The 285,311-nt window shown below is 35.2% G+C and overlaps 25 protein-coding genes across 37 annotated transcripts; 16 read left to right on the forward strand and 9 right to left on the reverse strand.

The window, feature by feature from the left end:
• The first annotated feature begins 733 nt into the window (after positions 1-733).
• On the forward strand, positions 734-28,052 carry LOC144422866 (uncharacterized). Its single transcript, XM_078112781.1, has 2 exons — positions 734-1,520; positions 27,815-28,052. Exon 1 carries the CDS (start codon positions 1,015-1,017, stop codon positions 1,426-1,428), a length of 414 nt encoding a protein of 137 aa, XP_077968907.1. The 5' UTR covers positions 734-1,014; the 3' UTR covers positions 1,429-1,520; positions 27,815-28,052.
• On the forward strand, positions 2,233-4,258 carry LOC120344754 (uncharacterized). The gene has a single exon (XM_078112780.1). It carries the CDS (start codon positions 3,031-3,033, stop codon positions 3,712-3,714), a length of 684 nt encoding a protein of 227 aa, XP_077968906.1. The 5' UTR covers positions 2,233-3,030; the 3' UTR covers positions 3,715-4,258.
• LOC144422872 (uncharacterized) lies at positions 5,541-6,381 on the forward strand. The gene has a single exon (XM_078112793.1). The coding sequence runs from the start codon at positions 5,634-5,636 to the stop codon at positions 6,312-6,314; it is 681 nt and encodes a 226-aa protein (XP_077968919.1). The 5' UTR covers positions 5,541-5,633; the 3' UTR covers positions 6,315-6,381.
• On the forward strand, positions 13,940-15,036 carry LOC144422871 (uncharacterized). Its single transcript, XM_078112791.1, has 2 exons — positions 13,940-14,751; positions 14,786-15,036. The coding sequence occupies exon 1, from the start codon at positions 14,031-14,033 to the stop codon at positions 14,718-14,720; it is 690 nt and encodes a 229-aa protein (XP_077968917.1). The 5' UTR covers positions 13,940-14,030; the 3' UTR covers positions 14,721-14,751; positions 14,786-15,036.
• LOC144423015 (uncharacterized) lies at positions 27,029-27,718 on the forward strand. The gene has a single exon (XM_078113172.1). The coding sequence runs from the start codon at positions 27,029-27,031 to the stop codon at positions 27,716-27,718; it is 690 nt and encodes a 229-aa protein (XP_077969298.1).
• Positions 28,053-29,245: 1,193 nt separating the features above from the next.
• LOC120344755 (polyubiquitin-C-like) lies at positions 29,246-44,826 on the forward strand. Its single transcript, XM_078112541.1, is given in 5 exon segments — positions 29,246-29,979; positions 31,926-32,360; positions 32,362-32,595; positions 35,640-36,345; positions 42,765-44,826. Coding segments are annotated over 5 exon segments (3,897 nt in total). The 5' UTR covers positions 29,246-29,287; the 3' UTR covers positions 44,595-44,826.
• Positions 44,827-56,327: 11,501 nt separating this feature from the next.
• Positions 56,328-64,094, forward strand: LOC120344007 (uncharacterized). Of its 2 annotated transcripts, none has more exons than XM_039413080.2 (7): positions 56,328-56,719; positions 57,814-58,007; positions 58,173-58,232; positions 58,442-58,591; positions 59,821-59,899; positions 61,056-61,134; positions 62,282-64,094. In XM_039413080.2, the coding sequence occupies exons 1-7, from the start codon at positions 56,387-56,389 to the stop codon at positions 62,413-62,415; spliced, it is 1,029 nt and encodes a 342-aa protein (XP_039269014.1). In that variant the 5' UTR covers positions 56,328-56,386; the 3' UTR covers positions 62,416-64,094. The 2 variants fall into 2 exon arrangements, with proteins under 2 accessions (XP_039269014.1, XP_039269015.1); XM_039413081.2 differs by having other exon boundaries at positions 59,824-59,899.
• Positions 64,095-65,034: 940 nt separating this feature from the next.
• On the reverse strand, positions 65,035-68,085 carry LOC120343990 (BAR/IMD domain-containing adapter protein 2-like). The gene has a single exon (XM_039413059.2). It carries the CDS (start codon positions 67,968-67,970, stop codon positions 66,126-66,128), a length of 1,845 nt encoding a protein of 614 aa, XP_039268993.1. The 5' UTR covers positions 67,971-68,085; the 3' UTR covers positions 65,035-66,125.
• Positions 68,086-86,851: 18,766 nt separating this feature from the next.
• On the reverse strand, positions 86,852-90,755 carry LOC120343999 (haloacid dehalogenase-like hydrolase domain-containing 5). The gene is made up of 8 exons (XM_039413071.1): positions 90,601-90,755; positions 89,829-90,035; positions 89,578-89,699; positions 89,170-89,472; positions 88,889-89,074; positions 88,639-88,761; positions 88,423-88,551; positions 86,852-87,655 (listed from the first exon to the last, which is right to left on the reverse strand). Exons 1-8 carry the CDS (start codon positions 90,637-90,639, stop codon positions 87,454-87,456), a joined length of 1,311 nt encoding a protein of 436 aa, XP_039269005.1. The 5' UTR covers positions 90,640-90,755; the 3' UTR covers positions 86,852-87,453.
• Positions 90,756-101,907: 11,152 nt separating this feature from the next.
• Positions 101,908-104,633, forward strand: LOC120344004 (dihydroorotate dehydrogenase (quinone), mitochondrial-like). Its single transcript, XM_039413076.2, has one exon. It carries the CDS (start codon positions 102,759-102,761, stop codon positions 103,911-103,913), a length of 1,155 nt encoding a protein of 384 aa, XP_039269010.1. The 5' UTR covers positions 101,908-102,758; the 3' UTR covers positions 103,914-104,633.
• LOC120343992 (mitoguardin 2-like) lies at positions 104,614-115,032 on the forward strand. 4 transcript variants are annotated; one of them, XM_078112708.1, is made up of 15 exons: positions 104,614-104,889; positions 105,344-105,468; positions 105,817-105,937; positions 106,561-106,628; positions 106,706-106,781; positions 107,845-107,973; positions 108,758-108,828; positions 109,389-109,502; positions 110,302-110,393; positions 110,917-111,026; positions 112,012-112,084; positions 112,685-112,870; positions 113,343-113,477; positions 113,900-114,070; positions 114,376-115,032. In XM_078112708.1, the coding sequence occupies exons 1-15, from the start codon at positions 104,738-104,740 to the stop codon at positions 114,520-114,522; spliced, it is 1,770 nt and encodes a 589-aa protein (XP_077968834.1). In that variant the 5' UTR covers positions 104,614-104,737; the 3' UTR covers positions 114,523-115,032. The 4 variants fall into 4 exon arrangements, with proteins under 4 accessions (XP_077968834.1, XP_039268996.1, XP_077968835.1 ...); XM_039413062.2 differs by having other exon boundaries at positions 107,845-107,967; positions 108,758-108,851; positions 109,391-109,502; XM_078112709.1 differs by having other exon boundaries at positions 107,845-107,967.
• Positions 115,033-115,957: 925 nt separating this feature from the next.
• LOC120344009 (astacin-like) lies at positions 115,958-121,310 on the reverse strand. Its single transcript, XM_039413083.2, has 8 exons — positions 121,114-121,310; positions 120,724-120,894; positions 120,171-120,334; positions 119,818-119,953; positions 119,584-119,738; positions 117,469-117,520; positions 116,810-116,980; positions 115,958-116,270 (listed from the first exon to the last, which is right to left on the reverse strand). Exons 1-8 carry the CDS (start codon positions 121,277-121,279, stop codon positions 116,260-116,262), a joined length of 1,026 nt encoding a protein of 341 aa, XP_039269017.2. The 5' UTR covers positions 121,280-121,310; the 3' UTR covers positions 115,958-116,259.
• A 4,520-nt stretch (positions 121,311-125,830) lies between these two features.
• On the forward strand, positions 125,831-130,567 carry LOC120344002 (meprin A subunit beta-like). 2 transcript variants are annotated; one of them, XM_039413075.2, is made up of 9 exons: positions 125,831-126,106; positions 126,341-126,508; positions 126,891-127,051; positions 127,297-127,432; positions 127,981-128,135; positions 128,658-128,712; positions 128,983-129,045; positions 129,354-129,503; positions 129,938-130,567. In XM_039413075.2, exons 1-9 carry the CDS (start codon positions 125,920-125,922, stop codon positions 130,042-130,044), a joined length of 1,182 nt encoding a protein of 393 aa, XP_039269009.2. In that variant the 5' UTR covers positions 125,831-125,919; the 3' UTR covers positions 130,045-130,567. The 2 variants fall into 2 exon arrangements, with proteins under 2 accessions (XP_039269009.2, XP_039269008.2); XM_039413074.2 differs by having other exon boundaries at positions 125,834-126,106; positions 129,351-129,503.
• A 155-nt stretch (positions 130,568-130,722) lies between these two features.
• On the reverse strand, positions 130,723-141,058 carry LOC120344001 (blastula protease 10-like). Its single transcript, XM_039413073.2, has 12 exons — positions 140,758-141,058; positions 140,136-140,297; positions 139,595-139,755; positions 138,726-138,861; positions 136,266-136,420; positions 136,127-136,184; positions 135,857-135,913; positions 135,625-135,681; positions 135,441-135,497; positions 134,565-134,612; positions 132,664-132,717; positions 130,723-131,986 (listed from the first exon to the last, which is right to left on the reverse strand). The coding sequence occupies exons 1-12, from the start codon at positions 140,930-140,932 to the stop codon at positions 131,838-131,840; spliced, it is 1,269 nt and encodes a 422-aa protein (XP_039269007.2). The 5' UTR covers positions 140,933-141,058; the 3' UTR covers positions 130,723-131,837.
• Positions 141,059-141,535: 477 nt separating this feature from the next.
• LOC120343987 (cyclic nucleotide-gated channel alpha-2-like) lies at positions 141,536-148,493 on the reverse strand. Of its 2 annotated transcripts, XM_039413052.2 has the most exons (13): positions 148,285-148,493; positions 147,697-147,795; positions 147,373-147,495; positions 146,807-147,036; positions 146,187-146,334; positions 145,480-145,644; positions 145,123-145,279; positions 144,751-144,882; positions 144,196-144,372; positions 143,617-143,737; positions 143,340-143,481; positions 142,944-143,082; positions 141,536-142,323 (listed from the first exon to the last, which is right to left on the reverse strand). In XM_039413052.2, the coding sequence occupies exons 1-13, from the start codon at positions 148,362-148,364 to the stop codon at positions 142,153-142,155; spliced, it is 1,884 nt and encodes a 627-aa protein (XP_039268986.2). In that variant the 5' UTR covers positions 148,365-148,493; the 3' UTR covers positions 141,536-142,152. The 2 variants fall into 2 exon arrangements, with proteins under 2 accessions (XP_039268986.2, XP_039268989.2); XM_039413055.2 differs by lacking the exon at positions 147,697-147,795 and having other exon boundaries at positions 141,537-142,323.
• Positions 148,494-149,141: 648 nt separating this feature from the next.
• On the reverse strand, positions 149,142-155,878 carry LOC120343984 (DBH-like monooxygenase protein 1 homolog). Its single transcript, XM_039413050.2, has 15 exons — positions 155,647-155,878; positions 155,433-155,543; positions 154,981-155,130; positions 154,551-154,641; positions 153,675-153,853; positions 153,003-153,080; positions 152,267-152,368; positions 151,910-152,012; positions 151,238-151,407; positions 150,995-151,089; positions 150,706-150,862; positions 150,181-150,320; positions 150,021-150,114; positions 149,710-149,805; positions 149,142-149,584 (listed from the first exon to the last, which is right to left on the reverse strand). Exons 1-15 carry the CDS (start codon positions 155,794-155,796, stop codon positions 149,354-149,356), a joined length of 1,947 nt encoding a protein of 648 aa, XP_039268984.2. The 5' UTR covers positions 155,797-155,878; the 3' UTR covers positions 149,142-149,353.
• Positions 155,879-170,133: 14,255 nt separating this feature from the next.
• On the forward strand, positions 170,134-182,898 carry LOC120343979 (sarcosine dehydrogenase, mitochondrial-like). Of its 3 annotated transcripts, none has more exons than XM_078113102.1 (18): positions 170,134-170,309; positions 170,817-170,954; positions 171,026-171,204; positions 173,361-173,540; positions 174,270-174,416; positions 174,717-174,774; positions 174,999-175,120; positions 175,884-176,013; positions 176,334-176,431; positions 176,525-176,604; positions 178,150-178,285; positions 178,473-178,679; positions 179,283-179,499; positions 179,692-179,941; positions 180,530-180,681; positions 180,866-181,034; positions 181,271-181,378; positions 182,334-182,898. In XM_078113102.1, exons 1-18 carry the CDS (start codon positions 170,138-170,140, stop codon positions 182,434-182,436), a joined length of 2,646 nt encoding a protein of 881 aa, XP_077969228.1. In that variant the 5' UTR covers positions 170,134-170,137; the 3' UTR covers positions 182,437-182,898. The 3 variants fall into 3 exon arrangements, 2 of the variants coding, with proteins under 2 accessions (XP_077969228.1, XP_039268974.2); XM_039413040.2 differs by having other exon boundaries at positions 180,539-180,681; positions 182,334-182,896; XR_013475508.1 differs by lacking the exons at positions 181,271-181,378; positions 182,334-182,898 and having other exon boundaries at positions 180,547-180,681; positions 180,866-181,003.
• Positions 182,899-185,441: 2,543 nt separating this feature from the next.
• On the forward strand, positions 185,442-197,160 carry LOC120343991 (DBH-like monooxygenase protein 1 homolog). The gene is made up of 15 exons (XM_039413060.2): positions 185,442-185,778; positions 186,378-186,488; positions 186,584-186,733; positions 187,047-187,137; positions 187,526-187,704; positions 187,846-187,923; positions 191,222-191,323; positions 191,413-191,515; positions 192,401-192,570; positions 193,453-193,547; positions 193,659-193,809; positions 194,535-194,674; positions 195,616-195,706; positions 196,366-196,461; positions 196,913-197,160. The coding sequence occupies exons 1-15, from the start codon at positions 185,623-185,625 to the stop codon at positions 197,015-197,017; spliced, it is 1,818 nt and encodes a 605-aa protein (XP_039268994.2). The 5' UTR covers positions 185,442-185,622; the 3' UTR covers positions 197,018-197,160.
• Positions 197,161-203,649: 6,489 nt separating this feature from the next.
• Positions 203,650-210,599, reverse strand: LOC120344006 (UDP-glucose 4-epimerase-like). Its single transcript, XM_039413078.2, has one exon. It carries the CDS (start codon positions 210,500-210,502, stop codon positions 209,444-209,446), a length of 1,059 nt encoding a protein of 352 aa, XP_039269012.2. The 5' UTR covers positions 210,503-210,599; the 3' UTR covers positions 203,650-209,443.
• On the forward strand, positions 209,524-224,127 carry LOC120344011 (transcription initiation factor IIB-like). Of its 2 annotated transcripts, XM_039413085.2 has the most exons (8): positions 217,380-217,659; positions 218,847-219,015; positions 219,419-219,518; positions 220,280-220,395; positions 220,742-220,873; positions 220,969-221,076; positions 222,880-223,051; positions 223,491-224,127. In XM_039413085.2, the coding sequence occupies exons 1-8, from the start codon at positions 217,646-217,648 to the stop codon at positions 223,622-223,624; spliced, it is 945 nt and encodes a 314-aa protein (XP_039269019.1). In that variant the 5' UTR covers positions 217,380-217,645; the 3' UTR covers positions 223,625-224,127. The 2 variants fall into 2 exon arrangements, with proteins under 2 accessions (XP_077969410.1, XP_039269019.1); XM_078113284.1 differs by lacking the exons at positions 217,380-217,659; positions 218,847-219,015 and adding an exon at positions 209,524-209,527 and having other exon boundaries at positions 219,417-219,518.
• A 9,034-nt stretch (positions 224,128-233,161) lies between these two features.
• Positions 233,162-242,387, forward strand: LOC120344752 (DBH-like monooxygenase protein 1 homolog). The gene is made up of 13 exons (XM_078113173.1): positions 233,162-234,233; positions 234,345-234,455; positions 234,964-235,113; positions 235,600-235,690; positions 236,442-236,620; positions 237,506-237,583; positions 238,207-238,308; positions 238,567-238,669; positions 239,196-239,365; positions 239,908-240,000; positions 240,152-240,310; positions 242,058-242,197; positions 242,264-242,387. Exons 1-13 carry the CDS (start codon positions 234,084-234,086, stop codon positions 242,385-242,387), a joined length of 1,650 nt encoding a protein of 549 aa, XP_077969299.1. The 5' UTR covers positions 233,162-234,083.
• A 2,529-nt stretch (positions 242,388-244,916) lies between these two features.
• LOC120344014 (leucine-rich repeat-containing protein 73-like) lies at positions 244,917-254,042 on the forward strand. The gene is made up of 6 exons (XM_039413089.2): positions 244,917-245,194; positions 249,920-250,074; positions 250,940-251,100; positions 251,547-251,770; positions 252,323-252,464; positions 252,769-254,042. The coding sequence occupies exons 1-6, from the start codon at positions 245,078-245,080 to the stop codon at positions 252,852-252,854; spliced, it is 885 nt and encodes a 294-aa protein (XP_039269023.2). The 5' UTR covers positions 244,917-245,077; the 3' UTR covers positions 252,855-254,042.
• Positions 254,043-254,181: 139 nt separating this feature from the next.
• On the reverse strand, positions 254,182-276,348 carry LOC120345075 (growth hormone secretagogue receptor type 1-like). Of its 2 annotated transcripts, none has more exons than XM_039414464.2 (9): positions 274,594-276,348; positions 260,101-260,229; positions 259,516-259,645; positions 259,246-259,374; positions 258,775-258,914; positions 256,659-256,807; positions 256,207-256,317; positions 255,914-256,052; positions 254,182-255,738 (listed from the first exon to the last, which is right to left on the reverse strand). In XM_039414464.2, the coding sequence occupies exons 2-9, from the start codon at positions 260,163-260,165 to the stop codon at positions 255,534-255,536; spliced, it is 1,068 nt and encodes a 355-aa protein (XP_039270398.2). In that variant the 5' UTR covers positions 260,166-260,229; positions 274,594-276,348; the 3' UTR covers positions 254,182-255,533. The 2 variants fall into 2 exon arrangements, with proteins under 2 accessions (XP_039270398.2, XP_039270397.2); XM_039414463.2 differs by lacking the exon at positions 274,594-276,348 and adding an exon at positions 261,053-261,177.
• LOC120338280 (uncharacterized) lies at positions 270,043-271,853 on the forward strand. Its single transcript, XM_078113174.1, has 2 exons — positions 270,043-270,210; positions 271,129-271,853. Exons 1-2 carry the CDS (start codon positions 270,099-270,101, stop codon positions 271,851-271,853), a joined length of 837 nt encoding a protein of 278 aa, XP_077969300.1. The 5' UTR covers positions 270,043-270,098.
• A 337-nt stretch (positions 276,349-276,685) lies between the features above and the next one.
• Positions 276,686-282,743, reverse strand: LOC120345076 (L-fucose dehydrogenase-like). Of its 3 annotated transcripts, none has more exons than XM_078112593.1 (7): positions 281,464-282,743; positions 281,240-281,330; positions 280,419-280,555; positions 280,037-280,213; positions 278,600-278,704; positions 277,806-277,970; positions 276,686-277,319 (listed from the first exon to the last, which is right to left on the reverse strand). In XM_078112593.1, the coding sequence occupies exons 1-7, from the start codon at positions 281,608-281,610 to the stop codon at positions 277,155-277,157; spliced, it is 987 nt and encodes a 328-aa protein (XP_077968719.1). In that variant the 5' UTR covers positions 281,611-282,743; the 3' UTR covers positions 276,686-277,154. The 3 variants fall into 3 exon arrangements, with proteins under 3 accessions (XP_077968719.1, XP_077968721.1, XP_077968720.1); XM_078112595.1 differs by having other exon boundaries at positions 282,143-282,741; XM_078112594.1 differs by having other exon boundaries at positions 280,037-280,195; positions 281,464-282,723.
• Positions 282,744-285,311: the final 2,568 nt, after the last annotated feature.

Below are 285,311 nucleotides of genomic sequence, written 5' to 3' on the forward strand. Positions count from 1 at the left end.
AACTCTTTGGTGTCATCGTTCCTATTAGTGTCGTTGAAATATATGGAAACCTCGCAAGTGGCATTGTGATGCGAATATTTGATACTAGGTCAGCAGCATTACAAAGAGTGCTATTTATGAATGCTGAAAGTACATGACATTACTAAACATTTTGCCAATATATGATGTTTTCTGCCCGATTTAAACTAACTCGCACGCAAACCAAGGCATGTCGACATTTAAAAATTACTTGTCTTTGGGTAAGCTCTGAAATAGTATAATATAAATGTAAATGAGAAATTAGGTCACGCTAGTTCACGAAAGGGGAGGATTTTCAAAGTGATCTTGTGTAATATTTCGGAGAAAAAAGTTTGAAAGGAAAGTAGGTCAACCTATCTCCTAAAACAGGGGAGTATCCTGCTAATATTTCGGAGGGTACCTAGGCTTTTAAAACAGCGGGTGGCGACTTTCAAAGTGGTTCAAAATCACAAATTAATAATTATCAGACTAGGTTTAGGGATAAATCGAACAGTTGAATTTCCAGCGCACATAACCCTAATTAGTTGATTGCTATTTATATTTGGGGAGGGGGGAATTATTTTGCACTGGATTTGTACAAACGATCCACCCTGTAACTAATATGATTTCCAGCCTGCCTCGTGTCTGTTAGATGGAGGAAGCAACAAATGTGAAAGTCTTTGCTGCTTACGCGAGTAAGCAACTGACACCGTGATACATTGCATGAAAGTTTTGTCCGCGGCAGGTGTTAGCAAATGTCATTTCGTTGCCGATGAATTCGCTTGTTTTAATTAAACATGAATTCGCTTAAAGGGAACTCGGTTAACGAAAAGGCTTCTCTTTAATTCATAATATTAACCGCAGGAGCGCTTTTTCGAGTATCTATGTCGTTTTAAATGGGTTATATGAAAGGCTAGGGCACCTAACTTGTTAAAATCGGCAAAAGCACTTTCGCACTTTTTTTTTCGACTGCGAAGCACTTTCGCACTCATAATTTGCTTAGAGTTAACACTGCTCATGGTTAAACCAAACGAAAGCATCGATACTATTAAAAACCTGATACACGATGAAAATGAAGAATACATTCCAGAACAGCAAATTCTGACATATGACAAGAAAACTCTATCGGGAAAGCTGGATCACTATGGTGTAAAAAACGGAGACGTTTTGGAGCTTAAAATGGCACCGATTACTGTTAATGTAAAGTCTTTCGATGGAACATCAATACCGATGGAAGTAACAGCTAGTAACACAGTGGATGAACTCAAAACAAGAGTATACAATGAGACAGAAGTATTACCCAGGCAACAGCACATGTTTCTTCAGACCGCCAGTAAAGGGAACAAGCGCTTGACAAGTGGGAGCCTTGGAAGCAACGGTGTTAAGTCCGGTTCTAAAATTCATGTTGCCGGCGCAAATCGCGGAGGATAAAATTGTACAATGTTATTAGGCATCTTTTTTTAAACGAATTGTTCATTTGGTTCAATAAAACTTATTTAATTGAAAGGCATCAGAAAATATAGGTCAGGGCACACGCACACACGACAATGGTCATATTGGCTGTATGTGATTCATACCTACGCTTTGAACTAGACGTCAGATTCGTAAATATTTATAAGCAGAACAAAGATCTTGAGTGTAGCTATTGAGATATATTCTTAAAGAATGTTTCCTAAATATTCTGTTTTACTGTATTTAATAAAATGTTTATGTTTTTGATAGAATGAAATAAACAACTAACTATAGAAAGATTTTTTATTTTACTTGATTTCAAAGGCAACGAAAGATGAAAGTACTAATTTTAATATATATCCTATAATATCATTATATATTCGACAGAAGCGAAAGGCTAACGATTTATAACTAAGGAAGATGGAAGCTTGATAAGTAAAAGGGAGTTCGCCTACGAAGCATAGCCGATGTTGTCCGGTCCACGTACATCCACACTTAATTTGACAAGTTAATATGCGTAATTTAAAAAAAAGGTTTATACATACATATCCTTTAGGTGGGCACCATTGTTCTGAATTAAAAATGCATTATATGTACAAAACATGCAGTCATAATGGCCTTTCAACGAGTACCAAGTTTAAGAATCATTAGATCGATATGACGAGGTGACGCTTTCATTGAAGTGGTGCAATCATCATGTTGGTTGGGTTCCGCTTTTTAATCTTACGCCATATCATGTGCCAAAGATCTTTGTTATAACAAAAGAGTGAAAAGTATATTATTCAGGTATGACTTCAGCAAGTGTAGCTTTTATGGGGTATGTTATTATTCTTAGTTATTTTAAGATAAAGCTAACAGACATACGCCTACGCTACGCGTAACCCGCATTCGATACCAGGGTATCAGGAAATCTGTTTGTGAATTCTGGCTATGCGCGCAGTCATCTTGAGCCTATTAAAAATTAAAATACTCCATTGTTCATTTATTTCATGATTGAGATGGAAGTAAAAATTGGACTATGAATATATATCGACTTTTCCCAGTCGTTTTGTAACAATGGAACGGAAACTACCATGTTCGATGAGCGAGGGATCAAATAAACAGGTGTATCATTCTCTCGAAAGGCAAGCGTCAAAAATATTGCTCGTTTATCTATACTAGTATTCTGCATACCTAACATATCTCGTGAATGAAGAAAAATTATTGATATCGTATTTTGATTTCGAGCATGCTAAAATCGATTTCAGTCCCTTTACACCGCAAAATACTTTTGCCTCACGCATCACGCGTTAATTGACTTAAACAAATGGTATAGGATCATACATGGCAGTATCTATCAAATCTACCTCCCAAAACCGCCGAGTAGAAGATTCGAGAAACATATGATGTAATAATCATGTTCAAATCAACAATGGGGATTCACCAGAATAAATACCTGGCTCATTTTCAAGAATATTTCCACATTACACGAGAGAGGTACGATATATTTACTCGCATTGTTGGTGTTATATCATTTGTTCACTTGCTCCTCACGGTGTTCATAACTAAGAAGAATTGGTTGAGTTATCTGATACGCTCAATATGAAAATTTTTGTTGTAATGTTGGACGGTTGGAGAAGAGAAATATCTGTTAACGAGAATACAGAGACAGTTGCCCATCTCAAACAAACTGTTGTGAATGAGTTAAGAAACGAACAGCTTACAGTTGATCAAATTCACCTATTTTTTAAAGAAAGTGAAATAACCAGTGATCGTTTATGGATCAGAGATTGTGGCATCAGGCCAGGCGACACAGTCAATGTTGTTGTCAGACAACGAAACTTCATTCGAATCACTGTGATGCACGAACGTCGACAAATTCCACTTGATGTTGAACATAGCGAACTTGTTCAAAACCTGAAGATAAAAATTCAAGAAAGGGAAGGATTTTCCGTTGATCAGCAAGTTCTTATGTTCCAAGGCAGAGAAATCAACGGGAGATTGAATCATAGTGGAGTTGGAGACGGATCAACTCTACAATTGTGTTTCAAAAAAGTTCAAATATTTGTCAGAGATTTTGAAGGCAGATCACATACGTTCGAAGTACATCTGACCGACAAAGTTCAAGATTTCAAAAAGCAAGTCGAAAGAAAAATTGGTGTCACAGCAAGCCAACAGCGTTTAGAATACGCTGGACGACAGCTAATGGATGGCCAAAGACTCCTAGATTATGGCATTCAACAAAATTCAACATTGGAGCTGAAAGGTCGACTTCGTGGCGGATAAATTATCAAGTTCTGTTATTCTACTCCCTATTTGCTCTTAAGCGGAGTCTAATTAATTATCTTATACGCTCTTATATCAATATTTTTTAAATGAGCAATTTCATAATGCAATGATTGTAGTGGTGTTATTTTTTCTAATTTAAGATCCTTTTTTTTGAAATATAATTTAAGATATCAGCCTTGGCGATAAAACGTCCAGAATGTCTATTCTATAAAATTTCAATTTCTTGCTTTAGTTAACTTAAATTTCCATTATTTTATTTCTTATTATGTATTAGTAAAACACTTTACTAGAAAATAATATCAAAGTAGCATTCATTTGTGACGCTTTTTCGATACTCAAGTATTTAATGCAGTTGCACGAGAAGGCGAGGTGATAATGTGTCCATACATTTCCTTTTTATCTTTTTGTTACTGCTAGTGCATTCCAAATACTTCAAGATATGATAATGTGCCGGTGACTTCGTCATGAAATTTCTTCAATTATCAATACCAACATATTTGTGCTAAATTTCATTTTGATGTGAATAAAATTATGTACAGAAAAATAATATTATTATTGTTGTTAAAGTTGTAGATTGCACAAAATCCTCAATAGGGCAGAATATTTTATATGAAAGCTGTTTCGCTTCAAAGTCATTTGTGCCGCATATGATTTACCGTGAATTTAGGTATTGCACAATAGTTATAGTAGTGTGGGTCACGTTCCAAAACTCATACAGTAATAACCAGTGCTTACGCAATATACAGTCACTTCGAATTAAATGTTTGTAGGCTACGCATTTGTGTAGGCGGAGTTCTGAAATTACCCTTCGAACAAATAAAAAGATAAAGTATTTTCTCGCGTGACACAAAGCATGTGTGCACATGTATATATATGTAACTTACAACTGTTCAAATAAGCCTCACCTAATTCAATATCAATAGACACAGACTACAATCTACACAAGATATTACATCACCGGGAATTTATATTCGATGTCGGTGCTTCCCCTACAGGTGCGTCTGATCTATTACGGTGCTTCGTCAGTACAACTGAGGTCCACAGCATAGCAGTCCTTAGAAAGGATATTTAAACCTCATTGGCATTGTTTTAATGTTTTTTTTATACAGAGCATTCCAAAACAGCAAGTCCGCGATATCATAATTTGGTCTTCTTCAGACCAGAGGAGAAAATGTAAACCGTATACCAAGACATCAATAATTCAAACGTTGATGGAATATATTTCGGTTTATGTGTGTGACGAGTTTGTTTGCTTGAAACTCCGCTGCCCTTGTAATACTTCACGACACGTCTTTTTGCGTATGTGTATTGTGTGTTTGACTATATAGAAATATTTCTGCGTATTTACTCTCGCATCAGGTGCGAGAAAAATTTCGCAAATTTACTAATTACTAGATCGGATTTAATATGGAAAAATTGAGGAATATGTCATTTACTAATGTTTTCAATGAATTTTAGGCACACACACACCACTGCAAATAAATATAACGCATGTATACAATTATTATTCAAGTTTTCACATATTGCAATGTTACGAATTGAGTACAACGTTTAGCTAGTCACTAAAAACAAGACATGATACAGTTTCAAATATCGTCGTGGCCTTTTGTGATTGGGAGATTTGGATACTAAAACTTAATATACGGATAATATGTTAGATTTAAAGAGTCAGTCATAAAATGGTTACATTTTTAATGTGCCTTTTGTTATAGAATTGACGTGTTTACACCTTCCCATATTTCAATATTGGTAGTTTCCCCGTGACGTTTTTGTGGGGATCCACCGTAGGAGAGACTTTTAGAAAGTATATAAATGGAGCAAGATAACGTCGCTGATTATTGTCTGGTTGTATTTATGTTTGATAGTTCGATTATCTGACCAGTCTTGAATTGAAAAAGAAGTTCAAAAAATCCAGCATGAAAATATTTTTGAAGAAATTAGATGGCTGGAGTAGTGAGGTTACTGTTAATGAACATACCGAAACAGTCGTGCAACTTAAAAAGACAGCTATCAAAGCATTGGGGAACACTCAACTTACAGTTGATCAAATTCAGCTGATATTTAAAGGGGATAAAATAGTCCAGGAAAATGTTCGAGAGTGTGGGATCAAGAATGGGGACGCCGTAATGGTTGTCGTCAAAGAAAGGAGTTACATTCGAATTGTAGTCGACATAGACGGTGAAAGAATCCAGCTACATGTTGAAGAAAGCGAATTAGTAGAAAATTTGAAGAGTATGATTCACGACAAGAAAGGCTTTGTGATACATGAGCAAGTTTTGATGTTCAACGGCATGGAAATCGGAAACGGCAGACTAAGCCATTTTCGTGTCTGCGATGGCTCAACAGTCCAACTGTTTTTCAAAACGTTCAACATCACAGTAAAAAATTTTGACGGGAAAAGTCACGCTCTACAAGTGCGCTTAAGTGAATCTGTCGACGATCTCAAAAGCAAGGTGAAACAAAAGACAGGTGTCATGCCAAACCAACAAACGTTGACGCATGAAGGCCGCACCCTGCAAAACCAACGATTTCTTCGAGAATACGGCATCCATGAAAATTCAGTTGTACACTTGGTTGGTCGTCTGCGAGGTGGGTAGACGAAAGACTAACATGACTATCGACCGATGGCAAAACTGTAATGCAAACTCAAATTACGTCATATCCCTCTATTAGCCAAAAAATAGTTGCATCTGTTTTTATTGCATATATGTATATGTCCACTTTACCAGGGTCGTAAATAAAGTTTTTTCGGTTCTGGACTAACAAGTAATAACCAGATTTTAAATATATAAGATCATCAAATGCCTTGTTTTACTATTGATTCCTTCTAAATATTCATATATAAATATTCGAAATAAAAGTGATAGAGTCCGAAATACATGCGAGATTGAAAACGTGGAGTGAATAGACTTAAAGTTACTTGTAAGATTCTAGAAAAAATTCCAAAAAATCAATGATAGTTGGTTGAATAGTACATTTGAAACTGTGAAGATTTGTTGTGATGGCCAATTAGGCTGAATTTGTTATATACCAAGATATATTTCAACATTGGAGCTGAAAGGTAGGATAATTTATCAAGTTCTGTTTTTTTCCTGTATATTTGCTCTTGCCTATTTAATTATCTTATACGCGCTTAAATCAATTATTTTTTTTAAATGGACAATTTTAGCAATTTTAATGGAAAAGCATTGATTGTGGTGTTCTAATATTATTTTTTCTACTTTGAGAGATTTTAAATAATTTAAGATATTAGCCTTGGTGATATAATGTTCACTATGTCTGAGGAATTTCACTTTGTTGCTACAGCTAACTTAGATTTCCATTATTGTGTTTCCTAGTAAAACACTGTACTGCAAAATAATATCAAAGATCGTTCAATTGTGACTCTTTTTCGATGCTTAAAGATCTGATACAGTTGCATGAGAAGAGGATATGATATTGTGTTCATACATTTCCCTTTTTTTTTGTCTTTTTGTTTCTGCTGGTACATTTAAATGCCCCAAGAAGTGTACCATTATAAAGTGCTGGTGGCCTCACCATGAAATTTCTTCAGTTTTCGATTCCAATATATATATCTGTGATAGATTTTATTTTGATATAAATAATTATTTTATTATCAATAAAATTCGGTAAAAAAAAATAATGTTATTTTTGTTGCTGAAGTTATAGATTGCAATAGATTGCCTGGTGGAATATTTAATATGAAAGCTGTTGCGTTCAAAAGTTCATTTGTGCCGCATATGATTCGTCGCGTATTTAGATATTGTACAATAGTTAGTAGCCAGTATATGAATGGCCTCTCTTGTATTGGGCTGCCATATGGTGAGCAGGTAAGACTTTTAGGGCAGATAGATACGCGCAACATTTATTCTGGCAATCAATGCTATGCTTATGTGAAGAGTTGTTCTTAATTGTGTTCAAATGTCTCCACCCTAAATAACATGGTGATAATTGTACCGAGATCGATAAACTAAAATACATTCAGGTATGAGTCGAATATAACCTATATCTCCTAATTGCCACCTTATATTCAGAAGTTGTCAAAAACAGATTTTGGCGTATTCGATGTACCGTAATTCATGATTTGGAAATTGATTTCCAAACGCAATCTTTTTATTATTACGAAGGTATTTTGAAGTGTTCTTAAAACATCAATGACAGTCATGTTTATCAAATCGTTACAATTAAATCGAATTTGAAGTATTGCTTAAAACTAGTTATGAGAGTTCACAACGAAATCCTTCTCTACAACTTGGTGGTAATTTTTAAAATTTCACAAACTTGGTCGTTTTTGTTCGAGTCAAAACTTAATTTGCCCTGCTGTTATTGTCCAGTATAATTGTAATGATTATAATGGTATAAGATCATTCATGGCAGTATCTATCAAATTTACTTCCTAAAACCGCCGAGTAGAAGATTCGAGAAACATATGATGTAATAATCATGTTCAAATCAACAATGGGGATTCACCAGAATAAATACCTGGCTCATTTTCAAGAATATTTCCACATTTCACGAGAGAGGTAGGATATAATTACTAGCATGGACCTTTCCCCGAGCATCGACTTCCTTGTTTACTTCGTGACATTGGCCAATCAACAAGATGCAAAAAGTGACGTAACAATGCCCCCCTTTCGCATCCGCTCAGACACTTTTCTCACTCAGACAGATTTTCAAGCGTAGTTGTAAACATTACCTCGTTTTCGCGTTTTTGAACGCTATTCGTTAGTTTTCAGTTTTGTTTCGGAAACTTAAATATAAATCAGATAATTCAATGATCACTCTGTCTTCCTAGGAATTTTAATTTAATTGCAGTAATAAAAATTAGTGTAGAAATAGCTGTGATAGACTGGCCTGAAATTCTCTAACGGTACTTTTAAAAAACAGATTGTTGCATGCGATGAATCATAATGATGGTTTGAAACACACACCCCATTTTACAGGCGCCAACTCGCAAAAGCACTCTTAAAATAGCCCCGAAAATTTTGCAATGGTAAAGTATAGGAAGAATTTTCCGGGGGTCAAAGGTCGGGGAAAGGTCCATTGTTGGTGTTGTATCATTTGTTCACTTGCTCCTCACGGTGTTCATAACTAAGAAGCATTGGTAGAGTTATCTGATACGCTCAATATGAAAATTTTTGTTGTAATGTTGGACGGTTGGAGAAGAGAAATATCTGATAACGAGAATACAGAGACAGTTGCCCATCTCAAACAAACTGTTGTGAAGGAGTTAAGAAACCAACAGCTTACAGTTGATAAAATTCACCTATTTTTTTTAAGGGAAGTGAAATAACCAATGATCGTTTATGAATCAGAGATTGTGGCATCAGGCTAGGCGACACAGTCAATGTTGTTGTTAGACAACGAAATTTCATTCGAATTACTGTGATGCACGAAAGTCGATAAATTCCTCTTGATGTTGAACATAGCGAACTTGTTCAAAACCTGAAGATAAAAATTCAAGAAAGGGAGAGATTTTCCGTTGATCAGCAAGTGCTTATGTTCGAAGGAAGATAAATCAACGGTAGATTGAATCATGATGGAGTTGGAGACGGATCAACTCTACAATTGTGTTTCAAAAATGTTTAAATATTTGTCAGAGATTTTGAAGGCAGATCACATACGTTCGAAGTACATCTAACCCAGTGGTTCTCAACCGCCGGTCCGCGGACCGGTGCCGGTATTATGAGCAAATTGCAAAATACAATGTATTGACGTCATGTTCGTTAGTTTTATGATTATTTTTTTTAACTCTTATTGATTCGTAGACCGGTATTCGTCTAACAACCAAACTTGGTGAGAGGTCCTCTGCCCATTTCAAACCCTGAACGGTTGGATGTTCGTTAAGTCTATGGCCTCATAACGGCGGCTAACTTCCTAACGGAGGAGTTTGATAGCACACAGCTAGGGTTTTGTTTTTTAGCAATTCTAAAAAAACACTCTGTTTTAAAACAAGGGCTTGTTTTTTTGTTTTTATTGAAATACACCTTGCATCGCCGTGAAACTACGCCAGAACGTTGCGTTCTGGCAGCCGCATAAGCTGCCGGAATTATATTTTCAAAAATGTAAGTGAAAATTCTTGCTTTGACTTTCACTTCTATTGCGTACACCTACCGCCAAGTTTGTATCTATACCAAAGTTATACGATTTTAACAGGAATATTTATCCGAGATTCCAGAGAGACGTTTTGAGTAAGAAAATCATGAAACTTATTTAATTAATGGCAGCCTTCGGCAAAACAAGTGCGGTACAATAAGGAAGAATATACTTACATCGGCGGCAACCTGATTTAAACGACGAGTCAGGCTATGCTTATTGTAAGACACGTTTGGTGCAATGATGTCAAAACTAATCTGTTATGACCCAATAATAAGAATTTTGAGTTTCTGTATTGATATTTTTCTCATAAAATGAAGGCATTATTACGGTTAAAACTGTTCGGTTGATTCATGCCTAGCATACTTTGTTCTTAAGGTTGAAGTGATAGAGATTTTCAAAGGTATACAAACTCATTTATTCGGTCGTATTTCAATTTTTGCAAGGTCGTTCTCGTCGCAGGGTCGTTCACGTAATATCGGTATCACGTAATATCGTCTTATCGCTTGCGTCTTCCTGCGCCAACCACGTTTGCGGACGCATTGAACTAAAGCTTGAGAAGGATTGTATGGGCCTTCGTCGATATTTGTGGCGTTTCGAAGGATTTATTGCAAATAAGAAGCGCTTGGCATGTTTTCACATTCATTTTTCTTTAACACATTTAATACAAAAAAAATCGGAACTCCCGGAGTATGTGAACCGAGATAGCGGACACCAGAACGTAGTATGTGTACCAGGTTGGGGTTAGGCCATAAATTTAGATACAAATACTACGGAAGTCACTTGGCTAGAAAAAATGGAATAAAATTATTCCCTAACCCTATTCTGGTACACATACTACGTTCCGGTGTCCGCCATCTTGGTCCACATACCACGAGGGCGCATGCAAATAGTACAGCCCATTTAAACAGAACAGGCAAAAAAATGGATTTAAATTAATTGTTTAAAAAAAAATTCTTTTTGAAAAAATTCCTACACACAATACGGTGCCTGATTTAGAACTTCGCAGTTCGCACGTTCCGTAATTTGACAGTAGGCATATATTTAGCGAGGTTTGATAGTAAAATGAAGACAAATAAACAACAAAGTATTAGCCAGTTCTTCCAAAAGAAACCCAGCGGTGAAAACCAAGTTAGTGGTGTTGACAGGAAAGATGGAGAGACTGCTACATCAACTTTACAACATGCCCCGAAACGACCTTTGAGGGAAATTGATATGGATCTGGTATGATAAGAAGTATTTGGAACTAAGTTTTACTATTGCTCCCAGCAGCGAAAAAGTACCGCTTCCCATGTGCAAGGCCGGCGCCAAAATACTTTCAAACGATGCAATAAAACCCACAAAGCCAACGAAAAAAATAATATCAAAAAGACAGCCGAAAATTTCTCATTAGATTGGATTGTATTTTTTTGCACCATCTACTTTTGTCGTAATTGCATTCTTTTGATTATGTTTTGTGTTCATGAGATTTTTGGTTAATTTTGAAGGTCCGCCGGTCCGCGAAATTTGTTTTGAAATTTCACCGGTCCGCGAACTGAAAAGGGCTGAGAACCACTGATCTAACCGACAAAGTTTAAGATTTCAAAAAGCAAGTCGAAAAGAAAGTTGGTGTCACAGCAAGCCAACAACGTTTAGAATACGCTGGACGACAGCTAATGGATGGCCAAAGACTCATAGATCATGGTGTTAAACAAAATTCAACACTGGAGCTGAAAGGTCGTCTTCGCGGCGGCTAATTTATCATGTTCTGTTATTCTCACTCATATTTGCTTTTGAGCTGAGTATAATTAACGATCTTATACTCTTTTTATATAGTATTTTTTTTTTTTTGAAAATGAGCAATTGCATAAAGCAGTGATTGTAGTGGTTTCACGTTATTTTTTCTAATTTAAGATGCCTTTCTTTAAATTTAATTTAAGTTATCAGCCTTGGGGATAAAATGTTCATAATGTTTATTCTATAGAATTTCACGTTGTTGCTACAGCTATCTCAAGTTTCCATTATTCTGTTTCCTATTATGATCAGTAGAAACACTTCACTAGAAAAAAATATCAAAGTAGCATTCATTTGTGACGCGTTTTCGATACTCAAGTATTTGATGCAATTGCATGAGAAGGCGAGGTGACAATGTGTCCATACATTTCCTTTTTTATATTTTCATTACTGCTAGTGCATTCCAAATACTTCAAGACATAATAATGTGCTGATAACTTTGTCATAAAATTTCTTCAGGTTTCAATTCCAATATATTTGTGCTTGATTTCATTTTGATGTAAATGAAATTCTGTACAGAAAAATATTGGTATTATTGTTGTTAAAATTGCAGATTGCAAAATAACTCAAGCGGGCAGAGTATTTATTTGATACAAATGTTTTTTATATTATATATTTAGCTTAAAAGTCATTTGTGCCGCATATGATTTACCGTGTATTTAGGTAGTTTACAATAGTTATAGTAGTGTGGTATAACTACCAAATCTCATACAGTAATAACCAGCGCTTGCGCAATATACAGTCACTTCAAAATAAATGTTTGTATGTTATGTAATTGTGTAGGCGGAGCCCTGAAATTACTCTTCGAACAAATAAAAGAATCGTTTCGCGTGACACAAAGAATGTGTACACATGCGTAAATATAACCTACGCTGTTAAATAGAATTAAATAGCTTCACCCACCTAATTCAATAATAATTGACACAGACTACAATCTACACAAGATATTCCATCACCGGGATTTTATATTCGATGTCGGTACTTCCCCTACAGGTGCGTCTGATCTATTACGGGGCTTCGTCAGTACAACCGAAGTCCACAGCATATCAGTCCTTGAAGAGGATATTTAAACCTCATTGACATTGTTTTAATGGTATTTTTTATACAGAGCATTCCAAAACAACAAGTCCGCGATATAATAATTTGGTCTTCTTCGGGCCAGAAGAGAAAATGTAAACCGAATACCAAGACACCGATATTGAAACAATCACAAATGTTGGAATATTCAATACAAGCGTCAATCGAAGATATTTTTGTGAATATATTTTACTTTTTATGATTGGAAGCTTTGGATACTAAAACTTAATATACGGATAATATTTTATATTCAAAGAGTAACTTATAAAATGCATATGATTCTATGAGGAAATGGGGTTCAAATATCCTCTCTAAAAACGGATACGCTGGCGTCTTTCGCTGTGCTGGGGAAGCTCCGTAATATTCCCGGTGGTGTAATATCTATGTAGATTCCAGTGTCTAGTTCGTGTCTATTATAATTCAATTAGGTGAGGCTATTTACACACGTGTGCGCGTGCTTTTTGTCACGAGAGAAAATCTTTATCATTTTGTTTGTCCACAGGGTAATTACATGCATATAATTTGTAGTGGGTGTAAATTGCACAAGCGTAGTTTATCAATGAGTGGCTTCTAAGGTCTATCTATACTATACAATAACAGTAGGGCAAATCAAGTTTTGACTTGGACAAAAACAACTAAGTCCACGGATTTTCAAAAATTGCTAAGCTTTAAAGAAGGATTCCGCAGTGAACTCTCGTGATTAGTTTCATGTGTGTTTGACTATATTGAAATATTTCTGCGTATTTACTCTCGCATTAGATGAGACGAGAAGTTTCTTAAATTTACAAAATAATACATGGGTTTTTAAATAATATATATCTCAAGTCCACGTGAAAGTCAGCGACCCAATGGCGGTATATTTCATTTAGCAATGTTTCCAGTGACTCTTGGGAACACATACACCACTACAAATATTTATAAGGTTGTGAATACTATACGTATACAATTTTTATTTACGTTTTCACATTGCAATGTTGCAAATACAACGTTCAGCTCATCACTAAGGACAAGATATGCTACTGTTTCAAATATTGTCGTGACCTTTTTGTGATTGGAAGCTTTGGATACTGAATATATATGCCTAATATGCGAATGATATTTCACTTATAAAGAAGCACTTATGAACTAGTTATGTTTATTTTTAATGCGACTCTTGGTCTAGAATTGAGGTAAATACACCTTCCCATATCTAAATATTGGTAGTTTCCCCGCGACGTTTTTGTGGGGATCCACCGTAGTTGAGATTTTTAGAAAGTATATAAATAGAGGAAGATAACGATCGCTGATTATTGTCTGGTTGTTCTTATGTTTGATAGTTCTATTATCTGACCAGTTTTGAATTGAAAAAGAAGTTCAAAAAATCCAGCATGAAAATACTTTTGAAGAAATTAGATGGCTGGAGTCGTGAGGTTATTGTTAATGAACATACCGAAACAATCCTGCAACTTAAAAACACAGCTATCAGAGCATTGGGGAACACTCAACTTACAGTTGATCAAATTCAGCTGATTTTTAAAGGGGATAAAATAGTCCAAGAATATGTTCGAGATTGTGGGATCGAAAATGGGGACACGGTAATGGTTGTCGTCAAAGAAAGAAGTTACATTCGAATTGTAGTCGACATAGACGGGGAAAGAATTCAGCTACATGTTGAACAAAGCGAATCGGTAGAAAATGTGAAGAATATGATTCACGACAAGAAAGGCTTTCTGGTACATGAGCAAGTTTTGATGTTCAACGGCATGGAAATCGGAAACGGCAGACTAAACCATTTTCGTGTCTGCGATGGCTCAACAGTCCAACTGTTTTTCAAAACGTTCAACATCACAGTTAAAGATTTGAACGGGAAAAGTCACGCTCTACAAGTGCGCTTAAGTGAAACTGTCGACGATCTCAACTGCAAGATAAAACAAAAGACAGGTGTCATGCCAAACCAACAAACGTTGACGCATAAAGGTCGCACCCTGCAAAGCCAACGCCTTCTTCGAGAATACGGCATTCATGAAAATTCAGTTGTACACTTGGTTGGTCGTCTACGAGGTGGATGGATGGACTGACATGACTACCCAATAGTGAACTGAAATACAAACTCAGATTCTTTGTGAGTGTTAACTTGTTACTCACTCAGTATTACGACTCAATGCTCTATAAACCAGAATATGATTGCATAAGTTTTTATTGTATTTATATCGGTGACCGTACATTTGAACCCATGTGCATTTGAACCCATGCGTCTATCCACGGGTTCAATCTATATGCGGGTGCTAAACCATGGGTTATGGTTAGTATGGGTTTAACTATCCGTGAAACAAAAAAATCCATAGGTGCAATAGCATACAGGTGCAATTGTCATGGGTTCAAATGTACGTGGGTTCAAATGTAATGGAACCATTTATATCCACTAGACCAGGGCCGTAAATACCAAAGATTTTTTGGTTCTAGCAAGTTCTTATTAAGCGTCTTTCATATCCACATAAACGTACTCTTGGTGGAGTCCTGACATAAAATATGTCAATCCAACACAGTGATTGTTAACAATATGTTATTTGCGAAGACCTTTAAATGTCTGGCGAAAGCTACGGGCCTTCCCAATTCCCATGTAAAACAAATTACTATACTCAGCTCGATAAATGATAAGGTATGCAGAAAGTTGAATTGAAAAAAAGATATCAATAAAAATCCCGACTCACAAAGTACAAAACGAAATTTCAAAAAAAAGATCATCCGCGGCCTTGGCAATACTGGCTTAATTAACGATTGGTTATCTCGAAATTTTCACGAATATTTAATCAAAATGAAACGCCCTGTAATTATTAATATTGTGTATACTTTGTGTCTGTCCTTTTAGAACATACTTCTGTAAAATTCATTTTCTGGAAAATATGATGATAAATGTAAAAAATAAAACTTTATATTGTATTTCTAAAAATTGAGCTCTAGTGTAAATATTTAACAAGATAATGAAGAAGCGTCCTAAGACAGTCTTCATTGCCATGGTTTAATAGTAAAGGATTAGTAAAAATTGACAATCAAAATGAATCATTGATCCATTATATATGTGTATAAACTAAACGAACTACAATGAACTAATGAAGAGGCATATTCTTTATGTACGTCAATCTATTGGCTCGGAATGTGACGTCTCTGCAAGAGAACACGAGTCTGACAAATTGGTGTCATGGTACAAGGAAGTATTACCTTGAACGTTGGATATTCTGCATTTTGATACACTTCGCACGTTTCTAAACGATCAATCGATAATACATCTAGCTTGTTGTGATCTGTGAACTAATTAGCTAGCGTTGACAGTCGTTAATATGATACGCCATTTCAGTATATTGGGAATTGCAGCAAAACTATGGAAGTTTTAAAAGAGCTATAACACAATAATCTTCCATTTTTCAAAAAATTGTATCTAACTTTCAGTAGTAGTACTCTTATAGTAGTTATTGCCATTACAAAGTCAAGTCAGTTGGTTTGAATATTTTAATCAGAGAGTTTGCAGTTGGGGATTTCAGCACAAAATTCATTTATGTGAATCATCTGATGAAAGTTTTTGTCATCATAAAATCACTTCTGATTATTCGCAAAATCAGTGTCGTTCATTTTGGTTGCCAATCTCAAACTTACGTAATAAATTTTTAGTTCCCCGTGACTCAATTTTTAGATCTAGATTTTATTACCTTACGAATAATTTTGTGAGCAATTTGGTCATATGCAATGATTACACAAATCTATATTTATGCCTCGATATGACATCTACGACGTCAATCCTATTGAATTAGAATACAACGCCAACATATATACGAGATAATGAGACTGACAAATCAATGACATGTTACAAGGAAGTAATAATTATCATGTGAATTATTTCGCATTTTGCTATACGTCATAATCAGTGGTGGGATTCAGCCGGTTCTATAGAACCGTCACACGGAATTTTATGAGATCAGCGAACCGGTTAGCATTACTGGTTACTGTCAATGTTCTGTTTGTAACAGAACCGGCTGAAAGATATGACTTTTTTGAAGGAACCGCCTAACGAAACAAAAAAAAGGAATCCCACCACTGGTCATAATACTAAAGAATATTACTGAACAGGGCTTGATTGTTGGGAACTGAAGATCATGAACATGCCCTGAGCTAGATTAGCTATATTTGGTTTGATACTTTGAACCAGAATTCCCGATATATATATTTCGATATGTGACAAAATCGTGAAAGTCCTAGGCAATTTCACTATTGCCGACAGGAAGTATTCATAAGCAAGAAAGTCAGTGGTGGGACTCGCACGAATCTGTTCTCGCAATGTCGTGATAGTCAGCGAACCCGTTCTCGACCCGTGATATACATTCATTTTCTAGAATGAGAGAACATGTTGTTGATGACTTCGATACAAAAAAGAACCCGTTCATAAAATTTCGAATCCCACAACTGAAGAAAGAAGTCATCGTCTAATATACAGATGTTGTGGAGTAATGTTTCTCAGCCCTTTTTCAAGTGACACAAATTCATAAAAAATCTGGCTATTCAAGGACGCGCAAATCATTTTTCCATCACATGTATTTTCAGGTATTGTTATTTGTTTTCCATCAGCGATTTTTTGAAATCGTGGCGTGGCAAAAAAACAACACTGTTGTAGAGGTAGAGTATACCCATGAAACGCAACCATACAAAAAAAAGTACCAACCTTTTTCGGTATGCGTGCCAGAATCGATTAAATTCAATGACAAAATTTTCCTACCTGCCACCGAAATTTGTGAGAAGATACTACTGACATTTTTGGAAATATATGCAATAAATCTTGAAGAATTGTTAAAAACTTCCTCCAAACAGTGATATCACAATAAATCAAAATTGAATTTAGTAACCTTAACTAAAAACAGAAAATTTGTTGAAGGCTGTGAGCTCAGCTAGTTGATACACAATAACATATTTCTTTGTGGCCATATGTAATAAAAAGACAAAAGAGTAAACAAAGAATCGTTAACAAACGAAAACGAGGAAACAAACACTTAGTTCTTACAGATGATGCCGACCCTTGGAGCTTTTATTTAACTGAATAGGAAAGATTTGGTTTCCGAGACTCGCGTGTCGAGTAGTTGTGCGAGAGGTTGCCCACTTCTGATGTATAGGCTCTGTAGTGTATAAGACACTTTTGGCAAGCATGTTGGTGTTCATAACGCTCTATGAGAACTAGTTTTGTACAAGCAACTACTTACACTTAAAAGTATGAAGATCCATATAACCTATTCAGTATTTGTTTTGAACTAAGCTTTGTCTAAGAAACTATACAAAAAACGATGTTTGGCGATGATCACCCAAACATTTGCTGTGTCATACATTTGCTGTGTTTACACACACACACACACCTTTCACACCAAAATATTGACTAAGAGTTACCTGATTCGTAACAAGTGAATATATTCTTGTCCCTTTTCTTAAATAAACCCGGATATCAATGATTGTTGTTAATTTTGTAATTAATGTCATGGATCACTGTATGGAAATTATTGAAAGGCAACGGTGTTAAAAACTTCATAAGAAATGTTGTGATAGCAGTGGCGGCGCGTGGTCATTTTGACAACCGGGGCAAGCTACTGCGGGACCAAGTCACCCCCATCTACGGGAACAGGATGAGCGCTGTAAGTTCTCCCATCATTTTATGAGTATAAAAACCATTCCATCGGTAACAACCAATCGGCAAAAGCGACAATTTTTAACGATAAGAAAGTGTCTTTAAAACCGGTCCAAGTCAAGGGATTAATAAATATAGACATAGTTTATTTTGAAACCTCTTTCAAAAGGAAAGGCAATATTTACCCAGATAAATACAATGACATATTAACAGAAACTTCGGGAAAGCAGACAAAACCTAAAATAAGGTTTAAAACGTTACTATGAAGAAAGGAAAGCTAATGCAAAGATAAGGACATGCGTCGCTCACTCATAGATATATATGCTGCTAGACTTCTACTGCTTGAACATATATGCAACACGCCGCGGTTTCTTGGAAGCAAAATGCTCAATAACGCGCTGATTAAAGTCATGCATCCCAGAAATAACGTCTCTGTGAATGGATAAAACAGCCAAGGAATTTAATCTATCTTGCTTCATTGTGTTTCTGAGATACGTTTTAATACGCTTCAGCGTGCTGAATGTTCGCTCTGCGTCGGCGGAAGAAATAGGCGTCGTCAAAATGATGTCCAGAAATTTTGCAGACGCCGCAAAGGTAGTTACTAGATTGTTATCTATGAGGAACCCATAGAGCGCGCAAGTTAATGTGATGTTCAAAAAAGTTTGATTGGTGTATATACATCGCAATTCATTTTCCAATTTACCCACGTTTATCATGGGGTAAAATTTGGAGACAGTAGCCAACAAATGGATGGGAAATTGACGTGCAAATTTTGAAAAATTTTAGGGGTTCATCAAAGAGGACGCGGCTAGGTGTTCAGTGCGCAGACGATCGCCTATTTGATTCACCAGAATGTCACAGCATTCCTTTGCAGACAAAATCAAACGCTGCGTTGTTTGCCCGCGGCGTAAAGAAGCACTCCATGTGTCGTCGTATTTTATTGTTTCCCGGATACGAGATACAGCATCGCAGAAGTCTGAAATACACGACTGCACAGACGCTCCATCCATTAGCCTTGACTGCAATGGGCCGTATAATACATCCACGTGGTAGAATATTGTGGAGAAAAAAGCGAGAAAAAATGAAAACCCACCATCTTCTAGCAGACGCTTTAGACCTGCCGCCTCCCTCACAGAGCGTTCGTCCCAAACCGGGAGCTCTGAATGCCATTGAAACACTCAATGAGCTCAGACCTAATTTCGGACACGCCCTGCACCACGCGTGATTGGAGGTTCCAACGCGTTGGTGCACAAGCTGGGAGACGGCGGTTACATATCTGGCGAAGTAGGTCAGAGCGCTTCGGCGAAACGGAAAAAAATGAAGAAAACCCCGAAACATTTGCAAAAAATATACAGACGAGAGGGGTATCAAGACACATATTTTCAATAACGAGGTTAAATTGGTGTGCATAACAATGTAAAAAATGCGCATGAGGAAAATCTTCTTTTATATAAACTTGAACACCATGTTTCGACCCACTCATGACTGCCGCGCCGTAATAAGTTTGAGCTATCAATTTTGACTTCGCGTTGTAAGGCTGTAACACTTCTTTCAGTACAGCCGATATCCCGCAAGCCGTGCGATCAACGATTGGTACAAAGCTGTGAAATCTCTCGGTAGGTTTACCATCTTTCACAAACCAAAAAATAACAGCCAGATGGGAAACGCACGTGATGTCAGTTGTCTCGTCAGACTGAATCGAAAGGAACTGGCAATTCTCAATTTCCAGAGCCAAATGTTGTAAATAAATTTTATACATTGAGTCGAGCAAATCATTCTTCACTTCGCGTCCTTCATCCAACTGTGCTGCAATATTAACATTTCCGGATGTTCGGTATTTTACTGCATTGTCCAGATGCTCCATAGAAGATTGATGATCCCTGGCACGCTTGGAAAGATGTTTGAGATCTCTAAAACCAAATTTACACTAACGTGAGTCACGGGCGGTAGCAAAAAGTAGGCAATAAAAACAAAAAAGTGCATTTTTGTCCTCGCTGTAACACAACCATTCGTGTTTTTTATACCAAGTTTCTGCGCAGAATGTACGCCGACGCTTTCCTCCGTCATGGGATTGTTCCAGTGAACAATTTTTTGGTTGATAAGGCCCAAGACGTTGTACCTCTAATTTTTGTTCCAGCGGCAGCTGCGAAAACGGTGTGCGAAGTAGTGCATCAACCTTATTCATTATGAGGTTTAAGGCTAAGAAATGCGAAGCCGGAAAGAAGTGAGGAGCTCAAAAGGAACGTGGAAAATCGAAAGCAAATGGACTAAAGGTCTCTAACTGATTCAAATAGCGAAACAAGCGACAAAAACGAAGGCGAGGAAACTATCAACTCTTCAAGCAACCAACGAACGAGAAGGAATGCGTGTATATGTCAACACGTTGTTGTAAGAAACGTCGGCATTGTGTCGTCATAATTTCGGGGCTAGCCCCGATCGGCCCCGATGATTTAGTAAAAGAAACAGAAAACAAACGAGACAAACGCGGCGAGTGGAAGATAATAGAGAGAATACGATATACAATGAGCAACCGGGGCAAAATCGGCGTCGCCCCGTCGACGTTCGGCGAAGGCTTTGCGAGCGAAAAATGAACCATGTCGGGAGAATATGGCTAGTGTAGACAGTCTGTGCAACCGATATTGAGGTATTTTTCAAATTTTTTTTATTATACCGTTATATATTTATTATTTGCCTGCATATGCATTCATTTTGGCGTCACCATAAATGAAGTCATATTATTACGACGTCGCAATTTTTTAATTAAGTAAATGTCTAGTCAATCAATTGTTCTAATTTAGATAAACAAATTTTTATGTAGAAAGGTGCTTCTGTTCTAGGTGAAGTTCGGTTATCATACAGATGAGTAAGTGATAAAGTTAGCGTCACGAACCATAATGTCCTTGTTCATGTCGTGTATGTGTTTTTAAGTTGATGTGCTTACCCCTTATTATCCAATACTGTTTTGTCAGGCCTGAGTATTGTGGTATCATCCAAATTTGTAATATAAGACTCCGACCATTCAATCAATCAATCAATTTTATTTGGTTATCCATTACACGTGCGAGAGAAAATACATCTTTTGCTCTCTTTTCGGGCCTCTGGGCTGGAGGTCTAAAAGTCTGCTGCTTTTAGTATTTATTTATGTAATTAAGTGTGGAGTTTCCGTATCAATAAATAACCAATTTGGAATCCTGGGTCTTCTGATCTAACTATCACAGTGGCAAAACCTTTAATGACGGAAGTGAAATAGTGTTTGACTTAATTCTCAAATAATGTTTCAGTGAAAATAAATAAGCTATGGCGGTCACAATGTAACCATGCCTTCGGACAACAAACAGTAGTCTACCTACTTTTGCTAAAAGACACAATAAACGATGCAACGGTGAAATTAGCCTCAAATGCACAACTCAACCGAAACTTTGGTACACAGATGGACTTAAATTATAAAACTTGAAGCTAAATTGAGTGCAACATTCCACTAGACTAGACCAACGTTTCCGACGCAGGGAGAGATTTCAGCATTATTGGGGAGAAATTTTCTGCGGTAATACTATTTAATTCTTTATTACTATAATACGTATATAAGCCTATTCATGCACTCATTGCAAACTACTCAAATTGTACAAAAGTTGGGTTGCGTCTTGCTCATAACACTGGCTACGAATGCTATAAAGATTGAACAACTAATAGAAACCGAGTTTTTTATGCATAGCGAGGTGATTATGGAAGCAAGTGATCCAAATAGACCACATGACGGAAAGAATTTACCCAATAGGTTGGAAACCATTGAGCAAGACATATCGAAATGAAATCACGCGCCAGTATACGGCATCACTGTACCGTCGCAAATACAAACATATTACTACTACAAACATATCACTACTGTGAAAAATCTTTTATTTAGGACGTATTGTTGTAGCATTTATAACTGCCAGCTCTGGTTGTTTTTCAATAATTATAATTATAAAAAAGTTAAAATTTCATATAATAATGCTGATCGCGTAATTCACTGTGTCTCTAGATCTGAGAGTGTCCGTCACAAAATGGTGTCTGGCAAGCACTTTCGAAGCACTCCATAGAAAAAATCTGTGGTTGTTCATAACGAGATGCAGAAACTCCAATAACATTCTATTACAGCGTTTCCCAACCTTTTTTGGTCGCGGACTATTTTCTCACCTGCGAAAACCTCTGCGGACTCAAGGTGCGTTTGTTGCAACCGTACTCTGTGTGAAGAAGCAATTATGTGCTCGTTAAAACAGCCGACTTTTTTTATTGTATTATGGCCGTTTCCGTCGCACAATATTCAATCCATGACAACGACGAGAATATAAAACATATTTTAGTTTAATTGTGTTCATGATAACCCACGGTTGCGTCGACTTACCGCAAGATGAAAGCATTACTTCTTCAAAATGTCACGGCAATATGCAAACATAATAATGTGAAAATGATATTGCCCGATTATATTTAGTTTTGATACATATTTTTTGTGATCTTGCGAATTTGTTATCTCTGTTAGAAAAATCCTACTATCTGCTATAAAGTTCCAGAAAGTACAACTTGGTTTAGCACTTATTATAAATATATTTAAAGTATATTAGTAAATCAAAAATACAAATTCATCGCCTTGCTTCACTATTAATTTAATTGTGGTGATTTCAATCTGCAGTTGTGTAATAAAAGCAACGCGTGGTAGTGCCGCCCGATTATATTTTGTTTTGATTCGTATTTTTGTGAATTCGACAAATCTGAGCTGTTCGTCCAACACTCATGGCGCTCCAGTACTGTACGTACCAATGTGGAGGCAGTAAAGCAAGGAATCCTAAGGAAATATGCCCTGGTACGTATACTACGGTAGCAACAGTAGTGGGATTCAGACGATTCCACTCCGTTCTATCGAACCGTCTCACGGAATTTTATGAGATCAGCGAACCGGTGAGCCTTACTAAAAAAAAACATGTAACAGGACCGGCCGAAAAACATGACTTTTGTGATGGAACCGGCTGACAAAAAATTTGAATCCTACCACTGGGTAGCACACGAAATCTTGCGATTTGCAATGTCTAAAAAAGCGTTTTTTCATTGGTTGCGGACCATAATAAAACAAAACTTATGGTGTTTCTGTTTTATTTTTAGTATTGCCGCTTTTCAATTTAAAAAATTTCAATTGCCACCATTGACACCTACCAAAAATAAATTATTCCTCGTTGTTCGAACTCGCGAGAAACACCACTAAGGTATCCATCGAAGCGTGCGCAGACTCGTGTTTTCGTCGGAAATCCGCAAGTGAGGTGGGAAATCCAATCGTTTGATCAGGCGACGCGTCACCTGTTACCGAATTTTCGAATAGTAAATTGCTATTCTGATAGTTGAGTATTCGAATATATGTCCAGTCCTACTCAATAACCAGTAATTTTGTCTCGAATATTTTTATGTGAATAAACTTGCCTTTTATTAACTCGTTTTTAATCTTGGTGCCGCAGACTTATGATGACCATCTTTGGTCCTTCGCGACTTTCAGGTAATTGCAATGAAATCCGTTACTGTAACGCATTATTGCTTTTTCCTATTTTGAATTTGTGTTGTGATTTCTTCCACGACGAAATAAATTTCGCAAAAACGTTTGCAATCCGCAGCGAATTTCTGGCTCGCTGCGGACTCATTCAAACGCACCGCGGACCGCGGACTCGGGTTGGGAAACACTGTTCTATTACAATCATTATTTGATTCCCAGATACTGTTTGTTACGGACTATCTTAGATTCTATACTTCACTTTTGGTCTCTTAAATTGCTATAGTATAACTCTTTTTTGAGACTTACTGTGAATCTGATTGTCATATCAGGTATTTTATGTATTTATTGTGTTATTTTTGTTTTGCTTATGTTTATTTGTTGTGTTGTTTTTATATGGACCACAGCGGTCTGGAGTAATGAACGAATTGAATTAGGCCTGATTACATGTTCGCTAGAACCGGCTTGAGTGTCAAGTATAGGTAGGTCTATGTCTATGCCATAATAATAACTGATACATACAAAGAGCTGAGGTAAGGGAGTATACTATCATTCATTCCCTTCTGTCGCCCGATAGTTTTAACCAGTGGCGTAGCAAGTCTCTCGTGGGCCCCCCCGCAAAAATATTTCGTAGAAATAGCCCTGAAAACTCTTGGACATAGGCTAAAACAACGCTTTTTTTTATTTCGTCAAAAAGCTTAACATGTCGCTAATAAAAGGCAATGGTAACCTAAGATTTGCTGTTTATCTTGGTTACTTTAATTCTTTTCATACGTGCTTCCTCTTCTGCCCCTTTCTGTGTTTCTGTGCGCCACTGAGAGGTTTTGCTTTCGACATCATTCTGACAGACTTCGTAATTTTGCCGGTGCGATCAAACCACAAAACGCCGAAAATCGACTAATCCCTGGCATTGTTACGTAACAAAACGATTTGAGCAGAACTAACATCAACGTTGTAAGATGTGCATTACTGGTTTTGCAATGCAGCTTTTGGTTTTGCGGATTAAATTTCTAAATTATAACCGCTTGGGCCCCTTTTCACTGTGGGCCCTCCCGCGACCGCGGGGGTTGCGGGGGTGGATGCTACGCCACTGGTTTTAACATATAGGAATATACAGTTGTGGGATTCAAATTTTTTGTCAGTCGGTTCCATCATACAAATGTCATATTTTTAGGCGGTTCTGTTACCAAAAGTCTTGTAATGCTAACCCGTTCGATGATCTCATAAAATTCCGTGAGACGGTTCTATAGAATCGGTGCAAACAGGATGAATCTCACTACTCGTGACTACTGGGTATATATATATACATACCCAAGAACGAATTTAAAATTGATCACAGAGGCAAAAAAAAACAAAAAATCAACTGTAAAATTCGTCACTGCAAAAATATTTTCGGCAACAGAGAGCGAGTGTCCCCGTCATTACTTTGGCCGAATTCCCATATAAAAATACGTAAAAGTATGACCGAAGTTGGTTTGGTTTACGTCATCAAGGACTAAGAGAAGTAATTGTTTTATAAAGATATCAAGTAGAAATAATTTTCTGTCTACTTTTCGACGGTAGTCACGCGTGAAATATTAAATTATTCAACCTAACGCAGGAAAGAGTACATGTTCAGGTGCTTTACCTAAAATATTTTCAACACCCCATTATGCTTTATCATGTGATGTGAATGATTATAAACTGTTGTCTAAGACAGGGGTTCTCAAACTTTTGGTGTTGCGGAGCCCTTGAAAAGGTTGACTATTATTCACGGAGCCCCAGAATAATGTTAAAATTGTTACTTTCCGGTTAATATTCCTGAGTAAGTTAAACGTACTTTACTCAATTTAAATACTAAACCCTTTTAATAGGGTTAATACAAGTCATAAATAAATCTAAATTTCAAAGATAAGTTGTATATACTGAAGCTGTAAATTTGGCACATGACAAACATATTAATAAATTAGGGGTTGAATCTTTTCCCCTCTTGACATTTTTGGAAGACTTAAAAGGCGCTAATAACGTGCGCGAATGCATTTTGTTACAATCGCCGATTGTTTTCGTCAGCATGGCGTGTTTTTAAACCTCAAACATCTTTACGCAGGTGTTTATTCTCCCTGAATCAAAATTTCCTTCGTCATATACATGTATTGTTCCACAATGACGACGATAATTGCTTTTTCGTTCTCGTGGGGAATTATGAGTTCAATGTGAAAAACATGTAACCATATTATAATCATCGCCGACCAAATGCTAAAAATAATAGTTGATAAAGAGGTAAATCGGCAATTCAAATTTCTTGATTAAAAAGCGGCATTTTAAAATATTAGAACCAAACTCAAAATGGAAGATAGCACTATAAGTTTTGTTTCAGCAGACTCACGTGAGAAAAAAACGCTCTTATAGACATTGTAAATCACAAAATTTGGTGTTATGTTAGGTTTTCTTCGGTTATGCATCGTAGTAACTGCGAAATTGAAACACAGTCAATTAATTATGCGCGCGATGTACCATTTTTCCATTCTGAAACTACCGACGGAGCCGCATGCGCTAAAATAAATTTCAATCGTTCGTATTTTTCCAAGACCTTGTGATTTTTCAAACGGCGATATCTTGCTTAAAAATAATATCGAGTGCGAAAGAAAAAAATCAAGTTTAAAAGATCGCAAAAATACGACTCCAATTTATTTGTAGTTGGCAGTTTATCACACAGTTTATGTTATTTTAGAATAGTATTTTTTCATTTTAGTAATCCTCACAGTAATCTCGAATCGAACGTGAGTAACGATGAGCACAATTAAATTATTACGATAAGATACTTCAAATGCTCACATCGGACATGAATTGAATATTTTACGCAACAGAAATCTCGTTATCCGTTTTTTTTGAATCGCCAAGAACGTTACGCGTAAATTTCCGATTCCAATTTTAACCTCCTCCCTCTTAAGAATCCTGGCTGCGCTCCTGCTTATAAATAATGTCATTTTTTAATTCCGCCACTTTGCCATATTTCTAGGCTATATTGTTGTCAAATTTTATCAAAGCTGTTACTGCTTCTAGGAATAGTTTTAAATTAGCCAAGTCGGTATTTTAAAAAGTAATGGAATGGCTCGCGGAGCCCCTGGGTTTCTCTCGCGGAGCCCTGGGGCTCCGTACGGAGCACTTTGAGAACCTATGGTCTAAGATATTTGTTCTCATTCCTGGAAACCTATTAGGTGGGAAAGTTCTTCAAAATGGATTTGAAAATTCAACCAATTGACGATAAATCATTTATTATCCGAATGTTGAAGGATGCCTCAGTCGATGATTTAATGGAAAAAATTGCATCTCAGCTTGGTCTACAGTTAAGTCAGCTAAAACTCACGTTTGACAATGAGGGATTAACGAAGGGCCTTCTTTCGAAGTACGAAATTACCGACAATGCTACAAATAATCTGGTTATCGGTAGAGTGGTCGAAATTAGGATTTCTGTAAAGCTGCCGAAACAGAACGACAGAATAATAAGTCTCATGGTTAAACCAAACGAAAGCATCGATACTAATAAAAACCTGATACACGATGAAAATGAAGAATACATTCCAGAACAGCAAATTCTGACATATGGCAAGAAAACTCTATCGGGAAAGCTGGATCACTATGGTGTAAAAAACGGAGACGTTTTGGAGCTTAAAATGGCACCGATTACTGTTAATCTAAAGTCTTTCGATGGAACATCAATACCGATGGAAGTAACAGCTAGTAACACAGTGGATGAACTCAAAACAAGAGTATACAATGAGACAGAAGTATTACCCAGGCAACAGCACATGTTTCTTCAGACCACCAGTAAAGGGAACAAGCGCTTGACAAGTGGGAGCCTTGGAAGCAACGGTGTTAAGTCCAGTTCCAAAATTCATGTTGCCGGCGCAAATCGCGGAGGATAAAATTGTACAATGTTATTAGGCAGAATCTTTTTTTTAAACGAATTGTTCATTTGCTTCAATAAAACTTATTTAATTGAAAGGCATCGGAAAATATAGGTCAGGGCACACGTAGGCTACCATGGTCATATTGACCTATATATTGGCTGTATGTGATTCACACCTACGCTTTGAACTAGACGTCAGATTCGTAAATATTTATAAGCAGAACAAAGATCTTGAGTGTAGCTATTGAGATATATTCTCAAAGAATGTTTCCTACATATTCTGTTTTACTGTATTTAATAAAATGTTTATGTTTTTGATAGAATGAAATAAACAACTAACTATAGAAAGATTTTTTATTTTACTTGATTTCAAAGGCAACGAAAGATGAAAGTACTAATTTTAATATATATCCTATAATATCATTATATATTCGACAGAAGCGAAAGACTAACGATTTATAACTAAGGAAGATTGAAGCTTGATAAGTAAAAGGGAGTTCGCCTACGAAGCATAGCCGATGTTGTCCGGTCCACGTACATCCACACTTAATTTGACAAGTTAATATGCGTAATTTTTAAAAATAAGTTTATACATACATATATTTTAGGTGGGCGCCATTGTTCTGAAGTAAAAACGCATTATATGTACAAAACATGGATCTTTCAACGAGTACCAAGTTTAAGAATCATTAGATCGATATGACGGGGTGACGCTTTCATTGAAGTGGTGCAATCATCATGTTGGTTGGGTTCCGCTTTTTAATCTAACGCCATATCATGTGCCCAAGATCTTTGTTATAACAAAAGAGTGAAAAGTATATTATTCAGGTATGACTTCAGCAAGTGTAGCTTTTATGGGGTATGTTATTATTCTTAGTTATTTTAAGATAAAGCTAACAGACATACGCCTACGCTACGCGTCACCCGCATTCGATACCAGGGTATCAGGAAATCTGTTTGTGAATTCTGGCTATGCGCGCAGTCATCTTGAGCCTATTAAAAATTAAAATACTCCATTGTTCATTTATTTCATGATTGAAATGGAAGTAAAAATTGGACTATGAATATATATCGACTTTTCCCAGTCGTTTTGTAACAATGGGACGGAAACTACCATGTTCGATTAGCGAGGGATCAAATAAATAGGTGTATCATTCTCTCGAAAGGCATTCGTCAAAAATATTGCTCGTTTATCTACACTAGTATTCTGCATACCTAAACTATCTCGTGAATGAAGGAAAATTATTGATATCGTATTTTGATTTCGAGCATGCTAAAATTTCAGTCCCTTTACACCGCAAAATACTTTTGCCTCACGCATCACTTGCCTTAAACAAATGGTATAGGATCATACATGGCAGTATCTATCAAATCTACCTCCCAAAACCGCCGAGTAGATCATGTTCAAATCAACAATGGGGATTCACCAGAATAAATACCTGGCTCATTTTCAAGAATATTTCCACATTTCACGAGAGAGGTACGATATATTTACTCGCATTGTTGGTGTTGTATTATTTGTTCACTTGCTCCTCACGGTGTTCATAACTAAGAAGAATTGGTTGAGTTATCTGATACGCTCAATATGAAAATTTTTGTTGTAATGTTGGACGGTTGGAGAAGAGAAATATCTGTTAACGAGAATACAGAGACAGTTGCCCATCTCAAACAAACTGTTGTGAATGAGTTAAGAAACGAACAGCTTACAGTTGATCAAATTCACCTATTTTTTAAAGAAAGTGAAATAACCAGTGATCGTTTATGGATCAGAGATTGTGGCATCAGGCCAGGCGACACAGTCAATGTTGTTGTCAGACAACGAAACTTCATTCGAATCACTGTGATGCACGAACGTCGACAAATTCCACTTGATGTTGAACATAGCGAACTTGTTCAAAACCTGAAGAAAAAAATTCAAGAACGGGAAGGATTTTCCGTTGATCAGCAAGTTCTTATGTTGCAAGGCAGAGAAATCAACGGGAGATTGAATCATAGTGGAGTTGAAGACGGATCAACTCTACAATTGTATTTCAAAAAAGTTCAAATATTTGTCAGAGATTTTGAAGGCAGATCACATACGTTCGAAGTACATCTGACCGACAAAGTTCAAGATTTCAAAAAGCAAGTCGAAAGAAAAATTGGTGTCACAGCAAGCCAACAGCGTTTAGAATACGCTGGACGACAGCTAATGGATGGCCAAAGACTCATAGATTATGGCATTCAACAAAATTCAACATTGGAGCTGAAAGGTCGACTTCGTGGCGGATAAATTATCAAGTTCTGTTATTCTACTCCCTATTTGCTCTTAAGCGGAGTCTAATTAATTATCTTATACGCTCTTATATCAATATTTTTTAAATGAGCAATTTCATAATGCAATGATTGTAGTGGTGTTATTTTTTCTAATTTAAGATCCTTTTTTTGAAATATAATTTAAGATATCAGCCTTGGCGATAAAACGTCCAGAATGTCTATTCTATAAAATTTCAATTTCTTGCTTTAGTTAACTTAAATTTTCATTATTTTATTTCCTATTATGTATTAGTATAACACTTTACTGGAAAATATTATCAAAGTAGCATTCATTTGTGACGTGTTTTCGATACTCAAGTAATTGATGCAGTTGCATGAGAAGGCGAGGTGACAATGTGTTCATACATTTCCTTTTTTATCTTTTCGTTACTGCTAGTGCATTCCAAATACTTCAAGACATAATAATGTACCGGTGAATTCGTCATGAAATTTCTTCAGTTATCAATACCAACATTTTTGTGCTAAATTTCATTTTGATGTAAATAAAATTCTGTACAGAAAAATATTGTTATTATTGCTGTTAAAGTTGTAGTTTGCACAAAATCCTCAATAGGGCAGAATATTTTATTTTATATAAAAGCTGTTTCGCTTAAAAGTCATTTGTGCCGCATATGATTTACCGTGAATTTAGGTATTGTACAATAGTTATAGTAGTGTGGTTCACGTTCCAAAACCCATACAGTAATAACCAGCGCTTACGCGATATAGAGTCACTTCAAATTAAATGTTTGTATGCTACGCACTTGTGTAGGCGGAGTTCTGAAATTACCCTTCGAACAAATAAAAAGAATAAGTATTTTTTCGCGTGACACAAAGCATGTGTGCACATGTATATATATGTAACCTACAACTGTTCAAATAAGCCTCACCTAATTCAATAATAATTGACACAGACTACAATCTACACAAGATATTATTACATCACCGGGAATTTATATTCGATGTCGGTGCTTCCCCTACAGGTGCGTCTGATCTATTACGGTGCTTCGTCAGTACACCCGAGCTCCACAGCATATCAGTCCTTAGAAAATATATTTAAACCTCATTGACATTGTTTTAAATGGTATTTTTTATACAGAGCATTCCAAAACAACAAGTCCGCGATATAATAATTTGGTCTTCTTCAGGCCAGAGGAGAAAATGTAAACCGAATACCAAGTCACCAATATTGAAACAATCACAAATGTTGGAATATTCAATACAAGCTTTGAATTGAATATATTTCGGTTTATGTGTGTGACGAGTTTGTTTGCTTGAAACTCTGCTGCCCTTATAATACATCATGACACGTCTTTTTGCGTATGTGTGTTTGACTATATAGAAATATTTCTGCGTATTTACTCTCGCATCAGGTGCGACAAAAAATTCGCAAATTTACTAATTAATAGATCGGGTTTAATATGGCAAAATTGGGGTATATATCATTTAATAATGTTTTCAATGAATTTTGGGCACACACACACCACTGCAAATAAATATAACGTATGTATACAATTATTATTCAAGTCTTCACACATTGCAATGTTACGAATTGAGTACAACGTTTAGCTCGTCACTAAAAAACAAGACATGATACTGTTTCAAATATCGTCGTGGCCTTTTGTGATTGGGAGATTTGGATACTAAAACTTAATATACGGATAATATGTTAGATTTAACGAGTCACTCATAAAATGGTTACATTTTTAATGTGACTTTTGTTATAGAATTGACGTGTTTACACCTTTCCATATTTCAATATTGGTAGTTTCCCCTTGACGTTTATGTGGTGATCCACCGTAGGAGAGACTTTTAGCAAGTATATAAATGGAGGCAGATAACGTCGCTGATTATTGTCTGGTTGTATTTAATGTTTGATAGTTCGATTATCTGACCAGTCTTTATTTGAAAAAGAAGTTCAAAAAATCCAGCATGAAAATATTTTTGAAGAAATTAGATGGCTGGAGTAGTGAGGTTATTGTTAATGAGCATACCGAGACAGTCGTGCAACTTAAAAAGACAGCTATCAGAGCATTGGGGAACACTCAACTTACAGATGATCAAATTCAGCTGATTTTCAAAGGGGATCAAATAGTCCAAGAGTATGTTCGAGATTGTGGGATCGAAAATGGGGACACCGTAATGGTTGTCGTCAAAGTAAGAAGTTACATTCGAATTGTAGTCGACATGGACGGTGAAAGAATCCAGCTACATGTTGAAGAAAGCGAATTAGTGGGAAACTTGAAGAGTATGATTCACGACAAGAAAGGCTTTTTGATACATGAGCAAGTTTTGATGTTCAACGGCATGGAAATCGGAAACGGCAGACTAAGCCATTTTCGTGTCTGCGATGGCTCAACAGTTTTTCAAAGCGTTCAACATCACAGTTAAAAATTTTGACGGGAAAAGTCACGCTCTACAAGTGCGCTTAAGTGAATCTGTCGACGATCTCAAAAGCAAGGTGAAACAAAAGACAGGTGTCATGCCAAACCAACAAACGTTGACGCATGAAGGCCGCACCCTGCAAAACCAACGATTTCTTCGAGAATACGGCATCCATGAAAATTCAGTTGTACACTTGGTTGGTCGTCTGCGAGGTGGGTAGATGAAAGACTAACATGACTATCGACCGATGGCAAAACTGTAATGCAAACTCAAATTACGTCACAGCCCTCTATTAGTTTTTTCGGTTCTGGACTAACAAGTAATAACCAGATTTTAAATATATAAGATCATCAAATGCCTTGTTTTACAATTGATTCCTTCTAAATATTCATATATAAATATTCGAAATAAAAGTGATAGAGTCCGAAATACATGCGAGATTGAAAACGTGGAGTGAATAGACTTAAAGTTACTTGTAAGATTCTAGAAAAAATTCCAAAAAATCAATGATAGTTGATTGAATAGTACATTTGAAACTGTGAAGACTTGTTGTGATGGCCAATTAGGCTGAATTTGTTATATACCAAAATATATTTTAACACAAGAGCATATATATATATTCATTGAATAGAGTGAAGTGTTTTTTTTTTCACAACATTTTAGTGACAGATTTTCCATTGTTCAGCACGAAATGCTATTTTGCGAAGTGCTTTTTATAAAAAAAAAAAAAAATAAATAAATAAAATAAAAAAAAACATTGGAGCTGAAAGGTCGGATAATTTATCAAGTTCTTTTTTTTTCCTGTATATTTGCTCTTGCCTAATTAATTATCTTATACGCGCTTAAATCCATTATTTTTTTTTAAATGAACAATTTTAGCAATTTTAATGGAAACGCATTGATTGTGGTGTTTTAATATTATTTTTTCCACTTTGAGAGATTTCAAATAATTTAAGATATTAGCCTTGGTGATATAATGTTCACTATGTCTAAGGAATTTCACTTTGTTGCTACAGCTAACTTAGATTTCCATTATTGTGTTTCCTAATAAAACACTGTACTGCAAAATAATATCAAAGATCGTTCAAGTGTGACTCTCTTTCGATGCTTAAAGTTCTGATACAGTTACATGAGAAGAGGATATGATATTGTGTTCATACATTTCCCTTTTTTGTCTTTTTGTTTCTGCTGGTACATTAAAATGCCCCAAGAAGTGTACCATTATAAAGTGCCGGTGGCCTCACCATAAAATTTCTTCAGTTTTCGGTTCCAATATATATATCTGTGATTGATTTTATTTTGATATAAATAATTATTTTATTATCAGTAAAATTCGGTGAAAAAAAATAATGTTATTTTTGTTGCTGAAGTTATAGATTGCCTGGTGGAATATTTTATTTTATATGAAAGCTGCTGCGTTCAAAAGTTCATTTGAGCCGCATGTGATTCTTCGTGTATTTAGATATTGTACAATAGTTAGTAGCCATATATGAATGTCCTCTCTTGTATTGGGCTGCCATATGGTGAGCAGGTAAGACTTTTAGGGCAGATACGCGCAACATTTATTCTGGTAATCAATGCTATGCTTATGTGAAGACTTGTTCTTAAATGTGTTCAAATGTCTCCACCCTGAATGACATGGTCATAATTGTACCGAGATTTATAAACTAAAATACATCCAGTTATGAGTCGAATATAACCTATAACTCATAATTGCCACCTCATATTCAGGAGTAGTCAAAAACAGATTTTGGCGTATTCGATGTACCGTAATTCATGATTTGAAAATTGATTTCCAAACACAATCTTTTTGTTATTACGAAGTTATTTTGAAGTGTTCTTAAAACATCAATGACAGTCATGTTTATCAAATCGTTGCAATTAAATCGAATTTGAAGTATAGTTTGAAACTAGTTATGACTTATGAGAGTTCACAGCGGAATCCTTCTCTACAACTTGGTGGTAATTTTTGAAATTTCATAAATTTGGTCGTTTTTGTTCGAGTCAAAACTTAATTTGCTCTGCTGTTATTGTCCAGTATAAATCTTAATGCATTGATAAACTAGCTTCTGCAATAACAGTATGCTATGTACTTGTGTAGGCAGCGTTTCGAAATTACCCTTCGAACAAGTGAAAGGATAAAGAATTTCTTGCGTGACACAAAGAATGTGTACACATGTGTATATATATAACCTACAGTGTTAAATAGAATCAAATAGCCTCACCTAATTCAATAATAATAAACACGGACTACAATCAACACCAGATATTGCATCACGGGAATTCTTTTTCGATGTCGGTGCTTCCCCTTTTCAGGTGCGTCTGACCTAATACGGTGCCTCCCTTATTACAGCAAACAGCCAAAGTCGCCAACATATCATTTTTCAGAATTGATATTTAAACCCTATTGTCTCATAGCAATTGTTTTGGTGATATTTATAATACAGATAATTTCAAAGCAGCAAGTCCACAACTAATAAGTTTGGTCTTCCTCAAGTCAGAGGAGAACATGCAGACTGGATACCAAGACACTAATACTGAAGCAATAACAAATGTTGAAATATTTAATAAAAAAGTGTTCATCAACTATCCTTTGGTACATGTGTGTGACGAGTTTGTTTGCCATGCTGCCTTTATAAAACATCACGACACGTCTTTTTGAATTGGAGTTTTGACTATTGAAATATTTCTGCGAATTCAATCTCGCATCGGGTTCGAGTAAAATATTCACAAATTTACTAAATAATAGGTGGGGCTCAATATAGAAAATTCCAATTTCGGGATTTATAGATGGTAATATACCCTTTAATAATGTCTACAGGGAATCTTAAGCACACATTACATTCTTACAAAAAAAAATTGTGTTTACTATATGTGTACAATTATAACTATAGGTATAACTAAAAGGACATGTTGCGGTTTCAAATATCTTCGTGACCTCGTAGTGATTGGTACTGAAACTTAGTACTGCATTGTATACGAATAATATTTTGAATTTGTATAATTGTATTTGTCACTTATAACCTAGATACGTTTTGATATGACTCTTGGCTTGGTATTGACGTGTTTGAATCTTCACACGAGTCGACTTTGGTAACGCCATCGTGACGTTTATGTGGTGATCCACCGTGGCAGAGACTTATAGAAAGTATATAAATAGAGGAGGATAACAATCATGCCTATCGTGTTGTTGTACTTATGCTTGATAGTTCGATTATCCGATCAGTTTTTGATTGAAAAAAGAACTTTAAAAAATTCACCATGAAAATACTTTTGAAGAAATTAGATGGCTGGAGTAATGAGGTTAACGTTAATGAACATACCGAAACAGTCGTGCAACTTAAAAAAACGGTTATCAACGCATTGGGAAACACTCAATTTACAGTTGATCAAATTCAGCTGATTTTTAAAGGGGATAAAATAGTCCAAGAATATGTTCGAGATTGTGGAATCAAACATGGGGACACGGTAATGGTTGTCGTCAAAGAAAGGAGTTTCATTCAAATTGTAGTCGAGGTGAACGGCGAAAGAATTGAGCTACATGTTGAAGAAAGCGAATCAGTAGAAAAAGTAAAGAATATGATTCGCGACAAAAAAGGATTTTCCGTACAAGAGCAAGTTTTGATGTTCAACGGCATAGAAATCGGAAACGGCAGACTAAACCATTTTCGTGTCTGTGACGGCTCAACAGTCGAACTGTTTTTCAAAACGTTCAACATCACAGTTAAAGATTTTAACGGACAAAGTCACGCTCTACAAGTGCGCTTAAGTGAATCTGTTGATGATCTCAAAAGCAAGATGGAACAAAGGACATGTGTCATTCCAAACCAGCAAAGGTTGACACACGAAGGTCGCATCCTGCAAAACCAACGCCTTCTCCGAGAATACGGCATCCATGAAAATTCAGTTGTACACTTGTTTGGTCGTCTACGAGGTGGATGGATGGACTGACATGACTACCCAATAGTGAACTGTAATAGAAACTTAGATTCTTTGTAAGTGTTAACTTGTTACTCACTCAGTATTACGACTCAATGCTCTATAAGCCAGAATATGATTGCATATATTTTTATTGTATTTATTTTTATTTATGTCCACTAGACCAGGGCCGTAATGACCGAATATTTCTTGGTTCTAGCAAGTTCTTGTTAATCGTCTTTTATATCCACATAAACGTACTCTTGGTGGAGTCCTGACATAAAATATGTCAATCTAACACAGTGATTGTTAACAATATGTTATTTGCGAAGACCTTTAAATGTCTGGCGAAAGCTACGGGCCTTCCCAATTCCCATGTAAAACAAATTACTATACTCGGCTCGATAAATGATAAGGTATGCAGAAAGTTGAATTGAAAAAAGATATCAATGAAAATCCCGACTCACAAAGTACAAAACGAAATTTCAAAAATAAGATCATCCGCGGCCTAAGCAATACTTGCTTAATTAACGATTGGTTTATCTCGAAATTTTCACGAATATTTAATCAAAATGAAACGACCTGTAATTATTAATATTGTGTTTACTTTGTGTCTGTCCTTTTAGAACATACTTCTGTGAAATTTATTTTCTGGAAAATATGATGCTAAATGTAAAAAATAAAACTTTATATTGTATTTCTAAAAAGTGAGCTCTGGTGTAAATATTTAACAAGATAATGAAGAAGCGTCCTAAAACAGTCTTCATTGCCATGGTTTAATAGTAAAGGATTAGTAAAAATTGACAATCAAAATGAATCATTGATCATTTATATATGTGTACAAACTAAACGAACTACAATGAACTAATGAAGAGGCATATGCTTTATGTACGTCAATCTATTGGCTCGGAATGTGACGTCACTGCAAGAGAACACGAGTCTGACAAATTGGTGTCATGGTACAAGGAAGTATTACCTTGAACGTTGGATATTCTGCATTTTGATACACTTCACACGTTTCTAAACGATCAATCGATAATACATCTAGCTTGTTGTGATCTGTGAACTAATTAGCTAGTGTTGACAGTCGTTAATATGATACGCCATTTCAGTATATTGGGAATTGCAGCAAAACTAAGGAAATTTTGAAAGAGCTATAACACATTAATCTTCCATTTTTCAAAAAATTGTATCTAACTTTCAGTAGTAGTACTCTTATAGTAGTTATTGCCATTACAAAGTCAAGTCAGTTGGTTTGAATATTTTAATCAGAGAGTTTGCAGTTGGGGATTTCAGCACAAAATTCATTTATGTGAATCATCTGATGAAAGTTTTTGTCATCATAAAATCTTTTCTGATTATTCGCAAAATCAGTGTCGTTCATTTTGGTTGTCAATCTCAAACTTACGTAATGAATTTTGTGAGCAATTTGGTCATATGCAATGATTACACAAATCTATATTTATGCCTCGATATGACATCTACCACGTCAATCCTATTGAATCAGAATACAACGCCAACATATATACGAGATAATGAGACTGACAAATCAATGACATGTTACAAGGAAGTAATAATTATCATTTGAATTATTTCGCATTTTGCTATACGTCATAATCAGTGGTGGGATTCAGCCGGTTCTATAGAACCGTCACACAGAATTTTATGAGATCAGCGAACCGGTTAGCATTACTGGTTACTGTCAATGTTCTGTTTGTAACAGAACCGGCTGAAAGATATGACTTTTTTGAAGGAACCGCCTAACAAAACAAAAAAAAGGAATCCCACCACTGGTCATAATACTAAAGAATATTACTGAACAGGGCTTGATTGTTGGGAACTGAAGATCATGAACAAGCCCTGAGCTAGATTAGCTATATTTGGTTTGATACTTTGACCCAGAATTCCCGATATATTTCGATATGTGACAAAATCGTGAAAGTCCTAGGCAATTTCACTATTGCCGACAGGGAGTATTCATAAGCAAGAAAGTCAGTGGTGGGACTCGCACGAATCTGTTCTCGCAATGTCGTGATAGTCAACGAACCCGTTCTCGACCCGTGATATACATTCATTTTCTAGAATGAGAGAACCTGTTGTTGATGACTTCGATACAAAAGAGAACCCGTTCATAAAATTTCGAATCCCACAACTGAAGAAAGAAGTCATCGTCTAATATACAGATGTTGTGGAATAATGTTTCTCAGCCCTTTTTCAAGTGACACAAATTCATAAAAAATCTGGCTATTCAAGGATACGCGCAAATCATTTTTCCATCACATGTATTTTCAGGTATTGTTATTTGTTTTCCATCAGCGATTTTTTGAAATCGTGGCGTGGCAAAAAAGTAGAGGTTGTAGAGGTATAGAGTATACCCATGAAACGCAACCATACAAAAAAAAGTACCAACCTTTTTCGGTATGCGTGCCAGAATCGATTAAATTCAATGACAAAATTTTCCTACCTGCCACCGAAATTTGTGAGAAGATACTACTGACATTTTTGGAAATATATGCAATAAATCTTGAAGAATTGTTAAAAACTTCCTCCAAACAGTGATATCACAATAAATCAAAATTGAATTTAGTAACCTTAATTAAAAACAGAAAATTTGTTGAAGGCTGTGAGCTCAGCTAGTTGATACACAATAACATATTTCTTTGTGGCCATATGTAATAAAAAGACAAAAGAGTAAACAAAGAATCGTTAACAAACGAAAACGAGGAAACAAACACTTAGTTCTTACAGATGATGCCGACCCTTGGAGCTTTTATTTAACTGAATAGGAAAGATTTGGTTTCCGAGACTCGCGTGTCGGGTAGTTGTGCGAGGGGTTGCCCACTTCTGATGTATAGGCTCTGTAGTGTATAAGACACTTTTGGCAAGCATGTTGGTGTTCATAACGCTCTATGAGAACTAGTTTTGTATAAGCAACTACTTACACTTAAAAGTATGAAGATCCATATAACCTATTCAGTATTTGTTTTGAACTAAGCTTTGTCTAAGAAACTATACAAAAAACGATGTTTGGCGATGATCACCCAAACATTTGCTGTGTCATACATTTGCTGTGTTTACACACACACACCTTTCAAAAATATTGACTAAGAGTTACCTGATTCGTAACAAGTGAATATATTCTTGTCCCTTTTCTTGAATAAACCTGGATATCAATGATTGTTGTTAATTTTGTAATTAATGTCATGGATCACTGTATGGAAATTATTGAAAGGCAACGTTGTTAAAAACTTCATAAGAAATGTTGTGATAGTGGTATACCAGATTCGTTATGCATACTACAATTGCTGATCATCTGAGGGGATTAAGTATATACAATATATAGGCTATAACACACTGCTGACTGTTTACAATATAATATTACTGCTATTAACGTCAAGCAAGTCAGCCTGGTATGAGCAATAGGAACAATCACTCTAAATTTATGTCTGCTTGATTCATTATTTTAATGCCGAGGCAGAATATATTTATCACTAATTATGTGCGAGGGATCATCTGGGCTTAGCCTAATTTCGCCATAATAGCTGGCGTTACTAACAGGATGAATATACAGTATATATTCTAAAATCGCAACGTCACTATACATTTTGGATGATCACATGCCTGTGTGAAACTCGTTTCTCGTGCAATTGACGACATACCGACAACATGATGGACTAGTTAAATATTAACATTCCATCGTAATAAACAACCCATATTTGTTCTGAATGTTCAATCTAGAACCAGATTCTAGAGTCCAAAGGTGGGCAAGGTTTTTGGACCAGGGGCCGAATTTGGCTCATCTAGACTGGCGGGCCATGTAAGTCTGACGTATAAAGTTACATTTTATGAACAATATTTACAGTGTTACAAAAGCGAAAGTGGAAAACAATGAGCCTCGTGCCAAAATCAAACTTATTCGAAATCTCAACAAATTCATTGAGAGCTATTTCAGCTTAAACCTAAAAATCTGGTTTTTGTTTGTTTGTGGCAGCATCAGGCGGGCCAGATTGAATTATCCAACGGGCCGGATTTAAAAAAAATTGAATCCCACCACTGGTTTTATCCCTTTGTGTATATTAAAAACCTTTCTATCAGTAAATACTTCTAATTGGGCCGGACAGCAAGTGTACAACAGATTGCCTGTAACATATTAGTGTTGAATTATCGGAGTTACAAAATCCCATTATAGCCTAAACATTGTACAAATATCTCTTTTTCGCTATGCTGCATTTTCTTAGTATCAATATATATAGATAACTTGGTAGCAGCCTGCTGAAATTTTAGGTGTTGCTTAAAATTAATTTTGAACCGCTTTTTCGTGAAAAAAGTCTCTTTGTCCCTGTGAATGCGCACGTAACAATTTGAGAAATAATTTATAACTACTCGCTTGGTTTGACTCATTCGTCAGCTGAGATACTGAGCAACATCTTTATATGTTCCCTTAGTTCAATGTTTATCAGAATTACTGCTTAACCTTTTCACTTCGTACTACAAACAATTCCGATGTCGGAAACATTTAATGAAATTACTGCCAAAATTTTTATTTATATATAACATAATCAAAAAGAAAAACGAGAATATCGGTCGGAGACCGAAGACTTATCGATCTTAGATCGGTAATTAGTCAATAACTCGCTAATTATACGCATAATTAACCCAAAATCAATAGGCTTCTGGTCCGAGGTAAGATGCATTCACATGCAAAATTTGGAGCAGATTCAACCACGCGTTCGTGAGATATCGCGTTCATCTAACAGACACACAGACAGACATACATACATACAGACAAATACCTATCAATATACTTACCGATCTTAAGATCGATAAGTAACAACTTAATTTACTATACCTCTAGCGTAGTGTAAAAAATACACAACACAAATGTACAGGACGGATTTTTAGGGAACTTGCCAGAACTTTACACGAGGTTAAATTCACGAGAAATGAATGTATTACATGCGCAATCTCAACTTGTGAGATAGAATATGAATCAGAAAACAAAGTGAGAAAAGTAGTTTAACATTCAATAACACATCTTTGAGCATAAAAATAGCCTCCATACGGTGCTTATTATTGACTGTCATGGCGATTCGTTTTGTCGAATTGACAATGGAGTATAATTGTCTGCGCTTCAAGGGCTGTTAGTCTAAAGTTCTCAACGTTGGTCATGTTTTCTAATTTTGTTAAAATGGGGCCTCAGACGTTCACGCTTTGTAGACTGAATGGATATCAGTTAAAATTATATTTTTGTCCACTGCTCCCGCTGACGTCTAAAGTTGTATATTCATATATTTACAGTGTAACACAACATGTTTTGATGGCTTTGTGTGACTTGGAGCAATTTCGACTTAAGTGCGTAAATCACACAAAGAGAAAGTCATCGTATACATACGGCGGGCGCACACACAGATCGACCGCGGCTTCCACGCGTCAGCTGACACGGAGTTACTTAACCAAACTTGATTTTTACTGCGCCGCGAGTATATAGTTTACTAAATGGCAGTTGTTAGATAGTATAAACATAAGGTGAGGAAAAAATGACTATATCGCTGAATCACCTAGGGACATCAAAGGAATCATTACGAAATTGCCAGCTGTTCTGCGAAATTTCGCTCGATATTTATTTTATTGCGCAAATCACATGACGCGCGGATGAATACGTGTAAGTCTAGAACCTTCCAAAAAGAGAAGAAGGCAAATGAACGAACAAACAAGGAAGTAGTCATGTGATAGTGACGTAACAGGAGATGTATAAAGCTTCTTTGTTCGCATTTTCGTCATTACCCGTTTGTTGATTACAGCGTTAGCTTGCGTCGCTTTTTACGAAGATTATCAAAGTTTTCTAGCCGTTGAAAAGTACATCTGCCACGGTAAGTTATTAATTTTATTGAAACGCTTTCAGCTAGGCTATGTCTTTATGCTAATGTACAGCGCTAAAGGCAAAAGGCTTACGAATGACATTGACTGTCTGCGTCAGTTTCATGAAAATTAAATACTGAAATAAGTCTGTAGTCTGCACAACTGTAAGGAATATCCTACACCGATATCCTCAGGGCTATAATGTCAGAATTTACTACTGTACTATCGTTTCACAAAGTGATCCAATTTTTAAATTTAGAGCTTTCTGGATATTAACATTTTTTTGTAGTTGTGTGTCTCAAGTAACCAAGCACCGTAGCATGAAATTTTTCTGAACTAATCATGTAGCCAAATTCCAATAGTGGAGACTGTCAAGTACGGAAACTTTGTGACAGCATATATTATAGTTAGCTGTATAGTGTAATAGGTTCCAGTTTGCGGTTTAGGACCTCGGAATTTTAGTAAAATTTAGAACTCTGTATAAAGTATCTTACTGTACTGTAGCAGTCAGGCTATAAATGATTTTTCCTTATACGGTCATAAACTTTGAAATCTGGCTTTGTACAGTCATGAATTTTTGTGTTTATTGATAATTTTCATTACAACAGATGCAAATTTTTGTGAAGACTCTCACTGGCAAAACTATCACCTTAGAAGTGGAAGCTTCAGACACCATCGAAAATGTCAAGTCAAAGATTCAAGATAAAGAGGGAATTCCTCCAGATCAGCAAAGATTGATCTTCGCTGGTAAACAGCTTGAAGATGGCCGCACATTGAGTGACTACAACATCCAGAAAGAATCTACACTTCATCTTGTGCTCAGATTGAGAGGAGGAATGCAAATTTTTGTGAAGACTCTCACTGGCAAAACTATTACCCTGGAAGTAGAATCGTCAGACACCATCGAGAATGTAAAATCCAAAATTCAAGACAAAGAAGGAATTCCTCCGGATCAACAGAGATTGATCTTTGCTGGAAAACAGCTTGAAGATGGTCGCACATTGAGCGATTACAACATCCAGAAGGAATCTACCCTTCATCTTGTGCTCAGATTGAGAGGAGGAATGCAGATCTTTGTCAAGACTCTCACTGGCAAGACCATCACCTTGGAAGTGGAAGCATCTGACACCATTGAAAATGTCAAGTCAAAGATTCAAGATAAAGAAGGAATACCTCCAGATCAGCAAAGATTGATCTTCGCTGGTAAACAGCTGGAAGATGGCCGCACATTGAGTGACTACAACATCCAGAAAGAATCTACACTTCATCTTGTGCTCAGATTGAGAGGAGGAATGCAAATTTTTGTCAAGACTCTCACTGGCAAAACTATCACCCTGGAAGTAGAAGCATCGGACACCATCGAGAATGTAAAATCCAAAATTCAAGACAAAGAAGGAATTCCTCCAGATCAACAGAGATTGATCTTTGCTGGAAAACAACTTGAAGATGGTCGCACATTGAGCGATTACAACATCCAGAAGGAATCCACACTTCATCTTGTGCTCAGATTGAGAGGAGGAATGCAGATCTTTGTCAAGACTCTCACTGGCAAGACCATCACCTTGGAAGTGGAAGCATCTGACACCATTGAAAATGTCAAGTCAAAGATTCAAGATAAAGAAGGAATACCTCCAGATCAGCAAAGATTGATCTTCGCTGGTAAACAGCTGGAAGATGGCCGCACATTGAGTGACTACAACATTCAGAAAGAATCTACACTTCATCTTGTGCTAAGATTGAGAGGGGGGATGCAAATTTTTGTCAAGACTCTCACTGGCAAAACTATCACCTTGGAAGTAGAAGCATCAGACACCATCGAGAATGTAAAATCCAAAATACAAGACAAAGAAGGAATTCCTCCAGATCAACAGAGATTGATCTTTGCTGGAAAACAGCTGGAAGATGGCCGCACGTTGAGTGACTACAACATCCAGAAAGAATCTACACTTCATCTTGTGCTCAGATTGAGAGGAGGAATGCAAATTTTTGTCAAGACTCTCACTGGCAAGACCATCACCTTGGAAGTGGAAGCATCAGACACCATTGACAATGTCAAGTCAAAGATTCAAGATAAAGAAGGAATTCCTCCAGATCAGCAAAGATTGATCTTTGCTGGTAAACAGCTTGAAGATGGTCGTACATTGAGCGATTACAACATCCAGAAGGAATCCACACTTCATCTTGTGCTCAGATTGAGAGGAGGAATGCAAATCTTTGTCAAGACTCTCACTGGCAAGACTATTACTTTAGAAGTGGAATCATCCGACACCATTGAGAATGTGAAATCGAAGATTCAGGATAAGGAAGGAATTCCTCCAGATCAGCAAAGATTGATCTTCGCTGGAAAACAGCTCGAAGATGGTCGTACACTTAGCGATTACAACATTCAAAAGGAATCTACTCTCCATCTTGTTTTGCGTCTTCGTGGTGGTTGTTAGTTCAACAGATTTTGATTTTTTGTTTGTCATTGCTTAACACTTAAATATTTTCCTGGTGTCCTATGGTGATAATAATTTTTCACCTCCGTTATCATAATGTATTGTAAATGGCATAGCTTTTGCTATTTTCTAAGACTGAAATTCAATGTTATTGGAGATACACATTCCTTTCGATTTTCAATTACCATTACACTAAATGCTGCATTGGATTAAAATAAATTGTGTAATGTAATCATTTTTTTGCTCTGACTTCACTTTGTAGGAATTGACCCAATTCATTAGATTGATGGTTCAGCGGTTTTCGGCACTCACAAATTATAAAACAATTAATAAGTGAACTAGCATATACCAGTGTTTTTCAATCAGTGATCCGCAGAACACTTGTATTCCATGAATGGCGTTCATGTATTGTTTCACAAATCATCTTGTTTGACGTATTTTAAGATCAAAATTCATCTAGCAGGCGAGGTAGTTAGTTGGTTGAAGATGAGTCTGTTATTGATAATATGTATGTAAAAGGCATATTCTGATTGAAGTAATCCCATATATGTATGTTATTTTCAGCTGCTTGCGGGCTGGGCTGTCTTGCATATTCTATTTGGTATTTCAGCGTTTTGTGGCCTGAACCTGAAAAACTTATTTGTATACTTGTTGCCATGGACAGAGTGTTCTTAAAAATGGGGTTAGAGGGATAGTTTTAAGGCAGGGTAGTCCAACCTTATGGCCGAGGGGTCACATGTAGTTTACGAATAATTGCGCGGCCACTTGACATGGTAGATGTTACAGTTTTCACTACTTCCTCTACAGGTTAATGAAAAACCAAATAAAACCTTCACACCAAAATTATAAAAACAATAAAAATACGAAGATACAGTTAAGTCTATCACACATAGATATTTCAATGTGAAGTTTGGCACTGCTCTTATCCAACACGTTTGGCAATATTCGGTGCGATGGACGATGTAGCGAAGCGAATTTTTCATATGACTGTCAGAAATGAGTGATTGCGCTGGGGATTTGACATGATTCATTCGTGACAAAACTTGCTCGTACAACCAAGTGCTGTCAAATATTGAGGTCATGAAAACTGCTCATTCAAGCTTCACAGAAAGAAAAAAAAAGATTTAAATACATGGCAGACGACCACTTCCCAGTGGTTAAAGTATGTTGCTGTCTCAAGAAGTTTATTGCTTTCATTTGTTTTTAAATTTCATTTTAAACCCATAGGATCTGATATTCCAACCAACATTTTGTTCAAGGGGACACCGTTTTTATTCTAGCGAGCTCGACCACATACGCCAAGACTGTCATCGGTTTTGATTTTACGAACTCGTGCTTCGAGAAAGTCGTGATTTTTTATTATTATGGTACAGCATGCAACACGGTGGTCTAGTAGCGCAGTGTACTTCCAGTGGACAAGGCGTAACAATTTTGCATAAACCGTTCCTGACCTCCACCTGACTCCGTTATTTAAAGATTACCTCACTGCGACAATCTTGTCAATACGAGGAGCTGTCACTGACACTAATATGTCAAACTGTATCAAGTGATTGTGACGTAATTTGTGGATGAATAAGCCAGTTGGGGGTACTGGTAAGATACTTCTAGCTTCGTTCACGCACCGTATGCTTGCCGGTCAATTATTGCTGAAATGTTTCGTTTTAGATTTCGTGTCCATATATTTGAGACATAAATGTTCTTTCTGTTTCAGCCAAAGTGACTATAAACCAAGTGGAGAAACCAGTGCAATGATGCATATCGGACGCCATTATGTGTCCGGCGAATCGCGGTAACGCGGCAGCCTCGGTTCGTTTTAGCTTCGTCAGTCTGCTTATCAGGTTTCGTTTGTCAATTTGTTTGGAGATTTGTTACTGTTTTGCATTTTATTCGGATAAGTTCAGTATTTTTATTTTGCAATTTGCCTAGTGGAATAAAACTGGTATCGTGTGGTTTCGTGAAAGTTGCGATAGTTATCTATCTTATTATCCCGTGTGAGTTATGCAACTTTGAAACCTCGTATATATCTCACTAACCTTATATTATATCAATGACATTAAACAACATGATAGGCAACTCTGACGTCACTCCGTAAGACTGCAAGCGAAAGATTGTATTTCATGATACGCTCCAATGCACATATTTCTCGTCGCCTTTCGCGACCATTTTCAGCTCGCTTTTGCTACTCGGCGTCTTCTTTACGTGTAGTACCTGCCCTTTTGCGACTGTAACGAAAGAAAATAATCTTCATATCTAAGAAGTTTTACTCACTTGGAAAGCTGGAATGGCAGACAAGCTGTAAAGAGCAATTCTGGACATCATGGACTTTTTTTTATCAGAGAAGATTACAAACGCGATAGCGGAAAGATTTGTGTGGAACATTTTGCAGATAATGACAAATTTCAAAGTTAGTAATTTTAATGTTTGCGCTTAAAACATTGAAATTTCATTTAAAGAGGGTGTCATACAGGACAGCAAAACTGTTTTTACTTCTCCTAACGGTTCTGTGATACAATTCCATAACACAAAGTTTGCACCAATCGAACTTGTTTTTGTAGGTGAATTAATTAGACATATCACATATTCAGTTAATCGTAGGTAACATTGTTGGTACATAATGCCTCGTAGATAGGTTTGTTTAAATTTAGGAATTCAGCTCATAGCCCACTAATTAATATTATCTTCTGTGCAGGAGGTTGCAGGGCTGAATTCAACTTGAAGCCTTACCGATCACCTGACCATGCTCATTTAGTTTGGCTCGAGCAAGTCTTCTTGAAAGACTTGTGTGAATGGAAACTACCTATATGTTTTACCTTTCTCCGATTTTAGAAGACAAATTTATTCTAAGGGATTCGCATATAATTCTCATTGATTATTGGCTGTTTATAATTCCTATTAATTGTGAATTCTGATTATAACAAAGAGTTAAAAAAAAAATTACGTAATTTACTGGCACCTCTTTCTTGTCAATACTCCAAGTCCAAGCTGAGGTAATAAACAAGACAATACATTTATGTCATCTGGAAGCAAAATATGCACACTAATTAATAGTTTGACACATTGAAATAATACATCATGACAGAAAATACAAGTTAAAGATATGTTCGACCATCACATGGTAATTAAAATTAAAAAAAAAAAAATTAGCGGCTATGGAGTATGAAAAGTTCAAGACAAAGAAAAGAACAAGAGTTCATAGCTCATGAACTCTCAATTGTGCCTCCATTGCTTAGTGAAGGCCAAAATATTTTGAGTGGCTGAATTGGTTTACCTTTATGATGGCAACGATTTTGTATTTAATATAGCAAGATTTTTTTCAATTTAATTAAAGTGATATTATTTCCCAGGCAATGCTTGAATCGTATAGAATAGATCGTGGTGTCAAACTCATGGGTCTTTGAGAGCCGCATTGCGTTTTGGAAATTGTAAAAAGGGCCGCAAACAGTTTTCGATAATGTATACTTGAAAGATATTTTTAAGATAGTTTTAGTTTGTGACATATGTTGTGATGCAACTAAACAGTTGGATTAAGTTTCATTATTTTTTTTAATTCCAAATGCAATTACATATTAATATTTGCATTCCACTATTATTGCACGTTACTGTATTTCTTACAAAAAATCATAAAATTCTATGTACAACCATCAAAATCATTTTTGAACAAACTTTGGATAAGGAAAGAATAATACACACTAAAAATGACTTAACTTAAATATATGGACCTAAAATTAACAAAAATACTACAGTATAAACTCAATGTTTTTTTAATTACATTTGTCCTGACGTTTGGTATCTTTTTTGTGTCACCAGCATACTAAGGCCAGGCTGAAATGATTTTATAGTACCAACTCTAACTAACGAGGTCACATGATCATGGGCTAATCTGGATCTTTGCGAATGTTTAATAAATTCCAATAATGCAAAAAAGTTATTTTTATAATTTCATGTATAGATCAGTAAAAAAACAAATGACAGATTTTTTCGACAAGACATTTCGCACCACATTGCGTGGCATAGGATTGCTTGAAATATTAACTAAGTCGTTGTATAATTATATTAATATACAAATACATGAAAATTTTCTGTTCAAAGTTGCTCTTCGAATTTGTCATATCGACTGCTGAGCTTATTGCGTTTTTTCATTGTATTGATGGAAATATAACAAATTAAACAACGTGCTTCAGAATTTTGTGAAATGCAGAAATATTGCAACTCTCCATTTTCTTTGAAAATACCACCTTCTTCATGTACTTTGCGTTTAATTTAATCACTCAAGTGTTTTATTCAAGTATTCTTTTGCTAGCTTGATGTGTATTCTTAATTGGGTAAAAATGTGAACAAAAAAAAATTAATATTTCAAAACTACTTTCAGTAAATTGTTTTCTGTGTGAATAATCAATTGCACTTTAAAAGGTTTGAAAAATCTATTACATTTAGATAGAAAAAAACTTCCAAAATGCTATAACAAGTATTGCTAAGCGTTCGAGGGCCGCACTGGAAGTTCTCTGGGGCCGCGAGTTTGACATCCCTGGTCTAGATTGAAGTTGTCCAAAATATATATAACAGTATTTTATCATGAATCATGATTATACCCTTTTCTGAATTTCTTATATAGTACTACCAAAAGTTGATGAACCAAATATAACACAGGTGTAGTGAGTTACCCGTAATCCTCATTTTCCAAAGCTGTTTTAAGTATGTCTTGCGTGTTTTGTACCTTTTTACAAATAGGACCGCTTATGCAATCTCACGCTTTAGAATTTTTAGTTGTTTTCTTTAAGCCATGCAGGATGTGGGGGCCATACACAACTCTACCGGAGGGTCAAATGTCTTTGCATGCCTCCATAGGTTGTTCTTCTATTGCAAACATTTATGGAGTACTCTAATTATATTTCTTGGAATCACACGGTCACTGGTATGTCGCCAGACTTCTGATATCTCCCCTTCTGCTATAATTGTCCTGTGAATAAATGATAGGAAATTGAGATTAGACGATTAGTTGAAACTTTTGCTTTATGTCGGCTTAATTTCTTGATTGATATACGTACTATTTTAGCTATTGCCTCTTGTGCTGCAGGAGTCTCACAATGCTTAGACGGGTTTGTCCACAACATTCACATCTGAAAAAAGAGAGGAGATTTATTAATTTTCGTCAATAATAAATGAAGCAGTCTATATGATTTAGAATGGAAAAGATAATAAATCCAATAAATCATGTTTAATGTAAAAAATGTTTTACTGAATTTGGTATATAAACCAACTAATAAAGGGGTTTAGTCAGAAAATTACAAGCATTCGTGGCTCCATATACTTGAGAGATCAGACTATACAATATAGACCGGTATGAGTGAAATGTTAGGTGAACTTGTTAACCCTTTGATTCAATCCTCACTGATTAAAAAAAAATCTAAATGGAGGTGCATGAACTATTTGAAACCATAGGGGGTAAGTAAATATGCAATTTCGGCAAATGGGCAACTACGTACCGTACTGAATTAATAACTTCGTAGTATATGACAAAAGCTGGCTTTCCCACATGTTCTTAACAGTGCGATGCCCGGGTGTGATATACAACAATAGTATTTACCTTACCTTTTTCCGATTTCTTTTTACCTCAACTTTCCAAAATATCATTAAAATCGACAACAACTGTCAAAGCAGGCACGAACACCATTCGTGCTATACCTTGAAAGCAGCACACATCCGCTCGTTTTCGTCTCGTCAAGTATGTGCATTGGAGCGTGCTATCGGATACGATCCTCGGCCAAAATGCAGTAGTTGCGCATCATGTTGTTTAATGTCATTGATTATATTTAGACAAGTTTTATATTGTTTGAGCAATGAGTATATATGCTCATTGGTTTGAGAGACAATCTAGGAAACTAATCATAATTATGAGATGGAGATAAAATGTCGCGATTATCGTACAAACATCGGCAAAATGAAAAAGCGTGAATTTTTTTTGAAAAGCCTACGAATTAAATAACAAAAACTTCAATTTGTCCTTGATTTAACCTGAACCTTTTTTCGAATGATATCATTAGATTGAATTTATCGTGCATGAGTAAAATTGTATAAGCGTTTTATTCAATGTTCTCCGATTCTTCACGTGTCCGCTGCGCGAACTTGAGTTAAACAACGACGTTTCCTAATTACTTCGTCACGCAGCGACGTTTCGCAATTATATTGCATCGTAGCAGTTCTGCGTTCCTTATGAAAAATACATATCGCTTTCCCTTGCAAGTGTGAAACGTCATTAACCTAAAGCGGAGATCTCCAACACGGCCGGCGTCATGGTTGAGATTTTTCCAGAAAAAAATAAAATAGTACGAAGTCAACTATAAGTTTTATCGTGTTTTTTAACATCAAGAGTCCGGTACGACAAACTGTAAAACGTAAAACAAAAATTTCCAACTGTTATTCCCCTTCAACACGTTCATAGTTTATTCTATTGTAATACAACACAATAATTAGATTGTAAATTCAATCATTGACGAAATAAACAAGTTTCGGTCAGATCATTGTGTCAGATCATCAAGTGTGAAGTTATTAATCATTAATTCTACATATGTGCAGTTAAAGCAAAACTAGACTATTTTAAACTTTTTATAAAGAAGTAAACCCACACTCATGTCCAAGAAGCGTAAATGCTCGGAAGAGCACAGAATATTTCAAGAGAAGTGGGAGGATCTGTATTTTGTCTTAAATTATAATAACAAGGTTCAGTGTCTTATATGTTTTGCAATTATTGCTGTTCGAAAGGAACACAACGTTCGATGACATAACGACCCATTACACAGGGGGAAAACACCATCTCTATACTGAAACAATTCGTCACGAGAAGGCATCGCAATTAAAATCTTCGCTGATGAAACAGAGAATTTTTTTCAGAATTAACAAACCTTGTGAAGCTTCAGTGAAAGCAAGCTTTTCCATAAGTGAGATGGTTGCGAAATATTCGCGTTCTTTCGTTGAAAGAAGCTTTATTAAGGGGTTTATGTTGAAGGCCTGGGAGGTAATTGCAGCATTATTTTGTTTCAACAATTAAAGTTAACAAATCAGCTCACGGCTAACAGACGAGCGTTTACATGCTGTCTCAGGACTAGCAAACCAACGTAACATCGAGTCTCTCATCGCCACAAAACGGTGCCAAATATCCAGAACAAGTAAATGAATATGTTTCTTGTCTCGTTTTGTGTAAGATTCAAGTATAATTTTAACAAATATATTCAGATTTCGTTTTATTTTTTGTGTATCAATTTTGTACTTAATTTGTTGGTTTGTGGCCCGCGTCGTCGATAAATTTAAAAAAGTGGCCCGTGACGTATTTTGAGTTGGAGACCCCTGATCCAAAACATACGTCTGAAGCAGATATTATTTGAACTAGTATCGTGATACCTGTTCACACCATGCCAAACGTTTAAAGCCTGCGTTTTGCATTAATCATTCCAGAAGCTGATGAAATGTCTGAATTTTTTCGGGGAAATTTTTCTTGATTTAACAAGCTGTTGCAACAGTTGCTCCAAAAATTATAGAATGGTCTCATGGCTTGCCCATTGTGCGGCCTAATAAATTTCATCGAAGCGTACAAGTTGTACATTATAACGTACAAAATTTGAAGACCAGTCGCCGCGACTGGTGTTACAGCACTTATCAACTTTTTGGCAGGATATTTCGATTCTTTTGCGTCGGAACATGTAAAATATTTACAAGGTGATCTAGCAACGCCTCATGTCTTCCACGTTCTTATTGATAAAACTTAATTGTAATTTTAATGATATCCAACAGTGAAAAATTAGCCTTTGTGTTTCTGGCAGAACCCTATAGAGACGTTCAAACGAGTTCAAATTTATTGTTTTGGCCATTTAGTTACGTCCCATAGTCAGATACCAAACGTATATATCATGGCCTTGTTTTTTAGGAAGTATTATCTATGTTTAATCAATCGTTACTTAACTCTTTTTCGGCAATCGTATTTTTGCGCTAAGTAGAAACTATATTTCGCGCCAATATTAATGCCTTTCATAATATATGCTCGCCTCGTTACTTTTGTGACAGACGAAGTTGACTGCTTGAAATATAATTTCCCATCTTGCCACAGTGTCGCTTTTAAAATTTGGAAACGTTTTCTTAATATAAAGTTGAATATTCACGCAAAAGAGATGGCAAATAAAATTATTGAAAAACAAAAGCTAATAAAACTGCAGCAAGAGCTTAAGTCACATAGATAATATATATTATTTTATACACTCCAGATTATTAGATGTTCTTGTAACCTTGACATATATACCGTTATCCTCCATTCCATGCATGTAGTATATTTTTTTAATATATTTTGGTGATGTATAGCGTGTTGAAATTTATCATGCACAAATAGTTACGAGTTTTTGTAGTGTAATTTGTATTGTAGTTCTGTCAGTTTGTTAAATAAAGTTCTGTGCAATTAGCGATACTTACATCAGGAACTCTTATAATAAAATGGGTATCTCTTTGTTTATTATTTTTGGTCTTATTGGGTGTTGATTTATCGAGTTAAGTTGGATGACTTTAACCTTAACTTCGTATATGCTGACCATACCGCCGAGCCGAGTTATCTGAGAAACATCTGCGGAAAATTAAGAAGAATTTTCAGAAGAATGTTCATTCGTTTTGCTGCTGCGAATGTTTGGTCCGAATTATTGAGCATCGTTTTTTTTTTTATTCAACTGTTTAACGATCGCAGATCGCAGGTTTAAATTACTCAGTTAGGTTCATACAGCGATAGAACCAGGGTTGCCAGACCCCAGCGATCAAAAAAAGCCAAATCAAGACACAGAAAAAGCCAACAATTTTACAATTTTATTTTAAGTACAAAAGCCCCATGATTTGTCAGATTTTAAGCCCTTGGCAACGTACTGATGATGATGATGTAGAGCCATCAGTTCATTCAGTGAGGCACACAAATAGAAAGTAAAGTTCCTGTAGATCTGTAGAAAGTAAAATAACTATCAAGCGGACAGCATTATTTTACCATTCAATATATACAATACAGGGTGTCGCTCCAGTCTGTCAGTATGTAATATACCTACATGTTTCTACTTAAACTTGTGATATACCTTAAAAAATTCTCCTTATATCTGTATATCGTACTTATAAAATTTATAAACCATCAATTTTATTAAAAAATTATCTAACCCCCTGCCGCTCACAGGTGGACCACTGATATCTAATTCAGTAATTTTAGCGTAGTTATTCACATCGTTACTGCAATTGCAGAATTAAACTCTAAAGCTCACATAAACCATATCAGGCATAATTAAATATATGTTATACAACTATTTTTTGGAAACAGAACGTAAAACTGACAAATAACACGCAAAACTATAACAACGAGGCAATGTTCACAACCCTGCTTGGACGTCTGTCTGAGCAGCTGCAGAAACTGCAATTATTTTTTTTATTGGGTATGGTTAAGAGTTAATGTAACAAACAAAGAAATCGATGCTCCAGGAAATCCTAATGTTAAGTAGCTAAGTACAGGTAATAGGCTATTGTTCAGTTGTTACACACTAAATATTGTATTTCATTTAATTTTAATAATAGACACTAGAATATACTTGAAAAAACGTTAAAAAGCTAAACGGAAATTCTGACGCCAAACGCGTTTGAAAAATGGCAAATTTGGCGTTAAAAATGCCAATATGGCAACGCTGGATAGAACTCTGGACCCAAAATGGCGGGTGTGACGTCACACAAGCGCTTATAACGTTACCAATGGTTGTCCTCACTTGTGTTATAGTCAACGGCCGGCAACCAACTTGCCTAATGTTAAACAAGTTCATGGTCGCCATATTTGGGAAACGCGAAACAATGGAGTCTTATGGGAAATTTTCGTCGTGCTGTTGTACCGAATTGAATAAGTCCGCTGTTATAAGGGCTAGAATGAAAACGATGGGTGGATTTTGAACTTTAAGATATATGCTATCTAAATATAAAACGCAATTAAGAATAAAAAACTATCTAATGCGTTAAATTTGACCCCAAACACAGCGTAGAACCATTTTTGGTCATTTTTTCAAAGATTTTATAGTGATACGCTAATTTGAGGCAGTAAAATGTCTCCGCAACAATCCTACAATGTCATTTGTTCTTCAAGCGCAGCTTGAAGCCGAGCAGTAAGGCATTATGGAGCTTGACAGACGAAAAATGTTAACCAGAAAATAGAAACGGCCATTGAAGCAAAGCTGGGTCGGCCGGTAATTTCGACGAATAAATACAACTTTTCATCTGTGACGTCATAAGGAACGTCATTGTCAAATGGTTAATTATGACGATTAGAATAGCCAATTTACTTCGGAAGCAACTCGGAACCGGTATACTTGTCTTCAACGACAATTTAATGTACTATAAATGTAATTTGGCCAACATGAAAGGATATAAGCATGTTCGGCTAAGATTCTACTTCAAAACGCGACCTTCAAAAATTTTCTACCCATAATATTAGTGAAAATAATAGGTATGTTTCAATAATTGTGTTGGAACTTCTCATAGGCGCCGTGCTAAATTGCCGAGAACAATAGGCACAAGATGGCGTCCATTGTCTGAGCGTTGCCGCCGTTGCCTCGTTTATATTATATATACGCTTTGGTTATAGTCACCTTGGTTTCAGCAGAGCATGCACCCTTCCCCGACCTTTGATCTCCAAAAATCTTCCTATACTTTACCCGGTATGTTTGTCGTTGACTTTACAATTGCAAAATTTTCGGGGCTATTTTAAGAGTGCTTTTGCGAGTTGGCGCCTGTAAAATGGGGTATGTGTTTTAAACCATCATTATGAATCATCGCATACAACAATCTGTTTTTTGAAAGTACCGATAAAGTATTTTAGCCAAGTCTAAGTAAACAAGGAAGTCGACGCTCGGGGAATGGTCCATCCCTAGCTTTCCTATTTGTCATCATTTTCTAACCACTAGAGCGTACTGTTGCGTTGTCAATAAATTGGAGCGAAATTTGAAATGGTTCATTAATAATTTCCTCTGCGGGTAGTACGGTGGTATGGATAACGACTCGACTCTCGACCGGCAAGTTGCAATGTCCCTGGTACCGTGTCTCTGCTGTTCCAGCCTTACGTACTGATATATGCTATTTAAGAAATTATCCAATATAGAAATACAGTTCCAGTCCTAACACAAGCCATATTTCTGTAACATCTCGTCGGACCTTGGTCAGTAAATTTTTGTGTAAAGTCTGAAACGACTGAAAGTGCAGAAGTGGGAGAAACTATAATATTCAATGCTGGGTAAAGGTTCAAACATTTCAGTATTCTCCAGAATACCCACTGTTTTTCTGAAAATTTATTTTCGGATTGCATTCACATATTTATCAAGAGGAAAAGGAAAGATGCCTCTTGTCTGTCCTGTGCGGTTACGTCCATGCTGCATACAAATACAGGAATAGGCTAGTTGACCAATTATTCATTCCAGATGGATGGTGGAGGAGGCCGTGAAGCACATACCTGACTGGCGATTATGTGAACTAGGTACCCTATGCTCTACGATAACGAGGAGTCACGCAATCTTCTTTTACATACTGACATAAATATCCACAGATTATCAAAGGTGTGGCGGCAAGCGTATCTCTAACACTTAGGACGATGTGCCATAGGCTACCACTGGGCCAAATTTATTTTATTGACTAAGGTAGTCTATTATTTATCAACCAGTTGAAAAAAATCCTATGAATAACACAATTTTATACTTCTGCAGGTAAAGCTCTGAAGCTTGTTATTCACTAGTCGATAAGCATTTAAGTTTACCATGAGTTCTGTTTGGAATGTTGTTCGGGCAGCAAATTATAATTCTGTATCAGAGAATGATGAAAATATTGCAGCACAATCCCCTTTACCAGACAAGTTTAAACAAAAGTTTACTGTTAATTCATTGAGGATGTCACTCAGAAAGAGAATGCCGCTGAAAAGAATTAATATTAACAATGCTTCATCCGAATATTATGAAAGTGAAGCAAAGAAAAACAAAGTACAAAATTTAAAGAGAAAAGACACAGATGTACTCAGTTATGGGAATGAAAACAAAATTAGAGGAGTTGCTATTGAAACCTCAGTAAAGAAAACATTTTATAGAGTGGCAGAGGTAATATAAAATAATTAATAATAAAATAAAGAGTAAACCAAACCAATGCACATTGTTTTTAGTATTTATTAGCATTTATGTCTTGTGTAACTTGAATTTGTTAATAAAGCTGATATTTAATAAGAAAACTTGTAATACTCTGAATCAGTGGTCGGCAACCACTGGACCGCGACCCATTGCCGGTCCGCGGAAAGATTACTACCGGTCCGCAGAAAGGTGACGAAAAAACGTAAAATTCCCTACAAGGAATGTAACTAGTATGTGAGGTCAGTTTTCAAAATTGACAACTACAAAAATGAAATATTGAAGTAGGGCGAACGTAAGAAGCAGGTTATACCTTTTTCTTTGAATGTATTGTCAACATAATTTTTCTAGCGCATATAAATTATTACATTAGATCAGTTTGTCTGTAATTTGTATGAAGGTGGTCCGCCAAAATTTTGGTCAGATTTTACGGGTCCGTCACTGAAAAAAGGTTGCCGACCACTTCTCTATATGGGAATTGATATATAAAAACAGATATGTTTCAATGTGGTATATGTATGTTTCAGATCAAAACAATATGAAGTTCTCACATTTTATTGCTATAGGAGAAAAATCTGATCAACTATAATTCTCTGATAATATGACCTTCCTGATCAATCAGCCATATTATATTGAACAATTCAAAATTAATTTTTTCACATTTGAATTTTTGATTTTAAGATTAATTTTGAATAGTTTGATTTAGCATTACCATTTTTAGTAATCAAAATCTCACAAAAATAGAAAACCAATCTTATCATTAATTATCTCAATTCTCAACTTTCCTGCATTCTCAAATTCAAAGTAGTTGATCATGACTCAGAGTAGATTTTATATTCAATATTTCTTTGGATTTATCGTATTTTTGTCGGGATCCCTGTGTAGTGTAGTCCCAACCTAAATTACATAATATGACTGAATGTTGAATAAGTGGGAATGAACATAGTTTTTTCAATATCAATATACGGTGAGTCGTTTGCCTATAACGTTATATATTGTATTTGTATATATATTGTGTATTTATTATACAGGCTTGTACATTTTTCATATTTAACTTTGTTCCTTTTAAGCAATTCACTGGGAATGCCAAGAAGTCACAACTTAAAGAGACTCCGCAGAAGTCGACTCCGAGAACAAGATATCGAGAAAGGTTAAGATCACCTCCTGACACTCCTGGAACTCCTTATAATCCGTTTGATAGTCCAAATGGGCCAGTATGTACCACTCCAATTGGCCAAGTTGAGAAATTGAAAAGATATATCAGGTATGAGAATGGTTTTCTTAATTTGTCTTCTGTGAAACTAATCTGATCTGTTAATAATTTCATCTAACAGATTCTGTACAGTTATTTTGGGAGACTTTTTGTATATAATTTAGTTGAAGTCTAGTGATCATCAGATAACAAATAATAAAGTTTTCTAATTTTCAGGAACACACCAAATAATAAAAGTATTAGAAGGTCGCCTCGGATATCTGCACAAAAAGCAAAGTAAGAAGTGATTTTATTTACAATAGGTACATAATTATGGCTTTTCATAAATAGCACCTGAGAAAGACTTGATTTTTGAATTCATTCACCATCTATTGAATTAATTATGGCTTGCTGATTTTAATCCTCCCTATTATGTGTATTGAATTCCAATCAAGCAGTATACAATTATTGACTTTCCATCATGTCTCAATTGTCGACCATTTTAGAAAGAGATCTGCCGATGATTTTTCACACCATCTGGAATTGGTTTCATGTGGAATTCAACATCTGAAAGCCAACAGTAGTAAAATGATGGAAGCAATTGATAGGATTGATGCAGAATATGAACGTTCCCCTCTTTGTTTGAAAATGAAAAGGTATTCATGTTTTACTCATTATGTCTGAGTTTGAATATGGTCAGGCCAGGGTCATGTCTAATCACACCTTCCGTTGAAATATTCTGATAATATTTTATATACACCTCTCACTTCGAACAAGGTCCTGTACAAGCAACCACACGATGTCTCGCTATATGTAAGGAGCTAATATTATTCAGAGCAGACCCTCCAAAACTTTTTGGGCCGCGGACCCCTGCTTGTGAATCTTATTTTTTGCGGACCTATCCTATGTCGTATCAATTTCTGTGCTTAACCAACGACGAAGGATAAAGTTTCATTTACAACACATTGCGACATTAATTTGATGGATGAGATTGCTTTCCACTGCGCAATTCTCGGAGCAAATTGTGACAAGCAAACTCGTAGGTCCGACTCTACAGCAAGTCTCAATCTGTATTTTGTTATCATATCAATAGAGCTGAAAATGCTACCTCTCACTTGTAGGTCATTGCAAAAAGCAATGGAATTTTAATTGCCTTTTCTGATAGCAATTGATATCCATACTGTTCATACACTACGTTAAACTAAAAAAATACAATTGGTTTATGATCGAAATCGATCATTAAAGATCGATTTGACTCTTTTCATATCGTTGCAGACACCCTATGCAGTCTTCACGGACCCCCAGCGGACCCCACTTTGGGAAACCTTGATTTAGAGGGATTCTTTGTTTTGGCATTGCCTACCCAGTTTATTACAGCTTGGATGAGATGAGGGCATGAAATTGCTCATTGAACCATTGTTCCTTTGATGTCTGTTATGTATAATGCTTTAATAAACGCTAGGTTCCATCACTATTCCTAAAACACCAACTGCAAATCTGCAATTTTGTTTGCTCTATTGCAGTCTATATTTTTCATTGTTTTTATTTCTGAATGTGAAACTTTTCTGTGAAATGTTTTCTGTGAAAACTATGTCGGGGTGCAAGAAAATCATAATACACTGAGCCAACACACAGGACTTAAATTCCGAAGAAAAGTGGTTGAGATGTCCCCTGTTGTCAACGAAATTACTAATCAAAAAGTAACACATAAGATTATTTTTTGTGTAGATATTTTTACAGTCAATACGCTATATTTCTTGACACCTCCACTGCAGAAATTATTCTATATGTTGCTCGCAGCATGTTGGTGGTTGCTTGATACTTTCTATTTACCCTTTCTCCTTTTCAGTTAAGGCCTGGTGATATATAATATCTTATATTTCAGTAGACTATGGAGAGAGGAGAGAAAGAAATATGCTCCAATTGGTGAAAAATGTGAAGCGAATCAGAATCAAACACAAACTGTAAGTTTCTAATTATCATTAAATAATTAGAAACATGGAATATGTTTTAATTGGCAAAAATCATCGTTAGCAGTTCTGCAACTGAAAATTTTCGCCTCTTAGCAAACTAATTATGGTTGGTTTGGGCTGTCATCTGTGTAAGCAAATATTATTTGTAGAGTAAAGAATGTTTATGAATTCGTAGAGTATGCAATTAAAGTATGAAATGCTTATTATCATTATGTGCAAAAAAATTAAAATCAGTACATCATGAGACGCTGCCAAAATCTGAGCTATAGCAGAATAATTCCAAACATTGAAATTGTGAAAAATGTATAGTTATATCTAATTTCAATGTAATTAAATCATGTACATTATCAACTAAGTATAGTACATCAATAGACCTGGCAAGTATTCGGTGAAATTTTCATTTGAGGGTAGAAAAGAACCGGCAACCTGGAGATTATTAATTGTCATTGCTATTTTAAAAACTTACAAAACTTTCGGTATGATGAAATAGATTTCAGATACCTCAGCTTGCTGGATAGTCATTTATGCCTTAATTAAAGCCTCCAAGCCTAAATGTCCAAGCTACACTACCTCTCATATCCTAAAAATAGAAATTATAATTTTGCCTTTTTGGTATATTTTTACTACATTGGGAATTTGCGGTGGTTGTCATTCAAGGCATGTAATCCCTAATGACCACTCTTGTTTACACTTTTCTAACATGCCAATATAGCTAAAGTAAACGTTTCAGAACCAAGTAGCTTAAACATTTAATCTCAGCTTGGAATATTTGCAACAAGCATGAATATGTTAATATATAACAACATACTCACTCAGCTATTATTGCACAGAAAAATATCACCACCTGTATTACTGTGATTTCAATGTGATAGAAGCTACTCTAGTATTAATGTTACACTTGAATTCCTGTATTATCAGGGGTGTCCACATGTGAATCCATTTGGAAAATCTTACCTAATTTTGGTTGGAATATTTTTAATGGCACTCATGTTTATTTCTACATTGGGCTATTTGTTTCAAGACTTTTAATTATATAAAATTCTTGAATTGTCTTTATCTTGCACATCCCCATATATTAACATTAAATGACATATATCCACCATCATATATGTATGATGTTGCACTAACATGCATTACTTGACTCAAGATTACTACTCACTCACACTCACAAACTTCCAACACGAAAAGAATGCTGCGCAGAACATTAACAAGAATGTCATTTAAATGTAAGTATATTATGTGTTGCATGCTTGTGTATTATTCACTATAGATTTTTTTGGAGTATAGCCAAAGAAATGAAATGCGTATCGTAACTGATCTGTTTATTTAATTTTGCATGAAGGAATAATTTGAAGCCTAGTGTGATTATTTTCGATCAATGATGGGTTGGGATGTGTGCCTAATTAAGACAGCCCAATGGTTGAATAATTTAGCACAGTTTTAGCTGTTTTGTTTTCTTGGTTGTTTGGTTTTGTATGGGATTCTAATAGACAAATGTCTTTTCTCTTCCCGAATTGACAAAAAAATCCATATTTTGTTTATATGTTATAGCCTCTCCCCCTTTCCCGTTCCCGCTTGAATAATTCAAACTGATTATAGACGGACTTTGTGACTTTGGATGGTTGAATGCTTTATTGTAATTGACATCAAATACTAATTAGGTTGGAAGAATTTCAATAGAGTCTACTGCAGTTGGTTGAGCGATTATTGACATTTTCAATTCATTACCCATTTGTGATCTATTTATAGTTTGTGTAATGGGTTAAACCGATGGGTCATCATTGGTTCTCAATCGACTTTTCTGTGACCTCATCCGTAGGGCTGCTGTTGGGTTGCTCAGTGGCGCAGCGAGGGTGAGAGGGAGAATGTCATTTATTGAATATTTTACATGACAGAAAAATCATGACCTAAAAAAGTTGGCATTTTTAATATTCGAAAAAAAAGACAAGGGCCTTCCAAGTAGTGCAAGTGTCAGACAAGCAGTAACAAGCGTGTTATCGCGGCGACTATTTCAGAAGCAGTGGCATGGGAAATTTTGAATTAGAATCCCCCCTTGGCTGCGCCCCTGGGTAGGGCATTGACTTTTTCACAAAGATTCAATTTTATAATATTTTTGAAATAATATTCATTAATAATAATGTCAGTCAGTCAGTTAGAAAATTCTGTCTTCAAAGTTCCAGCTAAATTCATACATTTTTTTGTATATTTTGGAGGCATGTACTAGCAACATTGCTACTACCTTTCTAAAAAAGATGGTATTTTTTTTAGCTTCTAACTGTGTACCCAATTTCATTATGTTGTCCTAAACTGAAATACACGGGGTTGACCTCCAGAACGTTATCAATAATCAACATAATATTCTTATTATTCCAGCAAAAGGTCGGCCGGCTCTAAGATCCACGAAATCTACATCTGATATCAATCCGCATTGTTACTTGGGACCTATGAATGCAAAGCAAATGAAATTGGCACCACTTGAAGAATACAAAATGGTGTCTCACAAATGATTTAATCGTAAATTTATGATATACCTAATAACTATTTTCAAATTAGGTGCTTTCTAACTTCTGCTGAGAGAAAACGCCTATAATAATAGTATTCAAATTGATAGAAATCAGTGATAGAGATGTAAAAATAAAGAATATTCTATCAGAAAGAGGTATGAAAAAGAAATAAAGAATACCTATTAATCTGATTTTCGGAAAAAGAAGCATTTGAATGATCAGGTAACATGTTTATGTGTAGGTCCCATGGGCTGACTGCGGATTTACTGCTATAAGTTATTGACCATTGTGCCCAGAAATTTGAGCTTTGATCTTGCAATGTCGTCGTTGCCTTGTGTTTAGTAATTACTTTATGGATTCTTTTTCGACTAACATTGGGGGTAAACATATTTGAAAAAATGTATTCTAGAATTTACCTTGAATATGATTTGAATATTTTTGCATGGGTGTATATTACAGAAAAATCTTGTTGAATACCAATTTTACTGACTAAATCATGCTTCATTAACAAAAATGATAAATTTTTCTAATACAAAACTTTTTTTTAATCCTGTTTGATTTTTAAAATATATCCTTTCCGAATATGAAAATATGGTTTAAACTGCCCAGCATGACCCATAGATAAGACTGCTTTTGGAGGTGCTTTCTGTCAGTGACTTACAAAGCTAAGAATCCATAGACTTTGTATGATTTTTTTTGTTTTAGATATAGACGCTTCTAGTTGCTTGCCAAGTGTATTCTAATTGCCCTTTGATATTTATGCGCAGATCATGGCATGATTCTTACAATACTAATTAGTGTCGATGATTGGCGAGACGACTGCTTTCTCATAACCTGTTATTATTCCCAATTAACCTATAATGACCCGACTTCTTGACTATTTTTGTCTTCACGTTTAGACTTTGTGTTGGAAAAACCCATTAGTAAATATCTACTTTGTATATCACGTCGGTATCAAGTTTCGTCCCGTGTTTAACATTCACATTGACAGTAATCAAGATTTCGTAATCCGCCTGTCTGCCACGCACCATTAGAATAATGTTAAATATTTCTTGGTATTTTCAACGGCTGTAATCAAATTAAAGTTTACAACGCCTGATTCACCTGATTGTGGATGATATTGAAAGTTTCTTGAATTCTAAGATCAATACTTCTGGATGAGCTTCCCTAATCGTTTGCCAAGTTTTAAAATAAAAAATGCCGTTTAGTGTTTCTGTGTTTATTGATCCAACTAATGACTTCTATTTCTGCCCGTACATGTATGCCTATATTGAATGCTTTAAAAAAACAGAAAAAGTAACTTGTGAAATACACTGCCAACTTGTCATTATTTCACAAAATTTGTACTTTACTACGGCCGTCATTGCTCATCATTTTTTGTTCTCACACGCGAGCTGTAAATTACTGACGAAATAAATGTTAAAGATTTTTACTTTCGTATTCTAAATTTCACTAATTTTGCATGTATTAATATTTCTCTAATAAAATTCAAATGAATGCCAACAAATGTCCCAATCAATATCGCGAGGAAACTTCGTTTGTCGTTTTCAATATGGTTGGACTTTGTACTGATTGATGTGGTGCTTTCTGAACGCCCGCTGATTTAAATTGTATGATTTATGTCCTTGTTTCTTCATTAACGCTTGTTTCAATAATTGTAAATACACATCACAGTAACAATAGTTGTTTTGATATACATTTTGGACGAATTACTGGGTATTGTCACTTGTCAGGCTGTTACGCATTTTACCACGAGCCTCTTCGGAAGATTCTCAATTACAAACAGGTGGTGTTTTTCCCTCCACGATAATGTGATATGAAATTATCTGGAAATTGGGGCTGAAGCCCTCAGTTGGATGTATACCGATTATACGCGCTTCGCACAAATGATGAAAACATTTTGATTCCCGATTTCGAATAGGACTTATCGTGCCACTATCTCGATTGTGTCTAAATACTACCTGAATTGTGTATACGTATGCCATTGCTTGCGATAGAAGCTTTGAGATTTTCGCAATGATTTGTCTAATCGAATTTCGAAATGATCAATTGGTACTATTATGTATTTAAATATTACGCAATTGTCAATTTCGTAGCTCGATACAATGTGGTTGCGTCATCTTGCAAGAAATGAACATAAATATTAATAACACTTTGACGTGTGTACGCGAATTTGCAAAATCATGTTTGAGTTATTGACAAATGCATACGACATTGGTGCACTACCATGCAGTACGTGATGTCAACGCGCACGAAATTCGTTTGTATTTAACATTATCCTGATTGATCCTGCAATAGATACCATCAACGCAAACATGTGTACGTTACACCGACGCAAATCAAATCACATGCATTGTTAAGGAAATCGCGTCACCATCTTGGCAGTTCAAGCCGAATAGGTGTGAATTGATAACGCATTCAACTCGGAAGGGTCAACGACTATCTGTATTCTAATGTATGTGCCAAATATTCTGTTTGAGTCGACGCAAAAATGCCTAGAAGCGCATTTGGAAAAAGCTGTGCCCGAATGTTTGAAAGAGCACATGAAAAAAGTCGTGGATATGCGATGATTGATATTGTCACCCTGTTCAAGATTCAACAGAACCAAAACACGATACAGCCAAGCGCGTTCGAAATTTTATTTGTTTCACACCTAATCGTCTCGAATAACATAATGCGGAATATAAATGAGTTAACTTTGATAGAGAAATGAAGTTCATTTCATACTTTTCGAAACTTGAAAATGTGTTTTCAGTATTACTAGAACGCTAGAACCAATAGCTGTTTTTATATGTCAATGGTTTCACTACCATTTGGACCGGAATATTCCAACATTCTGATGTGTCGTTTCTTGTACTGGGGGCAGCAAACATCCACATCGTTGCTTATACATCGCCTTGCATCAAAATCAAATTTATTCGCTTTTCTTTAAATTCAAGTGGTGATCTAATTTGCCAGAGCGTACATCGCGACCGACCAAACGGGATCACGAAAGCCCAAACAAAAGAAACTATAAAAGTTTGGCATAGCAGAATATTGTGCCTCTCTTTGCAGTCTGCTATAATAAATACTTTCGATATCAAGACGGTCTGAGTATAGTTTATAGATTGTTCGGGTTTAAAAAATATGTTTTCTAACGTGACGGATTGCCCATCCTCGTTTCTTGAGTTCTGATGAGGATTACGGGAAGCAGCTACACAAGATTGCCCATTTTTGACTGGATCTGATATATCATTGTAAATAGAACATCCCATACTTGTATCTGTACTGCATGCAAAATTCGGCTTTGTGCAAATACATGTTATTATTGCATTTTTCAGAAAGTACGTATTTAAAATGTAAACATAACAATAGATTGATAAAACTAAAGTTTTGAAAACAGACAGATGATAGCATACATTGTGCCAAGGATGATGTCAAATGTCAATCTTCATATTATCTGGTTTGTTCAACTCCGACTCCACCACAAAAAACAGTCAATGATTCGATATTACGTGATCATCAAAAATTTACCAAACATCCGCTTAATCTCTGTACATGGCGGACTACATGCACATGTAATCTATGATTTCAAGAATAAAAGATACTTCGTATTACATTTCAGCTAAATAAAGTGCAATTTATAAAAAGGTTGCAACGTTCATGATCACTGCAGTCGGAATGTTTTATTACAAGTTTGGTTGATTGAATACAATACGTAATGCGTGAATACATCAGTGCAAAGGTGATCCATTACCTTTGCGAAAATGAATATTCTCAAAAGTGTTGTTATTTGTAAACTGAAATACGTTTCGTCCATCTGTTGTTTTGCCGATTTCATTCCTTTGTTCATTTGGTGATCTAGATGTCTGCCCGAAAGAGTTTTTTGGAGACCGCAAGTTGTTGTTATAATTTACTTTTGTGAGTGGCTTGTTCAAAACCGGGATAGGAACGGCAATACCTCGTATTTTGTTTGGATCAAATTTCGCTGGGGTAGTTGGGATAGCATTTGGACTTTCCAGCGCAGCCGAAGTAGATATCGTCTCATGCGATTCCATCTTTTTTGCATACGTGACTGGAAACCACCCTTTTTGATTTGTTCTTTTGTTTATTCCGTACATCCAACCCCCATTTTCTTTTGAATTATGCACAGAAATTCTATCTCCCCGACGAAGAATCATTTTTGTGCTTCCAGTTTCTGGGGCATAGTCGTGCAATGCTTCAAAAATACTTGGCTGTTGTTCTTTTGGCGTATTTCGTTTATCCTCTAATGAGACTGTAGATGCGACGCTTATAGAACTTTCATCATCAGTGTCCGTTGCGGATTTGCTTTTTGCCCTTTTTATTGTATGACTTTCTTGTTGATCAGAATTCCAAATTTCTCCAATACTTATTCCTGAATCATTCCAAGATTTTCTGGTCTCATTTTTGTCTGTTACGGAGGGAACGCTATTAATGGATATTTCCGATTCGCCTGATCTTCGATACATAGATTTCGAGTACGAACTGCAAGCGGAGGATCTTCCGTCGATCGATTCGTCCGAAAACAGAGTGTGTTGTTCGTCTTCGTGATTTTCTTCGGATTCGTCTTCTGCAACAACCGTGCTCACCAATGCATTCTTGTATGGTATGTATACTTCAACTTCTTTTGGAGAACTAGTGACCCTGGTACTCGCGTTTCTTCTTACCCCTGGTCCTCGAATGTTTCTTGAACTTTGTCTATGGCTAGTTCCGTAGTTATCTTTATTATTGCTTAGATCGTTGCTTGATTGACTATGTGATATACCCATGTTCAAGTCCAGCTCATCCAACGATACGTTTGTGTGACGAGGAAGGCTACTTTCAATAAGAGCGACTGCTCCTGGTAAAAGATCCTGTTGTGAGGCTCCAATTTCTCTCCAGTGATCGAAACGTTCTTGTAACATATCAGCTGATTTTCGATGGTAATCCATTATAGCCTCAATAAGTTCACATTGTTTTTCTACAAAAAAGCAATAACGCTTTCGTTCTTCCGAAAATGCCCGATTAAGCATTTCATGAGCAACCATTTCAGAAGCAGTCTTTGCTGCTAGCAAATGTTCAGTTCCCTTTTTGATCTTCTCATCTGTTTTCTTAGATGGAGGTTTGGATAGAGTTTTTTTCTTGAGCTTTGCAAGACTTGCAAAGGCTTTTTCTGTCTCACTTGCTTTCGCTTTGAAGTCATCTTGTAATTTCTTACGTAATCCTATAATATATTTCGCATCTTGTTCACATCTGCGTTCGAATGGATATACAATATCGTTCCGAAACTTTTGTATACATGCTTCTTTCGCCATGTGAACTTCTTGAATTGTTTCAGTTATATCCATGATGCATTTACCTACATCTTTACATCCAGGACTTGATGTGGCAGAAATACCAATTTTTATAGTAGCCGCATGACAAGCTTTGAAAGATTTACTAGTTTCTAAGACATTTTTGTCGTGAATTTTTCCGTTCAATACAAACTCCTTCAGCGAGGGATTATATTCATCTGCAATTGATTTGAAAATTGAATCCGCTCGTTTGTATGTGTCTTCCGTCAACAGCGAACCATACATTTTCGTAAAATTATAATTACAAATCTGTAGCCTGTAACTGTAATAAAATCTTGTTAATTCTACGGAATAATGAACAAACTAGCCCGAAGGTAAATGCTAACATGGCTACGAATCAACTTGTCCCGACTGTTACCGGATATATATGCAAAAATGCGGGCCTTTCTGTCTACTGTAACAGCTACTCTAAACTGTTCAATCGTGGAAATCCAGTCGTGCCAGACTGGCATTCTAACATACAGCATGACATACAAGTTACCACAGATCAATTTCTTTTTGCAATACACAAATGCTATAAATAGTTTTTTAGAAAAATATCCGGAATGTGTTATATTGCACACGACTTTTAGCCAACTTGTATAGCGAATGCTACAACGCGCGTGCTATTTTTCTAAGAAAGCAGAGCATGCCTTGCAATCGTAATTTGAATTTATAATGAAGCAATTATTACTGGCAATTTCTAGCTATAAACCGTTCTGTATTGCAATATTGATGATTTCAAGAATATGATTCTTCAGGAAATTAATCAGCTTTTGATCTATTCATCGGAACGTAAATGTAGCTAATTTTTAATTGTCACCTGTATATATTCAAAATATACTTATCGTCACATTTTAATATTACCAAAAAAGCAAAGTAATATTTCTTTCTTGACTTTATGGATTTAATTTGGTATAAGAAGACATAAGTTGATAACCTAAATATGAAAATCGAAATCTCCTGTTTCCAAATCTTATCTTAAATTATTTGATGCTCCAGCAAAAGACAGGCGTAAACTTACCTCAAAATTCAAATAGAATTTTCTGCAACAAAATGCATACGTATTTACCGGCACAAAAGCATAGAAGTAGGATTAGTATTTAGTCCAGCAACAACCAACTTAATAGCGGAAATTTTTGTTATTCCTTTTCTACATTTTGGAAATTATCTTGTTCATTTCTGAATTAAATACTCCAGTGTACTGACACGCTTGCATTTTGTATCAAGTATATAAAATACCTAACTAGGCCTTTATACTATAAGTGTTACAATATCTAGTATATATATATTAGCAGAAGATGATATTGCGTTTCATACTTCATACTGTATTCTGTCGGTTTCAATCACAACACTGCGGAATAACTCGTGACAATGTGTTTAAATACGTAGTCGATTTTGGCACAAGATGAAAACAATTGATTTACCAATGCCTAACAATTATTTCAAAATTTTCTTTCGACATAGTCTTGCGCATATCTCGGAGACTTTACGTCTCTCATGTGCGTCAGGTTTGCGTTATTTTAATTGGTCTTCAGATTGATTAATAGTTTACCTTAATAGCCCAAACACGTTGCTTCGAGTTTTTGTGACCTCTAGGACATGGAAATTATGCTGTAATATGACAACTCACAATATACAAATAAAATTTTAAGTTGGAAGATCGAAATAAAAAAAACATTTCATGAGAGTATAGAAGTATCCAATTATATATATTTTAAAATAAAATAAGCCGATGCATTTCATGTTATTATTTCTATAATTCTGATGTCATCTTGACTCAAATCCTCATTTTTTTAAATTCCTCAGAATTTCGCGTTGCGATGTCATAGTAATTAGGGGATATATGACTGAGCAGAGGTTTTCTCTCTGTAATTTATACTTTACACTTACACCACATATTTATTGTAAAAAATGATTTATTGTAAAAAATAAATATGAAATAATAAATCAAAAGATGACTCAAAAAGTTTGAAATAATCAATTCAATGCAATTTCGTTTGAGATTCAAGACCGAAACTTAAGTTGCGCTTTGTAGCGTGTATGGTCTGTATGAGCAATTAATAAATTCTATATTCCATTGTGCTAAAATTGGAACCTGCGACCGAAAGCGTATTTTTGGAGCACGCTTTTATGTTGAATTATCTTCTATCTTTCATTTATCTCTTAGCTATACAGCTCAACAGGCTATGATCATGTGTGTTAGTTTTCTGCTTGAAAGCCCCTTTGTCTAGGATTTATGATCATCATCATTATGGGTTCACCTGGTAGCTCAATGTCGCATTCGTTCAGGAAGTTAACACAGCTTCCCATGCCCAAATATTCTCAAAGTTATTATAATAGTAGGAGACGAAGAAATCTTTACATTACGTAGACATCACATTTTTCCTGCTTCGTCAAAATCTCATTTGGGAATATCTCGTAGTTTATCCCAATAGCGTTAGAGGTTTGTTGACATCGCAGATTAGGCATTTCGGGTCCAAATCCCATGCCCACACTCCACCCAGAGTGTATTAAATTTGAGTCTTTTTACTATAAAACAAAAACGTGTAAAATTTGATATACGGCTATGTGACATAAATTCAACGTTTGGTTTCTCTTGATATAGGCCTTACCTTGAAACCATCATCACCAATATTGTTGGGTATTTATCACGCTGACTGATCCTAGAGGAAAAACGGGATATGTTAATCGAGAATTTTATTACTGTACTCTTCGAAGCATGGTATTTACCACGAGATTTCAATGTACATTCAATTAACACATATACAAGTAAACTCATGGTACTCCTGAAGTATGCGCACCAAAATGTCGCATAACCTGAACCCTAACCTGGTACACAACCTGAGTTCAGGTTGTGCGCCATCTTGGTGCGCATACTTCAGGAGGTCCAAACTCATAATAATATAAACTCGAATGAACAGATACTCAAATGCAAGTGTAATGTAAGCGAAGCAATGTATACCGTAATACGCAATGAATATGATGCATAAACAAGAGCAAATAAGACTCAAATACGTAATAACGTGACTGAATTACAACGTAAAAACATCTTGCGTAAGAACGAGAGAAATAACGTATACGGGAATAACGTAAGACACACGTGTTACGTAACACCTCCCTTCTTTGTATCAATTCCTTCCACGCCAAATATAGGTACACGCGAATTCAACGCATTTGTTAGAAAAATAAAAAATGACATCTGCATTTGTGGAAGCATCTGGACAAGACGTGGGTGTTTGTACTTGAGAAAATAGTATTATACATCAGACAATAAAATACGATAATAATAAGATTATCGCAATTAAAGAAAACAATAACATTGAAAAATACAATAAGTAATGTAATAATATAAAATAAATTGAATTATGGGAAAACAATTAAAAATAAATTCGCACGTATGAAAATATCGACGCACCGATGAAAATAAATTACTAAACAAAATTAATGCAATTCAAAATATGTAAGTAACATGGAAACACGAGATATTGATCGAAACATACGGTTCGGAAAGATGCATTTGTATGCTTGTGATATCGGATACACCAATGAATCACGTCTCATAAAAAAGGTTTGAGTGTAATAAAATTGATAGAACTAGGATAGGATTTCCTAATATTTGCACCAACACGGTCAAATAAGAACTCTGATTTTCTAGACCTCTTATAATTTTGTAAGGGCCATTCTAAGAATAAGCAATTTTGATAGTTTCACCACATCAATAAGTAAAAGGAGTATAAAGTGTTACCAAATCATTCACCTTAAAATAATTATAAAATAGATGCTTTATTATACTGCTTTTCCATTTAATTTGCGAAATTTCTCAAGACGCTTCCGCGCCATAAAACAAAGTAATCTTTTCTAGACATGACATATATTGCAATATCAATTTAACCAGAATATTGCCATAAGAATTGCCGCCTTGCGGGCCGGTGTCTCCAAGATATCGGGTCCCACTTGTACTACGTGTCCCACCTGTACCCCGTAATCCACTTGTACCCCGTGTCCCACTTGTACCGCATGTCCCACGTTGTCCACACTTGTACCACATGTCCCACTTGTACCATGTGCCCCACTTGTACCACGTATCCCACGTGTACCACAAGTTTGACCACAAGTGCTAACCTAGATCAGAATGCATAGTTTTTGTTAATACAATTTCACTCCGTTTCAATTCAGGTTTAGATTTGATATTATTACACATTGTAAATATTCACTCAAATTGTCAGTCATTGTATGTATATTCATCACGAGAATTGGATTTCAAAATCGCGTGAATATGAATGCCAATAATGGGGTTTCATGGCTCGTGAAAGAGTCGTCTTAACACCAAGATGTCCTGAAGCTTACTTATGAGCAAAAATCTGAAAACTTCATATTCTAACTAGTAGAATGAGAATTCTTTCTCGTGCATTTGGTCGCGTTAATGCTACAACAAGTATGACCAAGAATTTCATCAACAAGAATCCAGCCATTGGGTGAAGCATCAAAAACCTCACCTAAACCTATCACAGGAGTGAATTCAGCAGGTAATAATTTAGCGAATATTTAGGGAGAAAATCATGCCCTAGCAATATATTTAATGGCAATACCGCTAATGTATTATATCACGAAAGTATGTGATAGTCGTCGTCGACGATGTCAATGTTAATTTTAGTTCTATCAGGAATATCATTACGCACTCACTATAACATTCAAATCTCTGATTAATGTACTCGCAAACATGACGTTGACAATAATTTGCCAAAAAGAGGGCGGAATAAAATAAGGACATGCACCACTGTGTATAAAAACATTTAAGCGGAAATTGCCTCCGATCAATTAATTTGTCGGTATAGCGAGTGTACAAATTTTTTCATACTTGATAAAAACATTAAAAAAAAAGACTTAGAAAAGTATTTTGTACTTAGAAAAGTCTTTCTCATGATATTCTATAGATGCGTTAGTTGCCAAGGGTTTCAAGTATAGACTTTTATAATTTAATTTACAATTATAGACTGTTTACCCGATTCTACATTTACATTCGAATTTATTTTTCGGATTGGTGACTGGCATCTCTCGCCAACCCCGCCACGATTAAACAGAGTTACCGTAGGATTTAGACTGCTTATCATCTAAGATTTTAATATTACAATATCTACGTAAAATTGTCTGCAAAGCAAAACATCTGTCTTCCGTGTGGTTAGTTTTTCCACAAAAATCACAACTCTCAGAATAAAGGGATTCACGTGCACTTGAGGAAGCACTTCGACCCAGTCCTCGGTTTTTTGAACCAAGAGCACGGCGACTGTGCACTGAAATAATAAACACTCTGTAGCTGGGTATTGTCCATAGGCTAGATGGCGCTACAGAAGTGTGTGTACCAACATGGAGTTAACTAATTTCGTTCTCCTATTTTACATCGAGTTGTGCTGAAACTTGTTGGAAGGGGGTATATTCATTTGGCTAACACAGACAGTCTCTGAACTCGGAATAGAACTAAAATAGAGAAAATCGGAATAAAATTATGACTAAACTCTAATCTGGTACACACACTACGGGAGCACCGGCTAGATAAGCCAAACGTTGGAGGTCTCGGGCATAAGAATTATACCTCTCGCCTACTTGCTGTAAGCGATCATGCTGAATCTCTTTATGAAGTTGCTTTCACCAGCCTCATTACAAAACTGCATCAGTTGTTGCAGTATAACATTAGAATCACATCTATTTTGGACGGAAATCATACTTATCAGGTGCACTGTAATTTTCGAGATAAATACATACAAACTAAGTAGTATGGGTATTCAATCTGTCACAGCAGACAAAATCGCACAAAAAAAACGAATCCCTCAGAACCCACAGAGATTTTTAAAATAAATAAATGTTAAAGCCTTCTATCGAAATATTATATATAGTGAAGTTTATACATATATGTGAAGAATTTGCCACAAAAATTTACACATTTTTTCAATCCAAGTTTTCACCTCGAGAATCGATTCCAATGCATCGAATTCTAGTCGATTCCGCAAAGAATCGATTCTGTATTCGAATCCGGAATCGATTCCGCCATCCCTAGCTCCTAGGAATAATAACACCGCTCCGAAGGTGCGCGGCTGTATTGCAGTTGCGAAGTAACTCGGGACGTATAGTTAAGCGTAAGCACAAAAACAAGTAAACTCAGATTTGAATGTAATGTATGTGGAACAATATATACGTGGTGAATATAAAGAATAAACAAGCAATAGAAATAAGAGACAAATACAAAATTACACAAGAGAACTATGCTCAAATATGTGGACACGGAGGGCAAAACTAAATATTTTATCATCAATGTAAAAAATGTATTGTTTTTTTATTAAATTTTGGATGCTTTGCTGTAAGATGGCGTTTCAATATCGCTGCTTTCAAGCTTTTGTTGGTAAGAACATGAGAAACGTTGGAACAAACAACACATTGAGGACGTGAATCATAATTTATAGGAATACACGTGAAACCAATCTTTATACATTATTCGCTGTTATCTCCGTACGGAGCCTCAGGGCTCCGCGAGCTATTCGTTCACTTAAAAAACTGACTTGGTTAATTTTGTATATGTGAAGAAGCATTAACGTCACTAATGAAATTTGACGACGGTGGTGTCGAAATGTGGTAGTGATTCAAATATAACATTATCTATAACTAAGGGCGTAGCAGCCATGGTTTTCTAAAAGGGAGGGGGTTCAGAATAGAAAATTCCCGAGCAACACTCATCGCGATTAGACCACTTCTTAAAAAACGTCTTTTTCAGCGGAGAACGAGATTTCTGTTGCGTAAAATATTCAATCCATGGCCGACACGAGAATTTAAAATGTCTTGTCATATCAATCCAATTGTGTTCATCGTTGCTTGCCTTTGAGTTGACTAATACGGCAATACGGTTGCCACCACGGCAACCATGAAATACTTGTTAAACCGTCTACTAGCAATGAATGGATTGAAATCGTATTTTTGAGTTGCTCTTTCAGCACTTAGGATTATCGCAATGTTTCGTTGTTAAGGGAGAGTTTGCAGTTATCAAGCCAATTATATTTGATACCTTCATATCGAATTCGATCTATGCATGAATGTATCAGTGATTTCTAGATGCAGTGATGAGACAAATATCGGCCGACACAGTAAAATGATCAAACTTTCATTGAAGGGTTTAGATCAGGGGTCGGCAAACTACGGCCCGCGGGCCGGATCCAGCCCGCGGCGCTTCCCTGAATTATATTAACAAAACAGCTTTATCGACGATTATATTCTTTACGTGACAGAATTTGTTTTGAGAAACTAAATTATATTATAACCTAACAAGTATATAATTCACAATCACCCTTAATGAGCCTACAATTGATTATAATTAGAGAAATGGCAACAGAACGAAAAAAAGTTGATGCTGAGCGCAAATGGTTTAATGACGCTGAAAATATTCAAATGATCAGTCTTCGCGCACTGCTTGAAATTTAACTGAAATCTGGGTGAAAAAATGTGATTCATTGGCCCGCCAATGACTTACAACTTTTAATTTTGGCCCGCGAACGACAAAAGTTTGCTGACCTCTGGTTTAGACTTTAGAGCCAGTGAAGTTATACATAATATACAGTCATCCCAATTAAAATACTCGACCCACTGCCCTATCTCCCTCCACTTTCCTATTCTCGAACTGCTGCCCTGTCTCCCTCGCCTCGGCCAACTGCTCCACCCACCTCCCTATCTCCCTCAATCTTCCTATACCCGACCCACCGTCCTATCTCCCCCAACCTTCCTATCCTCGACTCATTGTACTATCTACCTCAAACTTCCAACCCTCGACCTCCCCCAACTTGCTTATCTTCGACCCGCGGCGCTATACCACTCAGTACCTAACCTAAGGGCGCTATAATCCCGACTCGATCGTCAAAATGAACTTTACCATCTTGCGACCAACTTCCATGTGTTATACTGGTCGAGTATGCCAATGAGAGGATCGAGTATGCCAATCGTACGTCGACAAAACATGATTGACGGCATTCGTAAATGTAGGCTGGAATCTCAATTGGTAATCAATAACCATAATTAGTGGCTTAAAAATGTGCCACTAATTGGGCTACTGATGGCATCGGATTTGGATTCACTGTTTTTAAAATTTTAACAGGCCATTCGATATCGACATATCTGAGTTCATTTCCAGAAACTCATTCAATGTCGCCTGTATTTCCGTGCAAGGCAAAACGATGAGGTAATAATCAAATATTTGCACTTTTTGTCTTTTTCAACGAATCTTCTGCCATATCCTGCATTTTTTAATCCTACTCAGATAGGTGTATATACAAATTTCTTTTACGTGACTGAGAAGGCTGAAAATTAAAAACAGTCAAAAATATAAGTCGCTCAGTGAGTGTAATCCCTTCCAAACTATTTTTAAGCCATGAAATGTTTTGCCGTAGCTAGCGTTGCCAACTGCCCTTTAATTCAGCGTACAGTCCCAAATATGAGCTTATCTTTTCTGCAACTTAATGAAGTTGCAAAGGACGCAGTTCGTACGTAATCTTTGGCATCGCTTTTATTAAAAAATGTTGAAGAAAACTACTTTATACGGACCAGAGCACTATCGCTTATTTCGGATCAGCATCATATTGTCACAAGACTCACGACATGGCCAATTATCAAGGGCATGAAACGGCTTGTTAAAACTTAGAAAACTGTCATTCCCAACAAGAAACCATCAGTAGCCCAATTAGTAACACATTTTTAAACTGCCAATTGTGGTTATTGTTTACCATTTGAGATTCTAGCCTACATATACGAATGCCGTCAATAATGTTTTGTCGACGTACGATTGAATCATCTCATTGGCATATAGGGGTTCTCAAACTTTTGGTGTTGCGGAGCCCCTGAAAAGGTTGACTATTATTCGCGGAGCCCCCAAAAAAATGTTAAAATTGTAGCTTTCCGATAAATATTCCTGAGTAAGTTAAAAGTACTTAACTTAATTTAAATGCTAAACCTTTTTTTAATGGGGTTAATGCAAGTCATAAATAAATCAAAATTTCAAAGATAAATTATATATACTATTACTAAAGCTGTAAAAATTTGACACTTGACAAACATATTAATAAACTAGGGGTCGAATCTTTTCCCTTTTGACATTTTCGGAAGACTTAAACGGCTGCTAATAACGTGCGCGATTGCATTTTGTTACAATCACCGATAGTTTTCGTCAGCATGGCATGTTTTTAAACATCTTTACGCCGGTGTTTATTCTCCCTAAATCAAAAATTTTCTTCGGCATATACATGTATTGTTCCACAATGACGACGATAATTGCTTTTTTGTTCTCGTGGGGAATTATGAGTTCAATGTGAAAAACATGTTACCATATAGTCATCGGCGACGAAATGCTAAAAATAATAATTAATAATAAAGAGGTAAATCCACAACTCAAATTTCTTGATTGAAAAACGGCATTCTAAAATATTAAAACTTAAAATAAAAGATCTCACTATAAGTTTGGTTTTAGCAGACTCACGTCAGATTAAAAACGCTTTTATAGGCATTGTAAATCACAAAATTTGGTGTAATGTTAGGTTTTCTTTGGTATAGTAACTGCGAAATCGAAACACAGTCAATTGTGTGCGCGATTTACCTTTTTTTTATTCTGAAACTACCGACGGAGCCGCATTGCATTAAAATAAATTTCAATCGTATTTTGCCCAGATTTTGTGATTTTTTAAACGGCGATATCTTGCTTTATAATAAGAACAAAAAAGAACAAATCAAGTTTGACAAATTCCAAGATCGCAAAAATACGACTCCAATTTATTTAAAGTTGGCAGTTTATCACGTGTTTTATGTTATTTTAGAATAGTATTCTTTCATTTTAGTAATCCTAATAGTAATCTCGAATGAAACTTGGGTAACTATGAGTACAATTGAATTATTACGACAAGACACTTTAAATGCTCGCATCGGCCATACATTGAATATTTTACGCAACAGAAATCTCCTTATCCGCTTTTTATAATCGCAAAGAATGTTGCGCGGAAATTTCCGATTCAAATCCCCACCTCTTGAGAATCCTGGCTGCGCTCCAGCTCATAAATAATGTCATTTTTCAATTCCGCCTCTTTGCCATATTTCGAGGCTATATTGTTGTCAAATTTTATCAAAGCTGTTATTGTTTCTTTGAACAGTTACAAAACTAGTCATTATTTTGAAAAGTAATCGGATAGCTCGCGGAGCCCCTGGGTTTCTCTCGCGGAGCCCTGGGGCTCCGTACGGAGCACTTTGAGAACCTATGGATACGACCAGTATAACCGATGGAAGTTAGTCGCAACATAGTAAAGTTCAGTGTGGCGATCGGGTCGTGAATAAAGCGCCCTTAGGTCAGGTACTGAATGGTATAGCACCTTAGGTCAAAGAGAAGTTGTGGCAGGTGGGGCAGTGGGTCGAGGATAGGTAGGTTGATGGAGATATGACAGTGGGTCGAGGAGAGTAAGATTGAGGGAGATAGAGCGGTGGTTCGATGATGGGAAAGTTGGGTAGATAGGGCAGTGCGTCGAGGATAGGGGGACAGCGTAGTGGGTCGAGGATAGGAAGGTTGAGGGAGATAGGGCAGTGGGTGGAGGGTAGTCAAGTTGAGGGAGGTCGGGCAGTGGGTCGAGGATAGGTAAGTAGAGGGAGATAGGGCAGTTGGTCGAGGGCAGTTTTGAAGTCGAAGGTACAGAGCACTTTGAGGACCTAAAGTCTACGTAGTAGGATATAGCAATGCGAACAACTAAGTAACGAATGTTTCCCCGACTTTTGTTCTCTTGAATTTGTCCTCTTTACACTCTACCATTGCAAAATTATTGGTACTTATTTTAAGAATGGTTTTGCGAGTTTAGGACTTATATTTACCAAAACACAACTAAAATCTAACAAATAACACGCGAAAACTGACAAAACGAGGTAATATTCACAACCACGAAAATCTGTCTGAATGACTAAATCAGTGGTCGGCAACCATCGCCGGTCCGCGGAAATGCTACTACCGGTACGCGGAAACGTGACTCAAAAGACGGACAATGTCCTAATAACATCTTTAGTTGATTGAAATTTCAAACAATAATATAATGAGTTGAAAACAGATTTTGCGATTTATAGGGTAGCTACTTTGGCAACCTTTTGGGCAATACTGCTTTCTGAATACACCGGCATTGCAAAAAAAAGCTTTCACAGGCATTTTTACATTTATATGAGATCGAGTTTTCAGAATTAACAACTACAAAATCGCAGTAGGCTAAAAGTAAGAAATAGTCTACGTTACTTGAATAGCATCACTTTTAAATTTAATATCAACCTAAATTTAAAACGTTTATTGTTACGTCAAATTCTGCACTTATGCTGATTGACCCAAACTTAGTTCGCGACCTCGTATTTGCGGACCCCTGGTGTGTCCAATGTTTTGCTAGCCTGATTTCCCTATAGTGAATGCCTATAGTTTATTGTTACGTCAAATTCTGCACTTATGCTGATTGACCCAAACTTGGGTCGCGACCCCGTATTTGCGGACCCCTGGTGTTTCCAATGTTTTGCTAGCCTGATTTTCCCTATAGTGAATGCAATGCGTAAAATTGATATGAGGCGCAATTTGTAATACTCTTGCTAAAAAGCCTTTGTTTTCCCACCATGGCCCCAGCCCAATCAGTACAAATGCTAATACACCGCTCCCATGATAATCCATCATTCTGTAGTCTCGTCGCCACTGCTGAGAATATGTCTTGACCAGTGCATGTTCCAGAAAGCGCCAAGCACATGAGTAACATATATATCTAACGAACACAATCAACTGCGCTAAACCAGACGTATCCGTGGATTCATCCAATTGCAAAGCGTATTTTCCTCCTTTGACTCTATCAATCAGTTGGCATCTAATATCTTGACCCATTTCGCTGATACGTCGGCGAATGGTATGTACAGACATTGGTATTTCTTTCATTTCCTTAGTTACCTTGTCTCCATTCATAATTTAACTCATTGCAATAGTTTTGATTAGTGTTTCTCCAATGGTGTGTGGTTTTTTATTTTTTTGCGATTAAATATGTCACTTCATACGATGCCTTTTGAGATTTTTCTAAGATTGTGAGATACTTTATCATTGTTTTCTTTTCGCCTAACAATTCTTTTTCTGAAACCAAGCTTTATTAAGTTTTCGCTGTACTTCCGCTTATAAGGATGGTTTGAGTGATGTATTTCTATTCGATGAGGGTGAGGAGATGAGTCTTTTGTCGGCCGTTGATCCCCACTGCTTGAAGACGCAAAGATGTCTGAAGGTGCATGCGGTGTTCTGTTCCCACTCAATTTCTCCGTTGTATCTTCCGCTCGCGGCTTTTTTGAAGTATTCTTCAGTAACCAGTTTGTCAACAATCACGAATGGCGTCTGAATGGCGAAAGTATTTATCGTTTTTGCACTTATGCTGATTGGCCAATGTTACGGCAGTAAATAGGGAAGTGTATACTCGGGGAAACATTCATAATTATAATCAGAGATTTATAAAGTTGTTATACATAAATACGCTACACAAACGCGATGCTCATATTTATGGAAAATTTAAATTGTTTCGCGACCCAGGGCGGAAGGCTTTGAGATCCCGTAGTTGCGGACCCCTGGTATAAGCATTAGCAGTAGTTTTCGCCCAAATTGCATTGCATGATTAAGAAAAAGTGATCTTAACAGTAAATCTTGTCTATTTCATCTCGAAAGCCTACAATTCACGTACAAAGCCTACCATTCCGCCCAATTGAGAGGGAATTCCTTCCTAGGAAGAAATTATGATTTGTCCTTGCTGTAGTATGACTAATATTCTTTAGTTCTTCATTGGGAACAAAATTTACATATGAATGGTTTTGGTATTGGATACGAATTAGAAGTATGAATCGTTTTGTTGTTACGTTGTTATTCTTGCTGGTATTTTCCTTCTTGCTGTTACCTACTAGATCAATTAATTTAAATTTTCAGTGGTTAAAGATTGTATTTTCCGCTAGGAGGCTTTATTTCCAAACGTTCTATAAGCTCTTGTGTGGTTCGTTTTTCACTTCAAAATTACGTGTGATAACTCCTGAAAATTGATACTAATCATTTGTAGCGGTTTTTCGACCTCTCTCGTGCTACTCTCTTGTTACGCGAAACGGAATTCAATATTCTTGTTGAAATTTTTCTTTTTATCGTAATAAAAAAATCGCTTTTCTCATAAACTACTCGACTAATTGTTTTGAAATTTTCAGCGGTTAAAGATTGTATTCCTCTAAAATGTTGTTACCTTTATTCATTTCAAAAATTCCTGTGGGCTCGGTGGGAATCGTTTCGTCTGCGATAACCGTCATCAAAAATTGCGCATCTTGTAGCGATTCCGCGATCGCGTCAGTCGTGAAAACTGCTTTAGGCCTACCGATAGTCTACTGTGGCAGATTGCATACTCGCAAGTAGGCTTTCGTGTCCATATATTTGAGCAACATTCTCTTGCGTTATTACTTATCGATTTTAATCGGTACGTATGTTGATAGGTATTTGTGTGTATGTCTGTCTGTCTGTCTGTTAGATGCACGCGATATCTCACGGAAACGAGATTGAATCTGCTCCAGTTTTTGCATGTGCATTCATCATATCTCGGACCAGAAGCCTATTGATTTTGGGCGAATTTTGTCGTATAATTAGCGAGTTATCAATTCAATTAGTGATGGGACACAAGGTGTTACTATGGAGTAAGAGCGCTGTTTTGGGATCCCCTAACTTTCGATCGATAAGTCTTCGATCGATATTCTCGTTATCTTGTTGTTAGTATTTTTTTCTTTCTGTTATGAAAAAAAATCGCCCTTCTCTTTAACTACTGGACAAATCAATTGCTTTGAACTTGTCGCTAGAAAGCTATTGATTTTTTCGATTTCAAAAATATCTGTTGCCGCTATGCGAATCGTTCTTTGTGTGCTATGACGTCATCAAAAATAAAAATTACGTTCCTTGTGGCGGTTCCGCTTTTGCGTTAACCGTGAAGGCTGCGGTACCCGTATTATTTCGTTTTGATCTTCTTGTCCATATATTTGAGTATCGCTCTCTTGTTTTTTATGATACTAATCTACGCACAGAATATAATATACTGTGACAGATTGCATACCCGTAAGTTTGAGCATCACTCTTTTGTGTTATTATGTTGTTGTTATTGTTGGTATCTTTCTTCCTTTTGTTATAAAAAAAAATCTTTTTTTCTTTTGAATTACTGGACGTATTGCTATGAAATTTTGAGTGGTTGAAGATTGTATTTTGTGCTATAAGGCTATTACTTTTATTTATTTCAAAAATTGTTGTGGGCTTTATAGAATTAGTTTTTTTGTGTGCAATAAGGTCATCAAAAATTGCGCACATTTTGGCTGTTCCGCATTCGCCTTATTAATCTGGAAGACTGCGGCGGTATCGGTAGTCTACTGTAAGTGATTGCACACCCGTACTACGCCGTTTTTGTCTTTCGTGTCCACATATTCTAGCATCGGTCTCTTGTTGTTATTTTTGTGTTGTGGTTGTTCATGTTGGTATTTTTCTTTTCGTTGTTTATGAAAAATTCGCTTTTCTCTTTGATTACTGGACCAATTGCTTTAAAATTATTTTCAGTGGTTGTTCGTTGTAGTCGCTAGGCCATTATTTTTGTTCATTTCAAAAATTCCTGTGGGCTCTATAAGATTTGTATTTTTTATTCACAATGTGTACTTTAGTATGGTAGAAAATTAGATACGTTTTTTGTGCGCGATGATGTGATCATAATTAAAAATTGCTCACCTTGTGGCGGCTCCGGGTTCGTTGCCATCTGTTGGTCCGGCGAAGTTGGGAAGATTACGGTACAGGTAGTCTACTGTAAAAGATTAGATAGCCGTACTACCTTGTTTTTTTTTATCTTCGCGTCGCTGTACTTTGCTCTCTTGTTCAGATTATCATCCATTTTGTCATCGCCGACGGCAAGTGATATTATCAAAAGGATACTCGTACGTGCCAAGCACTTTATCGTTTTCAACGAACAAGGCAACAGTCCTTCGGAAAATTGACACATCAACTGCAATATATAATGTAAAAGTTTTCCATTGGGATGTAAAGCTATGTAAAGCTTTTCCCCCTACACACAGTAATATTTTTTTTTATAAATGACAGATTCTAGGTAAAGTCTTGTTTAATTCAATGTGAATAGTCTCAGATGTTTTTGTGGGCAAGTTTGACGATGTCATATATACACTGGATCTCGTACGTGTAGAATTCCATCGTAATTTTGATTGCTGAAGAATAATTCCGACCTGAGTCAATCAATGTTTTAATTTAAATTTTATTTATTTCAGAATTTAGTACAAATGCATAAGACAGTCGAGGCATCGATGCAAAGAGACATAGCTTACTTGGTCCCCCGAATCATAAATGCACTTTTGCTCCATCATCAAGCATGACCGACAAAATCTATATTTTGGCAACAGTATCAAGCTACAGAGGCATTTCTGTTTCGGTACACCTGTAGTATGTGAAGCAAGGTGGCGGACACCGGAACGTAGTATGTGTACCAGGTTAGGGTTAGGCCATAATTTTATTCCAATTTACCTTATTTTAGTTCTATTACGAGTTCGGGGACTAGCCAAGTGACCGTAGCATTTGTAACTAAAATTATGGCATAACCCTAACCTGGTACACATACTACGTTCCGGTTTCCGACCTCCTGGTTCACATACTACTGGAGTATCGGAATTTCTGTACACGGCCTCCCCTATGAAAGCATCCTTCAGGTAACCAGCTTCAAACAAATTTATGGAATTGTGACAAGGCGACAAATAGCTCCTGACTATTTGATCTACCCAGTGGATGCATAACTCTCGTGGTAGGCTACTTAGTAAAGATACCTGAGCTGACGAGACAAAATCTTATGAAGGTCCAACAACATATTAGACCTCGGACATTAGATTAAACAATTTGAAATCTTGGCATCATCACACAACAGAAAGTTTCGAACTATCCAGCGGGTAGGTGCAGTAGAAGGAGTAAGGGTGAAGTATACAAAACTCTTTATACAAGACCATTCATAGAACAAGGCGAGCTAACACAAAGTACAATGGATATATACATATTAAACCACGTCGAATATTCATGTGTCACACATAATTTAAATAAATTTAAACACACACGCGAAATGCAATGAAATAATGTAGAATTTCGTCACATTCTCATAACTTCAAAATTGTCAACATTCTTAAAACTAGGACTAGTAAAGACGCCGACGTGAAATTTTGTTTGTATTCATTCTAGACGTATTACCTTCAGAATCGCTGATTATCATTTTTCGGTCTGTGGTATCTTTAACACACACTGTGATTAAAAAAATAAAGTTGTTTTGATGCTGTCGATGATGCGTGGCTAGTAGAATGCTATTACATAGATGTGTAAACACTACGGAATGCTGTTTTTCAAACTAACAAAATTTCATCTATATGTAAATTCAATGTACAAAGAAAATAAGACGTTCTGTAGCAGTCATTTTTAAACGATTTAGTAAAAAATATTGGCATTCCATATTTTAAGACTTGAACATAAATTATGTACAAAAATACAGCTTTTGTATTTGTGTATTATTTGTGCATTTGAAGATAACGCCAAATATATAATCAAAACAAATCAGAAACGGCGTATTCTGTCCAAGCACGTGAGTGGGACAAAACGTCAACACATGATGTTTTCATGTGCGGTCTCCGGAGATCTAGATTAATCTGCGATCAACATGCTGTCGACCACAACCGGCATAACGTCATATGTTTTCCATTTATGCGACAGCATCACACGTGCTCGTTTCCACGTAGTAGACTTCTTTCACTATGAAGAAGCATAAACAATTGTTTGGATCTTGCACTCGCACTTCCTGTTACTGACGACCTCTTGTTACGAAATGACTGGAAGATAATTTATTTAATTTATACATTCTTTTTAAACTTTCATTCAAGTATTGGAAGTGTTCAGTTAAGATGATGCATATCGCATTGTCATAACGTAGAGCATTCTAAACATTGCAAACGAGGTAACGACTATTGCACATACATATACCCTGTATATCACCACCAGGGGGTGACAATGTGTAATTAAAAAAAAATACTCGATCTGTGTTTAACAGTATCGGATAATGAGTCAACGTCTCTTGGCATGATAATGATGGATATTTCAATCACTCAGCTGAGGAAAGACATTTGGCTTTTACGTAATATTCATAAGAAAGTTATACACCTGATAGTACAATCAAATGAGGAAGGTATTTATTCGTATTGTTGTAAGTAAAATGACAAAACATTCAGTTTTTTTGTGCGACTGCTCATATTTGTCACATTAATCTAAATTTATTTAGTGGCGGTTTATGTGTTGAGTTTATTACAATCATTCATTTGCTTTAATTGCTGTTATTTTATCGTGAAATGTAAAATGTATTCACATATATTCTAGGAATATTATCAACAAATTCTTCAAAGATATTGCTTTCTATCCTTCACTTATAAATGCGCCTTCTTCACATTTTTGTCACCCAACCATTTCTTTTTAAAGCTTAACGTTATCGATCCTGAAGGGGTTGCCAGTTATTATTATTTTTTAACTCTTTTTTTTAACTTTGACCCTTTTTGTACTCGAGTGTGAGCAGTTCTACATTTCTAAAATTAACGCCAAGGACAGGCGGGCCTCGATCTATATGTGTTTGGTGATCACTCAAATATATACTTGTTTAAAGACATTCACAGCTAAAACGTATGAGAGACAGCGCCTATATGAGAGCCTTGTTCATAAGAGGCAAAGAGAACACAATTATCACATTTTTTGATGTATTGAAATCAGTGAATTTTCAAAGATAAAAACAATTGAAAAAATAGCACAAATTTCAATTTTAACTCCTTCAGCGTATACATCTTTATACCATTTCCCGCAAAATGACACTGGTATTTCACAAAGCAAAGGATATCACATATAATAGATATAATATAATACATATTCAAAGCATCAATACATCTTTCAAATTAATAAATACAGCTTATACCAACCGCGTCATAAAAGAATACATAACAGTTATTCTAAGCTAAACATCGCACATCGGCATACCGCAAAATAATTTCACAATGCCAACGAAGCAAAGTTATTTTAGTAGGGTGCAAGTTGATTATTTACAACTAATGTTATATTCGATTATGCTTAAATATTTACAAGTTGATGTCTGGGGTTTTGCAAACAGAATTCGCCTCGAGCAATGAGAGCAATTTGCTGCTGATACTTGGCAATGAGCAAATTCAAACAAAGCGAGTATGTTGCAACTAACTATGATTGCGTTATACACTCGAAGGTCCAATCAACTGAGAAGGTTAAGGAATCGTAATATTATAAGTAAAATGACAAAACAGCCAGTTTTTTGTGCGACTGTTCACACTTGTCACATTAATCTAAATTTAATTAGTGGCGGTTTATGTGTTGAGTTGGTGACCGTACATTTGAACCCACGTACATTTGAACCCATACATTTGCACCCGTATATCCGCGGGTTCAATCTTTATGAGGGTGATAAAAGACATGGGTTAGGGTTAGTATGGGTTCAAATATTCGTAAAAAAATAATTTCCATAGGTGCAATTGTCGTGGGTTCAAATTACGGGTTCAAATGTACGTGGGTTCAAATGTAATGGAACTGTTGACTTTATAACAATCATTCATTTGCATTAATTACTTATACTTCATCAGGAAAGTACTGTAAGAATTAGGTCGGTCGCATTAAAATGTATTCACATATATACTAGGAATATTGTCAACAAATTCTTAATAGATATTGCTTTCAAACCTTTAGTTATAAATGCGCCTTCTTCACATTTTTGTCACCCAACCATTTCCTTTGCCATCTTAAAGCTTAGCGCTATCGATCCTGGATGGATTGCCAGTAATTATTATTTCTCAACCTGTATGTGGAGTATGGGCAGTCTCATATTCCTAAATATAACGCCAAGGACAGACGGGTCTTCATCTATATGTGTTTGATGGTCACTCAAATATTTGCTAAAGACAGCTAAAACTCATAATGAAGGGCAGCGCCTCACGAGGGCCTTTCTCAAAAGAGACAAAGAGAAACACAATTATCACATTTTTTTATGTATTGAAATCAGTAAATTTTCAAAAATAAAAACAATTGAAAAAATAGCACAAATTTCAATTTTAACTCATTCACCATATACACCTTTATACCATTTCCCGCAAAATGACACTGGTATTTCACAAATTGCAGAAGCATAGGATATCACATATCATATGTATCTCAACAGCTCGAATGCAACCCAAATTCAAATTTATCGATCTAATGAACAGTCATGGTGTAGTACAAACACAGTGATAATTTACCACAAAATTATTATATAAATTTGACTGGTTCACATTCAGTATAAAAACGGCGAGGCGCGATTGACAAGATATACTAATATAACAATTTGATTGAAAATATCATTGATACTGCTTGCCGTTCTTAATAAAACAAATCCGTTTTGGTCCTTTTTTTAGTTGAGAATTTTTGGCGTTGCGTTATAAAGTAAAAGTACAGCAGTACAGCAAAACTTATAAAATTATATTAAAGTAGTCACAAACGAAAAGTGTTTTATACACTCCTGGAAGTTCACGGCATTGTTTTGTAATAATACTAAATCATTTTCTTTCACTTAGTGAAGTTTGATAATTGTCAAGGCATTTAACCATACAATGGTTTCCACTTTTCCACTCTGAAAATAGTGTCTATTGCATTCTTAACATCTTCAACGATGTAATCAGCTTTTGTCATTTCCGCGGTGTACGGTAGGTCCCGGTGTCCGTGATCTACATCTGCCTCGGCTTCTTCTGTTCCTGGCTCAGGTGCCTTGTATACGCCAGTACATACAAGAATCGAAGTGCATCTAAACATAAGACGCAGTGCATGAATACATTTTTAATTTAATTGAGACAACTTATACCAACCATGCGCCGCAATAGAATACATTTGGGGTTATTCTAAGACTAAGTTAAACATCGCCGGCGGCACACCTCAAAATATTTTCCCAATGCCAACAAAGCAAAGTTGTTTCAGTAGGGTGCAGTTGATTATTTACAACTAATGTTATACTCGATTAGGCTCAAATATTTACAAGTTGATTGTCTGGGGTTTGGCAAACAGAATTTGCCTCGAGCAATGAGAGCAATTTGCTGCTGATACTTGGCAATGAGCAAATTCAAACATAGCCAGTATGTTGCAACCAGCTATGTTTGCATTACCCTGAGCAAAGCTATTAATACATAGTTTGTTTAGATAACTCTGCAATGACAACCCCAAATGACACGCAATTCAAACGACGATTTGCTGAATTGCGAAACGTAGCATTTCGAAATAAATGGGTTTGCCCAATCAGAACATTTTTCGTAATCAGACTACAACGCTTGTATGTCATCTGAGTGCGTCGTGGGGCTTATTGCCAACAAAAGCAATATGTAATTGGATAAGTTGAACATTCCACTTTGATGTATTGTAATATTTAGGTGACGTAGTTTTATTGTATACGCTGGATACAATTGCCGCGGACGTATTTCGAAAGTTCGCATATCATTTGACGATTGCCATACGAGAAATACCGGCCTAAATAGTATCAAATCGCTGAGTCAATCACAAGACAATTGTAAGAGCACGTACCTGTTCACCCCACGAACATTTGTGATGTCGCCGTGGAGAGCGATATGATTGTCAGCTGCAAGACGAATTGCCTTTTTTGCGCTTCTGTCAGAAATCCCGTTTCGTTTTGCACGGGGCATAACTGGCGACCTACGTATGAACACGCAAAGATTAAGTGCATGCAATGATTCGCTTTATTGTATATATATATAAATATATATAGTAAAGCATATATACCTAGTCAACTGTTTTTCCATTTGTTTCTTGATTTCTTCTTTTTTGAAAGCAATGTCTTTCCTCTTTCGTTGTAAGAATTTGTTGAACATGTTTGCACCATAAATATCAGTAAGCGGGTTGTCCCTGGAAAACATTTGAAAAATTTACAATCTAATAGTTATGACAATCTAGATTACTAATTGAAAAAAATGAAACAGCTATTCCAGACGTTAAATAACCTATGTTGAACAATTAACTTCGAAGCACTTACCCAATGGCGTAAACTGTCGTCAATTCGGTGATGTTCATTGATGTTGCAATTTCTTCAATCAGCTTTTGCGAATACTCGTATGTGACCTCACTTGGTTTTCCGATCAGTGCGGTATATTCAAGATCACTTCCAGTAATCTTTTTGTAGAGATTTTCAAGACACACCAAAAACGCTCCGTGGCCGAATCTATAGAGGAAATTATTTGTAGGATTGAGACGCTGTAGTTGGGTACAAAATAAGTATTTGTATCGTGCATTTATAATGTAGACCAAATTATATACCTTGGCGTTTGTGCTTTTGCCATCCACAGGAGATCCATATTCACAGCAAGTACTGGCAAGTGCGTTCGTTGATTCATTTCGCCCGGGCGATTTGGCTTGCCGTTTGTAAGCAAAACGTCGAGAATGAGCTGAAGGTTGGTCTCCCACCTCACAGGTTCTCCCAGAAGTACAACAGCCTCAATTGTGGGAAAACTGTCGTCGTCGTCTACCGTTTCTTTCGGCCACCTTGCTCTGTCAACCCAGTCAAGATATGGGTACGCTTTTCGTACGTCTTCTATGGTCAAGATTTTTTGAAATCCAAGACTGAAAAAAGGTTTATAATATTGTTTGAATAAATAAGAATAAAATAAGAAAAAGTATAAATAGATTAATTCATAATAAAGGGTCGTTGAAACAATCTTTACCAACCTTTCTGCAACTTTTACGCTTCCTCCATCATGTTCTGGTCCAGATACCAGACACCATTTGTCATGGTATTCGTGAAACATTTCGAGAGGATTTTGAGACATAACGATTTGGTCCGGATTTACCTAAATAAAAAATATTTATTATAATAAATATCTACCATCTATATAATATCTAAATAATAATAATATATAATATCTAAATATCTATATATCGAATCTAGTCTGCCACTTAAATTGAGATTTCAATCTTACTTCCACGCCGAGTTTTTCCGATAGAGTAGCAGCTTTAACTTCCCTCAGTCCAAAACCATTTGTACAAAATACCGCTGGCACGGCAAATCGTGTCCCAGTTTCATCCAGGAGCGATTTAAGAGATTCGCTGGCCTGGGGGATGGGAGTCTTTCCTCTCAACAGGACCCCATCGATATCAAACATGATCCCAAACTGCGGGGATTTATTCTGGATAAAATAAAACGGAAAGATGTTAGAATTTTCGAAAAAATGATTCTTTTATTGTGGGCTATGTTCGTTTTTGCAGTACAGCAGTGAAAAGTTTCATTTAATAATGTTTAGCAAGCAAAATTATGAATTGTTTTATTTCCATATCTCCGCCAAGGATTGTTTCAGTTTCATTTCCTTAATATCCTCTCAATCACAAGTAAAAATATTGCTGAGAAAATGACCGGACGGGCAAATCATTAAGCGATAGGCGTTCGTGATCACGTGTAACATAAATATCCGGTTGATCGCTTGTAAACAGGTGGCCAGAACAACGTTCCACCACACTAAAAGTCGCGAAGATTTAATCAATTCTGTAAGACCAAGCTGTCGTAGCCGCAGCCATCCATAAAATCAATAGTTTTGTGTGCCATATGCGCACTGTGACCCGTCACTAATTCATACTTAGACAAATATAAATGAACACATATAATGGGAACCATAGTGGAATAATTAAAGATTATAATATTGAATATTTGGATTATATAGCGACGTGGAGAATTTTTAATGAAGAAACTTTTCTCACCGATGCATTGTTGTTAAGATCTTTATATTGCGAGCCCATCGTGCAATGTTCTTCAACGTTAGTGGTCCTCGCGATAAATCAAATTTAAAGTGTTTTATCAAGTGTTTATTTTCTGAAAATATAAACAAACAATTTCAAATTAAAAGTTCACTCTTGATCGAATTCTCTTCAATTCAGTATAGTCTATCCTCATCTAACCCTTCTCGATGAGTATGAAGCTCAACTGATGCGGGATGGCACGCGCGATCTTATTTGTGCTTTTCATCTGGAGAGAAGTAATCAACTTGTTGACGGCCAACGATAAACTTTTTTCTCTTTTATATGACATCATGTAATACACCATAAAGTTACTTTGTTGTCATGTGATATAGGAACGCCTGGAGACGATATTTCGTAATATCCGAGTAGTAAAAAGAAGACTATGCTTCGCAGTCAAAACAAATGATTAATACGACATAGTTTAAAAATGAAAAATTGAAAAAAAAAATTAGAAAAGGAAAACGCTGCCGTGTTATTAAATTTTCAAACTCGTCAATATGACACCCCACCCGGGATCAGACGACTTTGGGCGTTATCCTGGAAACCCATTAACAAAACTGGTGTAGGTGTGCAAATAAGTACCGGCATTGCACGGAATGGACGAATGCCGCGACGGCTTGTTGCTCATCGCCAGCTGTTTACGCCGTTTCTCTATGTTGCGAATTGAGAGAAATCAGCTGATCGGCTCTGGTAAACAAACCTTCGCTTTGTGAGACATGAACTCACCGGGGTATATCTTCGGTTATTCAACTTAGGAGGACAGTCAATGAGGTAGGCATCTGATTTCGACACAAACTTGTGTGGTTTATTTCTCACAAAGCAATGAAAACTCTACATATTTCATGTAAACATAAATCTCAAAAAACTAAAATGATGAATTCACCTATTTTAAATTATGGAGCAATCCGAGATTATTTATGATAAACATATAACCGAGTTGTTTTTGAGTGGATTATTATTATAAATTCCTATGCAAAAAAACATGTTTCCATTGAATTCAAAACACCTCGTATATCACGCAAACTGGTAGACGGGTCAAAATCTTTGAGCTCGTTTATGACAGATCAAAACCTGCATAACGGGCTATGGTCTCATTACTTTGTAGATTTTATGACAATTGTTTTAGCGACCCACAAGAACCCTATTTACATGAAGTTATTCAATGAAAACATGCCAGTATACCATTCATGTAACCGCAGATATCGTCGTCAACAAGCGAGAATATATGACGTCATAAAGCATCAAAATAAAAACAACCGACAGTAATTACAATAATTCGCCGCAGTTTATGACTTGTTGATGCGATGAAGTTCAAAGTATGCATGCCTTACATAACGGACGTGCTTGTTGTTCACCAGACTACTCCGAGGATCCTTTTATTTGACCTTTGACATATTTTCGGAACAAAACATTTTTGATATTAAAATCATAGCTGCGATAATATAGCGTGTTTTAAACTTTTACTGGCTTCCGAATTCTTTTCCATGACAATATTCATTAGAAATGTTTTCAATTCTAGCCTAGTGTTCCTGCTAGACTCTCAAGTCCGGCGACCAGACTGTGCCGTAGCCAAAAATTCATTATATTCTACTTCTGACGATTTCAAATAAATTAAATATCTTGGCAATCCTGGTAGATATTAACAAAAGTTTATACAAAATACACGTCGGCCACAAGAAGGAGAATTTTTTCAAGATATTTAGAAAAATTTCAGTCATATTTTCACAATACGTCCTGGGGTGGGTGGACCCATTTCGAGAATCAACAAGAAATGCTTACAGATAAAAATCTTTAATAAACAACATAATCTTCACGAATTCTTATCTACATGCTATAATTGTACTTTTCAAGTTCACTATTGAAAATCTTACGCACAATCAAACCATATCAATATAACGTTTGTAACGGTTCCATTACATTTGAAATAACGTACATTTGAACCCGTAATTCGAACTCACGACAATTGCACATGCATACCTTTGCACCTATGGAAATTTGAACCTACGTATATTTGAAGCTAGTTGATTGACTAAACTACTATTTAAATCCTGAATAATGTTATACCATTGAATTCTATTCGTATCGAAACACAATCCTTCAAACTAGTTGGTCTCACTTTTTCCGTGCCATTAAAACCACATATGAAAATTACAACGAAGACTTTTTTTTAATGATTTCTATCATATATCCCTCTAATTCTGATCTCTGCTTGCAGATGTCTGATTATAAGCGCAATCCCATTGGGCATAACACCAGTTTTCGATATCATCGATCGGCCATTTCAATTAAATAATTTAATATTTTTGCATTTGGTCGAATAACTTTTAAATTTCCTGAATATTTCCTATATGGTAACAATTGAGACATACCAATGTTAATTTTTATTAATTCGGTATAATTTGACATCGTAGAAAACTAGTGGGCAGCGCTAAAACAAAACGCGAAGAAAGATCCGCATGCCTGAAATTTATCTAAATATCAACATATGGTTGATATATTGAGAATGATGTAATGATACATTTCCTACGCTAGATTGTGAAATCTCTTTTCTTCGATCCTATACCCGTAAGAGGATCTCCATTCGCTCGTCACCACGTTTTGTTGCCTCGAGCATGTCCCCTGCCATAATATGATCACGCTTTCGACGCGTGGTCGAATCCAAAGATCAAAATTCTCTTTCGCATTCTCCCCGTTTTGCTTATTCTCTCTAAAAGCACATCTGCGTGCCCAGAGAGCTCATGATTGCCGCTACATATAAATATAATAAAAATAATAAAATCCGATGACGTAAAGTACTCAGCTGCTTTGCCTAGGTTCGCAAATTACCCCCCAAACCACATTTTTACCAAAACAGTAATGCAAATGCTGAATACAACTTTCTACCTTCAGCGACGATGCGTTTTAACCGTTGGCGAAGAAGCGTGTGACTATTGATTCCGCGCAACGGGAGAAAAGAGTTAACAATCCGGATATTTCAATTGCGAACAGAGGAAGTGTTTGCATACAATTGATTGGCTCCAAGTAATACGAATGAAATGTTAAACAAACCAAAATTACTCATACTTTCAATATTTAGCAATATAATTAAAGTTGAAATATTATTAGGCAATGGGTGATTGAACCGACGAACCCGTCTGCAAATAAATACGCCGTCGCTGCTGCTTCTGTAAACTCAGCTTGGGTCATGGCCAAATACTTGACGAATGTTCAAACTCTTCCACTGTGTACGTTTCATGCCATTTGCTACATAAGCATTTATGAGAACGATGAACACTGTTTATGTTATATTGTAGATGGGCGAGTCTAATTCACAATTCAGCACAGCAAATTTTATTTTGACAAAATCGCTCTACTTTTTGTCACCCGAAAATTTTTTCGGGTTTTCATATCCCAAAATTTGTTTAATGCGTATGTTTATTATAGAAGTATATATCGCTTTTAACAATTAAAGTTTTTTGAGTTAAAAACAAGCTTTCAATATGCCTATAATATTTTCCTTGTGTACACGTAATCAAGTAGTGAAGGGAATTCCGAGGATTCCATGAAATAGCTTCAATTCGAAAATTAATGCCAATAACGCGAAAGCTTAAGCATTTGTCTTCCAACAACGCTTGTATTGAAGCAGCAGTGCCTTAGTTTGGATGATTTTTATTTCTATTACAAAGTTTTGCCCCTGCCAACTCTTGATATATATTTCATCTATTTTTTCGCAATCTTGAAAATTAGGATTAATTGTTTACTCAGTATCACAAACTAGGCAAAAGCACGGATTTCGGTAATATCAGTAGTCTCTCATTTGGATTGACAAACGAGGGATTGAAATTATTTTCAAATCAAATTGAAATAATGGGGCTCCCGAAGTATGCGAACCAAGATGGCGGACATCGGAATGTAAATGTGTACTAGGTTAGGGTTAGGCCATAATTTTAGGTATAAATACTACGGGAGGCTCTTGGCTAGTCTTCGAACTGATAATAGGACTAAAATAAGGAAAATTGGAAAAAAAGTATCGCCTAACCCTAACCTGTTACCCATGTTACGTTCCGATGTCCGCCATCTTGGTTCGCATACTTCGGGAGCACCGAAATAATTAAAAAAAAATGTATTATGCTGTTATATGAACAGAAAAAAGTAGGTAGACTTTCATCATAGTTATTTATTGACACGGCCTTGTGAAATGGGATTTTCTGTACATGTTCGTTACTAAAACATTGATTCAGCGAAACTGAGTAACAGTAACATTGCGTAATTCAATTTTCATTCATCAATATATACCACACGTATGGCATCAATAATAACACGCGAAAATCAGTCTGAATCTTCGTGGATTATTACAACAGTAATAGAAATCAAACCGACACATTTTCAATTAGGTCATAGCGTGAGAAGCAATTTTCTTTGTTAGTAAAGTATTGTTTGAGTAGACTGCATGGTAACAAACATCAGATCAACGTTGTCCTGTATGTCAATAGTGCGTGGGTTTATTTACAGAGGCAGCTATTTTTGCAACTTTTACAATTTCCAAATACTGAGTTGGTCATTGAACCTGTTACCAAATACAATAGCAAACTTGAATTCAAATAAACCCCCGGAACAGTACTTTCCTCACTATGTTTTAAAAACGAATCAACAAAGATATTTAAAGTTAACACGCGTTCAAGGCGTGGGGAGAAGCAAATCGATTCATGTCTATTTATCGATTATTGTCTGAGATATTCCGTTAATTCATTTTGCGTGACATCTGTTTCAATATAAAAGTCTTCAAAATGCTTTTTAAAACGGTAAGATCAATTAATTACCAACCCCACGACAAAATACACGCATATGTCGATCTGAGAAACTCCATTTTTTCATCGCATTGGCGCTTTTCAATACACATAATACCGAGTTTTCTTATTGATTATTCTTTAAATATCTTAATACGGATAGGCTTTATTCCCGTCCTTTGAAGCTTAAATTTTAGGCGTGTTTCCTTTACCACAGTAACCGGTGGATAAATAAAAGCAAAAAGTCGCATACAACTACACAGCTTATTTAGCTACAATTATCACAATTATTTCTGCAATATACAGTTTATTATTCTTACGCAAAATCGATAGACTATAGTTTGGCATAAATTGTTTTGATTTCAAATCCGCCAATCAACTTACTTACTTAAATTAACTAACGCTATAGCTTTTACGAATGTATTCGCGAAATAATACGAAATATATTTGAATATCTTCGCTGTGCTGATTAGCTTTCCACGTTAACATATCTTATATCATCTGTAACAAGCGTTTCAACTTTTTTTTAACTTATTCAATAAAATAATGTCAAGTGGTATATAGAAGAAAAACGAGGTCGAACGCCTTTTGTTTGCTTACCTTATTATACTTATATATTTATATATTCATCTTCTAATCTACTCAGTGATATAATTGCGTTTTCGGATTTCCAACGTACCGAATTTCGCCTGTTAAACCTTTAAGAACCAAACGATCAGCTCAAATTTAGTAAGTTATATATATATGATCTCTAACATTTGACTATCCTACCTTAGGCGAAAGTTGATGTAGGCCTAGCTTGGGCACTTTTGACCATACATGCTATTATATATGTATATGTATATATGTTTTCATGCAAAGCTGCTTAAACACTCGGTTATAAATAAAACACGTCGGTAGTGTCTTGGTATGTTTCCAACTATATCTTCAGCTTTCCATGAATCCAATTGGCATCCACTGCTTGGCCACTTGATAAAGATGTAGTATAACCGCGTTTCACCAATTTTACTGTTCCACCATGATTAACTATCATGAAAATTGTTGCTCCTCATTGAGGCCGCGGTGTTCGGATGACAGTGTAGGCTTCGGGTGGCACTTAGCAGGAAAAAAGGCAAATCTGAGGATTATGGAAACAGTTTATGCATGATATTGATAAATGACGATTGCGAATATATGGGCGAAAAGTGAAGATTTACGTTGAATTGTAATCATAATTTCAAACTTTTTCGTTTTTTTTAACAGCTTAAAAATTTTAAATTGGAATTTTAACCATGGATTGAATTTCTAAAACGGAGCGCAAGTTTAGGAGAGAGAATAAGCGCCAATGACGCAATGTAATTTACATAAATCAAATTATCACCTGACAAGACCAAGGAAGTTTTTAGATAAAAAATAAAGCTGCTCAAAATTTTTAAAACCAAGAACAAAAACCCAGAGTAAAAAATCAGTCCGCCGTCGGAATACATTAGTGATGACTGATAGGTGAAAAATAATATACAAACCGCGTATGTATTGGATTTCATGAGATTCGAATCGGACGTTTGTTGCGAATGGGTATTGTACAAAATTATCTTTGTTAGACTTTAGACCAGTGGTTCTCAAACGGCGGTGTGCTGCCCACAAGGAGGGCGTAGACAATTATTTGACAGAGCGTGAAGCAAATGAAAAATAAAAATATTTGTTTGATTTGATCTTGACGACTTATTTCGGATATTTACATATCTTTATTGTCTAGAGATTGCAGAGCGCCTGTTGTGCAGGTATCTTTATAATCCTTAGTGTGAATCCTTAATATCTGTTTTGTATAGCTTATTGTTAGCTAGTTATTTTTGAGGTGCGTGCGAAACTTGACAATTTCTAAAAAAGGGGGCGTGGCTTAAAAAGTTGAGAATCACTGCTTTAGACCAGGGGTGTGCAGCCTTTATTACAGCAGGGCCAAATAACTGGGCAACTGGGTGAATAATTATTCGTTGAAAAAGTCGGCTCTTTTAACAAGTGGCGTAATCAAAACGACTGTTCCCCGTGTATTTCGAGGCGATGTACATATATTTTTGATTTACTGTTAAACTCTATATGCATTTTAATTGTACGAAATTAAATTGTACTCTACGGGATTTTATATCAAACCTTGACATTTTTCTTTCGGCGATAATTAGGTCGCAAAATCGCAATAATACGTATCAGAACTAAATACAATTAGGCAGTTTATGTCATATTTTTATGTCCACAGGTTGCCGCGGTATTTTGAAGTGGAAATGTTTTTATTTTAACATAACAAGACGCAACCGCGAGTTATGTTGGATACAATCAAATTATTATATAAGCACATTTTAGATTCTCGTAGTTGTCATGGATTGAATATTATACGCCACAGAAAAATCATTATACGCTGAGAAAGGCAGCTCTTCTAACGTTTAACGAGCGCGTAATCGCGGCAACTGTTTTCGACGGGAATGCGAATTGCCGATTTTGAAAATCCTGGCTGCACACGCTTGCTAACGTGTATTTGTTAAGAGTTTAAACCATTATTATAGTTTATACAAATATTATGTCCTAGTTTTGTTGCGGCTTAGGATGGAATAAGTTATTTACAGGTAAAATACGTCCCTACTTACGTAATTTTCTACACACGGAGGGGCTCCCGGAACGAATTAATTTCGTAGGTAAAGTTTCTACTGTAGTGGCAAGCACAAAAAATTGTTTCTTTTTGTTTATTGATCTTACGGCATTGTTGGGGTCTAACAGAAATGTTGAGTTAAAACGCATAAATTGAAAACTGCTATTCAAATTTATTGTCACACCGAATTTAAACGAATTCATTGCGAAAACGCTTTTATAACATTGTGTATTTGGCCCGCGGGCCGCAGTTTGCACACCCCTGCTTTGGACAGTTGAAATGAAGTAGGCCTACAGTATCGTTTTCCCTCTCCAAACAAATTAGAACTTCTCGCTAAATTGTTTATGGTTCAACTCATCATCTAATATTCATCCACAATCTGTTAAATGGTGACGACAGTGCTAATGACGTGCCTTGCACATATTGGGAGGAATAAAAAATATTGCTGAACAAAAAAGAAACAAATAAAATGATTATTCATGATGTCACCTTTTCAAGTCTTCACGGTGTTAGTGGATAGTGAAATCATCTGTTCGACAATTTCCCCGGTAATGCAGTAGCTACGCAATATTTTGTGCACTGAATGTTTCTTTCTAGCACATCCACGATTCCTGCATCAGACTTTTCACTGATCTTTGTTTCCTGATTGCCTAGATCAGCGTTTTCTAAACTTTTTCGGCCACGGAACACTTCCACTTTCTATCTCAAATGTCAAAATTCTATGTCAAATGCGGGGCTAAAACTAAACAGAATTATGTTAAAATACTTAAAATATGATTGAATTTTTTTACATGTTGCATTTATTATTAATGTTTCGTTTCTTGATTTAAAGGGTGTGTATATGAATTAATAAATTCATTTTACCATTCTATATCGTTTACTCTCCATTACGTAGTGTTTGCCTCTAATGTTAAGTCTAATGGAGATAGAAGTTTCACTTGTTATCGAAAATGCCACTATCCCTCTCCTGTTAGTACGATTTAAGCCGATGGTGACGCGATATCGAACGGTCAGTTGGGCGACAACTCCACGTTCCATGGATCAGGGCTTCCCAAACTTTTGAGCTCGCGATCCCTTTCAATATATATATATATTAAAAATTTTCGCGGCCCTTGTCCTCGTTAATAATGGTAAACAGTTCGAAATATGCGATTTTGATGTTTTGTAAAATTGGTGTTCTCTTTGCGGCCCTTAAAATTCGTTTAGCGGCCCCTAGTTTGGGAAGCCCTGCCATAGATCTCCATGGCGACTATTTAAGACGTTTTTTTGATTCCTTTTCCACGGAACACTTCGAAGATGCTCGCGGAACACTAGTGTTCCGCGGAACACAGTTTGGGAAACGCTGGCCTAGATAAACATCTATTGAGGGAAACGAATTCCTCTTTTCGATTCGGGCTAATCTTGTGTGAGTGCATCTAGCTGGGAAATGAAAATTATTTTATCATATTCATTCTGTAATTTATTTGGGCGTGGGGCTTTCCCCATTGATCGCCGACCAAATATGTGTTCGCGTTGTTGCGATTTTTAATGCACTGTTAGTGTGATTAATGCTGTCTTGTGATATTTCAAATATACTGTGTGAACAATATATATTTATATTTATATGTTTTATCCATTTTCCAGAACAACACAAACAAATTACTGGCATACCCCTTTTCCAGTGGTGGGATTCAGTCGGTTCGTACCGGTTCTATAGAACTGTGTCACACGGTTTTTATGAGGTCACCGAACCGGCTAGCATTACTGGTTACTGTCAATGTTCTGTTTGCAACAGAACCAGCTGATAAATATGACTTTTGTAAAGAAACCAGCTGACAAAAAATTTGAATTCTACCACTGCCCTTTTCCCCTAAAATAAGACCTAGTCTGAATTTTAAAAATAATTTTAATATAAGTCCTCCTCCTAAAATAAGACCTAGTCCTTAGCGCGACTTTTTTTGACGCAGTGCACATTAATCTAGTGCAGCGTTTCCCAAACTTTTTTGTCCATGGAACACTTGCACTTTTCATCTCGCCTCGCGGAACACTAAAAATTGAAAAGATAAAATTGATAAAGAAAAACGGTGTAATGTGACCGCTACTCAATCTAGTGGCGAATTGCCAAATGCGCCACGAGAACAAACAGAATTGTGTTAAACATACCTAAAAAATGACTGAATGTTTTGCATATTGATTAATGTGAATGTTTTATTGTTGATTAATTTATATACTGTGTATATAAATCAATACATTCATTTTACCATTCTATGTCGTTTACTTTCTATTACATAGTGTTTGCCTCTAATGGAGGTAGAAGTACTTGCTGCAGTTTATTTATCCTTTTGAATAGAGTTTGGCCAAATAAGAAATTAATTTAAAGTAAAACCAGTCAAAAATGAAAGAAGAATAGCGACGGTTATCAAAAATTACACTACCTCACCCTTATTGGTCCACTTTAGGCCGACGGTGACGCAATATCGCCGGTCAGTTGGGCGGCAACTCCACGTTCCATAAATTGCCATGGCGACCCTTTTGGAAGTATTTTTGATTCTTTTTTCACGGAACACTTCGAAGACGCTCGCGGAACACTAGTGTTCCGCGAAACACAGTTTGGGAAACGCTGATCTAGACTTGCAAGCCATTCCAGAGGATGATGATATGGTCATTTTTTGAATAATCTATGTTTAGCAGTTTTTTTTAAATATGAATGTGTTATTTATAAGTAATTGAATATCGGTTTTCATATTTTGTATATTTGAAAAGCTCGCAGTTCTCTACTTTGTAATTTTGTTTTTAATAAATAAAAATATAAGACACCCTTCCCCCAAATAAGCCCTAGTATTATTTTTCTAATGAAAATTGAGATAAGACCCTGTCCTATTCATTTTCGGGGAAACAGCTTAATCACATATATCAAACTTTGGGCCCACGATTATTCTCGTCTGGTTAAGCAAATGACACTAATACCAGCACAGAGAAATTTCGTAAACCCAACGTTGGCATCAAATTTTCCGGCTGCTAGAATGTCATTCAGAATGTGATTCAACAGCGCCAACGCGCGGACGCAATATGATAGCGTCTCCGCCGCGCCAATGCAAAATTCCGGACAGTGAATGACTATTTTCATGACTGTTCTGTATTAGCAGTGTGCACAATACGATTGCAATTTGCAGCAAAATTCCGGATTCCGGACATTTGAGCATTTTTTTAAATTCTTCCCGTACGCAAAATTTAACCCTAAATTCCGGAATTTTCCGGACGGTATGGCAACCCTAGTTGATAGGTATTTGTCTGTTAGATGCACGCGATACGGTATCTCACGAAGGCGCGGTTGAATCTGCTCCAAATTTTGCATGTGCATTCATCATATCTCGGACCAGAAGCCTATTGATTTTGGATGAATTATGTCGTATAATCAGCGACTTATTAATTAATTAGTGATGGGATACGCGGTGTCACTATAGAGTCATGAATCAAAACCGCAGTTTCGATCGATAAGTCTTCGGTCTCCGACTGATAATCTCGTTTCTGTATTTTAGTGATTCCTATAAATTTTCCTATTTTGCATCTTTAGAGTTAAGTTAGATCACCCTTATTCTGTTATTAGATCTGTGTAAATTACCTGTGCTCTAACTAATAAGTTACCAGTACCTATCACTGTATCAAGCAGGAGTTTGCAGTCTTTGATCACTGGATCATGGGGTTTCGGATGGAATTTTTTCGAATGGTGGTGTATTTGTCATTTCCTGCATCACTCTTCTATCTTGCAAATCGTCCATCCGTTTTTGAAAAGAATGTGACTGCAATGTTCCAAAGGGAACAACAATTTAACAGAACTCCTACAAGGGAACAAATTGAAGCAAGACTAGAACAAATAAGAACAATTAAAGAACAGAATTTGCAAAAGTAGATGATAAATGGAAATATATTTTGCAGAAATATACATTCTGACATTTGTTGTTGATTGTTAAACAAGGATTATTGAATATAGAATGCATGGGAACTCGCTAATGCAGTAATGTAATGCTACGCTGAATGACAATAGTATGGCAAACCCGTTTTCTATGTCGATAAATCTGAAAATAATGACTTCTGTTTTCTGTGCTTCATCATACTCTAATAACAGTAATACAGGATGTTTCCTGCTTGAACTTTTACTTGCTGTGTTTTCAACATTGTGACATTATAAAGTTTAGGATTTTGAAAAATGAATGCGAAATATTTCTAATAACCACAGAACTGCAGAAGGTATATATTTCATACCTATCTTTTCCTGTCTTGTACTCTTAGTATACTGGTATATATTGAATGAGTTGCATGTTATATTCATTATCTCACATAAAGGATTTTAGATAAAAAATTATTTCCCCTACTTTGCGAATGGTGCTTATGATATCTGGATATACCCATTGTGTGGTATAGCCTACTATCATACATGTGCCATTCTATATTTTTGATTTAAAAACTATTTAAGTAATGCTAAATTACTTGAATGAGTTTAATAACCTAATAAAACAAACTTAGTCTCAAACTTACTTGAGAATAGTCTTGTAACCTGGAACTCTTGTTGCATACTACTTTAGTTTTATCACCCATATTCGAAAATTATAGATAAAGTATCTATCAGCTTAGTAATTTGGATATGGATTAGTGTTTGCCAATGTTCCCTTTTCGACTCTTTTTGCACTTTCAATGACATAAGAAACCTTCTCTATCTTTCGTGTGTTTTATAGGTTTTGGAATACAGTTAGAAATTCATGTCTAACCTTCGAAAAGCTGCCACTTTATTTATCGGTGGTACTGGCTTATTCATCACATGGGAAATATTGAATGGAAATCCGAAAATGTATTCGAATCATCTGATGCCTATTCTTCATGCAACCATCCCACCTGAGAAAGCTCATCTTCTAGCAATAAAAACTATGAAATATGCAAGGAAATCCAATTTTCATGATCCTGATTGTCTTGAAACAGAAGTATGGGGCAAAAAGTTCTCCAATCCTATAGGAATTGCTGCTGGATTTGATAAACACGCTGAAGCGATGGAAGGTTTATCAAATATTGGATTTGGCTTTGTTGAAATCGGTAGTGTCACACCTTTGCCCCAAACTGGCAATCCACTGCCGCGAGTTTTTCGCTTATCTGAAGATAAAGCCGTTATAAATAGATATGGTTTTAACAGCCATGGACATGAAGCTGTTTTCGAACGATTGAAAAGATGGAGACAGTCTGATACAAGTACGTTCCTGGGTGTAAATTTGGGGAAAAATAAAGACACTGATGACCATGTGAAAGACTATGTGAAAGGTGTTATAAAATTAGGGGACTTTGCAGACTACATTGTCATTAATGTATCTAGCCCTAATACTCCTGGGTTAAGAAAATTACAAGGGGATAAATATTTAAAAGATTTGCTTTGTGCAGTAAATAAGGAGCGAAATTTGTTATCACGAAACCCTAAACCTATCTTGCTAGTTAAAATAGCTCCTGATCTTGAATCGAAGGATGTAGAAGATATCTGCAAAACAGTTACATGCAATGAATGTGGTGTTAATGGCCTTATTATTAGTAACACAACTGTTCGACGCCCAGATACTTTAACCAGCAAACATAAAAATGAAATTGGTGGACTCAGTGGGCCTCCTGTAAAAGAACAATCAACAGAATTGATAAAAAAAATTTATTCCATTACTGGAGGGAAGATTCCTATTATTGGTGTAGGTGGGATTTCGAATGGTCACGATGCATATGAAAAAATTAAAGCTGGTGCATCACTTGTACAATTTTACACTGCTTTAATATATCAGGGAACACCTGTATTGAAAACAATCAAAACAGAACTCGCTGAATTGGTAGAAAAAGATGGCTTCAATAGTGTTAAAGATGCGGTTGGGAGGGATCATCATTTGTAATCATTAAATACTATTGAAGTTAATTAAATTTAGGCAGTAATATTCACAACACAGCTACATGGCATCATTGAATGGGCTAATTGTATTTAGACTCTTGTATTTATGCTAAGACATTTGGAGAAGAATTCTTTATTGCAACTTTGTTTTCTTTGTTTTGCCCATGTTTTGAACAAAATGAGAAGCAGTAGCCACTTAACAAAAAGGAAACCTCAAGGGCATGTAGTGCAGCATGCAATATTTTTTCTTTTTTGTAATCTTTGTAAATGTAAGATAGACATTAAGTAATCTGCTAATCTAGAATTAAATAAATTTAAAAATTCCTTTTTTTAATGGAAAATAATATGGTTCTCTTCTCTTTGCCAAAATGTGCATTCTAATGTGTTGAATGTGGCCTGCTAATTTTCTGGTAAGTTGTCAATTCACAAGAATCAAAGTATTTGAACCACTGAACTCTGTTTGGTAACACTTTGCAAAATATGCAAGTCAATATTTTAAGCCAATAATGGCGGACTTTGATAGCTAAAGAACATAAAAACTTGTATCTTAGTTGTTTAAGATAATGCTCACATTTGTTATCTTATTTTGATTATTTGCAACTTTGTGTAATCATTGGTGCATGGTTTGATATTTCAATCATCATCATTTGTTAAACTAGGACCAGCTTGGATAATGTTGACTTTTAAAGACATATATGATAATTCATCATGTTTTATAAACAGATTGATTATTGGCTTATTAACAAACGAACATGACTTAAAAGGTAAAAAACCTACTTTCACGTAGTTACATTTTTCTGCATTGCACTTGATCAACACACTGCACCGATGAGTTCTGCTCAGAGTTTTCTTAATTTGCTATGGAGTATCCCGATATCCATTTTACCAAAAGGATCAAATATTTCAAAACGTAGCGTTCTGCTTGTAACATCAGTGGGAGGATTGTTTGCTTTGCTTGTTACAGCAGTTTATATGAAAAGGTAAAATCAAATTATTTTGCTCCTATTCAACCATACCCAATTATTATATGAGTGTTTGTAACAAGACTTGAACTTGAGTCTATTGACTGACATTCAGACTAGCTGGAGACTCAAAGAGCCTGTCATGCATGTGCAACCAACACTGTGCTTTGGGTATGCATGATATGATATTTATGGTATGGTTACTGTGGTATATTGTTAGTCATTTATGGCACTTAAAATTGCTACTGCAGTTTGACCATTTGTTATTAAATTTTATCTCTTCTGACATCTTTACGTAATATAAAGTCACATGCTCACAGCTTGATTTATACCTCTTCAGATAGATCTCATTTAGGTGTAGCATGTTTTGCTCTGGAAAATGTATCAATGACTCGTTTATACATGATGAGTACATTTGAATTTTATTCATATTACTAAGTACTAAAAACCTATTAAACTTTTCTCCATGCAGGAAAAGAAAATCTCTTCCTTCTATCAATCCAGACCCAGAAGCAGATAAAAATGGAAATTTTGTTACTCATGTTCGAGCTGGAAAGCGTAGGAAGAGACCAAAGTCAAGAAGACTCGATCTTGGTTGTGAGTCCTTTTTTACAACATTGAAGCAGAAGATAAACATTCATTAATTAATAGTAGATAGCATGTAAAATATAGTTGGAAACTGCAATTGTTGTGATGTTTTTCAGTATTTCATGTCCAAAATACTTGAATTCAGTAGTGTTCAACCATTTGGTAAACTGTAACCCAGATGAAACATTGGAGAGGCTGGGGTGACCCTTGCGCAATAGTTTTGTCGGAGTTGTATTGAAAACAAACTTAATTATAAAATAATTTTGTGGCCCTCGGAGCCGACAACCTTGGACCATTCTGATCTAGGGGGTCTGGATGCAGGATTTGTAATATGCTCGTTATACTTTTGTTTTATAGTTTTAAATGCGGCTGGAAGTGGGAGAAGTAGCAGAGTTCAATGTAGATCACGCCGTGTTAGAGATAATTCTGTAATGTCTGAATCAAGCACAATATCATCTGTAAAGAGCAGCACTTCAAGGTAATTAATAAGGTTTGTTTGTCATAGTTTTTCATGAATAGATCAATCACCAAACTATGGACAGAAACGAGTTTAAATGTTACATGATCAAATATTGCTTTATTTTTTTTTATACTTTTGCTGTTGGAAACTTTCTATCCCTTTTTAAAATGAGATAGCATTTTTCTCTCTTCTGAGTTATAACTATATAAAACATATAGGTTATATAAAAAAATTAAATTACCTAAAAAATAAAATAAAATTTGAAATTATATGCCTAGTGCCCACACGCTAATAGCTGGGCAAAATAGAATAATCTAATTTTGCATATGTATTCAAAGAATATTCTTAGTCGCGGTATATATATTTTTATTTGAGTTATGCTGATTAAGAAATATAATGTTGAAGTCGATGTTATTCTATTAACAGCTGTATCAAAATTTTAAATACAAGTGCCTAAAATAAAAAGTTGGGTAATGCAGAAAAGATGAGATGAACACTGGTTTGCTGGTTGTGTATATTTTTTACTATTTGTTTAGAATTTTTGACCATGCCTCAATATGACACCATATTTGTTCAAAATAATAGATAATCTGATATACCAATGTTTTCCCTGCTTGATAAATTATGTTTTTTTAAAATAGGCACAGTCGACATCTACCAGTTCCTGGTACAAAAGAATATTACGATGCAGAAAGACTCTACAGAAAGGGTAATTATTTGACTTCTGATCTGGTAAACTCTAACATTTTTTGTGATCTCAGTAATCAATTTACATAATCATTGTAGGTGTTGATGCATTCGAAAGCGCAGTATTACAGTGGGAAAGAGCAAGTGCTGTATTTGGAAGTGAAGTATCTGACGTGTAAGTAATTCTATTTTTCAGTAATGTTTTCCTGTTCGTTTTGATGTTTATTTATTTTTGATGTTGTTGACTATGCGATAATGAATCTTTTACCATTTGATGCAATGGCTAATGTATAACACTATGCATTAAGAATAGGCTTTCCATTACCCTGGCTATTCCATGCATGTTTCTGCATGCTGCAGTGCAGGACTTCCTAAACTGTGTGCTAAAGCAATATAGTTTTATGATTTAACAAAATGTTTCATCCTTAGTCCATATTGTATTGATTGTATTTAAACTTGTTATATCAATGCTACATATCAATTATTAATGTTATTTTGGTAATAAACTTGAGGTATTAGGTGCGTTATATTGCGGATTTTAGGGAGATCAGTTGTCATAACTCTTAGTCATTATAAATCGTATGAAAGCGTATGTGCCATGGGCATGGCCAGATTCTCAATTTATTAGCATGTTGCAACGAGTAAAAGTTCAATATAGTGTGTAAGCACTGCTGTGATGGTGGATGGCTAAGTGTGAGAGGATTACTGTGCTACTCAGGGTGGTTCACATATCCGCTGGATGGCTCAACAACTGGATGCTATCCAAGCGCGTATATCTGGAATGAATAATTAGTTGGCTAGACTGTAATCGATTATTAAGGGATTGGGGAGAATCATATGATTGGATTAATTATTAGCTATTTTTATCCAGAGATCAATAAGAAATTTGTATCCTGTTCCTAGAAACAATCGAAAAACTAATGGTTTTCATGTGTACTATTTAGTATCACTTTTCTGACTGTTCTTCTGAGTGCACTAATTATCATGTACAAAATACTGACAAACAAAGTTGATATTTATATGTAGCATTGAGAACATTACACACAAGTTTCATTGTTGCCGGTTTGCACATCGTGCTAAGTGTTAGGAATATGCTTGCCATTGCACCTCTGATTATCCTGCGCGGATTTGCACATTCAAATCCAGTGAAAGATAATTACCGTATGTGGTAGGGGAAACCTATCTTATTTTTAGCAAAAAATACATCATCATGATAAATTGCTAACATCTTTTGTTAGGTCTTCCACACAATCTGGTAGAAGTAGTAGCTTATCTCATGAACATAAAAAGAATGCAATTTCTGAATCTAATCATTCCAGTAATACTCCAATCACCAGATCAAGAAAAACATCCATGTCGAGGTTAAGGTAACTCTTTACATAGTGTCCTACTCCTAGTAATAACTTTCTCCTGTTTGCGGGGACAAATCCACTCGAAGAATTGAGTGAGATTATGTTTGGTACAGGAGATAAATAAACATAAAATATCTCAGCTTTCATTATGTGATATTTATGGTTGCGAATTTGTTGTAATATTGCTCTATTTTCAAATATTGCCGAGATTTGCATCCAAACAACACCATCGTATTTGATAATATGTCTAATTTTTCTAAATGTAAAATCATGTTGATCGTGATATAGGCAATTTGAAATTGTTCATGATACATGTAGTGTGTATATTTTACTATTCTTTGCTATTCAATATCCCTACCAATACCAAATATGAGATATAAATAACTTGATTAGAGACAAATTTTGCTGAAAAACAGTCATTTTATTTGATCTAAACTAGGCGTGTGCAACTGACATCCCGCGAGCCACAACCTGATTGTGTCCCATGTCAACACTCAGAATTTTCTCCATTAGGAATAAAATCTCAACCTGACAGTTTTTTTGTTGAAAGACGCTCACATGGGTAAAATAGCATATTTTTTTTGCTCCTGTGGCTGCGTTAAATATTTTGCCGTTTTGCCCAGTGCCTTCATTACTACAAGGATGATCGATAGCCTTTTCATTGTGACTTGTGTATGGAAAACAACAATTTTTTGGGCAGCCCAGCTTGATGTCTGAATACGATTATATGGCCCACCGGCACCGACAAAAAATGTTGCGCAACGTGGATCTGAACACTTATATATATTTTACCATCTAGGACGACAATAGAGGGATCATCGGTACCTGGATGTGATGATATAATTCCTGACTCTGGGGCTGCAGGGGACCAGATTATTATAAATAATGACCAAGTGGGTTGATTTTATTACAACTTTTGTATATGTAGAATTCTCTTTGATTAAGAAGTTTTAGTTAGAAGTAGGAGTGGCAAAAGTTTGCGATAAAGTAATAATAACCATGAAAATAAGTTCTCAGAATTCCTACTCAAAATAGGGCTGTTTGTATCAAAATTTTGATGGCACACCTTGAGTTTTTGACATATTTATGGTTGATATTTTAAAAAACTTTTATTCGAAATATTGAAAAGAAATAGTTTGATGCAATATTCACAACGATATTCATTCTTGTCATATTCTCAAAACAACCTCTCCAAGTATACTGCTCTTTTGGGTCAAAGCCCTCAATTTGTTGTAGCTATGTAGACCATAGATATAATACATCTCATAGTTTATTACAATTTGGGGCATAGATCTCAAATGATTCATTTTGTGTGTGGTCTATGAATTTCCATGCATGCTAGAATATGAAGTGATGAAATGGAACAAATTATTTCCAAGTTTTAACAGCCTTAAATACATTATATGCTGTAATTTTTGAAATTCTTTTTTAGTTACAGATGAGTTCTCCATCAGAAATTGAACAGAAAATTGCTTTGATAATGGAAAGAGCTGACAAATTGCAAAGAACATTTGAAGATGTTTTGTACAGTGATTCTGAAACAGGTTTGGATAGTACTTAATTCGTTTTCATCTCAGGTGCAAATATTGTTGTACTTCCAAAGCTACAGTTTACTCCACAGAATCACTAAAACTCGAGTGAAGTGTGTCATGCTATGTAGTGGTAATACTGTGATAGTAAGGATAAAAACACAATTTTTTTTCAAATTGGTGATATGGAATGCAGGGATTCAACTCTTAGAACAACAAAGAGAATGTATATTTGGGTATTAACGATTAATTTCTGTGAGTGAAATTACCAACAATCGAACTTGTTAATTATACAAAAGAAGGTTGATATTTGTAATATAAATAAGCCCGAAGAGGATTGTTATTAATGCTTACAAGAGAGCAGTGCCTTACTGTTACCTTTTTAGTCAATTTGCTTGAATGTACCTCAAGGTACCTATCAACATAAATCATCGAGAAATTGGCTCATCCAATATTTTTGAAATTGAAAAATTCAGGGTGGCATAACAAACTCAGCTCAAAGAAATATGAAAAATATCAAACTAATGACTTTCTAGCGGAAATTTGTGAGTTTATAAAGTACCAAAAATTTTACAGTGACTCACTGTTAGATGGAAGCCATGTTAGAATCACCATGCACAGTTAAGCGCACGAATAGCTGAAGCTTCTATAATACTTTGTGAAAAATAAAATATGACACAAAATATACTTTTTTCCACAGATGACTCCTTCAATATAGAATTTAGATTTAGACGTAATACTGAATATATAGTTTATTATCTATATTGCTTTATTAATGTGTAATCTCTTTATATTTGAGTTTATTTTTTTGTAGAATCTGACACTGATATTACATTGACTGGTTACGACGACCATAGGCTTTTTGAAATTGATTCTGATTCTGCTTCATTTGTTTCTGCCCAAGAGGTAAGTTGTATTTATTTATCTAGCAGAGCAACTGATCACTCTGCCGAATCATTATTTCTCATTTGTCAACGCCAGAATGGATTTTAGGTTTTCACAGCGTTTGTGATTTGATTTTATGTTTGTTTATCTTTGTGTGGTTAGTGGAAATTGTGTGCAAGCATTGTGCATACTGTGTTTTGAACCTAGATCCTAATTCACAGGCATTTCTTCATTCCTTTTTACTTTTTATTCAAATGCTTTGGTTGGGGATACCAAAATAATCTATGTCTATATTTTGTTGAAGTCATCAATTGTTACTATTGCCTGCTTACTCAGGAAAATGTTGCTGAAAACGAGGTCGCAAGTCAAAGTAAAAAGATTTCTTGAAGTCTGTTAGATCGTAATCAATTATTGTCATATATTTATGCAAATGCAAATATGTTTTTACTTTGTTATGACCTGTACCATTTATTGCATCCGGTGAAGAATTTGGGTTCAGTCATTGACTGGGCTTTATCGATGTAAGTTATCATAAAATTTTCAGGTTTGGGAAACAAGATCATTAGATGATTATCCTGTGACACAACATCTCGCTCTGTATGAAGCAGCATTAGAATATGTTGATATGGGACGAGTTAGATGCAGAACTATGAGGTATGGTTTGTGCAATTTTGCTTGCAGAGTGAATCCATATTGGATTTTAGCAGAATAGAAATTTGTTGCATTATTTTCCTATCTGTCTCGGGAAGACAAAGTCGACCCGCTTTATCATCTGCTGACCTAGACATCTCATTTTTTACTGGGCCAGGTAGGATATATAAATAGATGAATGGTTGTTCCCGATCACGGACTAGGATGGTAGAGGAAACCTGAGGCAATCAATAAGAGCGACACGCTCTGCGGATATGAGGAGTCCTACAATCCTTTTGCACATAGCTTTTCTTGGTGCTTTCGAAGTATTCGTACTAAGATGATGCACAACCTGAACATTGTATGTGTACCAGGTTAAGGTTGTGTGTCATCTTGGTACAAATACTTCTGGAGCGCCCTTTTCTTCACCTTACTGCTTCGCTATTCAATGGTGTGATTGTAAGCAGGTTCCTAATGCTTAGTACATTGCTCCTACTCTCTATTTTGAAATGCTAGATCAATTTTTGAGTTTTCATCAATTTTGTGTAAATACCAAAATGTGTATATTGGGAATACCACTCTCGATATATAACCCTCAAATAACAACTTTAAATTGTAAATTTATAGAATACAAAAATCTTAAATAACCTTATGATGATGCTGTTTTATGCTTGAATATAAAATAATTCAGTCAATAGTCCAAATATATGTTACCTGAATGTCTTTGAATTTTGTTTAGCGAAATAAATATTTTAATAAAAATGACAAACTGAATTCTTAAGCAATTTTTACATATTTGCATGTGAGGATATCTATTCTGAAGAATTTACCTCCTAATAATTAAGATTCTTATATTCTTTGCTAAATTTTCACCTATATTATTAAACTGTTTGTACTGCAGAATGACATATGGAATATCATTTCTCTCTGTAAGTGTCGACACCTTCTAATAGGTGTCAAAGATTGTAACTTTGTTATACTATGTTAACAATTCAATCTGTATTATTAGGTCCGATCTCCTTGAATGTTTTTCTGATGTAGAATTCCTCGCAAAACTCCACTGTGTTCGACAAGCATTAGATGTAAGTAATGTACCAGTATGATGAAGTATCTAAATTAAATATTCTATTGTTGAATAATTTGTAACCGGGAAGCTTTGTGACTGGTGCTTGATAAATCCAATTTAAAGTTATGCTGTCTTTTGGTTTCCAATCTATATAATTCTTATAAATCAATATAACAATAAATAATGATTTGCACATTGTCATATCCAGTTCAATAATCGACCTTTATTTGCCATTAATAAATTAAATCTGGAAATCTAGATCAATGTTTGGTACCTATACTGCCGGTTGATTTGAGTCACATGTCATAGCATTTTTGAGTCAATTCCCAGCTGTTTTTAAAAATTTTTTTCAAGTTGTGCTACTGTTGTTTCGGATTACAAGCCAGGCCAGAGTCATGGTAGGCTTCAACAACAACAATGAATTGGATAAATATGAACTCTTTTGACTCTAAATTCACATATTGTGTTAACGACCATTATTTTTAAAATGTGAATAAATTTAATTGATAATTACTTGAGTCTCTCCTATGCTGATACATTTACAGTAAGTTTGAAAATCTTGAGTCTTTGAAATCTCAAAGATTTTAGACACTAAAAATTGTATATTGCTTTGTAGTTGATGCTGGAAGATGTCACTGTTCGTGATTGGCTGATAGAATCTGGTCGTCTTATGATTGAACTTATATTAAAATCTGCAAACCAAAATGTGACTCCTTTCGTTGATGCTTTTTCAAAGCTGATTGAATATGTAAAGGATTCTGAAAATTGGCCACAAATAGAAGATGAACTGAATAGCAGAAAAGTAGGTTTAAATTGATTTCAACGTCTAAATTATTTAGTAATATGAAATATTGTACTTTTAACAAAGATATGCTCTAAGATAGAATGGTGACGCCTATTCACACTTTCCATTCCAAAATAGGCCCGATACAAGCATCATTTATCGATATGTGAGGAGCTGTTATTGTTTGAAAGGGTCAGAATCTCCCCAGTTTGGCATTACCTATCCAATTTATTACCACCTGGGTGGGTTGGGCACTTGGGGGGCATAAGATTTGAACCAGAGAGTAAGTCGACCACTTAATCCGCTAGGCCACCACGCAGTCCAAAGTTACACATAATATGAAAGTTTTTCCACACAGTTTTGTGTTGCCTTCCTCCCAATTTTGTATGTTTTGCTACAGTTTGTGTTGTTTTAATGTTTTTAATTTTGGTTGCCCCCTTGTTTTCAGTACATGTTAAGTAGGCTCTATATATCAATCCTATTTTATCAGGTCGTCTCAATGACATTTTACGATATTGTTCTTGATTTCATCATCATGGATTCATTTGATGACCTGGATCGACCTCCTAGTCAACTACTAACTATTCTCGGAAATAGATGGCTTGGTAATTCCATCAAAGAGTCGGTCAGAACTATTTGAATACTCATTCAATTTTTGAATAATGAAATTGTAAACATTGCTTTTTGCACTTTATAGTCTGGTATGGTCTTGTTTTTTCTTCCAGATAGTGTGTTGGTTCAAAGTATGTTAACGAGTTTTTACCGATTTTCAACATACTAACCCCATCATATCGTGAATCATACAGATAGATTAAATTCAGATCTTGCATGGTATATTTTAATACAAACCCCAATCCAAATAAGATTACATTGATAAATGGTCATTTTGAATTTATTCATTTTTCATATGTCAAACTAAGGATGTTACTGCTAATTTACCTATTCATTCCACTACATCGAATTTTATGGCTTTATTCAGGATATTGAAAAATTGCTTTCCTCCAAGGTGTGAATTTAAACATATTGGTGATCATATTCCATGTTCAGGCATTATCCACTGCTGTTTGGTCGGTTTTAAAAGCGAAGTCAAGAATGCTCAGATACCAGGACGGCTTCATTGCAAAATTTTATGCTGTTTCTGAGAGTGTAAGTCCTACTTTTGCATGGGGATTCCTCGGAACAGACGAGCAATTAAAATCAAATTGTGAAAAGTTTAAAGTGAGTTTGTGAATGATTTTCCTCAAGTTTTATTGAAGTACATTGATTAACGCATTTCCTTTGGCAGTTTGTTTGTTATATGCTTAGTTATGAACTGTCTGGTTTATTTTAATGTGACATCGTTCAAAAGGCGCAAGCCCAACACATGTTGGGAAATTGTTCTGTTCCATTCCACATATGCTGGCAATTGGGGAATTAAAATAAATTTTCAAAATCACCTAATATACATCTCATATTCTAGTGTCAATTTTTTGTATTTTATAACTGTTGATCATATCTACTTATTCCTTAATTCTTCTTTTCAGAGTGAAATCTTATCATTTCTTCGTGCTATGTTCAGCTTTGATAAAGTTCGTTACACTACTAAGCAACAAATGGCAGATGATATATTGAATTTGGCAAGATACAAAGTGACAAAATTAGTGGCATACTTTGAGACACAACAAAGGTGACAGGCACACAGTTAGAAGAAAGCTGAAACAGCGAAGGCACTATGGATCAAATATTTTATTCCAATAATATTCTGATTTCCACTGTAGATTGTGGGTATAGCTTGGTGCCAGTGTCATGGACTCATGATTGAATATTAAATTTATGAAATGATGGGTCTTTTTGCAATCTCGTGTACTTGGTGTGTTTGTGATGAATTTTCAAGCGGATTCGAAAGGTTGGCTTGGAGTAATAAATAAGGCCAACATTCGTCTTTCATTTCATCAGCAGTTGATGTCATAGTAATTATTAATCAAACAATTATACTACTGATTTGGCATACGTCTACGTCAAAACATCAGCTTTTTATATTAATGTGCTAGTCTAGTTATTCTGATCATAAACATGTGACAAACTGTCTATGTTCTGATTGGTTGGGTTTCTGTTTAAGTTTTATTTTTTCACTAAACATGACTTTTACCGGCTTTTCTACATTGTTTGATTATTTTAACTAACACATTATTTCCGATCTATTTATGTCATGTCTGTTAAAGTATGCTGTTGTTGGTGAGTCTCTCTCCTTTGCTCACTGACAGTAACAAGTTCAGGATCTTGTTGTAAACGCTATAGATGCTTCAAAAAGCTGTCCTTACAATCGGTAAAGCGAGTCGCCCTACAGGGAATGGAGGTCCTATAGAGTCTGACAAGTGCTCGTCCTACAAGAGATTTGTTGTGTTGCAAATTTGCATAAAATACCGAATGGTTACTACCGGTAAGTCCACATGTTGGGAATCAAACTGAAGTTTTATGAACGTTCTGAGTTTACACTGAGACTCGTCCATCGCTGGTCACCAGAGCTCAACAGGTGAAAAATAAGAAATTGCGCGGTCAATCGACAGTCGAAAATGTATTCTGATAGGCCACATGAAATAAAAAAAATTACATTTTATGATTTACCATTGTGGGGTATATGGCTTCTATTTAAAGTCGTGGCACCCGCATCTGATCTGAATCCGTTCATATCACACCAACAAACCTAATATTACTGTAAAAAAATCCCTGATTGTTTATCGCGGAATCAATGAGCACAAGTGCGACTGAAATCGTGGATGAGCGAATTGAACGAGTGCGTCGCAGAAATTCAATCTAGTATTTCACTACACCAATGGATTACGCTTTGAGCAGACGGCTACAGCGTGCTGAACTCGCTGAATAACTAATATATAATGTCCACTATTTCTGATTTACGGACTGAAGCTATACATTTTTTCAAAACCAAATCCGATCTATTTTTATTTCTTTACACAAAAGTGCATCCCTTGTTTAAACAGAAACGATAAACTATATCATTAATTATCGAGGCTTGATGGATGTTTCCCAAGTTACTCTTTAGGCGAGGGCTTAATTAGGCCTAACTTTGCCATGAAAGCGGAATGTTTTGATTGAGAAGCATCACAATTATATCAAATTCCATTTATTTTAAACCAAGGCTATAGGCGCCACAAAAATATAAAGGTAAAACGAACATGGAAAAATATAGCCAAACACACCCACCAAATATAGAAGTATTTTCAACACCATAACACAATTAGTAAGTATAGTTCGTGTTTGCCTGAAATAGTGATGCTAGTGTCAAATCTATATGTAACACTAACTCATATTTCGTTCGGCACTGAATTAAAGTATTGATGCAAGGAATCCTGACTTGAATGTATTATATGATAATAACTATTTATTTGTAAATCCGGATCTTCTCATTGTTATGCTTTGGCTGTAAAAACGAAAGGTGCGTGATATAAAATAATATATATATTATTGTTTATGTAAAATACGTTGATTCTAGATAGATTAATTAAGGAAAGACATTTTTACTCGAATCCCGTGGGGGATAATTATGTGCAAGAGGATTGCTGGACTCCTCGCAGCCGTAGGGTGGTTCACGTAACCTCTGATCTGGCACAGCTTTCTCCACCATGGAGTCCATGCATCTGAAACAAATAACTAGCTAACTAATCCTATATCTGACATGGACTGGTAATCTGACGAGAGGCCGTGATTCACCATATGATTAATTCGTCTTAGCGGCTTTCTCCTCCCTCGGGATAAATATGTAAACAAGCCTATCCTGAAACTGAACAGTTAGCGAAGGACTTCGTGGTAGAGTAATAAAATAGTTTTTCATAGTTAGAACCCGAATATCTATTACTATGAACAAAGTGTCTTTTAATTATATTATGTATATTTATATGCCATATATATACAATGCAGACGCTCATAAAATAGTAAAATATATTTCCTATTCAAACTCACGTTGTATGTCTTTGGTGGCGGAAGTACATATTCCACAAGTCTTGGCACATACCCTTTTAGCTTTTTTCGAATTGCACTTATTTTTCTTTACCAACTTTCTGCATTTTTTAACTTTAATTAGATCCAAGCAAGGTGTTGCTGTTGTCGGCCCCACTGTCGGTTCCACGTCGCCTATGAGTGCATTGTGTATAATACTTTAAAAATATATGGTATGTGGACATAACATACGCGTGCTCATCGCGACTTGAATAATTGATAGCCTACTAAATATAGAAATATACTATTAGTGAGTATTCAGGTTGCTGAAGATCTTAGTAATTACGCAAATAGCAACAGATTCCTAACTTCACCAAACGTTAAACAGTTGGAATAAACTTGATCCCATGTCTAATAAGAAACCCTAACTGACCATGGTGAGTCATAAGAGCAGAATGACAAAAAAGTATAAAGTCGACGCGTGCGCAATCGTTATACTAAACTCAGTCACTACTGTCTTTGAAGAGTAGTTGGAGAGTATCGGTAAAACTCGGACTACTCCCTTTCCACTCATTTTTGTGAATTACACTTCTAAGCGCACAGATAATTAAGAAAAATCATTGAGATTCATCATTTTGCATAAATTAGAGTTAACATTAATTAATTTACTATTTTTCTCTTACCGCAGTACATTCGTTTTATTTGCTCTATATCGGTTGCAACGAATCCTTCACGCTGCAAAATAGAACATAATAAAAAAATTTATTAGGGTAAAACTAAAAGTTTATATGTTAATACCAGGGTGGTCCAAACCCAGTCCGCGGACCACATGTGGCCCGCAGCCTTGTTATCTGTGGCCCGCGTTGCAGTTGCTGAAGGGTAATAAAAACCGCATTGGGTGTTGCTTCGTCCTAAAAATAGCCAGAAAAATAATTTGACATATTGTTACATCACTAATGTTACTGCATTAACTAGTGTTATGAATAGCGAAGTTGAATGATGTGTTTGGTTAGTCTAAACTCTAAATTGTTTGATGATTTTCTATTTTTTGGCCGAGAATATGTGCTAACAATGGAGAAATCATAAAAAATTAAAAATCGAATGCAAAGTCTTCTAGTCTGGGTTGGCGTATGCATGATAACTAGATATTAAGGTCATGGCCTAACATTATAAATCCTGCTTAGTGTTTTTTTTTCAGTCAGCATAACAGTGCTGTAAAAAATAATGCCTATATGTCAGGAAATTTATTAATTATTCTCCTATACCTCACATTTGGTAATTTTGAAAAGCTGACTAATTCAAACAGATTTTCAATTTGACAAGCCGGTAGGCGCCCAGGATCTCCGCTTATAGTTGAGGCCCGCACTCAAGCAACCGGTTGCCATCAATAGAAACTTGAGGATCTCTAACGGCTGCATGATTCAGCAAGTGAGCGGGTTGTCAAAAAAAACAAGTTCATTTCAAGCGCTGCGCGTTTTGTAGACATACTCGCGTGACTGATATACGGTGGCTAAAAATTAAAAAAAATAATGTTCACTAAAATCCCTAAGGATTCTCCAGTTTATGGAGTATTGAGATAAATAACGACTTGTTGGAAAGAATAATTTCCCGTGCGGAAGGTAGCGTTAATTTTTAACTTTGTTCGCGAGAAAACGGCGATAAGTTGTGAAAAAAATGGAAATTTCATAACGATCGGGGCGTTACTCTTTGTTGCCATGGAAACGAAACCTTCAACGGGATATTCTATAAAACGCATATTACTAGGGTGACAGGATAACCCACGTGAAAAATTTCATCCAGACTGATCCAGCCGTTTAGAGTTTAGACCATACATCTAAACAGACAGACAGACAGACAGAACGACCGATAATAAGGGTCTCCTAGAGCGGAGAACCAACTAGAGCGGAGATCCAATATGGTATGGAAAAATACCACAATGCTTGTTTGATATGTAGGCAAGTTGTGTCGGTGACAGAAGAATATAATCAAAAACGACATTTTAGATTCAGAATCTCGTGAGCAATGAGCATTTTTCAAAGTTATGGGGTTTTACCTCGAGAACCTTATCGATGTTCGAAAAAACTTACATCTGCGTAAGTGCTTTCTCCGCAATGAAGAGTGTAGATATTGAAAGACTTTTTGTACGTTTTGTTTTAGTTTTTCGGGATTTTTTGCTTGTTTCAGCATGATAAATGACGAATAATGATCAATGTGTATGCACAATAAAACTGTTCGTTTTGTATTGCATTGTTTACCTAATCTTGGCATTATTGTGGCCCGCGAACAATGCAAAAATAAGTTTTTGGTCCGCGAAGCGGACAACCTTGGATCACCCTGGTTTATACTATTAACTACACTTACAGTACTTGTTTGAAATTAATAACAAGCCTAACGGGTCCTCAAAGCGCAATGTTATGTTTTTGTATGAGCCTCACTATTAGAAAAAATAAACAACTTGGCTCAGATTTACATCACAACTACAATTTTGACATATATCCAGATTTCGGTAACAATTTTAATAAATGTTCTTGATGTCTTCGACCACCCGAAAACTAATATTTTTAAAAATATACTTTAGAGATCCCAAACCTACAAAAGTAATAGAAAATCAAAACACAACAATGTTGTGGTATATTATTGTTCACTCTGATAAAACTATTAAGGAAATAGAAGAATGAACTATCAGTAAAGAAATCGTGAGTTTATCATAAAAGCTTGAACATGCACTATGTACAAAATATTCTAGACAAGATTAACGCAGAACAACTAAACAATTATAGGATTGGATATTCACTAACCTGAGTTTCTAAAGTATCACTTCCGTCAGCGGGGACTATTGTTGGCAGGCCGTTTGTACTGAAAGCCCTGTTAGAATAATGCATCACCGAGAGAGTGTCGTATTTCGAGCCAAGACTATCTATATTGGTATGCTTATTGAAATTATGTTCTTTTCCTAAAAAATGAGAAAACGGTAATGTAGGCAAAATGTCGAACAGCAATGGCGGCGAGATAACAATAGAACTAAAATTCACCGTCTATTATATTATCCCACAATATTGTGACGTAATTATCTCGATCAGGCCTTGACTGTTCGTGCCAGAATCCGAGTGCGTGCATCAGCTCGTGAATTACAATTCCCTTTTGCTGGCATCCCCTACCGATGGATACCTGTAAATAACATATATACCCACTATAACTCTCGATTTCATAAAAATGACGAGAAAACGTCTTACACAACGTTACCGACTGAAAAACAAAAGATGCATTATTCACAAGATTTCAATATTGTGATTTTTATGATATTATGTTGGGTAATTGGAATTTGACTATATATTTGAGTATATATATTTTTATGCATTTACGATAATTTTTAATGGCCACTAACATCGTTTATGCCGTTGCTTCTGACCCCAACATAAGACCAACATGATCCAGATCCGCCATTCATAAATCTGATATATTTTTCTTCATTCACTCGTTGAACAAATCGTATGCAAGTATTTGCATGGAAATCGGCAATGGCTAGATTAATTGCTTCCACTGCGTAATCTAAAGTACAAAAAGTGGATGAGAAAAATTTCATCAATAAAATACCTTATTAGACTTTGGATTAAGATAAAATGTGACCACACGCTGAACGATAGGAAAGTGTTTGCTGTGTAGACAGCGCCTACGCAGCTGACATTTTTAGAAATATATATAGATTTGCAAAAAATATTGGTTTATATATATACCAATATAGCACGACTGCGCAATAAGTGTTAAATTACTTCATTTCCACGTTTCCACTAACATCTAGTAGCGAGCGCCTATCACAAGAAGACATTTTAAGTTTTAATATTTTAATTTTAAAAACGGATACGTATCGTTTGGTTCAATAGTGCGCCACCACAAAATATATATATGCTGTAGGTGTAGTGTAACAGTAGCCTACTTACCTATGCCGGCAATCTCGTATGGGATTTCCCAGTTGTCACCATTCCGGTTTAAAAACCATTTCGTTATTTGATCATTGCCCGCTCCTCTCACATTTGAATTCAGAAGTTTCATTAAAACTTTTTCTGTTTTATCGTCGATCTTTATGTCTTCCTCATATAATTCTGTAGTGCCTATAAATATTCATCCAATAAACTATTGGAGTATTCTATTCATATATTGAAAAGGATATGAACTATGGCTACTCTCCACTACTGAGTATTATTTATCCTTGACAATAAAAGTATAAATTAGGTTTTTAACAAAAATATACTTGATTTTGTACAAAGTTTTGCATCACATTTCTAATCGATTAGTTTGTTTCAAACTTCGAAGACGAGATAAGGTCTTACCTGCTAGCGGTACACAGTCACATGTCGAGCATTTTCTGTTTTCGTTCCAGAAAAATTTAATGCATTCGATTTCACAGTCCTGAGGAACAGTTGGGCATCTCGTATAGGCTGTACCGAAATCTGATACAGACCACAATACAACGATAATCTTAATAAGACTATACATTATTTTTTCTGGATCATTTCAAAACCAAAATAGTTTAAAAGCAAATACGTCGACAAGAAAAATACGTCGATGCAACCAAGGATTATTTTTACATTTGCGTTTTAAACAGGCAAATCTAGGCCCACAAAGATCATTAGGATAATATTTATGCTAATACTGAAATTCTAAATCTAACTTATTTATGTGATGAAATACAGCTGTACCAACTTACAGTTAATAAAATAGAATGAACGAATAAGCGAGTACGCAAAACTAAAACTTTTGATCTTACATACTTCTGTCGCTGCCAGTTATATATAGTGCGTAAGTGTTGACAGTTCATGATTACATTGTTATTCGTTAAGTATAAACAAGTACTATAAAACAGGGAAACTTGAACAGGGAAAATGAAATTAAACTTCTAATCTCCTCGTTTTATACATTTTAGACGCTTAGTAGTGAGGTAGAGTAAAGGTAACAGAATGCCATTAATGAAATCGTTCCGGTATAAAATTTATTGCTTTCGATCAAGGCAATCATGCAATAAATAGCAATATGATGACCATTGACACAAATTAATTCTTAATCGCCTGGTTATAAAATTGGTGTCACTACCTGACATTACCGACCTCAAGTCGAATAGCACAAAGTATGGTGGCTTCCGAAGCTGAATGTTTTAGGTAAATCAAACATACTCAACAACAACTGATTTTGTATATGTGTCATGTCGTTAAAGAAATCAATTTTGGAAGACAGATTTCAAATCCTTGATTCAAAATAAAATCCCTTTTAAACAGAGTGACTCCAAAATAGAACCAATAAAATCTTAATTACTTCTACATAAATGAAGAAAATTTGTTAAACACCTGAATTTCTGTTTGCTTGCGATTGCACCCAAAAAATCTACTAACCTGGCAAGCTTTCACTAAAATTATGTTCTTTCATAATTTGTTGGGGCCACTCTGTATAAGTGTTTTAATCACTTTACGATGCCATCGCTATTTTAAATTAAATGATACAAAAATAAGTAACTGCTCATTTTTTCAAATGTCGTTCACTGGCTGGAAGAACAATTTGGTTAATTTGAATGGCTTTGGTATCAGGATAATATATATATAAGCTGTAGCTCGACTTTCAGCAGCAATTTTAAGTCAGTAACCTGTATTTTTGATATCCTATTCCAGTGTTCATTTTGGTATGTCAATTTCGGAAACTAAAATACGAATACCATATACGGAAAGGTTCGAATTATAAACTCATTTGCGTAGTTTCGTGCACAATCTCAATCGTAGTGTGTTAACTTTTTTGCACCAAATAACTATATTCTATTTTTTTTGTTCAATACATTTTCTACTTCATAGGAATTTTAAAGTATTCTATTGACATTGCAATAAATATACCGGTAAATCCTATATTAAATAAAATGCACGTCGGGTTAATTTTATTAGAATGGCAAAATACGCATTGACGGTCAAATGTTCGAAATTGTTAATAAAGTGACGATTCGGTGTTGTAACTCAGTAATAGACTGATAGTTATATAAAAATGTTTTTTCAATGCGTCAGAGTTTTATTACACAGCATAACTTACGTTATGTAATGATTGATACTTGCGCTAGCGTCACGCAACTAAGGGCGGGCGTCAAAGGTGCGTAATAATTGGTAATAAATTTGAAATCGTAAATAAATTGGCATTCCGGGGGTATATTACTCAATTATAAAGACTAATAATACAAAGTTTTTTGAATGCGTCAGATTTTTATTGTACAGCATGATTTACGGGGTTTAGAAGCATGAAGGGCGGGGGTTAGAGGTATCAGATTTAATGTACTTTAATTTGCCTAGCATCTAAATATTAAATGGTTTGTATTGGGTGTAATCATTCTAAATGTTTATGGAGAATTTCTGTCTGACATGAGACCTCACTGAAGCATCCGAATGTTATAATCGATACAAGTTAGCAACGAAATTGAAGATTACAGACGTCGTCTGTGTACTTTTATTTCAATAATAAGACGCATTTGACAGTAACCCCCGAACTCGTACATACAGAAGAGCGAACGCATATTGCTCTAATTCATAATATTTGTTTAATTAAAATAAACATACAACATTTCATCTCTTGGCTGGTTATCACGAACACTTTATGTTGTTCATTCTTGAATTTTAATTGAAGTGAGTGGAAATATCAACCCTGGCAACACATTTTTATCGTCAGTAACTCAGGTAATTCAGGTAATTAACACAGTAACCCCAAATAACGTGATAGGCTGAGTGACATACACATACATATGGCGAACCACGGCCTATCGTCCGGTTGCCAGTCAATGTCGTATATATATGGATGGAGAAATTTAGAACGTTTCGTTTACTGTAATGCGAAAGAAGATTATTAACGGTTAGAAGAAACGAACGTGCGATAGGTTGTTTAGAATTTTATTTTTATTTTTCGATTCTAAAGCAGGGCTACTCAGCTATTTCCACTAAAGGTCCGTACACAAAATTTAAAAATGACCGGGGTACTCCGGAAGTATGCGCACCAAGATGTCGCATAACGTGAACCCTTACCTGGTACACAACCTGAGTTCAGGTTGTGCGCCATATTGGTGCGCATACTTGAGGAGGTCCCCAAAAATAATATTTTAACTATGTAAACAAAATTCCAAATGCATGATTTGACGAAATACAAGAGCAATGCTTAATATAGCACTTCGATACCAGTATGACAAGGCTTCATTTGTGTAGCTGAGCGCCGACTTTGCTGAAAAGATATATATATATATATATGAATGTTCGCCCCGAGAATAGCACCCGTAAAAATATATATATATTCAAGACTGAAATTTGGAATTTATTAGTTGCGGGAAAGAACGATTTTCTCCAAGCAATATTGAGAAAAACCATGTTTGGTGACGTAAAAACTGAAATGTTAGCGACCGCATCGCTTTGCTAAAAATTTTGTGTACATTCTATGCTCTAAAAATATTATATTGCTATAATAATTTTTTTCTCGGTGGTTTATCGGAAACCACTTTACAATACGATTGCAAAAGGAAAAGAAACGATGTATTCAAAGTCAAGAAGCAGCTGCGGTCCCAATTTAATACCAGAAAGGTCCGAATTCGGACCGAGGACCACCAGTTGAGTAGTCTCGGAATGCGTGGGAAAAAATTGCGGGTAATGGATCTTAAGGTTCGACCATAGAGTTGCATCCAGATGATTTTTTCTACCCTTGCTCTCTATTATAACCGAAGTAGATGGATACCGAAGGCGGAAAATGGTTATAAGGGTCATTGCTGAATACTAACATTCTTCGACTACAATTAGGCGGCATGCGTGTGATTGATTATTTGCTGCCAGTCATCCAAGGTGTAATAACTTGACAATTCGAAAAGATTGTCCACCAACCCGTAGCGTATTACGTTTCAATAGCTACCTGGTATCTTGTTTGAACGAAATGCAAAACTCTCCATAAGGAATTACGACAACATCAGAAATTTTTGTATTGTCTGGGACATAATTTGTCATTATTACAGAACAGAAATTAAATGTTCGTCAGAGAAATTTGAAGCATATTGCTCGGTTTTCGTTTTTAATAAAAGAAATCTGATAGTGTGTACTGGATTAAGATAGATATAAAACGACTTCAAAATACATATGCTAAAATAATTCAACGTTGGTTTCGCAGAACCAGTCATCAGTTTCGTGTATGAAAAGAACAGCAGCAACATCATGTCATGATATCGAACTGAAACGGTTCTGTATGAATCAAGTTTATTTATTATCACTCGATTTCAGATGTAAATATGGTAACAATTTTGGATGTGAAAAAATTTACAGCATGAATTTGTAAAATGAATAAAAACAAGAAAGCAATGCTCAAATATATGGACACGTTTACATAGCGAAGCAGTCCCTTACCCTTGACGCTACCGGTAGCCTAAAAAATTCGCGAGTTTCGCGGAGCAAGAATTTACCGAATGAAACGGGACAGCCAGTGTTCCATGGTTAAAATAATACAGCGAAACTTTCGACGAAATATCAGATTTCATACGAAATTTAGCAATAAAAAAAGTAATAGCCTTCTGTAAAAAAAATCCATCTTTAACCACTGAAAAGCATTCGGTCCAGTAATCGAAGAGAAAAGCGACTTTTTAATAACTATGTCAAAAAACAAGAACAACAATAAAAATACCAAAACGATCGTTGTGTCCAATAACAACACTTGTTGTCAACTTGTCTAACAAGTCGTCGGTGACACATCGAGCTCCATTTAAATATGTTATAGTGACATGTGTGAGTTGAATCTGATGAATCAGTTATTTCCTCCAAAACGAGTTGTGAGTCACTTTTCTCGATGTGGAACCTGGTTTTATTGAACATCGTGAAATCAAAGATTGAGCTGTAAACAATTAAACAAAAAACAGGTTGTGATATAATGCGATTATTACAATCAAAATGGCTCTTATACTTTTTCTATTGTAGTCAGGAAAGGTCTAAAATAAAGAGAGAAGATTTAGATGTAAAAATTAGGACATCAGCCAATATGACAACTCGTTCTTTGTCGTGATTTTCCAGCACGAAGAGACATTTACTTACATTGCAGTTTCATATTGCATCTATATTATAGTTTATTATTATCTTGAATATTTTGCGTGTGCTATGGAAAAGAAAAACAATTTGCTGTTTTTGGCAGTGTTTCTTATGGCGTTGAGTTATGCTCCAACCTGCCAGGGACAAGATGAATTAAAATGTCAGAACGTACCTTACGACTGTGAAACAAAATGCCTTAATTACGATGTGGATAAAGAAACGGGGTGTACAACGTGCCAATGTGTGGAGTTAAATGGTGAATGTTTACCGATATTTTTCATTACAAAAACGTTAATATGTAGAAAAAGTGAGAGTATTACCTTTTGTGTCCTGACAAAAAAGTATACATATATATCGCAATGGAAAATTTGCCAAAAATATTTCCTAATAATAAACATTGATGTATGTTAAAATCATTTTCAATATTGCAAGAATAGATAGATACACGTTGATAAATTCATAAATACAAAATGATGTTCACCTATTTCAGGGTTGTTTGAAATGGATATCAAATTTGATGATAGAACTGAAAAGATGGCAATGAGTCTTCTTAATAACAAAGGGAAAGCTGCCGGTACAGCTATAACAAAATGGTTTTTGTGGCAAAACAAAGAAACCGGAAATTGGCTGATTCCTTACCGATTGGACAATAGCCTTTGTAAGCATTTTAAATCGATCATTTTTGGACCAGTTCTGGCGATGACCTACCTGTAATGTCGAACTGCGACGGATTTACGAATCCTTTGATAGCAATGTGGCCAACCATACCGTCTTAATTAGGAACCAAGGATTTGGATGGATATATGGTCTCGATTAATAATTAGGTGGAGAGATATATGGCTTCCATGTAGATGTAGTTTTAATTTTAAGAGTGGATAACAGTGGCAATATGGTCACCATTCATATCATTTTTTTTTATTCCGATGATACCAATTGCCATAAATATTTACCTAAAACACGTTATGTGATATTTTTATTTCATGATATGGACTTGAATTGTCACAAATTCTGTACTGATAATTATGTTCGTGAAATTTCAGCCAAAACTGCAGTACAGGCGATCGAAGATGCAATTGCTGATTATCATGCCAACACATGCATTCAATTCATACCTTGGTCAGGAGAAAACAAATATATTTTATTTTTCGTTGGTGGTGGATGTTGGTCGTATGTCGGCGTTAGATCAAGCGGTGTGAATGAAGTAAGGAAGTCTTTTTCAATTCTATTAATAGGATAGGATTTACATATTTATCCCGAGGAAAAGAAAGCCGATAATACGACTTAACCATATGTCGAACTACGGTCTCTTGTCCGGTTACTATTCCATGTCGGATATTGGCTTAGTTAGTTATTTGTTTTCGGAAGCATGGACTTGAACAATACTTAATTAGGGTGACCATCGGTATATATATGACTGGAGGCATCTTTACAACATAATTTTTCCAGCTTTCAATCGGAAACGGCTGTGAAACGAAAGGAATTGTAATTCATGAACTTATGCATGCACTTGGATTTTGGCATGAGCAATCTAGACCAGATCGTGATGATTATATCAAAATTATATGGGAAAATATCCAAAAAGGTGGGAATATCAAAATGTTGTATTTTAATCGGTTTACTTTTGTATCCGTGGTATTATTTAGTATTGAAGGTTGCGCATAAAATCTACACTGCTAGATTTATACAAAAGAATATGTAGTGCTCCCGTAGTATATATGTGTACCAGGTTAGGACATAATTTAATTCCTATTTTAGTTCTATTGCGAGTTCGGGGACTGCCTGTGTTAGCCAAGTGAATATACCCCCTGTCCATAGGTCTCAGTTCCTTTACACAACTTGATGTAAAGTAGACAAACGAATTAATTGCCTCCGTATTTGTACACTTCTGGTTCTGGAGCGCCGAATATGTAATTAAGATGTAGCGCGTTGTCATCGCTGGGAAACATGAACTAATTAGTTGAAAATTCAAGTCGTAAAGGAAACATGACCCCACATACATCAAGATAAAATACCATATTTGCATGGTTCAATACAATGTTGTTAAAACTTAAACTATCCTTTTTTTCGTCGTACTTCAGTATATTGTGCGCACGTGCTTTTTAAGGTTAATCCCGTATTACCGCTTTGCAGGTTTAGAGAGTCAATTCCAAGTGCTGCACGATGTCGACCATTACGGTTCCGAGTATGATACATTTTCTGTGATGCATTATCCTAACTGGGCTTTTTCTAAAAACGGGAAAGACACCATAACAAGAGCAGACGGGAGTGAATTTGAGGATTATCAGGTTGTCAATGAACCTGTATAGTTTGGGGTCATCATCCCTATAAATAAGACTAGGGTTGTCCGAGTATCACATTTATTAACTATATTCAGCAAAATATTGAAATTTCAAGTATATCATGCAGGTTACTTGTTAACATTTTTTCAGTATAATAGGCTTCTAGTGTTTTCCAAGCGTTCTCTCCTTCGTTTCTGGCGAAGGCTATCATGATTGTACCAATACTATTCGTGTTTCACCATTAAACCATTTGCCTAATATACCAACAATTCTAGACTTTTCTGATCAAATCTAAACGACAAATGATTTTAAAAATCTTTTTCATGTCAGTTTATCGTGACAATAGGCGGATTCATGCATGGTGATGAGTCTTCTAGACTTGAATTTTTTTTGGAAGTTCACATGTATTATACTGGGTCCCACTAAAGTGTACGTTGTTCGTTGAAGTTAAGAACATATTTACCACTATTGCATCGTTTTCAATACAATATGATATTTATACTTACTTGTTCGCAATATTTTCAACAGCGTCAAGAATTTGCTGCTTCAGATATCCAACAGATAAATACCATGTATCAATGCAGTGAGTAGAGAAGTCAATTATGTTTTGTGTGCATAGTTGGCAACATTTTGATACCGAAAAATGCAAATATTGTCAACAGAATCATTACCAAACCGCATTTAGTTAAACAAAAGATCTTCAAACAGGTGAAAAACGACTTTTGGCACCAGACAGCATCGTGATGCGACAATACAGCACAATAGTAGTAAAAAAAGTCCAACGTATAACAAGTAATTTTTAGGAAAACATATTCTATGCTAGCAAAATTTAATTGCTTATTAATATCTGCAGGTGGTGTTGGCATTGGAATTACTCCATCTTCCGGAAATTCATCCACACCGGCACCAACGACGGGTAAAAATTACTATTGCCATATTTTATAAAGTTGCGATGAGCATCAATAACAAACACACAGTATTTATGCCTTTTTTTACAGTGATATGAGTTATTATAAATTGCCCTGTTAAATTACATCCTAGTTTTCTTATATATATAAATGCTAAGAAAAGTATTCATTGATGCATCTCACATGATATTATAAATAACAACTGACTGCTTGAATGGTTTCTATTTGCACAATAGAAAATATTGTTTTGATAAGTTTTTGTTTGCTTCTATTGTCAGCAAGTAGGTTAAAACACAATGTTCAACTACTTTAGCAGCGACTTCGACTGAAAGCACCTGTGCGGATATTTTGCCAATCCGCAAATGTGAGAAAGCAGAGAGGAAAAATAAATGCAATAAGAAGAAAGTTTGGAAAAACTGCATGAAAACGTGCGGACGTTGTAGCAACGCGCCCGAAAAGGATGAAGGTAATAAATTGGAATAAATAGCCGAATAAATCTAGATCACGAATCACTATATGATCTAGTAATAAAAAATAAAATTTTGTCTGTACATAAACAAAAACTTGGGCAAGGTAGATAGCATGGATGACTTTGCGATGTCGGGCGTATGAATGAAGAGTTGAAAAAAAAAATGTTTGTTTCAGATTTTAAACGTTATGTTTATTTACCCGATTGTAAAATATCTAAATCAATATATATTATTACGTGGTCGCGTCTTAAATATCTGTACGAGTAAATGGGGCTATTGTATTGCAAGAAATGATTTAATTATTTTTATTGATATTGACGTATGGATAGTTTAATACTGTTATAAAAATATGTTATCTGTAGGCTAATTGAGTAAGCATCAATTTGTAATGGTTTAATAAATATTATTTTTTTCATCAAACTGCCAACAGATTGTAAAGACGATGAGCGTTATGAATGCAAACAATTGGTTGACTATTGCGAAAGATCAGATGACGTCATGAATGCTTGCCCCCTATCTTGTGGCACTTGCAAGTAAACGAAGACTTGACCGCTCGTGTTATTCAGATTGCCATTTGAATCAAATACAATACATACATATGAGACATTTTCTTTCACTACAAAATGAGACTGGTATAATCAAATCATCTTTTTAATTTTTTTTTCGATTATCCAATTATAGTGATAAATTGTTAACGTTACCTACTTCAATTCAAACAAAGTGGATAATAGCGAGTTTATAACATGTATATAATATTGACGATGACACCATAATAAGAATTGATGTATTTCTGAAGTGTTGGTGTCAAATAGAATTTTCAAATTTCTTTACAACACTGTCCTTGCTGGTATATTTATTATATCTGTAAAATCTATGACGTTCAAAGCTATTTTTAGGGAAATATTCTTTTTTACATCACTGAAACACGACGACAATTCCAAATGCCTGTTTCGGTACAACCCAACACTCTTTAAAATGGTATTGCTCGAAATATATTTTAAAACGTTTCTGACATTTATTATTACCAGAATTACATACAATGATATAAACTGTAATTAAACGAAGGGTATTTTCAAATATGAATAATTATACAGTCAGCTTGTGTCAGTAGGGCCTATAATATAATAACACTACAATGTTGCCGCACAATATTTTTTAATTCGAATTCGAATATGTAAGAAATGGCGAACGTGTTTAAGTGTCGCATGGCGCATCATTCTTTTCACTTTCATTTGAATGTTGTTTTCAAAACCGTCACATAGTTCGAATAATTTGATTAGCTGAAAGAATTTGTAGATTCATTCAATTATTAAGACTCTCCATTAGAAAGATTTATACACCCCAACAGAGACGATCAACGAGACGAGTTTGGTCGGAACTGTCCCATCTTAGAAAGTCTTCATTTGTGTTCCTCAGGTCGTCTAATCGAGACTAGACTAGCTTTTTCAACTGGGTACCATCATCTTTGCAGTATATTTTCATCCGTAAACAGTATCCAGGACATTTTGGCTTGTTCAATTTTTTACTCGCAGACATTTGCAATCATGCTTCCATGGAGTTAGTTTTAGAACACTATGACGTTTTAAAGCAGGTTAGATACCATGCAGATCCTGTACGGACTATAAACAAGATTATATTCGTTAATTTGTGGCTGATACTGATTTTCATTTATATATATATATCTATATTTATTGAAGTGCAAATATATCTGTGGATGCAATGTCCACGGTGCAAAAATTCATGGGTGTGAATTCCTTGGGTGCAGAAATTCGAGGGTATAAACTTCCGTGACTCCAAACTTTTATCGGTTCAAATGTCAATAAGTGCATAATCCGAAGGTGCAAAGATCCACGAGTGCAAATATCCTGGGATGCTAACATTCATAGATGCAAATGGACGTGCGTGAAAACGAAGATGGGTTCAGAAGTGCTGTCACATGTTCCGTGTCATTTATATACATACATACTGAACTTAATAATTTAGGTATATTTAAAATGAATGCTTCACGATTTGTCATGGTATATTGGCATGTAGCTTGACCCCTCGATTACGTATGTAGGCTATACGCCTTTATAAGTGACTGGCCACCCGTTTTCGAGTCTCCGATGAACGTACACAATATTTTCGTGACGTTCTAATTTCATTGTCACGTACTTACTTACGTTCACGCACGCTACTTGCTTTTCAACTTAAACTACAGTACTTTCAAGAAAATTTACGTATGTGCGCATTTCTTCATGTTCATCCTACACACCAAAACCCTGACACCAGAAATGTTTGTGTGCCACACTCATTGTTTGTTTTACCAAATTATTTATAATATTTATTATTTAAACACAAATTTCACAAGTTTTTCTGCAGTTCGGAATTACGTTTTCTTTGCTGCATCTACTCTTGTTCTTCATCTTTTTACACTTTTTCAAATTCCAAAGGTCAATACATGGTACTGTGGTTGTTGCAGCTCCAGTAGTGAACAAATCTGTAAATACGTAAAAATAAATTACTGAAGCACTAAAGCGTTTTTAAATCCAATCACATGGTTTCCGTATTTAGAAAAATGTGATTGCGCTAAGGTACAGAATTTTTATCCATGTGGTTATCCACCAACCGTAAAAAACAGTTTATTGTTACATTTTTGATAAAATGCTTGATAAATAATGCATTGATTGCCATGAGTCACCTTTCAACGGTGAGGAATTAGCTTAAAATATATTTTACTCATTGATGCCTGTAGACTCGACATGGGCAAACTACGGTCCGGGGGACAAATCCGGTCCGTTGGGTAGTTCAATCTGGCCCGCCTGATGCTGCCACAATCAAACTAAAACCAAATTTTGTTGTTTAAGCTAAAAAATAGCTGAAGGAATTTGTTGAGATTGGAATTAAATTTAGCACGAGGCTCATTGTTTTCTACTTTTGCTTTGGTAACAGTGTAAATATTGTTCATAAAATGTAACTTTTATATCACACCTACATCTAGGCCAGTCTAGGTAGGCAAAAGTTTTGGCCTTGGTCCAAAAATCGTGCCCACCTCTGCTGTAGACTGTAGTGTAGTGTAGAGCATACGAATCCCACTCAGGCAAATGGAGAATTCATATTTACTGTACTCATAACAGCAACTGTTAATATATTCATGAATAACTGCGCGTTTATTACCTGTGGTTTGTTCGGGTACAGTCGTCGGATGAGCTGTAGTGAACAACTGTGAATCTTAAAATTAATTTATCTGATATTAATAAGCGGTACATGATATATGTACAATTTACTATAGCTGGGAACTGGGTCAAATCAAATATCGAAATACACCTCATATTGACAACAGCAATGCTCAAACATATGGACACAAAATCCAAAATGAAATATTTGGCGCTCCAGAAGTGTATGTACCAATATGGAGGTAACTAATGTTATTCGCCTACTTTACAACAAGTTGTATAAAGGGACTGAAACCTATAGGTAGGGGTATATTGACTTGGCTAACACATACAGTCTTCGAACTCGTAATAGAACTAAAATAAGAAAAATCGGAATAAAATTATGGCCTGACCCTAATCTGGTACATATACTACGGTAGTACCAAATATTTTACCCGCGATTTCCCCAAACTCATATTCTGAACGAAACTGGAACGAGGGAACGACTACCGCAACTGAGTCTAGTGTAAGTAATTCTAGTGGTGTGGCGTAGGAATTATTGCATATCTCATTCCTCACCCCCACCTGTCTACGTTATCCAAAAATTACGTCATAATATAGCTTGCCAAGTATAGCGACGATCGCTCGTAATGATCACTGAAATAGGCAACCTTTCTTGTATTGACGTAATTGTTGCGTCGCAGTGACATCATTTTTGTATTGACGTACTCGGGTGGGGGTCATGGATGACATATGCACTAATGTTACGCCACGCCCACCAGAAGTACTTGAGGTATTAAACTACATTTGATTCCTTGTGTAATATTCGACTGCAATAAATTGATGTAAAAGTTATACATATATCTTTTTACCAGATCTATATATATCTTTTTGTGTTCATTCATGTTTTAGATTTGGTTTATTTTAGTTCTAACTATGTTGAAAAAATACGTATGAAAATGAGTATTCATAAATTAAATGATAACTGGTCGCATACTTTTTATGTACTTTACAGAGAAGAAACTTTCATTTTATAGTGTAAATAAACTTCCAGATAAAAACATGGGGACAGGACATTTGCGCTCCGTACAGTTGCACTCGTAAATGCACTCGGGACATTTGCACGTGCATACTTATGCACTTATGCAACCGAAGATATTTATTCCTGTGAACATTTGCACCACGGATATTTGCGCCTATAGATATTTACACATAAGTATATTTGAACCACCACAAACGGTCATTTTCGTATAAAGAATAATTCTGTTCCGACCAAAATAACTTTTCTTTAGCGATTGTAACTATATATACATTGAAATTTAAGATTGACTGCAATTATAAATATAATTTTGGTTACGTTGGTCATGGTTTCACTGTCTTTACAGGTAATGATCCTGACTCACATTACACTTTGTAACCATCTTTTTTAACTGAATAACGCAAACGTACTACAATCATAAAACGCCTACTTATCGTTTATAGTGGTAATTGGTTAAAGCACACGAACATAGGCAGAAAGGGTTGTGGGTGCATGCCCATGAATGCAATTTGTATGTGGGTACTAAATTTGATGGATGCAAAAAGTTGGGTGTAAATGTCTACGGGTGCGATTTGTATGAGCGTACTAAAATCTGTAGGTGCAAATGCCCGTTGGTGATAATATCCGTGGGTGCAAATATCTTTGGGTGAAAAAATTTATGGGCACAAATTATCGTGGGTCAAAATGTATACGGGTAGAAGCGTCCACATGTGCAATTGTTTATGACAGAAAAACTTCGTGGGTGCAATTTGTAAACAGCTAAAATTTGTGGGTGCAAAAGAATGCAGTTGGAATATTAACGTTTTTGTCTATGCTAATGCAAACTATGATAAATAAACTAGTTTAACCTTTCATTTTATCAAACATATAATATATTGTTTTACCTGTTGTTTCTTTTATAGTCGTGTGAAGATCTGTCATTGTTGTTAAATCTAAATACAACAAAACTTGATTTACTGAAATAGGTATAACTGTCGAGTAATTAATTGTCATGCCCTGGAATCACCGATTCTGTATGACAGTGGTAGAGTTTATACTTCATCAGGGGCTTCTGAGAATGCATAGAAATCTTTGCATTCAAAAATGCATATTATTTCTACATTTATAAATTTGCTTGCATTGGGTTATGAGTTATTATTTTGGGCCTTTTCTGCTATCAATATTTTTGCTTGGAGCCAAATCGAGTTTGCTAGCGTTTAGTCAACTTTAGAGCAAAGTTTAAACGGTGATTTAATTTAATACAAAAGTGTGATATTTAGCAATGCTTAAATGTATGAAAATCTGTCCGTTGACGCATTGCAGATTTTAATGAAAATGTAGGATCGGAGAAAACACGATATGGTGTTACAAAAATAAGGCGTCATAATCAGGGTTAGGTAGAAGTGTCTGAACTGCTAGTCGAGTCGGGTGGAGCTTCACGGAGTTCTCAGTTCGAGTCCAAAGTATATCGAACCAATTTCACTGGGGTTAGTTTAATACGAATCCGAGTAAATTGATTTGAATGACTCGAATCACTTCGACTTCCTGACTTATGGTGATTCGAGTCCAACTCGAGTCGAGTCATTGACTTGAGTCTCCTTGTTACTGGCCATAAACAGTTTGCACGTTATGTTTTTTGGACCTTTAATATTAACTATCTCCTGATGTTTGATCAAAATTTATCAGACGAAATTCGGGATGAAGAACTAAAAGATCCCTCTTTTAACGTAGCTTTCCTGTTCCACTCTATTGGTAAATATGTTAATAATGTTTTCACATACCCGGTTCTCCTTCATCTACCGTGGTAGATCGTAGCATAGTTTTTTGAGTAGTAGAACCTGAAATCGAATAAAAAGTACATATGGAGATAATGTTGTTAGAAATGGATATTGGGTGTATTGCACAACACAGCCTATCCATTAATTTTATATTCTAGTATAGATGATAAAAATATATGTTACATACCAGGTTCGTTTTCGCTCTCTGTGGTCGGTGGTACAAATGTTGTTTTGGAAGCCGAATCTAAAATATGACCATTCACACTTAAAGCGATGTTAAATATTGATTAAAAATTTTTTCTTAGCCAATATTTCAGTAGCCAAAGTACAAAATGTATAGGAATGAGTCTTACACGACTTGACAATTTTTTTTTGATATCTTATATTTGTTCGAAAATGAATAAAGTAAATCTCGTTACCTGTTATCGATTCCTCTGTTGTGATTGAAGCAGTTGTTGCCATCCCATAAACTGATGCTAAAGTTATTTTCAATCACAATGCATTAATACTTTTCATAATCATATTAATAATAATTTATAAATTATCAGAATACCGAGTCACGCAAACAGTTATGTTTGTATGAAATGTTGCTTGCTATGCGGGAGAAAAAAAAATGTCACAACAGGTTGCTGAATTTCTGCTTCTGTCGCCTTATTAAAAATACAATGATTGGGTTGAAATATGCTTACCATTACATTGGTACATTGCGTTGATTTGGTTAACATCTGAAACGGTGAATCCTTCATGCTAAAATAAAATTTTGGGAAAACATATTTGATACATTATTTCCAGCATCAAAAAATTATTTTGCATCGGTTAGAATTGCACCTGAAATTCAATAAATGGAGACCCATCTGTATTGACTATAGTTGGTTTACCGTTCCTGCTGAAAGCTGTTTGTTTATAATGCATCACCGAGTAAGTGTCGTAAGGAAATCCGTAGCTTTCAATGTTGAGCATTTTTTGAAAATTGTTCTCTTTACCTATGAAACAGGAAATTAATAAATTGATAAATTATAAAAAAAAAAAATACATTCACAATCGTATGCTTAAAATGAAACATAACCCCAAGGATTCTATCGATAGCAATATGTTTGCCACAGAATAGTGGATTCCAGCTCTCAAGCAGCAATAACTGAACTTTCTTCAAAATACGTAGCCTCACCACAACAGGCAAGCAAAACACGTCCTCTTTAGACAAGGAAGTTTTACTCGATTGCTTCAAGTCTTTTGTCGGCCGATAGTTACTGCCAGGTATTTCATAATCATAATTGAGCGTGGTCTTATCGTTCTAACGTCTAGTCTAGATTGTGCCAGTTTTCTTTACGTTTGAGTGAGCGCGCGTGAGTTTGATCTTTGAGAAAATTTTCATAATAATTCAATTCAATTCGTTGTTACACCAGACCGTTATGTTTCATATCAAATAACACAAACAAATCAATAAACACAGGCAAATACATTAATATAAATATCACAGTAAAATACCGCAATATCAGCAAAATAACATCTAATATATATTAAATCCGCAATATCTCTACGTACCCAAGAATTGAAGAAAAACAGAAAAAATGATGAAAATAATAACGGCCCCGACCCCATAAGACTCAAAAAGGTTTAGTCATAGCGCACTTTATATGGTGGCCCATCGTTGTCACGCGTAAAATTGAAAATAAAAATAAAAAATAAAATAAAAAACCGATAATAAAAAAATTTTTGTAAAAAAACATAATAATAATTAAAAAAAAATGAAAAAAAAAATTAAAATTAAAAAAAAATAAATAAATAAAAACGAAAAAAAAAAAAAATGAAAAAAAAAAAAATTAAAAAAAAAAATTGAATAAAAAGAAAATAAAAAGGTTGACAACGATGGTCCGCCTCGTGGCCCATCGTTGTCACGCGTTTTTATTTTTAGAAAATTTGCTTCTGCTTGGGACCAACGTTGTCAGGCATAATCCTACGCGCACAAATGTGTTCCCTGGGTTTCAAACTCACTACTGATTTTCTTGAGCAATATTCAATATGAAAATGTTCTATAAATTCTCCATGCTACAAGTTCAACAAGAAGTAATATATTTATAATAATGATAAGAGAATATAGAATTGAATACGAAAATTCGGAAAATTTGTTTTTACGTGTATAAGGTAATTTAATTGGAGAATGCTGCTTAACTACTCAGTTGTCTGGACACTCGCGATGCCGGTACCGTACCGTCTTACCAAATACCGGTAGTCGGTTATAGTCGCTTGGCGTCTGACCGTACCGGTAGCCATACAATCACTCATCATCTCCCATTCTTTCACGAGTGATTGCATGGGTACCGGTACGGTCAGACGATACCGTACCGGCATCGCACGAGTGTCTGAGCAGTTAAGCAGCATTTTCCAATTAAATTACCTTCTACACGTAAAAACAAATTTTCGTATCCAATTCTATATTCTCTTATCCTTATTATAAATATATTGCTTGTGGTTGAACTTGTAGCATGGAGAATTTGTAGAACATTTTCATGTTGAATTTATTGGATATTGGTCAGGAAAATCAGTAGTGAGTTAGAAACCCAGGAAACACATTTGTGCGTGTAGGATTAAGTCTGACAACGTTGGTCCCAAGCAGCATCAAATTTTCTAAAAATAAAAACGCGTGACAACGATGGGCCACGAGGCGGACCATCGTTGTCAACCTTTTTATTTTCTTTTTATCCAATTTTTTTTTCAAATTATTTTTTTTTTTTTTAATTTTTTTTTTTAATTTTAATATTTTTTTTAATTTTTTTGTTTGTTTTATTTTTCAAATTTTTTTTTTAATTTAAATTTTTTTTTATTTTTTTTTTTTTCAATTATTTCATGTTTTTTCACAACTATTTTTTTATTTTCGCTTTTTCATTTTATTTTTTCATTTTTTTTTTAAATTTTACACTTGACAACGATGGGCCACCATACACTTTATATATATCTAATTAATTAAGAGGCTATAATTGAGGAAGTATAGAATCTGGGATAGCCCATCACAAATAGTATATATCTTGGAATCAAATAATGAATACAGGATGTTGTTTGTATTTTTACATCTCCTCATAAACGATCACAGATTTGATCTGGGGAGTGATTCGAATGAGGATAATAAGATTGGATTAGAAAAAGGATAATAAATAACATTGACTCAAATTTTGGGTTTAAGAAAATTCCCAGTTTGTCACTTTGTATAAATTATACTTGAAGACAATTAACAGGGTCCGGCTTTGTCTGTTATTATGTAGCTATATCAGAAACAATCTTTCTTCCTGTCACCTGTTCTTATATTTTCCCATACTATGGTGATGTGATTATCACGATCAGGTCTTGATTGTTCGTGCCAAAAACCAATTGCATGCATCAATTCATGAATAACTACTCCTTTTTGTTCGCATCCTGTTCCAATTGATAACTGTAATAAGTGAGTAAATACTAACTGAGAAATATTATAATGTTTCATTCTAATACAGTGAATGATTAAAATGGCAATTTTTTTTTTTCACTAAACAAGTGGAATCGATTCGAACGATGATGTTATTGCCCGAGTTTGAACTTTTAGGAAGATTTAATTCCAAGATAGTGAGATAAATTAAAATTTGTTGAGACTCTTGGCCTACACACTGATTCGAAATTGTACTTATTTGCTCGATTGGAACTCGATAAGCGTTAGGAATACGCTCGTCACCGCATCTCTGATTACCCTGCGTGGGTTCCTCCATCATTAAGTCCATGCTTCCGAAAACAAATAACTGGCTAACTAATCACATACCCGACATGCACTGATAACCGGACCAGAGGCCGTGGTTTGCCATATGATTGAGCCGCCTTATCGGATTTCCTTCCCCCCGGGATAAATATGCAAATCCTATGCTATCCTATGAAATCCCACTCAGAAAGCGAAATAGATATTTTTTACCACAGATAACCTCCACCTTAAACGAAGTTCATTGCTTCCCCCGTTATGATATTCGCTTTTCGAAAAATACAATATTCAGCCCAATTAATTTGTATTGCATAGACTAATTACTAATTAGTCTTTCTTTCTTTATCTATTTCAACCCATAAATCAGAATTACATTTTTTTTAATATTTAAGATTATGAAGACTTCAACTGTTCTTTATGCATTACTTGTATAAATTGTTACCAGATTGACACCGGATGATCTCACTCCAACGTACGACCAACATCCTCTACTGACAAAAAATTGAATAAATTTTTCTTCTTGATTTCGAGGTACAAACCGAAGACATGTATAGGAATGAAAATCAGCGATGGCTCTTGCTATAGCATCAGTAGCGACAGGTACTAATTAAATAAATCATTTAAAGGTTGTTTTCTGCTCCATTAAATATTCATGGCTTAGTTATAACGTTTTTAATATTTTGAAAAATTTTTAGCCCACGAGATTTTATAATACTTCGGAAATTTAACTACAGTATTTGTTTAGTCCCGTTTCCTGCTTATTCACACTTTCATTCCGAGCAAGAGTGAATATCGGCGTTGTGGCATAATAAAAAACTACGTTCCAGTCAATAACAAGGTTCAAGTATTCCTGTGGTTTGTCATGTATTTACTTCTGTAACCAGGCGGACTATATATAGCGATGGAAACATTTCAGAAGTGATAATACTTTATTCTTATTTCTGCTTTCTAATTCTTATTGAGATCATATTAAATGTACTCACACAGGCGTTGATCAATAACGTATGGAATTTCCCATTTGTCACCATTTTTGTTCATTAACCATTTTCTTTGATTTGCTCCTCCAGCTTTCTTTTTGTTATTTAAAAGATCTTTCACAATATTTTCAGTTTCTAGATCAAGCATGATGTCCAATTCAAATAATCCTAAAATAAAGCGTACGTCACAATTTGCCGGTGTAAATCGATCAATTTGTAAGTGCAAAAGAACAAATCAATAAGCTAAATAGAAGGGGGGGGGGGTTCTAGGTAGTGGACTATTGCCCGCCATAAACATTTCAAACAATACAAATAATTTTGATAATGTTGTGATTTTCCATTTTAAAGTATATAATAAATAAACATTTATTTTATTTTTTAAGGCGTGTATGACGAGAAACGAGGTGAAGGTTTTTATGTTTCTGCCGATGCAGCACGAAGCCATAAACAAACTCTCACTATCTATAATAAACTATTTTTTTACTATTTAATTCATCCATATTGTTGTATTTATTTAAGCGTTATGCCGCTGCTTTTCCTAGATATTCTAAATCAGAACGTAAATATTTTTTTGTAATCAGTAAGTCCAGTATGGTAAAATATCGGTATATATAATTAATAGCAATACCATCCTGTAACTCGCACGAACAAGTTGAGCATTTTCTGGCTTTGTCCCATTCATATTTGACGCATTTTTCTTCACAATCATGTGGTACCCTTGGACAATTTTTCTTTCCATTTATCATCAAAGACGAGAAGAAGACCAAAAAAAGGCTGATATATTTATATTGTATCCTAAACATCGCTTCACACGACTCTTTTCCGAGTATTATAGGTACTCTATCGTATTCTATTTCACAGATTTGAGAATTTTGCGTTTTTCCTGTGCTTGTGTTTAAACTACAAGGCTACTTTGTCGATGATATCGATACGACATTGCTTTGTAACATTTCCACAAATTACCAATGAATCAACCTACAAATCATCAGTTAGTAGGTATTTCATGTAAAACAAATTTTTATGAATAACTCACAGTGAAATCTCTACATTATTTTAATATTAACTAAAAACTCGATTTCAACGGATTGAACAAAACCCCCCAGCTGATTCAGTGGTACTGTTCAGGTTAGGCCTTGTTGGTGCTTAAGCTCAAAACATAAACATAGATGTATACTCAAAATTCATCGAACCTGCTTATGTCCGTGGTGGTGGAACGTTCGAAAAAGTTCATAAAAATTTGTTAGTCAAATTTATACTATTCAATTTGCGATACGCTTTGTTGGACATTGATTAGCATTAGACTATCCAGACTTCGAGCCCGTTATTCATATATCGAGGTGTTAATCAGGTGATCTACTGCGTCAAATAGAATCGTTGGTCCCTACCCCCCAACCGAACAAAACAAAATCTGTATGAATCGTGAAATTATATTGTCCAATGCCACAAACTGTAATTAAAAATCATTCACATTCCACAACGAACTAAAAATGTTCTAATCAAGTTTATTAAATATATAAAACAATAGTCGTCAAAATGAGATATACAGGAATAAGTGTAATAAAATAATGTTATAAAACGGCGATTTTCAACCGAGGGCCCGTGGACCTCAAGTGGGCCACAGAGTAGTTGAAGAAGACTACAATGTTAGGCGCAAAAGTTATTTTACTTTTCTCTTCGCAAGAAAACTGCCCGTTCTTACATTTTTTTATTGGTTAATAAGGTTATTTGACAGAATGTTTTTACTTTGTTGAGCAAGAATTGTTTGAACATAATGGGATTTGAAATCTACCAATCAAAATAACGCTATTAATACTACTGGAATGATACATAGGAAGGGCCATGAGTGCTAAAAGCATCCGCAAGGGGGCCACGAGCCATAAAAGGTTGGGAACCACTGAAATATGACATATAATTGCCAAGCTCTTGTCACTGTTTCATTGGTTGGCAACGTGCCAGATAAGCCGATAAAATAGTAGACTGAAAGGAAAAAAAGTGATTCTTTTCCATGCGATTCATATTTAAATTAATCTGTGTTTGATTTTGACTCTAAGTTATAGATTCTTAGTTTTAGATCCGTTTCCGTTGCAATGTGTTCTGCCATCATTCGTGAAAATTGAAGTCGTAATTTCTGAAGCGATTTCTCTAACCGGTCGTATTTTTGAACAATATCTGCGAGAACTGAATCTTCTTCGTCCTTAATTGAACAATAAAAGCATTATAAAAGGAAGATATTTGTGTAATTGAACCATCTTATCTTTTGCAAAAGGTATAATATGGGAACGCAGTTAGGATGACGTAGACAATTGTTATGTAGTTAACGAAGCACAGTAAAATTGAGTCGCAGTTTTTGCTACTTCATGGCAGCTCCTGCCACAAACGAACTTGGCGTCTCTTGGCATGGTTTTATGGCGCTATACAGTAATCAGTATTACCGGTATATTCACAACGTCATGTACCAGATTTTTGTTTATCGTGCAGAATTATATCTACTTAAACCTGAAACCTAACCCTAAATCCATCAAAACTGTATCCATAAGAAAAATGTTCCAACTTACCCAATATTTGTCACCACTAGCAGGTGCAGCCCTGCCCTGGTTACGGAAGCAAAAGTTTACCCACCATTAGTTTTCAATTTGCTGCCGTGGTACCGGCATCTCGCCATTAGTTTGTGGAAGCTAAAAAGCCAGTCGCCGTGGTTTGGCCATAGTGGCCATGGTTTCAGACGCCCGGCAGCTTCAGACGCCACAAAATACTTAAAACTGCACTCAGTAAAAATGGTAAGTCTGTATCTAATAATAGTTAAATTGTACTTACGTCTTTAACTGCATTATCGACGAGTCCGTCTTTCATCAACATTTGCCTTCCGTTAGCTTCTAATACTTTTTTAGCTTCAGGATAATCGGCCAGTACTTGTAATAAATCATCTTTGGATAGACAAAATAAATCCGAGTATCTGCAAGTATAATATCACTCCATACTGTAGCAAGTGCAACACGATCTTTATAAACTGATCAATATTCATCATGCTACAATTTTTGTAACATTTTTTGCGAAATTAGCTCGAGTCAATAAATATATATAATATTGATGAGAAATGGAATTTCATGATTCTATGCTCAGCGTGATCAGCGAACCATTGTTTGCTCTCTGGTACGCACCGATCATTCACGAAATTTCAAATAATTAAAAAATGAATATGTTTGTTCTCACCCAAGACTTTTCACGTTAGCAGTTCTGCGATTTCCTGTTTTATTTCCGGGAATATTAAGGATACTGATTTCCCCAAAGTACGCTCCATCTCCAAGTACGCATAACTGCGTTACGCCGTCGTCTGCCATAACTGCTAGTTTACCTGCTCAAACGGTCTTCGATTATTCAAAGATATATATATTCAACCATAGGCTATAGTAGATTTATTTTGAAGAAATTATATTATTATGATATTGTTAGTTTATAGTGCGTTACCAATACACGAATGTATACAAACCTTCTTTTACAATGTACATTTCTTTGCCAATATCTCCCTTCCTGCAAATATAATCTCCTGGACTGAACACTTGAGGACTGAGTCTCAGAACGAGTTCAATGAGTAAACCAGGTTCACAATCCTGAAAAAGGGAGACAAAATATTGACTGAAAAGTGTTCAAATTCCTATCAGAAGTAACCAACGAGGCAAACGGTCAATTATTCTTTAGAATTTAGATAACCCTTCTGTTTGTAAAGTTAGTAGATACTACACTTATTAGGGTCTGTGGTTCATGAGTCACGTGACATTTCTAAACGTGTCAGGAACGCCCCTCGAATATAGTTTACTAGTCTAGGAAGTATATTGAGTTGATACATCGGACACGTGCTATTCTAAGACCCTGACCACGAATCATACGTTGAAGTGATTGCCTATTATCCTTTCTCGTGATATGGGAATTACCAAATTGTTCAAAAGAGTTATACTCTATATTAATAAACTAGAGCTATTGTGAGCTAGATTTTATCTCCCCTGATACCAACTCTATTGCAGTTTACTGCTAATCTAATTAAGCGTTCCACAAATATTTGTTACCTTACCCGAAACAGCGATACTCTTTTCAATGTTTCTAAATGAACGTTGATAGCTATTTCAGCTCTAAGTTTATCAGGAAGTGTTGAGAGTATTTTACGTTCGTCGGCAGATTTTTTATTTGTTCGTAAGTAGTCGAACCATTTTATCACTCGTTGTTGAAGGGAATTACTAACTTCCCGAAACTGAAAATAATACATTAGAAATTTATCAATATATTTTATTGGTACTGGGACAAATTAATGACGTTTTTTTTTATTCAAAACATAAGTATATATTTAAATTCGAATAAAATAATTTGACCCAAATAACGTAAAAAATTTATCGAATTTGAGTTGATATAAATCCTCTTATTGTGTGATGTCACACGATTAACGTTCTAAAAGCAACTGAAACAAATACATACATTTAGGTATTCTAACGTTTATTGTTTTTTTTGTAGACATCTTATGCTGTTATCTGATCTTCGACATGTGAATTTTACATAATATTAAGAGTTTAAAATGATCATTCATTTCATTATGATTACATTCTTCATATGATACTGTGATATAAGATGCCACCTGCATGTATTGTTTCACTGCGTCCATTCGGCTTTGAAATTCAGTTTTTGCGGCATTCATATTGCTAATCATTGAACCAACATTACCAACAATAGTTGCGAATATCAGAACTCCAATGAGAAAATCAAAGATCTGTAAAATAAAATTGAAAATACATTAATATCACCCATGACTGTGACAAAATGTTTACATATTTTTTGTTCTATTCTATTCATTTGGCTCACCCGAAGACATATTAGAGATTTACAAGCATTGAAAACGTTGACGATTGTTCTCAGCAAATTAGCACGTGTGGTATGATTTTTACTCCTTGAAACAAAATTCTCCGTTTATCTAAAATCAGGAAATAAATAACATAACTACCATTCAAACCTGAAATACATATTCAATGTCTTGTTCTGGCGTTGGGGTTTCTCCAATTGTTGTCATGGTAATTGTTGACCAATAAACGCTGTAGATGTATTTTCGAGAAAGGGTGTTGTAGGGATATATTGTTACATTTGGATAAACCCACCCGTCAGTTCCAAACCTTAAGAAAATATTTTTTCTCTTAGAACTTTATAACAAAACGAAAAAATTATCGCAAGTAATATAAAGTTATTTTCTAAAATGATAACACGGAACTTGATGAGCTTACATTTACATAAAGAGCGTGAACAATATGTGAATTTGTATCATGAAATAAAAATTATAAGGCTGACTTTTCTCGATGCAAACCAGAACACTCACCCAATAGCACTGGATAGAGCATAATAAATGCATGCGTTCCAGTGGATAATAACGATAATATACAGCACAAGAATCGATATTCGAAAAAAATTTGGAAAAGCCGTTCTAGTTTCTGCACGTTCGAAAAATTCGAATGCTCGAGAAAATCGAAGAATTCGAATCAGTCTGCAAAATAAATAGGAATAAAAATAAATGGTCAAGCCATACTTCAACGAATGAAATATTGAATTACAATTAGCAGCGCTCACTGTCACAAAATATATTTATTTAATCCAAACACTAAAATTTATGTGTTCAGTTCAGTTCACTTTTTCATTCAATCAATTCTAAAAAGTCGCTAGAACATTTGCGGATTTATAAAATCTACTATCTTTTACAAAAAACAGAATCCATCCAGTTTATCTTTGCCAAATTCGATTAGCGAGAGTTTCAATCCAAGATGTTTAACCTGCGAATCCAACATACCGGTACCTAGGTCCAAATTCCGAACTGATAGGGCATACACTATCCATTTCGTCGTGGCTATTATATTTTATTTAATTCCTATATTATTGTCATTTTTATTATTTTACGAGTAATTTGATGAATTATTTGAATATATTTTTTGCTATTTGGTGTTTTTATTTGGTGATTATCCGTTGTATTTTATGGCATTGAAATAAATAAATAAGTTATCCGCAAATAAATAAATATTTATATTCAAATACCTGCATATTGATACATTAGAACCTATAAAAATATACAAGATATCCGTTGGTAAAATTGATACAACATCGAATTTGAATTGCAAACTCTTTTTATAGCGTTGTTTCAACCTTTCCGTGTCTTGAACCAGCATACCTTGTTCCAGAAATCCTTGAAATATAAATACAGAACAAAGAGTTGGTTAACAAAAATATTCATACAATAGATCAGATTTGTTGAGGAGAATTTCATATAGTAGTAATGCGGGATTAATAGTATCGAGGAAAGAGCAATCGTCGTGGTATACAAAGAGCTTTCTAAAACTATCCATGGAAGCGTCATTTCAAAATCAGGCAACATTTTTTGCGTCTCCGATTAGATAATGTACGTTTCAATTAATCTTACTACAAACTAAAATGTAGCCATGATTACTGCAGCCTGACTAACTAATAGTCCTTTTTCGAATTAGCTTCGATAAATAGCATGCATAACAGTTGATATTCGATTCATTCGAAACTCATATAAAATAACCCTATTGTAGCCAAATAGGAAAAGGCATAGGGAGTTTAACTGAAAGTGCGGGAAACAATAAAATCACCAATTCCTCGCTCAATGTGTAATACAAAAGTACAAAAAATATTACCTGTTCTTAATTTTACGATCATATCAATAACGTATATTCCATCGAAGACATAATCAAGAGCGATCCATAGTTGGTAATAATCGGTTTGTAAGTCGGGAAAGCATGATCTCGCAATCACAAAATATGCGTTGTATTTAATTGCTACTGTAATAATAACCAGCCACCAGAAGTAGAATAGTTCCGAAGGGTCGATGATCCAACGTCGTTTAGTCGTGTTTTGAAAAACATTACTGAACGAAAGGGAAAGTTTGATATAGGTCGAGCGGTAGAATAAGTTTGGTAAACGTAAATCGTATGGAAAGTTTAATTTAACAGTGCGCATTTTTACTATGAAAGTCTAAAGAGATTTAAAAAGACTAAGAGATAAATTTTATTGAAAAATTTGCGATAATTGCGATTACATGACTACATCAAACTCACTAAATGAACGTTATATTTCATATGTATTTTTTAGTATATTGTCTCGATAACACATTGTTTTCTGTTAAAAACGTAAAATATCTGTATTTGGTACAGAGTTGATGCTATCATCCCAGTGAATGCTAGCAGTTCTTATATAATATTACTTTTCTCCAAAAGAAGATTCCCCCGAATGAGAAATACTTGAAGGTCCATTGATACGAACAATGAAAGAGTCTTGTTTAATGTCATCAACTTTACTTGTTCTCCTTTTAATCCAGTTTTGTATTCTTAAAATTAAAATATTTGCTTTTTTATGTTTTATTCTGTACATTTATATATAATCTCAATACCAAAGCTTTTCTGATTCCTATAATGCAAATTCGTTCATGAAAGCATTTAGATTAGAAAACATCGCTAAAAAATATTTTCGGACAATTTTCGACCAAAAGCAACATAAATATGATAGTATAGTACTTATATTTATACACCTTCCATGAAAACCAAATGGATTTAGCAGTTTTATCATTCTGGTGGAAGAAGGAAATTTGTTAATATCTAGGTGGACTGAATCGCAAAATGCTGGCATGCTGAAATTTGTCTCTCTCCTGACTTGATGTTTCGTAAAACTTCATAAAAATATTATTCTTTAATATTACATTGATGAAAAATAAAATTATAAACAGGCGTTTTATTTTCAATGCAAAACATTTTAACACCTTCTACTAATATTACGACAAAAAGAGCGGTGCTCCCGAAGTATGGCCACCAAGATGGCGCACAACCTGAACATAGTATGTGTACCAGGTTAGGGTTCAGGTTGTGTGCCATCTTGGTGCACATACTTCTGTAGCGCCAAAAGAGCATGTGTCACTTAGTTTCAAACTATTTTTGACGACGGAAATAAAAAGTAATTTTAACACATGATATCAGGTTTTCACGCATAAAGAAAAATTAGAGTTCGCACTTAACAACTTTAAATAATAAGGTTCATTCAAAGCATAACCGTGAAACTCATTATTGCGATCAAATATTTTTATAAATTTCTATTTCCATTCTTTTTTTCTCGATTTACTCACCTTTTTTTCGTGGTATAACTTTTGCTATTTGATTGCTCACATGAAAAGTTTTTCGCTGGTTTACTTTTTATTGAAGACATACTAGTCAGTAACTAAATGATGTCTTACCCAGAGAATGACCCAATCTCAATCTCTCGCATTCTCTACCAGGTTTAAAACCGAAGAAAAAAAACATAATCTAAGTATCTATACGTCTGTTCGAGACATTGTCGCATTACATGTTTGTGACAGTTGGCAGTTAGCTCTTCCGTTAATCCTATTTCTGTCATATCCTACTGCCGACTCAGCCGCTTATTTTGTCTTACGACTGTAAATAGATTTAAAGAATTTTTTCAATCTTCATTTGTTTATTCTTCATATACATAGTGGCATTTCTCTTTTCAATATGTCGTTGTTTGTGTTCATTATATTATCCTTTAATAAAGCCACTTTTATGTTTTAACATCAAGGCACAAATAGAAAAAATAAGGCGCGGAGGTCTGATATGTTAAAAATTAGCGTTTTGTTCTGGAATACTTCTTATGAAATTAAATAAAACCACATCGCTCATAAATCTTTGCAATTCAATGTAGGCTGATTTACACAATACCAATTTTTAGTAATCATAAAGAATGTAATATTCAAACATGTTCTGTCTTCTTGGTCTTTTTGTATTGTTCATGGTTGTAACGATGAGTATGATTCTTCATTTCGCAAAATTTATTAATACATAATACTACATCCGAAAAAATTTACCTACTCATTTAGTTCAACAAATTCATAGTTTGTTGCGTACTCCGTTAGATAACAAACGCTGATTTGAACATTTTTTAAAATCGTTCAAAAAATATCAAACATCTTGAAAAAATTGACAAAAAGACAGTAAATTATTGTATTTTGTTAGTATATATATTAGTACACGAGTACAACATTATTTTCAGGTTATATAAGACTGGGCAAGATTGTTTTGAAAAGTCTATTTATGTTTTCTCAACTTATTCCTTCTTTCATATGGGACACGTGGTTTAAATAAGTTCAGATTTAATGTAAACAAATTGATTGCTATCTTCGACATTCTCCGCAATAGATTTCATCCAAACATAATCAAAACCATAGAGACGGCAACAACGAGAGGCAAGCACAGAGAAAACTTCAAAATTGTGCTGTCGCTTGTTGTACTTTCATAAGGAATAGTCGTAGCTGAGGGGCAGACATTCTGATACTCTTCAATTTCGGAGAGTAATTTCTGTGTCTGCAGGCAAGTCTTGCTTGGTTTAACGTAAGGTGATGAGATGTTTGTTACCTCAAATTGCTTGATAATCTATAAAAGGATAAAGATCATTGTATCATCTATTATATTTTATCTAGCGTAATATCTATTTCAATTTTGAAACAAAATTTTTGATTCCGATAATGGAATGATGAAACTATTGTTAATGTAGTTACCGATTTGTTTTTATCCAACGGGATACAGACTTCATAATGTTCTGCTGTGTTGTAAAAGGTTTCAAACTGTTGAATTTTTTCCTGAGTCCAATTCAGCTGGTAACGAATATATATAACAGATTACTGAGGGGTGTAAGAGGGGAGGAAGTAAAAATACAATTTGTGCTTTTCGCATTATTGTGTTCAATTAGATTATCATTTACCGCCCTATAAATCATACTGCAGTCCTTGTAAGTAAAAATATATAAATTGTGCTAGCCAGTAACTATTATATGTAAATTTTGTATTGTAAAATACTGCAAATAACTTGCCACACTCAGGTATTCAAATACAGTTTTTCCGGATACTTCGGAAGAGCCCACGAAACGGTATGACTTTAGTAGTGACGGGTCGGTGCCAGCTATGCTGTAAAATTGACAGTTTGGTTAAAAATAGAACTGACGAAATTTAACTCATAATTCAAAGACTTACTGTTCTATCTCGGTCATATTTATTCCAAGATAAGGCCAAACTAACTGATATGTAACTGACGATACGCAATGTCCCCAGTCAAGTTTCGGATAATAAAATACATAGGAAAGGCACATTTCTTGCATTGTACTAAGTCCTCCCTGAAATTTAATTTATATATACCTGCTGTAACTTTTATTAAAGCAAATTTACCAGGTTCATAACAAGGTAGGTACAGTAGATTTATATAATGTAGATAGTTGAATGAAAGAGATCCCTTGTAAAATTTCTTTACACTTCACACTTTCAATTGAGAGATCATAGAAACTTCCTTCGAGCAAGATCTTTCACAAACGAATTATAAAAGACACAATTGTCAATTGTTTATGAGCGCTGACCTATGTCTCCTTGTGGTGACTCTTCAGTAACAGTAGAGAGAAATGAGATTGAACTAAATCGGTGTTGCACAATATAACATTCAAACCACATTTTTACATCAATTAGTAAGCTATACTCTACGTTATATTATGTTTGCTGATAAATTACCTCAGTGATTGTATCTCGGTTTTCGGTGTTATAAACACATTCCATCTGAAAAGAGTCTGTGTTTTTTACAACCACTGGTGGATGCAAAGCTCGAGAATCTTGATAGTTGAAGTCATAATTATTATCCATAGCGATGTAAGGTAGTTCAACCCCGTCTCTAATAAAGAAAATTGTTTCAAAATACCATCCGGAATTTGTAATATAGAGTAAAAGTTATATAGCAACATCAACAACATATTGATGTAGATAGATAGATGATAGATATATTTATCTGTTTCCTGAAACATACCTAATATGTCTCAGTCTTAACTTTCGTCCAGCAAGATGAGAATGAAGGACGACATTGACTACAGTGATGTTTTCAACTCCAGAATCTGTCATTCTCTGTATAAGAAATAGTATGAAATGGTAATCTAAGGAGTTTATATAATTCGAAACTTTATTTCGAGTTCATTTTGCATCCTATATAAGCATAAAATGAATGACAATTTCAGTTGATATTGGTATCAGTAGAACGCATATAGTTACATACGTTATCAATGCAGTCTGGTGTACAGTGTGATATGCTTGTAAAAGTCTCAGCTCCAGGTGGTATGATGTGGTCAAGCCCAAACACTGCAGACCCAGTCTCCAAAACACCTATGTCATATTTTCTCAAAGTTGAAGTGTAGGTGAAACGGAGACCAGAGTTGTCGATGATTCCTATGAAAATATTGCATCTCAGCGTGGTTTGATTTGCAGCATGCGGTTAGCAGTAAAAAACTTCAGTACAAAAAACAGTGGCGACCTAATTTACTCTCGATTTGAATGTCTTGTTACATCATTCTCTTGGAGGGCAATAGAATTCGGTCTGCCACAGTAGTTTCATATAATAGGTAAGTTTAAAAACGAAATTAGCAAATTATCTCAGCTTACTATATTCTCCGTTTTGGAGAAGCTATTAGTAATATCTTATTCAACATAAAAAAAATTTTGCTTGACGAAGTCACTTAACCTACTTAACATTGACATGCGACATCTTTTCACTTAGTTTGAGAGGTGGAGACTATATCGCTGATGGCCTAATCCGAAATATTATAGATCCGATTAAATGAGGTTTAACAGTTAGTTAATTTTACAATCAAACGGTAATCGGATATAAACATGTCAAAGTGAGAAATACAAATTCAGCAATAATTAATTATTCATTGCGTTTTTCGCTAACCTGACTCCAAATTAGGATTATCGTAATGTGTTTCCAGTTGTATATATATTGGATCATTTTCTCCACCAACAGAAAACCCTGCTTCGTAGGGATAAACCACAGCCTGGTGAAGGAAAATATTGTATTTAGGAAATGAAAAGTGATGATGTATCTTTAGAAAGCCACGCTTTCCTCTATTTTAGCCAATCGATAATGACAAGACTGGAAAGGTCTAGATAGAATTTCAACCCAAACTGAATTACATTACAATCTTCGAGTCTGAAGCAATGCAGATATTGTTTACTTCAATTCCTAAGAATTATACTTATTTTCTTGATTTCAAAACTATGGTGATGCAAACACAACAACCTAACTTACCTGACCACCAATTGCCCAAATAGCTATAACGACAGTGCAGGTTTCAAAATGTTCCATGTTAGGACTATAACAACGTTCATCCACTCCAAGATCTGTTTTATTCTGAGTAAGAGTAAATTTTGAACATAATTATTTCACACAGAAACAATATACATGTAACTTTACAGCAACAAAAACGCAAAGCGTCTCTCTCCTTTAAAAACATTTAAAGAACGTGATACGCCTTGGCTTATAATATTCAACTCCCTAACGGCCCTGAAGGTGCTGATTTGGATTGTTCCGAAACCAGTTTTAACAATTATGTACTTTCTGTCTCAAGAATGATTACATAGCATTCCATATTATGTCAGTAGTCGTTTTCAATATATCAATAAACTACTTTTCGTAGTTGAGGACTATCGAAAATTTTCATAGCAAGATTCTATTACTTGTTTGTGTTTCGGACCTCATAAAATTTGTTCGACATGCTTATTTATGACATTTATTAATAAGGTGGAACCCTATAGAGTATAGGCACTACATTTTAATGACTGCATTGTTGGAGGTGGTATGAATTGGCTAGACGTTGAAATTTCGGTGAATGGTGAATGTTCACCTGTAAGCTGCCTATAAAATGCGGTGTAATACTTAGCGATTGTAGTCTCCTCTTATCAGCAAGTCAACCTATGTATATTTGATTTAGAAAGGGCAGATGTTTTCTACATATTCTAAACAACAATTAACGCAAGTACTTTACCTTCAGAACATCTCCACAACGATAAAGTAACATATGGTGAACATTAAGCTCATTTCCTTTTTGAATTACTGGTTCAAACTAAATATGAGAATGACATGAAAAAATATGTTTATATGTTAAAATTATTAAAATAAACTTTGTTTAATGTATTGGAATTAACAAGTCCTATTGGTAAGTTAAAATAATAATAATGGCTTGTTTTCAAGCAAAATTGGGTACAAGTTGAAAAACAATGATATTTTTCCATCTCACCGGATGAGCGCGATAACAACCATGAGTTATATAGGGATGGGTTGTCAAAAACGTCGTTGTCCGTAGCTTTTCCGCGAATGTGACACTTTGCTTTGCCAAGTCAAAATGTTTAATTTCCGGAGTAAAAAATTAATTTTTCAGCAGATATGGACCTGATACCGAAGCTGACTTGCGAGTCAGAATTCAGATATTTTATTGGAATTTCTCAGGGCGCTGAGTCAAGAATAACTTTTTCGAAAACAACATCTCCATTTAGAATTTAGATGATAGGCTTTATGTCTTGTATTACATTCTTTTACACTAACTACACATAAAATACGAAATTGAAATGACCAGCATATTTCTATATTAACTAACAATTAGACAATATTTTCACAAAAAACAGATAAGTAACTGAACATCATTCAAATGAATACTAACTTTTACTATGTGATGCTTTTTCGTAAATGCGGGAAGTTTAAATAGCTTGCAGTTATAATATGTATCATTTGCAGGTATTTTGAAATCCGAAACGAGTATATCAAATGTTTCATATACCGGTCCGACTGGAAGATCCGTAGGCCGTTCTGGAGACTGTAGAAAGTACATGCTTTCTGCACCTAAATTAACGTAACAAATCATACTGTTAAGGTGAATAAAAATATATATATATACTCATAACAATAAAATCCAATGTTATATTGAGTTATTTTAGGAAAGGTTGGATATGTAATATCATTATAAAAATTTAGGTTACATCAAAAGGTAATTCATTCATTATTTTGACAATCAAATAAGTGTATATATTCGACCGCGTGCCCGCGCGTTAATGAAAAAATTGACATTAAAGATAAATAACTTGACTTCAACTGGACTAGATAACTTAAGGAAATAAATTAATATGAAGTGGTGTAGATGTCATGGAGGATATGAGCCAATAAATTGATAAATAACAATCGAACACTTCTCCAATAATAGATTTGCCCTTTCGGTATAGTCTTTTTTGTATGAACACTGGGAAATCACAGTTAGACATACATCACTTCATTACACCTTAGTCTAGTAATTCGTAGCAATAATGCTTCTCACGAATTTAACAATTATAATCATTATTCTGATACGCAGCAGAAATTTGGTAGAGTTCCAAGATTTGATAGGGATAATTATGTCTAATTTTCTTTTGAAATCAATATATGAAAATCACGTGATTAAATATACAAAGTAAATTATATCGATTACTTGCATCGACTGTATATCGTTTTTTTGTGCGTTTCACGATTGCTATGCAACTTATTTTACAGCTTTAAATGGACTCACCTCTTTTTGTTCCATGGTAATCATAAGGAACAATATCATTTCCAGCTGGATCGCTATCTCCATACGCCCAAATCAACCGTTGAGTACTTACCTTTAAAACAATCATAACATTTATGGAGATATAAAGATTTTATTTCGCCTCTTACCGGCTTCTGTTCAAAAGAAACTTTCCAATGACATAATATTTTAATCCATCAAGAAACATAAAAAATACAAACACGAGAATTTTACCTAAAAGCAAATTTTGCGATTGTCCCAATCGTTAGTATGCTTTGTCGCAATAACGCACAATATGTTATGCTAATGAGTCGGGATTTATTGGAATGGCTTGGACATAAATGAAGACTAATAATTGTAAAATATGAATCAATTGTGTTCATGCAGACCGAAGTTGTATTCTCCCTTGTGTACGTTTATATAAGCAAAATACCGTGATTTCCCTGTCATATTCTGTTTCACAAGCAGCAAGTTGTCGAGAAAATTTGAACATTGTCCAACCATCACACTCTGCTCCTCCTAATACGTTGATGTTTTGTTGAGGATCAAGAAGGGGAAAGGTGTTGTCAGTGGCATGCCTATCCTTTATAACAAAAATAATACAATATACGATTATAAACAATGTAAACCCAATAACTTTTTATATATATTTTAGGATATTGTTCATGATTCTGGTTCATGGTTCGATTCATATTCGATGGAAATACGTAAATATACTTCAAGAAGCTCCAAATAAATAGGACGATAAACATGATTAGTGGAAGAAATCATATATATATATATAACGAGCCACAGTACTTTCATGAAACATTCATTCTTCGACGAGTCCGTAACTCTATCGTAGTTCTTTCACATGGTTCCTTATAACTAATTTAGATTTTTTACCGTTACTTTGACCGTTCCATTCTTTACCCATCCAACGAAAATATCTGCAGATTTCATAGCACCATTTGGTGAAAAACCAATTCCGATCCATCCAGTCGTCTGTCCCACAACCTATCAAATATAGAAAAAAAAATGGACAAATGCTTTTAAAATTGAATTCACTTCCTCCATCAATTGATTGCTCAAAATGATATATCTTGAGAAATTTACTCACCTCAAGAATAATATCCGTCTGGTTGAATTTCCAATACAGTTTTATATTCCCAGATCTCAAACTAGCAGAGTGCGTATAAGTTTCGCTCGGTTCCATTTCACATCTCACGCAAACCCATACAGCAATTAAAATAGCGATCCTGCATTCCATTTCACCGTTGTTTTTCAAAGGCGTACTGATAAGTGACCGAAGTTTGTGCCAAATGGAATGGGATATTGCGTGTCTATTGGATATACAAACGCTTCTAATCAATAAGCTAAAAAAGATTTTGAGTACTTTATCGATATTCGCAGACCGGCTACATTGAAACAGCATATATATATTTTCGGTTGACCACTTTCAATTAAAATTGCAATATGTTCACAGATATAGATTGGACTAGATACTCCTCTCAACCCCAATTATGAAGATAGTGTTTGATTAGTCAGAGTAGTAAGTCGGGGCCTTTACGGACCGGGCTCGACCGCAATCGAGTTTAAAACCAGCAAGAAAACTTCCAAAGCTTTTTCAAAGAAAATTTCTTGTGCAGCAGTTTTGCGTTAATCGCTTTCAAATTATTTCATATAATTACTTCAGCTTTTTGCCTAACCCTACTCCAAAGCATCAAATATATGAATCTTGCAGGTTCTGAGTGAGTTTTAATTAACTGCGAGCAAATACAGAAATGTCTAATACCCAGTATGTATATTTTCCCCATAGGAGAGCATATTTGGCAACTTGGATAGATTGAAGGAATAGTTTGGGTTAAATTATAAGATCACAATATTTTCTGATCCCACCCTTACATCGACGTCGAAGTTAAAAAGATAACAGCGTTTATTGAATTCCATGTATTTCTAATAAGCTACTTTTCTTCATAACTATTATACCCAATGAGTTTTTTGAATTAGTGTATTGAAGAGTGACAGATGGAACCCTCCGATATTTGCGACTAGACTACATGATTGCTTATTCTGTTTGTTTTTTATTATCGAAACAATTCACTGAAACCCTGTTGCGTTTTCGTTACCATCATTACTATGACTGTCCACTACCTGTTTTTAAAGCTTCAACGAGTTCTACATAATATTGGCGAAAATAAGTCACGCGATATAAGTAGTTCGAAACTACAAATGATAAGAGAGTACTTTTAACTGGCATACCCCATTCAGTCGAATGTCGAGGTAATGTTAGATAGCTTATATGCATGCACCCATGTTTAGATCTCATCCGAGAATGCTAAATCCTTCGTAATATAATCCCGCTGTGAAGCAAAATTACCAAAGATTACGATTATAGATATAACTCTTGGTCCAGTATACTCAAATTTATTTTTTAATTGTCATGCTTTGTTGCCTATAGAGCCTGAGGCCATCAAGTGTGAATGCTTATGGTAAAGTTAGACACAGACTGACCATGTATAACGGTGACTAGTTCGTGTTATACTTAGACACGAGTAAAATTTAATCTTGACTATAAAGAAGAGTTGGGTAATTATTTTCGCTTGTCTGTTGTATCGTGGTGTTTTATTCCTAATTATCAAAAACAAAATTACGAAGTTGAGAATTATGAGATTTTCAAACATATATATACAAAATATGAAAACCAATATCTATTTCTTTATAATTAATAAAAACACGTTTTTATTTAAAGAGAAATGCTGAACGTGGATTATTCAAAAATTATCCTATCATCATCTAAAATGTCTTGCAAGGCACTAGATTCATAAATTGCAATCAAGATGTCCTTTAACTGAATTTTTTGGCGAATATTTACACCTACAGTTTCAAATCGAGCAATAAAGGTCTGATCGAATCGAATATTAATCATTTGAAACGTGTAGAAGAGATTCCGTGCTATCGACTGGATCGAAAACAAATTATCGCTATCGTCTTGGTCAGGGATCGGAAACCTATACGGCTCGAGTAATATAATCCGGCCCACGGCGTTTCACTGAATATAGTAACAACACAGCTGTGATACAATAAAAAATGTCACTTGAATGACATTTGTAGTCGACCAAGTTCGATGCACGAGATGGCGCAGTCTTCGCGCGCTGCTTAATATTTAACTTCTGATCTGTGTGAAAAAAAATGTTGCTTTTTTAAAATGCTGGCTAGGTTTATTTTCAGGATTTCAGGATAGGTCTTATTTTCGGGGAAACACGGTACTAATAAATTTGCAAAGTAATGTGTAGGTATACGAAGAGAAGTCGCCAATTATCAGTCAAAAGAATCAACGCAGTTTTATACGATGGTAATGTTAAGCACATTCAATTTTCAAATTCTGTTTCATAGTTATTTCCTTAGAAATCCTTGCGCGCCGAGGAGGCGGTCGCCGAACTTGAGGTGGTGGCTTGCTCGAGGCACTGAGGTGTGTAGTCTGAGAGATTCTCAAGTCGAATGGCTTAATTTCGAAAATTCAAAAATCAAAACGTTGTCAACGCGTCGCACAACCAATCAACGACAGACACGACCCGGAACTAGGTGTTGCCAGTAGCGGCGCGTGGTCATTTTGACAACCGGGGCAAGCTACTGCGGGAGCAAGTCACCCCCATCTACGGGGACACGATGAGCGCTGTAAGTTCTCCCATCATTTTATGAGTATAAAAACCATTCCATCGGTAACAACCAATCGGCAAAAGCGACAATTTTTAACGATAAGAAAGTGTCTTTAAAACTGGTCCAAGTCAAGGGATTAATAAATATAAACATAGTTTATTTTGAAACCTCTTTCAAAAGGAAAGGCAATATTTACCCAGATAAATACAATGACATATTAACAGAAACTTCGGAAAAGCAGACAAAACCTAAAATAAGGTTTAAAACGTTACTATGAAGAAAGGAAAGTTAATGCAAAGATAAGGACATGCGTCGCTCACTCATAGATATATATGCTGCTAGACTTCTACTGCTTGAACATATATGCAACACGCCGCGGTTTCTTGGAAGCAAAATGCTCAATAACGCGCTGATTAAAGTCATGCATCCCAGAAATAACGTCTCTGTGAATGGATAAAACAGCCAAGGAATTTAATCTATCTTGCTTCATTGTGTTTCTGAGATACGTTTTAATACGCTTCAGCGTGCTGAATGTTCGCTCTGCGTCGGCGGAAGAAATAGGCGTCGTCAAAATGATGTCCAGAAATTTTGCAGACGCCGCAAAGGTAGTTACTAGAGTGTTATCTATGAGGAACCCATAGAGCGAACCCAAGTTGATGTGATGTTCAAAAAAGTTTGATTGGTGTATATACATCGCAATTCATTTTCCAATTTACCTACGTTTATCATGGGGTAAAATTTGAAGACAGTAGCCAACAAATGGATGGGAAATTGACGTGCAAATTTTGAAAAATTTTTGGGGTTCATCAAAAAGAGAACGCGGCAAGGTGTTCAGTGCGCAGACGATCGCCTATTTGATTCACCAGAATGTCACAGCATTCTTTTGCAGACAAAATCAAACGCTGCGTTGTTTGCCCGCGGCGTAAAGAAGCACTCCATGTGTCGTCGTATTTTATTGTTTCCCGGATACGAGATACAGCATCGCAGAAGTCTGAAATACACGACTGCACAGACGCTCCATCCATTAGCCTTGACTGCAATGCGCCGTATAATACATCCACGTGATAGAATTGGAGAAAAAAGCCAGAAAAAATGAAAACTCACCATCTTCTAGCAGACGCTTTAGACCTGCCGCCTCCCTCACAGAGCGTTCGTCCCAAACCGGAGAGCTCTGAATGCCATTGAAACACTCAATGAGCTCAGACCTAATTTTGGACACGCCCTGCACCACGCGTGATTGGAAGTTCCAACGTGTTGGTGCACAAGCTGGGAGACGGCGGCTACATATCTGGCGAAGGAGGTCAGAGCGCTTCGGCGAAACGGAAAAAAATGAAGAAAACCCCGAAACATTTGCAAAAAATATACGGACGAGAGGGGTATCAAGACACATATTTTTAATAACGAGGTTAAATTGGTGTGCATAACAATGTAAAAAATGCGCATGAGGAAAATCTTCTTTTATATAAACTTGAACACCATGTTTCGACCCACTCATGACTGCCGCGCCGTCATAAGTTTGAGCTATCAATTTTGACTTCGCGTTGTAAGGCTGTAACACTTCTTTCAGTACAGCCGATATGCCGCAAGCCGTGCGATCAACGATTGGTACAAAGCTGTGAAATCTCTCGGTAGGTTTACCATCTTTCACAAACCGAAAAATCACAGCCAGTTGGGAAACGCACGTGATGTCAGTTGTCTCGTCAGACTGAATCGAAAGGAACTGGCAATTCTCAATTTCCAGAGCCAAAAGTTGTAAATAAATTTTATACATTGAGTCGAGCAAATCATTTTGGATATCCTTAGATGTCCCTTTCGAAACAGTTGCGGCATCAAGATGATCTCTCAATACTGTATCTAGGGATGCGGTGTATTCCACCATATCCAAAAATACCCCTCTATTAGAAGAGCCAGCCCGTTCATCGTGCCCACGGAGGGACAGCTCGTGACAACCAATGAACTTCAAAACATCTATCAATCGACCGAGAACATGGCGGTTTTTCTCGACGTTTTGGTTGTGCCGACGAATAGAAACCGCGCGTCCTTCATCCAACTGTGCTACAATATTAACATTTCCGAATGTTCGGTATTTTACTGCATTGTCCAGATGCTCCATAGAAGATTGATGATCCCTGGCACGCTCGGAAAGATGTTTGAGATCTTTAAAACCAAACTTACACCAACGTGAGTCACGGGCGGTAGCAAAAAGTAGGCAATAAAAACAAAAAAGTGCATTTTTGTCCTCGCTGTAACACAACCATTCGTGTTTTTTATACCAAGTTTCTGCGCAGAATGTACGCCGACGCTTTCCTCCGTCATGGGATTGTTCCAGTGAACAATTTTTTGGTTGATAAGGCCCAAGACGTTGTACCTCTAATTTTTGTTCCAGCGGCAGCTGCGAAAACGGAGTGCGAAGTAGTGCATCAACCTTATTCATTATGAGGTCTAAGGCTAAGAAATGCGAAGCCGGAAAGAAGTGAGGAGCTCAAAAGGAATGTGGAAAATCGAAAGCAAATGGACTAAAGGTCTCTAACTGATTCAAATAGCGAAACAAGCGACAAAAACGAAGGCGAGGAAACTATCAACTCTTCAAGCAACCAACGAACGAGAAGGAATGCGTGAATATGTCAACACGTTGTCGTAAGAAACGTCGGCATTGTGTCGTCATAATTTCGGGGCTAGCCCCGATCGGCCCCGATGATTTAGTAAAAGAAACAGAAAACAAACGAGACAAACGCGGCGAGTGGAAGATAAAAGAGAGAATACGATATACAATGAGCAACCGGGGCAAAATCGGCGACGCCCCGTCGACGTTCGGCGAAGGCTTTGCGAGCGAAAAATGAACCATGTCGGGAGAATATGGCTAGTGTAGACAGTCTGTGCAACCGATATTGAGGTATTTTTCGAATATTTTTTATTATACCGAAAAAACAACCGGGGCATTGCCCCGGTTGGCTCTATTGACGCGCCGCCACTGGGTGTTGCTATAGGTATAAGAAATCTACCTCTGCGTAAAAGATTCGTGGATCGATTCTACGTAAATGAAAGGGTAGTACAGAAAGGTCGAATATGAAATGGGCGTGAGGATAATGTGGAATACCCCAGTGAATTATGGACAGCTGAAAATTGGTCCAGTTGTAACTAAGTCAAACAAACCAATAATAACAAAAAATAGACGAAAGAAAAAGTGTTACATTGTATACTACTATTACGATACAATATTGAAACATAAAAATATACAAAACTAAGCAGTTAAGAGATGATATATATAAGTAGAAGAGAATGGCGAATATGCCATGGGACAACTACCGTATAGGGACTACACTACTGAGGCAGTAAAAAATACTAGTAATAATTATACAAAATTGAGCAAGGAGAAGTTGAGACAGGTAAGAAAACCAAAAATGACAAATACGCCCAGGAATATCTTACCCTATGCCTATAGTTAGGCTTATCATACGTTCGAGTTTTAGAAAGTTTTTCCGCCGTTCCGGCGCTAGACCCAAATGTCCCGATTTTGCAGTATGGCATTCATAAATAAGATTTTAATTGATACTAATATCAATTTTTTTGAACGGAGGCAGCCGATTCACCCTTGATTTGCCTCTCACTTCACTAGTTCAGATAGAGAAAATAATTGTTTTGTCATAGTTATGATATGAAGTATGAACCATGCGTTAATTTAACACCAAGCTGTCGTTGAATCATCAAAATGCCGAAAACAATATGCAAGTTTTCTCATGAGTTTAATGATTTCCATTATTTGAAACAAAGACCAATAGAGAATATTTTAATAGGATTTACAGCAAATTTTGATGTCTGTAATCAAATATACGGTAAGCCCACTTATAGGCACAACACTGCTTGGCTGTAAAATGGGAAACATTGCTAGTAATTAGTATACAATATTGAGCAGAGAGGCCTCATTTGATTAGCTACTGGTGTATCGAATACTAATGTGCCAATTAGTTCTGCGATGCGAGCAGCTACTAATTCGAGAGAATCCTTTACTACAGAATGAATCCCTTCTGTATTCCCATCAGTTCCTAATCATTCTGTTGAGTGGCATGACGTTCAAGCAAAGAAATTAATTATGAAGGCTAAAAAATGCAGTTGACGCTGATGATAGGATGAATAGAATCAATTTGAATGCGAGATAATATGTCCACAACACTATTAAGCGAGCGTTTCAAATGTCTGACGTCATCAATATATTCGGAAATAAACTCCGATATGGCTTTAACAAGAGCATCGTTATCTATTACAAGTTGAAATTTTCAGACTTTTAGCTGCGTGCTTAACACTAAATGTACGTAGGTACATTTGTACCCATGAGATTTTCACGATTATGCATTCGCCACATGAACGCACTCACAGTCATGCTCACGTATAATCGTGTTTCAGACAAACTTTAATTACCAACTATGAATATTATATATATATATATACATTCAAATGAAGACGGGCTACAAATTTTAAGTAGTCCGTGTTCTTGGTGAGGGTCGCTACGCCTTCACTGCCATTGCGACTATCACACTTTGTCGGTTATTTTCTTCCGATAAAATAACGCCAACGTAGTCGTTATACAACACATTTTATTTCGGCATTATGGAAACACAAAACTTGGTGAAACGAACAAACCATATAACAGAAATAACAGCTATAACAGCAAAACTTGGGAACAATGTTTATAACGCGCAATGCACGTGCTCGTATACAAAAAGTAACACAGATATTATACTTTTAAATAATAAAAAACTCGATAAGCAGCGGTAAAACCTTCTCGAGCGTTTCACGTGAAAAAATTGAGTCACAAATACAACACATGCAGATACCAACATTTAATGGAAATCCTAAATAATCGCATTGGGTTTGCAGTGATTTCGTCTTACTGACTATTCATAGGATTAGAAGGTAGGCTTATGTAATTCGGCAAAACGGCAATAGAACCTTTTTTACTTCAAGGACTGGTTAATGTTTATGGGTTCAAGTGTTCATAGATGCAAATATCCGCGGGTGCAAATGTCAATGGGTGCAAATGTACGCGTGTGCAATTGCACGTGGGTGCAAATGTAAGCGGGTGCAAATGTGCGTGGCGCAAATGTACAGAGTGCAAATGTGCACGGGTGAAAATGTCCATGGGTGCAAATTTCCGCGAGTGAGAATGTCCATGGGTGCAAATGTACATGGGTGTAAATGTCCGCGGGTGAGAATGTCCTTGGCTGCGAATGTACGTGGGTGCAAATGTATATGGGTGCAAATGTGCGCGGCGCAAATGTACTGGGTGCAAATTTGCGCGGGTGAAAATGTTTATGAGTGCAAATGTCCGCGGGTACGAATGTCCGTGGGTGCAAATGTGCGTGGGTTCAAGGATAATGGAACCCCTATGGCATATCGTCTAAGAACACAAAGATATTTTTTTAACTGGAAGGTCCTTTCACCACACAACGAGAAATTGATAAACATGCATTGTACAATCAGCTTAAATAGATATGCAGTGGCGGCGCGTCAATAGGGCCAACCGGGGCAATGCCCCGGTTGTTTTTTCGGTATAATAAAAAATACTCGAAAAATACCTCAATATCGGTTGCACAGACTGTCTACACTAGCCATATTCTCCCGACATGGTTCATTTTTCGCTCGCAAAGCCTTCGCCGAACGTCGACGGGGCGACGCCGATTTTGCCCGGATTGCTCATTGTATATCGTATTCTCTCTTTTATCTTCCACTCGCCGCGTTTGTCTCGTTTGTTTTCTGTTTCTTTTACTAAATCATCGGGGCCGATCGGGGCTAGCCCCGAAATTATGACAACACAATGCCGACGTTTCTTACAACAACGTGTTGACATATTCACGCATTCCTTCTCGTTCGTTGGTTGCTTGAAGAGTTGATGGTTTCCTCGCCTTCGTTTTTGTCGCTTGTTTCGCTATTTGAATCAGTTAGAGACCTTTAGTCCATTTGCTTTCGATTTTCCACATTCCTTTTGAGCTCCTCACTTCTTTCCGGCTTCGCATTTCTTAGCCTTAGACCTCATAATGAATAAGGTTGATGCACTACTTCGCACTCCGTTTTCGCAGCTGCCGCTGGCACAAAAATTAGAGGTACAACGTCTTGGGCCTTATCAACCAAAAAATTGTTCACTGGAACAATCCCATGACGGAGGAAAGCGTCGGCGTACATTCTGCGCAGAAACTTGGTATAAAAAACACGAATGGTTGTGTTACAGCGAGGACAAAAATGCACTTTTTTGTTTTTATTGCCTACTTTTTGCTACCGCCCGTGACTCACGTTGGTGTAAATTTGGTTTTAGAGATCTTAAACATCTTTCCGAGCGTGCCAGGGATCATCAATCTTCTATGGAGCATCTGGACAATGCAGTAAAATACCGAACATTCGGAAATGTCAATATTGCAGCACAGTTGGATGAAGGACGCTCGGTTTCTATTCGTCGGCACAACCAAAACGTCGAGAAAAACCGCCATGTTCTCGGTCGATTGATAGATGTTTTGAAGTTCATTGGTTGTCACGAGCTGTCCCTCCGTGGGCACGATGAACGGGCTGGCTCTTCTAATAGAGGGGTATTTTTGGATATGGTGGAATACACCGCATCCCTAGATACAGTATTGAGATATCATCTTGATGCCGCAACTGTTTCGAAAGGGACATCTAAGGATATCCAAAATGATTTGCTCGACTCAATGTAAAAAATTTATTTACAACATTTGGCTCTGGAAATTGAGAATTGCCAGTTCCTTTCGATTCAGTCTGTCGAGACAACTGACGTCACGTGCGTTTCCCAACTGGCTGTGATTTTTCGGTTTGTGAAAGATGGTAAACCTACCGAGAGATTTCACAGCTTTGTACCAATCGTTGATCGCACGGCTTGCGGGATATCGGCTGTACTGAAAAAAATGTTACAGCCTTACAACGCGAAGTCAAAATTGATAGCTCAAACTTATGACGGCGCGGCAGTCATGAGTGGGTCGAAACATGGTTTTCAAGTTTATATAAAAGAAGATTTTCCTCATGCGCATTTTTTACATTGTTATGCACACCAATTTAACCTCGTTATTAAAAATATGTGTCTTGATACCCCTCTCGTCCGTATATTTTTTGCAAATGTTTCGGGGCTTTCTTCATTTTTTTCCGTTTCACCGAAGCGCTCTGACCTCCTTTGCCAGATATGAAGCCGCCGTCTCCCAGCTTTTGCACCAACACGTTGGAACTTCCAATCACGCGTGGTGCAGGGCGTGTCCGAAATTAGGTCTGAGCTCATTGAGTGTTTCAATGGCATTCAGAGCTCTCCGGTTTGGGACGAACGCTCTGTGAGGGAGGCGGCAGGTCTAAAGCGTCTGCTAGAAGATGGTGAGTTTTCATTTTTCTCGCTTTTTTCTCCACAATATTCTATCACGTGGATGTATTATACGGCGCATTGCAGTCAAGGCTAATGGATGGAGCGTCTGTGCAGTCGTGTATTTCAGACCTCTGCGATGCTGTATCTCGTATCCGGGAAACAATAAAATACGACGACACATGGAGTGCTTCTTTACGCCGCGGGCAAACAACGCAGCGTTTGATTTTGTCTGCAAAGCAATGCTGTGACATTCTGGTGAATCAAATAGGCGATCGTCTGCGCACTGAACACCTTGCCGCGTTCTCTTTGATGAACCCCAAATTTTCCAAAATTTGCACGTCCATTTGTTTGGCTACTACAAATTTCCCATCCATTTGTTGGCTACTGTCTCCAAATTTTACCCCATGATAAACGTGGGTAAATTGGAAAAAGAATTGTGATGTATATACACCAATCAAAATTTTTTGAACATCACATCAACTTGCGCGCTCTATAGGTTCCTCATAGATAACACTCTAGTAACTACCTTTGCGGCGTCTGCAAAATTTCTGGACATCATTTTGACGACGCCTATTTCTTCCGCCGACGCAGAGCGAACATTCAGCACGCTGAAGCGTATTAAAACGTATCTCAGAAACACAATGAAGCAAGATAGATTAAATTTCTTGGCTGTTTTATCCATTCACAGAGACGTTATTTCTGGGATGCATGACTTTAATCAGCGCGTTATTGAGCATTTTGCTTCCAAGAAACCGCGGCGTGTTGCATATATGTTCAAGCAGTAGAAGTCTAGCAGCATATATATCTATGAGTGAGCGACGCATGTCCTTATCTTTGCATTAACTTTCCTTTCTTCATAGTAACGTTTTAAACCTTATTTTAGGTTTTGTCTGCTTTCCCGAAGTTTCTGTTAATATGTCATTGTATTTATCTGGGTAAATATTGCCTTTCCTTTTGAAAGAGGTTTCAAAATAAACTATGTCTAAATTTATTAATCCCTTGACTTGGACCGGTTTTAAAGACACTTTCTTATCGTTAAAAATTGTCGCTTTTGCCGATTGGTTGTTACCGATGGAATGGTTTTTATACTCATAAAATGATGGGAGAACTTACAGCGCTCATCCTGTCCCCGTAGATGGGGGTGACTTGGTCCCGCAGTAGCTTGCCCCGGTTGTCAAAATGACCACGCGCCGCCACTGGTATTTGGTGACATTCTTTCAAAATGAATTTGGTTTCCGCTGGACAAACTACTTATCCTTATTCTTCCATGCTGTTGTGCCGATGGATCCGAATGCATATAATAGGATGCTATAGCAAGATTAAAGATGGCCATTCTGAGTGGTTCAAGGGCCTTGCTGCACACTAACACAAATATAATTCTGTAACGTTTTGTCTGACGAAGACTAGACTTCCTCAGACATACATAGTTCAACTATGACAAGGAAAGCAGTTGCATGTATATTTAAACAATGATTGTCAAACTATAGGAGTTACATATGTTAAATATTCGAAACAATCGGTGACTTCTTGATTAATTAACAGCGGATGATCGTTGATGAGATTTCTTGTTTTATGTTTGGGAATTAAATTCCAACTTAAACAATGGTGTTGTGTGTTTCCAAGCATTGGATGATGCGGACCAGAAAGTCGTCTATGTGTCCAATATAATTTGGCGTATTTTATTTCTGTTGATGACATAACTGGCCATGTGTGATCCAATTCTGAGAAAGATATTGGGTACAGAAAATAATTTAAACAATGAATGAAAGATTGTTTTATAGCTCTAAGATTCTTCAGTATTTATTCCTTGTGACGCAAGCGTTTCAAGGAGATGAATAAAATGAGATTCCTTGTTTTTTCTTTTCTTGGTTGCTATTTGTTTGGGATATGTGGGCACGTATATCAGCACGTTTCGAATGCTTTTATATTTTGCCTATAATTTTCCTGATTTTCCGTATAGTTGTTTGTTTTGCCATGTATTGCTGGATGGATAGCTTATTTTAAAAACTTCAAGACACACACAAATTAAAAATGGAGAATTCTGGATAGACAGCAAAACCCTTAAAAAGTTTAAAACATGAGAAATATCGTGTGCCCACTCACCAGCATATATTCACAAAAAAAAATCACAACAAACACAAACCTTGTGAAACGGGGCTTGGGCCAGGATTAAACACGCGAAAATAGGCGAATGAATTGAACTTTCGGGCTGTTGTACTATTAAAATACTGAATCTAAGGCCAATTTAATCTAATACAAATAAAATATAACGTGTGGAATGCAATGTGATAAAGTGACGAAGGTGCTGAAGTGGTTTAATTTGCGTGTGTGTGTGGAGACGGGGGATGAGTACCGGTACTTTAAAAACGGCAGGTTTTCCACTTCTAGTTGGCCTGGCTCAACAATTTTTGCATATGTCAATCCTAACCCCCACTTGACGGGTCTCATGTAGTTTCTTACCTAACATACTTCTAGTGGGCGTAACATGACAATTTTTTTACATATCAATCCTAACCCCCACCTGACCACACCATCCAAAAATTACGTCACTACGACGTCACAGTGACGTAATAGAGCCCTTCAAACTATGCGAACTGTCATCCAAGACGCGCAGACGAGAACCCGAAATCGAACAGCCATTTCTCTCATTTTCTCGTCGCAACGATCCCGATAGGAGAGAGGTCGCTGACGTCAGTCAGTTCTTTATCGTCGGCGCAGATGCTATTTCGGGCGATCGTACGAGTATTTGACAAGCTCTATGACGTGATTGTGACGTCGTAGTGACGTAATTTTTGGATGGCGTAGTCAGGTGAGGGTTAGAATTGGCATGTCAAAAAATTGTTATGCTACGCCTACTAGAAATACGTTAGGTACGAAACTACACGAGACCCCAAATATGGAGGTAACTAATTTTGTTCTCCTATTCTACATCAAGTTGTGTGAAAGGACGGAAGCCTATGGGAGTATATTCACTTGGCTAACACAAACTGTCCCCAAACTCGTAATAGATCTAAAATGAGGGAAATCGAAATAAAATTATGGCCTAGCCCTAACCCTATCCTGGTACACATACTACGGGAGTACCGTCAGAAGCGCAGCAGGTTAAGAAATTCCCAGTCCAAAGCTTCTGGAACCTGATCGCGATGACGCCGCTTGTTAAAAGAGCCAGCCTTTCCAGCGGATAATGGTTTTTTATTTTGCTCAAAATATTTAATCCATGACGGATAAAAAATGTCTTAGTATATTGATTCAATTGTGTTCGACGTAACTCGCGATTGCGTCAACCTACGACAAAGTAAAAACATAATTAGGATAGGATAGGATTTACATATTTATCCCGGGGGAGAGGAAAGCCGATAAGACGGCTTATCCATATGGCGAACCACGGCCTCTCGTCCGGTTACCATTCCAAGTCGGGTATGGGATTAGTTTTACTGTATTGTTTGTTTTCGGAAGCATGGACTTGGTGGTGGAGGAAGCCGTAACCGACTAGCGGTTACGTGAACCACCCAACGACGGCGAGGAGTCCAGCAATCCTCTCGCACATAACCATCCGTGCATGGGATTCGAACCTGCAAACCCACGCAGAGTAGTTAGAGGTGCGGTGGCGAGCGTATTCCTAACGCTTAGCCCGTTGAGCCACACCGCCGCGCCCGCGCCATTTCCGTTGTATAATATCTGCGGACATTCAAATACGTAGTAAACCTGTCCGATCAATCATAATCCGATAAAAAACGATTTAATACATCGCGGACATAAATAATTCCTATTACTTTGGTAATTGTGATATAGTTTCCAACTTAGTAACTTAATGGTTAAATTTTGGCGTTTTACGATGTCCAACTTTTTTTTTATTTGTCGCGGAATCCTCAACAAAAGTTACGGTGATAATATTTTATAACACCGTTTTTCAGTTGTAAAATTTTAGTTGTAGATTCACTCTATCAATTATCTCAAGCGTTTTGTCACCGATGATCGCAAAATAACGAGTTTTTCGCACTGGACGCACAGTCCCGGGCGGGGAAAAAATAACAATTAACATTTTTATGGCACAAAACGTACGTGCGTAAAGGGACACTTAGAGATAGGGAGAATTTCCAAAAAATAGCTCACAAAATACAATGCCGAGGTTATCGGCCAAAATGGTCACATCGAGCTGACAAAAACAGTCGGCGTCTTTTAAATAAAATTAGCCCTCGCGAAACTATTGTCAAAAGTACAAATTCTTCACAGTAATTTCCAGCGAAAGGAAGTGTCGCCCAACAGTGCTCTGGCTTCTCTTCCGACCATAGACTAAATCCGAATATCTTATATTCATTGAAAATATTTGGTCACCACTGAAAATTTTGTTCAAATTTTACCATTTCATAAACGTTTTGGACGCAAGTCAATAACATATATCAATAAATACCAATTATATGATTAACAAATATAGCTCATAAAAGATCTCGATCCCACGGGCGGCTGTGAACCTTTTACAAAAATGTTATGCAGCATTACATTGCATTACTCCGTCAAGCTTTCATTTGCCTATTATTTATTCTGTAACTTTGTTATTGCCTAAATCCTTGATGCTGAAGAAAATTGTGCTTTTATTTAGATGTCTCATAAATTAATGTACAGCTATCTTAGTTGTAGGTTAACCAGAAATAATGCTTTTGTGACATCAGCATTTTCTCAACAACGGCATTTGAGTAAACAAACTCATAATGCTCCGCCGTTACATAAAGATAAGAGCGGTGTGCTTGACAATGTAAACAAGTCTCTACCAGGTATAATAATGATACTTTGTAATAAATGATTAACAGATTGTATGTACCGGTACTGGATGTATGCCCCATTGCTTGCCTTGCAAGTTCTCATTTTGATATAATAACTTGATTTTGAGTTAAAAAAAATTCTCCAAATTGTGCAAATTATTTTGTCATTCAGACGTCTTTAGCACTAACAGTAGTTTTTTGTTTGTTTTTATACTCGATTTATTTAAACTGTTAGAATAAATGAACAGAGGTTCATATCTTGATTACCTGTCATTCATGCCTGTCAACAGATATTCACAATAAGATTTCTAAGCTTTTGTTTAGTAAATTATTTAAATATTATGCTCTAGTTGGCAAATCTTAACTGTTTGGTAAAGTTTTTTTCATTCATTCTTTGTTTAAATATAAAGTTTAAAATTGTATTGCCTTTTGTTGCAAACATCAAAATTACTTGAAAATATACAGTTTTATTCATCTCTTGTAACTTATTATTCTATTGTTGTATTTTTCATAATACAGATTCTGCAGATGTCGTAGTTATTGGAGGTGGAAGTGTAGGATGCAGTACAGCATATCATCTTGCTAAATTAAAAGCAGGGAAAGTTGTTCTGATTGAGAAAGACAGGCTGACTTCAGGAACAACATGGCACACTGGCGGTGAGTTATTGCTTGTTCACTGGCTTATCTTATTTACTTATCCGAGACAATTTCTAGTTGTATTTGTTCAGGTATTGTTTGGAATCTTCGAGATGGTCGACCTTTGACTCAAATGCAAGTTCAAACAATTGATTTGGCATCTCGAATTCTACCTGAAGAAACAGGATTTGATGCAGGTTGGATCAAAACTGGAGCGATATTTTTAACAAGAAGTAAAAATGCTTTGGATGCTTTGGAACGAAAGGCCTTAGTAAGTTAAGATTTCTAGGTAGAATGAAAATGTATATTGTAAATTTATTTGTTTAATAGATTCTGCAATTCCTGAACAATCAGGTTTTGCAACTGAATTGAATAGAAGTAAAAAGTAAATTTAAATTACGCCTTTACATCAAGTTCATGAATATTAACCATAGGGCTGGGCAACTTATTCGAATAACGAATCGAATATTAAAATATTCGAATGCCATTTTACTATTCGAATATCCGGTACCGCATTAACTGCGCCGCTTGGCTTTGACACGGAACTCGCGCGTCTCCAAATCAATCGTGGATTGTGCGAAAATTCACCCACGGCGTTCGCTAACAGACAAAAGCGACAAATTTTGGAAGTCGTTGTCTTTGCCTTATAGGATAGGATTTACATATTTATCCCGGGGGAGTTATTATGGTGTTATTTGCTTTCTTTTGTGCCTAACGTATCGTTTCAATTCCCTATTTCGCAAAAAAAACGCACCGACCGTTCCGTACATTTATTAACATCAAACCAGATAAGATGTATTTAAAATAATTTTTTCAGATTCTGTACTCCGTATGCCAGGTGACATGTTGTGACCGAACATAATATTGATTAAAATTAAAGGTTAAAAAGACGTTTATGACGAGTTATATAAATAGCATGGATTTGCATATGACCAGTCAGAGTGTTGTACTTTCTATTAGTTATTTAGTGATCCCTTCCATCCTTGGCCAAGTTTTGTTTCGAAAATGTGAACATTTTACTCGACCATGCATGGCCGAGGTAGTGTTGAATTGTAAACAAGTTTACAACGTTAAAACAATCGTGAATTTCGTCGTGACAACGCACACTAGCTCGTTTACGAATTGTTGCGCCTATCATTATCGTAAATTATTACATGTGTTGTATTTTCAAGCATTTTAGCGGTAATAATTATGGCGTGACACTATCAAAATCGTCGATTAAAGTGCTGAGGTTGCAAATTCCGTAGATAAAATTGTGAGTTAGTCGGTAACGATTTTAGCTATAATAACCGTCGGGGTATTGTTTTGTCCAGAAAAAAAAAACGTTAAAACTTGAGGGAAATAGTTATAATTAGCGTCCGACCCTCTGTTAGGACCGAAAGCCTTATGACAAGTAGAAATGCATAACGGCCGATTTATTCAATCATTATTATAAATCAAATTCAGGATTCGCGCAATCGCAGGTGCAATGCATAAGAAAGTCAATCATCGTCTTAATAAATACCTTCATGACCGTTCGCTTTAAACTCGGACGGTTAATAATTACAAACGGTGATAAGTTAGATCAAAGCCAACACAAAATAAAAATCAGAATAAAATTAATTTGGGTTTTAAAATCAGTCCTTCTTGTCTTCAAGAACTATTGCCGATGTGAACACACCAGGTATATAAAACTTCGATGTCCGCCGACCCACAAGAATTAAATACTCGCGAAAAAAAACGTACTGGAATATAGATAACCAACTTCAGGATATCGCAGCCAAAACGATCGCGGTGACAAAAACAATTAGAGATTTTGATGAATTAAACCAGTAAAAAACACGCTTTGTTGTCAACCAACGTTTCTTTTAGTTTTCGAAGGTAGTATCGACCTCCGACGTCCTTGGACCCCTGTTGTATTTAAAAAATATATTCGTTATTCGACTATTCGTAAAAAATATTCGAACTATTCGATTCGAAAAAAATATTCGATTTTGCCCACCCCTATTAACCAATCATATTTTGACTAAAAACATTGACTTTTTCTATTTACTACCATGTAATGGCAGAAACCTGATTTTATCAATAATAGTCTACTTCTTCAAAATTATTATGGTTTGTTTAAATGTATTCAAGGTAGTCATTGGCATATGGTACTTAAGATAAAATAGTACCCTTGCTATATATTTCCACTCTATGAGATTCTGAAAAAGCTTTTGCACATGATAACTGTGTGCAAGTGTTTCTGTGTAATATAAAATAATGAAAAATTTACCTATGAAAAGCTCTCTTCACCCACTCAAAATTATTTGTAAATAAAATTATACAACAATATTAGTGCAGTTATCAATGCTTTCATATACAGGTATATCATTCTCATTTTGTACCCATCAAATCCAACCCTTATGTAACCTAATTTCTAAATGAAAGATGGATTAATTTTATCAGATCGGTTCAGAATTTGGAATAGAAGCTTCTCTGGTAGATGCTGACCAGATATCCAAGTTACATCCTTTTATTGAGACAAAGAATCTTCTTGGCGGTGTATATTCTCCAAATGATGGATCTGTTGATCCAGCAACCTTGTGTACTTCTTACATTAAAGCTGCAACAAAATATGGAGCCGAGGTAATAAATTAATTCTTTGTTTGTACATCTTTGATAACCTTTTGATCTAACAGCAATGATACTAGACACTCTAAACAGATTAAATGTTTTCCTTTTTGCCTTTTATGATCATTTTAAACGCTATTTTGTTTTGTATGAGGATTTGGAGAATTGATCATTCAGTTTAAAAAGTCTGAAAGCAAATTTTATGTACCTACTTCGTAAAATGTAGGTAAAGTAAAATGGGCCAAATTATATTCTTTAAAATCAGAATATATTGCAGAGAAGCATTTTATATTGAAAACCTTATACAATTATGACATTTTTACGCATAAAATGTAAACTTTTATGGCAAAATGATGAAAATAAAATTGTTAGACTTTGAACTTGATATGAAAACTGTAATTCAGATGTTGTAATTGTTTCTAAAATGTTTAATGAAGCTACAAATCAACTAAGCTTCCTCATTTAGTTATATACTATTGTTTTCATTTATCATGCTTTTCATATTGTATTACTCCATTACTGGCAAGACTAACTTTTCATTAAATTCCATTACTGATATGGCAATCTCACTTACAGTAATTGAATATGTTTTTTGCTCTTGTATTCCAGCTATATTCAGATGTCTACCATTTCATAAAAATACATGACTAAATTTAAATTTGATCATGTTATTGACTTAACTTCATAAACTTAGACATCTTTTATGTATTAGACACTTGATAAATTTGAACATTATCATTTCAGGTTTTTGAAAAATGTGAGGTGAAAGATATCAAAACCACAGATTTGCTGGGATTGAAACAAGTTAATGCCATTGAAACAAATCTTGGAACTATTAAAACTAACAATGTAGTCAATTGTACAGGGGCATGGGGTCCCTATATTGCAAAGGTAAATAAAAGAACAGAAAATTTTAAAATCACAGAAAATTTTGAAATCACTACATCACACATGGTGGAGATAATGAGATTGTCATTAGTTTTATTTTGTTTTATTCATTTATTGTAACTTCATTGCAGACTACTGAAATTGTTAGATTAAAACTGTACCTGAAGTGGAATGAATATGACAGATTCAGAGTTTGATAAAAACACAATTTGACAATCTAATTTTACCTCAACAGTTCCATATACACCAATAAATAGGAATGTATCGTTTGAATATTGAATTATTTTCAAACAATCTTTTTAGATGGTTGGAGTAAAACTTCCTCAAGTAATATACAAGCTTACATACGTTGTTACTCAAGGCAAGATATTGTTTCCAAGCTTTTATGATATTTGTAGGATTTAATTCTATGTTAATTTAATGAATAATTCGACTACCGGTATATAGCCAGGTATAACAACAACAATAAATAGAAAAGGCAATACGAAACGCTACGAAAATATATTTGTGTTAGTGTACAGCAAGACTCTTGAATCTCTTTAAATAGCTTGATTTTATGTTGTCAATATATTGAATGTTCGTTAGGCATTCAAGGAATGGAGAAGACTCCTCACATTCGTGATTCTGAAACTGGGATGTACTATAAAAGACAAGGAGATGCTTTGCTATTTGGTGGATATGAGAAGAACCCTGTGTTTGTTGATAAGGTCATATTAAATATGTGTTTTAATTATTTCCCAAGCACTTGCGATCTGTATTTTGCGGGGTTTGGTCAAATTCTCTTCAGTAATATGAAAAATTAATCTTGGCTGTCGCGTTTTCGATAAAATTAAATTTAACAAATGTAAAAAACAATGGCTTCGTAGGACAGTAATCTAAGTTATTATGGGGATAAGTTCATTTCAACCACACTACACATGCAATCAATTTATTGTTGTTAGATTTGATTTGTTTGGATGTCATCAAAGGCCCTCTTTGTTTGGATATTGTCGAAGACATTGTTGAGGGTTAATCTTTTAAGGAAACATTGCATTTTATGATCTAGCAAAAGTTTATTTACTTAAGTTGTTTGCATGTTCTACCACACCTAGACACTATGTCTACATAAAGAAGGTACCCAGAACTAGCTGACTAAGCTGTGCTGCATTTTTCACTAACTGTTTACCGAATACATCATAAGCAACAACTAAAATTAATTTAAACTAAAATGAACTGATGGGGGATGCAAATTTATGGAGTTCTGACAGAGTTCTTGGTTTGAAATGTTGCATTCCAATAGATCATCCTTCAAAACAATGATGTTTCCATAGTTGGTATTTTCATGCACTTTCAAAACTCACTTCCATATTGGAATTTTATATGCAATTTAAAAAATTTTATATATTGTGCTTTGCACTTAATTTTAAAACAAATCTTGTTCAGTGACACATATGCTTAATTGATGATGACATTGGTTTTTTTTTGTTTCAGGTGCCAAATGACTTTGCATTCAGTTTGTATGACATGGATTGGGAACAATTTGAAGTTCATATGAAATCTGCTACGGATTTAATGCCATGTATTGAAAAGTCGGGAATTCGATCAACTTTGTGTGGACCTGGTAACATATTCTCTATGGGAGTGATATTTTATTTTTATCTGTATTAATCTTTCATTCATTCTTCAATAAAAGCTATATATTTTCACTTTCTCAAATTTTCTCAGTATGCATAAAGATGTTATCAATTTGCCATATTTCAAAATACTGTATCGATAAAATATTAGTAATTAGAAAATATTTTTCATCCTTATTTTCTGAATTATTTTGCTGGAGAAAAAGTATCAAATTACTCTTTGTTAAAAACTAACAAAAAATGAATCATTAGACATTATATTCACAAATATCGAAGTTTCGCATCATATTTAATTTTGCTTTTATAGAAACTTTTACACCAGATGGTAACCCACTTATGGGTGAATTCTTCGATGTTAAGGGGTTTTTCAATGGCACTGCATTCAATGGTGGTGGAATGATGCTGGTATGTAGTTTACTAAATACTTGAAAATTTGTTGTCTGAAATTGGAGTTTTTTTTGTAACAATTTGAAAACAAGAGTCTTTGCGATATTGCAGGGTGGTGGTGCAGGTCGACAACTTGCCCACTGGATAGTGCAAGGGAGTCCTGAATATGACTTGAGTACTTGCCATGTGAAGTAAGCTGGTGTTGTTGGTTCTTCAACAGTGTTCACTCTTTGTGTGTTCGCAATTCAGTTTGAATTAGGTGTTATGAAAGATGGTTCAGCTTAATAGGAATTTTAATCATGTAATGTGGCATATATAAAAATATAAGTATAAAGATATAAATAAGATGAGATATATGAGTACTTGATGGGAGAGTTTTTCATGACATTTCTCCGCGGGAGCTCAATGAAAATAATATCCTGAGAGTGAAGACTGTTGCTCAATCAAAATAATTCATGGCATGACAGTAATTGAATTCTGCATGCAATTTTACTTAATTTGCAAAGTTTGTCTTTATTCTAAAAAATTACATGGCAACTTCATCTTAGGTGACAATGAAATTGCTGAATTGCAATTATTTTAAAAAAGCACATTTTTTAAAATAAGACAGTTTTTTTAAAGTAATTTTTTGCTTTATGTTTCTTCCAGACCAACTTATCCTCAGTTCACACAACACATTTTCACCATTTTTCAATTAGGCTCAAACATCTGACCATTAGTAAGAACAAGTCTTACTTGACACTCCTGAGCAATTGTCTTGAAAATCTACTTGCTATTAAATGTTAGAATGTCAGCCCTCCTTAGATGAACCTACATAAATGGAGATTAGGCTACAAATCCACCCCAACTGTGTGAAAGAAAAAACGTAAAAAATCAAGAATTGGTATCTCAATTTGAATCCTAAATGAGAATATGGGAAATCGAACAGTCCTGATATATATATATATATATTTTAAATTATAATTATTTTAATTTTAGTTGTTTTTGATTACAATTAATCAATAACCTTGTACACTGTAAAGTTTGATACATGATCAAATATTTCTGAATTAATGTTTCGTCTTTGATTTTCAATTGCTTCAAATATTCAGACAATGTGACTATTCTTTAGTATGCTTGGAAGACATTCAGTTCTCACTTATTGCTAGCCCATTCACATAAGTTTTATTCAATATTTTCTAATATCATGACTGGTGGTATATATAATATAGGCCTATTGATTATTTGAGGGTGATGGAATAAAATAAATAATTTGTTGTTGTGTTCAATATAAACATCATATAAAAATCATCATATTTAATAAAAGATTAAAATTGAAAAAAAAAGTAATTTTTTTATAATAAATTTTTATTTTGTACTGAAATCAGAATTTGACTGAAGTTTTTTTATTCTGTCTGTTAAGATTTCAATTGCAGAGAAAAATATCTCGATTCTTATATCGGATATGAATAATTTTAAATATATTCCATTATCCAATTTGGTTTAGACGTATTTGACTGTACATCCAAATGTTTCAATTTTGTATTTTGACCTAGAAAAATCTCTCAGAATTCATCATACTTGATAATAACATCCAATATGTAACAGTGGTCATGTTCATGTACTCTATTGCTTTTAAAATGTGATCCAAATGAAGTAAAATTAACCCCTAATGAACCCCCTGCGTTAAAGAAGAGTTTTAAGAAATATCTTGGGATTTCTGAATTAAGCAAATATTAAAATCTTTGCCATTTCAGCCGTTTCACTCGTAAAATTAATGACCTATGGTTGGTCGAATCCTGTCATGATCATTTTACCACAAAATTTGAAGTACGTCATCCTGATAAACAAAAATTGGGTGGAAGAAATTTGAGGACTACTCCACTGACAAAGGTAGAGCATTGTAAAGTTATGCTTCGCTGTTATCATTACGTTGGTATGAATTTGATCTTGAGAAAGACCATTTCACAAAATTTGTTTTTCTGCTGTGTATAAACTGGACATCTAGTTAACAGCATCGTCCTCTCTATAGATTTGATAATTTTGAATGATATTTATCAACATTTACTCTTATGTTCAGACTCATCAAGGGAATGGAGCTTACTTAGTCTCAATTCATGGTTGGGAAGTTCCAGCTTATTTTATGCCTGGTCAACACCTACCTTTGTTAGAATATGATTATTATGGAGAATACGGAAACTCGAAACATGCAACTTATAAATACAGAGAACAGACTACAAAAGACACGAGTTTATGTACTGGCATTGATCAGGAAATTCATGAACAGGTGAATATGAGCAAATTCATTTATTTGATGTTATAACATTTGTTTATTTTAAGTTGTTATTAATGGGAATGGTTTGAATCAACCATAATCTTCGCCATGCAAATGACTTTTGAGAGTTCTCTAGCCTAGTGCTGGGAATGTGTTTGCCTTCTTGAAAATAATTTGGGTCTAAATACCACTTTCAACTTCAATCAATATTACTTCATATAATGTGATTTTGAAACTGATTTTATCAATCTTTTGTTATTGTTTAATAACTAGGATTTTTTCACTTTTGGATGACCCTGATAAATTGCATGCTTAGCTGTAAATGGTGTTGTAATCCAATAAATTCTGCAATGTTTATTTCTAGTTTATTATTTAATAAAAACCCACTTACACATACAAAGCCGACAAAGGTTAGAATTATTTGTTTCAATTCAACATACACATTCAACAAGAAGATTGGAATGTTATACCTCAAGTCGAGTTTTCTCATCCCTTTTTTTTGTTAAAGTTTTTGACTAATATCTCAGAAAATCTTCTCAAATTTGGGCTTTAATATGTTAAAGATAAGTGATTCAGTTACACGTATTATCTAAATTCCAAAATCTTTTTTTACAGATCATGAAAGAAACACTTGCATGTTTCAAGTCATCTGCAATCATTGATTTATCACATTGCTGTAAATTTCGATTAGATGGGCCAGGTTCTGATGAAGTTGTTAATTCTTTATTTCATAATAATGTCAAATCATTCAATATCAATACAGAAACAAAGAATTTCATGCTGAACAAAGATGGAAATATTATTTCGAGTTGCATTGTTACTAGGTTTAATAGTGAGTTGTTTTTTGGTAAATGTCTCTTGATATTTTAATTTTTATGGATATCAATTTTTGAAAATTTGTTCATTTTACTGAACATTCATTCATTACAGTATCCTATATCTATTTTGTCTCTGTTGTCCGTAAATATTATCCTAATGATTTTTCACAGAAGATATTAAAAAATGTAGTATTAATTCCATCTAGATGGTGTATATCAAGTTACTGCTCCATCAGAAATGCAGGAATCAATCAAACAACATATCAACCATTTTTTGCATGATTCAAATATAACCAATTGTGGTCTTCATGATATAACTGATGAATATGCAGTATTGCATGTTGTGGGACCAAAAAGTGAAAAATTACTTGAAAATGTCTTATTGGATTCATTTGAATTAAATCCTGGCAATATAATGGATAGCAGGATAAACAACCTGAACGTCGTGGTTTCCAGGTAATAAATTAGCAGTACATATACTAAAACGTTCTAAACTAAAGAGCAAAAAAATTGATGTTTTATAATTGATATACAATTTTTGAATATCTATATGTATACTCCTACCAACTGTGTTTGTTCATAGTGAGTTTACAAGCACGAATCCTAAAGTTATATATTCTTTAGCCTCTGAATGTTTTCAAAAGCGACCTAAAATGGCTCCTTGCAAAAGCATGTCTACTTTTAATAAGTTTATGGAAATTTAGTTTTTGTTAGAATGTATAATTCATCCATGCTATTGCTCATTACCCTTACATTGATTTATGCGCATTTCTTCGGTTTATTCCTGATCTTAGTAATTTTAGAATTGCAACTACCAACTGTGTTTGTTCATAGTGAGTTTACAAGCACGAATCCTAAAGTTATATATTCTTTAGCCTCTGAATGTTTTCAAAAGCGACCTAAAATGGCTCCTTGCAAAAGTTGTCTACTTTTAATAAGTTTATGGAAATTTAGTTTTTGTTAGAATGTATAATTCATCCATGCTATTGCTCATTACCCTTACATTGATTTATGCGCATTTCTTCGGTATATTCCTGATCTTAGTAATTTTAGAATTGCAGAAAACAACTTTGACTGGTATGTGATTCGATGCCCAATGAAAGATGTGCATTCGGTCTACACTGCATTAATAACATCGGAGATTAAACCAACTATGGCAGGATTGAGGGCCTTGAATTCTGTGTGTTTGGAATCAGGTGGAACTGCTTTTTAAATAAATCTACAAATATAAAAATATCTTTTTTTGTTTAGAACGCTGTTACAATCTTCATTTATCTTTCAACAAGTACCTAACACCTCATTAGAACTTTAATTAGTTTGTCACCAATAATAACAGAAATATCGATAGCATTCTTTTTTATTAATGTTGCATTCAAACAGGAATACATAATCCACTTTCAACTTGCCTGAATGGATCAAATTTGCGGGAAGTATTACAAACGAGTCAGTTGGAATTGAATGATACCAGGCAATACATTGGCAAGGATGCTTTAATCAAAGCAGCAGATCAACCTCTGACTTCTAGATTCATCCAATTGAAAGCCGAATCGTAAGTTGTGATTTCCCATTACTGTATATATGAATAATCAAACTATAACTATCCTGATAATGATTGTAAATAACAGATTTGTATAGCAAATAAATTGGGAATTGCGATTTTGAGGTAAATCTGCCAAAAAGGCCATACTTTCCCAACAAAATATCTAATAGTTTATTTGAGACTATGTTCAATAAGGGTTGATATATAAATATATAATATAAGATATATAAATAAATATATTTCAGAGAGTTGCCAATCTTGGATGGAGATGTGATATGGTATAATGACTCATATGTTGGAATTATTGGAGATGCTGCTTACGGATACAAAACTGGAAGATATTTTGTTAATGGGTGAGACATTTGACAATAAATGTGTGTCAGAGATATATCTGAGATTGATGAAACATTGTTAAGGATACGATGAAGAATAAATATGAAAGCGGTACCATTAAAACATAAAAATATTGACATTCTGTAATTCAGCAACTGTTTTCAATTTTCTGTAAAACATTCTAACAATCTAAATATTAAACAAATTATTTAGTTTAAAGTAAAATGAATGCTAAAATTACCATTAGCATGTTAGCTTCAGCCACAAGCACACGCCAAAAAATAAAGTCACGCTTGTAACGTTACACAAGCTGAGATCTAATGATAATTCATAATTATGTGTTTGGTTTCTGAGTCTTAAATCAGTTCGCCCTCAAAACAAAGTTGTGGAATTGATTAGTATTTCTGAGTAAAATATTTGTAAATGAGCGAAATTTTCAAAATGAGACTAATGAGTGTTGCCTTTCGGATTTAGCGCCAGTGGCGGGGTTTTAACAAATTTTCAAAGTTCTGCTACAAATTAAAATTCAATCAAGATTTAATAAACTCAGTCAAATAAAAATGTGAAAAGATATTTTGGAACTTATATTTAAAGGAAGAACAGTTAAAATAGCAGTTGTCTTGAATACAATAATATTCTTAAAAAAAATATACTGAATTATACACTGTATTGTCATTCTTCCATGAAGACAGATTCATTAGGTGCCAAAAACCGCAAGGAGTCATTGTTTTTTAGCCCGATGTCCAAATAGATGGGCAAAACATACCCTGCTCTAATGAATCTTCACAGCTAATAAAAAAAAAATTCTAATAAGATTTGTTGTGGTTGACAATCATAATCATGATAGAACAAAGGGAGTTTGTACAACATATCATTGAATTGGGCTCTCAGATTTCCCCTTTTTTTTTTTTTTCTAACAAAAAGTCTGATAAATCGTATAGTCGATTTTTCTTCAATAATGAACATTTTTTAAAGATTTGTGAAGTTACCTCTAAAAGAAGGAGGGAAGTTTACTATTGGAAGAAGATCACACAAGGTTCAAGCAGAGGTGACCAATGGTTCACAATTGCCAATATAATATGAATCTATTATGTGAAGATTTACTGTATTCACCTATGCCGTTTCTGATATATTTGTGTATGTATGTTAATGTTAGGTTGTGTTTATATTAATATTGGTGATTGTTTCTGTGCCATTATATACAAAATAAAAAGGCAACATTTTATGTTTAGCAATACCATCCATACCATCTTGCTTAAGGTTAATTTCAACATTAGAAGAAGACGTTTAGTAATGTTGACATTGTGCAATAATAAAATCATTATCAATGCCAATCCTGGCCATTCACAACACAACACTAACTATACAACGAGAATATCGGTCAGAGACCGAAAAATTATCGATCGAAAGTTAGGGGATCCCCCAAAACAGCGCTCTTACTCCATAGTGAAACCTTGTGTCCCATCACTAATTAATTAATAACTCGCTAATTATACGACATAATTCATCCAAAATCAATAGGCTTCTGGTCCGACATATGATGAATGCACATGCAAAATCTGGAGCAGATTCAATCTCTCTTTCGTGAGATATTGCGTACATCAAACAGACAAATACCTATCAACATACTTACCGGCCGTTCAGGTTGTGCGCCATCTTGGTGCGCATACTTCAGGAGGTCCGAAAAAATAAACCAAATTATAACTGATATTCATTGTATTGTCATTTTCCCACAAAGACAGATTCATTGGGCACCAAAAAAGTCATCGCATATAGGTCGACGTCCAAATAGATAGGGATAAAATACCCTACTCTAATGAATAGTCACAATAATAAAAACTTACTGATAATAATTATTGTGGTTGACAATCATAATTAGGATAGAACAAAGGGAGTTTCTGCAACTTATTAATGAAATGTGTTGAGAATTGGACTGTCAGATTTCCACTGTTTATTTTAACAAAAAGTCTGATAAATTATATGGTTGATATAATCAGAGGTGTAATAGGGCCCGAATGGCATAATGAAATTGATACCGTCCATAGATACCCCAAGGTACGGCCACAGTAAGCAAATATGGAAAAGTGTTTACCATAAACTCAACGAAAAAATTCCAGTAACCATTTTCCAGATCCGGAAGATTCATTTGAAATTCTTCTATTTCCTTAAGTACGCAACACTGGAACTGTACAATCACAAAAATGTACAGATTTCGATAAATGATTTACTAAAAATGCTTCGCGGATCGGCTGTTGAGAAATACTGTTTCAACCACATTATTAAGAATGCGAAGAGTTCATTATGTTTTGCGTGATACGACTGACTACACGCTTTTACAATGTAGGCTATAGTACTATACATATCATCAACTTGATAAAGATATAACGTATGTATGTGTTCATTCGTCTCGTAATATGGGAAATAAATAAATTGACAATTATTATTATTTAGGACAGGATGCATGAACAAGACCTACCGGCCTAAAACACAGATGTGCGGCATTCACCCCTTTTGGCAAATATAAAACAACAAAAAAACGTTAGATTAAATATGTATAATATCGTCACGCTAATAACCGAATGGCGTAAGTCATTTTCAGCAGTTTTGAGAAAAACGTAAAAAACTTCCTACAATTTTTCAATCGTAGCTGGATTCAAGTTAATAATTTGTATGACGCATTTATGTGGCGTCATAATGGCGCACTGAGACTTAGGCAGAAATGTGTCTATGACTTGGGGACATACGCAATTTTGCAACTTGACTATATGCACCAGTCCTGAAAACCAAACATTCCAAAAACGAATGTAATTCTCAGTATTTACGATGTCCAATCCCCAAAATAGCTAATCTGTTTCAATTACATTATTTTTTATGTTTACAAATATATATTTCATCAATATAACACGCTCTGCACACCCGCCGAAATAAGACTAAGATTTAATATAAAGAATAAAACAGCAATGCACTCAATATAAAAGCCAACCAAGGTGAATTGGACTCGGACAGTGAATATCACAAGTGCACGCTTTCATATACTGTAGTATAAATTCAAATTTATGAGCGCTAAACTAGAATCTGAGATGAAAATTCTTGAAAGCAGAGGTCATTTTGCCACAATAGTCCTGCAGCAACAATGATAATTCATTATGACGAAACAATTGCACAAATGTGCATGTCATACAAAATCTCCATTTTTATGGGTTTCGGGATTCTTAAAATAAAATCTGAGTTATCAGACAGGTGCGCAGCATTACATAGATACCTATTTTATGAAAAACTCAAAATCGCCAAAAATGATTTAGGCAGTTCGGTTATTAGCCTGACGATATGGTCCCTTATATAGACAGTTGTGCAAGGTGAGGCGATGGGTCGGTTGGTTTGGTGAAACTGGTAAGGGTGGAGTTTATAAGACAATACATATAAATAGAGACAACACAACACCAAATACACATATACATAATGATGAAATCAAAATGTAGGCGTAAATACAGCACCTTTGAGTGGTGATACCATATAATTTGTATGGGCGAAGTATAAAAGGTAAATGTGCAGTTCTTGTGCCTATATGGTATGCGTCACTCAACTTTGATAGAATATGGCTATTTCAGCGAAAATGTGAACCATACAGATTTCATTGAAATACTTCAGTTCGCGTATCAAATTCTTAGGTCTTCTTGTTTTATTTGTAAAATTAAAGCCGAATGTGGTGAGAATTTTAAAGAAAAAATAAAGTCAATGAAAAGCATTTCAACAAAACCTATCATGATTTCATTTTTGCCAGGAGAAACGAAATGAATAAAAAAAGTACTATTTAATTAAAGCTAATACTTTATAAAGAGAGGCATTGTTTCCATGTCATGGATTGCCCTAATTGCGTTAGAATCTCAATAGAATAATATAGTTTTCTGGCTATAGTTGAATGTTCCATGCAATCAAACAGAACTTAGCTTCGTTTATGACTTTACTGTCCTAGATTTTCTATGAATACACGGAAGTATTCAACATTAAAATACCGTGCATTAAATAAACAATACAAGGACTGGTCGTTAGGATTTTGTAAATATTAAAATAGACTTGGTACTGCGAATATATAAGTTTTTTTAATGTTGTTGAAGTCGTTAAAGTTAGTGGTTAAAAGTTTCAATCATAAAACTCAATGTAACGACTCAATAAGGTATATTTTATAATAAAGCGTTGAAGAAAATTGTCAGTAAAAGTTAAGTGAGCTTGACGATTTCCAGTCAATTTGTATTACACAACAAGCATGTTATTTAATATAATGACACTCGTAGCCGCAGCATTGGTAGTTTGTGTACGTTCACAAATACTTCCAAGTGAAGCCTACAATCATTCTGCAGTTCTGAAATTAGGAGTAATAAAACTGTATTGGAAGTTTAATGATAAATATATAACTTTCGAGGTGAGTATCTGTTCGATTTGAATAGAGTAAAATTTAAAATTTTGGCGCTTCAGAAGTATGTGCGCCATCTTGGTGACCCTAACCTGAAACACATACTATGTTTAGGTTGTGCACCATCTTGGGAGTACCTAAATTTTAAACACGTGGTTGATAATTTCACCGATAGCCGATTTTATCCAAATATCAATTCAGAATATAGTGATTGTTAATCCTCGTTTCATTTCCCATACGTCCACAAAGAATATTCAAACATGAAGACGTAACTTGCTTGAATATGCAATTTGATGTCATATAAACTAATAATGTTTATATTTTATAGATTTTTTAACTATTCTGAAAAAATCTAGCAGCCATCGAAACAAAGATGACAGTTAATACCGTCATCTTTAATTTGAAGACCGCTAGATATTCATTTCATTTTGCTCAGTGTTTTTGTAAATCAAAGACAAGCCAGATGTCAAGTATATATATTTATATACGTATGATTTAAAATACATCATTTTATTAAATGACGGCTGCGTGTTACATGATTCCGCATTCTCTCAATAAACTTTATACTTTTATTTATTATATAAACATGAAATCGAATATTGTTACAGGTGATCGCTAAGACTACAGGATGGGTTGGAATTGGATTTTCAGAAAAGGGATCAATGATAGCGTCAGATATAATCGTAGGATGGGTGAAGAATGGAATTGTTGAAATTACGGTACAATATTATTCACTTATTAGAAACGTTAAATTGCGAGTCCATGCTTCTAACGTATATAAAAGAGAAAAACAAATGGAATTTACCCTTTGCAGGATAGACATGGAGATTTGAATGGGTTCCCTCCACTTGATTCGCAGCAAGATATTAAAATATTAGGAGGAAAGCAATATGGCAGTTGGACAATGCTGAAATTTTCGCGACAGATAGCCAGCTGCGAGAAAGATTATGATATTGAACTGAACGTATGCTATTTTACATAATTCATACTATACATTTTCAAATATTCCACGTCTTTAATGTCTTAATCTACTGTGGATGGTGAAGCATGTTCAAAAAATTGATCAGAAAAAAAAGATTTTCCCAAAATCAGAAAATATTTGAAGAATTTGCTTTACAAATCTTATATCAAATCAATTAACTGCTATTGTATGTTACTGGGCGCCAGATTCAAGCGATCCACAATTCAGTATTGGTTTCATCTTAGTATTGTTCAGATAGGTATTGGCAATATATTGCATCTGAGTATAAGGATGATAACACGTTTTGTAATTTCAGAGAAACACACAAAGAGTAATTTGGGCATACGGAAATAAAGTTCCAATAGGAGATGATATTACACCTCAGGATTCTCATGGAACGAATAGAGGTTTAATGTCAATTGATTATGTTTTTCATATCTTCGCCCATGCCAGATAGATAAAATTCCCTATCTATAGTATACATTGAGAATATATTGGTGATTGAGAAAAATAAAATAATTTATAGCCTTACGAGCATTGTTATCTAGGAATCACTTGGGTATTGATATAGTTTCTTTTTAATTTAAAAATAAAACTGGTTTATATTTATACGTTAAAATACATATTAGTAGGCTACTGTCTTGTTTAGAAGGGAATTATCATAGTGGCATTTGGTATGATTTTCGCCGATTTCGTTTCATGCAAATGTACAAGGCATACAAGAAACACATTTCAACGTTAAATTAAAATACCTTTAAAATTTTCTTTATGCTGTTGAAACATTACCAAATGCAGGTGTGAAAAGTCTGATTATACTGACATCACTTGAGAAACCGTATGATTTGCCAAAAGGACCTGAATACAAAACATTTGACGTGTTAGCAAATAATGTCAAAATTCCAGCTGCAGCTACATATTATAACTGCAGAATACATCGATTTCCTGAATTTACTAAGAAACATCATATTGTGAAGGTAATTTTACCAAAGTAATCATTTTTGTTTTTGATTTTCAGTATTATTAGAGTAGATATAGAAAGAGTATGGAAGTTTTAGTTGACCGTATGCATCGTAGTTTTCATATTGCTTGACCAGTTTATTTCATTAAATTTTTAGGTTGAGCCCATCATTAGCGAGGGTAATGAAGAATATGCTCATCATATTGCTCTCCACCGATGTGGAGATGTGTTGCCTGTAAGCTTGTTAATTAATTATTTTTAGTTAAAATGTATCTTATTTTATAACATACATTTTCAAATCGCTTCGAAAAGATTCGAGTTGAACAACGGAGTTTTGCCTCGCAATTTTCAATTTTCAATCGATGCAATTAAATTGCCGTGAGGTTTATATTGTTGCTATAGCGTTTTCAACGATTAGTCCGGCAGATAAGGGGACCTTTTTGGCCCAAGTTTGATTTCAGACATAAAGTTTTTTTTATTTGTGATTATTCATCTTGGGGTCATTGCCCATCATTTCTACATGGGTGTGGAGTTTGCAGCCTTGAGCAATTTTTTTTACGGCTCGATATTTGTATTAGTGTTTTTCGTCAAACCTGTGCATCATAATGACGCACAACCTGAACCATAACCTGTTACAATACTATGTTCAGGTTGTGCGCAATCTTGGTGCACAAACTACGCAAGCACCAAATTTACTAGGAAATAAAATCAATCACTTTTAGGTATTTGTTGAGCCCAGTTTGGGTCGCGACCCATATTAAGTATATGGAAATACTGTCGAAACATGCGCGTAAAATAAAGAGTACTATTTCAAAATACCCGTTTTTGTTGCAATTAACAATACAAGCCTGCTAATGCCAGTGGTTCAAGTGGATATACACCCAGTGGAGAACAGTCAATTATTTGTTAGCGAGAATTGTTAGGCAGCGGGATGATCACGACGACACAGTGAAAGATAATGATATCACGAGAACAAGCATGAGAAAATTGCTACATTTCATAGTATATGCCTGGGAAAGAATGTAGTTCATTCTTATGTTCCATGCCAATGCTTTTCAAACTACCAAAGACTCTCAACACTTTTGCTTCTTCTCTTCTATAAAAATACATTGTAATTGTATATTCGCATTTCCATCTGTTTGTTCGTGCTCCCAAATAACCGATCAGCGGCCTCCAAGGAGGACGGGGTCCCCTTTTAAGAAACCCTGTCATAAACTAAAAGAGGCGACCGTGCTTCTCTTGCCTGTTGTCATGCTGTCCCTGGAATTTAGCTACAACAAAAATTTCACAAGAACGGATTTTTAAATTTTATGATTTTATTAATATTCTCAACAATGAATGAATACGGGTGGTAAAATGCCAAGTTATTCCAACAACATGATCATGTTTTGCAATTTACAACTAATATTTTGTATGTAACTTTGTTTGACAGAGCCCCAAGAGCTCTAACTACAAATATCAAATATGTGAGGCCAAAAAAAGCAGTGGCACACTACAACATTGTCAAATGTGCTGTATTTACGATAGATAATAGGTTTACCAAAAAGAATTACATGAAAAATGGTAAAATAAAGATCAATTCAGCAATATCTACTTGGTGATATATGCATCTGTTGATGATGTGTTTGTTTCGGAAGTTTAATAACAGAATTAATTGTGGTTGTTGGGGATGTTTTATAAAAAGGTTGCATGGAAAAAAGTTTTCACAAAATGTCAACGTTTGATAGTAGTAGAGAAGTAGAAAAAATACTCCCATGTTTTTTTTTTTCATTTGATAACCACGCCACAGAACTTCCCCGATAAGTATACGCAGCAATTGCGAGACGCAGAAATGCCAAGATGGGATTTCATCGCATTGCAAACCAATATTAGCAATTCTTATATATATTCGCGCATTCCCACCTGAACAGCGTGGAAAAGATTATACCCATCTACACACTTTAAGAACTATGTCAGTGAGCTTCATATTATCGAATATCAGTAAAGGAATAGTGCAATGGGAAAAGACATATAAGGCGGAACTTTCAGTAGTATACAATCAAATAATCTCATTGTAGAATATATATTTAAAAACATTTCGTCACGCCAACTGCAGTCCGAAACTTTTTGTCTCTGGCTGAGCTTAGATACCAATTGACACTCATGTAAACTGGTAAGACTGTAAGAGGCACGCGATGGAGCAGATACTAAGAGTAAACATCCCCCAGCTGCCATTTGAGAGGGTACTGCTGTTTTTATTGCAGATGTTACTGATCTTTTTGTATTTAAGATTTACTGGCATCACCGATTTAAGAATATTGGAAACCAACACGCAATATTACAAAACTTACTTTTAACACGAGGTTTGAATGAATGAAAAAGCTGAAACTAGTATTCTTTAGAACAGCATACAAATTCTATGGAATGAAATCATACACAAAAGCTCGTCAAAAACCTATAGCTCAATAATCAAGTGGAATTTGATACAAGTGCGCAAAAATGTGCGCGTTACTACGTACAACCGAAGCACGCAGGAAGATGTGTGTGATGTACTAGTATTCAAAACTTTGACTCAACTATGTTGGCATAACAGGTGCACATCTCGGTTTCGCATACGCATACCTTCTATCTCCACAAGGATATATTAATTTTGCCAAAGTCAATGCAGCACTGAAAGGTTGCGGTTCTTCCAAAAGAAAACTCGTTACACATCTTTAGATACCAGTGGATGGTTTTACATGGCCTTGTTCGGAGTGAAAGACGAGGTCAAATATTCCAATCCAATTCAACTAATAAAATATTTCCCAAGTCCCTAAGCTTAAACTAGGAAAACGAAATGCGCGCGGCAACGCAAATGTAGTTTGAAGAGCGCAATAGAAAGTGGCTAGATGCTGTCGATGGATCTTGGCTTGTATTAGTGAAATAAACCACCATTTATTCTACTAAAATTAAATTTCTGACATTGTAAGGAGATTCAATGTTGCCATGTATGCAAAACTAAACCATGTAGTTATGAAATAATTGTTTTTAACAAAAAGGCGCTCCTGAAGTATTCGTACCAAGATGTCGCACAACCTGAACATTGTATGTTTACCAAGTTAGGGTTCAGGATGTGCGTCATCTTGGGCCGAATACTTCAAATCCACTTAAAAAAAATTGCTCAACATTATATACTCCACACCCACCTGGGTATCATTATATATGTCATATACATTATATCTAAACAATAAAAAAAACTTTATGTCCCAAAACAATGTTAAGGCCCGATTCTGCCGGACTAGATTGAAGTCGGATAATTTGAATTCAAATTGACGTTTCAGATGGTCTTTTAAATTTGTGGCCAATACTTTTCAACATTTTGTTTTTCTTATTTTTAATTACGAAAACATGCGATGTATTCATATATTTATTTACTACTAGCCATGCATTTTAACGTTGTACGTTGAACTTCTTTCATGATATTTACTATTACGTATCAGTAATTTAGTACGTGCGTTTTCCTTTTTACTTCTACAATTTTACACCAAAATTATAAACTTGGAACTTTTTTTCAGAATAAAACGTTATTGGAACTGGACGATAACTGTTATTCTTCGAAAATAAAATTTTTCGAAACCTGTGGAAAAATTATTGAAGTATATACAATCGGTGGCGAAGTAAGGTTTAAGCAGCTAATTCATGCAAACTCAAGCTATTAGTTATATTAATAAATACAGTATATTCATTCTATTTTTAAAATTCGCAGTCGGAGATATTTCCGGATATCGCTGGTATATCGGTGGGCGCGCCTGGTGATCCGATCTATGTTCAGCTAGAAATACATTACAACAACCCTGATTTACGTTCAGGTGAGCAATATCAATAGCTCATTCATTGGCTAAATATTGTCACGCTAATAACAAAATTGCGTAAGTCATTTATCGGTTTTGAGAGAAACACAATGAAGATATTGTCATGCCAATAAGGCAATAATAGTAAATAATTTCAATTGTTTGATTGTAATTGGATTGCAAATTCTCTTGTTTGGCGTTGGCATATGACGTCATGATGGCATACCGCGACTTACGCAGAAATGTGTATATATGACTTGAATATACGCAATTTTGCAACTTGAATATATCCACCAGTTCTGCTAATCAAACATTCCAAAAAACTATATAATTTGCAGTATATACGATGGCTCATCTTAAAACAGGTTATCTGTTTCTATTTTTTATGTTTGAAATGCTCTGCACACCTACCTAAAATCCGCCAAAAAAGTGACTTAAACAATTTGGGTATTAGCGTGACAATATGTTGAGTTCGTTACCTTCATATTCTTGTATATAGTTAAAAGTACGTTTTTCCTTCATTTGAGACCTCTTCTAGAATAAGCTTTTTTTATTTATTTAAAAGTACTTTACCCATGAGACGAAGAAGCGAATCTTTAATTAAAGCAAAACATTAGAAGTTGCGTATAACCAAAAGAGACAGCATGAACTTGATAATTGAATGATTGATTTTCTATCCTTATGGTATTCTATGCAATATCTATGTGTGTGAGAGAGAGTTCAGGATAACTTGAATTTTAAATAGGCTGCAATCGGGTTTCAAACCAGTCTACAAGAAATTTGTCTATTCCTTCTTTGAATTTCTATTTATCATAACTGTAGCCTGTTTGGTTTGGTTATTTGAATATGTTTCAAACTTAAATATATATTGATAAAATTAACAACAAAATTAAATATATTCAGATATTGTTGACAATTCCGGTCTACGTTTCACCTACACTTCTACCTTGAGAAAATTTGATATTGGTACATCGTACATAGGTGTTGTACCTTTCGGATCTCAAACTTTTATTCCACCGGGATCCGAAAGTTTTCAAAGTATAGGTCAATGCAATCCTACGTGCTTGGGAGATGTGAGATTGATTTTTCTTTTGATTTTTTCATATTACCAATCAGGCCCAGATTCAGACGATGCTAGGCTATGTAATTGGCGCTCCAGAAGTATGTGTACCAATATGAAAGTAACGTATTTTGTTCGCTTACTTTACATCAAGTTGTATACAGGGACTGATTACTATGAACAAGGAGGGTATATTCACTTGACTAACACAGACTGTCCCCGAACTCGTAATAGAACTAAAATAAGGAAAATCGGAATAAAATGATCGCCTAACCCTAACCTGGTACACATACTACGAGAGTACAATGCAATTTATGAAGTCCATCTCAACAATCACGTCGCAAAATAACTTATTACGCAGTAAAACTAAATGACGTCATGAAATATACCCACCACTTTGAATGTAAAATGTATCACGATGCCATAAATAAAATTTCAAATTGGGTGAAATATGATATTTTAGTTACAGGCCAGATACATACATACGCTAATTGCCAGAGTAGAAAGAAAGAAAAGAAAACTGATTACTGATAAATAAAACCTCAATGTTGAATAGAATTATCATTTCATCTTTTGAAATAAACGGGCATGCGATAAAGAAAATCCACTAGTCAATTCTCTACAAATAACAAAATATTTGTCTTTTTTTTTTTTTTTTTTAATTTATATGAGATGCTATGCAAGCATCCTCATCTGCGATAACTCAAAATCGACTCATCTTTGTTCAGTAATATTTTGTGTGAAATTTGATTTCCAGATGATTGGGATTTTTTTGTAGACCTTGAACCACAATAGTTTATCGAGACAGAGTAATCAGTATTCGTCCTTTACTTATGCAACTGTCTTGATGCATATATATATGTCACTGCCAGAAAATGAAATAATTCTATTTTAGAAAATGACCACATCCGGTTTTGAAAATATAACAATATTTAGCGTTATTCTACATTCACACCTGGCTGCAAGCAAAGCGAGACTACGTCATTTCAGGTGTGTGTTTCAGGTTTTGGTTATGTGGGAATTTAACATAAATATTATAATATTCAAAAATCAAGATATAGATTGAGTTCAGACGCAGTCATCTTCTAGTTTCTTGTTTAGGAATGGCACAGAGCTACCACCCATTGCGTCTGATGAACATTTTGACTTTAATTACCAAAGACGTAGATATTCTAATGCTACTGTAAAAAATACAGACCAGTTGGTTATGGAATGTGAGTACAATACCAAAGATCGTTTAGAAGTAACAGAGGTGAGTCTATATTCTTATGCCCAATGAAAAACTCTTTGGGAATATTTGGCACTAATAATATACTAAAAACCCTGTTCCTGTTGCTCTGTAAAAATTTGGAGCAGATTTTTTATACCTTTGGCCTGTAATGGAATTGTTCATAAAAATCAAACGATCAAACAAAAAAATGACTCTTCCACAAGTTAAATTATCGGCTTAATTGAAGGAATGAAAAGAATGTACTTTGGCGAAATAGTTGAAATAATTGAAAATCATATTCTTTATGCTCAGGAAAATAACTAAAATATTATTTTGCAAAAATTGAAACATTTTTGACTTCTAAATACTCAATCAACGTATAGAACAGTGGCCTTCCCAGCCTTTTTTTTTCGAAGAACCCATCTTTTAATAAATTTTGAAAAATCTCGTGACGCAAGAACATGCTCAAATACAAAACGACGAAAAAATCTGAAGAATAGTATTTTTATAACCGCAAACTTAATGACTAATATAAAGCAGAAATTACCCCGAAGTGAGAATACGGCGCTTGTCTGCCATTAGCGAGTTTTTGAAATGCTGCCTAGTTTTCACAATTTAACCCTTCTCACCTGTACAATTACCATTGGACAACAAGGTTTTTGTTGAAAAACAAACGACCCATGACAATTTGCAGGCGACCCAGTTTCGGGTTAGCCATAGGTTGGGAAACACTGGTGTAGAACACAATCTAACATAAATGTGTTTAGGCTGGTTTTGGAACAATGAAAGAAATGTGCTTCGCTATTGTTTACTACTATCCATTGATAAATTTGAGTTACTGCTTTTCGAGTGTACAAAGAAGATTGTCATGGAGTTATTTAGGAGTCGACCTCGGAAAAGTAAAAAGGTAATGATAATTGATAACACTCACTTTTATATATAATATTACTACCCAATACTGAAATATTTAATTCTTTTGAACAACCAAGATCTGATGAATCACATCCGTACTTGAATGTGGTGAATGACACCAATACATAGGCAAAGGAATCTGTGTGTTTTTGGTTCGAAATTTGAGTTAAATACGCATATGAGGTAAAATAAATTGCATAAGATTCATGAAACCTGCACACATTGATTTTTGATATTCAAACTTAGAATTCGAACGACCCAAATGCAGAAAAATATCTATATGAAGATGATTCAAAGCGGACATTCCGCCATTTTTTTTTTTTTGAAGCAGTAGGTATTGTTACCGAATGATTACTAAAGATCATTCTGCAATCTTGAGTGAATTTAATCTATATATGGTATGGAGCAATCGCGCAGGAAAACATATGTTGTACGCGAGATGTCTGACCAGTATTATTAGCCCGGACGTCTATCACATTCCCATCTATTTAAATACATATATCTATATATTTTTATCAATTTTGCTGGCCGTGGACCATTTTATATGGAGATGCGCATGTCTGATACAAGGTACATTTGGAATATAGATCATCCCCGCTCCTTCTCTTCTCCTTAGTCCATTTTGTTACCGTTTTACAAACTTAACACTTCGGTTGACAATTTTGATGACGTCACACTCTAGTTAAGATGCTATTTATACGACGGGCATATTCAAATTACCTAAATTGACCCATTTGCTCTCAATTCCTCTTCACTTCTCATTTGGAATATTTTCAAAGGTGTATATACATTATTCAGGAACTTGCTCATAGAAATGCTTTTTTACGGAACTCGATTACGCTGTTTTTGTACGCTATAGGCTACTAGAGTTAGCTTAGACTCAAATTAATACACAGTATAGCAATCAGCGAGTGTAATTGTTTATATCTTACCTAGAATTGACGAAGAGAATCCAGATTTAGAAGCATTTGTACTAACAGGTCCTGACAAGCAAGCTGGTAAAACAATACTGGAATATATGAATGAGGTGTGGTGGACCTTTTAGAATTTTTATATTCGGGATTTTGATAGTAAAAACTGCAACAGGATGATATGTTGTTCTGTGAACGAAATATTACATGGCTTTTGCAAACAAGAAAAAAAATCTGTCGATGTTCTGATAAACTCTGTCACAAAAACACAGGCTAAATTTAGAAAAAAATGTAAAACAAGGTTTTTTGATTTTATTTTTTCGCCGCTCCAGAAGTATGTGCTGCACCAAGATGGCGCACAACCTAATAACCCTAACCTGGTACACGTACTACGTTCAAGTTGTGCGCCATCTTGGTGCACATACTTCGGGAGCACCTATTTAGGTCCCAGTCACCCCAAACGTGATGTTGTAACATTTATGACAGATTAGTTTTTTTACGAAAGAGAAATAGAAAAAATGATATTCTGCTAACATTGAAAAAACTATTAATTTGTTGAAAATTTTAGTCACGTAAATGACTTCGAATATCTCTGAAATATCACCAGCAGTTGTGAAAAAAGAATTGTACAAATAATTGTCTAAATATTCGGCTTGAACATATATATAATTAGAAAAAACGTGAAAGATTTGTCAGTACTATTCTCGGTATTTACTATAACCTCTTTGCATGTGCATTTATATGTGTGCCTAATTGTATTATATCATTTATACAGTTGGATTGGAATACAAAAAATATTTCACAATTTCAATTGAACTACAACGCAATGGAACATTACGAACTTTGTTATGGATCAGATCGAAGCAAACCTGTAAGTACCATCTTAATTAATTAAAAGAAAACAAATGCACCCGCATTCACAAAGTCAAACAAAATAATTCCAACTTTTGTGACGCATCTTGTAAAAGCGGCTTGACATTTGCGATATTCGGCTATACTTTGAGCATAAAAAAATTGTAAATTCGGTGGTAATCAAAAGTCTTCACAAACCTAATGTTCGTATAATAGTAGATAAAGTAAGCTTATTCTTGATATTATAAAACTTTTATGAAAAACATTAGATGATCTCTGAAGGAACTTTCTAATTATATAAACAGTATTTTTAATTGACTATTTTTGTTATATATTTGTAAAACGTTTCTTCTCATTCCTGGGACATCTCTTGTTCGGCATTGACAAGTTAGTAATCTTTTTAACTGCAGAGTAATGGTCATTGAATTACAAAACTATTCTTTAAGTTTAAACAACCAAAAACTTTTCAGACGAAAACTGCTTTCAACCTCACTAAAATAGCAAATCCGTACAAAGAATCAAAGAGAAAATGTCATCAACCAGATTTGGATGAAAATGAATCTTGGTCGACGTAGTCGAGATATTTCTTGAAGACAACTTAGTAAAACTGCGTCTACGCAGTCTAATTTATTTGTCATTTGAATTGGTGTATTTGTTTATTTTATCAACTTCGGAACTAATAAATGATGAAAGAAATATTGGATCTTATCTGAAGAGTAAGCGCAAATCGTATTTATTCAGGGCCGATAAGACGGCTTATCCCTATGGCGAACCACGGCCTCTCGTCCGGTTTCCATTCCAAGTCGGGTATGGGATTAGTTATATATATTGTTTGTTTTCGGAAGCATGGACTTGGTGGTGGAGGAAGCCGTAACAGACCAGCGGTTACGTGAACCACCCAACGACGGCGAGGAGTCCAGAAAACCTCTCGCACATAACCATCCCTGCATGGGATTCGAACCTGCGAATCCACGCAGAGTAATTAGAGGTGTGGTGGCGAGCGTATTCCTTTTTTTTTTTTTTTCTAGAAAAAGTGGACAAAAACTCCAATTAAAAAGAGTGTACTTTTTTTTATCATTAAAAACGATTAGATTAATTTCAATATCAAGTTCATTTGAATTCAATGGTAGTCCATTCATGATTCCAAATATGCATCGTGATGTCGTTGCATCATTTAGTTCATGTTCCATATTCCATTGTATTACGATAATCATGAATAAGTCAAGCAATTATATGATCCATATTGTAGTTCATCCAATGCAACATCCATTTGTTTGATCATTCATTTATGTGAAATATCATTTACATTATATTAACATGAGAAAAAAAAAATGGTTTCGCAAATTAGGCGAGCGTATTCCTAACGCTTAGCCCGTTGAGCCACACCGCCGCGCCATAGTCCATTCGCCTTGCATGATGTATGCAAGTTTTCTACTAAAAAAACAACAACAGATAGCAAATCCGTACAAAGAATCAAAGAGAAAATGTCATAAACCAGATTTGGATGAAAATGAATCTTGGTCGACGTAGTCGAGATATTTCTTGAAGACAACTTAGTAAAACTGCGTCTACGTAGTCTAATTTATTTGCATTTGAATTGGTGTATTTGTTTATTTTATCAACTTCGGAACTAATAAATGATGAAAGAAATATTGGATCTTATCTGAAGAGTAAGCGCAAATCGTATTTATTCAGGGCCGATAAGACGGCTTATCCCTATGGCGAACCACGGCCTCTCGTCCGGTTTCCATTCCAAGTCGGGTATGGGATTAGTTATATATATTGTTTGTTTTCGGAAGCATGGACTTGGTGGTGGAGGAAGCCGTAACAGACCAGCGGTTACGTGAACCACCCAACGACGGCGAGGAGTCCAGAAAACCTCTCGCACATAACCATCCCTGCATGGGATTCGAACCTGCGAATCCACGCAGAGTAATTAGAGGTGTGGTGGCGAGCGTATTCCTTTTTTTTTTTTTTTCTAGAAAAAGTGGACAAAAACTCCAATTAAAAAGAGTGTACTTTTTTTTATCATTAAAAACGATTAGATTAATTTCAATATCAAGTTCATTTGAATTCAATGGTAGTCCATTCATGATTCCAAATATGCATCGTGATGTCGTTGCATCATTTAGTTCATGTTCCATATTCCATTGTATTACGATAATCATGAATAAGTCAAGCAATTATATGATCCATATTGTAGTTCATCCAATGCAACATCCATTTGTTTGATCATTCATTTATGTGAAATATCATTTACATTATATTAACATGAGAAAAAAAAAATGGTTTCGCAAATTAGGCGAGCGTATTCCTAACGCTTAGCCCGTTGAGCCACACCGCCGCGCCATAGTCCATTCGCCTTGCATGATGTATGCAAGTTTTCAACTAAAAAAACAACAACAGATATCTAAACGAGAACAACAACAAAAATTTAGTTGAATGATCCATAGTGAAACTTTGTGCTCAATAACTGTGTAAATGTCAAAACAATCGATTCGTTCCTATAAATAATATGCAGGTCATTTGGATAAAATGGGCAAAATCATTGCGTTAGATTAGGTCGATTAAGAAAAAGCAAACACTTCAGAGGGTGTTTTTAATTGTTATCAGACGGAATTGTTATTGCTAGATTTCATTCGTTGAAATATATTTGAGACTACCAAATTCATTACCATTGTTGGACATGGTCAGTCTGTGTCTTAACCTGTCGTCAGCATTCACATTTATTTTCCCCAGGGTCCAGGCAACGAAGCGTGCGAATTTACAAAATAAATTTGGGTATATTCCACCAGGATTTATACCTATAATGGTAATTAATGTTTGGTAATTTTGCTCCGCGAAGAGATTATTTTTCGAAAGATTCGCCATTCTCGGATGAGGCTAATTAAACGGTTAAAGGTTGCATATACCCCATATTTACCTTGTTGAATACTTCGTATTTGACTGATTGTGTTGTGTAAATAAAGTTTACTTTCTTATTAGTAGTTAGTACTTTCTTGTAGTTTCGAATACTTATACGAATGACTTTTGTTCGCTGAAAATTGCGCAGAACTCGTTGAGGAACTTTTTGAAGACACGTAGTGCAGTGATTTTCAACTTTTCTCGAACCGCAGAACACTTTTTTTTATAGATCATTATCATTTAGATTAGATTAAACCCCAAAACGAGATTCTGGTTTTCAGAAGTCGCCATGTTGATGAACATTAGTGTTTCTCCGAGCATCGCTTTGTTTATTACGTATTGATGACCAACCAATTGAAATTAAGGCGGTCGCTCAGACTCATTGGCTAGGTTTTATGTGCCATTTGTTCGTTTTTATTAGTGTCTCTGAAATTTGGACATAAACAAAACTCTTTCACGATGGAGAAATTCTCTATGAACTTCTACCATTAACTAATTTTAGTGCTTAATTCTACCAACTGACGTTTGAGAGCTGTTTCAAATTTCCACAATCAATATTTCGTTCTCAAATATTCAAGCATCTGCCATTAATACTGAACCTATTCCAGAAATATATCCTAGCATTTTCGTAATCGTTTTTTTTATTATGGTACTTCAATTGAACCAAAGTTTTCATGCGTGACCCAGATTTGAGCAATATTTTTTGTGATAAAGATCGTGTCGGCCGTTGATTGGTCGAGGGAAGCTTTCAATTGCCAGGATTTCACACGTTTTAACTAGAGACTTGGAAGCGGACAGTTGAGGAAGAGTAGTCACGGCACGCGCGAAGTCGTGGGGAAATACTACCACTTACTAGGCTTACCATACGTCCCGGTTTAGCCGGGACAGTCCCGGTTTTGACGAGCTGTCCCGGCCGGTTGACTCAAATGTCCCGGTTTGTCAGCACGACTGTCGTGGTTAAAAAATTCATATTCATTATTATTACAATTTTTTTCAACGATGGCAGCCCATTTACCACTGTTTTGCGACACACTTCGCTAGTTCAGAGAGAGAGAAATTGCTCTATTGTTATGTCACAATCGGTATATGTTTTACTATCACACTGCTATTCATGGCCAAAGTTTCGACTGCACCTCTAAATTAATTTTTCTTTAGCCTAAATTTGCTTTAACTTGTAAATATACACAGTTAGAATTTCTGATGTCCGCTGTCTGATAAACGGATTCGCTGATTTTGCACGTTTAGCCAGAAATAAATAAGAGACGGTGATTTTTGATTGCATTGCTCCGCTGTTCTCCTCTGAACCTAATGATGATTTACTTTAAACCAGTTTCGTATCAGTAACCTTCGATGCATCAAACAGAAAAAATTTAAAGCTTGTTCCAGTTGTGGTTCGTTATTTTTTACCTGATGTTGGTGTGAAGATAAAACTATTAGAATTCAAATATTTACCCAGGGAAACCGCCAAAACTTTTACTGAATACGTGCTCTCTGTTCTCGGAAAAGTTGTTGGATTCTGTGCGGATAACTGCAACACCAACTTTGGAGGCGTAAAAAGACGGAAAACAAATAATGCTTTTTTTTCAAACTAAAAGAAATATACCCGGTATAGATTGTGCGGCTCATTTAGTTCAACACTGCACTGCGATGCCCTTTCCAACATGCCGTAGATACTTTGCCTGTTTGTGTTGTTGTCAGAATGTATGATTATTTTTACATTCACACTGTCTGAGTAACAGAGCAGAAACCATTTTGCGATTTTGTTGATATTGAATATCAACGGCTATTACAACATGGCAACACTCGGTTTTTCCCTTTATTACCTGCTTTGCAAAGGATTACGGAAATGTTTGAAAGCTTGATAAGTTATTCAAATTCTCAAGAAGGATGTCCTACCGTAGTTGTATATATTTACGGTCCTACTCTTATGCTTAAATGTTCCAACGTACGAACTTCACTTGAAATTTGTCCTTTGCTAGCTCACCTACTTCAGCAAAATTATTTTAATTTTGGAAAAAGATAGTAATAGTAAGTAGTAATAGTAATGCCGTAGATCAGGGGTAGGCAACCTACGGCCCCCGGGCCGGATCCGGCCCGCAGAGTATTATAATCCGGCTCGTGACGCTTCACTGAATTATAGTAACAAAAACCGTTTTGACGATTATATTTTTTAAACTAAATTATATTACAACCTTACAAGTATATAATTCTCAATTACTCGTTTAATGTGCCTATAATTTAATTATAATTAGACAAATGGCAACAAAACGCAGAAAAGTTGATGCTAAGTGCGAATTCAATGACGCTGAAAATATTCAAACGGAATTTTTTGAGATGCAATAAATAAATAAATCTATATTCTATTCGAGAGATGTATTACTGCTTGATTTTTATTATAAAAAGTATCATCCGTTCGGTTTCAGCTTTCTAAAAATATGTGCGGCCCGCCAATGACTCGCAACCCTTAATTTTGGCCCGTGATCGACAAAAGGTGTCAGAGGTGAAGCTAAATTTGAAGGAAAAAGGGTAAAGTCTGTTAATTCCGTCGCAATCACTTGTACTTCTGAAATTCTTGAAACGCTCTGGCGAAATCGACGTAACTCTATAATGTTTGCGATTTTTACGAGAAATGTCTATCGTAGCTGCATGATGCAACCTCAACTCCGTATGAAATGTTTTTCTCGATTTTTGAAGGGAAGTGCCGATTATGACTGCGGCCCGCGGTTTGGACCACTCTGAGTTTATTCAATAACATGATTAAATTTAAAACAGTGCTTTAACAAAGGTGAAACATAGAATTCTTGCAGAATTGAACAGTTGTTCAATATTTATTGAAACTATGTCTGAATATAGCTGGAATACAAGAGATAATGATTTATTTCCGAATACAGTATATCAAAAATATACAGATTACAATGGATGAAAAAAGTAATCATAAAATGTACTCGAAAGGGAGCGAAAAACATAATAAATTAAGTGAGATTGCAATATCCTGTAATGGAATTTAGGGAATAAGCAAACTTGTCAGTAATGAAGTAATGCAATAAGAAAGTGCATGATTAATAAAAACAATAGTATAGTAACTCAACTAAATAAAGAAGCTTGGTTGATTTGTAGCTTCATTAAACATTTCAGGAACAATTTCAAAATCTGACTCCCAATTTTTTCAAGTCCAGTCTAAGGTCTTTATTTTCATAATTTTGCTATAAAACTCGACATTTTATAGTATAAAGGTCATTATCGTAAAGATAAGCACTAAATTTATTATTTAATTTTATTAATAAGTCATTTTGAGTGGGTAAGAGAGATTTTCATAAGTAAATTCTTCATTAGCATACTCTATGGGACACAGACACACTTTAGACAATTATCCGGTGTGAAAGCATTACTAATTTTTTAAGCATCTCAGAGTATTTTATATGTAGTGCCGATTGGCTATGAGCCTATGATTACCTTGCCTAATTCCAAGCCATAACATATTTAAAAATTGTCGTCGATAAAAAAAAAGTTTTTTTTGGCATAAATTCGATGCTAAAAATAGAAGAGAAAAGTCAATTTTTTCAATCCAACTATGGCTAATCCAATCCATTTGAAATATAAATTTAAAATGTACGGGTACATTTTCATTCTACCCAGAAATTTGAAACTAATCACATTATTTTCAAATTTAACCAAGGCCTTCTTTTCCAAAGCACCCAATTCATTTTTGCTTCTTGATCCAACCTGCATCAAATCCTGTTTCTTCAGGTAGAATTCGAGATGCCAAATCAATTGTTTGAACTTGCATTTGAGTCAAACGTCGACCATCTCGAAGATTCCAAACAATACCTAAACAAATACAATTAGAAGTTGTCTTCGAAAAGGAAATAAGATAAGCCAGTGTAACAAGCAATAATTTACCACCAGTGTGCCATGTTGTGCTTGTCTTTTACAACCAGAAAAACTTTCCCTGCATTTAATTTAGCAAGGTGATATCCTGATATGCTGTATTGCATCTTACACTTTCACCTCCAATAACTACGACATCTGCAGAATTTGAAAATAAAAACACAACAATAAAAACAAGTTACAATAGAATAGATTAACAATACAATTAATAATTACAAAGTATCATCATCATACCCGGTAGAGACTTGTTTACATCACTAAGTACACCGCTCTTGTCTTCATGTAACGAAATTTTATGTGGAGCATCATGGGTGAGTTCACTCAAGTTCCGTTTTTAAGAAAATGCTGATGTTATAAAGGCATTCTTTTAGATTAGTCTATAACTAAGATACAAATTGACAAAAATTGTGAAACATCTAAATAAAAGCACAATTTTCTTTAATGACATGGGCAATAATAAAAGGTACAGATTAAATAATGGGCAAATAAAAGATTGCCAGGGAAAGGCGAAGTGAGGTGTTAATTTTTGTATATTATCAATGGTCATTAATAACAAAAAATACCTCGATCTAAAACATTTTTGAATGAAAGTTTACAGTCGATTATCTGGTAAAGATCATTGACAGTGTAGATAGAGCCAGGGTGTGCAACAAGCCATTTAGTGTGGTCCTTGTCAACACTAAGATTTTTCCCCATCAGGCATAAAATCCTAATCTGTCAGTTTATGTTTAAAAAGGCGTTCACAATATATTATAATGTTATTTTACTCTTGTCGATGAGTTAAATCTTTCGCCATTCTGTCCGGCACCTTAATTACTGTGAGGGTAAGCGATAAGCGGATTGCCTTTCCCGCAGTGCTCTGGTTGTCGGTGATGTATTTCATTAGTGCCAAATTTCACAATGCTTGTTTACAACATATTGTGACGTGATAATTCCTCATTGTTATTTATATGTTATATTTGTTGGCTATGTGGCCCACCGACATAGATGTTGCACACCCCTGGTGTAGAGTATTATTCCATGTCCTAATATTATCTATTAAAAATTAATAAAGAAAAGACTGCATTTTAAATCTAATTTTTGCTTTTTTATTTTACCCAGCTATTTGAATTGTTGACATGTTACATCACATATATGTCGAATGAATTAAAAAAAGCATCAAAGCAAAACTTCATTCACTTGAAAATTTAAGCAGTTTTACATTTGCACTAGAAATGCCTCATGTACACATTGCTAAATATTTAGCTTTTTCATGAAGAGACAATATCATGAAACATTTTCAATAGTATGGTGATGAAACAATATGAGAAATAAGCTAGTATTAATGCATAGTATAAAACAGGGCTACTCAACTGGCGGACCGCGGTCCGAATCCGGACTTTTGGAGTTTGATTCGGACCGCACCTAATTCTTTATTTTAAATCATTAACCCCACTTTTATAGTTTCATTTTATAAAATGACTTTTATCATTGTATTGAATATATATGAAAAGAACTATAACACCATAATAAACAATGTTGATTTGCTATAGCCGGTCAAGGAAGTGCGTGCTTAATGATGCCGAAATATAATTTCTGGAAACACCGGACCCAAATAATTTGGAAATTTTGTATGCGGATCTTCATTAAAAATAGTTGAGTAGCCCTGGTATAAAATACAAATTAAAATAAATATTTCTAAGTATAATTTGATTCCTAATTGTTACTACTAAATACTAATATAAATGTCATTAATACTAAAGCAGAAATAATGCGCGGATCAGTGTTCACTATTAGCGCACTTTTTTGCGAAAAGTGCGAAGCACTTTCGCAACTTTTTTTAGGGACCGCGAAATAGCACTTTTTTCCCATTTTGAAGAGAAATAGCACTTTTTTCTGATTTTGAAAGGAAAAAAATTCAAAATTGAAAAATATGTTTATGTGAGTCTTAAGTTGTCAAATAAGTAACATACCAGTACTTTTGTAACTCAATTCTGCATATCATAACGATATTTACCGGAATTCTAACCTATGAGATGCAGACATAGAAGATAAAGCTTTTGCATTAACCTCAAAATTCTTGTTAATGATATGATTATTATACAAGCACGCGTATTACGCTTCTCCCGCAAAACGCTCCAACGGCGTAATCGCGGTGAGTTTCTTTGAACGAGAGCGTGGTCATGTGACATCCACGAATTGCCACAAAATGAAACGATTTTCTGGTGCAAGTTTGACGGGCCTTTGTTCCCTTCTTAAGAGATTTTACTGGATTTAGAAAGTTCTGAAACCCGACACCACATTATTTAGTAATATAATGTTCGCTTATGCAGTTATTTTTTGAACTAGAAGAAACTTTGCAAAATCATCAAATTCACAAAACACATATCATATGCCTTATTAACAGCCATTGCATTGTGACCAGGAATGTTAAAAGCACGTGTCATTTTGCGACATTGCATCCATTTCTCATTGATATGCGAGGTTATGATATTAATGTCCAGAATATTTGTGACCGTAACACAATTAAAACCGACAGACTTTTGTCATTACCATATCTTATCTTTATTATTTAGCGCTGATAATGATAAATAAGAATGTGTAATTGTAATTGTTGATTGCAATTCCGGAGGCGTATTTTCCTTACTCTCCACGAAACGAATTTTACCGCCGTCGTGGGTGCATAAAAGGAGAGAAGGGTTATAAGTTAATTTAAGGACGTACTTTTCCCGACTCAATCACTTTTATTAATACGAATCACAGCCCATTGAAAAGCCATATAGAATTCAATAACATTAATTTACAACGATTTACGGGTAAGAACTAACCTAGGGCTATCGCCAACAGGTAGAAACGATAAATGTAAGAAAAGAAATTCCCTTGCCTTTTTGTGTCATATTTTTCAATTCCTAATTTTGCACAGAGCGTGTCAGCACTGTTTTTGTAAACTTAGAAACGTCGAACCATGCAAATAATGTATTTATGGAAATTTCTTAAGATATCGGGAAAACATATTTTTATTTTAACCATGTAGAAATGCCATTATTGCCGATTCATTCACGAGTTTAGTATCAGTGTTTTAACTCAAATCTGAGTTACGTGAATACTCGACACTGAGTATTCAAGAGATTACCAATTTGCGGAGTTTTAAAATATTATTTATTACGAAAGTTACACGGACACGATCTAAAATCAAAAGCATAGAAATACCAACTATCCGCCTCACAAATATCGCATCCCGGGGTCAGTAATGGTAATATTGTTCGCCTAAAAAATTGCGACCCTAATTTACAAACTGTGATATAAATCCTACACAGAAGATAAAAATCAGGATACAATTAAATTGTGTTGTGAATGCACTCCGTAATAGTGGTCTTTAACATCTTCGCCGATGTGAACCCACAATTCTGTCCGAAATATAATATATTTTTCTCGCCACTAATCACACCGCGCATGTAAATATTCATTAAATGGCAATAAAAAATCAACTTCATTAACAATAAATTCCAAGTAATAGTTCCACATTTCATGCATTTGATTGGCGCTACATGCGAGCGCGTTTTCGTACACACAAACCATTATGAGGCTACTGATATCTGCATGTTATAGTTCTCTCTAAAATTAATTTTCGCGATTTACCCGCTGACTACGGATAAATGGTCGATGTTTAAAATAGGACTTGCAAAATATTCACCGACAGGCAAAGAAAGGTGTGCTATATGTAACTGGAATTTCGCTGTGAACGACCATACCTTTTAATTTATTAAACGCATTATGTCGTCGTGAAGCACACTTTTGGTGCAATGTTTTAATTTCAATTTTCGAGAATCATCCTCGTTGTATTTCGTGTTCCTTCGCAAATTCTGCCTATATATGATGTTTTCTACCCGATTTTAACTAACTCGCACGCAAATCAAGGCATGCCAGACATTTTAAAAAATTGCTTTTCTTTGCGTAAGCTCTGAAATAGTATAACATTAATGTAAACGAGAAATTAGGCTAAAAGCTAGTTTAAGATAACGAAACGGGGAAAGATTTTAGAAGTTCTCTTGTGTAATATTTAGGAGAAAAAGTTTGAAGGGAAAGTAGGTTAACTTATCTCTTAAAACAGCGGGTGGTGTCTATCAAAATGATATTGCTTAATATATATATCGGAGAAAAAAATCTTCGAAGTGAAAGTAGGTTACCCTATCTCGTGAAGCGGGAGATGACTTTCAAAGTAATATTGAGCAAATGTGCAATATTTTGGAGAAAAAGGTTTGAAGGGAAAGTAGGTTAGCCCTTTTTTTTCAACAACACAACAATCGATAAAGAATGAAAAAGGGAGCCGGAGAAACATGACGTCAAACAATCTTATAAAACTGGAAGAGGAGCGACTACTTTCAAGCATATTCTATCGAACGAGGAAGCGTGGTTAAAGCGATAGCGCCCAGATTTGACCTACCTACGAGGATGGAAAAAGTTTGTCATAGATTTATTATGATAAAATAGGCTTAGCTTAGAATATGAATCATCGCATTGTGTGTTAGTGTGCAATCAATTTGTGGTAGATTAATTACAATTCCACTTCCCAATATTACGTTAAGCCAATTTTACCCGTAATTATGAACGAGGCATTTACCACTTTACTTTCTTAGAAATTATTTTAGTAGGCATGGCAGAGAAAAAGAAACAACGACATGATATTTTAGAGCTTGACGCTTGGCCGGAGAAATGGAAAAGAGAGTTTCCATATATTATACACGATAAGAAAACAGGAACCGCAATCTGCACGTATGTTACTTACATTTCTGAGTTCATTATAAGAAACTTAGACAATATGGACCTTTGATCGAAGAATTCACAAACAAGGAGGCAGTAGTGATGGAATGGCAGAATCTTCGTCATGATCTGCATATTCTCCAAATACCGGCTATGGAGAACGTAAGTTCTAATCGGTAGCTACCATTTGTATTTATTTGTCGTATGCTTCTGATCTCTCATCCAACACAAACGCACTTAGCTTCGAAGCATATGAAACCTAATTTAATATATGCAAATAAATTACAGGTATGCAAGTACTTAGCGGCAGCGCCCGAGTACCGTACCCATGCTTTCAAGTTCTGGGCAAAGTCCTACAAGTTTTCGCAGCCGGTACCTCGGGGCCGAATGAGGGTTTTCTTCAATAAACATAATTAAGACGAAACACAGGTAAAAATTATTATAACAATTTTGAAAGTATGAGAATTTGAGAAAACTTCTTACTTATTTATTTAGAAAATAGGACTATATTTGATATTTATGAATACCACTTTTGTAGGAATAGGCTTAGCAGCAGACACCTAACAATGCTTCTGAGATGTGGCGGGGAGACATCCATAAAAGCAGACAAAGCGGAATCATTCTTCGTGGATGTCTTGCAACATTGGAAAGATTCCAAGCTACGTCACCACGAACGGGCTGCAGAAGCCACGCCATCCATTTTTATTCGTTCGCTTTTGTATTTTTATTTGTGAATAAAACAAATGTGTGAACTGTGCAATTTTGTTACTTGATATCGAAGCCTTGTAACTTTCTCTCGTTGAAAACAAGGGTTGACCCTCGGGATATTTGGTGGGCCACTCATGCAAAATGTATGTTAAATAAGGAAATGTATGTAAAATACCGTCGGTACTTTTTAAATAACAAATTGACCGATTGGTTCTGGCTCCGCCTGCAAATCCTTTTATGCACAGACCTCATGTGGAAACACCATGTAACAGTTATCTGAAACGACGAAACATTAATGTAATCCTAAGGCAAAGTTTGGTATCGATCTATGGCCGGCAGTAACACGAATGTGCAAGGCTTTGCTGGTCATTCGAGCAATTGACTCCGGTGGTTGATTGCAGGAAAGTTTCGTTCACGACAGGTGTGCCAAGCAGGTGTCCTTTCGTTAGTGATGAATTTGCTTCAAATCGCGACAGGTGTGCTCAGCAGGTGTCTTTCCTTGCCGATGAATTCTCTCGTTTTAATCAAGATTTAAAGGAACAGAGAGACTCTTTTTAATTCGTGAAATTCACAGAATGAGCGCTGTTTCCAGTATTTATGTCTGAAATGAGTTATAACAAAAGCTAGGGCACCTAAATTGTTAAAATCGAAAAAAGCACTTTGTTGTTAAAATCGAAAAAAAGCACTTTCGCACTTTTTTTTTCGACTGCGAAGCACTTTCGCACTCATAATTTCCTTAGAGTTAACACTGGCGCGGATCATCAAATTTTCTCATTGGGATTATATCCAGTTGGGTTCATAGTTTGCCATCTCCATAAATCTTCACACATTCGTGAAAGACTCCAATTGGCAGTCCAGTTGAGTTCTTTCTTGGCCAGGGTTGGATCAGCATGAACATCTCCTAAATCACCAAGTCTGCGTGGAGCAAATTTATATGGAATATCTTTATTTGATGCTTCTTTGAAGGCCTCTACAGCTTCAAGAACTGAATATCCTTTTCCTGTTCCAAGATTATATGCTTTGCATCCACAAACCTCATTAATATGCTTGAGTGCTGATATATGACCTTTAGCAAGATCAACAACATGTATGAAATCTCTCACACCAGTACCATCAGGAGTATCATAATCGTTACCAAAGATACTCAAAATTGGTCTTCTGCCAATTGCAACCTGGGCTACATAGGGCATTAGGTTATTTGGAGGACCTTGTGGGTCTTCACCAATTAACCCCGAAACGTGAGATCCGACGGGGTTAAAATATCGAAGAAGTATTATTTTCCACTGTGATTCAGCCTTAGCAAGATCTCTGAATATTTCTTCAATGAAATATTTGGTTTTCCCGTAAGGATTGGTAATTCCATTTCCTACTGGATGTGATTCATCAATTGGCAGTCTCTCTGGAATTCCATATACAGTGGCAGAACTGCTGAATACGATGTTGAATATATTATAAGCTTTCATGCATTCAATCAAATTGATTGTAGCACCTAAATTAACTTCATAATAATTCATTGGATTTGAAACGGATTCATTCACAGATTTCAAGCCAGCAAAATGCATGATAGCAGAAAATTTATATTTTTCAAAAATACTTTCCAAATCTTTCTTGTTACACAAATCGACATTATGAAATATCACTTTTTCACCCGTTATAGTTTCTATACGTCTAATGCTTTCTGGAGTCTTATGGCCTTCGGCAACTATGGCATTTACACAGTTATCCACAACAACTGGACAAAATCCATTTTCCAGCAAATCAACGACAGTGTGACTTCCAATATAACCAGCTCCTCCAGTGACAAGAATATATTCAGACATGTTGGAAATGTAGATTTTTGCCAGATATGACAATGACTAATAGATATTGATTTTAACGTCTAATAATTACAAAATCTTTATTAAAAATAGCTGATGTATTCGGGGCCGGCGTACCGGCGCTATTACCGGTATATTCACAAGGTTATGTACCGGATATTAGGTCATCATGAGCAATTTTATCTACTTTTTCTTATGTAACCCTAAAGCCAAATCAATCAAAATCATATCCATATGGATATGCTGCCGTGGTACCCCAACTCGAAAAAAAAAAGGTACGTCACCCCAACTCATTGCAGAATTTTTTCTGCTTTGTGCTTCCCTCTGTTCCGCGCTGTATTCCAAGTGCAGTTTAAATATTTTGTGGCGTCTGCAGCTGCCGCAAAACCATAGCGGTATTTCCATACCATGGCCGCTACGGCCAAACCTATGGCGACTGACTTTTTAGCTGCCACAAACCAATGACGAGCTGCCCTTACCGCGGCAGCAAATTGAAAACCAATGGCAGTTAAAATTTTGCTACCGTAACCACGGCAGGTGGGCCGTAAAGACAGGGCTGTCCCTTATGGTGACAAATATTGGGTAAGTTGGAACCTTTTTCTTATGAATACAGTTTTGATGAATTTGGGGTTAGGGTTTAAGTAGATATAATTCCGAATGATCAATTAAAATCTGGTACATTAATTTGTGAATATACCGTTAATACTGATTACTGAAAAGCGCTATAAAACCATGGCAAGGGCTGCCGCGGTTCGTTCGTGGCAGGAGCTGCCATGAAGTGGTACGGTAAGAACTGCGCCTCCTGTATTCAGTAATTAGTAAGACGGGAACTACATCAGCACATGCGAACACTGAGACATGTTTAAAATCAAGGGTCATGTTGTTTTGCACGCATTTGAACTTCTTTGTAATAACAAAATACTCTAACGAAATATTATTAATGAAATACCATAATGAAATACCCTACTTTCATTAATTGTGAGAATGAAATGAATACCGGTATAGTAATTCAGTAATTATTACCGGCATCTTACTGCAGTACTGTCTTACCACAAGCTGACAAGTACTTCCAACTAGCAGTCAAACTAAATGTCGTCATAAAAAATTTCAACTAGAAGTCTTGAAAATGACTTGTAAACTACTTATGCACGACACAGCATTAATTCTGTAATTGTACTGTGAACTTGGGCTAGAGTTAAAACTCAAAACACTGCCTTTTTTGGTACCTTTTTTTGCCATTTTCGTTCGAATTTAATTGAAATTGGCTCTCAATTAAATTGTTTGTCTGTTTGTAAAAATAATACAGATAGGCCTACTAGTCTACTCTACTCATGTTATATGTATGCACCCAAATGCTGTTTCTCTCATCCATAAACACAGAAACATAATTCTCTACTATATCTGTATAGCCTATACGCGCATGGGCATTTTCATGAATATTTGAGTTTTGAAAAAAATAACATTTAATAATTAAAAGGCATGAACTTTGCACTTTTACATTTTGTCCAATTCGATACAGTCTGTCGAAGTCAAAATACAGTCTGACAGTACAGCAGGTATGGCATACCGGTACTGGTAGTTCTTGTGATTCCAAGAATAGCCCCTGCCTTCAACTTCATACAGGACCACCACACTGCTCTGGGCCTAGCTTCCAATTAAACTCTTTTTGTTTGGTAGGCCTACTGAACTTCCCTCCAACTAATTTGTTTTGTTAGAAAATAATTAGATTTGTAGTATCGTACACAGGCGGCATAACGCGTTTACGTGGAGGGGATTCACCAAAACCACTAGACAGCAGCATAGGGCAGGGATGTTTGACCGTAATATATACCCGGGGATGTTTGACCCAAAATTTGATCCACTGGAAAGTTACCGTACCATTGAAAATTTTTTTGTTCCTATGAAAATAGTTTCTCGAATTAGCGCCTATAAACTGGTTTATATGTTTCAAACCATCATTTTGATTCAAAACATTCAACAACTGGCATTTGAAATTAGATTGGATTCACATACCAAAATAAATGATTGATTGATTGATTGATTACATCAATGACATTAAACAACATGATAGGCAACTCTGACGTCACTCCATAAGACTACATGCGAAAGATTGTATTTCATGATACGCTCCAATGCACATATTTCTCGTCGCCTTTCACGACCGTTTTCCGCTCGCTTTTGCTACTCGGCGTCTACTTTACGTGTAGTGCCTGCCTTTTTGCGCCTGTAACGAAAGAAAATAATCTCTATATCTAAGAAGTTTTGCTCACTTGGGAAGCTGGAATGGCAGACAAGCTGTAAAGAGTAATTCTGGACATCATAGACGTTTTTTTTATCAGAGAAGATTACAAACGCGATAGCGTAAAGATTTGTGTGGAACATTTTGCAGATAATGACAAAGTTAGTAATTTTAATGTTTGCGCTTAAAACATTGAAATTTCATTTAAAGAGAGTGTCATGCAAAACTGTTTTTACTTCTCTTAACGGTGCTGTGATACAATTCCATAACACAAAGTTTGCACCTATCGAACATGCTTCAGTAGGTTAATTTATTAGACATATATATTACATATTTAGTTAACCGTAGGTAACATTGCTGGTACATAATGCCTCGTAGATAGGTTTGTGTCTAAATTTAGGAATTTAGTTCATAGCCCACTAATTAATATTATCTTACCGATCATCTGACGATGCTCATTTAGTTTGGCTCGAGCAAGTTTTCATGAAAGACTTGTATGAATGGAAACTGCCTATATGTTTTGCTTTCCTCCGATTTTAGAAGACAAATTTATTCTGAGGGATTTGGCATATAATTCTCATTGATTGTTGGCTGTTTATGATTCCTATTAATTGTGAATTCTGATTATAACAAAGAGTTAAAAATCATTTTACGTAATTTACGGGCACCTTTTTCTTGTCAATACTCCAAGCTGAGGTAATAAACAAGACAATACTGTACATTTATGTCATCTGGAAGCAAAATATGCACACTAATTAAAAGTTTGACACATTGAGATAATACATCATGACAGAAAATACAAGTTAAAGATATGTATGACCATCACATGGTAATTAAAATTAAAAAAAAATTAATAGGGGCTGTGGAGTATATAAAGTTCAAGACAAAGAAAAGAACATAAGTTCATAGCTCATGAACTCTCAATTTTGCCTCCATTGCTTTGTGAAGGCCAATATATTCCGAGTGGCTGAATTGGTTTACCTTTATGATAGCAACGATTTTGTATTCAATATAGCGAGATTTTTTTCAATTTAATTGCAGTGATATTATTTCCCAAAGCAATGCTTGAATCGTCTAGAATAGATCAGTGGTGTCAAACTCAAGGGTTTTTGAGAGCCGCATTGCATTTTGGAAATTGTAAAAAGGGCCAAAAACACTTTTTGATAATGTATACTTGAAAGATATTTTTCAGATAGTTTTAGTTTGTGACATATATTGTGATGCAACTAAACAGTTGGATTAAGTTTTATTATTTTCTTTAATTTCAAATGCAATTACATATTAATATTTGCATTCCACTATTATTGCAAGTTACTGTATTTATTACAAAAAATCATAAAATTCTATATACAACCATCAAAATCATTTTTGAACAAGCTTTAGATAAGGAAAGAATAATACATACACTAAAAATGACTTAATCTAAATACATGGACTTGAAATTAACAAAAATACTACAGTATAAACTCAATGTTTTTTTAATTACATTTGTCCTGACGTTTGGCATCTTTTTTGTGTCACCAGCATACTAAGGCAAGGCTGAAATGATTTTATAGTACCAACTCTAACTAACGAGGACACGTGATCATGGGTTTTTCTAGATCTTTGCGAATGTTTAATTAATTCCAGTAATGCAAAAAAGTTTCTTTTATCATTTCATGAATAGATCAGTAAAAAAACAAATGACAGATACGACACGACATTTCGCGCCACATTGCATAGGATTGCTTGAATTAATATTGATATTAATTTTTAGTCACTAATTCGTTGTATATTTATATTAATATACAAACACATGGTAATTTTCTGTTCGAAGTTGGTCTTCGAAATTGTCATATTGACTGCCGAGCTTATTGTGTTTTTTTATTGTACTGATGAAAATATGACAAATTGAACAATGTGCTTCAAAATTTTGTGAAATGCAGAAATATTGCAACTTCCATTTTCTTCGAAAATGCCACCTTCTTCATGTACTTTGCGTTCAATTTATTCACTCAAGTGTTTTATTCAAGTATTCTTTTGCTAGCTTGATGTGTATTCTTAATTGGGTCAAAATGTGAACAAAAAAATTAACTTTCCAAAACTACTTTCAGTAAATTGCTTTCTGTGTGAATATTCAATTTCACTTTAAAAGGGTTGAAAAATCTATTACACTTAGATAAAAAAAACTCCAAAATACAATTACAATTATTGTTAAGCGTTCGAGGGCCGCACTGGAAGTTCTCCGGGGCCGCGAGTTTGATATCCCTGGTCTAGATTGAAGTTGTCCTAAATATAAAACAGTATTTTATCATGAATCATGATTATACCATTTCCTGAATTTCTTCTTTAGTAGGCCTACTACCAAAAGTTGATGAATCAAATATAACACAGGTGTAGTGAGTGACCCATAATCCTCATTTTCCAAAGCTGTTTTAAGTATGTCTGGCATGTTTTGTGCATTTTTACGAATAAGACCGCTTATGCAATCTTACGCTTTGGAATTTTTAGTTATTTTCCTTAAGCCCTGCAGGATGTAGGGGCCATACACAACTCTACCGGAGGGTCAAATGTCTTTGCATGTCTCCATAGGTTGTTCTTCTATTGCAAACATTTATGGAGTATTCTGATTGTATTTCTTGGAATCACACTGTCACTGATATGTCGACAGACTTCTGATATCTCCCCTTCTGCTACAGTTGTCATGTGAATAAATAATAGAAAATTGAGGTTGGACGAATAGTTGAAAGTTTTGCTTTATGTCGGCTTAATTTCTTGATTGATATACTTTCTATTTTTGCTATTGCCTCTTGTGCTGCAGGAGTCCCACAATGCTTAGACAGGTTTTCCCACAACTTTTACATCTAAAGAAAGAGAGGAGATTTAATAATTTTCGTTAAGAATAAATAAAGCAGTCTATATGATTTAGATTGGAAAAGCTAATAAATCCAATATCTCATGTTTTATGTAAAAAATGTTTTACTGAATTTGGTATATAAACCAACTAATAAAGGGGTTTACAGAAAATTACTATACAATATAGACCGGTATGAGTGAAATGTTAGGTGAACTTGTTAACCCTTTGATTCAATACGCAAATAAAAGTGAATGAGCAATAGTATGTTACAGCAATGAGTATATATCCTCACTGATTAAAAATAATCTAATTGGAGGTGCATGAACTATTTGAAACCGTAAGGGGTAAGTAAATATGCAATTCCGGCAAATGGGCAACTACGTACCGTACTGATTTAATAACTTCGTAGTATTTGGCAAAAGTCGGCTTTCCCACATGTACTTAACAGTGCAATGCCCGGGTGTGATATACAACAATAGTATTTACCTTACTTTTTTCCGATTTCTTTTTACCTTCAATTTTCCAATATATCATTAAAATCGACAACAACTGTCAAAGCAGGAACGAACACCATTAGTGCTATGCCTTGAAAGCAGCACACATCCGCTCGTTTTCGTCTCGTCAAGTATGTGCATTGGAGCGTGCTATCGGATACGATCTTCGGCCAAAAATGCCTGGGTTGCGCATCATGTTGTTTAATGTCATTGATTACATTATCAGGGGAGCGGAAGCCGATAATAAAGTTAAATCATATGGCAAACCACGACCTCTCGTCCGGTTATCATTTCATGCCGGATTGACATGCAAGAATGTTAATATTTCGACGTTTTGGCTTCAGACGGTTACGTAACGGCGACTTTACAACGCCAGTCGTGCTAAAAATACGCTCTGAATTAACTGACGTAGGTGGGCATGAAAGCAAGCTTACGGCCAAAGCGAACATCGCTTGGCATTCGTTTCTGTTTTGTGAGCATGTGGCCAAAAAACAAGTTCAATCAATCAATCAATCAATCAATCAATCAATCAATCAATTTTATTTGGTCACTCTGATACAAACAAAAAGCAAAACAACAACAAAGGGCAAACAAAATACAGAGGACTTGGAGGACGGGCATAACTCAATAATAAAGTTAAATACGTACAAGTACGTGCCCGTCCCCCCAAAACACAATAAACCAAAAACACGATGTGACCTCGGGCAATATCTTATAAATTCAAATTAAAATGTGAGACGTGTATGTGCTTTTCCTACAGATATATGGATTAAAGAACACTCGCTGCCGAAAAATGATGATGCAGTAGGCCTAGTTCAATTACGTTGCAAAAGTGACACAGTGACAAATTTTTATTTTATTTTTTTACTGAAAAACAAGCTCGGTAAATGGACTGAATGTTCCATAGCAGTCTACGCACAAATCATGGATTGGGGTGTTGGGTTCTTTTGTCGTTTTCGGTTAGTTCAGTTTAAAATCATCGTATCCGTTCCAATGCAAGTTAGGATAGGATAGGATTTTACATATTTATCCAGGGGGAGAGGAAAGCCGATAAGACGGCTTATCCATATGGCGAACCACGGCCTCTCGTCCGGTTACCATTCCAAGTCGGGTATGGGATTAGTTATATTGTTTTTCGGAAGCATGGACTTGGCAAGAACGCAGTACGGCGTACGCTACTGATCGCGTATTGTTGCATCACAATCGAAAACGTGTTTTTTGCCGTTTTCACTTTGACGTCACAGACTCGGACGATTCGATTCGAGTCCATGATCTATTACTTTACTCGGATTCGCCGAATACCGGACTCGTCCTAACAGGTTTGTGAGGTCAAAGGTCGAAAAACATTGCATCAACCCTCAACCGACGATTGAAAAATTCAGCCTATCTGTGAATTAGCTTATCAGTAAATCAGGCCTATGGCGCGTGTCTGAACATCTCATTGGTCTGAAAACTCCCGAGGTAGCAATTCTGCCTTCATTCGAAGCTCTGTTCTGCTGTTACAGTGTTGAAACTAGTCTTGTATTTGAGACCGACAGACAGGGTTTTCAACTGTAGACAAAGAATCTGATCTGACAATGTCAGGTTCTAGGTGAGTAGAGAGAGAGATTTATTTCGTCAACCAGAAAAACTACAGTCATAATAAGCTATAAATTAAAAACATATAAATTAATGTATATTTACTGATAAACATGGGAAACTTTATCTGAAATCAACAATGGAATAATATGAATTGCTGGATAATACTGAATGATGTTTACGAATATATTTGTTTATTATATGTAACTATGTTCTATGATTATTATTTTTTCATCATTTATTTATTTTTACAAAACTGTTATGAATCCACAACGTGGACCTTAAAAAAAAACATAATAATAAATAAATAATGGCTATAAAAAATACACTTTTTTCGGAAGGAGCGATACGACCATGCGGTCATCGAAGTCAGCCCCCTCTAAGTTTACGATGATAAGTTCACAGTAAAATATGACTATTAGAAATGGTTAAAGTTCACGAAACAAAATTTGGAAAAACAAACAAACAAAAAAATGAAGTAGGCCTAAATAAAAGTAAATAATTTTTTTCTGTGAAATCAATTTTTAAATGATGAGATTTGTGAAATGAAACAGTTTGGGCAAATAATCAACGATTACACTATTATTTGAAAGTGAGGAGTAAGCCCCACAAATAAAAAAACAATTTTGGCTATTGGACTACTATACTCAAATGTAAATTTGGACACATAACAATTGTTCGAATCAGCAAAGAGTCAGCCTTACATGTACGAATAAATTTCAGGAGATAAACAACATGGTACTCATGTAAAAACAATTGTTTAAAGCGAGGAATCAGCCTTATTGGAAATATGAGATCTATCATCAGTCTGTTAGTATTGCGGTACTGCAGTTCAAATTGTATTTTTATGTTTTTATCATCTTTTTAATAAATTAAAGAATTTAGAAAACCTGCAGACCTGTGTTAGCAGCATTGTGAATTGGGGTAGGCCAAAACCCTTGATCATTTCACAATTACAGATTAAAAACAGTGTTTTGATTTGTTCTCAAAAATATAATAAAGGAATTTTGATCAATTTCTGAGATTTCAATTGCTTGAAATGATAATTTATGCAATGTAACTATCACTGTACTGAATTATGTGGAACACACAATAAGAAACTATTGCCATGTCTTCATGTTGTCATAATTTTTTGGCTTCTGCTGTAATAAATATGTTCAATATCAAGAGTCATTTCAACACTGTTTTCAAATATTTCAGCAAAAATCATCATCGTCAAGTCTGTTGCCCTCAGCATCCAGATGCTCCTTTGATTGAAGATTACAGGGCAGGGGATATGGTGTGTCCTGAATGTGGCTTAGTAGTTGGTGACAGAGTGGTGGATGTAGGGTCGGAGTGGCGTACTTTCAGCAATGATAAAGACTCTAAGGTACTCTGAGTTCATGTATTTTATACTTGTATTCTCTTATGTCTGTATGTATAAAATGGCTGATCATATGAAAAATTTTTGTTGTGAAAAATCACCAATTTTTTCTATAAATAGATGTTGAATGCGAAATGATTCGATAGCTATTTTCAGATGTCATGACAGTGTTTTCATCAACGAAATATGGAAAACACTTGAAATACAAAGTTACTATTTTTTGAAGCTGGGAAATTGTTTTTGTTTTGAATTATACGATTCCTTGCTTTATCTCTCAATCAAAGTTCAGCGGCTTACCAATGGCACCCGGCAGATAAAAATGAAACGTAACAGAATGCTAAACTTGCTTAATTAGTTTTCAACCAATCTATTTGATCATATTCTATATGATTGTATAATTTGATTACAGGATATGTCTCGTGTTGGAGATGCAGAAAACTCACTACTTTCTGGAAGTGACTTGTCAACAATAATTGAGCGACCTTCTGGTCCTGGTGGAGATGATTCAGGTTATTCAGTGTGATTAAATTTCATTCACCCCTGTGGGGTATAGGAATATCAATCGTTCTTATGTACAACCTATATGAGAGGTCAGGAACCCATGGCTCGGGGGCCATATATGGCTCTTTTGGTAACGACATATGGCTCCCAGAAAAATCTAAGGCTAAGCTTACTATTGTTACAAGATTTCAAACACTTTTATAGCCAAATTTGCCAATATGTTTGAGAACGCCCAGCACATGTCTATGTTATATAGGAGAATTACCAGACAGACATTGTGACAAAACTAGGGGATTCCGGAACATCTTTCGTGACATCACAAAGCGATAGAATCGCGGAGCAATAGAATAAAGCTTAGTCTGTTTTTACGTACTAGTCACAGTATTTGTCATATTTAAATTAGATTAACAAAGCTAGTTTTTGAAATACTACGGAGATTCCTAAACGAAAGAAGGGTGATGAGTGTTATAGATTTCAACTTGTGCTGCATGTCAGCAATCCTGCAACGACAACAGGTAGCATCAGAAGTCACATTAAATGTATATTGACATTGTATGTTGACTTTTGAGCAAAAATTTCAGGCCTGATTAAGGAAGAAATGCTCTATGGCTCGCACAGAAATGCAGTTAAAATATGTACCTTTCATGGCACTCTTGACCAAAAAGGTTCTCGACCCCTGACCAATATATTAATTTTTGAATGAAGTGTTTGATTTTAATTATTTCACTTGATTCAGTAAGGTTCAAATACATGTACAACCATTTTTCAGGTTTTGCCAAGTTTTCCAACCGAAAATCAATGAATAGTGCAGACAGAGTATTAATCGGTGCTTTTAGAGAAATAGCAACAATGGCTGACAGAATAAATCTTCCTAAAAACATTGTGGTAAGAAAATTGATAAAAGTTTGTTTATGGCTTAGGTTGTCTGATTGTTGACTACTTAACAACCAAAGAAAGTTTCGAAACTGTGATCCATCAAAAGTCCTTGGCTTCATTAGTTTACTCATCCTTCTGGCTCTTGTGCAAATAGGAAACTTTGCCATTGGCAAACCTTAGGTTCAAATCATTTTTATAATAAAAATTTTGGCTCTCATGATGGCTGTCACTCCTATTTCTGAGGAGTACGATAGATCCATTTTTGATATTATTAAAAAGCACTCTAAGACGATAACCTCACAGCATTATTATTTACTAGTAAATTTTAATGTTAATTTCATATCTGGATTCTCAGGATCGTTCAAATAAACTTTTTAAGCAAGTTTATGAATCAAAAAGCTTAAAAGGTCGAGCGAACGATGCCATTTCAGCTGCATGTTTGTATATTGCCTGCAGACAAGAAGGTGTTCCAAGAACATTCAAAGAAGTGAGTGTGATTTTCACTTCACATAGCCAATTGATGCAATAAAGTGAAATTTCATTGACGACTCACGAAATGCAATCTATATATTTTGTTCTCAGATATGTGCAATATCGAGAATCTCAAAAAAAGAAATTGGAAGATGTTTCAAATTAATTGTGAAAAATTTGGAAACAAGTGTTGATGTTATTACTTCTGGAGATTTTATGGTAAGTATTCAAATTTCACTAGCGTTAACATACCTAATCCAAAGTTCATTCCTACCCATCAAACTCGGTGGGTACAAGCAGCTAGCAATACAAACATTTTAAACTATCCTACTTCAAATATTAAGTAACAATTTAATGTATGACAAGGTCCTAGCTCAGGGGTGGCCAACCTTTCACATATCATGCGCCACATTTTAAACATAATGTTTCAGATGCGCCGTAAATCTCTTGTATTCCCACGCCCAATGTCCGCTTTTTGTTGAAATTATATAAATCTATGATACACACATATATATACACACGTATATGTAGTTTTTACAATTTACAACTTCACATGAATAGAAATTAAGCAAGGAAGTATAATGAATAAAACTGATCAATTTTAAGTACCGCCTTTATGAGACTTTTGCTGCTGTTTTACTTTCGCCAGTTTTTTTATTCTTGGAGTTAAGTTTGTTACTGAGAGGAGCAGTGCATTCTTCAAATTTAAATCTGTAAGTCTTGACCTCGCTTTGCTTTTAATTAGTTTCATGGCAGAAAATGTTTTTTCACATCTATATGTCGTTCCGAAACGACATATAAAACCCTGGACAAATTTTCTCAGTTCTGGAAAATTTTCACGGGGTAACGATTGCCAGAACTTGATCATGTCAGATGCACTTGGGACTGAAGAAAGCTCATCAAATTGAATTTTCAATGATGTATGAGTTTTCAAGTCAATTAGTTCCAAATGTATATTGCTTGGCATCTTCATTATGGTTAGTTCACTAAGTGCAAATGGGTTTATAAAAGCAAGTATAGAGTCTTCTTCTTTTGAAATATCATGGAAACGACTTTCAAATAACTCTTGCAATAACTTGATTTTTTCTGTGTATATTGCCAAATTGCCATTACCAGCAGCACATTCACGGTGTTCTTTTATGTGAGATACGATTAAGAAGTAAAGTTAGGCGTAATATTGTGACAACAGGCCCTTAGTATCAATCTCTACTCCACTCTACCCTCGATTCTAATTGGCCTTTGCTAATCAGCTGTTTGGCCTAGCGTCGCGTGATTTTACTCCAGGGGCTTCTTCGAGATTAGTACTTGCGTCACAGCAAGCGATTTTACGGTTCGCTTTTGTTGACAACGGTCATTTGGAATTTGGATGGAAAAGGTGGTATTTAGGGGTCATTTTCAGCATGTTGTGGGTTGATTTATGAGAAATTTGTTGGTTGGTTGGAAAAAGGTTGTTCAATGGTTATTGGGAGATATTTGGGAAGTCTGAGCAATGGAAAATCCATGTTTCAAGCTGATAAATGACGATTTTCTATTTTTCCAGAAGTTCTGAACTTTTTACTTCAGTAGGGAAAAAATAGTAAATTTTACTAATTTTTGCTAAAAGTCTAGAATGAATGTCATAAAGTCCATCCAAAAGCTAACGTCGATAATCGCCTGTTGTTTCTAATTCCAACAAGCCGTAAGTGGGCGACGTGGAGTAAGAAGAATAGGTTTTAGGTACAATCAAAAGTCACCATGTAAATCGCAAAAAAACGGCTTGGCGTGGAGAAGCCAAGTGCAATTAACAATTTTTGCATGAAAAGGGTTAAAGATGCAATGCGCCACCTCTAATCATGCAATGCGCCACGTTTGGCGCATGCGCCATAGGTTGGCCACCCCTGTCCTAGCTAGACCAACTGTCCTGTATATATATCATATGAGTTAATTTCAACTTAATTATGTAAATTTGTGATATTGCTAGTAAATTCAGCACTAGGCAAATTTAACAAATCTATCCCATAACCTTATACTTTCCTATTTTAGTCGCGCTTCTGCTCGAACTTGGATTTGCCCAATTCAGTACAAAAAGCTGCTACATATATTGCCAGAAAAGCAGTTGATATTGATCTTGTTGCTGGAAAAAGTCCGATTTCAGTTGCAGCTGCTGCAATTTATATGGCTTCACAGGCATCTGCAGAGAGAAAATCTCAAAAAGGTGGAGTACAAATTAATTTTTTCGGTCTGTTCTATTTTTATTTCAGATTGTTTACCGGGCACTTGGTAGCTATATAACTATTTAGAGTGCTAAGCTAAGCTGTACCTTTTCTAAAAAGTGCTTTCCGACTAAGGATGGGTCTCGGAACTAAAAAGACATTCATTTTGGTATTTGTAGGAAATTCAGGAAACCAAGTGCAGCTACCAGAAAGTATTAGTTCAGTATATTTTACCTTAAAAAATATAGTGAATCAAGCCTTGTTGGATTACTTTTGCTCTGTCTTGTTCAAGTCATTCTTTCATTTTAGTACAGTTTTTTTATGATTTGCTTAATGTGGTAACCATTTAATTGAGTTATTGATTTTGTGGGATTACAAAGCTGCCAGATTTTTATTTGATCAATTTTGACACTTTCCACAACCTGATTTTTTTTTTTTTAGAAATTAGTGAAATAGCTGGTGTGGCAGAAGTCACAATACGACAATCTTACAAGTTGATGCATCCAAAGGCAGCGCAACTTTTTCCACCAGATTTTAAATTTTATATACCTGTCGAAGAGTTGCCGACATTCTGAGATACTCCACACCAACCCATTTAATTTATTTTTAACATTTATTCAACCAGAGGAACTCTGAAAACTTTCAGTCTTCTACCGCAAAATATGGTAGTTCGTTTCACTGCATATTATCATTTTTAGGAGATGCAGGCATTTTTGTGAGGAATGATTACATATCTTGTTTCTTGTCCTGGTATGTTATTCCATTAGTCTTTGTCCGCTATTCACAGTATGTAGTCTTAGTGGTATATTTTTTGAGTTTTCATTTTATCTTGATCATATTCGAAATAGGAATCACTAATGTTGTACAGTGTACAGTAGTGGTCTTAATCTGTAGATAATAACAAAATCTCATTCAGCACTACATTGGATAGTACCAACTACCAATGTTTTTTTTTAATTGACCACCAGCCAGCATGTCGAAATATTCATTTTGTAGTTACTGTGTTGTTCTATTATTCAGTAATCAGTACTTTAATTTTTTCATCATACTGAAAATACACATTATGTGACCAATGTAATGGAGAAGTGTTAATGGGGTATTTTAGTGTTGGAAGGGAGACTATATATATAAACCAATACCGGTACAGTTATTACAAAGTTAAAAGTAAAAGTACAAAAATACGACTACGGACTCTTGAATTGCATATTATGGTATTTTTATGCCTGCTACAGCATCCTTTCATTATACGCAAACGCAGCCACTAGCGCAAAGGTATTGAGAAATGATTGGGAGTTAGTCTCGCGTAACCTCTACTTGTTGGGAAGTCTGATGAGCAGATTCTTTACAGATTACCGTACCAGCTTGAGTGTCTTTGTATAATAAATCCAATGTTTGTGAACGGAGCATAACACATTTAACCTACTGTAAGTCTAACTGTTAGAAATGATCTTAATACAACTAAATACTTCAATCAGTTAAATAGAAATTAGCACAAACATGTTTGATAAATGACATGTCCCAATACTACTGATAGTCATATTAGCCTTTTCGCGTGACTTCTGTATCTGAATGGATCCTGCCAACTCCGGACTCGACAATTACTACAAGCAGGCACGTGCCAAACTTTTTTGCTGTCCGGAGCGAGTTTCTGATAATGGTGCTCCTCATCCCTAACTTCAAAAATAATTTGGGAAATGAAGAGATTATAGATTATATCGTTATACTTAAGAATAAATAAATTAAAGGTCGAGTAAGATATTAAATAAATCATCAAACTAAGCAACAAACTCACATATAGAGGACTTGCACGGGTCACGTGACTTTGTTTACTGGACGGCAAAAAAACAAAAACGTCCATTTGGCTCCTGTCAGTTGCAAGTCGGATTATACGTTTCCGTTTTGTTTGGCTGTTGAAAATGGTTATTTCGTATTGTTCCGTTGGCTGTACGTATAGTATAGACCAGGGCTACTCAACTGGCGGACCGCGGTCCGAATCCGACCTTTCGAGTATTGGATTTGGACCGCTCCTAATTATTTATTTTGGATCATTAGCCCCACTTTTTGAATTTCCTATTATAAAATGACTTTCATAGTTTTGAATATATACAAAAAGAACTATAACACCACAATGAACAATTTTAATATGCTTCTATAATCATTAGTCGGCCGAGGAAGTGCTCGTTTAAGGATGCCGAAATATCATTTATGGAAAGACCGAACCCAAATAATTTTGAAGTTTTGTTTGCGGACCTTTCGATAAAAATAGTTGAGTAGCCCTGGTATAGACAACAAAATGGATCTTCAGTTATATTCCTCTGTTTTCAAAAGATCCGGAACGTCGCGCAATGTGGATATCATCTATCTGTCTATTGGCAAGACTGCTTGGTGTCAAGTCCAGAAGTCATCTCGCTTGTTTGTCACTGTTTGCGGACAGCACTTCGTTGATGGTGAGTGATAATGTGCCGTTATCAATTTCTTCAAATATTCATAAGCTCCCTGATTTCAATGGAAAGCAGATGACAAACTACTGGCATTGGTAGGCCTAGGCCTACTTGCAGACTTGACTTGTGTAAGGAATTATAATCATCAATTGCCATAAGGTATTGTTTCTTTAGTTAGCAGGTAATCTATTACTAAGTGTGAAAGGTTGAATAGATAACCAAAGTTTAAAACCCAGTGCTCATGCAAAAGATAACCAGAATTCAATTGAATTCGCCATCTAGGAATACGCTCGCCACCGCATCTCTGATCACCCTGGTAGTTTCACAAGTTCCAATTCCATGCGGGGATAGTTATGCGAGAGGATTGCAACTCTCCTACCACTGAGGGTTGTTCACACGGCCGCTGGTCGATTACGACATCCCCCACAATCAAGTTCATGACGGCGATCAATCATCCTCATTATCATGAGGCGAGATGACGATGAAGAGCATTTTTTCAACGATATCGTACATGCTCGACCTGATGCCAAAAAAATTGTAAACAATCTTTTGCCCAATTGCTTTTGTGCTGATTAGACGCTGATTAGAATTAATCACCTCAAGTTTTAACGTTTCCTTTTCCAACAAAACAATACCGCGACCATTATCATAGCTAAAATCGTTACCTACAAATTCACAATTTTATTTACGAAATTTGCAAATTCAACACTTCACTTGACGATTTTGATGATGCCACGCCCTAATTATTACTGCAAAAAAAGCTTCAAAATGCAACGAATGTAATCAACTCCGATGATGACTTCATTGATGGTCGAGTATAATGTTCACATTTTTGAAACATTATTTGGTCAAGAATGGCTTGGATCACTAAAAATACACGCCGAGATAAAGTCTATTAAAAGGGAATATGGCCTGTCATTTCTTATCTGGTTACAAGTTTTTTATACCGACTTTCCAAAACTCTGACTCGTCGTTTTCAAATTGACTTTATTTATATTATTCGAATGACGTCATAAGACTTTGAAAAAGCAATTTTTCGCGGAACACCGGTTGAAAATCACTGGTCTATACTATACGTACAGCCAACGGAACAATACGAAATAACCATTTTCAACAGCCAAACAAAACGGAAACGTATAATCCGACTTGCAACTGACAGGAGCCAAATGGACGTTTTTGTTTTTTTGCCGTCCAGTAAACAAAGTCACGTGACCCATGCAAGTCCTCTATATAAGATCGAATTCATTTATTAACAAAAAAGAAGTCACTTATTTCTATGTCCAATCGCTACTTTGCTGCCAACAAATGACTGAACGACATCTCTTTCACCTCGCTCATCAAGAATTTCGTTTCGACGCTAATCAAAGATAAACTCGACAAGCGCTAATTTGACATCGCAGACCTCAAATATGTTTTATCTGTTTCAACTTTGAGAAAGATAGTTCGCGACTAGCGATATGCAATGTAAGAAGTTGGAAAAATATCCCAGTCAAGCTCAACCAATAAAGCAAGAAAATCTTTAGCACAGTGGTTCTCCGCCAGGGGTTCGGTGGTCCGCGAAGCATTTTCGCAGGGTCTGCGATTAAATTAAGATTTTAGGAAATTATTTGCAGTTTATTATCGTTTTTTTTTGTAACACGCTCGGGCATTTGCTGCCTATGACAATAGCCTACAAAAACTATTTCGATTTATATCCCGTAGACCTATTGTGATAAATACGAGTTCTGACATCACAATGATAAATACGAGAACGCAGCTACAGTGATTTCAGGGGCATGTGGTCCAGTATGTTCCCCAGCTTTTCTTTTTAGGGGGGGTGTTTCAAAATTTAGGGGGTGGTAAATAATTTGCTGTTAGAGATAAAACGCGGCTGTTTGTATTCTTAAAAAAATGGTATGTATTTAAGAAACGATGTAGGCTACATGGGGGGCCCCCCAAGTTGATTGACGCGAGTCAAAATCCACAGCAGAATGTAATTGTAGGGCCAAAAAAGGGGAGCGAGGAAAAGTGCGGGACGACACGGCTGGGGTTCAGGGCGCGCTCAAGCGTCCTGAGAAAATTTTGAGAAATCGACACCAAAATAGGCTCTAAGCTTGATTTTAGATACACCTAGCATAGCAGTTTGTTATGTGATGAAATCAATAATTATAATATTTAGCTGATAGAATTCCCGGGGAATAGATAACAAGCACGGCTTTCAACCGTAAATATATACTACTACGTTTCAACAAGTAATTTGCAACTGATAGTGACTAATGAAGTTACTTGCTCATCTGGCATTGTATGAATGGCTACTTATGGCTTGTTTTGTTACACATTTCTAATTTTTTTGAACATGTTTGTTTGACTTTTGTATGAATTAAATTTTGGAATAAGCTCGTCAACGGATCATAATGTCGCATAATGTTGTATTCCTTCAGAACTGAAATATTTTGTTGGTAAGAAGACAAATCGCTGAAGTTTGATTCTTTTCAATAAAGAAATAAAAATGCTGTCATTCATCTAAAAAACGTCTGTTTTCAGTGCCTAGTTTTCGTTTTGTGATATCTTTAAGCTTTCTTAATATACGGCTGATATCTAAAATACTGCAGTGTGTAATCCTAATACCCATACGTAAACATAAGATACCGAAATAATTCAATTGTTACGAAATAAACGTGCTTAAACTGTGATAATGATGTAACAATAGACGGTATCTAAAACTCAAAAGGTACCACATGAAGGGTTAAACTATTTCACTCAAGTTCGGCGGGACATTTTAAATCGTCACGCGGGCCGTAATTGTCCCGCAGACTGCGGTTTAGAACCCCTTAGTGTGGAATCGCACCTCAAAATTAGGGGGGGGGGGGGGTGTTTGAAATTTTAGGGGGGGTGTTCACCCCCTATAGGGGGGGTGTAGGGAAATCACTGATGTGGTCACTGGTCACGTTCTTATTTGAAGCAATGTTTAATGTCATTGTTTGAAACGAACTATCTAATTTTTCTACATCCAACGTGTAACAAAGAAGATTGTGTTGCTTACTAAAACTTAACAAGCATGGCTAAATCAGGAAAGTACTTTTAAAGTTATCTTGAAATGGGGTTTACCTCAGTGTGAGAGGGTGGCAAGGAAAAACCGCAATGCGTTTTATGTTATGATGCCCTCAGCAACGAAGCCATCAAAGCTTAAGCGTCACTTGCAGCAGACACACCCATAGCATACCGAAGTGAAGTGACAAAAATTATGCGCAGGTGAAAGACGTTGACATCAGTTCTGCTTGTTCAATTTGTTACAACCCTATTTGTGCGAATCTGGTTTTTCTGATCTTATAAGCATCAAATCCGTCTCAAGGTTGACAGTGACATTCGTCTTGCTATATCAAAGAATAATATCAGGAACCTCGTCAGACAAGCGAGAGATTCCCATTGATTGTATAATAAAAAGCTTGGCCATTCTTGTCTGTGGTTTGTTTCCGCATTCCATAAAATGCCGTAAAACATCATACAACCCAACACGTTTAGTTTTTGGAATGACGTACAGGGGATCCGCGAGAGCAAAAAGGCGCCGGAAAAGGGCCACGAGCCATAAAAGGTTGGGAACCACTGCTTTAGCATATTTAGGAAAATCTCTGTTTCCACTTCACAAAAGTGACGTAACAGTAGGCCTACACATTTTAGCGGCCGCACAGCCAGATTTTCTGGCATGGTTGTAAACATTAACCCGTTTTGGCGTTTATAACTCAATGATTATCCTGTCTTCTTATATAGTTTAATTGCAGTAATGATAAATTAGTCCAAAAATAGTAGTGTCAGACAAGGTTCCCTCTAAGGTGAGCCATTGCGCAGTACCACCAGACCATTTGCGCAGTAAAATCTCATTCTCGCGCATATTATGTAACATTACGATTTCAAAGCGTGGCTCGCCACACTTTCTAACCTAACGCCTCGTTAGAATGCCCGTTTCATGTTTCACAAGTATTTTTGTTACCACTGTTCATTGTGATGTCACACACGTGTCTGTTATGTCCAAGTTCAAAAGTTCCCGGATTTCTCCTGAACCCTATGGAAAGAGCTATTTTGAGCCAGACTTACAATGCCAGCGCGGGCCGGTGCCCGTGGGCCAGTAATAAACATGGACAAAGTGTATAACCATTAAAAATTTACGAAAACAAGGAAAAGCTTTTTGAGTTAAATGTGTACGTACTTTGTTCGCATTCTGATAACATATTGTTGTTGTAATAGTTCACAAAGTTTGTAAATCAGTTAGCCTGAGTTAGGACTAGGGTTGGGTTGGGACCCCGGGAAATCCCGGCATTTGAACTGTTTTTCTCAATCCCGATCCTGCAATTATTTCCTACAAAAATCCCGGGATTTTAAAGCTTTGTTATCCACATATATTTATTCTCACAAATGGTAGATTATACGACTTTATTTAATACTTATTTTGTAAAAATGTCATCCACGCTTACAGTTTAAGTCATAAATATCCGCATTCCGGCATCAGAAATGATAATATTTTTAGCTTAAAATTGGGACATTTAATTTACAAACGGTGACGTGACAAGAAAGATCGAAGCCGACCCAAAAGATAAAAATCGGAATAAAATCCCGAATTCAACCCGATATTCGACAATTCAATCAACTATTCGATTCGATGAAAATATACTGTTTTGCCCACCCTTGCGATCTGTAATCACGCCAGTAATCTGGCGAAACGCGTGGTAGTCCAAAGTTTCCAAACACTGATGCATTGAAACTTGACGAAACCTTCATAAATTTGGTAAATTGCACTACTTCACGAAAGCGTGGTAGAATTGACGATTATTTCATATCTCGAACACAAAAGCGGTTATGTTTTCGGGTAGTTTCTGCGGTCTGAACAGTCGAATAAGCTTTTCGACATAGTAAATGCTATGATCTTTGTTTGCCATCAAATTATGCTCGGGCCTTGCACGAAATTCATAACGTGAAAAGATAGTCCAGCGGTGACAATTGTTTATAACAACTTTAATCTATTTAGTGTTTTTAGCGATAATAATTAATACTATTGAATGATTTTGGCAATGGGAGAAACATATTGAATTGTAACAAAAATGAATTAAGTTGTAAAAAAGTGAGCATACATGTGATAATAATAAGGGCGTAACGTGGTTACGTGGAACGGGGAAGGGCGAGCAAAATCGAAGCGTGTGATCCGCGGTGCGTTTGAAGACCACGTTGTAATATCGGTAATTATTAACCATTTATTCGCTTTGGACTATCGCACTCTTTATGAGTAGAAAATGTTCGTGTTTTGTGATAGGTGTCTGCGAATATTTAAAGAGCTGAATAGTGTGCCGCGACATAAAAAAAAAAGGTTGGGAACCACTGACTTAGATCCTCTAATATTTCTGCGTCAATATTACATGAAATGAATACGTGATTTTATTGCCAAGCAAGTTGTTTCAATCTTTCACTTAATCCACAAAAATCCCGGGATTATACGGTTCAATCACGGGATATCCCGATACCAGGATTTCAAAAACTGGCTCCGAAATCCCAACCCTAGTTGGGACCTCTTCTCAGCCTTAAAATATTCATGCTCTCGCAATGTAATATTTTCTTAGAGGGAACGCTGACAGACTAGGCTAAATTTTCTACCGGTTCTTTTAAATAACAGGGTTGAATGTTTGAAACATATAAACCAGTTTAAGGCACTAACTCGCACCCCCCCCCCCCCCCCATATTATGTTGCAATTGTAATATATAGGAAAAGTTCTTCTGGGGTCAATGGTCAGGGAATCATCCATTGTTTACTCACCATCACCACAGCCAGTCACACAAAACTATACATGTAATGTCAGCTTTCAATTAAATAATAACACATAGTCACATATATATATAAAACCAAATATGTGGAATAATGCCAACTCCACAGTTTGATTCTGATGCTCTCTGAAGCGTATACTGCCCCTTTTGCCCCCCTCTAGGCACGCCACTGACTACAAGAAAATAATTTAGAAGCATTATTTAAAATACTTCAACGACTTTCAAAAATCACTATAAAAGAACCCCGACTATCAAGAGCTGAGCCTGGAATACTTCGAAAAATATTATAGTAAATCTTAACGTGAGATCAAGTAAACCGCGGAACGATTATTCCATGCCGAAAACCGATCGTATTTTTTCGTCGCAATCTGTTTTTAGATATGAATAATCGTTTATTCATTATTTGGTCACGATTATTCCCAAACAAATTTATTTATCGTCGCATATAAAACGCATGGTTATTATTTTCTTGTCATTGTTGTAAACTGCTTGTATAAGTATAATAAGTGAGTATAAGTTTATTTCGACTCCATAATCAGCAATAGACGATAAAAAAATAGATAAAAACAAAAGTAAAAGTAACTGATTATAGAATCGGGAACTGCTTGTCTGAGGAAGTCTGATTTTGGTCAGACGAAACGTTGGTGTGCAGCAGGACTCTTGAATTGCATATTATAGTTTTGATTGATTCAGATTGCTTATACATCTCAAATCACTTTATTACGATATCTCCAATACCCACCAATCAATGTAGTTTTTCATTGTTTTTTTACTATCGTCGTCACCTTGCATTCCACACTATATATTATTTTATTCGTATTAGATTAAATTGGCCATTAGCCTAAGTTTTAACAGGCCGAAAGTTCAGTACATTCGAATCGTTTTGTGTGTTTACTTCTAATCCAAGCCTCGTTTCACAAGGTTTGTGTTTGTTGTGATTTTTTTTTTGTGAGTAGCCTACATTCTGGTGAGTGGGCACATGATATTTCTCATGTTTTAAACGTTTTAAGGTTTTGCTCGTTCTCCAGAATTTTCCATTTTTAATATGTGTGTATCGTCTATCTATCTAGGCCTATCTATCAAAGAAACAATACATGGCGAAACAAACAACTATACGGAAAATCAGGAAGTGGGCAAAATCTAATGCTGCTGATACGTTCCCACTTACACCAAACAAATAGCAAGCAAAACATCATTGGATATACCGGCTAAATCATTGAAAATACTGACACTGAACACCTCAGACGTATTAAAATTAGAAACAAATACATGTTTTTTGGTGCCCAACTGCCTATTTTATTCAATTAGGACATTCGATTATAGACTGGAGGCTTAAAGTGTCATTACCATTGAAAAACTATTTCGGGATCACCAAATAAGGAATCTCATTTTGTTCATCTCTTTGGGACGCATGTGTTCAAGGAATAAATATTAAAGAATCTTACAGCAATAAAAAACCCATCATGCATTGTTTAAATTGTTTTCTGTACCCATATCTCTCTCAGAATCGGATCATACATGTCCACGTACTTAAAGTTCGGCGGCCGCCTCCTAGGAAAGCAAGAATGTCTATAGGGAAATAACTACGCACTCTACGTTGATTTATTTGACTTTTTTGTATACCAACGCAATACTTTGCACATTTATAGTGTTGTATACTACATCCATGCGTCCCTCGGCCGACTTTTGAGACCATGATACAACTGACAAGCTGAAATAAATCCCCATCTTTACTCTATAGTGGAAATCGAAGCTTTCCTCGTGTTTAAGTATAACACGAACTAGTCACCGTTATACACGGTCTGTTCTGTGTCTTTACTATAAGCATTCACATTTTATGGCCTCAGGGGGTAGGGCTAGGCAACGAAGCGTGCAAATTGAAAAATAAATAAATTTGGCTACATTCTACAATGACTTATAACTATGATGGTAATGTTATTTTGCTTCACAAAGAGATTATTTTCCAAAGAATTCAGCACTCTCGGATTAGACCTGAACATATTGTGCATATATCCAACATTTACCATACCAATTACTTCGACATTGTGTTCGACTGATTGGGTTATGCCAGTTAGGTTTACTCACCCATCCTTTGTAGTTTCGAACTACTTATACGCGTGACTTATTTTCACCATTATTTCTGCAGAACTCGTTGAAGCGTCATGCAAAAACAAGTAGTGGACAGTCGTAGTAGTGATGGTAATGGGAAACGCCACAAAAAATGTAAATGCTAGTGTGAATTTTTACAATAATAAAGGCAAACAAGAGAAGCAATCAAGTAGTCTAGTCGCAAATTATCGGAGGGTTTCATCCGCCACTCTTCGATGCACTAATTTAAAAAGTTCATTTGGTATAAAATTAAGAGAAGGAGCTTATCGGAAATGCATGGAATTCAAAAAGCGCTGTTATCTTTTTGACTTCGACGTCAATGTAAAAGTGGCATCAGAAAAAAATGTGATCCTATAACTTAACCCTAACCATTCATTCAGTCTATCCAAGTTGCCAAATATAATATAGACTGTCTTCATAATTGGGGTTGAAAGAAGTATATAAGCCCATTCTATATCTGTGAACATTTTGTAATTTTAATTGAAAGTGGTCGACCGAAAATATATATAAATGCTGTTTCAATGTAGCCGACCTGAGAATATCGATAAAGTATTCAAAAACTTTCCAGCTTATTTATTAGAACAATTTGTATAATCAGTATACACATACACGTAACATCCTATTTAATGTGACACGCCGAAGCGCTCGAAGTTCTTCGAAAAGCTTTATCAGTACGCTTTCGAAAAATAACGGTGAAATGAAATGCAGAATTACTATTTTAATCGCTATATCAGTTTGTGCGAGATGTGAAATGCAAGCGAGTGAAACTTATACGCACTCTGCTAGTCTGAGATCCGGAAATATAAAACTGTATTGGAAATTCAACCAGACGGATATTATTCTTGAGGTGAGTAAATTTCTCAAGATATATAATTTTGGATAACCAATTGACGGAGGAAGTGAATTCAATTTTAAAGCAATTTCACCATTTTTCTCATTTTTTTTATATATTTGATAGGTTGTGGGACAGACAACTGGATGGATCGGAATTGGTTTTTCACCAAATGGAGCTATGAAATCTGCAGATATTTTTGTCGGATGGGTAAAGAATGGAACGGTCAGAGTAACGGTTAGCAATCTAAATTAGTTATAAGAAACCATGTGGAAGAACTGCAATTGAGTTACTGTACTTAGTCGAGGAATGAATGTTTCACGAAAGTACTGTGACTCATTATATATATATATGATTTCTTCTACCAATCATGTTTATCGTCCCATTTATTTGAAGCTCTTTGAAGTATAGTTACGTGATACATATATATATGAATCGAACGGTGACCGTACATTTCAACCCTCGTACATTTGAACCTATGTGTATATCAGCGGGTTCAATCTATATGCGGGTGCTAAAACCCATGGGTTAGGGTTAGTATGGGTTCAACTATCCGTAAAACAAAAAAAAATTCATAGGTACAATAGCATACAGGTGCAATTGTCATGGGTTCAAATGTACGTGGGTTCAAATGTAATGGAACCGAATCGAACTGCGATCCAGAATCACAAACAATATTCGAAGAAATACAACTGAGACACCTCGAAAGTCATTGGGCTTACATGCTATTATTTTTGTTATAAAGGATAGGCATGGCACTGACAACACCTTTCCTCCTCTTGATCCTGAACAAGACATCAACGTATTAGCAGGAGCAGAGCGTGATGGTTGGACAATGTTCAAATTCTCTCGACAACTTGCTGCTTGTGAGACAGAATATGACAGAGAAATCACGGTATTTTACTATTAAACTTACACACGGGAGAATACAACTTTGATCTCTACATGAACGCAATTCATTTATATTTCACAAATGGGTACTCCCGTGGTGTGTGTACCAGGTTAGGCCATAATTCAAATCCGATTTCCCTTATTTTAGTTCTGTTACGAGTTCGGGGGCTGTCTGTGTTAGCCAAGTGAATATACCCCCTGCCCTGAAGCCTTTCAGTCCTTTTACACAACTTGATGTAAAGTAGGCGAAAAAAACACGCCTTACCTCCTTATTGGTTGGTACACATACTTCTGGAGCGCACACAGTTGTTAGTTTTCATTTATGTCCAAGCCATTCCGGCGCATCAGCATAACATATTGTGCGTTATTGCGACTTCGTGGAATTTGCTTCAAAATTTATCGCGTTTGTATTTATTATATGTTTCTTATTATATGTAGGATTAAAATATTATACCATTATATACCCATACATGTTATGATTGCTTCATAGCAAAGCACTCAACGGTTGATTTGGGCGTATGGTGATAGCGATCCAGCTGGAAATGATATTGTTCCATATGATTACCATGGAACAAAAAGAGGTGAGTCCATTTAAAGCTGAAATATAAGCTGTATAGCGATTATGAAACGCACAAAAACAACATACAGTTGATTCAAGCAATTAATATAATTTAATTTATGTATTTAATCATGTGCTTTTCATATATTGAAGCCAAAAGAAAATTAAATCTATCTCTATTAAATCTTGATACGCTACCAAATTTCTGCTGGGTATCAGAAAAATAACCATCGTAATTGTTAAATTCGTGAGAAACATTTTTGCTACCAATTACTGTCAAAGATGAAGTGACGCGTTTGAACAGTGGATAACAACAATGTCTGCGTCACAACTAATAGGTTTCGAATTACAACGCAAACTCAGGTCAACTAGGGTGTAACAAAGGGGTTTATGTCTAACTGTGATATTCCGATGTTCATATAAAAAGAGAGTATATCGAAAGAGCAAATCTATTGATGCCAAAGTTTTCGCTTGTCAATTAGCAAGATAGTATCTACGCCACTTCATATTATTTTATTTCCTTAAAGTTATCTGGTCTAAATGAAGTCAAGTTGTTCATCTTCAGTGTCAATTACCCGCTGGCACGCATTTAAATAAATACACTTGTTTGATTGTCAAAAAATAAATGAACTATTCTTTATCTAAATTTTTAAAATGATTTACATAGTCAACTTTTCTCAATTTATATAACAGTAAATTTTATTAATTTGAGTATATATATATAAATATTATTTTTATTCACTTTAACAATAGGACTTGTTACACTACTTTAGGTGCAGAAAGCATGTACTTTCTACAGTCTCCCGAACGGCCTACGGATCTTCCAGTCGGACCGGTATATGAAACATTTGATATACTCGTTTCGGATTTCAAAATACCTGCGAATGATACATACTATAACTGCAAACTATTCAAACTTCCCGCATTTACGAAAAAGCATCACATAGTGAAGGTTGGTATAATTTTGAATGCCGTGCAGTCACTTTTATATATCCTTTTTGTGAATTGGTCTAATTGTTTTATCAGATTTAATATAGATTTGTGCTAGTCATTTTAATTTCACGTGGTTGTTGCAAATGAATGTTATACAAGCCATAAAGCCAATCATCAAAATAAAGATGTGATTTTCGAAAAAGGTATTTGTGACTCAGACCCATGGGATGGGAAATTCTAATGAAATATCTGAATTCTGACTCTAGAGTTGGCTTCGATATCATTTCCATATCTGTTGAAAAAATAATTCCTTACCTCGAAAATTGAAAATTTCAACTTGGCAAGCAGAATCCGACTGCCACATCAGCAGAAAAGCTACGGATAGCGACGTTTTTGATAACCCATCTCGATATAACTAGTTATTGCCACCAGAAAAACTTATGGTTATTATCGTTCTCATTCGGCAAGACGGGGAATATCACTGTTTTTTCAACTTGTACCCATTTTCGCCCAAAAACAGGTACTCCGTTAGTATGTGAATCAAGATATCGGACACCGGAACGTAGTATGTGTACCAGATTAGGGTTAGGTCCTAATTTTAGGCACAAATACTACGGGAGTCACTTGGCTAGTCCCCGAACTCGTAATATAACTGAAATAGGGAAAATTGGAAAAGAATTATTGCCTAACACTAATCTGGTACACAATTTACGTTCCGGTGTCTGCCATCTTGGTTCGCATACTACAGTGGTACCAAAAACAAGCCATTTTTATCATTTTCAACCTACCAATACGACCTCTTAATTTCAAAACAAATACTTCTTTGCACTCATATTTGCATCAATTTTTATTACACGGGTTTTTTCAATAATTTTAACATATTTCATGGCATTCTCATATTTAGTTTGAACCAGTAATTCATAAAGGAAATGAGCTTAATGTTCACCATATGTTGCTTTATCGTTGTGGAGATGTTCTGAAGGTAAAGTACTTGCGTTAATTGTTGTTCAAAAGATGAAAAACATCTGCCCTCTCCAAATCAAATAGACACTTGAGTTTCAATGCTAATAAGCGGAGAATGCAACCGCTGCTTCGGTGAACTCATTCAACGAAATTTCCACGTCTAACCATTTCATACAACTTCCAACTAACTATACAGTCATTAAAATGTAGTGCCAGAGGTTCCACGTTATGAATTAATGTCCTGAATCAGCGAAACGAACAAACGAACGAACAAAGTCCAAGACACAAACTAGTTTCAGAATATATCTATGAAAGTTTTTAAAATTTCGCTTGCCCTCAACCAAAGCAAAGTAGTTTATTGGTAATTTGAACGAGCACCGACATATATAATGCTGTATAATCATTATTGAGACAGAAAATACATATTGTTGAAATTGCTTCGAAACATATCAAATCAACACCTTCAGGAGGACAGTTAGGGAGTTGAATTCTATAAGGCATATTATGTTGTTTAAATTTTTTAAATATCGCGTTTCCGTAATGGTATTAAAGAAGACAGACACTTTGCATTCTTGTTGCTGTAAAGTTATATGTATTTTGTGCCTGTGTTAAAAAATATATTTCGAATTTACTCATTCTCAGAATAAAACAGATCTTGGAGTGGATGAACGTTGTTATAGTCCTAATATGGAACATTTTGAAACCTGCACCGTCGTTATAGCTATTTGGGCAATTGGTGGTCAGGTAAGTTAGGTTGTTGTGTTTGCATCACCATAGTTTTGAAATCAAGAAAATAAGTATATATAATTCTTAATAATGGAAATAGATAATATCTGCATTGCTTCAGACTCAAAGATTGCAATGTAATTTAGTTTGCGTTTAAATTTCAACTAGACTATTCCAGTCTTGTCATTATGGATTGACTAAAATAAAGCAAAGTGTGGCTTTTTATAGATACATCATCACTTTTCATTTCTTAAATACAATATTTTTCTTCACCAGGCTGTGGTTTATCCCTACGAAGCAGGGTTTTCTGTTGGTGGAGAAAATGATCCAATATATATACAACTGGAAACACATTACGATAATCCTAATCTGGAGTCAGGTTAGCGAAAAACGCTATGAATAAATAATGTTGAATTTGTATTTCTTATTTTGACATGTTTATATTCGCTTGCCATTTAATTGTCAAAATAATTGTTAAACTTCATTTAATCGGGTCTACAATTTTCGGATTAGGCCATCAGCGATATAGTCTCTACCTCTCAAACTAAGTGAAAAGATGGGCATGTCAATGTTAAGTAGGTTTAATGACTTCGCTAAGCAAACAAATATTTATGTTGATTAAAAAAGGTATTACTAATAGCTCCCATAATACATTACCGGGCACTCTACTCATAGAAAAGGAATGCGGCACATCTTTCCAAAATGTGGAATATGGTAAGCCTAAATTATTTACTAAACTCGTTTTTAAACATACCTACTATACAAACTACTGTGACGGACCGAATTCTATTGGTCTCCAAGAAGATGTAATAATGCCATCAAATCGAGAGTAAATTCGATCGCCACTGTTTTACTGCCAAGCGCATGCTACAAATCCAACACACTGAGATGCAATATTTTCATAGGAATCATCGACAATTCTGGTCTCCGTTTCACCTACACTTCAACTTTGAGAAAATATGACATAGGTGTTTTGGAGACTGGGTCCGCAGTGTTTGGGCTTGACCACATCATACCACCTGGAGCTGAGACTTTTACAAGCATATCACACTGTACACCAGACTGCATTGAAAACGTATGTAACTATATGCGTTCTACTGATATCAATATCAACTAAAATAGTCATTCAGTGTATGCTTAAATAGGACGAAAAATGAACTCGAAAAAAAAGGTTAAAAAAATTCATAAAATTAACAAAGTGAATAATAATTGCACGATGCCTCGTTCTTATAACATGAATTGTTATATAATATTGCTGTCATGGTCAAGTTTATTTTTCCACCCAGTAAAAAAATAACATTCACAGTTCAAAGAAATATCTATAGCAGCGGCACCCAAGGTTCGAGTATCTAATTAAACATTTTAAGTTCTAACATTTTGGTTATTAATCAGATTACTGTTTTTATTGATGCTTTGGTAGTCAAACTACTGAGTGAAAATAATGAGTTTTTTATAATTTTAAGTGTGAGATTGATTTTCAAAAGTATGATATGAATTATATAAATAGGAGCTTAAGATGAAAATACTGATTTAATGCCAATTGTCCCCTTCACTGGCGATAACTATATAAAAAAAATTTCTTTAAATAAACTCCTCAGATTACCATTTCTCACACAGAGAATGACAGATTCTGGTGTTGAAAACATCACTGTATTCAATGTCGTCCTTCATTCACATCTTGTTGGACGAAAGTTAAGACTGAGACATATTAGGAATGTTTCAGGAAACAGATAAATATATCTATCATCTATCTATCTATATCAATATGTTGTTGATGTTGCTATGTAACTTTTACTCTATATTACAAATTCCTAATGATATTTTGAAATTTTTTTCTAAAAATAATACAAATTTATTCATCAGAAACGGGGTTGAACTACCTTACCTCGCTATGGATAATAATTATGACTTCAACTATCAAGATTCTCGAGCTTTGCATCCACCAGTGGTTGTGAAAAACACAGACTCTTTTCAGATGGAATGTGTTTATAACACCGAAGGCCGAGATACAATCACTGAGGTAATTTATCGACAAGCATAGTACAACGTAGAGTATATAGCTTACAAATTGATGTAGAAAATGTGGTTTGAATGTTATATTGTCAATACCGATATATCTCATTTCTCCTTACTGTTACTAAACAGTCATCACCTAGGCCTAGGACAAAGAGACATAGGTCAGCGGTCATAAAGATCTGTAAATTGTCATTTGTATAATTCGTTTGTATAGACCAGCGTTTCCCAAACTGTGTTCCGCGGAACACTATTGTTCCGCGAGCGTCTTTCGAGTGTTCCGTGGAGAAGGAATCAAAAATATCGCCATTGCGATCTAGGGATCGTGAAGTTGTCGCCAAACTGACCGTTCAATATCGCGTTATCGTCGGCCTAAAGCGGAATAACTGAGGTAGAGTAGTGGCATTTTCGTGACCGTCGGTGTAGCTTTTTGTCTGTTAAGTTTACATAGACTTACCATACGTCCCGTTTAGGCGGAACAGTCCCACTTTTTGACGTTTTGTCCCGGCGTCCCGACCGGTCAGCCAAAAGTCCCGCTTTGGCGTTCACCCAGTCAGCATGATACATGAACATTACCAATTAGCATGTTCTCGATACTGTTGTTGCTGTGTGGCGTACCGGTGGTAGCATACTTACTGAAGGTGGATGCGTGGTTTTTTTTTGTTTCGTTGTTTTTCGCTAACATTATTAGCGGTTAATTGCTACAATTTGTTACGTGTGAGCCCCAGACGCCAAAAGGGCGCTTAACGTAAAGTCCTTTCTATTTATTGAATTGAAACCGATTTTTAGACAGACACCGCATGCACTCTCGATGACAATATAATCAATGAAGACAGCCTGGATGATTTTAAATGTGTGCCTAATGTAAAATCGGTAAATTTGATGTTGAAAAAAACACAGCTATGGCCTTTGGAGGCGTCCCGCTTTGAGGTCACAAAAATATGGTAACCCAAGTTTACAGCAATCCTTTTGGTTTTGTTATAAGCAAACAAGTAGGTCTAAAGAATAAAGGCAAAAGGTCAACTCTTCTTCCTCCGTCTAAGCCTGGTTTTACTATGAAATGCTGAAAAATTACTCATGTTCGCTAAATTCAATTCAGCAGATAAATAAACTGCAGCTCGCGAAATTGCAGCAAGTAACTTTTATCTCCATTAGAGGTAACATTGGAGGCAAACACTACGTGATGGAAAGTAAACGACATAGACAGGTAAAAAATTGTGAATTGGTGAATTTATTGATTCATATACACAGCATTTAAATTAGGAAACAATAAAAAATTTATAATAAATGCAATATGTAAAATATTCAATCATATTTCAGGTATGTTTAATCGTAGTAGTATATATTTACGGTTGGACACAATTCTGTTAGTTTTCGCGGCGCATTTGGCAACTCGTCACGGCGAACCCATTGGGAACCGCTACATTACACCGTTTTTCTTTATCAATTTTAGCTTTCCATTTTTTGGTGTTCCGTGAGGCGAGATAAAAAGTCTAAGTGTTCCGTGGCCGAAAAAGTTTGGGAAACGCTGGTATAGACTATAGGATCTTGCGGATATTGCGATCTATAGGATAAGTTGGATTGAAGCAAGATCTCTCGATTGAAAGTGCAAATATACCTTATAGAAATTTTACAAGCGATCTCTATTGTTCAGTTAGCTACATCTAAATAAATCTACTGTATTGTATCTACCTTGTTGCGAACCTGGCAGATTTACTTTAATAAAAGTTACAGCAGGTATATATAAATTGCAGGGCGGACTCAGTACAATGCAAGAAATGTGCCTTTCATTTGTATTTTATTATCCGAAACTTGACTGGGGATATTGCTTATCGTCAGTTTCATATCAGTTAGTTTGGCCTCATCTTGGAATAGATATGACCAAGATAGAACAGTAAGTATGTAAATTATGAGCTAAATTTCTTTAGTTCTATTTTTAGCCAATCTGTCATTTTCACAGGATAGCTGGAACCGACCCGGCACTACTAAAGTCATACCGTTTTGTGGGCCCTTCCGAAGTATCTGGAACGACAGTATTTGAATACCTGAGTGAGGCAAGTTATTTGCAGTGTTTTACAATATAAAATTTACATATAATAGTTACTGGCTAGCACAATTTATATTTTTTTACTCAAAAGGATCGCAGTATGATTTATAAGGCGATCAATGATAATCTAATTGAACACAATAATGCGAAAAGCACAAATATTAATTTTACTTTACATAAAACGCCCTTCAGTAATCCTTTTAAATATATATTCCTTACCAGCAGAATTGGACTCGGGAAGAAATTCAACAGTTTGAAACCTTTTACAACACAGCAGAACATTATGAAGTCTGTACCCCGTTGGATAGAAACAAATCGGTAACTACATTATATAACAATAGTTTTAGGTATGAGAACATCATTCCATTATCGGAATCAATAATTTTATTTTAAAATTAAAAAAGGATAGAACGCTGGATAAAATATAATCAATGATATTTATCGTTTTATAGATTATCAAGCAGTTTGAAGTAATGAACATCTCATCACCGTACGTTAAACCAAGCAAGACTTGTCTGCAGACACAGAAATTGCTCTCCGAAATTGAAGAGGATTATAATGTCTGCCCCTCAGCTACGACTATTCCTTATGAAAGTACAACAAGCGACAGCACAATTTTGAAGTTTTCTCTGTGCTCGCCTCTCGCCGGTGTGGCTCAACGGGCTAAGCGTTAGGAATACGCTCGCCACCGCACCTCTAATTACTCTGCGTGGGTTCGCAGGTTCGAATCCCATGCAGGGATGGTTATGTGCGAGAGGATTGCTGGACTCCTCGCCGTCGTTGGGTGGTTCACGTAACCGCTGGTCGGTTACGGCTTCCTCCACCACCAAGTCCATGCTTCCGAAAAACAAACAATACAGTAAAAACTAATCCCATACCCGACTTGGAATGGTAACCGGACGAGAGGCCGTGGTTCGCCATATGGATAAGCCGTCTTATCGGCTTTCCTCTCCCCCGGGATAAATATGTAAATCCTATCCTATCCTACCGTCTCTTTAGTTTTATTTATATTTGGATGAAATTTCACTAATTGTGCAAGTTGTCGAATTGTTTAAGTTCGATCTGAACTTATGTAAAAAGCGTGTCCCCTATGAAAGGAGGAATCGTATGAGAAAACATAAATAGAGGTTTCAAAACATCGTCTATTCCTATATAGCCTGAAAATAATGTTGTACTCATTTTGTATTACTATATGCTAACAAAATACAATAGTTAACTGTCTTTTGCAATACTTCGCAATGCGAATATATACTTTTTTTATATTTTTGATAATATAGACAAATTTGCTCTAATTTGTTGAATTCGGTTTTCAATCCTTACCTTACATTTCGTTTTGAAATTGTGTCTTGGTTAAGTAGGTTTCCTAAGTATTTCTCCAACGTTTTTGGTGACAATAGTTGAACATGCATAAATAATGTTTGATATTTCTGTTACAACTAAACCAAATCCGAAATCCTGCTTCAATGGTGTGGACAGTTGCTTCATTGCGTACTGCTTTCTACCTTTTTGTTGCTCTCGTTAAATATAATTTGGGTACCTCAGTCTAGCTTGAAGATCTTGTTCTTTGAGAAAAAATATCTTGCCTTCAATTCTTGTGGGAATCGTTCAGTCTCTTCTTATGGTTGATTTGGCCGAGGAGTTGATGGTGGATGGTAATATTTCTTGTACATTACCACTGTTCTAGTTTTGTTTAGGATATGGTCAGGGTAAAATATTTTGTTTTTGGCATTCGTTTCTATATGTTCTGATATTTGAACTTTCCTCTTTTTTTTTCGATGATTTTGCATTGAATGCGGGGAATGTTAGGCCATGTGCGAAGGATTTCTGGACATTCTCGTCGCCGTAGGGTGGTTCACGTAACCGCTGGTCGGTTACGACTTCCTCCACCATCAAGCCCATATGCTTTCAAAAACAAATAACTGGCTAACTAATCTCATACCCGACATGGACTGGCAACCGGACGTGAGCCGTAGTTCGACATATTATTAGGCGGATAGGGTAAATATATAAATCCCAATCCCTAAGGTCGGCATATACCGTCAAATACTCAGGTCTCCTACACTATGCTTATTTTAATAAATTCATGTTGATAAGGAAAAAAATTTCATCATTTGCAGTTTTCCTAATTACTGATACCATCGTAAATAAATATTAAGGGGTGTGCAACCTTTAATACAGGAAGGCCGTAGAAACAACTTGATGAAACCACGGACCGCACTTTATTTAACATAGTTTATCTAGTAGTTGCAGGTACATTTTGGTTATTGATCGTGTGACATGAGTTGTTTGCACAAGCTAGCTGTTCAGGCATTGTAAAGTCATGGGCACAGATGATAAATTGGACTCAACGGGATTGGAGTTACTCAGAACCGTAGCTAATTAAATCAAAAATTCGTTTTGCGGGCCGCGCTTGTTTAAAAATTTACATTTCTCTACGGGCCACACAATTTCCCTTTGGGGGCCGCAGGTTGTACGCCCCTGCTCTAATTCTTTCCCAGTTCATTCTTACTGCTTGCTATGTAGACAGAAAAATAAAAATAATGACCACTATCGGCGCCATCAGTCGATTGTTTATGTTCTTCGCAAGCAACCAAGCACACAGCTGGAATGTTTTTGGAATGCAGACTTGGAGAAAGCTGTACCGGTACTTGATTTCAGGATTTATGCGAGTTCGGGTCTTTGAGGTAAAGGAATCTTTCTTGCAATTTGTTTATTAAATTGCAAACCATGCTTGGTGGCTCTATCCAAATCTCGGGTGAAGAACTGGCTACTCTTGAAGTTCGTGATATTTGTGAATCACTGAAGACGAATTCTATCAAACTGCTATCACTCAGAGGATGTAAGGTAGGTAACGGCACCTTAATTTAGACTCTAGTCGATAATTATCAATAAACTACTTTCAAGGTAACAAAAATCAAACTTCAAGAGGATTTAGGAGAGGCCATGTTCTGCCCTATGATTAAGCTGTCTTATCCACTTTTCTAGGTGAGCGAACACGTACTACTTTTTTTATCAATACCTTTCCATCTAAAATCTGTACGCTTCAAACCTTACTCTAGGTTTTGTTCGCTTTCCCGATTCTATAATCAGTTACTTTTACTTTTGTTTTTATCTATTTTTTTTTTTATCGTCTATTGCTGATTATGGAGTCGAAATAAACTTATACTTATACTAGGGACGGACTAAAAGTAGGCACTTGCAAATTAGGCACTTTTTTAGGCACTTTGGAAAAAAAGTAAAAAGGGCGTAATACCTTTTAAAAACATAATTAATTAGTTAAAAATGGTCAAATTAAATGTTGAAAACGCAAATTGCAACGGGCAAACTCAATAGCAATATTTAAAACGCAATTTTAAAGGCAGTCGCACGCGCTTGGTCACCACATATGCTAGCACATATTTAGGCACTTTGAAAAAAGAAGAAAATCGGAATTACCACCAATAAAAGACAGAGTATTAAAAATTTTACCCACACTGATTAGCCTGGGCAAATATCCAATAGATGCACTTGAGTCTAGTACTGGAATTTAGAAATAATAAATTGTTACCGGTAGGCACTTTTTTAGGCACTTATTTAGGCACTTCGAAAAAAAGGTGAAATGAACGTAGTAACTCCTAGAAAGATAATGAATTAGTTCAAAATATTTAAATTAAATGTTGAACGCGAAAATTGCAACAGTTAAACCCAATAACGATTTTTAAAACGTAGTATTGAAGGGAGACGCACGCGCTCTGTCACCACGTATGCTGGGCACATATTTAGGCACTTCGAAAAATAAAGAAAATGGCAATTATCACTAATAAAAGACAGAGAAATAAACATATTACCCACACTGATTAGCCTGGGCAAATATCCAATAGATGCACTTGAGTCTAGTACTGGAATTTAGGAATAATAAATTGTTACCGGTGGGCACTTCGAAAAAAAGGTGAAATGGACGTAGTAACTCCTAAAAAGATAATGAATTAGTTCAAAATATTTAAATTAAATTTTGAACGTGGAAATTGCAACGGGTAAACCCAAAAACGATTTTTAAAACATCATATTAAAGGGAGACGCACACGCTCTGTCACCACATATGCTAGGCACATATTTAGACACTTCGAAATATAAAGAAAATGGTAATTATCATGAATAAAAATACAGAAAATAAAAATATTAGTCAAAATAATTAGCCTATTTGAATATCCGATGAATGCACTTGAGTCTAGTAGTGATATTTGAGAATAATAAATTGTTACCGGTAGGCACTTTTTAGTCACTTATTTAGACACTTCTAAAAATGCGTAAAATGGGCGTAATAACTTTTAAAAGGATAATGAATTAGTTTAAAATATTTAAATTAAAAAATTAATATGCAAATTGCAACAAGTAAACCCAATGATATCAGATTTTATATTTTGCATATTTGAAAATATCTTAATTCTTTACTTTGTAATTTTGTTTTTGATAAATTAAAATATAAGACATCCCCCGAAAATAAGCCCTAGTGGTAATTTTAGGAAGAAATTTGAAATAAGACACTGTCTTAATTTCGAGGAAACACGGAAAAGGTGTCTACCGGTAACAATTTATTATTCTCAAATACCACTACTAGACTCAAGTGCATCTATTCGATATTCACCCAGTCCCAGGCTAATCATTTTGACTAATATTTTTATTTTCTTTTTTTATTGGTGATTATTCCCATTTTCTTTTTTTTTCGATGTGCCTAAATATGTGCCTAGCATATGTGGTGACAGAGCGCGTGCGTCTCCCTTTAGTACTAAGTTTTAAAAATCATTATTAGGTTTAACTGTTGCAATTTTCACGTTCAACATTTAATTTAAATATTTTGAACTAATTCATTATCTTTCTAGGAGTTACTACGTCCATTTCACCTTTTTTCGAAGTGCCTAAAAAAGTGCCTACCAGTACTAATTTATTATTTTTAAATTCCAGTACTAGACTCAAGTGCATCTATTGGATATTTGCCCAGGCTAATCAGCGTGGGTATTATTTTTATTTCTCTGTTTTCTATTGGTGATAATTCCGATTTTCTTATTTTTTCGAAGTGCCCAAATATGTGCCTAGCATATGTGGTGACCGAGCGCGTGTGACTCCTTTTACTACTACGTTTTAAATATTGTTATTCGGTTCACCCATTGCAATTTGCGTGTTCAATATTTAATTTGACAATTTTCAACTAATTAATTATCATTTTAAAAGTTATTACGCCCATTTCACCTTTTTTTCGATGTGCCTAAATAAGTGCCTAAAAAAGTGCCTACTGGTAACAATTTATTATTTCTAAATTCCAGTACTAGACTCAAGTGCATCTATTGGATATTTACCCAGGCTAATCAGTGTGGGTAATACTTTTATTTCTCTGTCTTTTATTAGTGATAATTGCCATTATCTTTATTTTTCGAAGTGCCCAAATATGTGCCTAGCATACGTGGTGACAGAGCGCGTGCGTCTCCCTTTAATACTACGTTTTAAAAATCCTTATTGGATTTAACTGTTGCAATTTTCGCGTTCAACATTTAATTTAAATATTTTGAACTAATTCATTACCTTTTTAGGAGTTACTACGTCCATTTCACCTTTTTTCCGAAGTGCCTAAATAAGTGCCTACCGGTAACAATTTATTATTTCTAAATTCCAGTACTAGACTCAAGTGCATCTATTGGATATTTACCCAGGCTAATCAGTGTGGGTAATATGTTTATGTCTCTGTCTTTTATTAGTGATAATTGCCATTTTCTTTATTTTTCGAAGTGCCTAAATATGTGCCTAGCATATGTGGTGACCAAGCGCGTGCGACTGCCTTTAATACTACGTTTTAAATATTGTTATCGAGTTTGCCCGTTGCAATTTGCGTTTTCAGCATTTAATTTGACCATTTTTAACTAATTAATGATGGCTTTAAAAGGTATTACGCCCTTTTTACTAAGTGCCTAAAAAAGTGCCTAATTTGCAAGTGCCTACTTTTAGTCCGTCCCACTTTTCTATCACTCCGCAGTCCGGAGAGGCGATATAAATACTGAAATATGTAAATCCTATCCTAAATTCCTAACCATCTTATGCAGACTTGTGGTCTTAAATGTCACACACAACACAAACATACCGTACATTGCGGAAATTCCTGAATTCAGGAATGAGATACTCTCTAATTGAGCTTTAAGCCGATTGAGCATTATGATAATAAATGAATATAAATTGAAGAAACACTGTTAGATAATCTCTACTTTTCTCAACACCGGTACCGGTACATGATTTGTAACAAATTGTTTATGAGTCTGTGAGTAGCAAGACCTACCTTAAATCTATTTGACCCTCCAGCTTATCACTCTCCAAATTATCATCATTGACCATAAACAAAATTATTATTTGGCTGTGGGTGAGTTTTGTGTCATATCTTATTATATCTTCAGCAGTCTTATTTGAACAAACCATATATTTATCCATTTTCCTTCACTTGTATAATCGCCATCATAAAACTCGCAGCCAAGTAATCTTATTATTCTTCTTGTTAGTGTTTTCTTGATTTATTATATTTATTGTACCATTTTATTTATATGACATACCGAATACATACTGGTATGAGTGGTATCTATTAGATTTTTTGTTGCATTGTTGTTATTTTATATATTTAGTGGTGCAGGTATTTTTACCTTCTGCATTTGTCCTGTTCCATAACTTGTAATTTTTTTTATTCATACGTTTCATCATTACTTGAGACACATAAACATACATTTGTATGATCTATCCACCATTTTATGAAGGGGACCTAACGATATTTCAATATCTCATCATAGTTCATTAACTTGCGACCAAATAGGGGGTATCAAATATGATTGATTCAACATTGTCAATTGGGCTACACATTCTCTTTTACAGTAACAATTGGGGTAATATCTCTTATTTACAGGACATAATGACTTTAATAACTGAAATTCACAGCCTTGTTTCATCCAGAAAGTTTTTCAGTTCCTCTAAGTTAGCTGTCCTTAATAGTTGACTTTTGTAAATTGAATTTTGTAAAATTTATTATCAGTGATCTAACTGCCTGGCAGTTGTTTAGACTTCTCTCGAGCAATCAGACTCTACTAGCTGATGTATAATGTGCTTGATAAATTATTTTGTTTAGTTGGTCGTTTGTGACTTTGGATCGGTCCACCTAACTGGCCTTGCTTTTAAAATTTTTACTAAAAGGACAACAAACGTATATTATTTATTAACAGATAATAATTGAAGTTACTACATTAATATTACTCTTGTATCTGACCTACTTTATATCTGCCATGACATTCTCATACTAATAATGAGGAAGGCTTGAAGCATTCTGTAAACATTGCAATATTACTTCAGTGTGTTTTAGACTAGCAACAGGTTACAATGATTATGGTATGGAGAAATTAAAACAATCAATTTATCGTAGGCATTATGGATTTTGCCATATCAAGCTCAGTTTTAAAAACTGAAAGATGAAATGCAATTTACTGGGAAATGTATTTCAATATTAGACTTTGGTATATCTCATATGCAGTTAACAATCCAGGACGAATTTTTTTTCTATTTATTCAGCTTGAAGACAAAGATTTTCGGAAACTGATGAAAGCAGTTGGACAATGTGGATCCTTGTTACAATTAAATTTGAATCTTGGGGTTGCGAATGATCAATCACGAGTGACTCTTCTTGCTGATGCCTTGAATCAGAACAGAAGCTTGGAGTCACTATTGTGAGTTAACTGCCTGAAAAATATAGAAATGCTACAGATATTGTGTATTCAGTATAAATTTTGTGAAGTTTTAATGAATTCTATTGTCATGCCTTATTAAATGTCTTCAATTTTTGGAAGTCCTTGTCCAAAGCAAATTTCTGTCTCTTGTTTTTTAGTCTTATTTTTTAGCATAAATTGCTGAAGGAACTTTTCGAGGGCTACTTGAAACTTTCGATTGCCTCCATTTGCCATTGTTTGCCAATCTTTTAATCTCAAGGGCTTGGAGAGTAATACGTTTTAAGCACAGACTCTGATTCAATATATTGATAAACTGAGCATAAAACTTTCAATTTGTCATTAGTCCATGGCTGATCGAGTATGGATAGTTTTTAACTGAGTTGAATTTATTATTTTTATAATTGTATGGCAGTTGATATGAAAACATTGCTTGTTATTGTACTCTAAATCCTAGTACATTTTATCTATTACAGTTCAACCGTTATTTTATTGTTTGTGTCTGGTTAGACTAGACAAGACATAAACATTCTTCAATTCTTTATTTAGTTGTTTGACATATTGCTAAACTTATTGCTACTCTATTCTATATTCAAGGGCACTTTTTCATAACATTGTCTATTTAAATGTATTGTTCAATGATTTCTTAAAATATGGTTGATGCGGATATTCTCAATTGAAGAAAAATTTATTTGAAAATGGGTGAATCTTGGAATTTTAGTAATAAAAACCTTTTAAATTGATTCTCGTATTTTGCACTGGTTGATTAGTTTCGCTTCTCATACTTTAGTAATAGCCTACATATACCATGATAGGAATATTTTGAAGTAATAATTTTAACTTTTATTCATCACTTTTTTATTATTAGTTTACATGGTACTCAACTTGGAGATGTTGGTTTGGGATTGCTAATCAAATCACTGGCTCATCATCCTTCGTTATCTTGTTTGGATGTCGGAGATTGTCTCATCACTGATACTGGAATCCGATTACTTGTTACATTACTTCCTCCAGATGGCGCAAAAGCAGGTAATTTTATATCTATTTTACTAAGCAATGTCTCAGACCAATTATGCAATGAATGTTATTTACGAGGTATGTGAATGAAAATTGTTCAAATAATATGATTTAACGTTCAGAATTAACTGTGCAATGTTGTCAATTGTACTTTTTTATTTCCATTTTGCAAGTTTTAATAGGCAGATTTTGGAGAATTTTTTGTATTGCCTATAATAAACATTTGAAATCTACCCAATACGAAGAAATTTATTATATTTCAAATTTTTTAAAAAAGGACTGTACTTGGTTAGAAATTTGATCAGATGCAAAAACATTTTCTTCATTTAAGCTATTATTTTATATTCAATCAAGCAATTAGTGTACTGCTGTAGTTTCTGTTTTTGAGGTTTCCAGCTTTGTGTAGGTTAATTGTGTTGGTAATTCTTCAGTACCATCGTAATAATATTGTATTGCAGGATTGTCAGAACTTACTTTGAGTGCCAACACAGCCATTACACAAGGGGGTTGGTCATTACTTTTCTGTGCCATATCAGCCAGTTCAAGATTGAAAGTTTTGAACATAGATTACAATAATATAGGAGATTATGAGGCAGGATTGTTTGCTGTCTCTCTTGCGGGTAGTAGATCGTTGCATACTGTAGACATAGAAGGATGTGGAATAACGGACAAAGGTGCAATGGTGAGAATATAATATCTAGTCTACAGTTTCGTTAGAAACTTATCTCTCATATTTACATGGTTTAAGATGTTGATCATTAATAAAATAAAAATTTTAATATCATATGTGATTGATGATTATCTTATGACAAAATGCCTTCTATATGTTTAGCATTTTAGCCAATTTGCGCTTCAATTTCTATTATACCTAACAAAACATAATGTAAATATTCAAGAATACAGCTGACTATGATAAAATGAATCCATTATATTGAATTAGAACAAATTAACGTGTGATAGTATGTGTAATATTGCTCATTGCAAATTTTGGAGCCTTTCTTAAAAAAATTCGATCTTACACTGTCTATGAAATACAGATTTATTTTTGTTCATTGTGAGTAGATTGACACTGGACTAAAATCAATTTATTGAAAAGATAATTCCAGGACTCATAGTCGGGTATCATAGATTCATAGTTATAAAATAATGCAGACCACAATTTTGTGCTTTTTTAATTTTAGGCTCAGTCTATTGAAAGGCAAAATATTTCAAAATTCCTCACTTTTTTTTTTAGGTGATACTTGAAATGCTTGAAAACTATCCCACACCTTTACGGGACTTGGTTTTAGCTGGAAATGATATTAATGATGCAATACTCGATGATATAGAAAATTGCTTGAGAATGGATGAAGACCCATATTCTAAGGATAAAGAAGGTATGCAAGAGCTTCATCAATTTATTGCACAAGACATTGATGGAGGCAACCAAAAAGACTTTGTTTGACATTTAAGTATTAGTTCTATAAATTATAGAGGTTGTTTTCTCAAAAATTACATCCAATAACTAGTCAATTTTTCATTGTTGGTCATGGTTGCAGCTTGTGAGTAAATTTTTTTGAAGCCATTGTTCAGGAACACCAATAGGTAATTGCATATGAAAGGGTAAATGGGTAGAACAGAAGTCAGAATAGAAAATACAACTACTCTTAAAATAGTCTAATATGTTTTGATCTTATTCAGAATGGTCACCACAATCAGCAAGACCGATATTGAACAGGACAAAATCACCAAAGATTCAACAACAGTCTGCTCCTGCAATGTTTTGATTCTTTAAATTCAAACAAAATGAAATGTTGAGGTTTGCTGGAATTTGAATCCTGTTTTTTCGTCATTTCATTTGTGTAGTGAGTAAATTAGTAATTGTACACTTTTTATAAAAATATTTAGATTCATGGGATGAATTCAAAATCACATATTAATTAAGTCGTCTAATCAAACAGGCATTGAATTCATGTACACTATTTTAAGGATGATTTTCACCAAATACATACATTTTAGTAATTACTACTTTTTCACTTGTTTATTGTACTAGAATGCTTTGTCACTAGTTTTATCATTATGAAAATTATTTCACATCAATTGCTTATTCATAAAGATCGTGATATATATCATGTTCTACATTTATTCACTGCATATCAGATCAATGATATTTTAATATTTTGTAATAAATTGTGTTTGTTGAATATAATTTTGATATATTTTTTCAATGAGTGGCAAAATTGTTTTACTATTTTATAACACTGCTGACCATATTTATATTTGGTGGATATTTTGCAATAGTTTCTGTGATATTATACTACCTACTGTTTAATATTAAGGTTTTCTACCATAAATCGAAAAAATGTTCAGCCAAAGGCATGTTAATTTGTCTTAAAAATATATTTGCATCTGCATCTGCATTTTTTACTTGTTCAATAGGAGTTTGTACAGTTGGATCAAGTATATGAGCTGTTTTAAATTAGTTTTCATTATTTGCGGAATTCTCAAATTTAGGAAATCTTAATCTAAGCATGGTTTTTTGCATAATTAAACGATTTAGAACTTTGGAAATGAATTGTAAGTTGAATCCAAGATCAGAAAATCTTATCTCTATGATAGGCAGAGATCTGCCTATATTTTCTGATCTTGGATTTAACTTGCAATTCATTACCAAAGTTCTAATCGTTTAATCTTCAAATTTCAGATTTCCATGATTCTATTTACTGCATGGAATACACCTTTTAATATCAGGTAATAATTTTAATCTGCATTTTTAAAACCTTAATTTAGCAATTTAGTTATCATGATTCATGAGATTCATTTTTTTTTTTATCTAGTAATCCCATAGAATCATTTCATTTGTAGATTTTATTCGCTTATTGCACAAGTTCTTTTTCTTTTCTTCTAGTTTATCATGTTGCTACTGTCTGTCATTGTGTGATATCTTATTCGAGAAATATAATTTCTACAATGAGTTTATGTCCTATGATATTTTCAAGGTCATGTCAAATCTAGCAATCAAGAACAATAGTTTGGATACTTCGAAGTTTATATGATCAAGTTTTCATGTTTATTACCATAATGTATGCTTGGGTCATATACACTGGTTGGCAATGAGAATGAATATGCGAGTATTATCGTTTCAAAAATCCGGTTTACTGTAACAAAGTTTTTGTAACAGATTCATTAGTCACAAGGGATCAGTCATTTATCATCGGCGTGAAGGTAAAAACCTTGTGGCGATGAATTCGCGAGAGAGCTACTGAATTTTCACTTATTCTCTTGTCGTTTGCGATTCCTTTTATGTTAGCGATTTTTTGGTCGAAACTATTGGAATTGCCCATTCTAAGAAGACTGCTCAAAGTATTGTTATGCAAAAAGGTGTCATCAACTAAAGGTGTAAGAGTACATTTGAATCTTATTGAAGGTCTCTGTTACCCGAGACTTCGCTTTTAACCTAACCCATACCAGATTTTGATAACAAAAACTTGTGCATATTCAAGCCTTCTTCAATAGTAACTAATAGTTGGGGTTACTAACTACCTTCCCTTGCTCTATGCTTTGCACAAGTGGATCTGTATGCGTATAACACAAGGATGCTGTAGCAAGAGTGAAAATTACTATTCCATTCAAGAGCCTTGCTGCACACTAACACAAATGTATATTTCTGTACCGTTTCGTCTTACCGATACCGCTTAGTAAACTTAATTCCTTTATTTATTTGGAAAATTCCAACCTGCACAAAAGTATGAAATCCCCACTCCGGAGAAGTTAGACTTTCGACTCCCAAGCCCGGGGTGTATAAAAATTTATCACCCGACTCCATGGCTCTGTGCAATAATCCCATTTTTTGGAGATTTTTTCTGCGAGCTCGTTCGTTTACCACCTAGAACAGTTGTCGATTCCGTAGTACTCGAAAACATAATTTATATATTGAAACAAGTAATGAAAACAAAATTTACGCAACAAAATAATATAGAAGTATCAATCAATCAAAAAAATATACCAATAAAGGTTAGCTAATGAACTTCAAAACTATTATATATCTACATAAATAATTAATATGCCTCTTCTAAAAATCGCACAGTGTTCACCAGCGCATAATACACGCATCTGCTTCAGCTTCTAATTGTATTAAAATAAGTGCTACTTCTGAAGAATGATATAGAAATGTTTGAAATGGCAAGAGCGAGAAGAAAAAGATAAATTGGTATAATTATATTTAGACCAGTCGACCTAAATATCTATATTGTTGTTTGTGCGTTTCAAACCTTTTTTACAGCCGCACGCCACTAGGTTTGAAAGCTCTCCATTGACACACACATATTGTCAAGAGATGACATGTGCCATGGATAACAAAGATATACAAATTGTTTTTAATGACATATATGGATTTTCTACTATTGTACATTGTTTCAAGGCTCAATTATATTAGATTTATCTTGGTTTTGTACAATCAAGTTTCTTTAAGATTCGTCATTTATGATCATTCCATGGTTGGTATGTGAAGCATTTGTATAGACCAGCTCTCTCAGAGGAGGCAATGCATCATCATTTCCACTAGAACTTGTAGAACCAATGGATGGTTTTCTTACATTGATTTTACGACAACATTTGCATAACACGATCAAAGCTGATTTGACGACTCGACACGTTTCATTTCTAATTTTCCTGTAAGGAAAGGAACATAAATAAGACTTTTCATTCGCCTTCTCGCCTATACGTTTCATTGAATAGCACGGTAACTATAAATTGCTGTCATTTTACTACTATTTTAGCATCTTTTTTCATATGAAACACATCTCGATGCAAACTGATAGTTGATATGGTCTAATAATTTACTTACGGAGTTGCCAAATTGTAAAAAACAGGATTCAGAGTTTCAGAAAATCTTAAACATATGTATACTGACATCCCGAATTTCCACCAAAATCGTTCATCAGCAGTTGTTTTGGACGAAATGTGCATACCGCTGATTTCGTATGCTGAAATGCAATAAATATTTTTAGGATAATATATGTAATACGTACTTTGGACTCAAATAAGCATCAATCCAGACAATTAATAAAGTATTGCCAACTGACGTAACGATTGCGTGGAGACCATGATTAAAATGCATTAAACACATATATAATATACCCGTGAATGGAATATATCCCAGCATGAACGACCCTGCTATCATAGACAGTTGAATTATTGCTTGTCGTTCTTTACGTCCGCTCTTTTTAATTTTGCTCTCGGCCCCAGCAGCTAAATAGGAACAAAAAGAAAGATAAAATTTACAGCAGAATACTTTAATCACAAAAAACTATACTGCGCTTACGATCTTAATTTCGTTGGCACCAATACACAGATATCAGAATTTATCGCACTCCAATGCGTTCCTCAACTGCCTATACCTAGTCAGGGGAATGCAATGCTAGTCGAAACGGAGTGGCCATCTATAACAAATTCGCATCCGATTGAAGAGGACTAATTATTTCAAAATACTATGAAAATACTATGCTAAAAATAAACAATGAATTTATTTCAGCTATAAGATTAGTTCTCTGGAATCCTAGCAACGTTATTTTCGGTACAGCATAACTTACGAATTTGTTTTTGGAGTTTTTCATTTCTTTCGTTTCGCCGTCTCGTCAACATAATTCCTATAGCTATGGTAAGTGAAATGATTGAAACAGTAGGAACATAGAAAAACAGAGGAAAGGCCACACTTTGATATGAAGAATATTGTTCGGCCCTGTAAAATGAGGATTATATTTATAACACTGTGCATATTTTATCACAAAGATCAATACATTAGTTACAGCACTCGATTCGCGGGCAGATAATTAGTTCTCGTAAATAGCGGTTTTTAGGGATAATTTTGGCAAGATTTTACTAAAATTCCGTAAAATAATTCACCATGACTATCCAGTTTTAATATATACTTTATTCCAGTTTTACACCTGATTTTATGCATTGGGTATTTAGTTAGTATAATGTTCATTGTTCACTATTTATTGACCGCAAGTCGATGTTGCAGTTAGACGCTGCCAATAAAGAAACTGTATCGGTATGTGTTTAACAAAACTTATGTGATTGGCGCAGTTAATGCGCTATAGTTGCATTCGTATTATAACGACAGAGGACCCCTTTCTTCAACAGCATACAACCAGCAAACAGTCAAAAATGGTGACCGTACATTTCAACCCTCGTACATTTGAACCTATGTGTATATCAGCGGGTTCAATCTATATGCGGGTGCTAAAGCCCATGGGTTAGGGTTAGTACGGGTTCAAATACTCGTAAAACAAATAAAATTTTCATATGTGCAATAGTATGCAGGTGCAATTGTCATGGGTTCAAATGTACGTGGGTTCAAATGTGATGGAACCGTCAAAAATATCATGATTACTTATAGGTTCTCGTGTTCATAGGGACGATCACTGCACTTCCCATGCATAATAAATAGAGTGTGGGAAGCTATCTTGTAACAATGGTATCAGATCAACACATCGGTTCTGCATATAAACTAATAGCTTCCTTAGGTGCAAAGATTTATACTTAATTTACCACAAAAACGTTTGCCTGAGCAATCACAAGTATTATTTTTTGTAGTATTTATGCATACATGATTACGATAATCAATTTTATAAACTGTATTTTGAGTGCCTTTCGTATTCTATCGTGGGCTGCTTACACGAATAATTCAGTGTTATGAATATTTAATTTTTTGTCTGTTAGTCTAATCCAGGGTAGTCCAACCCGTGGCCCGCGGAAGCAGTTCAAGTGGCCCGCGCTGCATTTTTCGAATTTGAATAGGAAAAATTAAGTAAAACTAATATTGGAGTGATGTAGTATGCAAAGATGTGATACAAACGATTTGTTTATTTTTCTGAAATGTGCTCTGCCATCCCAACTGGGAGGAGATAAAGGTGCCATAGTCGCTACGTACATACATAAATACATAATACATACATAAAAGCGAGCTACTTCGTGGCAGAAAAAATCGCAAAACAATCGAAGCCATTCTCACATTGAGAATTCGTTAAGCAATGTATTATTCGGGTTACCAATGTTTAGTGTCCGGAAATAAAAGAGGCGTTTGCAATAATAAACCTGTCAAGTCAGACAATTCTCGTCGTGTTGAAGATCTTGGGAACTCTATAGCAAAAAATTTAATTGCAAAAGCGGGAAATTTTTCATCGTATTTCTTGGCGCTTGACGAAAGCACTAACATCAAGTCTACTTCTCATCATGCGGGGAGTTAATGATGATTGTGAAGTTACCGAGGAGCTCGCAGCCATTGTCCCAATTAAGGGCACGACTATGGGCATTGATTTGTTGGTAGCTGTGATGAAAGTGATCAAGCGTCTTGGCTTGTCTTTGGCGGAACTTTCGGGAATAATCACTGGTGACGCCCTATGAATGGTTGGGAAACAACAGTTTTATTGTTCTAATATATAATTGTGAAAGTTTGGCCTGAGAATAATGTTTGTTTCTTCATTAACCTGTAGTCAGTGTAGCAAAAGTAAAACATAACTACCATGTTAAGTGGCCCGCGCACTTATTAGTAAACTACATGTGGCCCTTCGGCCTAAAAGGTTGGACAAGCCTGGACTCTAATAAGATCCGCTGCGTGAATATCGTACTACAAAGTATCCCACCATATACATGTATTGGTATGGGGATTCGTGATATTAGCACCAAAAAAAAACCGCTCACCATTCTGGTTCCAATGTACAAGCTGGCCATCTGGCATCCATGTCGTCGGTGTTTCTTCTCCTCTTCCCTGAATTATACCACCATGCAAATGGTATAAAACCAGTCAGGAACGCCAGTAACCATAAGCATGGTATTAGCATCTGAAAAAAAAGATATGCAATGATTAAAAAAAACTACAACACAATAACACACGATTTTTATTCTTTTATTACAATTTTGACAAATTGGGACAAGGTCAGTCAAAGAGCTCTAAGCACTGACTAGACTTAGAGGAGCACGAAACGTAATCATATTACAGAGGATTATTAAATTACCTACCTATGAAATAAACTATATATATATATATGCACAAAGACACGCATTTACAAATAGCTTCACTCAAATAAATACGTTGTATCACATGAATAAAGGGTTTAATTTATTGCATTCATTATTGAAGGAAGAAAATACGAAATAGAATTTTCCGCTTACCCTTGCGTGCTGTATTTTTATCTTGGTATAAATATGTGGCCATCGTATAGAAATAAGACGAATAATCGCAAACAGAAGAATATGTAGCGCTGTAACGTATGATGTCCACATATCCGTCGCCCAGTACAACTGAAAAATTACCAGAACTCAATGTTGACCGCAAAATTGGCCTGTTACCTTTTCTATTACAGAAAGGCCGCAGAGAATCCTCTGTTGGAGTGGTGTAATGCAATCTATATAATATATATTGTAAAACCGTAGTCAATATACCTTGCAAAAGAATGATGGAATTTGCCAGTCATCATATCCCCACGTTCTTCGATATAAAAATAACGGGCTAATCAATGCTGATAGTAAATCCGAGACGCACAAACTCAGAATGAATTGGTTGAAAACCGACCTAGAAATCAAGAAGATAAAACTTATGTCTTTAGTCCACTTTGTAATTTGTGTTGTAATGTATGTGGTGACATCGCTCATGCCGTCATAATATTATACTGCTGAGCCGGCAATATTCGACGTATATTTAGTATAATTAAATCAAATTCTATCGAGAATAAAATTACGATTTTCTATCGCAAAAAGAATGTTTTTTTGACGAGATCGAAACCTCATTATCTCTGATTTTTGTAGATAATAACCCACTATAATTAACCAGTTATTTTTTACAAATTTTTATTTTATTTTCATAAGAAACATCGAAAATTGAAGAGATTGTTATGTTTTTCACGTACAGTGATTCGCAATAAATAACTTAACTATTAATAACACAAACGATAATGCAACAGAATTGCACACGAATTGTAATATTGATCTTGATTTGGAATCAGAATTGTATTTTTAGATTTCACTCACGAGAGACATCGGGAAGTTGAAATCACGATTATTGTTAAAAGATTTCCAATTACACCGATGACCATAAGTGGTAGAAGTATACTGGCGCTTACAATCACAGCAGCTTCGTTGAATGGTTTTGTGTATACTCTGAAAAAGTTCATATCAAGTATCAAGATAATTTTCTAAGGTTAATTGCAAAAATTGTTAAACAATCTTACCATTGCAGATTTACAAAAATGTATCGCTATTAATATGTGCAAAACATTTTTTATAAACATGTACAGTGTTCTGCACTGAAGAGCTGCAATCATTTTGCAAACTATAAGTTTTTTCGTCGCGATTATAAATACAGTTACCGACAGAAATTTACGTGTGTTAGAAACAGGATATACACTGACGCCACAACATCTAATATAAGCAGCATTTTGGATTTTTTTTTCCAATATCTAACGTGTGGCAAAAAAATGATTACAATCATTTGATATGAATTTCCAGCGTATTTTTTTATTAATTGTTAACAATAATTCTTCAAGTGTAACACGTAGTTTCAGAAGAGATAATTGGCATTCAAACTAATGCCTTATATAGTCATTTTATCAACGAAGACCAGTAATATTTTTTATTACTGGGAATAGATTAAAAATAAATTTCTCCTTTAATTAAATATTCGACACACTTGACTGAAAACGCGTCCGGTGACGTCATTTAGTTTAATAGTTCAGGAAACTAGTACACAGTCTGAAGTGATCTATAGTTTCCGCGACGGTTCAGAAATGTAGAGATTAAGCAGCATCACATGATTACATGAACTTCAGGAATTTTGCCATGTTCTATTTTTAGTTTGAGAATAGGTTTCGGAGACAGAACTGAACGGAGTGTCCAACCAAATATGAATGTTTTTCATTTATCTGCTGATGAAAAATTCAGTAATAAATTTTACTTTTAGGGCGATAAATATCTAAATACTCACTTCGCAGTCTCATTTTGAATAACATTTGTTATCGATGTAGTGTTCAATATAAGCGTTGATTCCATTGTAATAATTGCTTACTCCCAAGTTATTTTAGGGTCCCTTTTTAATATTTACTTTCCACTATTAAAGCAAATGTTTTCAAAAAATAAAGATTTAATTGCAGTTATAGAGAATTATTACCATTTTTATTTTGACACTATTTCATAGGTTAAATTGATGGCTACTTATATTCTTAATAAATTTGTCCCAGTAGGGTCTCAACTATAAGGAAACTAGGACCCGTAAGAAGTTGACACTTTAAACTGATAAATATATCAATTGATACAAGTATTAGAACAAAATTAAATTTTTACAGACACAACTGTATTAGAAACACCCAAATTACAGGGATATCCAAAAGCGGCTCTATCGGAACAAACTATTATGGAATAGAAATTTAGTTGGCAGTTTGGTAACCCTTCCTACACTGTATGCTTCCACTAATAAGAACTATATGACTCGCTATTCAAGTTGTATGGCAATCACAAAGTTATGTCTATACAGAGATTTTCGATTATTAAACTTTTGCGAGTGGTGTCTTTTGGTGAAATTACAGAGAATATCGACAGCCGGACCTAACGCAATGGCTCCAATATTACTATCTTATCTGTTTCTTATCACTCGCTAACCTTGGCATACATTACTTTGTCAAAGATGGGACTTCGTCAAAAGTGGAAAATACCTACGCAAAAAAAAAATCCGCGAACCTAAATGCTTCACAGACGAACTTAACTTTTTCATTCACAGCGGAATAATATTACTTTTTGTATTTATAGTAACAGAAGACCAAAAAAAATGTGCAAAAAAGGCATCGCGTTTACACGTATTTCATTGTCATGAAAACGAAATAATTTTATTCATGCGGTCTCTTCAGATCTTTTTCGTTGATAAAACACGTATGCCTACTTGAGATCAATCCCGCGAATTTCAGAGAATAACAGTATTAATATTCATTGTTTTAATGAAAATTACGCGATTACTAGATACAAAGACTATAATGCGCTTTTCAGTAATTATTTTCTACTACGCGATTTATTTCGAAACGGCAATATGGCATAAATAACTTTTTTCTACTTCTTTGTCATACATCAATAATGACAAGGCATTTTGTTTCGACGTTCCAACCAATATATCGATTAATTTTATATGGAATACAAGATAAAATAATCAAATTTTTGACTGTTCTTCGGTCATTTATATAGTTTGCACTGCAATTCTAATTCATGATATTTTCGGCGCTCCAGAAGTGTGTGTACCAACATGGAGGTAACTAATTTAGTTTGCCTACTCTCCATCAAGTTGTGTAAAGGAAAGGATTACTATTGGCAGAGGGTATTTGCATTTGGCTAACACAGACAGTCCCCGAACTCATAATAGATCTAAAATAAGAAAAATCGGAATGAAATTAGGGCCCAACCTGGTACACACACTACGGAGGTACCATATTTTCAGATAAAATAGAATAAAATGATTTTCCAAATATTCAAAGAATTTTCAAATTTCTTGGCAAGCAAATAAAACTAATTCAATCGAGTCTATAGCTATTTTCTTTGCTTCTGACCTCTAGAACAGGGGTTCTCAAGCTTTTTTCAGGACGACCCCAAAGACAACTTTCAAGTGTCCAGTGCGACCTCAGATCAATATATATATATTTCATGAAACTTTAGAGCTTCTTTCACGGGACTTTTGAGTTTGGTCATGTGGTGGTGTTGGGTAAAATAAGCTAAAGCCAAACAGTGATGTCATAATAAGCACCTACATTTTCTATAGCATAATCATAAAGCGATGCTTATGGGCACGTTTTACAGTAAGCCATGGTACAAACTGCTAAATTTAACATGATTTGTCAAATCTCAGATGATTTGTACATCCATCCTCTACCATACCTCAGCGACCCCATGACCTGCTTGCGATCCTACCTACTTATCACTCCGACCCCTGGTTTGGGAACCCCTGCTCTAGAATATTCATGTACTATCGCCTATATATATATAAGCTTTTTTTGCTTAAAATGTTGTGTTTACCGACAGACAAGATAGGAAAACATACGCCAGATAACTGGTGTTTCAATTTTTAAACACGAGTTATCTGGCTTATGTTTTCCTATCTTGTCTGTCGGTAAACACAACATTTTGAATAAAAATTGTCAACTCCACTAGAAGTTTGATAGCGTTCAGTTCTTTGGGTAAATTTTAAATTATGCTGCTGACAAAAAAGAAGCTGACCATTCTAATATCTTATTTGTCGAACTTATTCTAATTTCGGTACAGTTTTGTGGAGGAATGAAAATACCACGAATCGATATTCCTTTTCCTGTTTTAATTCCAAAAATGAGTCCAGGATCAGCTTAAATGTCTTATACACTGTCAAAGCATATTTTGCTACTTTTCTTCCTTTTGGTAAATTTAGTAATTTTACAGCACCTTCAAACAAACTACGTAAACAACATGTTCCAATGCCATCCCGCACATGGAGAATCTCATACATGGGAAACTATTGTTGTATTCATATGTAAAGATCAGAAAATTATTTTACATTTTATTTTGCCCACAAAAACCACGCCTATTGAGTATTTGATCCATGGAATCTTTTAATCGCCTAGTTGTCACATTTTTACATAGTTTGTATTTTAAGGCATCAATAATTCAGTTCAAAATGACTATCTAATGTTAAATAATGCAAAATACAACGAACCGTTTTGATATATACTAGAATCTAGTATCTAGTAACTAGATAGACTAAAAAGATTTCACACTTAATGCAGATTTTCTGTAGACTGGTGTGTATTAGAATTACGATTCAAAGTCATTGAACTGCTAAAGTTATTTCGTCATAGAAATTCATGGTATATCATATCAGAAAGAGCGATTTTGCAAATATGATATTTTACAAAATAAAAATTCATTGAATAAACCGCATTTCCTCTAAATAATAAGCTCAATAATTAAAAACCAATACAGTTGGGGATGCAATTTCCTCATACAATTTTCAATTCCGTCAAAAAACGTTCCGCATAAAATATTGATATGCAAAAACAAAGATTTCCTCCCATCAAAAGATAAAAATATGTAAATATATGGAATTGTTCCATTACCTGCAAAATTTATGATGTCTTAATTTTTCGAACAAAGGGCTCTGGCGTTTATCCGAAAGATGGCATTCTGAAGGATAAGTTCAATACTATCGTTGTGAACTCAACATATACTTGCGATACGTCGTGTTGTAACTGCCAGTTTTTCACGCGGGGCGCGGGGTGACGAAAAAGTTATTTGTGACATTATTTTCTGATATTATTTGATTCTTTCTAACGCTGTACTATAGAGTAATTTAAGGAATTTAGTTTTAAAGTTATCAAAATTTGACATTCGGAACATCTATTATGAGGAACATAAAGAATCAAAACATATTTTAAATAATAATAAGATTTCTTAAATATTACAAACAAGATCCAAATCAAGGAATTGCGATGAAGAAATAGAACTGCTAAAAATGACCAAGTTTCACTAGTTATTGACCCAATACGAAAGTTTCAATTTATACACGCTTTGGGTTTTACAACAGATATTGTACTAATGCAAGGGTGAGCATCAAAGTGTTTCATCCGATCTACCTACCTGCCTTTGAAATTATAGTTTTATGGATATTAAATTTAGGTTGAAAAATAATCGAGAAAAATAGTGAATCGTCGGCTAAAATAAATACCGTAATTCCCGACGACACATATACTTCATACTCACCCAACCGAATTAGTATTCCGAGGAATGAAGATTAACAGAAGCAAAAGCAGAATCAAACATACTAGCGGTCTAGGCTAGGGAATTAACACAAGCAGCTTTGAGCCTGACTTAAACAAGCATTTGGAAGGCTGCTGTAGGTTACGTCAGTCCTGTTAATCATTGTGCAACTTGGCACACTGACTGTTTGTACATTGGCTGTTACGCTAGTTATTTATGAATAAACCGTTAGTTTCATATTGAGCCTTCGGCCTAGTAACCAAGTCTATTATCTGTAACTGCCCGCCTAGGAAAGTAATTGCCCACCCCTGCACTCATGCATACTAACGTTGTAAAAGTCACAACGTTTCCCACGCAAACTTCGGGGCTTTAGCAATTAACTACAATTTCAAATTAACACAGAGAAAAAAATTACGCGCCCACGGCGTGAAGAAAATATTCCGCCAAAGTCAGGGGAAAGATCGACGATATATCCATATCCACTTGATGACTTCACGGCGATCTAATCTCTAAAGCGGGGGTGGTCCGAAAACCTTGCCCGACTAGACTTGTGGGCCATGTAAGTGTGACGTAAAAAGTTACATTTTATGAACAATATTTACAGTGCTACAAGAGCAAAAGTGGAAAAGCGGATTGAATTACACAACGGGCTGGATTTGGCCCACGGGACGTAGTTTGCCCATGCCAGCTCTAAAGCACAGGAGTGAAGAATTTAAGCATGCACAAACAAGACTAATTGTGATTAGAAAAACTGTTTTACAGCTTAATAAAACAGATTTCAGACAATGCTATGTTTTAATAAAATAAATGAACGAATTGGTTACTTGACTGATTTTCATCCTATTTTACGGTATCTAAATAAATACAGACATTTAAATTCGTTTAATAAGGCGGTGATTGACAGTTTTTGAATAAAATAATTTCTTCGTTGACTCACGATTTTAAAATTGGCAGACAGGTATGATTTTAACTAATCAATTTTACAAAATATATCTCATACGCTGTCAATGATGATGAACTATATACCTTAACGGATTGTTTTCGCGTAGCCTATACTTCCGGGTTCAAATATATAATTGATTTAATGCGTGAAGCGGCCCAGCTGAAAAGCTTATCAATGCGGACCAATATATCAGTTAATTAATTTATTTTGACAATATATAATATAATTACTAAGATAATACTAAAATGCCAACAAAATCGAAGTAGTACAAAGTTTGATATTATAATTTCAGATTCGTTGGGAACGTGGTTCTGAATAATCACGGAGGGTCCGGATTACAATCGTCAAAAGGTCTTAACAGTCTTTCTGGCTGATAATTTCTGAAATCATCATACAACGGCTCTCTCATTGCTTACAGTGTTGACTAAAGAAAATACCATCACAACAGAAATTCTAACTTATTCTATACGTATAAAATATATATGTTACACTAATGTATGACATGCGTACTTCACAGATTATCTACTTTTCTGAACAAAAATATGAAATTGAAATAAAAAAAGACCTCCAATACACTCGTTTCATACTGCTAAATATATATACTCGAATACACTCGCTTTCTATCATTATGTACAGGTTCTTGTTATGACAGTATACCTATACCCTTTGATGGCCTCCGCCCTTTTAACGCCCTTCCATCGCATATTGTTATTAACAGTCAGGTTAACTCAGGTTTTATAGCAACAAACGAACTTATTTGATAATTATCAACAGGATTTAAGTTAACATATACATCGAATCTATAAGCAGATTTAATTAACATTTTCAAGAAACTGCTAAATACCTTCAAACTTTTTTTAGATAAAAACTGACTATTTCCATTGACTATTTTGAATATAGAATATTACCAAAGAATTTCTTAATGCTGATTTTACTTATCAAATGTCAGTTTATTGTAACTCCATTAGTCTCGTTCGTGAATTGCTAAAAGAGTTCATGTTCATGGGAAAGTACAGTCATTGATAAGAATAACACATTATATCACGACCGGGTAGTAAGTACATGTGTGAGCTTTCCCTTGATCACAATCTATAGCTTATTCACGAATCAGGATATAATTGTTATGACGAAAATAATAAAGATTTATTTTAATGGGAAAATAACAAAACATTATATTTTGTTAAAACACTTTATCTTGCATCCCTATGACAACTGCTACATACTTATATCTCGTAATTGAAAAGTGAATGATAATTTATTTAACAGGTTTTACGCATTGATCACATTTCAGGCACACATACATTTTATTCTCATAAGTGCAAACTGCTAGTTTTTCACGATAAACACTTATTCTGGCCTCTTATGACCAGATCACATGTCCTTTATCACGGGGATAATCTTAGCTAGGGTGAAAAAGGCAGGTATGCCTCCGAACTCATAAGAATAATTTGGGATTAATTTTGATAGTATCTAAAGAAAACCAATCAATCATCAAAAATTCACCATAGTTTAAAATCTAAATAATATAAATAATTGAAAAATTCAATTAGGGAAAAAATTCATAATTTAGTCACTCGAAGGAGAAAATAAACATATAACGCCAATTTTATGGACATTTGGCAAACAAAATTGAGATCGCACGCAACAACTCGCATTGCTTCCAACTGTATAAATATATTTTTCTTACTTCAAGATGCAAATAAATACCAACATTTACTCTACCGCCATCTTCACGAATGAAATATTGTTAAAGTATGTAGAGTTTAAAATGCCACATAACTTCCTAACCATCTACCTCTACCTAATTTCTAGATTAATGTCACAGCGAACTCGTCGATGGTACAGACATTGATAACAACATATTTCAAATCTAAACTGCACATTGCTCAAATTCAAAATATGGCTCTCCAGAATTGTGTATACCAATATGGAGGTAACTAACTTTGTTCGCCTACTTTACATCAAGTTGTGTGGAGGAACTGAAACCTATGGGCATACATGGTCATGGCAGTATACATACATTCACTTGGCTAACACAGACAGTACCCTGAAATATTGAATATCGGAATAAAATTACGGCCTATTTTGAGTATTTAGTTTGCAAATTTCGAAAAATAATTTTATATTTTCAGCTGCCAAATATGCAAAAACGCTTTGGCATTGCGCAAAGTTTTCCTTCATTTTGCTGTATGCCTATAGGCTACAAACAGAAGCATATACCTCACTCAGTTGCGGGTACTCAAAGCGAACTTCCCTTAGGCAAACCAAGGACATGATATTTTGTAAAGATAAGATTGACATTTATTACGAGTATTTGTTATGTAATTGCCATTTAAACCAATAAATAGCAATGCGTAAAAATTTTAGTATGAGCACCATAATATAAAATATAAGAAGTATATATCAACTTATATTCTATCATATTAACCAGATTATTTTATATTATGAACATTTTATACTTTAGAATACTTTAAAACAGATAATGAACGAAATCTTAAATTGAATTAATTGATTTCCTTCTCATGAAAGTCGACGGCATGATACATTCGTCTTGATGATTCATATACACCCGCACAATAAGTTGTAAGATGTGTTTTTTAAAAGTATCAGTCACGTAAACTGTACATTATAAGATGAATGGCTGTAGACGTAAAATTTTATATCAATGATTTTGGCTAATTAAAGGAAGGAACATGCTAGACATGACCTGATATAAATTGTTCATCTTCAATAAAACTATATAAAAAGTTGGAAATACCAACAGAAAAACGATTCATATATCGCCTAGCAAACAACGTTGACACGCGTGTTTCGTAGCCATCATCATCCCATACATGTATTCCTCCGCCATTTTAAAAATTTTAATGGCAGTAAGTTGTAATGATTACAATTACTATAAAACAGCACCTATTTCTAATCTAAAATTTTACCAGAAACAGTGTTGAACTTATTGTGAAGTCAACTGTACTACAACCTTGTACTACTCTTGTCGCTACTGTTTATATTCATGCTTGTTAAACAGTGTGGTTGACCCTAACAAAGGCAATATATTTTTATAATCTCCATATCGTCTTGCGTCATCTTGAATTTGTGGATATAAAAAAATCAATATCCATAAAGTCTTAAAAAATTTTGAAATTGCAAAAGATATTTGTCTGTAACATATATTGTTTTGACCCTTACATATGTAATGAGTGAAGTAAAAATACTTGAACAATTACTGAATAAAAAACAGCAAACTTGGTTAGGATATATTATCTTTCAGACCGACGGGATTCATAAGAATATATTTTAAGTCTGTCGCGTCGGCCGGGAATGTATTCATATGAATACCAAGATTGTATTATTCCTATTTCATTCGCGGAATGTGTGATTTATCTACGAGTTGTAGATCTACGGAATGTGTGATTTATCTACGGGGTGATATATGAATAAATGTGGTATGCTTAGTTGACCGACACGAAATTGCCGACAATTCCTCCAGTTACACTTGGCCCAGGCATGGGTGAACATGCGATGTCGGATTTTTGTGTTCCCCTCGACCTATGACTATCAGATTAAAGGCAATTGTGATTATAATTTAGATGTGAATGACTGATACTATTACATTTTAGTTATGGTGGCATATTGTAGAAAATACCATATTTAATTTTGAGAGTATGACGTAATGATTACGTCAAAATTATACCATTGGGGAACACTTTGTGATTATCTTGAAAAACGCACAGCTGAGTGTAGTTTACTTCGTGTTGTGCAATGTTGAAGAAATATGTTTACGACGTGTTGTGCAATGCGGTAGATAAACGCTGCTCTCTCTGTGATAATAAAGAAATAGAACACTTTTTGATTATCTTGAAAAACGCACAGCTGGGTGTAGTTTACTTCGTGTTGTGCAATGTTGAAGAAATACGCTTACGACGTGTTGTGCAATGCGGTAGATAAACGCTGCTCTCTTTGTGATAATAAAGAAATAGAAAAAAAATCAGGAAAGAAAGAAGAACGTAGAATCGGCTTATAAAAACTAGTGTTCCCATTGTTATCACAAAAATTGAAATAACGCATATCTCGAGGACAAAATAATTTTATAATCTTCAATTTTGGTCAATATAATATAGTTAACGATTGGTGTATCTGATTCACGCAAGTTCGATTCATTTATTTTGCGAATTCTTTAGACAGGGTTTTATTGGGAACACTGCGGGCATCAAGCGCTTTACGACCTGCTGATGAGGGCATTTTCTCTAATCAATACTTTTTACTTCTTTCTGCTTTGAGCAAGGTTAGTCGCATAAAAATATATCTGTTGTACCAAATCTGTTGTATTAAAATGGAGGAAGAGTTTCAGAAATATGAAGCAGAAATTAACAGTGGGAGTGAGAGCGTGGAAGATACTTCAAGTGAAGACGAGGAATCTCATTATATTTATGATGACCTTCTGGGTGAGTGAAAACATAATACTTCTTTTATCAATCAATTCCAACCTAAAAGCCGGATGGCATATATATAGTAATTTTATCTATTTTTCAAAATTGAGACTATAATAAGAGTTAGAACTTGATGTTTAAACCAGACACGGGCAAAGTACGGCCCGCGGGCCAAATTCGGCCCGTTGGGTAATTCAATCTTGCCGCCTAATGCTGCTGCCTCAACCAATCTGAAATCAAATTTTGATGTTTTAGCTAATATAACTCAAGGAATTTGCTGACGATTGCCACTAATTCGAGTTTGGCCAGAACTTATTGCTTTCCACCTTTGCTTTGTAATACTATAAATATCGTTCATAAAATGTAACTTTTTACGTCACATTTTTATGGCCCTAAGTCAGGGGTTCTCAACCCATTTTTCTGTTAAGTACCCCCTGAGTCACAAAACATTCAATGCGAACCCCCAAAATCACAAAACAATCAAAGCGAACCCCTTATCCTCCACCCAACTAATCAATTCTAATAAAGCCGCGCATTTCACATTGTGGCGTCACAATCACAACAACGCTACATCAAGGAAAAAATACGCTGAGTTTCAATTGGCATGCATTTTCATCTTGTGGTTACCTAGTTTTCCTTTGTTAGTTAAAAGAAAAAAAACACGCAAAAACTCGACTGCCATCCAAGTACCCCTGGAAATCGTCTCATGAACCCCTGGGGGTTCGCGAACCCCAGGTTGAGAACCCCTGCCCTAAGTAGACGAAATTTTTGGCTCTTTGTTTAAAAACTGTGCCCACCTCTGCTTTAAAACTTACTTGAGGTTTTGCTCGCTCCCTCAATTCTATAATAAGTTTTATTTATTTTCTTTTTATCAATCATTTCATCATCTATTGCTGATTACGTAGTTGAAATAAACTTATACTTATATTCTAGGGCCAAGAGGTTCACCTTCAGTTCAGCCGTCTTTTTCATCTGTATACACCACCCCAATCTCGATGGGACCAGCAATAAATTTGGGATTGGATTTATTTGCTCAGCCATTTTCATCGGACTCAGATGAAGAGTTGAGTCAGTTTACAACACTCCAACCCATTCGGCCTGCATCCTATGCATATGTGGAACAGCAACAGAGCCCACAGCTGCAATTCAATTATCCCACAATCCAGACTTCTTCAGACATTCCTTCAACATCCACGACTACACCACGTGTAGGAAGGCCCCCTTCGAGAAGATGGCGCCGTGGTCGTCCTAGGATGTCTAGAAGTCCTCAATATCAACAAACCTCACTGATCCAAATAGGCCGTGGTCGTCCTAGGATGTCTAGAAGTCCTCAATATCAACAAACCTCACCGATCCAAATATCACCAGCCACAACGCCAACCCATCCAGTTTCAAGTCCATTGCCATCTACCCCAAGATCTTCAGTTTGGGATGAAAATGAATCCGAACATCCTCCACAACCTATTCCATTCACAGGTCAGTCTCGGCATCACCTGAAAGGTGACCAATCTCTCCATTATCGGTTCTATTTCAATTTTTGGATAATGATTTTTGGGATAACATCACATCCCAAACCAACTTGTATGCGGAACAAGAGAAGCAAAGAATTGGAGATAGTGCGACCCCACGAAGTTATGTCAGTGAATGGAAACCAGTAACAGTGGCTGAAATAAAAGTCTTCCTTGGCATCATATCAAGATCGCAACAGGAAAAGTTAGTGATGAGTCCAACACCACATATGCGGTTGTGATGCATCTCATGAGGAATTATCTAGGTGTCGGACATGAAGTGTATACTGATAGATACTATACATCACCCCAACTGTTTGCTGAGTTGTACAGACAAAAAACTGTCGCGGTCGGTACATGCCGAATTGATAGGCGTGGCCTACCAAGAAGTACGATTCAAAAAAAACTCGAAAAAGGGGGGATAGTTTCTTCCAGAAAAGGCTCACTGCTTGTTTTGAAGTGGAAAGACAAGCGTGATGTACTTATGCTTTCCACAAAACATATAAGCGACACTAAAACAGTTCAAGTTCGTGGGCCTGGGGGATACAAAGATAAAGTGAAGCCTGTCGTTGTTCAGGATTATAATGACAACATGGCTGGTGTTGATAAGTCTGACCAGATGTTGTCTTACTACAGTTTTGAGAGAAAAACCAAAAAATGGTGGAAGAAACTTTTTTTCCATCTTTTTAATCTCACTGTTGTGAACTCTCACAAACTTTATACTATGGCGGCTCAAACAAACGACGATTTGAAGAGACTGAATCTTCTAGAATATGTTGAGGAAATAGTCAATAAGCTCACTTGTGAAGCTCATTCTGTAACAACAAGCCAAAGCCATCAAGTTGCGTCACACATCAGGCTATCCGGGCGCCACTTTCCAAAATTGAATGCTGCTAGTGCTGGAAGACATCATGTTCAAAGAAGTTGCCATGTTTGTAGTAAGAAAGATAGATCGAAGAGAAAAGAAGAGGGAGCTGGTCCCAGCACTAAAAACAGGAATTGGACTCACTATCATCGCCCCATCTGCATCGTGTTCTTACATGTCGATCCGTGCTTCGAATTGTACCACACAATGGTGGAATACGACAAATAGGAAAGCGTTTGCATATAGATTTCTTCATTTTACGTTTTTTCATATATTATCTGTTTGTATATATTGGATTTCTCATATTTTAGCAGTGTTGTTTTTTGTATGCCCCCTTTTTTTAATTCCTCTTATTCAAAACACTGTTCAATACATCATTACACTGCTCATATTTGAAAGCTGTTAGTTTATTTCCGGTGTACGTTTTCTGCATTATGTTTTTGTTTCATACAAGTTTATATAATTTTTCATTCTATGTTTTTCATATTCAAAAAATTTTTCATTCCATGTTTCTTCATATTCAAAACATCCACTACACTGTTAGTATTCCAAAGCTGTGTCACTTTATATGTTCATATTAAAAAATTTGCTTGAAACACAATTGTCTTTGATAATTCAGAAGGGGGGAGGGGATAATTCTGAGCTGGGTTCGTCGAAGAAATCTTGAATTTTTTTTCAAACCTGGAGTAGGCAGCACAACACGATTGGTTCTTAGGCTCTACATCTGGGTAGACTAAATTATCTTATAATCTAACAAGCATAAAATTAATGGGCCTATAATTTAATTATAATTAGAAAAATGGCAACAAAACGCAGAAAAGTTGATGATAAGGGTTCAATGGCACCGAAAATACTCTAATGGAACTTTTTGAGATGCAATGTAATGAGGAAATAAATCTATATTTATTTGAGAGCTGTATCACTGCTTGGTTTTTATTATAAAAAGTAACATCCATCCGTTCAGTTTTCAACTTTGTACTAAAAATATATGCGGCCCGCCAATGACTTGCAACCCTTAATTTTGGCCCGCGACCGACAAAAGTTTGCCGACCCCTACTCTACATCTTCAGGGGTCAACATTGTTGTTTATTACATCTTCAGGGGTCAACATTGTTGTTTATCGGCCGCAACAGTATCATAAATACTGAAATAACATAGCCTCTCACTGGCGGCAAAAAGCATCGACACCCCCATGTTGAACAATCAATATCTCATGAATGGTCGAAACTAGAATTTTTATGAAACTTTCTATGAAAAGTATTAGTTTATATCTTCAATTGGACGGATTTTCACAGCTGTAAGTTGAATATTGGCGTCTTGAGAATTTCAGATAAATACTGCGGTTTTTGCTTCTCAAAGCCAAAAAATCGTTTTCTGCCCCTGTTCAAGCAGTAATTTCTCCAATACGGTTCAAAATAATTTGTTTCTGCGAGTTTGCCTCTGCAGAATCAATCATGAACTACAAACTAACCAAATATTAACCGTATGCGCCCATCCAATATTGCACAAGTAATTTTGTAAGAGCGACACTTTTTGAAGCCGCGAAAACGTAACTTTTTATTTTACAAAATCACGTTGAGTTTGAGCTCTACCCAAAGACGTCTCACGCGCTCGGTCGCCATCTCGAGGGTGGATTATTGTAGATAATGATTTTCTGCGCTCAGGGATAATTTCACTAAGTTTATGGGGTAGATGTTACGGATTTTGTGGGTGTTTAAATATTTTGAAATTTTGGAATTTATCCGGCAGCTTGCAGCTATTTAGGCTCATTATCTCCGGTGACATTATTATAGTAGTTTCGCATAATAAATTCCTTGCTAATTTACTGGTTTCCTGAAGTGATCCACAAATAGCTTTAGTTATATTGAATAGAATGTTGTTTGTTTTATCGGAATTTTATGACAAAAACCGGTAAAGCATTTTTGAATTTCTTTAGCGAAAGGTCGACATCTTTTTTATTCAGAAAAAGACCACACCAAGTCCTGTTTAAGACAGACAACATCTTTTGTATACCAATGTACTTACCAACATTTGAAAATAAATTGGTTCACCGCATTCATTCTTATAATTGTTCAATTGAACCTTGTTGAAGTCGTAGTGTCGTTATTGCCGTCGGAAATAATGGCGGCGAATTTATTGTAGTCGAAGAGTAATCAATACTTTGCCAAGCTTGAAACGTTCTTATTAATAACTGGCTAACATTTGAATATCTCTATAAAGTGTGACGTTATACCATATCTTGTGCATAGACGATCTTTTTGCAAAAGTACAGTCACTAACATCAAAGGTTTTTACCGGATTTCACGATTTATTTAAAGCATATATGAAAAAAGCCCTTATTAAAATAATAGGAACGATTTAGAAAATTTCTGTCAAGAAATATTCATCCTTAAATATTCATTTGTTCTCAATCTCATAGTTACCCTCAAAAATAAACTTCATATGTTACGACAAATTTATTCAGTCACATCTTTCATGTGGTCAATTAAACAGATTTTGTTGCGAACGAAATCCAATCTCATATATTGTTATGAACTATCATCAATTGAAATCATTTTTATTTTGCTCATAGCTTGATGTATTTTATCATACAATAATTAAATGTAAGAAGATGTTCACGTCTGAAATCGACTTTAAATCAATGACCATAATGCTAATTGTGTCTGTTTCAAAACACATAGCTTTTCATATACATCGCAATTCATATTGTCGTAGATTTTACAATTCATTTTTGACTTTTAGGTCAATATATATTTATTATAGACCTATTGATAATTCAATTTATACATAAACAATTGGAAATAGTTCAGCTTTCTCAGTTGTCATAACAATGCAACAATACTGGGAAAAAGTCTTGTTCTGATCAATCCACAGTTCAATTCTTGAATGGTAATTTGATTCTTTTTGAATGATAATATTTAATAAAATAAAAATTAAATAAATAAAGAGAATGTTAACGAACAGGTTTGCTTCCAAAAGAATACAGATCACATTTGCAAACAAGGTTCTTTGAGAATTAGATTTCTAGTTTATTCTCACTAGTCACTACAATAAAAAATACTTTCACGAATGTAAAACAATTATTCTACGTTTGAAATATAACAGGAAATCATCACTGAGAACTTTAATTGACTATGATATTCTAAATTTAAAAAGAAATTGAGTATTTCTTCAAAACGATCATTTTTGCAAAATATATTTTAGGAGAGTCTACTCAATATAAAGCAAAAATCTCAGAACTCAAGAATGGTAAAACTCATTCAATGTAAAACTACTTAAATAAGCCCCTAAAAATTTGGAAAAATCTCCCAGCACAAATTTGATTTCAGCAAAGACGATTTTTAAAGCTAGCAGGAAGATCTGTGTAACTTAGAGCAATCATCCCGCAACTCTATTCATAATTTAGGCAATTGATTTATAATAAATCACTAATGCCTTATGTTTAAATAATACAACGGCTAATAAAATGAATAAATAAACGATTAGTCTATGAATGAGTATATCACGGACGAGTAAAAGATATATGAAGATTTATTAGTTAATCAATTAATTGTGTCTTAATATATTTAATCTCAGGTTAAGCTCAAACAGAACTTAAATCATGACCGGGACTAACAGACTATCTTCAAATGTGCAAAAAGAACTTTTTTGCTAGAAAATGGGCGCTCTTTTTTATATTATAATTCTTTTAAACACCTATTGATCTTATCACATCGAAATGGTTTCATTAGTTTGGGTACAATGCGGGCTGTCACATGTTTATTGTCAGTGTAATTTATGGGTAAAGAAGTACATTATATCTTTTTATCAAATTTTCTAACTGCTTCCCTGATGTTCAAATTGACTGCAGCTAGCCCAAGTTATGCAGCAACCGCCATTTGTGGGTTTGTATAATCCAAACATTGATATATATGAGTTTAGTAACTCCTGGTATTCCAGTGAACCTTGCGATTTTCATTACGGATGATTTATCTATACGTTTAAGTAAGTTTTCATGGTCCTGATTTGAGCAGATTGTCATGTAAAACACATATTCTTATAGAGGAAGAATGTTAGGATATGCGATTCCTTACACTCAAATGTCTTTTATATATGTATATATAAAGTCATACGCATATACATTAGTTTATATATTTTTTTTCAAGCAAAATAAAACAAATTATGATATAATAGTGGATTGAAATTAACTTTTATTTAACGTATAATATTGTTGCCCCGCTAGAGTGTTTTAAGCGTGATGAATTGCATCATGCATACATAATTTACATTCCATTTTAAGTGATTTGCATCGATCTTTCCGAAAAATATAGCCCAGTTATTAGCAAAAGAAAGCAGTAACATATAAATCTTAAGATCTTTAAAATACGAATATTTGATCAATCAATTGTTTCGGAAACTTCCTTTTATCATATTATACACGATTTAAAATTTATGAAGCTGGAAATTCTTTTTCTCATTAGTGAGGTAGAGTGTATTTTTGTCTGCATGGCAAATTATATATGGGTTTTATTATAGTGAGGATATGATTTAAAAACGTTATAAAAACTCGAATGCTCAATAAGTGATAACGCCAAATTTACGGTATGTTATAAAGTGCTAGGCATCTGAGCTTGGACTCTTGTTTTGCGACCATAACTCAATTCTGCACCCCCAGTCAGAAGGAAATCAACTCCTGTAGTGAATGTTGCTTCCGCTGCAATATATAGAGCGAGATTCCCAGATTCTTCCATAGAACCATATCTTCCCATCAGCTAAATAAAATAATATTAGTTCATATTGAAATATTCCTAAACATGCATACAATAACAACTGCATTGTCACTGATCCGCGAGGAGTACAAATTTATAGAAAGATATAAGTAGAAAAAGAATGTATGACCTTAACTAAATCGAGTTAAAAATGCCGATGTGTACTTCAAAGATGCGGATATTTGTAGAAATGCGCAGAAGAATATTATTGTTACATAAATGGTAACAAAATTTGTAATTTGATTTTGATTACTCTCTCTAGAACGAAGAAATGTTTCGATTTGGCGAGCACTCGCCAAATCCACCCGACTATATATCTGCATGATAGTCTGTCTTGTTTGGAGTCGTCAAGTGCATCATGGAAACATCAAATTTGGCAGTAAAATTTTATACGAATTTTACAAAAAAATACAAAACAATTACCCAATAATATCAAAATTTATGTCTGCACTGAAATCAAAGGTCTGCGATTTGACACATTCATTTTACCTGCGCTTCGGCGCCATCTATGGTTGCTTTATTTGTATCTATTGCTTCGTTCGCCAGTTTTGACCACATAGGTGTCCAAACATTTCCCGGACTTATACAGTTGACTCGTACACCGTTGACAGCCTCGTCAATAGCCATTGCCTTTGTCATGGCTATGATGGCGCCCTAGATTAAATCAATTTCTCAATACAAATCAGCAAGCTAGCGTTCGTACTCGGGTGACAAAATATTCCTAGTGGAAAGTCCCAAAAATATTTTTGCGAAATCTAAAACCAAAATATGGTCACAAAAATTCAAAAAAAAAAATCATTCCAAATGAAACGTTTACGTGTAAAACATAGTATAACATAGCTTTACTCATAGATCATGAAAAATATCTTGGCAGTTCCAAAAAACAATGAATATTTTAGACAAGTAAAAACCTCCGGTATTGCAAATGGATTCGAACCTAATATTACAGTTTTTTTTGTCTTTCTCTCATGTTTTTTTACGTAAACGGACACTGCTGAAAGAGTGCTGATACTATTTGTTTCACCCAGCTAACTAAAAGTTGGCTCTATTAAATAAAAATAATAACGGAATTATGTTTATGTGCTTGAAAATAAGTAACCGCATTCTGATTGTTGCTCAGCAAAAAAAGTATTAATACAATCATGCAATGAGATATTGTAAGTAAAATATGAATAATTCTTAGTAAAATTGTCATCGTCGAATCATGAGATAGAGCATGCCGGCTTAATGCTCAAACAACGAAGGCATCATCTAAAACGTAATTGTATACAAATACTATTTACCTTTGTTGATACATATGGAACAGCATTAGGTTGTCCCATACTTCCAACTAAACTTGATAAATTGATGATGTTGCCCTTAGTTTTCCGAAGACTTGGCAATGCATACTGAATATGAATAAGTATACATGAGAAATCTTAGTCATAGGATATTACTTCACCAAGAATTTAATATATGGCTACGTATTTGGCCTAGCCATGGGGCTGAATTTGACAAAAAGAGAACCAGAATCATGCTTGCTAACTCAAATAATTCCCGTATCATTATGCAGTTTGTGCTATGTTATCACAGTTGTAAGTTTTGTGGAGGAATCTACGGTAGTTGGAGATATCTTGAAAATTGCTAGTAAATTAGCATTTTACGCTATGTTTAAAGTCTCAGTGTAAAATGTAAATATTAAAACCACGGTCTATATAAGTTGCTATTGTTGCAGTAATCCAATAATATTCCGAGATAAGCATTATTAAATAGTCAATAGATATAGGTCAACGGATAGATGAGGAAGAGAATGCGAAATAAATACTGATCAGCATTGTATAAGATGATGAATTACTACAACCAATAAGGTTCGGCAGTTATTAAGTTAATTTTTGTGAATCTACTATGGAAATTGTGTGTGTCCTTGAACACTTTAATTAAGCAAATATTTAATTTTGATGCGCATGATGCTTCCACACACAATCCGCGGATTACTTATTAATGTACCTATAGGTTTGGTTGCATGTGAAGGCATATCAGAAGACATAAAGTAATTAAGCTTAGCTTATCACATATTCGCAATAACTTAAAGCATAATTACATATATATACATTACTTCATCTTGCGCGCCAGAACTATGCCAGCTAGTTTTATTCCTATACTACCTAAATACAGTGAAATACAATGCTGCAGTAGAAAGTAGAACAGCAAATGCACTTCATATGTGAAGCGTGCTTATGATCTCCTACAGCAAATCTTTTATTATTAGGTTTTCATTTTTGATTATGCACGGTACTTCCAGGGTCCTAAATATTATACAAATTATGTTAATTTTAAACTATCAGGCAACATTGGCATATAAGGACAATACTAATTTGCGACAAATAAAAAAAAGACTTACGTTATTGTGATTAATTAATATACAAAGCTATTAGCAATTGACAACACCTAATTGAGACACTACCGCTCGCGTTCATGCAACCGTAGTCTTCGCGTGATTGACGATTATAAGAGAAGTATAATTGATATCAATATCAAAACTTATTGCAAAAACGGGTAATTTATATAACCAACGTGTATGTTTATGGCAATTGAAGACTATTATCAATCAGTTTCGATAGGAATCAATCAAATGACAACCGGCTCAGTGCTCTAACCAACTCCAGTTTCTGGAGATGCAACGAACCAGAACTATGGTCCGGTAAATATGAAATGATAAAGCTTTCTAATGCATGACTCACTTTGGCAAATAGGAAGTAACTGACAACATTCGTGTCGTACAAACTTCGTAATTCAGCTGCTGAAATATCGTCAATCTTTTGATCAGGTGGATGTCTTCCCGCATTATTCACAAGACAATCAATTTCTCCGAACTTGGCTACAGTAGAGTTAACAACTTTCTGAATACCGAGAATAAACTACAAATATTATGTAATGTGAAATGAGCAATCTAGCATGCATTCTAGGTGAAATATGACAATACGGAAGCGATTGCTAATTCAGTAGCATATATCCCAAAGTTTGGTCTACAAATGCTCTCAGGCTGGGTACTAGTCAACATCAAAATTTTACGGCTGATTATGATATAATATTGACTGGTTGGATAAAAAAAAACATACATACTATAATGTCTTCTTCTTTAGCAACGTCACATTTCACAAAAAATGAAGATCCGGGATATTTCTCATTTAATTCCTTTTCTAGTTTTTTTCCAACATCTTCATCCCGAGCACAAAAGCAAACTTTGGCGCCGTGTTGCACTAAATATAAATTGACTTTGTAAAAAGACTATTTAATTAAAAGTATATATTCTTCTCTTCATTGTCAAATATAAAAACTGATTGAAAATATTCACAATTTGCTCTAATGCCGGAAAAGGACTTTAGATCATCAGAAACCCCAATTGATATGTCCAGCTGTGCCAGTTTTATAGTTGCACATAAATTGCCATCTACAATGCAACTAAACGTTAGTCCAGTGATTCCCAACCTTTTCTAGATAATATTAAGTATTCTAAGTAATATTAAACAAAGAAGATCATATGAAGGGAATTTTATTCATGTAAATATAACATACCACGTATTAAGTAACAGGTATAAAATAATAAAGCTGAATTTCAGTAGGACTGTCATGACTGGTACTTTCGCGGCACACTAATGTGTGGCGGAACAGTGGTTGGGAATCACTGCGTTTGTGTATCAATAAATAAATTTACGCAAGAATCATTCGCAATCCAAATATATATCTTCTTTAAATCGAGAAAAACATGTTTATAAAATTGCTCACATCCATTATATTTATCGTTTGATTGCTAATTATGCGACATTCAGTTTCACTGCGTTTATATTATAAAATAAATAAACATGTACCTCCTAATTTTTAACTTTCGCCACATCCTATTAAATTCGGCCACGCGTGCAACTTGCAGAATGTATGTATCTTACCAAAGACTGTGACGATTCCCTTGCCAATCCCCTTACTTCCGCCAGTGACCAACGCAACTTTGTCTTGGTACCTTTGAGCCATCTCAATGAACTAGAAATAATATTATTTTCAAAAGTATACAGAATAAATTGACCTCTGTCACGCTAGCGAAATCCTGCTGCTAAGAAATACGATGTCATAAAAAGTGTTTCATCATAAAATTTATGAATAAAAAATAATTTACTTGTACTGAGCAGATGAGGTCTAACATTTCGTTAGGGTTTCCGTGGCTATTGATTAGAAATACATCGCAAAGTGGAAACACACTTTTATGACATCGTATATTTTTATGTAGGATTTCGCTAGCCTTTTGCTGACGTGACAGTGGCATAAATTGTGTCTACGGAAATAATTTATTCAGCACCTTTCCAAACCTGTATATATCTGTCAAAATGGTTATTGAAAATAAGAGAGTTTTAATTATTTTTCGAAAAAAATAACCCTTCTTTATTTCTAAAAAAATATTTTATAATGTAGGCTATTGTTGTTAGTCATGTGTCGTGTAGTTAGTCATGTAGACAGAACATTGCGGTGGATCAACTGCATTTTTGTGACTCATGTACATGGGATTTATACACGATTCTACAAAGAGCACTTGCTGCGACAAAAGGACAATTCTAATAGATTTTTATCTTTCGACAGATTTGTCCGGTATGTAGCCTACAGCAACAACAACAAAAATGTTCTTTTTCACGAAAACAGAAAAAGCGCTGAAGAAATAGCGCCAGTTGTTCCAGGACCTATATTGATATTATTAATGGTTCGTGAGGCTTCCCGACGCTCAAGCTGATTGGAAAGGAAATAGAAATGTTCCACGTAGATCAGCAGTCTCGGGGCATTGCCGACTCAGCACACTTCGATACCTTCTGGTCTGCCACAATGCATCGTGTTGACTGTCGTCATCGCCAAATTTTTCCGGATTAATTTTGTTGTCTATTTACTCTTGTCATACACGTTCAGTCAGAGTCGCATTGAATTAAAATGAACGCCCGAACTTTATTTGTTCTCCGCCTATCTCGCTAAGCATTTGTCGGCGTTCGGACCTCATTGGTTATTCCGTATGTCATACCCTCGCGCAGCGAAGCTGCTTGGACATACAAGCCTGCCAAGACTATATTGATGTAACCACTGTCTGGTTGGCCTGAACTGCCCCGGGTCGATCTAAACTGCCTCTACCATAAACGGTCTTTACTGATGCATTCGTCGACGTGCTTCCATAAAGTGGCGATATGCGTATTCTAGAGCGCTCGCACGTGTCATACTCGTTACTTCACCTTTAACATTCCGCTACTAGTCTTATCGATGTACAAACAACCGAACAGGTTACGTCATCTTTACAATGCCTGAAAGCAGCTTAGGGGAATTACCGAATCCAAAACTGATGACAAGCTTCGCAGTATACTACGCGCCAGTCGAAGTATTGTTTAAGAACGTTGCGGATGGCCGAATGTAACGATATTGTACATTGATTGGTTCATGAACTGTGCGTCACTGGCCTATATATTGATTGAAAATTACAAGATTATCAAAAATCTGCAAATACTAACTTTTAGAAAGAGTTGCAACCTGCTATGTAAAACATTCATTCGAGTTATAACCGTTTGCGCACGACACTATAGATCATGTATGTATTGCAGGGCAACTCAACTGGCGGACCGCGGTCCGAATCCGGAGCTTTCGATTATTGGATTTGAACCGCACCTAATTATTTATTTTGGATCATTAGCCCCACTTTTTGAATTTCCTATTATAAAATGACTTTCATAGTTTTGAATGTATACGAAAAGAACTATAACACCATAATAAATACTTTTAAAGTGCTCGTTTAAGGATGCCGAAATATCATTTCTGGAAAGACCGGACCAAAATACTTTCGAAGTTTTTTTTGCGGACCTTCGATAAAAATAGTTGAGTAGCCCTGATGTATTGTATCCGTGACCTTGATGTCGGAAATTTACGACTATGAGCCACGTAAACCCAGATAATATCTGTATAAAGTGGCCTGTCATTTACGATGATATTCAATGTTTTTAGAACGTGTGTGATAAATTTGACTGTGTCTTGTAAAGAATATTATTTTAATAATATAATAGTTTTATATCAGCGAATATAGTATTATTATATTAGTTTTATATAGTCGAACAGCTGAACTGTGTAAATATGGCACTTTACATGATACCATTATTTAGTAGAAACCTAACTTTTATCAAGAATATAGGTGTTCAATATTTGTGTCTCGGTTTCAATATTTGTTCCCGTTTCACACAAATAAGTCCAACACATTACCACATAACATAACACCACATTACAAATCTGATAAATCTGATTTTACGTAAGACTTGAAAAAAAACATTCACTCTGTGTTTGAAACATTCTTTAGGCTCACATAACTGCTTTTGATACGCCATTCTATTGAACGATAATTTCTGCAGGCCAGGCCATTTTAAATATTAAGTTGCTCCATGACATGCCTCGGGGATAAAGACCAGTTATGCCGAGAAAAAAAATTATGCTACGTTTATACGCCAATATGCTAAAAATCAACATCGCATCTCTCAGTTTTGTCAGGTTAACTTTCTAATATTGTTCAAATTTATGGCCACGTAGAAAAGATAACGCGCACTACTGGAAAGAAAATTTTTAGTTGATTAGGTTATTTCAAGCAGTGAAATTATTTTAATACTTCCAATAGAAGTGTTGCTAGTTCTGGCTTGTCATTTTGCTTGAAATGTGAGTGCAGTTTTGAGATTTTTTCAATTCAGCCAGAATATCCAGGAAAACTTCAAATAGAATGAAAGAATCGCAAGCAGGAAAAAGAAAAAACTCAATTTTTGTTATTAAAAGAAAGTCAGTATGTTTATTGCACATTATTGTTTCAAATTAAATTTTAAAAAAAGTGCGTTAAAGCAAAAAAAAAATTATTTTTCTCCAAATTTAATTTGAAACACGAGTGGACAATGAAGCATAGCGAATTTTTCATGATGATAAAAATTTAGTTCTTTTTATTTTCTTCTTGTGATTTTCAATTCTATTGAATTTACAAGTATATTTTTTTAACTGAGATTGTTTTTAGATCTTCAAGCGACGAATGTTGATTCAACACGTTAGCGTTATCGTTGATAGTAAACTAACATTATGTATTTATAATCGTTCTCTGCGAGAGCAAGATCACATTTTGTGCTTTGCATATCTTTTTCCATTTTTGAGCATACTGTGTTATAAGGCTTCGGGGCATCGTTTTCAAAAAATCAAAACAATCTGAATAGGCTACCTTTTCAGTTAGACAGGTTTGTCGTCTAGTTCAGACGTGCAGTGTTTCAGTATAGTATATGGACATGAGACAGATTATTTGCATTATGTGGTAAATAGAGTTACATAAATAGGATATTTTGTAATTTTATGTCGATATTTGTTTGCAGTAAATTTCTTACTGTGTTAATTTTGTGACTTATTATAAACTTATTACTTTCTGAAATTGGTCTGGCAGATAAAAATCTATTCGATGGAACCCTGTCGATGAGACATTTTAAGACCGTTTGACTCCATCACACCTTATAGTAAGACTTTCACAGCAAGATAGTTTCGTTCACACTTTTCACGCATACGCTACAAAGTGGTATATAGTTTAAAAAATCCTATTTATTAGCGGAAATTTACGGAAACAATTATTTTGCCACACGATTGATTGGTAATTATTAATTATTGAGTATTATTTCAGATTTGACACATATCTTAAACGCACTAGTTCGCTACAAATCAAGATTACGAACGAATCTTGTGGTCTAGTTGGTTTAAAAAGAATACTTGGAATATAAGAATACTGTAGTATAAATTCAAATTTATAAGCGCTAAGCTAGATTCTGAGACGCGAAAACTCGAAAATCCCGCGTCGAGGTTATTTTTCCTTTGTGACGTCACAATAGTCCTGCGGTAACAATGATAATTCATTATGACGAAACAATTGCACAAATGTGCATGTCATACAACATCTCCATTTTTATGGGTTTTGGAATTCCTAAAATAAAATCTGAG

The sequence above is a fragment of the Styela clava genome, chromosome 5, assembly GCF_964204865.1.
Source record: "Styela clava chromosome 5, kaStyClav1.hap1.2, whole genome shotgun sequence".
Taxonomy (NCBI): domain Eukaryota; kingdom Metazoa; phylum Chordata; class Ascidiacea; order Stolidobranchia; family Styelidae; genus Styela; species Styela clava.

Bases quoted from the DNA above. Each gene is read 5' to 3' on its own strand.
- LOC120345076 (XM_078112593.1), bottom strand. From the start codon at position 281,610: ATGCCACTGTCACGTCAGCAAAAGGCTAGCGAAATCCTACATAAAAAT. The intron at 280,214-280,418 runs GTATGTATGTTT...TAATATTTGTAG, and splicing joins CTAAAGAAGAAGACATTATA to TTTATTCTCGGTATTCAGAA. The intron at 278,705-280,036 runs GTGAGTCATGCA...ATTCATATTCAG, and splicing joins GTTACTTCCTATTTGCCAAA to TATGCATTGCCAAGTCTTCG.
- LOC120343984 (XM_039413050.2), bottom strand. From the start codon at position 155,796: ATGGAATGCAGGATCGCTATTTTAATTGCTGTATGGGTTTGCGTGAGA. The intron at 150,863-150,994 runs GTATGTTTCAGG...TTTCTTTATTAG, and splicing joins TTAAGACTGAGACATATTAG to AGACGGGGTTGAACTACCTT. The intron at 150,115-150,180 runs GTAAGTCTTTGA...TCAATTTTACAG, and splicing joins AATATGACCGAGATAGAACA to CATAGCTGGCACCGACCCGT.
- LOC144422866 (XM_078112781.1), top strand. From the start codon at position 1,015: ATGGTTAAACCAAACGAAAGCATCGATACTATTAAAAACCTGATACAC.
- LOC144422871 (XM_078112791.1), top strand. From the start codon at position 14,031: ATGAAAATACTTTTGAAGAAATTAGATGGCTGGAGTCGTGAGGTTATT.
- LOC120344009 (XM_039413083.2), bottom strand. From the start codon at position 121,279: ATGTATAGTCTTATTAAGATTATCGTTGTATTGTGGTCTGTATCAGAT. The intron at 119,954-120,170 runs GTTAGTGGCCAT...TGTTATTTACAG, and splicing joins GAAGCAACGGCATAAACGAT to GTATCCATCGGTAGGGGATG. The intron at 116,981-117,468 runs GTAAGAGAAAAA...ATGCACTCATAG, and splicing joins AATAAAACGAATGTACTGCG to GCGACGTGGAACCGACAGTG.
- LOC120344001 (XM_039413073.2), bottom strand. From the start codon at position 140,932: ATGTTTAGGATACAATATAAATATATCAGCCTTTTTTTGGTCTTCTTC. The intron at 132,718-134,564 runs GTAAAACAATAT...ATTAATTTTAAG, and splicing joins GACTATAAAAGAAACAACAG to ATTCACAGTTGTTCACTACA. The intron at 131,987-132,663 runs GTAATAAACGCG...ACGTATTTACAG, and splicing joins TGTACCCGAACAAACCACAG to ATTTGTTCACTACTGGAGCT.
- LOC144422872 (XM_078112793.1), top strand. From the start codon at position 5,634: ATGAAAATATTTTTGAAGAAATTAGATGGCTGGAGTAGTGAGGTTACT.
- LOC120344006 (XM_039413078.2), bottom strand. From the start codon at position 210,502: ATGTCTGAATATATTCTTGTCACTGGAGGAGCTGGTTATATTGGAAGT.
- LOC120344004 (XM_039413076.2), top strand. From the start codon at position 102,759: ATGTCTAACCTTCGAAAAGCTGCCACTTTATTTATCGGTGGTACTGGC.
- LOC120344002 (XM_039413074.2), top strand. From the start codon at position 125,920: ATGGAAAAGAAAAACAATTTGCTGTTTTTGGCAGTGTTTCTTATGGCG. The intron at 127,052-127,296 runs GTAAGGAAGTCT...TAATTTTTCCAG, and splicing joins GATCAAGCGGTGTGAATGAA to CTTTCAATCGGAAACGGCTG. The intron at 128,713-128,982 runs GTGAGTAGAGAA...TAATATCTGCAG, and splicing joins AAATACCATGTATCAATGCA to GTGGTGTTGGCATTGGAATT.
- LOC120344754 (XM_078112780.1), top strand. From the start codon at position 3,031: ATGAAAATTTTTGTTGTAATGTTGGACGGTTGGAGAAGAGAAATATCT.
- LOC120344007 (XM_039413080.2), top strand. From the start codon at position 56,387: ATGAGTTCTGTTTGGAATGTTGTTCGGGCAGCAAATTATAATTCTGTA. The intron at 59,900-61,055 runs GTAAGTTTCTAA...ACTTGACTCAAG, and splicing joins ATCAGAATCAAACACAAACT to ATTACTACTCACTCACACTC. The intron at 61,135-62,281 runs GTAAGTATATTA...TTATTATTCCAG, and splicing joins AACAAGAATGTCATTTAAAT to CAAAAGGTCGGCCGGCTCTA.
- LOC120343992 (XM_039413061.2), top strand. From the start codon at position 104,738: ATGAGTTCTGCTCAGAGTTTTCTTAATTTGCTATGGAGTATCCCGATA. The intron at 105,938-106,560 runs GTAATTAATAAG...TTTTTAAAATAG, and splicing joins GTAAAGAGCAGCACTTCAAG to GCACAGTCGACATCTACCAG. The intron at 114,071-114,375 runs GTGAGTTTGTGA...TCTTCTTTTCAG, and splicing joins CAAATTGTGAAAAGTTTAAA to AGTGAAATCTTATCATTTCT.
- LOC120344752 (XM_078113173.1), top strand. From the start codon at position 234,084: ATGAAATGCAGAATTACTATTTTAATCGCTATATCAGTTTGTGCGAGA. The intron at 234,456-234,963 runs GTTAGCAATCTA...TTTGTTATAAAG, and splicing joins ATGGAACGGTCAGAGTAACG to GATAGGCATGGCACTGACAA. The intron at 236,621-237,505 runs GTTGGTATAATT...TCTCATATTTAG, and splicing joins AAAAGCATCACATAGTGAAG to TTTGAACCAGTAATTCATAA.
- LOC120343979 (XM_078113102.1), top strand. From the start codon at position 170,138: ATGTCTCATAAATTAATGTACAGCTATCTTAGTTGTAGGTTAACCAGA. The intron at 176,014-176,333 runs GTAACATATTCT...TTGCTTTTATAG, and splicing joins ATCAACTTTGTGTGGACCTG to AAACTTTTACACCAGATGGT. The intron at 178,680-179,282 runs GTGAATATGAGC...CTTTTTTTACAG, and splicing joins ATCAGGAAATTCATGAACAG to ATCATGAAAGAAACACTTGC.
- LOC120343999 (XM_039413071.1), bottom strand. From the start codon at position 90,639: ATGGGCTCGCAATATAAAGATCTTAACAACAATGCATCG. The intron at 90,036-90,600 runs GTGAGAAAAGTT...TATTTTATCCAG, and splicing joins ATCTTAACAACAATGCATCG to AATAAATCCCCGCAGTTTGG. The intron at 89,473-89,577 runs GTTGGTAAAGAT...ACCTTTTTTCAG, and splicing joins AGCGTAAAAGTTGCAGAAAG to TCTTGGATTTCAAAAAATCT.
- LOC120345075 (XM_039414463.2), bottom strand. From the start codon at position 261,117: ATGGAATCAACGCTTATATTGAACACTACATCGATAACAAATGTTATT. The intron at 260,230-261,052 runs GTGAGTATTTAG...GAACTTTTTCAG, and splicing joins ATTCAAAATGAGACTGCGAA to AGTATACACAAAACCATTCA. The intron at 256,318-256,658 runs GTAAGTTATGCT...GTTCCTATTTAG, and splicing joins AAAACTCCAAAAACAAATTC to CTGCTGGGGCCGAGAGCAAA.
- LOC120344011 (XM_039413085.2), top strand. The intron at 220,396-220,741 runs GTAAGAAAATTG...CTGGATTCTCAG, and splicing joins ATCTTCCTAAAAACATTGTG to GATCGTTCAAATAAACTTTT. The intron at 220,874-220,968 runs GTGAGTGTGATT...TTTTGTTCTCAG, and splicing joins TTCCAAGAACATTCAAAGAA to ATATGTGCAATATCGAGAAT.
- LOC120343987 (XM_039413052.2), bottom strand. From the start codon at position 148,364: ATGTCTTCAATAAAAAGTAAACCAGCGAAAAACTTTTCATGTGAGCAA. The intron at 146,335-146,806 runs GTAATATTTTTT...TTATATTTCAAG, and splicing joins GATCGTAAAATTAAGAACAG to GATTTCTGGAACAAGGTATG. The intron at 145,645-146,186 runs GTATTTGAATAT...TTTATTTTGCAG, and splicing joins TCTAATGTATCAATATGCAG to ACTGATTCGAATTCTTCGAT.
- LOC120343990 (XM_039413059.2), bottom strand. From the start codon at position 67,970: ATGTATGGTTCGCTGTTGACGGAAGACACATACAAACGAGCGGATTCA.
- LOC120338280 (XM_078113174.1), top strand. From the start codon at position 270,099: ATGGAGGAAGAGTTTCAGAAATATGAAGCAGAAATTAACAGTGGGAGT. The intron at 270,211-271,128 runs GTGAGTGAAAAC...CTTATATTCTAG, and splicing joins TATTTATGATGACCTTCTGG to GGCCAAGAGGTTCACCTTCA.
- LOC144423015 (XM_078113172.1), top strand. From the start codon at position 27,029: ATGGATTTGAAAATTCAACCAATTGACGATAAATCATTTATTATCCGA.
- LOC120344014 (XM_039413089.2), top strand. From the start codon at position 245,078: ATGCTTGGTGGCTCTATCCAAATCTCGGGTGAAGAACTGGCTACTCTT. The intron at 250,075-250,939 runs GTGAGTTAACTG...TTTTATTATTAG, and splicing joins AGAAGCTTGGAGTCACTATT to TTTACATGGTACTCAACTTG. The intron at 252,465-252,768 runs GTATGCAAGAGC...GATCTTATTCAG, and splicing joins ATATTCTAAGGATAAAGAAG to AATGGTCACCACAATCAGCA.
- LOC120343991 (XM_039413060.2), top strand. From the start codon at position 185,623: ATGTTATTTAATATAATGACACTCGTAGCCGCAGCATTGGTAGTTTGT. The intron at 186,489-186,583 runs GTACAATATTAT...TACCCTTTGCAG, and splicing joins ATGGAATTGTTGAAATTACG to GATAGACATGGAGATTTGAA. The intron at 194,675-195,615 runs GTAATGATAATT...TATCTTACCTAG, and splicing joins GACCTCGGAAAAGTAAAAAG to AATTGACGAAGAGAATCCAG.